The following is a 288,358-nucleotide window of genomic DNA, read 5'->3' on the forward strand; positions in this document are numbered from 1 at the left end:
GTTGGTATTATACATAATAAGTTAAGATAATGTCAGCATACTATTTATTTTTATCTTAATCACCAAGATGGAATAAAACTAATATATCAATGAGTTATAAGTACCTACCAGTGGCGTAATTACGGTGTTGCTATTGCACCCCTTGGTATTATGTAGCAGGTGCAAAGATAAACTTTTGCACCTACAGACGCCAAACATTTTACCTATAATTAAAATACAATACTATATTTCATTGATTTTTTGAATTTTTTATAAACTTTAAAAAAAAAGTTTTTATCATCAATATAGGTAATTCATTATATTTTTATATGTATAATATATTATGGCACAGATACACCATATACAGTATTTAAAATATACAGATTTTGTTATTTATATTTATGTTATATTGTTATCAAATATAAAAAGATACCTATAGTAAATGCGAGCAAAGTGATAAGTTTTAAATATGAATTTGTCATTACAATTATTGGACCGATAAAAGTTTTGCACATGCTAAAATTTAATAGAATTACACCAATGGTATCTATCCATATAAAATGCTTGTATCTTAATACTTTAAAACCTATAAAATCGGATTAGATTCTTTCAGGTTGGATTGAATAGGTAACCATGTAATTTCAATAAACAAATTTGGTTGTATTATGTAACAAATAAACATATGTACATTATATTGAAATACTTAATAGTAAATTATATTTACTATTCACTAAATTACTGTGTTGAATTGGATACTCTCAAGGTGAGCAGTCTGCTTTATTGTATTTTATTCGATACAGTTTGTATGATATAATATTTTTATCATATTATTAAATTATGTAGTTGACTTGTTGTTGTATTGTATTTACTGTGCCTACCAATGGTTATAGAATATATGGTACCTACCTACCTATCTTTAATTTGAAGAACCCGTAATATTTTACAAAAGTTATTAACTTATAATAAAATATTGTATATTACAACAAATGAGTAACTTTGTGACTGGGTGAAAAACTCTTATACGGCAAGGCGTTTGGGCGATAAAAACAAATACCATACCAGTAGTTTATAAACATAAAGATCCAAAACATTGAAAAAGTATTTTTCTGGTTTTACTTTTTAAAAATGTCTACATGTTGAATTCTCAACAAGCTCATTTGTAGACCTATTACTCAAACTAATTTTTTTATAAATCTGAAACTACCTTAACTTTTTGATCATTAATTAAATCTCTAGATACTGAGCGGAAGAATTAAATGCATTGGGTTATACAAAGATCCGTTTTTGTTTTTCGTATGTGTTCCACATACCCAGAAACGTATTTAGGGGGGGAGGCAGAGGGGACTTGAGCCCCGAGTGGTTATATTTTGGATAGCATTTTGATATAATAAGATAAGCTTTTTGGCTGACAAAATAAAAGTATTTTGAAGTTTTGTATAGTAAATAATAAAACACATATACCAACTATAATTATGTAATAATATGTACTTCAATATTAATGTATTTTTTTATGTATACCTAATATACCTTTCAGGATATGAGTGTAACGAAGAATGCATTGGTATCACTATATGTTTTTTTTTTACACCTATTGCCGAAGAAATTTAGGTTAAGAAGCCGTTTTTTTTTTTACCTGGGACGCAAAATTCCTAAACATGTCTCTGCACGTCATACTTAACTTGGTAATTTTTTGATGTGCGATTGAAATTCAGAATTTGATAATATTGGATATTCAAATTACTATTTCGTTAAATTTGCTGCTCTAATGCCTTTTATTATTTTAATATTGTTTAAAAATGTACGTTTGTTTCGACGTATATCACGATAATGTCAGTTTTTCAGAGTCTGTCTGCTTAAGAGGACGTGATACCCGCATGTGTTGTCTCTGTCTTACAAGTGCATTATATAGTAAATTTTACGTTCAGCAGAACACGTGTAGCTCCGTTTGCTTAAAAATTAGAGTGAATTGACCTCTTATAAAATTTAAAGGTATGATTGTGATCTAGTCAACCTCTTATGATTTTTAATATATTTAAATTTTAAAGGAAGTTATGAGTATTTTAAGATGCACAAAAAATTCACAATTTTAAAATACTCATAACTCGCTTTAAATTTGATATAAAATAAAAGCATATGAGGTTGTCTAGATAATAATCTTACCTTTAAATTTTATAAGAGGTCAGTTCACTCTAATTTTTAAGTTAACGGAGCTACACGTGTTCTGCTGAGCGAAAAATGTACCATGTTACGCATTTGTAAGACGGAGACAACACATGCGGGTATCACGTCCTCTTAAAATCATCGACGGCAGTGGCGACGTTGACAATAGACGGACGGCCACGGCATCATGAGCATGGCGGTCGCAAGTCGAAAAACACCAGACACGAATAATAATAATAATAATATGTACACACAACATTATTAAATGTGTAAACACGAACTGGGCATCATATAAATATATGTACATAGTACATAGTATAAAATTATTTAATAATCGTTATTATTATTTATTATTAAGGCCGAAGTCAAGTTCCGAATGAGTTGTAATCGATGTTTATTGGTTATATCTTATATATATATATACTGGAGAAATACCAAATACTATAAATGACAATACGGGACAAACAATGATAATTATTGTAGACGACATAGCCCCCTGAAAATACTCGGACGCGCTCTATGTGTCAAATACTGAATTTCATATTAATATACTAATACGAAGACCGCCCAATTTTAAAAAGCTATATCTCGCTAAAAATTAACAAAAATGATAATTCGAACGATAAAATTAAAAAAAAAATAACCTTATTAATTTAGGACACTTTAAATATGGGTTGCTAATTGAAAATCAAGTTGATAATGGTTTCACTATTAAATAAATGGGTGAAAAAATAAAAATTTCATACATTTTGAGAAAAGCATGAAACAAAATATACTGAAAAAAAATGATAAAGTCAAATAAAAAAAATCATATGTCATATAAAAAATCGATTTTGTCGAAAACTGGTTTTGCGTAAAAATTTCCGTTTCCCGATTTTTTTTTTTGAAAACTACTGGAAAATTTTTACTTTTGACCTCTATAATGTACCAAGGATACTTTCCTACTTTGCTATAGGTAACCACCTCTGATGTTTGAAATTAAAACATTATTTCGACAAGTTATGATTTACACACATACACAATAAAAAAAAAACATCATTGTAAAATCAATACATTCATCACTTAGTTCAGAATCTAAAAACACCCGCTCTCTGTTTTATTTTAAGGAATCTATAAATATAATATAAATATAAATATCTATAAATAGTATCCGATAACCAAAATAAACATTTATTTTTACAAACATAAATGTTTATAATAAATATGTGATATAAGGCATATAATATCTCTTTTCTATGTAATGAGCCTTCATGAATTTAATTTATAATTTAAAATAAAAAATAAAATGCCTTCACACAAAAGTTGTTCGTTTTGGAGTTGCACAAATAACAGCCGACGAAATCGAGGTTTAAGTTTTCATAAATTTCCATCAGATGATAATTAGTAAGTGTATAGTTATTCTAATTACTCAGGTAAGTACTATAGACTCAGTGGCGTAACAAAAAATTTTGGGCCCCACGCAAAAATAAAAAAATGGGCCCCTAATATATTGTTGTATCAAATATAACCCTTAAACCAATGGTCTCAAATTACTGTGGGCCCCCCGCAACGCATGGTCTGCAGCCCTCAGTTACGCCACTGACTATAGTCAAATATCTATAAGGAGATTTTTTGGCCATTTCAAGGAGGTATCACAGATTGTACCTATACAAATACAATTATATAACCTGTGGTAGTTCATTAAGATTTTTATAATTTTATACATTTCATACTTTCATAGAAATAATTGGTCAAAAATATTATTTATTCTGTAACCAGTAATATGATTAATTAGAATAAATAATTTATTAAAACAATAAATTATGAGTGTGTCAGATACCTAATTGAATTGTAAAAAATACATTTTAAAAACACATTGCATTTTTTAAATACCTCTAATGGTTACATTCCTACATGGCATAATTACATGATTTAGTTAATAGAAAACCAAGTTAGATTAATTAGGTTAAGTTAATTAAAAATTTATTTTGAAATATTATTACCTACTTTAGTTGCATACTATGGCTTGATCAGTGTAAAAACCAAAAAATAATAAATGAATATTATAATTATGGAAAAAAAAAAATACAAAATTATACCATTTGTTCAGAACATTTTCAACAGGAAGATTATTATAATTATACAAGCGGAGTTCGGTAATATTGATTTGATTTAAAAAAAAAAAAATTAAAAAAATGTCTTACTTATTTGATTAAAATTAGGAAAATTTTAAACAAATGGGCAGTGCCTGTGTTAACATCGTGGCAACCGCCAGATATGAATAAATCAACTACTGATACTACTGCAGCATCACCTGAAAAATCATTAGTTGGTAAAGAAATTCAAATGTTTAAAAAATAAATATGCATATGTGATTTATTACTTTTTTACTTAATTTAATTTTCAACAATTTAATACAATATTAATTTACATTAGATCACAGTGAAAAACAAATAGACCTTGAAAGTCTCTCAAAGGCAAAAATTGACCACACTGAAAATCAATTTGAGAGGAAAGAACCTGGGTGGAGCCCTCGAAACCCAAATCCTAATGATATTGGTAGTACAATTTATTAATTTAACTTCAATACTAATAATTTTAACTATTATAATAGCTTGTACAATATTTTACTTTACAGGTAGAGAACTTTTTAAAATTTCAGTAAATAAAAAATGTAATAAAAGAATATTTATGCCACGTTCTTTAAATTTTGACAAAAATTCTATGAAACCAGAAGATTTACTTGAATGTAAGTTTCCTAATTACTTTTTTTTACTTTAGAAATGTTCTGTTTGAGAATTTAGTATCAATTCAAAAAATGTTTTTAAATAAATAATTTTAATTAATTAATTTATATTGAATTACAAAAAAAAAAAAAATACATCATTAACTTATTTGGTTATCTACAGTTGTCAAATAAATAATCACATAACAATTTTGATTTGATTTAAAAAAATAAATAATGGATCAATATATTTTATAAGATAGTTGAATCAAATAAACTTCAATGTTTGTTTACAGGTAACTTATTATCAGATACTCAAAATAATACAGAACTTCAAAAAAAAATAACCAAATTAAAAACAAAGATACAAATTTACCAAAAAATGATTCACACTAAAAATAAACAAATACAAAATTTAAAAACTAAAAATAGTGACAAAACTAAAATTATGGTAGAAAAGACAAATAATAATTTTTTGTTAAAAACACAGATGAGACTTATGAGTTTAAAAAAAAAATCATGGCGTTTTAAAGAGGATGAAAAAAAGTTTGCTTTGAGTTTATATTATAACTCCCCTAAAGGCTACACATTCATGAGAAAGTTTTTATGTTTACCTACAGTAAGATCACTTAGGCGATGGCTCCAAAATTTAAATGTAGCTTGTGGCATAAATGAAAACATTTTAGAAGTGCTTAAATTTAAATTATCATCTTCACCACTATCAGATAGAGCTGTGTCAATAGTTTTTGATGAAATGTCAATAAAGCAATTTATATCCTACAATTCTCAAAACGATATGTTTTCGGGTTATGAAGATTTTGGCAATTTGGCAAATTTGATTGATTCAAAAAGTATTTCACCGTGTAATCAAGCGTTAGTTATAATGTTAAAAGGTATAAAACATTCATGGAAACAAGTAATTGGTTACTTTCTTTCAAATGGACCTATACTAGGAGTAAAACTTAAAACTATTATATCAAGTACAATTTACAAAATAAATTCAATAAATCTTATTCCAAAAGTCATTATTTGCGACCAAGGAACAAATAATCAACAATTAAGAAAACTACTTGGCGTGACAAAAAATGAACCATGGATAATTTATGAAGATAATAAAATATTCTTTATGTACGATACACCTCACCTTTTAAAATCGGTTAGAAATAATTTTAAAAAGTATGACTTCAAGCATCAAAACGAAATATATTCATGGACAGATATTGTAGCTTTTTATAATCTTGATAAAGATAAAGTGCCAAGACTAGCCCCAAAGCTTAAAGAAATACATATCAAGTTGCCTCCATTTTCTCCAATGCGTGTATGTTTGGCAGCACAGACTTTTAGTCACACTGTAAGCTCTGCAATCTTAACACTTGTATCAAATAATCAACTTTGTTCCAAAGCAGTCTATACTGCAAAATTTATCAAACTGTTAGATAATTTATTTGATGTGTTTAACAGTGTCTCATTTGATGAATGCAAAGTATTTCGCAGACCTCTATCTGAAAATACAATCCATTGGAAATTATTAAATGAAGCATTACAATTTTTTAATGATTTGGAAATAAAAAATGCAATGAATAAACAACCTCCGTGCATCACAGGATGGATTGCAAATATAATATGTTTAAAACATTTATATCAAGATTTACATGATAATTTTAATTTTGAGTACCTTTTAGTGAGACGCTTAACTCAAGATTGCCTTGAAAGTTTGTTTTCGGTGATTCGTGCAAAAGGAGGTAATAACATCACACCAGACTCCTCCAAGTTTCATTCTGCAATACGAATGTGCATTGCTCAACAACTTCTTATGCCTCCCATTAATGGAAATTGTGAGGTTGATGCATGTGCATTTTTAATAAGCTGTGCTGATTTACTTAAAAATAAAAAAAAGTTTAAATTTGAATTTCAACAAAAAGAAGTAAATATTTCTTCACCTGATGATATAGATTCCAGGTTTGATGATAATTTAAGTGACATGAACATCAAAGTTATACAGTTGGGTATTCATGAAGAAAATGCTATAGCTTACATAGCTGGTTGGGCTAGTTCAAAATTAAGCCACATAGAATGTGTAAATGAACTGGCTACAAAGGATAAAGACCAATTAATAACGATGAAAAACAATTTTATAACTATGAAAGAATACGAAGAATGTAACTTACTTTTACCACTTCCGGGCACTTCAAAATTTGTTGAAAAAATAGTTTGTCTTTTCAATAATAATATAGAAAATTTATTGATAGACAACAAACATGGTATAAAGAGTAGAATGTTGGCTAAAATTGAATGTTACATAAAAATATGTCCCAATATTTGTCAAAATTGTAGATTTTTATTCATTGATAAAATTTTGAATGTAACCATCAATTCTTTTATAAAAAAATGTAATAATACACCAACTTTTAAACAAGTGAAAAGTAAGAAATTAAAAAAAATAATGCATTTATAATAATGTAAGTACCTATTTTACTTGTATTGTTGTATTTGTATGTAATAGGTATGAATATTTTTGGTAAATAAATTTATTGTATATTATATTATTATATTATAATAATATAATAACTGTTAAAATGTTAAATACTTAAATATAAAAATATTATGTAATATGTATTTACTTTTACTATTTAGTAATTAGTTTTAGTATTTTCAAATACTATAAATGATTTATAGTATTTGGTATTTTACAGCTGATCAAAATTTTCTGTTACCTATATAGCTGAATATTACAAATTACAATCCTAGAGCGCGTTAGTTACTTTATCAGGGGGCATACTTATTTCGCGATTTTTGACACTAGTTGTCCCGTATTGTCATTTATAGTATTTGGAAATACTCAAAAATGGACGAATATAGGTAATATATTAATATGAAACTATGAAATTTAAAACAAAAATCTTTATACCAATTTACCATACGACAGAGTTATCTAGTAACCAAAATGAACGGTATTCTTGGATAGATTATCACAATATTATTTGTGCTGAAAAGTTTTTACACTACAACGGTAGATAGCACTGCCGTTATTATCCGGATCATAATAATTATTGATATACATATTATATTTATTGTAATAACAAAAACAATCGTTAATACAGCTGTCAGCTATATTTTCAATGGCGGCCTAGGCACAAATTACAATAAAAAAACGCCCTCCATTTAGGTACAATTAAGAAGACGTTGGGCCTTGAACACATTTTTGTCAATAAATTTGAAGGGGGTGGGGGCCCAGTCGGCGATCGCCGTCTCATCAAACTGGACAGGTCGCCACTGATATTTACATACATTTACCTCTTAAAACTACATTTTTCGTTAGCCAATTAAATGGCCACTGTTTTCAGCCTCTAGCGTTTTCCATAAAATATACATTTAAATATAACTATCAATCTGTGTTTTTTTTTCTGTTATATTTTAGTATCAACTATTACAGCTCGACAATTATCAGTCTGAGTTATTATATAAACTTTAAAAACGTCTATTTGACTATATAATATTATGAATATATTTTATTATACTTCGTGTTTGAAACAATCTAAAAAAATATAAAAAATATGCCAGTCTTTTAAAAAAAATTATGAAATGTGCATCGAGACGTATGTGTGTGAGAGAGAAGAGATTATATTATGCTCTCAAAGCAAAAATAAACCCGAAAATATGCAATATTTATGTGCAAAATAAAATTATGTAACTAAAGCATTTTATAGTTTTGTCTTTACCTGACGTACCTACCTAAATTTATTGCTTACCAACTCTGTAAGTACTAGTTGAGCGTCAAACAATTAATGCTAAAATAAGATTTACCATACTCGTCATATCAACTGTGTTAAATAATTCATTCATTACCATATTAAACAACATACATTAAATTATTTACGTTTGTCACTGGGTCGTTACATGTTTTTTGTCTATCATCAATCGCAATGCCGGACAGCCGGACTGAATCATAATTGGATTTTCTGGAATTGACTGTTAAGAACTGATTGCTGTGCGAGATCAATTTCAATAAAGTAACAATTTACGTAATAATAAATAATAATCTATGTTCTGAGATGACGATTTACCATAGAGGTGTAACTCTATAAGATTTATATGGAAAAAGGACTAGTCTTCAAAAAACCATGGTTCAAAATAAACCGTAGCTTGTAGAAAATGCATGTGGTTTTCTAAACTAAACTTTTATTTAATTCTAGTGAAAAAAAACTTAAGAGGTATGTTGAAATGATTGTTCAACCCTCACTGTAGTAAGTTAAAATTTTAATTAGAAAATTATATAATATTTTAATAATTTTTACGAATTTTATAACTAGTATTATATTATTACCATATATAATAATGGGTTTATTATAGGGATTACTACAGACAGGTCCTGATTTATGCAATACACTGTTGGCCCCCATATTTTTAATATTTCCTTTACATTTTGTATTTTTTTCTGTACAATAAAAAAATGCAATTTTTTTATAATATGAGCAATAATATTGTGGAAAAAATACAAAAATATTTTTATATACTTCTTATATTATAAGAGTGTATACTGTATAATGTTTAAACTATTATACATATTAGTATATTACCTACTATTGATATAGTCTTGTATATTATGTTTATTGTTCACCATAGTGCTATCATAGATTATATAATTATAATTATAATTAATTTTATATAATCTGTGGTGCTATTTACAATTAACATAATATTTTGATGACACAAGTAATTGTAGAATTTAGAAATTAGATAGAACTGATAGAAGTGTACTGTGTGCTTTGTTATAGTCATATTTATAGTGATATTTAAATTAATTAATGTTATAATTTCGTAACGAAATTTTCGTTACAAAATACAAAGGCCCTCTAAAGCTAATATAGTTACTATTACTACCCTATACTGGGTTCACGGATAATAGATATATAATTACATAAACCACACACTTACACGCCTTGCGTATGTCATGTTGTCACGTAATAAATAACAACGTTGAACGTAATATTCGTAATAATGAATTCAAAATATTTGAATGTTAAAAACTTCAAAATGTATAAACAAGTAAAATTCGTAGACAGTATGACCATGGTCGTAAACTCGAAACTCGTAAAGTCATGACATCAACCACGGTCGTGGCTTTTTGACCTGTGCACTTGACACGGTTGATACACGACCGGACGACATATAATAAAATTATAAAATATAATAATATACAATAACTGGTTTTGCCATAATGTTACATAGCTTGTCCATCATGTCGTGCCTTGTGCGACGTTCGTATTTCGTACTGCGTAGTGCGTACAGCATAAGCAGCGCTCGACACCGGTACGCGGCGATCGGCGTAACCAAAAACCGTTAAAAAAAATAACCGCCCGATACCAACACTGGCCATACACCATCGACCAAGCAGACGTTTTTACATTTTCGTATTTCGTTTTTCGCATATTATTTTACATTCGTATTTTGTACATCGCCGTTCGCCGGGTCAATGGTTATTGGATTTCTGTTGTTTTGATCGTTTTTTGGATGCGCAAACGTCGTTTGACAAATTATTATTTAAACGACAACTGCACACGCTTAAACGGTAATAAAAATAAAACCGGTTAACTTACCACTACCACCGATGCCAAACGGTTTTGTTCTGCCGACGTCGAGAAAATAGAAAGCATGTCGTCCATCATGTTCGAATCGCCGTCGTTGAAAGACAAGTAAGTACATAACAAAATATATGCCCACCTAAATATGTGTGCTTCGTCGGGACGCAAAAGTCGTGATTCACGATTTGTATCGCAGCATCTCTTTAGCAGCAAAATATTACGGTAATTGACACCTAAAATGTCGGCATATTTATTTTTTCTATCGATTATATTTATTGGGCTGACGTTTATTAATAACTACTGTTTGGTATTTACCCAGCGGCCTGCGCTTTTCGTTTTAAACTTTGATCCTCAAACTTATCTCTTACGATTATAGGTAGATACTCAAAACTAAATACTCTGAACAGTAATAAGTTATAACATGAATCATATTATACCCATTCTTAATTGGATGACTACTAAAATATAAAATTTTATCATATTCTATAGAAATTTATTAAGCGTTATGTCATAAATATCCAAATTTATTGAGTTTTTGGTATTACATTTTTATCAAATACCTAGTTAGTAGTTACCAGTAGCATTTGTCCAGTGTTATATGTATAATGTATTATATATATTCAACTCCTTCAATATTATCAAAATCTATTCATGCGAAACCCAGTATGAGGTAAATTTAGTAAGTACTTCATGTAAACTTTAAAGTAATGAATGGCAATACTAAAGAAAGAGAGCACCATATACCCTATATCAATCCGATCTTAGAGATAATAAACCTATTTTTAAAATATTTTATTACAGGTAATGGCTACATCTACTCTAAATAAGTAAATTAAATACTTATAAGTATAGTGACTTAAATTATATAACTACAGTTAGTTTCTTATGAAAAAATTAATTTTGTCTAAGAAATGTGTATAATATTAATCCTTGATACTGATAAGTTTTACCGTATTATTCGAGGTATTTTAATAAATGTATTGATCAGGTAATCATTTCGATTGCTTCAATTATTTTGAACTGGTTATCTTTCCTCCCTCCATGCAATGACTTTAATTAAAACAAAACTCTTTAAATTGTATCATATTTACTGATGAACAATTTTTTGAACTGCAAATTACCATCTTTGTTGTATATATATATATATGTCATGGTTTGGACAGTATTTATTGATGATTAACCTTTACTTATGTATTCATTGTTTCAGCTCAAGTTTTTTACAAAGAATGGATTCTTCAATGAAGTGAGTTATATGAAATACCTAATTGGTATAAGCTTATTTATTCTTATTAAAAAAAAAAAAAAATCTAGTCTAAATAAAGGTACCTAATATTCTACATAAACTTATTGAGTTAATAAAAATAAAATAATGTGTTAAATTAGGTAGGTACCTACGTGCATTTATATTTCTGATTAAAACAAACAATACAATAGTAGAAATTAAATTTACAAGTTAATTGTAAATATCTAGGCTATATTTTATCTCAAAAGTAGCCCTTAATTAATATTATTGCAGCTTTGAGAGTTGTTAATATAAATAATAATATTATATTTTTGTTAATTATAAGAGGGTTACTATTGGTTACAAAATTTAGTGTAGATAATTAAGTAGTTGTCAATTAGTTATTAGATGCTCACTGATTTTAAGAATTGTTAACATATAGGTACAAAGCTAAAAAATATAGGTACATGACAAAAAATAATTTTTATGATTGAACATAATTTTAGACTTGTATCTACTATCTCATATGAATAAAAAATTTAAATGGATATTAAGATAGGGTAAACTCATGTGATGTCTTGAACATCACTACACCTAGCATTAAATGACGAATTACATTTTTGAATCATAGGTATAATTTTTAGCGGGTAACCTAAGTATACAAGATCAGCTAGTGTTAAAATAAAACTCCAAAAATAGCAGAAATAACATTTACAATTAAGTGTAAAAATCTAATTCTAGTAACAATTTAGATGGATCAATAATTATGGTACTTGGGTACCTACATAATTCCCAAAATAATAATAACTTATAAAACCTTTAACATTAAAACTAAATAAAAATGTTATTATTTCTTTTCTTCAAATTGTTAAGGTAACATTTCTTAAAACTCATAATTATCACCAAAGTATAAAAATTGTGTTTGATCTATAGTCCAGATACAGATAAAATACAACTTATATTGGATGAAATTTGTGCACATTCAAAAAAAGAAATCCTTAAAGTTCAACGTAATCTAGATGTTATCTATGGACCTTATTCAGATGAAAAGAAAAATGGCATAAACCAACTTCATGAACATTTGAAAGCTCATGTAACTGTAAGTATTAAATTAAGTATTATCAATGGAATTAAATTAAATTTCTTTTGTTTCATTTTTCAGTCATTTTTGGATGAAGTTGTATTAGAATCTGACAGAGACAAAAATAATATTATAAAAGATATTGAGGAACTGTTGGTTGAAAAGGAACTCTTAGAAAAGGTAAGTTGTATGAACTGTGTTCTTCGAAAAAATCTGGTGTCCTTTTGTGTTGAAGGTAGTCTTATATGTGTTAATAAATTGACTATTTATTTAGGAACTACAAATGCATATTTCAATTGATGACCATAATGATGCTACTCCATTGATTGATGTTCAAATTAATATCGATAAATCTCTACAAGAATGTAGAAAAATTAAAGAACAACGCATGACAGAACTTAATAAACTTCAAGAAGAAGTAATTTTAACTTTCTACTTTCTACACCCTTACTTTATATTTGTAATATATATATATTTGTTTACTTTTATTAGGAAAAACAAATTTGTCAATTACTGAACGAAAAGCCTAAATACTCTGGCATTAAAGAAATGCCTTCTGCAACATTACTGGAAAATATCAAAAGTCATATTATAGATTTAAAAAATACTCAAGTACTGTTATTATTATTTTATTTTTTTGATGTGTTATCAAAATGTATTGTATGATTTACTTGATATTTAGATTAAACGTCGGACTACATTTTTAGAAAATAAAACTAAAGTTGAATCGTTACTGGCAGATCTAGGAGAAATACCAATTTTACAGTTTGATAAAATGGTGTTGGGAGATACAGACCAGTTTCAATTGTCAAAATCTAACTTGGATGAACTTCAAGTAATACTAACATTTTAGTTATATGAAGATTTACTTACCATTTTTATGCATTATAAACAGAAATTAATAAAACGCTTGGAAAATCAAACAGAAAATCAAAAATGTATGGCTATGGAATTAAGAACTAAATTAAATTCATTGTGGGATCGCTTACAAATTGATGTTTCTTATAGAGAACATTTTGTGAGTACCAAAAAGGGATTTGGCAAAACAGTTATACAAGAGGTACGTTTATAAAGTTTTTACTGATTTATATTAATTTTTTATTACAACTACATTTAATGTCATTATATTTATTTTTTAGCTAAAATTAGAAGTTGAAAGATGTGAGACCTTAAAAAAGGAAAATATCAAACAATTCATCGAAAAGTTACGTAGTGAATTAAATGATTTGTGGGATAGATGTCATTTTGGTGAGCGTCAAAGAAAACAGTGTCATGTGTATTATAATACTGAGTATAATGAGGATGTAATGGACTTATTAGACATTGAAGTTGACAATGTTAAAAAATTCTATAATGATAATATGTAAGAGTATATAAAAATTATATCGAAGAATTTCCATTAATAAATATGAATAATTCAACAAAGAGTTTAATGAATTTAATTTTTTTTTTTTTTTAAGTTCAATTTATCATTTATTTGAAGAAAGAGAACATTTATGGAATAAAATGATTATGATGCAAGAACAAGCTAATGATCCAGCAAGACTTTGGCAAAATAGAGGTGGCCAGTTATTAAAAGAAGAAAAGGAAAGAAAAATTATACAAAAAGTAAATTTTATTTAATTAACATATGTTTTGTCTACTAATAGATAATAACTGGAATTTTTTTATTAATTTGAAAAAAGCTTTTTAAGACTAATTTAATAAAATATCATATAGGAGCTACCAAAAGTAGAAAGAGAACTAAAGAATCAATTACTAGCATATGAAGAAAGAGAAAATAAGGTATTCTATTACAGAGATGAAAGATTATATGATTTTATTGAAAGACAGTGGGATGAATTAAAAAGCAATAAAAAAATGTTACAACAAACAAAGGTATCTATATTATAATGGTTATATGTGAGTATGTGAATAATACAATAATCATACAATTTTTTTAGTCTAAGATACAAACTGGAACAAAACCTCAAACACCACTAACAGCTACTCGCAGTAAAAGGAAGATAGTCGGTACATCAAGCAACCAAGCTTCTAAGGTCCGTAAAATCGGCATGGACCATAAAGCTGTGGTAACAAAATAATGCTCAAACAATTAATTGTATATAGAAATGTTTTATTCAAATTCATTCTTTTTGAATTAAAACTTAAATTTTATTTTTATTCACCTTGATTATATAACTATCTATAACGACTTTAAAGACAATTATATCATTCTTTAATATATAGTTAGGCCTCGTTTATCAGACTTATCTATTTATCTGACTATAATAATATAATTACGGGCGTCTATTAATGTTAGTTTTTATTTTTTAAATATAAAGTGCGGTGAATCATAAAATTATTTATTAATTATATCTTGATAATTTCAAACATGTTATATACTGAGTCGCATAATTGTCTTAGCTATGTCAAATAAACGAGGTTCTACCTAGTGTAAGTACAATTAATTGTTTTATACTACTCATTTATATTAATACTAAATGTTATTTGTTTATTTTGTTTTTTAGAATACCCCTAGAAGACAATTGTTTAATTTTCATAATACTAATGTAGCCACATTAGTACCATTAAACTCAACTAAACTAAATGAGGTAAATCTAACTACAACAAGACAGCATCCAATCTTCCATGGGTCCAATGATGAAAATGTATCAGTTGAATCTTATGCAACCTTCCAGGTTTGAATTACGTGAGATAATGCGTTCCACACGTAATTACTTCTATGTGTGTGAATATAATTTCTATCGCTTTGTTTCGTATCAGCAAAAACTATAAAATAATAAGTTTTAAAAACATTTGATTAACCTTTAATGTACTTTAATTTTTATTATATTTAAATTTTCTTTGAAGGATTGATAAAACTGTTTTTTATAAGTGATAAAATATTTTAATTTTAATTGATTAACCAATAATTTGGTCATAACTAGTGCAAACATTGATATAACCTAAGAAAATGAGTTCATCAACTACTACTATAGTACTACTAGTCAAATGATCTAAAAATTAACATGTGAATATAATTTATTTTTAAATCTACAATCCAAATTTTACATATTTTGCTAATTACAAATTAACAACAGTGAAATACTAATTATTTTTGTAATTTTTTTATTTAAATGTTAAATTAATATAAAAATATAATGTAATGTTTATATAAAATAAATTTGTATGCTTATTATGTTGTTATTATTTTTTTATGAACAATTTTGTAAAAAATTGATTCATTATGCTTTTAAAATTGGCTTTGTACCATATCATTTATTGTATGTAAATTTTACATTAAATAATTATAAAATTAACAATTCTCGGCCGTTTGACTTAAATTGCATGTTATTTAAAAATGAGTTGAATCCCATAGTTATCTATATCAAGATTGCTTTCTATGCTTTATAAATAATGATCTTAACTATATGAATACTAATTTTTTTTAAATATTTTAGGAACATCTTGAATCCAAAAAACATAGGTTGTTTACAAGTCCAACTACTAAAAATGTATTGAGAGAACCAAACACAACATTTACTACACCGAAAAAACCATTAATGAAGACTCCCGTTAAAGGATCTCAAATTCCAATACCAACCACTCCTAAGACGCCATTACGTACAACACCAAGAATGACGCCCAATACACGCACAGTTACCAAACTAACACGAACTATAAACAACAAACTTCCCATCATTTTTTAACCATGTTTTGTAAACTTTTTAATCAATTAACTGTTTAATTTTTTTTTTCAATTTATCTTCTTGTATGTATAATTTGTTACTTAAATTTATATTGTGTCAGTATTATATGTAAGAAATTTTTAGATACACATTTGTGAATATAAACAAATTAGTTTTTAAATTTGTATTACAATTTTAATATATGGTATTTATACTATATTTCAATAAATAACACAATTTGTTTGTTGAATTAATATTTTTATTATAAAATATGTATAATCAAAAAGCTATTCATTTAATTTCAATTTCTTTGATTGTTTGAAAAGAGATAAATTGTGTTTCTGCACGATTGTATATATTAATTAATGTGCGAAAGATATTTATTTTTATACTGAAGAACATAATATACACATACTGTAGTATTTTAATTTTAATTATAATATTTTGTTTTTATCTTCAAATATTTACATTAAGCATATTATTAAGAACATAGTATACTATTGTTAATATTAAAATTATAATTAACCAGATTATAGGTAAATGTTAACACATGAAATTTAATTATTAAATATAAACACATTTACAAGTTAATAACATTCTTATAAGTAATAATAAATTTGTAGCTAAATATTTAAAAAAAAAAAATGGTGATCCTTATATTAAAAAATTGTTTTATTTATATGCAATAAATGAATTCGAAAGCATTATTTTTAAATATTATATAAATCACAAAATAATGTGAAGATTTGTATGAAAGCCATTTGTTTTGTTTTTCAATACTAATACTTGACTAAAAATAAAAATATTAATAATCATTAGATTATTAAGCGGTACTTTTTTTATTTGATTAATATGCTGCTAAATCATATGACTGGCCAATTTGGTCAGCAATAACTCGATACTCTTGCTTGGCAGTGTCAAGTTTTTCTAAAATAAATAAACAAACTGTTAGTCACATGCATAGTAATATTAGTTAAGTTATTACAGGCATAAAAAATTTAGTTATTCACATCAGCTTTTGTTAGTATTTGTAAAACAGTAATGTTTAGCCAAAAATTTCGTTTGTCAATGACTCAGCATAGGTTAGGTACTACATGCAGAATGATTCGTCAAGCTTGCTAATCCCCCTTGCACTTTAAGTATCTTTTAATAATGCAATATTGGTTAATTGTAATGGGTTAGAAATTCAGAGCCTACTTGATGGCAGTACCAGCTGTGCACTGAAAGCCCTGCACCACATTTAAAGAGGTCCCACCGCCTGTTGTAAAAATAAATTATCCTGTCCATATAGTTCATGTATTTATCTAATAATTCAGATTAATTCTCTGAAACCTCAAAGGCTCAAAGTAATATCCATCACCCATTGTCCACTACACAGTCCCCCTCAAAGACATTTCACTCGTGGTCACGATGATATTCATCAAATCTTACTTGAATTATACTACTTCCTACCTACTGCTTTTTAAAAAGCTTAATTAATAGGAACAATTCTAGTTTAGTTTTTAAGCGATTTTTTTTTTTTTACTATTAAAAGCACATACTTAAACACCTTACAATACACATCGACAAATGTAATTCTATAATGGCACCTTAATTTTTTTAATAATAAAATACATATGGATAAAATTGAAAAATCGCATGGAAGCTAACCTAGAATGCCTTTAAATTTGTTTGGGCTTATAAATGTATAATATTTTTAAGAATCTAGTTAGTGTCGCCAATATCTGACCGGCAAATTTCGAATCGACCCGAATTATAATTATAATTAAGCGACCGCAATTCCGCATGCCGGGTATGTCCTGACATCTCACGCAGAATCTGAGAATTATCGTAATTTTTAGTCGTAAAAGTTCTGATTGAAACATTGAACTAAGTCCATTATAATATAGTATCTTAGTTGATGATTAGAATTTAAATGTTTTGATATCTTTTTTTATTTTTTCTCATAATAATAGGTAGGTGTTTACAACAAAATTTTATTATCAACCACAGCAGGGCCGGCGTTAGGGGGGCGGCAAAAAGCGGGGCGTTTGTCCGGGGCCTTGTACTTAAAATCATAAGCGCAAATCGCAGAGGTGCTAAGGGTGCTTAGCACCCTGAATTTTAATGCTAGCACCCCGAATCTCGTGATTATAATTTATAGTACTATTACCATCACATTTTCAAAATAATTACATTTATTAAAAATTCAAAAACAGTTTTATATTTATTTAATTATTTATAATATAATATGTCGAGTTTACGTCTGGATATATTAAACTGCAATGGCGTATAAAACATATTATATAATATCATAATAATTGTGAAATCTTGGACACGTACCACGATGGGTCAGGAAAGACTATCTGACTTATCGATAATTCATATTGAGAGCGATCTAGTCATTGATATAGACATAATTTTAAATAAGTTTGCTGAAAATAAGCGCACATTGCCTTTACATTTTTAATAAATAAATAATAATAATAAAAAGTTTAGTTGTGTTTGTTTGATTTTTATTTATATAATATATATCATAATACTATTGGGGTGTGTGAGGGGCGAAGCCCCTCACGAGTTTGGTCTGTTTCCTCAAAAATTTTTGGTGCTTAAGCCCCCCTAATGTCTTTGGTGATTTGCGCCTATGCTTAAAATTTACATTGAAAAATATTTTATGAGGAAATCCTATATAAGTGACTATGATTATTGTTTGAATAAGTTTTGCCCAGGGCTTAGCAAAAAGCAGCTCCGACCCTGCACCACAGATTCTTATTAATTTAATTAACCTTTATATAAATGTGATGATTTTATAGATTCCTTTTATAAAAATTACCTCCGCCCCCCTCCCACGGGCTGTGCTATGACCATACAATTATATGGAGTATTTTCATCCTACAAGTACCATGTATGGTATGATTATATGTATCTGCAGATACTGTTTTATTGAGCGTAGGTACCATGCCAAGGCAGTGGCGTCGTTTTTTCAGGGGTGGCAGAGTAGGCACTTAGGGGGGGGCTAGTCATTAAAGGATCAGATATGAGCTGGTGTTCTGCTAGTTTTGAACCATAAGCCAGCAAATATGACTCATAACATTGCTTCATAAAAATTAACCATGATTATTGCTAAAACGTAAATAATAATTATAAGGTATATTAGATATTATGTATTATGTATTTCTAACTTATGAATATTATATAATTGAATAATATAATGGTCCAGGGGTGAACGCAGGGGGGAGGGGGTAGGGATTTAAACACCCCCCGAAATAGTAGGTACAAAAAATAAATTATCTGACCTACAAATGTATTAGTGTATTACTAATAACATTTCAAAAAAATTAAAATAAATTATTAGTTAGGTATTAAAAAGTTTCCCTTCTCCCGTGGTTTATAAATTAATGGATACAGTAAAATCACCAATAAAATGTATGATAATGCAGTTTCGAAGTGAGTATGACAGTATGTTATAGTTTATAACTTATTAATAACTGATCGACATCGAAGGCCGCCAATCCAATGATGTACGTAATGTAGACAGACAACGAGTGTAATTGCCGTCTACCTGAAATTCCTACTACTAACCTACAAATTGTAATAATTAGTTATTAATTATTATCTATGATATTATATTATTATGTAATATGTATATTATATATGTATTATGTATTTATGTAAATAGTATAAGTGACTAAAATAAAATATAGAAAAGTGTAATACAGACATACAGTATGAATAATATGATATTTATGAATACCTACTTTAAATTTTTTCAACCCCCCCCCCAGAATTTTTTTCCTGCGTTCGCCCCTGTAATGGTCTATGGTGTGTTGTTATTATATAATGATTATAATGAGTATTTAACAGATGCCTATACGGGTCTTCTATGTTTAATGACTAATAGTGTTTATTGTCTGACGTTTCAATTTAATATAATATTACGGATGAAGGCTACATTTTACAATGAGATAAAAACATAATTGTAATAATAGTTAGGTAGCGAACGATTTTTTCAGTTTTATTATGGGCTAGAAAAAACCTTTGCCCACAATGACGCCGCCACTGAGCAAAGGAGAGGAATGAGGCAAATGCCGTATAGGGTGGCACAAATTATTGTAACTTTTTAAAAGGTGGCAAACGTTTAAGTACCTATAGGTATTTTTAATATGATTCCCAACGAAAATTAGCACTGAAGCCCGGAGGTAACACAACACCTATTGGTATACTTGTACTTAATGAACGGATTTGTCGTCATATACCTAGCCATATAGAGGTATAACTGTTACTGTATAAGGTATAATATAATATACCTACCTAGTTAATAATATACAAATTTACAATCTACACATCCTTCACTATGATATTATGTAGGTATATCGAAATAATTATCCTCTGCGGTATGCCAGTTTACATATTTGTATCATTGTATCGTGTACCTACTAACCTACTGTATAATATTAGGTACTTACGTATCTAGATATTTTTTTTATCTACCTATATTATATATAGAGGCATATCTGGAATCTAGATTATACTACATGTCTATGTATAATAGCATATTATATAAACATCGTCAACAAATGTGTCAACAGTTTGGAGTAGGTTAGGTTATTTGAAACGATTGGATGACACTATCGTAATACAGACCCTATAGGGTTTTGATAAGTATCTGTTTTTCCAATAATATTTACCCCAATTTTATTTTCGATTATTTACATAAATTTCTGATAAACGTTGATTTCGCCATGTCCATATGTATGGCTACGAATGCTACGATACGTGCACGTTTTGTACTATATTATTTCAGCTGTGAAAGTGAATTACCCAATTTTATAATATAGCTCAACAGTTGCCATATACCTTCTGGCTACTTAGATCCGTCGATAGACAATGACAGCATGATTATGACGTATAATAGGTAGATAGGTATCTATATATATTATATAGTCACCGTTCGTGTGCCCATATAAGTAAGATATTAGATAGTATAGTAAGTATCTACATATGGATACATTATATGAACTGACGTTAAGCGTTAGTATCCCCATATTGGGTCAATTTTTTAAGTGGTGTTGGCTACGACGCTTAGTAACCTATATTCACGATTATGCCTCGGAGACGACGATATTGTATGTGTATTGTAAATAATACACTAACATGTACGGTATTATTATAGATTATAGTCATTTACTTCTATTCTATATTATATTTTAGAGCGCTTTCAGACGAGACACTTTGTAGCCGGCTACTTATGTCTGAAAAGAATCACGCGACTAAGACAACATTGCTATAAATATACTCGTACACACGAGACACAGACATGGACTGTGTGTCGCGCCACCGAATTGGCGTGTTTTGTCCCCGTCAGCCGCCAGACACTGATTCTAGTAGCCGGCTACAAAGTGTCTCGTCTGAAAGCGCTCTAAAATATAATATAGAATAGAAGTAAATGACTATAATCTTAAATCTATAACGATTATATAATTATAATAATATATATAATATATATATATATATAATTATATAATCAAAACGACGAGTCTGCGAAAAAGCGATTATGTCGCACACACTATCGCCGTGGTATATACACATGTCTAATCACCGTCTCGGCGGCGTTAATATATATATTATGGTGTGTCTGTGAGGGGGTATATTATGCTATATTGCATTACATATTTTATACGGATTATAATATTGTTTATACCTATATTTTGCATTCGGTTTACCACCAACTACCGAGTAATAAAATCGGTATACGGACAATTTCCCCCCGGACTGTTTTTGGCGTAGTATAGGACATTTCCTCCCCAATATATTTTCGATGCGGACATTTTCCCCCCATTTTTTTTTTAAAGTTTATTATTGAATAATATAATATAATTTATTATTTAATAAAAAATTATTTTTTTCATAAATATAATCAATTATACTATAATTACCTATTATAGTAGATATAACCAGGGGGTGGAGGTTATTAGGAGTAGGCATATTGATTGAAAAGCTTGTAGAGTTCTGGTGTTGGAAGGCTTTGAAGACCCCCATAGCTGAATGCCATAGAGCCAGACCGGGCGGATTATCGCTTTATATATTGTCACCTTGTTTGTTAGGGATAGTTTAGATTTTAAAAATGGTCTAATAAAGAGGTGCAGCCTGGAGTTAACTTGTTTCCGCTTTAGTTTTAGGTGTGGACCCCACGTAAGACGTTTGTCAAATGTGAGCCCTAAGTACTTAACTTCGTTTGCTGAAGGAAGGACTTTGTTGTTGAGTGTAACTGGAGGGCAGTCAGAGTTTCGTAAAGTGAATTATGTTACGTGAATATTGGTGTTCTAAAATATCGATCAACTGCAGGCAAGAATGAGCTCAGCTGTAGATATTTTAAGAAAAATTGATTTCGAAAGTGTAATTGAAGATTTTGTAAAAATCAAAACACAAAAAGTTGCAGGCATTTAATTTTGAATATAGTTATTAAAATAGTACAATAAAATATGGGTAATTCGTTTTCAGTTTTTAATTTATTATGAAGTAAAATTAAATAGTTAGCATATGGTCACTAACTATAGTAGGGTAATTAGGTATACTGAATATATTGAACGTTAATTAGTAAGCAAAATATTAGCCACCACAATATATTCCGCCAGAGTCACCACATAACTAAATAATCCGGCCCTGGATATATTATTGTTTCTGCTTGTAGTTTATATTTTATAGATGAGAAATTTGACCAGAATTATAAGTGAATTACTATAAGCCGTCAACGGACAACGATGCATCATAATATGTTAGTCGTCTTAGTTCTTACCGCTTCACTTATTTGCTGTAATTTTTATTTTCTCGTCGCACATAATCGTATCATGATCGTACGCCAAGAGTACGACGACCACATGATTCCGTGCTCGGAAGTCATTAACGTTTTTTATTTTTTTTTTCATTAAGGTCGACTTTTATTTAACGCTCGTGTAGGAGTGGTATCGATTGTATACATTATAATATGTACAGTTTTGATGTGTACTGATACTGATGTCCGCGCATATATTTGCAGTAAAACTCCATTTTTTTTTTTTAGTTTATCAAACGATTTTCCCGGTTGAAAATATAATGGATTGCGCGTGCATGCGAGTTCGGGTCGATGTACCTACCTACCTACATCTGTGTAATAGGAGTAATAGCTGCAGCGATTCAATAAGACGAGGAGGTACCCCTACGTGTTTTTTTACCGAAATCCTAGTTCATGACAAAAGTTTGTTTCTTTTTCCTCTACTGAGCATCATATACTAATTATTATTATAAGTTTATCAAAAAAAAAAAATAAATAAACAAACAAACAAAACATGTACTTATAAGTTCCCTCATGGGCACAATAATAGAGCCTCTATAGGCTTAGGGGGGTATTAGCAGCTTCAGTTTTGAAATTAGCATCCTCAAATAATGTTCGAGTTTATATATCAAAAACTTCTTACAAAAGAAAAAACTAAAATGAGAAAATGCATAGCTAATGAAGCACCCTTAGTTTTTTTGTATTGAAATTGAGCATATTACATTTAATGATTTCTTTGCTAAATGGCAACACATATAGATTAAAATGACTAATAGCCATAGTGAATCGCGGAAAAAATGGCCACGGAAAAAAACCCAAACTAAAAAATACACCCCGGAAAAAAAGCCCAAAAAAATATATTATATTTACATTTATATATAGATACATATTTTAAATAATATACATAGTATTTAATTATTTTTTTTTAAACTTTTAAACTTTTTAAATTTTGTATTGTTTTAAATTGGCTTTTTATAGTTAATTATCATTATTGTACAGTTATAAGTTAATTTACAAGTAAATCATGTGATTTGGGTAGTCAAAGGTAACACCAGTGTGTAGCTGAATTAACTTTATAGTTCAACCTAAATAAGTTTTATTTAAAATGGTTATAAATGGATAAAATTAATCCAAGTAAATAATTATTAATTAACCCTTATTAAGTGTTTTGGTGTTAATTCAACACTAGATTTGTACGTGTGATAGTTAACAATACAATCTATATTATTATGTTACCACAATAAGTCCAGAAACGTGAATATTTTGTATTTTGTATTTTTTGTTCTTATAATACGTTCTGTTAATAATATGTATTATTCTATCACAGAAATAAAAATATTATATGATTGTAAATCCATTGTATAATCAACAATCAACCACATTTTATAAAATATTACAATTTACAATGATTGCACTTTTATTTTCTTGGGCTGTATTTTTCAGTTTGGGTTTTTTTCCGTGGCCATTTTTTCCGCCTCCCAGCCATAGTACGAGTATTGTTGTGCGGGATAGATAAATGTAGCAGAGATTTAGACAAATAAGTCATAATTTTACATCAAATAGTTTTAGAGTTTGTTCTCAGTTTTTCGGTTGCGTGCAATCTCATTAATAGTAACTTTCAAACTATATTGTGCCACCACGACCAGCGCAAGTCGTACCGAGATGGACATGGACGAGCATTAAAAAAAAAGAGCTCTCTTTTTCCCTGTCTGTCACACAATCACCACTTCGACTTTCGAGCGTCGAGACACATCGATGTAGGTCGAGCTTAAGACTATACCGTCTATTTTGACTATTCGACACTATTCGTCGATCACAGTTATAGTATTCTTCGACAATAATATTAAAATGCGAACCAAATAATGATTACACGCTTGCGACTATGTTGACGAGTCGTTTTCACCAATAATAATAATCATAATAATGATGACGACGTCGACGAGGATCGTGTGTGGCACAGCGGCAAAACCATATAGTAATAGTAATAATAATAATGGCCTAGGTACACTATACATTATATAGGTAATTGACGGAAAGGATTGCGAGGATGAGGATAGGCAGATGATACATGGCATGCACGACGACGATAATATGCGTATACAAAATATCAAACGCAAAACACAATGTAGTAATAATAAGTGTGCAGTGAAATAAAATTTAAATCAAAAAACGCATTCGACTGTGTGTAGGTACGGGTGTCTGTATAATTATTATGTATATCATAAATTATAATATATAAACTCTCGGGGTTCGGAACAAGAAAACCCGTCATCAGTTGCTCGCGGTAACAAACAGTATTAGCATTAATTAACATTTATAATATTTACATGGACAATAAAATAAAATAAAAACTGGATGCAATTCTCTGATACCTATAAAAAAAAGTAATTAATAATTCGATAAAAATGGGCTGAATACAAATCAACATGCTGATGATAAAATATTGCAAAACACAACAAATAATAAATATAATTTAAGTCATCGATATCGTATCAATATCATGGCCATCGTTAAACTGAACACGTTAGTCAACAAGTTCAGAGAACGTTTGGTCAAGATCGTCACAAATGTATTTGTATTTCTCTTTCTCGTGTACCAACTCGTCTGCAAAAGAAAACAAAAACGGAATTGTTCAAAGTAATCATTTTTTTTTTCCAAAATCGCTTTAATATATTTTTTTCTTTTACATTTTTTTATTGGTAAAACATATAGCACTTGGGATGACAATAAATATATGTAAAAAAATATTTTAATAATAATAAATAATAATTCGTAAAATAAGTTATCAGTGATTACGATCTAAGTGTTAATGAAATAAATCGTCTGTACAATACAAATTAGACGTAGGTATAATATATATTATTTATGTACCGAGATATATCAGAATTTGTGTTTTTTTCATTTATATTTTTTTCATTGGTTATTTGACTAATAACGAAAACAATACAAAGCTCTATATAAATCACAAAAAATACATATTTTTTTTTAATAGACATATACAGTTAGACAAAAGTTAGGTTATGGTTTTATTTTTATGTTATATAAATAAAAACTAAGCGTATATATAAATAATAATAACGGTTGGATAAAAATTAATTATATTCAACAGACGTGTTTTCCGAAGAACAAAAAAAAAACATTTTTAGTACGCGTAACGCTACGGCCGGTACAAAGTGTCAATAGACGTTATACGATTTCTTTCCAGTGGAAAAAAAAGATATCATAGAAATAATAGATACAATTTTTTTTTTATTATTCATTTCGGGGTAGTCGAAGGGTCACACTTACGGCGTTCCGTAAAATTTTTCTACAAGCGTAAAAACAAAGCCAAAATAATATCATAAAATCAGTAAGCTATGAAATACAATACATTGCAAAACAAAAAAAAAATAAAATAAAATAAATAAATAAAATAAAATTTAGGTAATTCACTAAAATAAACTAAAGTTACAAGTTTTGTGTCGAAAAGTTTAACGTGTGGACACGGTGTTAGTAGCACTGTATTATTAAAATTATATTTTATTGTTTCGTTTTGTGTTTTGTGGGAATGTAGTGTGTGGTATTCGGTAGAGCTGGAGTATGGTCGGAGACAGAGACGACGGATATGGATAAAATTTAGTGAAATCGTATGTGTCGGGAAAGAAGGAGTGTGTGTGTTTGTGTATTTTTTGTGTTTAGATGCCATACAAGTCGACAAACGCAAGGTCCAAGCTGTCGCCAATGTCTCTGAATCTCTCCTTTTCGGCAACCAACTCATCTGAAAAGCAAATCGGTTACCACCGGGTCAGTAAAAACGTTCGGACGTGTCTCGGGTTTGAGAAAAGAAATCTTCGGACAGGACAGTGTTTTGGCGGAAGTGTAAATATATATATATATATATATATATATATGTATATATATACGTAGAGCCCAAATCACATAACCGTATATTTAGAAAATAAGAGAACAATAAAATCGAATAGAATGAAAGTCAATCGGTTTCGCAAATATAAAGGATGTTAGCAGGTTTTTAATATATAATAATACATCTATCGTCAGAATGGAAAAATTAATAATATACATATATTATGGTGTTAATGATTTTTAAAGGTAAGGAAATAAAATCGATTATTCAAAAACAATAATCCATCCGGTTATCTTATACGTTTATTAGACATTCATTAGTCATATTATAAAGATTTGTGTTTAGTGTGGAAATAATAACGTAGAAATATTAGTAAGTATACGTGTTAACAACGACAGTATCTAAGAAGTCACCATTAAAACGAAAATTAAATTTTGCCCAAATACAAACGTTTAAACACATTTTAATAATTATTGCAATGTTGATAGTTTGTGTTGCATTATTATTGTGTTGGTCGATCATGCGAAGGCTATACATTAAAATAATTATTTATATATTAACTATACCAACGATAGTGACCTATTAATAATTTGAAATATTGAAAAACAATAAAAATAATAGAATTTTTTAAAATTGTTTTAAATCCTTGATTTATATAATATATATTTCCTGTAGGAAAGTAGGCGTTAAGCACGATTATGTGAGAATATTTTACGTTAAATGTATATTATGTGCAGTAGTGCCTACGTAATCGACACTGTAATGCTGGATACAAGTCAATTAACGTCAAAAAGCGTATTGTTATTTGTTATAAAGAATATGTTCGGAATTGAATATGGTTCCTATTGTTTTAATGTTCCACCATGTGCGGTAATATCGTACTCGAATTATTATTATTTCTTATGTACGGACATTATTAATTTATCGCCTTCGAATATTCAATAATGGCCGTACACAAAGAAAATGTTTATTGTAATTTCGAAGTGAACCTATACATCTTCCAAACCCCCAACCACAATGCCATAAAAATGATTTTAAAATCCACATTGAAAGACCAACATATTTTATTTTCGAGCGTAGTTTTCGTCGAAATGATGTATACATATAAACATTCAAATAAAATGGGCAATAGTAGTTATTATAATGTTATAGTCATTTATAAGGTTAGTAAGTAGTACCAATAATAAGAGAAGAAGAAGAAAATTATAGATCATGATATTATAAAATACAAGTGAATTATTAATATAAAAATGTGTATAGTCAAACCTGTGCAATAACGAAGTTAGTATGGAGTGCGGAAATGTTAAACAAAACATAAATATAACGAGTGTAAAAGTATAAAAAAAATGGTTTAAAAAATTAAATAATAATATTAGGTAATTTTTAATAAGGAGTAGGAAATTTGCTAAGAAGGGACGGGGAAGGAAAACGCGGGACGGTATGTTATTTTACATGTTTTGAATGTCGTGCAGGGTGGCCTCCATTTCCTCTTGCAGATGTTTGTTCTTTTCCTTTTCGCCAGTTAAGTCGTCTGTGTTGCGTTAGGTCCACAGCAAAACACACACGCGCGTCACACATGAAAACAAAACATTTAGCTAACATGCACAAACAAGTGAAAATTTAAAAATAAAAAACAAAAAAAATATCTAAATACAAGTCTCACTAGGCTACTGGAGATAAATTTTAATAACAAACAAATAATAAAAATCTACGTGCCGAAAAATCAGGCAAGTATGTATAATATTATGATGTTAAATACTGCAGAATCAAGGATGATGAATTCAGTGGCACCGAACCATAAATTTAGATCACCGGGGCATTGGCGAACGTTAAGCCTCGCCCCATCCCCATTTAAATTTAAAAAAAAAATAGGTAAAATGTCCACCACGTAAATGTGTGTAAATATGTATACGTTTATAGGTATACATATTTATTACGAATTAAAGTGTCGCTCTAATAACATTTACACCACCACTTGAGACAATATATTAGACCTAGTCACATTCGGCGCCACCGATGAGGATAATGATGATAATGTGTGTGTCTGCGAGTTCGTTGGATACATCGCAACGATACTCTATATTGGATTATTATTATAAACATTCGCACGCGCAGAGTGCAGACCATCATCGTATTATTACTGTGATTATGTAATATAGACATAAAAATGTATCGATTAATCGGAGTTATTTGATTAGAAACACTTGGACGATTTGCACTCTTCGGACAAACACACGATGGCGATATTAGAAAACAATCTCAAACAAGAAAAAAAACACATTCATTTATTTATATATATATATTTTAGTAGGTATATTTCTCGATTGTTTACCATGCGCCTCTCCATTGCGATATTGAAACGTCAATGGGCTTAGATCATGCTGCAGATATTTTGTGGACAACAGAAGACTAGACGTCTTGTGTACAGGATGATGCATAGTGAATATAAAATTAGTGGGAATTGAGGAATCTCATTATCTGTGTGATTCTGTAATCACCCCCAATTTTTTGAACCCAAAATTCAGATGACCCAGAATGCGTTATTATTGTGAATTCATGAACAAGACGTCGATATCCGCAAAAAAAAAATTATCACTCCCGCGTTAAACTGTATACGCCACGCGGGATATTAGATATCATATTTTATTACGCGACACACTTTATGCGTTTATATATTACAGATCTTCTTTGTATAGATATTATTATAATAAATTATCGATCCCAAGACTGTAAACCGATATAATAGTATTTTTGAAAATATATAATAATTTACGAGGGAAACGTAAAACTCACCTTCGAGCCTGTCGACTTCCTTCTGCAATTTCTGCACCGATCTCTCGGCGAATTCAGCGCGAGCTTCAGCCTATAAGTGAAAAAAAAATCGAGTGTCGATAAATGTCTGTTACATGTTTATGATTTTGTTTAAGTTTTTTTTTAATCAATTAACACAAAAAATTTACACTTATAACAATAAAGTGTATACAGAGTGTATTCCGAGGATTTATTATATACAATTAATGACATTGAAAATATCGAATTCTCGCGATTCACACTCCGTATAAACTTCATACAGAAGAAAAACCATGCGGCATAATAATATATTAAAAAATAAAAATAAAACGATATTTTATGTGATATTGTTAACGTTGTTAGGAACTGCAAACGAAAACTTCAGATTTAAAATTATTAATAATATTAAATGTATATGACACGATTAACGGGCGGTCTGTGCGACAAAAACGGTGCGAAAACTGTGAACGCGTTGAAAGCATCGAGATGTGCGTTACTAATAAATATAGTTATAAAATAATATGTGTCTATCGCAGCGGTCCTCATTAGGATTTTAGAAAGGGCTGAATATAATTTTTTTTTATTGGTTATACTTATTTTAATTTGTACAATCTTTATAAAATATTTTTACATTACGCACAATATATGGAGGGAGGGATTGGTTGGCTAGATTGAAAAAAAAACTATTCAATAATAGTACTTATTCGTTTTACATTTTAAATTATAATAATGATCAATATTAAAATGTACAACTGCAGTTCACTGAATTTAGTGAAGAATAGTAAAACGAAAAAAAAAATAATAATAATAAAATGAGACTTTTGTTAGGAAAGGGTTACTATAGGAAAAGTTCATAAATGACACAAACGCTTTTCTTGGACTTGGGATTTTAGATTTTAGATTTTAGAATGTACAACTTAATTTTAGCGCGGGCCGCATTAAATTTGTTAAAGGGCCGCATGTGGCCTGCGGGTCGCGTAGTGGGGACCGCTAGCCTATCGTGTACAACGAATATATCAACACATATCGTACCCACGTGGAATCAGGACGAAAACATCAAAATAACGATCAAACTATTTATTTTTTTTTCGTGTTACCGTAACCACATAAAATACACGAACAGTCGAGATAAAAAAAAGTTGTTCTATGCGTCGTACTCAGTGGAGCTTTGATATCAAGTCCAAAATGGAGATACGGCAATCGCCGCAAGACGAGTAGAAAAAACATATATATAATTAATTATTAAATGATAAATATACGAGAATAATTTAGAATGAACATTATTAATTGTATAATAATTATGACGTTTATTAAATATGTGTTGAGCTTAATACCTCTTTGAGCTGTGCTCCGAGACCTTTCACTTGTTCCTCAAACGTTTCTTCCCTTTGTGTGGCCTATATATTTATTTTTAAGTATATAAACGTGCGCCGTGTTTGTGAGTTAAGCGTGTACAAACCAATTTGCAAAAACAAAAAAAAACAATATCAAGTTAGACAAAAGTATTATAACACAGGTTTAAAAGAATATTATTGTATTTGGTTTTTGTCAGTGTTTTCAATGTATAGTAGGGGTGTATTTAGTAAGTTTCGTGAAAAGGTGTCATATCAAAATCACGAGTTTAATCATTAGTTATTAGTAGTTATTATATAAAAACGGTACAAGTGGTGTAAGTACGAAATAAGCCTGGTGGTTTTTTTTTTAAATTTTCTTAAGCAGACTAAAATGCAAACAAACGCAGCCTGTGAGTCGTATTTTTTTTGTTATAAAATACCTCCTTCAAACGGTTGGTCAAAGTCTTAATTTGGTTCTTATACTCTTCTTCACGTTGATTTGCCTGTCCAAAATCATTAATTAGAAACTTTGAAATTTTTTATACAATAGGATTTTTTTAAACACTATAATATATGAGTTTAGGGATTTCTGAAACGTGCATTAGACTATATGTCTAATAACTATATGTAACTAATACTATATGTGCATATATCAAAACCATATGAATCTTTATAAAAATATCTAAATTTAAATTTATTAAATTATTTTTTATTTTATAAGTCAGTTATTTTAATAGAATTTAATTTCACAATACGGTTGAAAGAAAAATATTTCGCGATTTCGTACAGTCTAGGCTAAATATAGTTATGTTTTGCTAATTTTTGGTTAGCAAATATTGATTTATAAAATATTCTGAATCAATAAATTATAGGTTCAAAATATGTCATTTATTGTTTTGTAAAGTTTTATTTGGTCGTAAAAATGAATAAAATAATAATAATTAATTAATTTAACTGAATTGTATACGTGTACCTTTTCTTCCGAAACCTCGAGGGACTTCAAGTTGTTACCAACAACACGTAATTCTTCTTCCAATTCCACGATTTTTCTATAGGACAAAAATAAAAACAGAATAAGTTCAACAAGTAATACACAAAATATTTATGTTCTCTACAAAGTTTTTTATTTTTAGAAATATCAACTCAAGATTAAGGGTATCTTTTTCTGTAATGTGATCGAAAGTTTTTAAAAATTTGTTTGCTTATAGTAAATACCCTTAAAAGTTACATGAGTAAATATTACAACAGAAAAAATTGGTAATTTTTGATTGCGATGAAAATAAAGCCACTCGGACGCAACACACTACTTCAAATACAGCAAAAATATAACAAATTATGTTCACGTAAAACATGTACATCTCTGTTGTTCAGCACTTACCAAGAAGTAGTCATATAAACTATATGGTCTAAAATAAGAGTGGAAATATTTTTAAATTTATTTTTAAGTGCGCGTTCTCACTTTTTGACTTTAAAACTACTAAAATACTTACGCATCGCTGTGTTCAGCTCTTTCTTCAGCTCTTTCCAAATCTTGTTCCATCATGACCAATTTACGGCCGACCTAATTATAATTGAAAATAAAAGAATTTAACAAACTAATTGCATGCAATTAAAACAAAGATAAAATAATAAAAAATCTTGGACAGAGGATAAAGAGAAAGAACATATTGTATATTATAAAATAAGGATAGATGAAAAACACACAAAACACAAAAACAAAAAAATCAAAACCGAAAACCAAAAACTAAAACGAAAAAAAAATTCAAACAGCCGCCGAATGGAAATTTTATAAAGCTTCAGTTTTTTTTTTTTAAAGAAATATCTGATTGTGAAACAAAGCCCAAAAAAAACTAAATAACACTAATTATGCGCGCAACAGTTGTTTAAGCGTAGGTAGTATAATATTATATGATATAATAATACACTACAGTACAGTTTATATTCTGCCAAAGCAACGAAAAATCGCAATCATAAAAATTATCCAACAGTTTCCTTTAAATGATCTTTCATATGTGTAAATCTAATGATTTATTAATCGTCCTTACGATTCGCCTGATTCGGCACGTTCTTCGGCTCTTTCCAAGTCGGCTTCAACCATGGCCAGCTTACGCGCTACCTAATCGCAATAATTTCCCAAAAAAAAGATAATTAAACAAAAACGGTCATAACAATTTTTTTATACAAATATTAAGAAATAGGTTAATTAATTAACACACACACATACACCTTATAATATATACGTGTATTTATGTATAGATGAGTGGTGTAGCGAGGATCTGTGTGATGGGCTGGGGCGCTGGGGTGAATAAAAATTACTTCATGAAAATCACACTTTCACGGTCTCCGTTACCGTTTATCTCCCATGCCGTAAAAGAAATCCACCATTCCTCTTGCCCACTTCTTAAGACACACAGTAAGCCGAAGTGTGCTTGATAGAATTACTAAAATTATTAATTATAAATGGGCATCATATATTATAATATAAACGAGATACTAACAATTATAACAATGCAGGTAACGAGATGGCTGATTTGTAACAATATATTTTCGACCAATAGTAAAACGATCAAAAAAATATTTGCTAGTCACAAGGCATTATAGAGAAACTCAAGATAAATTAATCAACTTGCAAGACTGTTTAAAATAAAAAAATAACGGATTATTGTTATCTATTTTGGAAAGTGGGTGAGTGATGTTTCATTTAGTGCCCCGGTCCTTTAGCTACACCACATTTCCCTATTTTATAAATTTAGTCTGCAACACTATACACAGCGTGTAAACAATATGACGATTATTGATTAGGAATGACTGTAATGTATTGCATAGTCAATATTATGTATAAAGGAACACCAAGACAATAAAATTGTTAGATTTCGACGAGTTAAACAGAAAACAAACCACTAACTGCCTAATGAGTTCATTTATATAATTATGATATGTACACTTCATTATGCAAACTGTATGACTTATAATAAAATTATTATTGAATCCAAGAAATCGACTTTATTAAGTATATAAACGGTCGATGATAATGTTTTAAAATATAAAGATTAAAATTTAACTTAAAATTACATTAGAATAAAAAAAATAAAAAATACTTAGCGATAAAAACCAACGACGTATTTTACAAACAGATGTTTACAAAAAATATAATTTTAATTGCTTAACTAATAAAAAATGTTTATATAAAATCAAACAGCGCGATGAAAAAAAATATTTTAGCACATACATTGCGTTTAATGACTAACTATAAGTAATAACATGTCATATTATTATTTTATGACAAATACCGATTCAGCCAAGACACAGTAGTTGATAAATTTATTTTATTTGTAAACAAATACAAAATAGTAACAATATACGTTATTTTAAATCGGCTGAATATTACCATTATAAAAGCGCAATAGCTATATTATTTAATGAGAAAAAAATTGTGTCTCAGCTGAACAAGTTTACAACCAATGACACACCAATATACCAACAACATAAGCTTTGACGACGATTTCAAATTCAAACCTTGTCCGCTTATTAGACAAGGTTTAAAACTTTGAAAAGACTCGAGCGTTACAATAATATTTCACAATAAACTAATAATTAAATGAGATTCTTCAATCGTCCAAACTAAAATTCGAATGATTACACATAAATAAAACTCAGAAAAATTCGTTCACGATACTTTCTCAAAAATACGCTAATTTTGTGTGCGAGGGAACATCTTCGAACTCCAAAATGTTTACTAATATTATATTGACTATATACTATTAAATTTTTATATTTTATATACATAGTGATTGTTTAAAACGTAACACGCATAATATGTTATCGTCTGCAGTCATTCGCCGTTTAATGAATATGTATGCCAATTTTTTTAGTTATTTTTTTAGTGGCCATTTTTTAAACGATTGTCAAAACTGTGAATTTTTAATTAATTGATTTTGTGTTCCAAAGAGGAAACATTTTTTCGATATTAATTATGAATATTTGGCGTAAAAATATTGAATTTAACCATTTTTTTTTCTCACACAATTTATCATTTAAACGAATATTTTTAATAAGAAAATAAAAAAAAAATAATAGTGATATATGATACTCAGGGTAATTGTTCAAAAACAATCCGCTTATAAAATTGTTAAAACCTCAAAAGATTTAAATAGAAAGCTAATATATTTCAATACTCGTTAATTTTATGGACATTTAATAAAAATATTAAATAACATTTGTTTTCACTAAGAACAGAGGTATATCATACTTTCACGAATACATCTCTAGTTCAGTTTAAGGCAAAGAGATCTATTGTAAGTTTTGTAGAAAAAATTATTTCCTGTGCTTTGGTTTTTTTTTAAAAATAATTTCATTTTTTATAAATATAAACGTGTTTAACTTGTTTTCAATCAACTTCTAAAAAATGAAAAAATTATGAGACCAAAACACCGGAGATTATTATTCTTATCTACACTAAAATAATTTCATGTAATAAATCGTACCATAGTACTATTTGTAATTGTATTGGATGCATGGAATATTTGTTGGCTGAGTCAGACAGAGAAAAAGAAATGCGAGTGTTGGAACTCCCCGAAAGATAAACAATATTAAAAAAGTAGACTTTTTTCTTTGAATATTAAAAAAAAAAATGTTTACGACACTATAGCAGTGTACTTTAAAAAGTAAATCAATATTTAAAAAGGAGACTGAGAGACGACGAGCGTGTTCGGTGCTGACAGAATCGCTCTGTATAATAATATATTACAACGACCAAATTGACAAAAACGGGGACTGCCGCGACGCGCGACGTCAGGAATCTCGACGAAACAATAATGATTTATTATCATAATTACCTACGCATTAAACATATTCTGTTTTCTCCTTTTTATAATACTATACACAGAGAACGAGCATCACATACGACGTTAATGTTTGAAATATCCGAATGGTCTACCTATATCACGTCCACGTCCTATTATTAAACTAGACATATTATAGGTATTACATTTTTAGATACCTTGGTAATCGTACAGAAAAACCCCATTAACGGGCAAATCGATTTTTTCAAACGGCGCGATTATTGATTATCCTTAAAGAATGAAAATATATAACACAATATTTTTTATTTAGTTTGTGATTGAAGTTAAAAGTAACACACATCAGTGATACGTTGTACGTACGAGATAGGCAAGTATATGTAAAATAGTATGATTTACGATGGTATTTGAAGTGGATTTGTTGTTCTCCGAACACATTATATGGAAGAGCAATTATTGAGTAATTATTTCAACTGGATTTTCGAAAACAATGACTAATCAGACGTGTTTTTTAGGACGATTCACATCAGGCGCGTGTGCGTATGAGCGTTTTAAAATTATTTCTGGTAAATTATTTAATATTTTAATTTTACAGATCTAGGTACATATCTATAGATATAGGACCCCAACAACATATTATTATTACGAATATGATAAGCGTACATAAAAACGTCAAGACCTTGGAATTATAATTTCGTCGCTTGTGTAAAATTTAAACACGTAGAATGCATGGGTCGTGAGAAAATGATAATTTTTTTTCACATTTTTATATATTATAATATTATTACCTATATGTGTGGGACTATAGAATGTAGATACGAAGTAATGAAAATGCTGATTCGCAACCATGAAAAGAAACTGAATTTGTTGTTGATACAAACGGGAAGGGAAAAAAAATAATATAATATGAAATTGTTAATCCCTCCCCACGACTATGTAGTTATATTTTGTCAAAACAAAATGATAGGACCTTACTCCAATAAAAAATTGTTGTTACAATATCATTTACTAGAAAACGATGAATAATCCATCCGAACGATTATATTTATAACCATAGGCGCAAATAGACAAATTATTTTGGGAGGACTAAAGCCCCTCCTATAATATTTTCCAAAAATTATATATTCTCAACACTAATTAAAGACTTTTGAACTGGGGGACTTGGAAAAAATATGGGGGGACATAGTCCCCCCAAACCCCTACCTATTTGCGCCAATGTTTATAACTGAATAAGACTGATAGCCGTCGATCGTCTAACACTTATAGGGCATAGACTTTAATGTATTATTATAAATATATATAACAATCGATCTATTAATTTAATTTTCCATACGACACGCACGCCATCAATATTCGATATACACCTACTGGGAGCCTAACCATATTGTTTTATCCGAAAACTGATACTACTATATGTAATACTATAGGCTAACAATTATTTTGCAGGACTGAGTGCGATAATATTGTGACGTTAGGTAATGCTGTTGAAGTATTCAAGTTTAGACGCGATTGTATAGATAAAAAAAATCTGTAGTCCGCCCAACCGAAATGCCTAACCCAATACGAATTTGCTAGGAACAACGTCGGATTTGGTTTTATTTTAAATATTTTTAAAAATATTATTATACAATTTACAAGTTTTTCATTCAACGTTTATTTAAACGAGCGCAGTGTGCGTAGTCGTTACATGTATTTTTCAATACAAGTAATAATAACAGAATGTGAGTATTATCGAAGAAGAATCGTTATAATAGATGAAATTCACTCCTCAGACAACAAACCAGTTCTCTCTTTTACAGACAGAAAACACCCTTTTCCCCGGTTCCCGTCGCTTTGAATATATTATTATTATTACACATACAAAAAGTATGTAACGCCTGTAAATCTGTCATACCATACTTTTTTAAGTGAAAATCCTATCTTCTGTTTTTTAATGAAAAACAATCTAAAGAATGTTAATAGTATAGCACATTTATAGCATTTTTTGTCAATATTATGGCGTTTTTAGTGTTTATACAATCTCCTATTGAGATTTCATAATAGATCACTTGCAATTATATTATTATTTTATTGAACACTATCCTATCGAATAATTGTCTAGAAGCTTTGGTTTTTAATTTTATATACTATGATATAATATTGTTCATACTGTGACGGCTTGGGCGCTCATTAATTTGTTTTTCATTGACGTAGTCAATCAGTCGTTTTCGTAATTTATTTTATACGCCGACAACTCTTTGAGAACTTCTCTTCCAATATTAATATTATGTATACTTCGTAGACACTGACTGAATTAATATTTTAGTAATTAAAGAGTCAATGATCATTTTTCTCAATTCTAATATGATTTTTCATATTTTCAGAACCATAATATGTATAATAATTAAATAATACAAAAATAGATTAAAACAGAAATACTGATTTATTCAGTTACACAAGAAAAATAATATATCAACAAATCAAATATTAGATAAGTTATTAAAACTTTCATTAGTTTTTATCAAACTTAAATTAGTAGCCAAAACATGAATCAAATATTAAATATTAAGTTTGTAATAAATAAAAATGTATACATGTATATAAATTACACGCGTAACATTAATTTCTCAAGATTATGAATTTAGTACAATTTCATACAATAATATTATATCTGAACAGCTTATTTTTGATATAGACTTTTAAATAAATAAATTTGATATAAATTTTAGTTTTTATAATAACAACTATAAATACATAGTAGATCTTATTTTATTTCTCATTATTTAACACAAAAATAAAATTCAAGACACTAAAAAAATATGTAATCATTTTTCTTACAATATTTTTAAAAACAAAAACATAACAAAAAAAAAAAAAACTTGACAATAGTTCTTAAAACATTAACAGCTTATGCCAATCAATGGTATATAATTATGAAATAGGAAATATTTTATCATCTTAAATGTCAATATTCCTTGGATTCAATACAAAATAATAATTAAGTAATGTAAACAATTTAATAATGGTAAAATTTAAATTCACAAAACAACAAAAATAAAAATGATTGCTTGCACAATTTGCCAAAACTCATAAAAATATACCAAAAGCGAAAATGCCAGTATTATTACTGATGGTTTTTTATTATCTTTAAGCCATTAGTAATGAAATTCCATTTTATGGACTCATTTGTTGTCACACAAATTATGTAAGAGTCACATTATGTATGCCATATTCAAGTTGCATATAACTGACATTTTAAAATTATTGATTAGTAAAATTCAAGTGAGATAACGATTTAATAGTGTTAGTAACACACTATCGTTCACCTCATCATATTTCTTATCAGCTTCTTCAGCCAAGAAGCGGGCTTCTTTTAGTTGATTTTCCAAGGCATCCATACGTTCTTCATCGGCCAAACTGCGGTTTTCCAACACCTTACGTGCACTATATAAATCCCAACCAATGAGTTACTCCCTACAAATCTAGTATTTAAATTGTATCTACCAGTATGTCTACTCAAGGGGTTTATAATTCCTAATAAGAATCTACTTATTTTAATCCTAATTAAATCAGTCAAATGAACAATACCTACAGTTTCCATATAGCCACGTCGTGTTTTTGTGCTTATCAGGAATACAAGGAAAAGGTTGTAAATTAATGAGAAATAAAAACACAATAAAAAATACTCAGATGCTGTTATTTTACCTCCTCATATTTTTTGTCAGCCTCTTCGGCAATAAGTTTGGCTTGTGCCAATTGAGCTTCGAGAATGGCTACTCGGTCATCCTCCATATTTGTTCGGTTCTCCAATGCTTTTCGGATCCTTTTAATTTACAAACAACAACACATCAAATAGATGCACACACAGTGTTATTGTTTTAGCGGGTAAGTAGCACATAAATAAGTTTAATTTAAACTAGTATTTTCTACATAGAAGCAAGTTAGTAAGTAGTGGACTGTGTAATGCATTATTGTTTTTGATTTACCTATTTCCAATCAAGTAATCAATCAAGATACTATTATGAAATGTTGATTTATAAACTGTTGTCTATAGTAAAATTATCAACTCATTTGATGTATATAAGTAGTATAAACTATAAAATAAATCACAAAATGTATATGATTTTGAAGAAATCAAGTGAATAAAGAAAATAATTATTTTTGATAATAATCTCAAAGAATTATTTGGATTGTATAAGTTTATATAAATCACCTTTGACAAATTTGAATACAGAATATAAAATGAAATGTAAAATTTAATCAAATTTCTAAGAATGCAAGATTTATAAAAACAAATGTTTTCAACATTTTGAAATATTTAGCAAGCTCAAACCATAATGTATGTGTAAAAATCATGCTGAACTAACCTTAAGAGATAAAAGTAATTAAAGTTTTAAAAATTGCAATGTTTTTTAACATTTCAGTAATAGGTGGGACTAGATATTTATTTATTTTTTATTTAATCTATATATTATTCCTTTTAATTTATGTCGTTAAACAATTAAATTATTTATTTATTTTAAATTTATTATCAATAGGTACCCATTACTAAATAAACAGGCATGTTAACTAAATAACAATGCTCATAAGATATTCCACAGACTTTGAATATGCGCTCAAATATTGAGTACAATAATGTTATTAATTTAATATGGTTAGGAAATTAATCTTAAACCGAAACTTAAGCTAACATGCCTATTAATTTAGTCAAATCTATACCCAAATGTTTTTAAGTCTTTATCAATTCTATGTATAACATTTAAAATTTTAAATATCCAACACAAATAAATATTTAAATGAAAGATGAAAATTTTCAAAGTACCAAGAGAAATATGACTATTTTGAAATTGTATTTATATAAGTTGAGTCAGAAAAATACATCTTATATTCACTTTTTAAAGGATTTGAATAGGCAGTACTAAAGAAAGTTTCAGAAAAATGATAATTTTAACAATATTTAAATAGATACATATTTTAGTAACCTACATTTACAAAGAAAATTAAAAATTATTTCACATTATAATTTATTAGGATTATCGGTTGTTGTTAAGTTACAAAATTATAAATCGGGTTATAAATGGTTTTGTACCTACCAATGCCATTCAAAAAATAGTTATTAATAATAATTTTTTATACATCAATCACATTTTTATTATAAATTAAGACTATCAATAATTAAGTTTTTATAATTTTGATAAGTTCAATAGTCTTCCAGTGTTTATGATAAAAATATTATTATATATTATATTTATTCACATCAAATATAATTTAGGATTTTTACATTTGATTTACAACACACAACATTCACTTAAGGAAGGTTTTAATAACATTTCTAGGAACTGATGTTAATTATCATAGTATCATTAGTAATTAAGTAGGTACATTAACGTTAGTTAATACTACATCTTGCAAATTAAATCAAACAAAAAAATGGCAATGGATGTATATTGGTAACCTAAACTTACCTACATAAATACGACGTGACAGCATTTACAAGACAATGTAAATATAATGGTTTTTAAGACTTTAAAATTGATACTATATTTAATGAGCCTATTAAAATACATTTAACTTAACATATCTAACATGAAATAAATAATTTTACTTTTATATATATATATATAAATTAAATATAAATATATATATATATATATATATATATATATATATATATATATTATCTGCTGAGATATAAAATATAATATTAAGGTAAGTACTAAGTAGTATTTATTCATGTTGAATAATTGTAGTAATTGATTCTAAATGTTAGAAACCTACTTGACATTATTAAAATGAAATATAGACTGGTACCTATAAATATTTATTTGAGATCAAAATATAACCTAAGATGAAATCTATTTGAGTGCTAAAATCCTGAAATACTAATACCTTTGAGGCTTTGACAAACATTTAACACAAACTTACCGTTCAGACTCATCAGCAGCTTGAGATGCCTCGGCCAACTTAGCAGTGGCCGTGGCCAAGCGCTCTTCAGACCTTTCAAGGTCCTCTTCCAGCAATTGGATACGCCTGTTAAGTGCAGCAACTTCACTTTCAGCCTGTAAAAAGAAATGAATAATAAATATCTAGCATAATACTGTTTAAGTGGGGGAGAAATAATTTGTAGATCTTTATTGGACCTAAATATTGCTGTGTTTATACAGGATTGTTTCACAAAAATGTTAACATTTTATAGATATAAATACAAATATAAATATCCTATTTTATACATATTCAGGTGTAAAATACCAAATTAACAGGAAACCCAACCTAGGCCGTAACTTCCTGAATTCACAGCAGACAAAACTGTTAGTATATTAAATATACATAAACCCCATTGTTAGGAGATAAATTATTTCATCACGCCTCATCGTTCCATATATAACCTTGAATGATCAGCTTAATTTTACATACTATAAAACTATACAATTATTAAACTCAAAGTTAGTATGTGATAATACACGTGTTTAAATTTCCTATACCATATCAGTATTATGGATATTTAAGGTTTGTTTAAGATGTCATATCACATAAATAAACATTGAATAAATTAAGTATAACTTGTGATATAACTTATTTTAATTTATATTACCCAACAATAGATACCAATTAGTTATTTATATTATATTATATTAGATCAATTATGATAAATTTCAAAATATGTGGACCATTAGTTACACGGTATAATATTTATAATAATAACTCCAATTTTTTAATCTAAATAATAACTGCAACAATCGATTAAATATTCAGATAACACTTATTTTTTTAGCAATTAGGTAATTAAAATTTTTTTCTTAACTAGTTATGAATAAATAAATTCCAGATAATGAATTTCTAACAATACATTTGATTATTGTTTCTATATTTTTAATCTTAGTTTCAATAGTTGACTAATGACGAGACTAATTAGTATAAATGTATGAAGACTAATGGCTGATTAAATGTCATGAACAAATCTTAATTTTCATAAATGACACCTATATTATGAAAATGTTCTTAGCGTTAAGTAAAAATATTCAACAACTCTAACTAAAATTAAAACATACCTAACACACACTATGATTATAAATCAAATGTGTTCAGTTAAATTTTGTTCCTAAAAATCATGTTGTTTTGATCTACAATAGATGTGCAAGTTAATAGGATAACTTACTGAATTTAACATGGAGCCAATTACCAAATAATCAATAAAATTATGCAACTACCTGTATAAGATAAGTCCAATTTTATATTAACCTTTATGCTTATACTAAGTCACCAAGAAATATTAACAACCACCTAATGAATAAAGACTTTTAGATATTTAAGCTGATAACTTTTTTGTAGAACAAAGTTAGTAATATTTGTTTCATTAATAGTAAACACATAAGTAAGAATTAAAATTAATTCAAAATCGAAATCCATTTTAAATATGTACAAACAGACAAATCCTACCTATGCAATTACAATTATTTTTTTTTTAACCGAAATATCTACCAAAGCGTAACTATTAGAAAATATTGCACAAAAAAGGTATGAATGGCAGTGGAGTCAAGTAGAATATCCTTCGAACAGATGATTGCTATTGAATCAGTGGGAAAAATAAGATCTTATATACTGCCCAGTACCATGAGCACTTACCAAACAGAAAAACGACATAGGACTCAAAATATGAATCGCAAAGAGATAAGACGGTACGATCGAGCATCGTTGACATTATAATTATTACGATTCTAGATGCTATATCTATTTTTCTAGATAGTATAAAACTATAAAACCATGCACGAAAAACTTTGGACCACGATGCCCAACGACCAGACAAGACGGAATGGGGATTGTTTTTTTTTTTTCAAAACAACGCGCCATCACGATAATACTTAAGTAGCCGTATCATTATTATGTCGGAAAAACTCAACGTACTTCCTCACGTCTCATGACCTCCATCTGGAGTTTCTTGTGGAAATCCTCGCACTCCTCCTTATACCTCTCCATCTCCTCTTTGGTCTGTCGCATCTTTTTCTTCAGCACGTCCAACAGCGAACCCTGCTGTATGGTGGTCATGTTGACTTCGCGGCGAGGGGAGGACACAACACGGCAAACGAACAAGACGACCGGAAAACCGCGCACTTACGCCGCCGCCCTCGTGCGCCTAAACGGGGAGGGAAGATGAAAACGACGTCGCCGGTCACGTAAACTACGCTTTCGGGTCGCGGTACGACGTGGGCGTATTCTTTCGTTGTCCGCGGAAATCGGACGGACAACGGGGCAGCGGTGAGCCGGCACGCGTTTAGGTAACGGACGGACGGACGACACGCACGATTCACGTACACACAAGCAAACGCACACTGAGTCACTGACACTGGGGCCGGGAACAACACAACCACTGACTGACGGTGACTGGTGAGTGGTGACGACGACCGCTAATATTTTTACGTTGGTTACGTGCAATGTTCGGTTACGGGGACGCACTGCAGAAGCCACACACACGCACACTCGTTCGCTGCAGCTTGCTAACGGCTAACCAGTAACCAACCAAACTGTGTACGATAATATTATAATATATATAACATTATAATATTATTGTATTTACGATAATAATAATACCTACGACGACGGTTCGTCGGACGAATACAATACTCGCGCACAGTGCTCACACACACACATACATACACACTCACGCACACGTACGCGGGTCATGCGCGCGCCCCGCCCCGCCCCGCGCGACGCTGTGTCGAGCCGGCGACGTTTCGTCGGGGCGGTGGCCTTGCGGGCAACGTTGCCGGTTTTCGACGACGCGTCGTCGGGTCGGGGCGGCGGTAATTTCGTTCGTATTTGGCGTCGACCGAGACCGGCCGGCCGGCTGGCGCAAAAATATCTCAAACTGGTTCCGCGGACGGTCTCGCGCGTCCGCAGAAATCTCGTCCCGCGCGGCATTTCCTCAAACGCGCGGCCGCACCGCGCTTCCCCTCACCAACCAATAGGCCCATTGACGCCGGCACAAAAGCCGTGCGGACCGTGTCGGCGGGACGGCGACACCACAGTCGTGGACTCGTGGTTGGGTTGGGTCGCCATTCGCCGCCGCCGTCTGTTGTGACGAACTCCGGACTGGCCTCATAGCGACCGGCCGTACCATAATAATGGTAATGCTTTGCAGTTGGTTTCGGTTACCTCGTTACGCGCGCAAGGGTCGTGTGCCACTGACACGCACGACAAGTGTTTCGCCAAATATGGGGCGGCGACGTAGACTTTTCGCTCGTAATCATCGCAATATAATATTACGTTCTCTTCCTTTCGCAACACGTAACCGCAGTGTCATGACGTCCCATGTGTTCCCGACGATGTTTCGCCTTTTACGTACAACGGTGTTATTACGTACGTTTCTAAACCTCTTCTATATACCGACGACAAACGAGTTATGGTGGTGATGGATGAGGAGATATGGAACATTGAGGCTCGATTATTCGAAAATGAAAATATGCAATGACCTATTAAAAAAATGCGTTTAGTTACGTCATGGGACAACGAGACAAAATCGCTGTGCGCCTGTGCACATGATGTTATAATATGGACACGTCTTCATCCAGAGCATATTTTACTGTTACAGTTCATACGAAATGCAAACCATCACTTTATTGTTATTATCTATGAATACAATTTATACGCGCGAATAGCGCGAGTCGTGAGTGAATAAAACGAAACGATTTATATTCATTAATCATTTCCATGTATTTTATGAACACAGATGATTTTAATCAAGGGACTTGAAAAGAATTCACTGTTTTTTGTTCTAACGGTAAGCAGTTTGCGGCTATTTTTCTTGGTTATTTATTAAAAGTTGGAATGTATGCGAAAACAAAATTCAACAGCTTTACGGTTCCTTTGCCACTCATCAATCAAATCAAATTCTTAAATATAATTCTACAATCTACAATAACTACTCAATCAAATTTATAATATGACATCATTATTGTTCATTAGGCATGTCTTTCGTAATTTTATTCGTTATAACTCATTCAACAATACATACGAACATTATTTATCTTTTTCTCTATTTTTAATTCGTAAAAACAAACACGGACATGTGCAAATTCCAAAGTACGATTTCTTACAACATTAATTATTGATTTATAAACATAAAGATTGTTTCGTTCTATGAATAATAAATACATATATAATATAATGAATATTATATACTACGTATTAAAAATTATTACAATGGTCTATATTTTTTTAGCAAAGTATACAGTGTTTTTTATACAACTGTCAATTTTCAACGACCTACATTAAAAGTATTTTGCATAATAACTTATTGGACTCGGTTTTGTACTCACCCGATATAAGAAAAAAAAAATGAGTTAATGAATAAATTGCTACTTATTTTAGGTGTATAATTCAGTACTTCACAATAGTTAGGTACCATTGATGATACGATGTTTTTTACGATTCATAATATATAAACACATAAGTTAAACAAAAAGTTATTTTTTACAAAACTACACGCATTTTCAAGTTATATCTATACGCCTATATTTGACCGGTCACGCGGTTTTGTTTTCGATTGGCCACACCTACTACTGAATTAGGTACTAGGAGGCAATGCCGTAACCCCTTGAAACGGTTTTAAATTAACAGAAAAAGAGAACCATAAAACACGAAACAAAAAACCACATAAATCAATACACGTGTAACCGATGAGTAGTAAAACACTGTAATACCAAACGTGTGACAAACTAACTACACCGTGTTTAGTGTATTGCACAGTAAAATGCATTATGGGCGGCCAGCCTCCAGATTTTGTCGAGTCCTTACAAATATAATTTAATATACAAATAATAATAATTGTATTAGATACGTATGTCGCTGCATTCGCAATTTTTCGGAATTGTCGCTAAGTAATACATTTTTTACTTGCAAGTATAAATTGAAATTTAAAAAATGTTTAATACCTATAACATATTTCAATTGTTAATTATTCATATTTATTCAAATAATTTAACTTTTCTAATACTTTTTGAGTATTTTTATAAAAATTCAACGTACCTACGTAATAAAATTATCAAATTGTAAATCAATACAGTATTTATGCACTTATTGTCTAATTTAATGAATACTGTAATGATGTTTAGATTGTTTTCTATTTGTCTTTAATAATAATATACACAGAAATTATCATTTAAGAAATGAATAATGAAGATAAATGTCAAACGATTATTATAGACGTCTATTCAAAATACTCTCTTAATTATGTAATGTCAATAACAAAATAATAAAATATTAAAAATGTATAACGAAACTCTTTGTTACTTTTCTTTACTACTATCTGCAACATAATGGCCACCCACTGACAATAATACACCTAGGTTATGATTTGATTTTGTCGTACGGCCCGCTGTTATCAATATCGCGGAATGTTAAGTACGACGTAGCATATTTTGGCGTATCTGCCGATTGGCATATCAGTAGCGTATTTGTGACGTTCAGACTTTCAGAGATTAGGCGGTACGAGGAGTGTAAAAACGCACTAAAAACACTATCATTATTCATTAGTTCATTACACTCATTGCGGTGTGCTCAAGATGACAAGTGAAATTATTGATCATACGTACAAGATTTTCAATACGTATACGTAACAATGTATTTAAAGTCTGATCATTGATATATCGGTGGGGAGGGGGGCAAGAATCAATGCTTATCCTGAAGACCAAATTTTGTACACAGCACGTAATGTTTATTAACAACACGAATAAATTTGTATACTGAATAAAGTTGCCGTTAATTATTAAAAAATCATTATATGTGTCCACCCCCGTGAAAAATTCTTAGATACGCTACTGCCGCCACCAGCACACAGACCATCGGCCTGCAAATACGCCGCCGCAGACTTGTTGAATGCGTCGAGTAAATGGCATGGCGCTTTGGGAATTGTTATGATATTATTGTGCAGTGCCTATATTGTATGGTGTGCCAACAACAAAAACGACGAAGACGCGCTATTTGGATCACAATAATAATAACAATTTGAGTATGGGACTGCGACGGCCATAACTATAATATAATAGCATCGGCGTCATAGGCACTCTGGGTGTAATAACAATATCATCGAAAAGAACGCGAAGGTTGACGGCGCGACGGCACCAGCTGGCGGTAGCCGAACGAACAGTCAGTCCCCCGGAATGCGGTGTGGGATCTGCTCCGTCGTCGCCGCCGCCGCAGCAACAGCAGTTGGGGATAGTTGGCACCGCGCCTACGTTTTAATTATACGTTTAAATAATAATTGTCGGCCGAACCAGTGGTCGTTAAAGGTCGAAAACTATACCTAATGCCGTGCAGCGCGGAAAAACGGAATCGAAAATCGAACCGCGGAAGGCGAATCCTCAGCCGCAGTCCACGTCACGAGTACAGCGTCCGTGAGTGGGAGGCTGTCGGCGAGGACGGTCGGATAACAGGAATCGGAAGGACAGAATGACAGGCGCAGCGGTGAAACGTTGAGAACCCGCGGTGGTTCCACGTCGACTATGCGGGGAGATGGTCCGTCGACGGTCGCGGCGGCGGCAGTCGACGGTCGACGGACAGTCACTAGTCAGCTGCTACAAATAGAGTCGGCCGCCGCCGCCGCCACCGCGGTCACACCGCCACCGACTTACCCGTCGCAGTTGCGGTTTGAGCACGTTGTGCAGCTCGTTCCTGATGATGCTAAACTTCATGCCCGTTTCCGTGCTGAACACGGAACTGGAAAGCGCCAGTCCGGGATAATCGGGGCACCGTCGTCGCTGTCGTCGCTTCTCCCGTTCGGCGACCACCTCGGCGCTCTCGCTGGGACATCGGAGTTTGGCCAGCAGTTCGGTGTCGTCGACCACGCCGCTTCCTCCGGTGGCCGCTCCGCAGTCTTCAACGCCGTCACCAGATTCTCGTATCCGGCATTCCTGTTGCGGCTGTATTCCAATCGCCGGCGGTAACCTAGGCTGCGGCTGCGGCTGCGGCTGTTCCTCCAATGGCGATTTCGGCGTCGGTGGAGTCTGTGGTTGTAGCAACCGGGGCGGCGAGGACTGTGATAGTGGCAGTCGGGGTGACGGTAGCAGTCTGGGTGGTGACGGTAGCAGCGGTTTGTAAGGGCCCGCGGTCGAGGCCGTGGCCGTCGAGTCGGCCACTGTTTCAGCGCCGACCACTACACGTTGCTGTTGATCGGGCGACCACTGCGGCCGCCTAGGGGCCCGAGGGCCTCTGTGCGGACGCCTGTCGCCCGGCCGTCTATCGCGTCCACCGCGGATGTCCATCCGTGTGGCCGTCCTTCGTCCACAACGTGGCGGTGGCGGCGTCGTCGTCGTCAACGTGAACGGCTGTGGCAGCAGCAGCGCTCTCACACGGCGACGGAGCGTCGTGTACAGCGAACGGCAGCAGTGAACGCGCAGGAAATGCACGCGCACGACGCCGCTACGGTTCCGTGTCGTTTTGTTGGCTGGTGTTCAGAAACGAAAAACGACGCACAAGACGACGGGCGGGCGGTACCGCCGTCCGTGTTGATCTCGTCGTCTTTTCCCTCTCTCCCGAACGGCGCCGCTGCGATCGGTGTGTAACGCGACCGTGTTGACTTGCTCTAGTCGCGACTCGCGAGTTAATAAAATGAATTAAAAAAACGTCGTCACGATTGATCGACCACCGTTGTACTGGTCGCAATTATGAATTAATAATATTATTGTCATATCTTGAGTACTATTGCTCTATACAATAAAATTACGGAGTAATATTTATTATATAAGTGTGCGACATTAAAATTGTATAATATTGCCAGATTGGATTCGCAGAAATAACTTTATGTCCATAAATCATAATGATGTGTTTTTTAATAGACAGGTCCATTTACTTGGGTTACTGATGTTGATGTAGGTAGGTACACGAAACCGTGTCATGATCAATTAGAGAGAGATAGAGAGAACAAAACAACGTAACCCGATAACGTCACGTGCGTATTACTGGCAAACGATAGATTTCGGCGAGCGTTTAATTATAATTTTTATTGTTGGCAGGCTTCGACGACAGACTTTTGGTATAGTTGCGATAATAATATTATACTGCCGTATTGATATTAATCAAATACTAATAATATCTTTATGAATTTAGGTATATAAATAAAAATATAAAATATATAATTATATTGTAATCATCGAACGGTCTTGACAGTAAACACCGTTCGGTTGGAATTTCGACTTCGAAGTAGAAAACGGTCATAAATTGTTATTGCATTGGATCATGTTACTTTCATAAACTGTTTTGTTGTTTTAATTTTTTAATTTTGATTAAATTAAATAATGGTGTGCACTGAAATCGTGTAATTATTTGAAGGTCAAACGCACAACGTCTTAATATTTCAACCGAATATAATAAATTTTACATTTTTTATACAGACCGTATAATATATAGGTGATAGGTACTATAAATAGTACTTATCAAGTTTTTCGATCTTATGTCCATAAGACTACTTAAAATTTTTTAATTTTAAATTTTTTTACAAAATGCCTTCTTGTTTAATACAAGTTTATAATCTCATATAGAATATGAAATTATAACATTAACGAGTTTGTGTTTGTCAAATTTAGTTACCTATTTATAGTTAGTTATATTATGTTTAATGGTAATTAATTACAATATTAACAACTAACGAAAAAATAATTGATAATACCCCGAGATATCGATTTACTCTTCATGCTTTTAATTTACGCATCAGATGATCTGTGTATGATGACAATGTATTTAGATTTAAGTACAAAAATAGAAAAAATTTCTATAAGATCTACGAAAAACTGAAACTTAAATACTCGATCATAACTCATTATCATAATGACGTATTATTGTAAAATTATTATTTGCTCATAATAATGATTTTAATTTATTAAGTAACTATTTAAAAGTTATAATGGGAGTTTTCTCCTTGCCCCTGATCAGTGAACACTCATTATGCAGTCGTGTTGCCGTACACTTGTACTAAATAACAATATATTTATCATTTATACGCATTACACACGTTAATTATGCATACTAAAAAATAAAATACTAAAATAATTGGATATTATTTTATCATGATAGCTTAGGTGTTTAATGAATAAGCGAGACGAGTACCTATGTCCTATCTAACAACAGTCATCGTATATTCCGTATTTTCGTCATACTTTTTATACACGTGTGAATGTGTGAGTAGTATAAAAAGTATGACGTATCAAGAACTGTGTAATTACGTCATAATATGGTTATGGGGCGACTAAAATATTAAAATAGTATGTCCTAGTGCAGTTGCATATAGTTCATACGTATTAATTATACTTTGACACATTACATGGTACATCCGTATGTATACAATAATAATATACAAGCGTATAGATTTTATCCTTATTTTATACTTGAATAAACTGTTTTATAGCTCACTGTTCACTAAAATTTAAAATATGTATCATCAATCGCTTTTTTTTTATTCGGAGCGGTGATACACTTATATACATCGAAATGATTTTTGAATTTTAGGTATTAATTTATATTCGTATATAGTAAAGCAATATCAAGTGAGGGGATTTAACATCAAACCCCTTATGCGTACGCCACTGTGCATCATAGTTTAATATCTTAAATATTGTACACTTTATCTCAAAAATATAATAAAAAAATGTATTTATTATTTATTTTTAAATTTACAAAAAATTATAATGGTATTAATAAAAGTAAATAACAATTTGATATTAAAATTATGACTCTTTGGGCAGTTATTGCCAATAATTTATAACTGACAACTATAATCTATAGCGGTACGATTTTAGCATTTTTTTAGTTTTTATCGTATAAATATTCACTAATAGTTATAAAATATGCACAACAAAACGAGTTCCGAGTACCTATCATCTAAGTTGAGCGAACTCTGAAACCTGAATGTCCATTATCCTCAACAATACATTATAGGTATTACATCTGATTACAATTTTAAGTAGATACCTAATATAACTAACTAAAGATATGTCTAATATCCTTGTGATATTTTATTATATTAAACTTATTTATGTATAATAGACGTTAAGTGACAAAAAATAATGATATAAGCAAAATAGGATATAGTAAATCGGTTTCCTAGTTATATAATAACCAAAATTCTGCAATATGACAAACGAAAATAATAGTTATCTATACTCTTTACGCATAGTAAAATAATTAAAAGTGAAGTACTCAAGTGTTATCGATTATAGATGTATATATATTATAATTTATGTTTCATATATTATTGTTTGAATTTATTAAAAATGTTTACAAATGTAGTCAATTTTAACAATATTATATTGAAAATTAATTTAAATATATATTTTTTGATTTTTAATAATAACTTTAGAAGTTTCACAACTATAAGTTCAGCCCCCCAAGGCCCCACACCACCTAACTTTAAATACTTACATATCGCTAATACTTAAATTATATATGTATGTGCTATTATTGGAAACACCATAATTAGGAGAAAAAAATGTAACATATTTTATTATTTTATTATATTAAAATTAAAAGTGGCAAACATTATTTCCTATCGAATATCGATAGTAGCAAATATGTTCAATATTTTGCAGGATCAAAGTAATTTTATGGAATTGCATAAATAATGCATTAGCTAGGTCTAGTTATAGCGGTCTCCAAATATAAATTTATTGAATTATTTGTTTAATTCTTTTTTGTTTTGATATTTTAAAAATGTATTTTTAAATTGTTTGCTATAAATAATATTATACTAATATATACTCGTAGTATGAAAATAATTGTTAAAATATAGAATTGTAAAAGTCATGATTCAGCTGTCCTTACTAAGAAAAAAACATGAATAATTGTTATTACCGTTTTGACAAAATATTTAATCTTACAGAATTGAAAATATAATTTTTAATTTATATTTTAAACGTAATAACTAAGTATGATAACAAACCAAACCAATAAAACCTTTTAGAATTAATTATGTTTGTACTACAGAACGGTGAACGAATTTTATATATTAGCTATAATATTCACGTTTATTGGTTATATAATATTATGTAAACAATAAAATTACTTTCATTGTACTTCAGTGATGTCTATCATCTGTATTCAATATTCATTTTATGTTTAATAGCTGTATGACCATTTTATAAATTGTTATATTTTATTATTACGATTTATGAATAATCATTAATCATGATCAAAAACTAAAAACAATATATACTGGTTTTAAATATTAAGACACAACTTATCGGACAAGTTAGTATTATGTATTGCGTTTTTGTGATAATTCAGGCGCTTACTAATCAAAATGTACATTAGTTTTTATACCTATATTTCTGGATGTTTTTTTCCCCCGTTGACAGAATGTACAGAAATATTTTTTTTATAAACATATTTTTGTAGGATATGCAATAATTACATTGAAATATAATATAAAATTGTATGTACTGACACCAATCAAGAAAGAATTATATGAAATTAAATTTCAATATCATGTAAGGCAGTGGTGTAATTAGGTATTTGGTTGGGAGGGGGAGATTATATGTTTTAGCAGAATCTGTAAGCTTCATCTAGTAACCTACCCCACCAAACATAAAATTTTAACAGTAAAATAAAAGTTTTGTGGGGGGGATCTATCCCCTCATCAACCCTTAATTACGCTCCTGATTCAAGGTATAATGTAAATTATAATTAAGCTGTAATGTGATATATGTACTTTAAGTCATTTTACAAATATAATATGAGAATTGATCCTTATTTGGTGATACTGAAATATAGAGTAAAATAGGTATTAAAATTTCGTGACGTATGCAACTTATGAAAAAAGATAAACATCTAAATTCCCTTGTATTGTAGCTTGTTTTTTTCATTTAAGGTTTTTAAATTAACCTAAACACTTTTTATAAAATTAGTTTAATGTAAATTTACATATTCAAGTAAATACCCGACTAAATAGTTTTAGTCTTTTTTCCTAACCCTAATAGATGAATTAATTATATTTTTGACTATGGTGGTTTATAATTATTTTACTATTTATATTTTATAGGATTATACTATTTTAGTATTATTATATATTGTGGTATCATAAAACAAGACAAATTTCATGTTACAAATACAGTAATTTATAGATTATTTTTAAAATAAAACAACTTGTTATACTAATACATATACATATTTCAATATTTGGAAACATAATATGCTGTTAAGTTCTCAATTTATCACAGTTGTATACTAATGGTTTTAAAATAAAATAAAAATATATGCTCTCTAATATATTCATAGTTTTACATAATACCTACATATTGTGTTAACTATTAATTGCAGTAAAATGAATTTTCTACTTTAAAAAAAAAATCATGTTCCTATATAGAAGTTTAATATTTAATATGCAATATTTATTGTACAAAATATATCATGTATTTAATAAATAATAATATACCTATAGAGTTTTTATTACTTGTATAATTTATGCTATATTATAATTTATATTATACAACTTAATATTTAATATTATATAATATAATTACATAAAAGTTCACAACTATAGAAAATACCAGACTATTTTATTAAGTTATTTCGCCAATTATATGTTATGGCCGAGTATTAGCTACACTGCTACACGAATTTACTAATAGATACCACACACTAATAATATAGGTATATACCAAATACATGAGCGATATACATTGGCGATTCTATGAAGTTAGAGTAGAAATTATTCACATCTTCAGGTAAAGACGTAGTATTTAATTAATGAACATACAACATAGGGACACTTTTATATTTATCACATAGTTTATGTGAACCCCTAAAATTTTATTTTGTTTTAGGTGCTACGCATAAAATAGAGAAACAAAAGGGTAGTTAACAATAAAGAATAAATAAAAATTAAATTATTATCATTAAATTATAAATTTATATAGAAAATGTGAAAATGCTTTCTAAAACAATATGATTGATAAGTTGGTATTCAATATTGAATAGTATATAACCTATTAGTATTTATAAGTGCTTTGATAGTAAATGTTAAAAAGTGTAATCAACTTCTAAATAAAACTTTCATTAATCATTAGTCGTTACACTTTGCTCTCCTCTATAAAAGTGCAGAATGCGGTACATTATTTTCAAAATGTAAATAAGATAATTATTTAAATGATAATTTTGTGTTGAGCTCAGTTGACAAAAATATATTATGTTCAAGATTTTATGAAAAACGACCAATTTAATATCCGATTTACTGTTCACACTTTTATAGTGATATTGACGATATTGTATTACGTTTTTTCATCATTTTTATACCATCGTGCCATCTTATCAAGATAGTTTTCATTAAAATAAAGAGGATTACAAAAAGTTTATTTTAAAACACTTTCTGACTAACAAGTATTAAAAATTCAATTGAAATTTTTTAAAATCTGTATTCTTATTATTGTTCGAAAATGAATAATAACAATTTTTTTTGTTTAAGCAATTTTTTCATAGAAAATTTTATCATTTTTTACCAGTTTTAATTCAAAAATTAAGAATTAATTAACTTGTTTTTTGAACTGAATTAACTAAAAAACGTATGATAAATGAAAGGTTTCGTAATTTTTTTTAATGTTATGAAAATTATTAACTTAAAAGACGTGATACCCGCATTCGTTACTTGTCTCCATCTTACAAGTACGTAACATAGTAATAAATATTGTATAATATATGTTCATACAATAAATCACGTTTAGTTCTGTTAGTTTAAAATTTAAAGTGAATTGATATCTTATAAAATATAAAGATAAGATTATTTTCTAGTCAATCTCATAGGTTTTTTATCATATTTTGATTTAAATACTAGTTATGAATATTTTAAAATTGTAATTTGTTTGTTGGTACGTCTTAAGCCGCGTACACACTTGTAACATTAGCGCGTAACATCCTTTGATGCGACTCAATTTACCGACAACTGGTGGAACGGTGTTACGGTGTTACAGCGTAACAGAAAATGTTACAAGTGTGTACACGGCTTTAAAATACTCATAACTCGAGTTGAAATTAAAATATAAAAAAAAAACCTACGAGATTGGCTAATTTAGAATCTTATCTTAAATTTTATAACAGATCAATTCACTCTAAATTTTCAACTAACGGAGTTAAACGTGATCTTTTGAGCGTAAAATTTGTGTGTTATGCACTTGTAAGCCGAGACAACACATGCGGGTATCATGTCCTCTTAATGTTTATTTATATATTAATATTTTTTTAATTATATTAAAAATAAATTAGCAATACATTTTTAATTTTAAAAATATATTTTCGTATCAATGAACTATAAATACAGTTTTTACATTTGTAATTTTATAAGCTATAGCTCATTTTAATATCAACAATAATATCGTCTCTTTACAGAGTATTAGGTTACATATTACGAACCCGGAGACATCTGTTATATATGCAAATCGAGCATCGGCCCGTATTTGGCACAGTGTAACATAAATACCAATTCTATTCTTGAACCACGCGGAGGGCCTCTAATTTTAGAATAGCCTAGACTAACACTGGTCTTTGCACACTGCGCTAACAGTTTTTAAGACGAATAAACCTTCTTTTTATAATATTTTTTATAAAGCTAATTTTCAGAATAATCAATAACATTCGGATTAAAAATCTATTATTACTACTAACTCGTTAGTTGTATAATATTATCAATTACCACTAAATATTATATATTTCGTCCAGTTGCAGGATAAATATTTAAAATAATATACTTTGGCAGATATCCAAATGTATTATTATAATAATCCCTGAAGAGAGAATATAAATTACAGCCAGGCGCAGGCACAAAATAGGAATTTTTTGGTTGCTATAAAATTGTATTCCCAAATGTATGGCTATACAGCTAATAAGTATTTATCTGACTGGAAATATGTATGACGCATATTGTACAATGAACGTGACTATTTGATATGTTTATTTATACCAACGAAATATTGCGTAATATTTCTGCAAACTAAAATCAAATTAATAATAAAAAGAAAGGTAGTGCAAATTATAAGAGAGTTACATAGAACCTGACGAAAAACGTGACAAAACTCTGAAATTTAAGTATATTTAATAACGAACTATCAATGTTAATATTCAACTCTTAAGATAGTAAAATACCATTCTACGTTCTACGTGGTTACATTTGAATGATATAATAAACAATTTTTGAATTTCAATTTTAAAACATAAATCTAATTTATTTATTTATTAAAATGTTGGATATTTACAAATATTATGTGTTCATAAAAGATAAACTATTTATAGGATATTATGATATTCATATTTAATTTTGAGTGTTGTTTTTTTTGTATGTCTAATGGAACTGGAAAAAATATTTTAATGGTTGTCTGCACTATAGATGACGTATTCGATAAAACGCATACCTACAAACGATTTACAAATTTCGTCGGTATGTGACAATAGAACCCAGAACCAGAATGTGGTTTAGTTGCTTCTTAGTCATTGTATATATTTTGTACATCGAGGATAAAATGTGTTTTACGTAGGTAACATAACATTTTTCTTATTTTTACTATACAGAATATTTTTATAAAATCCTATAGTATGTAACATTTTATTAACTTGATACACTACCATCCACTTAATTAATATTAATAAATAATAAATAATGATCATTCATTGAAAAACATTATACCACAATGATTATCATTTCATAATCAACTCACACGTCTTTAAGTCATAATATTGTTATTATTATTGAATAGACAAATCTATGTTTTTGTGTTAAGGTCAGCATATTTTGAACAATTTTTGCAAACAGTGTAGAAGAAACTGGAATTTTATTCGAAATAATATAGCTATATGTTATCAAATAGGTTAATTTTGTAATATAATAACTTATGGAAACTATTTTTCAAATTATATTAGGTATAATCACAAAGTATAGAAAAATCATCAAGTTATTTGGCATAGTATAAAAATTAACATGCTATGTAAATTATAATTTCTTATAATAATTATTCGATATTTTGTACTGTGAAATAAGTGTCTTATTTGGATAGTATGGCCTAGATAGTAGATACCTATATTCCTTCATATAGTCAATATTTAAATTAAAGATAAAAGATAAGGATTCTTAGCATTTAAATATAATCCTAAATAGTAAATTGTATGTATAGAAGTAAATTAAAAGTTAAATCAACTTATAGTGATGTATGGCAAGTGGTACAATAATAATTAAAATATAGTTACTCACATTTTGCAAAGCCTTGTCCTTCTCTTCAAGTTTGGCACTAACTGACATGAGCTGTTCTTGAGTTTGATCGAGCTCATTTTCAATTGTTTGAATCTTTTTTTGCAAGGCTCTTGCCTCTTCTTCAGCCTTTTCGGCTCTTAAATTGGCATCACGAGCTTGTTGTTCGCATAATAAGGCCCTGTCCATGGCATTGTCCTTCTCCAGCTTCATCGCCTGCATCTTCTTCTTGATTGCGTCCATTTTTGATGGTTTTTTTTGAGCGACTGAAATTTCAAATATTTAATTAAATACTGGATTATATTTTAAAATTTTCTTATGTGCATTTTACGTTAAATACTTAAACAATTTCAACCCTATAAATTGTTTTAATTATATTGATACAAGTTATTAAGTTATTATCAACAATAGTTTTCAATTTAAGTATACAGAAAAAACTAAGTCATTTTTTAAAGTTGATGAAAAACTCTAAAATATAAATATAATAAAAAAAGTTCTTACCTAGTCACAAAATTTAATAATAATTACACAAAAACGATATTAACTTAACACCCGTAAGCACACGCGTTAGCACTGAACTTGCGTCGACTAGCAACCAGACATGTAGCAGTAGACCCCCGGTACGGATTTGTGATTAAGTGGGGGAGAAATAATGAAGACGATCAGCTTTCTTTTGGCCTCAACGAACAGTAGTAGGGAGAGGGACAGGCTTCTGTCTATTTTGGGATGTCCTAAAATCTCACTCGGAGACACAAATTATTTATTACTCCAGACCTGGATGACATAATACCATATGAGTATGTATGACATACTTAAATAGAAAATTGCAACGCTCATGCTATCATATATAAATAATAATGAATATTCAGATTAATTAAAATGAATTACACGTAATTTTTGTTAAATTAATATATTCTATCATTGTTAATGTATCGTTATTTATTCAATTAATGGGTACCTATAATTTTATTTAAAAAAAAAAAAAATTAAGTTAGTGGACACAATATTATTATAAGTCACGTATATAGACAAGAATTTATGGTTGAGGAAAAACAAAGAGGTACCTAAGTAGATTTGTGTGCGGTTAAGATTCTTCCCACTCTCGTATAGATTATTATAGTTATTACGTTTAATGTTAGAAGCGTTTCAAAACCACATTTACAATTTACATTATGGTTGCATTTTACGGGTTTTAATCATATATTTATGTAGTTATTTAATCCAAAATAAAACGGGTACCTACTTAAGAGGTGAGGTCAATTGAGTTCATTCCTGATATATGATTAACAGAATCAATCGGAATAATTGTATACAATATAATATGTATACATATATGTATTAATAATCATATGTTTGTTGTAAATTAAAATATTATTTAGTTACCTACTTCTATTGTTATTATACGTCACTTACACTTTTATTCTCAAGGCTGTATTTAGATATTTCTTGAAGGGGAGGGTCTTTTTTTTTATTAACATAAGATAAGATGTTTCTAGCCTTGGCTATCTACATCTATTGATATTTACAATGGTACATTTTTAACAATTTGAACATGATTATTAATTTATATAGAAATTTAAATAGTAAGACAAATTTGCTATCTAGTGGGGAGGGTTTAAAATGTGTATTTACTTATAATTTTAGCCAATACTGACTTCAAGTTTTGACATTTGGTCAAAAATGTGACAAAAACAAGATTTATATTTATTCTTTACGATTGGGAATATAACATGGATCACTCAAATAGGTATGTCCATGATTATACAATATACTAATTTGTAAACATATAATAATACATATTATGGTTACCTAATATATGGTTTCATGGATTGTAATAGGTATTCTAAACTTTTAAGACTGTTGTTTGTTGTAGTATTTAGAGTGATATAATTTCAAAATATTCTATAATTTATATCTTACAGAGTGCAGACCACAATTATTTATTGTACTTTGTAGGTATACAGCGTGAATGTATACATAGTAGTGCATAATACGTATATCAGCTGTATAGCCTGTATAGGTATAAATGTATAATGGAACCTATGTATATATTGTAATAATGCGTTATTAATAAATCATTCCATTTAAGGCTATAAAATGCGTGTATTACATACAAAAACGACATGCGTATAATATTGAATCCGTTTAAAAACAATTTAATGATGTGGTATATTTTGCATTAGGAGTATTTATTAGACATTGATAACTATTCTCATTGTATACCTACCAATTAAAAAGCATCCTTATCACTGGAAACATAAAAAAAAATGTCTTCTTATTGGAACAGTCTCGGGAAAAAATGTATAAAAAAATAATAATTGTTAAAATTTGATTGATTGGTTGGTATTATCTTGTTATAATCACTTACTGTTTAATTTTCAAACATTGTAATGAATAAAATTATTCATGTCACAATTTGGCATTCGCAATACTCATCTTAAATGTGATTTCAATTACTCATTAAGTAGGTGCCTATATCACAAATTAATTAAAATCCATGATATTTTATTGTTAAGAATCTTATGTTACAGAAAATGGCTGTATGTCACTATAATTATTGATGATTTACTAAACAAATCATGTATTGATGTATCAATGCATCATATTAAGTATTGACGTATTGTGATATTGTACTAAAAATATTAATGCAACAGAATTTTACCTGCTAACAAATAACGATGCATACAAGATACAAAGCATATTAATTAGTAGAATTGATGTTTAGGAATATAACAAATAATAACTCACTAACCCCGCAGTATTTAAATTTGGACAAATATTATTTTTAAGTATAATTAACTCATACGCTTATAACTTATTAGTTATTGTTTCATAAGTCATAAACTCATAACTATAGGGAGTAGGGACATTAACAAACAAATTGTATTATAATACTTAGATGTTTAAATAAAGAGGTGGCATGTTCTTAATGGATTTTATATTATTAATGTGGGTATATTATACTTTAATAGCTAAATACTTTAAAAAAATATAAATTTAAAAAGTAAGTATTTTAACATTGCAGAGTAAAGCAATTATAGGTGTAAAATATGCTTATAATATGATATTATAGGTAATAATATTGATTATTATAAAATAAATACATCTAAGAGCAAGTAAAAGGATTATATAGGTGAGTATATCGAGTATAATTATACGTCCCATTTTAGAAAAAAAAAAATATTTGTATATTAAAATTAAAAATAGATAATGTCGAAACAAAACTATTTCGAAAAAATTACCTATAAATAAATACAATTTATATAATATGTGTTTATAAAAAAACAACTGTATTCTATGTAATTAATCTACAAAAATATTCACTAAATTTTTATAAAAAATAAGTCCAAGGTATAATATTACATATATTTTATATTTTTATATCGTTGCAAGACCATTTTTTAGGATTTATATATTTTAGTATCAACTTACTATTCGTTTTGAATTAGGTACTTCAATTTTGTTTTAAAAACTATCCCATAATCTGAGTATAATCTATTATATAAAAAAAATGGAAGGAGGAACTTTTCATTTAAAAACTAGAATTCCGTATAGCTACAGCTTATTTGAAAAATAAGTACCTATAGGCTATCTGACTATAGTACAAATAATCTTAAGAATTCGAAAATATGATGTTTGAGTATATTTATTAAATAGTCTAAATTCAGAATTTGAATAAATTCATAATTAAATAAAAAATGGGCTGAGCATGGCATGGTGAATCATTCTGTATTTTTAATATTTATCTTATTGTGATAAATTATTATAGATGCTCTATAGATAGAATTTTTTTTCTCAATCGAATTACAAAAGATTATATTTTTTTAGTAAAGTACCTATACCTACCGACAAACAAAAGCAGCTGATGATTTTTTTAGAAAATTGTATTAGGTAAATGACAATTATATTTATACAAAACACTTAATAAAACAGTTTTGCGGTATTGATAATGCTAAGTAACACCTCGAAGGCTATTGTAAACGTGAGTCATCGCGTTGCCGGGTTTGATACCATAAATGGTTACGAAACTGCACATAATATTGTTGTTGGTTGTATACAACTATCACCGGCCGGCGCATATATTTACCAAGATTTGGATTCTCATCTGGCAACTGGAGCGACAGGTACATATAATATACGGTCCTTTTGACGTACGACCTATATATTTATTGATGTTTTTTTCTTTACTATAAGTATAAAAAAAAATACCATAAGAAGGTTATATTTCATTACGTCTTATACTCTTATATATGTATTATGAATTATGATAGCAAGTAGTGTAATTGTACCTAACACTGAAATGGCTATTGAGTATTATGTATACAATATACATATAGGGTATACCAGCTGTTGACAGACAACAACAATTTATTTTTCGATGAAGACATTCAATAAAATCGACCATTTAACACTTAAATCTTTTAAAAACGAAATTCTAACAAAACATTTTAGTAGGTTAACTAAACATACAGCTTTAAGGTAATATTTTATACTTATTGTGCTATTTATTTGGACATCTAATGAATTGCTATAATAAGTAAATTGCAAAAAAGTATCAAACAATTTAGGTGCAATGTGGTGTTGAATATTATTTTAATGTGTGATTTTTATGATTAATAATTATTAATTCGTTCTTAAAATATTTATATTTTAATAAGTACACTTAAAGACTTAAAGTATTGTACAGTTGTGCTCATAATAATAATATTACTTCAAGTAGGTACGCATACATATTATATACCTAATGTTTACATGCAGTACTTATGCATATATATATATATATATGTACTATTTACTGCTTAGGTAGATTTATTATTCGTAAATTATTTGAGTTTTCAAAGGGAGTCACCACCTCCCAAGCTATATTTTTAGACGCATGAGATGATAGAATATATTTATTGTATATTCGCCCCCTCCCCAAAACAAAAACGAGATACCAATTCCACTGTAAAAAGTAAAAACACAAATTAATGTTTTATTATATGAAAATATAGGTCAATGTATTAGTATAAGAAAGATAAAAAGTTTTTACATTGACTAGGAAAAAACTATATAATACCTAAATTAATATAAAATTCTTAAAAAGTAATGAAATAAATATAAATATGTAGGTACCTATAATAACAGAAACATTTTTGAAAATGAAAATCACATTAAATGTGTAAAAAATAAAACGATGAACTAGTCTTAAGAGCGCGTACTGTGTACAGTGTACACTGTACAGTGTACAATATAACATATATATATTTTATAATGAGCTTTGCCCAAATGAACGAACATATTATTTTATGGGTCAATCTATTTTAAAATGTAATTTAGGTATATATTATATATAAATATAATCTATTATCAACATTGATAAGTTTACTTATATAAAAGATTTTTATTAGGAAAAATATAAAATTACTATAAACTATAATTTTGTAAATATCTATTATTAAAATTTGTTTTAATATTTTCTAGCATACTCACCCCGTTTATTCCTTAATCCTATAAATAATTTATTAAATCCGTTCCTTCTAATTAGGTACCCTAATTTGTTATACCATTACCATATAAGGAGTGTCCTTCGATAATAATTTTGTTTTTTAATGAAGACCACAATTCTTTACTATAAATTATGCAGATTTTTCTGTTTTTGAAAACGTCGTTTTATATAAAATTAGAAATTTGATCGAGTTTTTTATAATATAGTTTCTGATCTATTCAACTTTTGCACGAATCAGTGGCGCCATATCTGTTTTTTAATAGGAGTGCCAAGATTTAAGCAGGCCAATTTTTTTTCATCAGGCCACTTTTTCTTCAAAATAGTAAACACAGATATTGTTTGTGTGTAAGTCACTTGTATGGAGTTAAACTCTTGAAGGATATATTTAAACGAATTCAAATTATTCATTTATACATTTGTTTGCTTTTTGGTATAGTAACCTAAACTTAAACTATTGCAATTTCCCTAATGCAACCAATGCAATTTATTCCAAATAACATTAATATATTATATTTATTTATTAACACATAAGATATAATAAATAATAATACAATATTCTATATGATATACATTATAGTTTTTTTTTTAAAGTGATTTATGTTATTCTATCTTATTCCTTCTACTTTTTAGTTTAGAAAATCTATCAACTGCTTCATCTAAATTTGTTTTGTTAGCATGTTCTTTTTTTTCAGATATGCTCTTTAAATTGCTTAATCGTTTGTCATCTACTGAATATCTAAGATAAGATTTTACTTTTGAGTGAAGAAAAAAATTTTTCATTTGATATAGTATTCACTGGAAGATGGTGTTTATAAAAAAATGATTGGACCCTGTCAGTGTATTGTAAATTGTAATCCAGGCCAATAAGACACAGAAAATAATAGGGCAGCCAAAGTATAACCTGTGCTCCCTCAAATGCCACCCCTGTTACGAAGAATAATAGTTTATTAAAATAAATTTAAATAATGAGAGCTAGTCTCTTGTATGTAAGCAAAAATTTCTATTGTTTTTATTAAAAATTTGTTCACACTGGTCGAAATTATCAGTAAAAAAGTCCAGTTTTTTTTTTAAATACAGACTATAGCAGGTATGTAGTTATAAATCTTTTGTTTTTGTTTCCATATTTAAGTTTATAAAGATTTTATACATTAAATTGTGGTACTATATACAGTCATACAAAATATAGTTTATAAAGATGAAGTGTTAGCTTATTCTATCAGATATTATGTGTATGTGGAATTTTACAAAGCAATAATTAAACCATTAAAATCATCATAAACGTTCACTTTCACATACTAGAAATAATTACAACGTAGAATTAACCCAGTATAATACAGTCTGTTACAATATCTATCATTATCAAAACAAAAAAGAAAATATCTACAATATTATATTTTGTTTTTAATTGTATTGAGATACACTTGGAAGTAATCGAAGTTGTTTTGTATTTATCAAACATGTACTGTCATACGTATGGACTTTATTATTTAAGACTTGATAAACTACTAAAATTATCTAAAGCTGTTACTTTTGTATGAATCTTTGTCTTGTAGGTACTATAGTTTTTCCATTGTATGTTGGTTAGTAGGTGCTAAGTATATCATAGTTATTTTATTTTTTAATTACTTTTATTATTTTTTTTAGTAGCCTTGTGAAAATAAAAATGTTTGTTTTACTTAAAGACTGCACTCTGATCAGAGTAGTGGTTATTTTGTACTTTTGTTCTTCATTGATAATTTATATTTCTTTAGAATTACGGTTATTTTGTTAAAAGACAAAAATGCATTTTTAGTATAAGAGTGGGTGTATTTCTTTATAATTGCCGACTTCTTAAAAATCTTGTTAATTATTATTATAATTTAATTTAGTTTTTATATTTTTGTGTAAATAGTTAATTAATGGAAATATATTTTTTTATATTTTTTAAGTATTCGTCATAGTTTATTGTATTTAAATAATTATTTTATTATGGCTAAATAATTTATAGAAACTTTTTTATGTAATAATATGTATAGTAGTTATGTTAAGCTAATTTTATTATTTTTATAGATTTTGTATTTATTTTTTTAACTTCCTTTTTAGGCAGAAAAGTAACAAAAACAAAAATAACAACCAAAAACTATTAAATTGTTATAGCCTTATAGGAAAATGTTTATAACAACTTGTAAAATTTTAAATGAAATAGCTTGATCAACTCTGCAAAAAGAGCACAAGTCCGCCTATATGCTTTAACAGATACACCATACACTACTGCTCCCTCAGGGCTCAGACAGCAAAGCCATCAGAAATGGCAGCAGGTCACACCATTATTTGATAAAGTTTACAATTATATAACAATAACAAATCTATAACGCACACTGTGTTGAATTAAATTTTAATCATATTAACATTACTATTTTAGGTTTCAAATTTAATTTCTAAGAAATTCCTACTGTTATTCTGAAACAAAATAATTATTTCTATTTGTATTTAATTAGGTTCCTAACATTTTCCATTTATTCATAAATGTATATATATATATATATATACATTTTTTTTGTGAACAATGCACAAGTGATATGATCTAAAACCAAAATGAATTATTAATATTATATAGCTGTGTTACATTCATGTGATATTACCTCTGTAATTTATCCTCTATTCTTTGTGTGTAATATTCATTTTATAGAAACATTGTAGGTTTTCATAAATATTTACATTTTGAACCCAATATAAAGCTTATTAATTTTGTAAATAAATACTCTCAATGTTAATAAGAAAATGAACACATTTTTGTTGTAGTATATGAAGTTAAACACTTATAATTAAATATTTAGTAAAAAAAAAATCGAATTTTCTGTACATACTTAATTCAATGTTCAAAATCATTTGTATTTATAATCATACATTTTATTTAATAAAATAAAATAGTTATCTAGGGTATATTGTGAAATAAAAAACATTTATTTTGTACCTTTTAGGTAATTTATAAATTTGTTTATTCATACACTAGGACAATTTAGGCCATTGACATCGTTCGTTAAACGATACAACATTCAAAATGTTAGGCCTCAAAAAATATACTAAAAGAGTAGCAGTAAAGCCGTGTGTTTGTGCATCATTTCCAAATACGACATCACCTGCACACAGCACTTGGAACATTTGAACTTTATCTGGTAACTGCATATCGAGAGCTATAATGTCAATACTGAAGAGTTGATGGGTTGTCGTAGCCATTGTTAACATGGCTTGTTGAATTGCTGAATGGCCAGTCATACGGTTGCCGAGTACAATAAACGTACCATCTTCTGGGAACAATGTGTGGAGTATGTGACGATTTTTGTCATAGTTAGCAAAAAAGTCTTGCACGAATTTCAATATTGTGGATTCTTCACTCTCTAAATTGTCATTCATGCTATGATAGATAAAACAAAAAAGTAAGATACAATATAAATTATAATGCTTGTAAAACTTAAATATTTTAAAATAATTTATTTTGTAGTTTTTATTAAATCGTGCTACACTTGATGAATTAAGATCTCACCTAGTAATAAGTGAAAAGTTGTAATAAAATGTTGAACAAATTAAATGTATGCTGCCACAAGGAAAATTAGAAATTTTCAATTTTTATCCATGCAAAACAAAAAAAATAGCACATAATACAACTTTAAATTTTTTTAAACATGACAAAAACGTTTATTAAAATACATTTATATTCTAAATTTATAATTTATTTTCGAAATTTGTTTGGTAATTGGTTTTAGCCGTTTTAGGTTTTTAATGTTTTTATCATACTATCATAGTCAAAATTGTCAAATTATCAACAGAATTTTAGAAACTGTTATCACAGAATATATTGTGTGGTGTTATCTTCTAAAACCGTAATCACAACAATGGCCGTAGATTTGTTTGTGATAAGGATATCATACGAATATTACATTATTACGAACAAAATATTAAGCAATAAACATCAAATATTAACATTTCCAAAAATATAAATTGCATATTTGCATGATATAGTTAACAGGACGTATGTCAGCAATTTTGTGGGGCACACACAGATATATCTGTGGGGCACATAAAATTGCTGACATACTTGTTTACTTTATCATGATAATTGTTGATATTTTAAACTCAAAAAGTGAATTTTGGTGGAAATCGAAAGCATTTACAAGGTTTTTGACCATGACTTACAAACTAAGTTCGAGAGATTTTTTTGTAATGACACATAGAGAAACAAATATTGTATAATTAATATGATTAATTAAATAGTCAAAATTACAGTTAATTGATCTTAATTTTCGATTACTCAAACATACCGCGATTTAATTTCCAAAGTACTGTAACGTGGTCAGGGGACCTTGTCACGATATCAGTTAGGTATCGCCAGAAAAAGTTTTCTATTCCTTATGGATAAGTTTTCGGTAGCTGGGGATTAGACCACTATTGTGAGGTGTTTATCAATAATAAGACAAGTTTGTGTTATATATCCTTAATAATTATATATAAAATATACTTTAGTAGGTACTTTACTAGGTACTTGGCAGATGGCTGTTAATAATTGTACTGCTGAGTTCGCTCGCGTCGATGGTCAGTGGCGACTACATAGGTAGAAAAGTGTTAAGTGTGTATAATATTTTGTGTTGGTCAATCGTATAATATGGTGAGTGTTAAGAGTAGCCAGTAGGTAGGTATAATAGATATATATTATATATATATATATATAGGCTGTAACGAACGTTACAGTACGACTACAAATTTGATATAGATGGATATAGTTTTAGTGACTCAGCTTGACGGTTTTGAAAAATACATTACATATATTTATTTCATGGCCCGATGTTTAAAATCGTATTGTCTACTCGTATAGAACATGTGGCTGGTGGCCGGTGGACATTTTTCAAGATTTGTTCTCCGCCAGAACAGGTATGATTAAGTCCTCCAGTTCTCGCCACACCAACAACGGCCAGAACATCAGCGAACCCAACCAGATGAACACCTACGGACACCGGCATCGTTAAAAGGTCGTCGTAGGCAGCATTCCAAAGGATTGACCCGAGGACTGAGCCCTGAGGAACTTCACAGGTCACTTGTCTGAAACATCCCGCGTTGTCCACCATAATAATACGCGCTCCGCAGCCAGGACCGCCGCAGCATCGAGACCAGGTAATCGGGCGTAGATTTCTCTCTGAGGGCTGCGTACATAACGGGCCACCGAAGCGTATTGAAGGCATTTCTCACATCAAGAGTTACGAGCACACAGAGGTTCTTTGTACACCCTTGAGTCACAGCTGCGCTTGCGATATCGAGGACGGGTGCGACAACCGTTTCTGTACATATGCCTTTCATGAAGCCAAACTGATCCGGGGCTCTCCTCGTCGCTTGGGCGTCAAAATTACTCTCTAGTCTTTAGACAAGCAGCCTCCTAGTAACTTGACTGGGGTATCCAAGAGGTGTATCGGCCGATAGCTGAAGGCCGAAGAGATGAGTATCTATGGGGGTTTCCCTGGGCGCCGGTGCAGCAGCACCAGTTTTGCCCTCTTTCCGCAGACAGGAAAACACTTCGCCCGAAGACATCTGTTGTACGCACTTCGTTGGGGATCTCCGATGGGCCCCCAGCCTTTCCAGCGAAGAGACGTTTAATCGCTGTTAGGAGCTCTTCAGTCGTAAACTCCGGTTGTTGAACACTAGATTGTCCGTGTCCGGGTCAAACGTGTCAAAGATATTGTATACAACTGGGGAGGGCTCAGAGTCCCAATCTGTCACCGGCCCCGTCTGGGAACAGATGAACAGCAACCTCCAATTCTTTCCCTTTGTTTGCCAATCTAGAAGTCTCATCGTTACCCAGCTTCCGCATGACCAAGCGGTAAGGTGTGCCCCGGGGATCGTTATTGACCTGTGAGAATATGTCCATCCAACTTATTTCCTTCGCCTTTCTGATTGCCAGGAACAGACTCCTCCTAGCCATAGTTTACGCGTCGTGGAGCCCATCTTGTTCATCTCTTCTAAGGCATGCTTGTTAACTCCGTCTGTGAGAGAAGACCGACCGTCGTAACTCTGCAATGTCTTCGGACCACCAGTAGACCGGGCTCTTATTATAAGGCCTGGTCGTCTCGGAGGCATTGAGATGCTGCACGTGCTTTAGTGAGGGCTCATCAATTCCATTCTACGTATAATTTCTTGCTGAAATATACTATAATTATATTTAAAAAAAAATAGTAATATTGTATATAACATGTATTAATATTTTTTTCTCTTGCTATGCACAAATTATTTATATAAAATATTGTATTAATCATTTATTGGTGGAAAACGGTAGGTATCTCGTTTTTGGAGGAAAATGGCTACGGTCAGATTTTCTGCAGTAGTGAAACTGACTCTAATGTCTGACAGAATGTTTTTATACATATTTTATAGAAAGCCATGCAATATAACCATTTAGCCCGTACTGCGTATTCCGAATTTTTTGATTAATTAAATTAAATTTTTTTTATTACTATAGCATAATAAACATAATATACAAATTTCATTGTTAAAATAACTGAAAAAACAATAAAAAAAGCAAAAATAAATTGTTTTATTTGGAATGAAAATGATGCGAAACGAACTTATGTGTAAAAATTAGATTTCTATCTGATATTTAAAAAAAAAACATTTGATTTAAAATTTGAGCCTTAATTATAACTTATACAATATGTATATTTTGTATACTATTAGTATTACCATTGATTAATGATTATAGAATAGACAGATAGCCCATGCAATGTTAATATTTGGTGACCATGCGTAGGATGCAACCACTATGGAGCGCTAGTGTAGTTGGGATGCAAGGAGGTGGTACCCCCATCATAGATGTTTGCCAATGATATGCGGGGAAGGGAAGAGGTGGCTTATCGCGAAGTGCCGATCTAAAAATAGAGTAATAATAAGAAACTGAAGATATACCGAAATGATTGGAAATAATAATTTTATTATATTATCATTTATTACTATCTTGTTCATTGTGGAACAACCGCCTTCCGAATTTTCTTGTTTTTTGAGTTTTAAGTTGCATTTGCATTTACAATTAAAAATTCTTAAACATGTCTGGAAATAAATGCCAATATTTAAATTGTGGAAAATCAGAGAAAATGTTTCCAAATTTAAAAATGTATCGTATCGTATGTATTCTATAATCAATGGTATTACTAGTATTCTATATTATATTGAGGATGACATTTATGCTATACCTATGGACTATATGGTTATTAAGAGTTCTATGTACTTTTTGACTAAGTCAATAGGGACCATAGACCTTATACTAAGGTCTATGATAGGGACTAACCCGCGGAAAAAAATATTAAACCTAAACTGTCGCTTTTTATGGATGAGTAGCTAATGGCTACAATACTGCCTACCTATCCGGTTTTTCATGTGATTGTATAATCTGAGAATATACCTTCTTAGTTTTTATTATTTTTTCATCTTGGCTATTAATTCTTTAGAACATTTTTTTTGTAAATTTGTAACCACAAAATTTATTACCCAACAATTAACAACTTTTTAACTGAAATTGATCTCGCACAGTATGAATGACAATTTTATTTAGAAATGTACCTACAAACTACTCTATTGAAATTTGTCCATGATTTATTTGATAGGAATGATAAAAATTGTTATATTATATTCCACGTATTGTTCACAGAAGATACATTTTCTGTGCTTGGCAACAATAAGCCTGGCAGTTCAGCTATCCCATTAGATAAAATTTGATACCTATGTACCATGTTTATTTTTATATTATTATATTATAAATATGATTTCCAAAATCTAAATTTATCGCGCATTTCTTATCAATTATCATAATTAATAAAGAGTAATTAAAGACTCGACTGTCGGGTATATAGACGCAGCAGCTAGCGTTAATAATCATTGTGTTATTAGTTTATTACTTTATTCGGTATTTGCATCTATATAATTGTTATAAGAATTCATAATGCAGAGGTAAGTTCGGAAATAGTCGAGCCCACATTACCAAACCGACCGCATAATATTGTCAGTCGTGTAGGAGTAGACAGCGGTTTAAAAATATTTTAGATTTACTGCATCAGGCATAAAATTTTATTTTCCTTTTTTTGTTTTATTCCATCATAGCAATCAAGACTTCGAGAACGAAATCGCAAAATTCGTGAGTGACTTTTTCGCAAACTATGATAAAAACCGTCACATACTCCACACATTGTTCCCAGAAGATGGTACGTTTATTGTACTCGGCAACCGTATGACTGGCCATTCAGCAATTCAACAAGCCATGTTAACAATGGCTACGACGACCCATCAACTCTTCAGTATCGACATTATAGCTCTCGATATGCAGTTACCAGATAGAGTTCAAATGTTCCAAGTGCTGTGTGCAGGTGATGTCGTATTTGGAAATGATGCACAAACACACGGCTTTACTGCTACTCTTTTGGTATATTTTTTGAGGCCCAACATTTTGAATGTTGTATCGTTTAACGAACGATGTCAATGGCCTAAATTGTCCTAGTGTATGAATAAACAAATTTATCAAATACCTAAAAGGTACGAAATAAACGTTTTTTATTTCACAATAAACCCTAAATGACTATTTTGTTTTATTAAATAAAAATTTATGATTATAAATAAAAATGGTTTTGAGTATAGAATTATGTAGGTACAGAAAATTCGATTTTTTTTCCACTAAATATATAATTATAAATGTTTAATTTCATATACAACAACAAAATATGTTCATTTTATCATATACATTGAGAGTATTTATCTACAAAATCAATAAGCTTTATATTGGGTTCAAAATGTAAACATTTATGAAAACACACACTGTACCAATACAACAAATATTTTACATATTATGAAATGTATGATAAATCACAGATTAGATAATATTACACGAGTAAAACATAGCATTGTTAAATTAATAATAATGTATTTTAACATTTGTTTACATAAAGAATTCAAATTATAATCAACTAATCATATATAATTTTATTGAGATTAAAAAAAATTAGATATGAGTATCTTCTAGATCTGAATCCATATACAGTTTCACTACGACAAGTACACAAATAGCGTATACCTACTTAAGGCAATACTTTTAAAAGTGTTAATCAGAATATTAATAATATACAACAACAAAATAACAATTATGGTTAACAATACACAACTCATTTATATTGACAAAAGAAAATACTTCAGTTTAATAAAAAATAAAGTCTAGTTTAAATTACATGATTTAACTTCATGTTAATAGAATAAATAATCATTATATTAAAAATTTAATTTTTAGAATTTATAATGCAGTTTCAATTCAAAATAACTTTGAACTTTTTAGGGTACTCATACAAATAATAATAGAATTAAAATAATACCTAAAAAAATATATAAATGCAAATAATTAATTAATAACAAAAACTTATTTTTTTCTAAATTCATTTTTGAAAAATTAATTTATGATAATTAATATACTACAAAATTAGTTCCATAATTAGTAAACAAAAACTAAACAAAAAAATGGGGTTTTTCAACATTTTCTTTCAATTCATGTAATTAAAATAAATTATAAATCATTTTACTTAATGTAACTTTCTACTTAGTTATTTAGTCATTTAACAACTAATATTTCAACAAAGGTTACTTTATTAACAATTAATACAACAAAATAAATTTCATATTTATTAACATGATATTTGGAACATAACAAATAATTGAGAATAATTTTGTAAAACTAGTTTGAGTATGAAACACAATGTTACAAATATCTATATAATTCACAAAAATTGAAAATTTACCCAATTTTGTTTAACAATTTATGTCTTTCAATATGGCGTAACATTTATTTGTACAATACTTCTATTTACATTAAAAAAAAAAAAACAGATAGTAAATCATTATATAAGAATAATTAATTTTGTTTTTAGATCACAGCACTTGCTCGTTGTTCACGAAAAATACAATATAAACTTATGAATAAATGGAAAAGTTTGACACAAGTTTGGGAACTTAAATGATTAAAAATAGAAATACATATCTTTTTCTGACTAACAGTAGGAATTTCATTTAAATTTAATTTGACAAATATAGAATCTAAAATAATAAAATTAAGATGAAAAAAGGGCCATTTAAAACAATATATATTATAGATGAATACAAAATGTAATAAAAATAAAAAAAATAGCTTAACATAAATGCTATACATGAAATAGATTCTATAAATTATTTAGTCATGGTAAAATAATTAGTGAAATATAATAAACTATAATGAATAGTTAAAAAAAAAAATACATTTTCATTAAGTAACTATATACACACAAGTATAAAAGATTAAATTAAATAATAATAATAATTAACAAGATGTTTAAGAAGTTGGCAATTAAAGAAAAATAAACTCACTCTTATAGTAAAAATGCATTTTTGTCTCTTAACAAAATAACCGAAATTCTAAAGAAATATCAATGAAGAACAGAAGTACAAAATAACCACAACTCTGATCGGAGTACAGTCTTTACGTTAAACAAATGTTTTTATTTTTTAAAAGGCTACTAAAAAAAAAAAAATAAATAAATAATAAAAGTAATTAAAAAAATAAAATAACAATGATATAGCACCAACTAACCAACATACAATGGAAAAAAATATAATACAAAACAAAGAGTTATACAAAAGTAACAGCCTTTGGGATAACTTAAGTATTTTATTAAGTCTTAAATAATAAAATACACACATGTTTGAAAAATACAAAACAAAATTCATTATAAAGTTGAATGAATGTACTATGTTCAAACCATAATTGGATCCTCATCACTATCCAATGTATTGTTGTTTGAACGTTTGGATTTTTTCGTAGTATTCTTCAGTTTAGCTTTGCGATTACTACCAAGTGTATCTGGATACAATTAAGAACAAAATATAGTATTAAATATATATTTATTTGTTTTAATAATAGTATAGATTGTGACAGGCTGTATTGAATAGGGTAAACACTAAATTGTGGTTATTTGTAATATTTTTACTATAATAATCATGATTGGTATCAAATGTATGATAATCAAAGTACATATTTGAAAATTTGAGAAATATAATAACTTACTTGTATCAACATCATCTAAACTTCCATCATCGGTTGATAAGAGATCATCATCTGAATTTGTGCGTCTTAAACTTGGTAAATTGGAGGTCAAAAAGTCTTTCTCTTTCTTGATTTCTTGTATTTGTCCAACCAACATTTTTTCTTCTTCGTCCATTTTACTGGGTCCTTCAGTTGGTCCATACACCTTAAATATTCAGTTATTAGTTTCATACATAACAACTCAATAAATTTAATAATCCACATACTTTAGAAATACGCAAAGAAGATAATCGATGTGTGGCTGTATGATGTGCAGTATCTAATGTATCAATGTCAGCTAATGTTGATTTTATTTTATCCATTTGGTTGCTAATTATAGAACTGATGCAAAGAGTCTGTTGTTCAATATCCCTAAGTGATTCTTGTGCAGGAACTAATTTATTTGTTCTTAGTACACATGGGGCAAATACTATAGCCAATGAACTAGCATTCATGCGATTAACATTTTCATGTAATGCAACCCTGAAAAATGAGAATAAAGTTGTCAAAATAAATTCAAGAAAAAAATAAAGTTAAAATAAGTACCTAGCAAGATGAAAAACAAGTCTTTCCATCAAATCATAATTGACTTTTGGTAATTTTTTTAAAATGTTAAATAACGTTGAGACACGATCTTCTGATAGACTAGCAGCACGAATAAAATCATCATAACAATCAAATGTTAACAATGGTTCTGGCATGTCACGTAAAAATGACTTCAATACACTGGCCAGCACATGAACCTGGTTTACAAAGTTAAACATATTATTGAAATTAAAAGTTCATAATTACGTCAAATAAACTATATTATATAAATATTTGATAAATTATTTAATGACATACAATACAATACATTCTTGATCTAAGTATAAATAATGGCTAAAAGTTCAACAAATATTTTTTTATTATTATTACCTGATATTTTTCAAATTCAATTTTGCTTACGTCGTTGTTGTCAATGAGTTCCTTAAGTTCATTAACACGTGTTGTAAGCTATAATGAAATACATAAAATCATACATTATGAATAAATTATTTGTTTTTATCTGTTCAATAATTATATGAACGTAATAAATCACAATATTGATTATTTGTTTAAAAAACTTACCCCAGGTTTACGGTAAATGCCTTCAGTATACATTCCATACATTTCAATTATAGTTATAAGACATTCAACAACAGCTGGAACTTTACCCATACTTAAATCCAATTCACCTAAAGGACGCCCAAAAACTTTTCCTTTAACAACACAAATTCCCTTTGACTGCATGTTAGAAGAATTCATGTCTTTTAGACACTCTAGATTTGCACGAGTATAACATTTCTTATGACATGTCAATTTACAATCTAAAAATTTAAAATCATAAAAATGTAAAAAAAAATGTTATCATTGTTGTAAATATAACATTTATACTCACTTCGACACACCAAACTTCTTTCAATTGGCCACAAAAAGAATGAAGTGCAAACTTCACAAGCTGTAGGAATGTTTATCATACTCATTTGTAACATGTGCCCACCATGATTAATATGGTCTTCCGATTTCTGTTTTTTCTCTTTTTTACGTTTTGTTTTACTGGGTTTTTCTGCTTCAACTCGATTATGACTCATAAACTCATTCATAAAACCACGAAATGCATTAACACAAAGAGTCACTGGAAAATCATCTTGGATTTTTTCATTTCCACATACTGTTTCTATCACCTAAATATATTTTTAACATAAGTTCATGTAATCATATTAAAAAGTACAATATCTTACATGTAAGAAGTTGGCAATCAGATCTTTATATTTAATATTGAGGACTTGGCCGTTTCCTTGTTTATTAGCAACACTATAAGTTGCAATAAGATTTTCTTTAAATTCCCGTAATGCCTGTTTAAATATTCTATCAACTTGGGATGGTTTTTTAACTTCTTCTCGTTCAATTTTGTACAGCTGAAATAAGAAAAATAGTGAAAATAAAATTAATGTATCTATTGAGTTTAATAATTTGAAGTTGTAGATTTGAATTGTATTAGAATATGTAAAAAAAAGGAGACAGGCTATTAAAAAATATAATTGTATAGGATTTATGTGGGTCACAGAAGTGGGCATGCTAGTTTTTTTATTAACTTTGTGTCATTAAATTTTAAAATAATAACTAATAATTAATATCACATTCAAGAAATAGGTTTAATCAGGACTAAGTTAAAAATAATACTTTCTTAAATTTTGTCAATATTTTGTAATATTTGAAATTTGAAATTAATTAAATTATTTAATTTTTAATCACTATTTACAAGATACAAAACTTTTCTTAATTAAAAATAAAATTTAAATATCATAAAGTTGCAGTTTACTAGTATACAGTTATAAATAATTTATTATGTATTCTTTTTGTGACCTACAAATAATGATCAATAATGACTATTATTAAATAGTGACCTACCTAATATCTTACTACCAATATTAAAATAAAAATCTATATAGATATTATAAAATATAATCGTTTATATATTAACTGTGCATTTTGTAAAACACTCTGAAATCCTCTTAAATGTCTAATTTTGTCAAAATTCAGGAGTTTAAAACATTTTATAAAAAAACTGTAACTAGTATCATAGTATATTATGTACTTTTGATATTTTTTAACCGCAACATAAGAATAAAAAAATGTTTAAACTTTTATTAAGTAGGTCCAGGGACAAACAGTCCTTTTTTGTTATTATTTTGTTTTTTCCGGTTTAACCGAGAGCCGGAGAAGGAACTGTTGCTCACATTGCCTCTCCTCCAGCCCCCAAGGACAAACAGTCCTGAGTTATATGGTTTTTGTTATGGGTCCTGTATGTTGATAGCCCCAAGGCACAGGAAGGCATTATGTTTTTTTATTTTATAAATTATAAGTAAATGGTTCAATATGTTTTATCTGGCAAATTTTAAATACATGTTTATCACATATTGACAAATAATCATTCATCTAAGTCTAGAAAAGAATGTGTCTGCACGAAAAAATAATGTTTGTTGTCAATTGGCTATGTGGGATGTGTAATATGAACAATTTTCAATTTTCATTTTTGTGTGGCTTATTAATATTTTCCCAATTAATAATAAAAAAGTGTCTAACTAGTTATTCACCAATAAGTCATTCAACTGGATGTGTACAATTTGATTTTAATGATATTTCGGTACTTGTTTGTTATCGCCTCGCCAGTACACCGTATAAAATTTATCTCCCCGCCATATAGTTATCGTGTTTAGCTCGTGATTGATGATCTATTTTTGGAAATAACTATCCTTTGCAAGACATTTTATATCATACTAATATAATATCAAATAATATATTAGTACTTCGCTGGCTTTTGTTATTATATTACCTGCTTCGTTCAGACCAATATTAAATTACAATAATAAAATGAATTTTAGTGAATTACTTATGGTTGTTTTCAACAATGATACAGGAATTCAATTTTTACAAAAAAAGTAATGTTATTAAAGTGAGTGAAACTTGTGAAAATGACCGTATAATGATTATTAAGGGATCGTTATGGTGGTGTCAGAAAAGAAGTTGCCGGAAGGAAAAAGGTTTAAGAGTCTTATTTGGCAGAATTTATGTGTAGAATACATCTCGAAAAAAAATGATGCATTTGAACTATATTAAAAGATATTTCTGAGTTCTGGCCTTCTTTGTAAATTTATATTATTTTAGATTTTGAGCGGAGCGATGAATGTATTTATTTTACCATGATGTGTGTTTTTTTTTTTTTTTTTTTTTGTGTCTGTCATCACGTTTTGGGGCAGTAAAAATGCTTCGATTTTTGACTTCAGTACCTCGTTCGATCAGAAAGTGAATCTAGTTGGTACTTTGAGGGGTCAAAAGTAAAAAATTCTTCGACAAAATCGATTTTGGTTTTTGATGTAACTTTAAAACAAATGACCATAGATACATGAAATTTTCACCTAATGTTTATATAAGTATATTCTATCCACCATGCAATTTTCAAAAAATTTTGACTTAAGTTGAACTATTCATAGGCATTTCAAATTTTCGATCATTATTAGTTTTTTTAAAATTAATATCGATAAAAATTTATTTGTTGGGTAGAAAAGCTTGAAAGTTTAATACAAGATTCCTTACAAGTTTTTCAATCTTTATCACAAATAAAAATTCCACCTGAAATTCAAATTAAATTTTTATGAGCATTTGAAATTTAAATTTTTACAACATTGGATTTTCACTTTTAGCGATTTCCTTATTTTGGTGTAACTCTAAAACAAATTACTTATACAGATACTTGAAATTTTGACTGAATGTTTATATAGGCGTGTTATATATTTGATAAAATTTTCAAAATATTTAGATTTGTTTTGAGCTGTTTACTGACATTTTAATTTTTCAACTTTATTAGTTTTTTTTTCTATAAATATCGATAAAAATTTATTTGTTCGGTAGAAAAGCTTGAAAATTTATTACAAGGCTTCTAACACAATGTAACAATAGAAGTTAAATATTAAAAATTCGTAGGCACAATTTTTTTTTATAAGCATTTAAAGTTCAAATTTTGACTAAATACGTAAAAATTACGGCAATGTTAAAATTATCTTAGATAGAAATTCATAAAAGTTTTTCTTTTTAATTCTAAGATTTGAAAATTTAATACAAGGCTCCTAACATATTTTTACAATAGAAGTTGAAAAATAAAAGAAATACATAGTCATAATTTTTTTTTATAAGCATTCAAAGTTTGAATTTTTACAACATATTATGTAAAAATCACGAAAATAACGAAAATTCGTAAAATATTTTATGCTAGAAATTCATAAAAAATTTTCCTTTTATATTTAAGATTTGAAAATTTAATATAAGGCTCATTATATATTTTTACAATAGCAATTGAAAAATAAAATAAATATATAGTCACAATTTTTTTTTATAAGCATTTAAAGTTCAAATTTTGACTAAATACGTAAAAATTACGGCAATATTCAAATTATCTTAGATAGAAATTCATAAAAGTTTTCCTTTTTAATTCTAAGATTTGAAAATTTAATACAAGGCTCATAACATATTTTTTACAATAGAAGTTGAAAAATAAAAGAAATACATAGTCACAATTTTTTTTTATAAGCATTCAAAGTTTGAATTTTTACAACATATTATGTAAAAATCACGAAAATTCGTAAATTATTTTGTGCTAGAAATTCATAAAAAATTTTCCTTTTATATCTAAGATTTGAAAATTTAATACAAGGCTCATTATAAATTTTTACAATAGCAATTGAAAAGTAAAAGAAATATATAGTCACAATTTTTTTATATAAGCATTTAAAGTTCAAATTTTGACTAAATACGTAAAAATCACGAAGATTCGCAAATTATTTCAAACTAGAAATTCATAAAAATTTTTCTTTTTAAAACTAAGATTTGAAAATTTTTAATAATCTATAATATATCCTAGACAGATAAACCGTCTTCGCTCAGAATCGTTTTTCGTATACAATGATATAATATCATTGGATTCAAATTTAATTCCATCCATTACAGTAACCAACTTGTAACCTACTGTACAGCAGAGCGACATACACGACTTACCCGCTTTTTTTTTTTTTAATTTATAATTATATTACATTTTTTAAATTGTATTATAATACATTTTATTTTTGGCGGAGCGATAACAAACATGAGTGGAGGGGAGATAAATTTTATACTGTGTACTGGTGGGGCTGGCTGGGGATAACAAACAAGTACCGATATTTCATATTATATTATTTCACAAATTATTGTTATTGAACTTATAAATCAATATCGACGAATCATTGAATGGGGTGAAAAGATTCAAGGTATAATATTATCAAAAAATTAATTTTTTGAAGTTTCTATGATTGTTTTTTTTTGATTATCTCAAAATATCTCAAATTGAAGAGGGCGCGATGACCACATTTGTTGTCTCGGTTTTACAAACCACGTAACAAAAGGGAGAAAGTATGTAAATCTGTAGTCTGTATGGAGTACAGTAGGTGTCGAGTGTACATCGTTAATGATAGATAATTGCATAAGGATAACCAACAGTAGAAGAGTAGAGACTATCAAGTTCAGTCAGCCTATACTACAAAGTAAATTTTATATTTTTTAAACGTTGAGCGGAGCGATGAATGAATTGAGTTTTTACAATGTTTTTTTTGCGTCAGTGTACGCGATAAGTAGTTGAAAAATTACTTCGATTATTATCTTAAATATTTCAGTATTTTTATTAAAAGGAAAGTGAAGCTAGTTGATGCATTCTGAAGGTGAACATTTTAAATTTTCATCAGTTTGCGAAATCATCATGAAAAAAAAAATTAAGGAAAACGGGAATTTTTACGCAATATCATATTATTTTCGATAAAATCGAATTTGGTTTTTTGTGAAATTAAAAATATGACCATGAGATTTTCACTGAATGTTTATTTTAGCATTTTAAATACACCATAAAACTTTCAAATGATTTTGACCTACGCTTAGCTATTTATAGGCGTAATAAAATTTTAAGTTTTATTACTATTTTTTTTAAAATTATTGTAAATATAAAAATTGTTTTCTTTTCTAAAAAAACATCAGAATGTAATGCAAGGTTTCCCATAAGTTTTTCTTCATTTATCAAAAAAAAAAGTACCGGAAAGTTAAATTAAATTTTTACAAAATTGGATATTTACTTGATTTCTCATGGAGCAATTAAATTATTTTGTCATAATTCAAAAACGAATAACTGTATAGATACTTAAATCTTTGTTTTTGTTCTAAAACAAAATAAAAAAATCGTTTGATAGAAAATTTCCGATTTTCCTTATTTTTGAAAATTATTTTAAAATAATACTAGAAAATATCCATTTTTATTTCTCAGAAATACCTACTTAATCCACCAATTTGTTATTTGAAACCATTCATGATCGAAGAATTTTCACATAAATCATGCAAGTAAACATTAAACAATCGACATATATAGTAAAATCAATACATTCATCGCTCTGTTCAGAATCTAAAACACTCATCATTGTATACTAGATAATGTTTTCACTACACTTGTCACTTACTATCTAAAATACATCATCTTGCAAGAAAAAGTATTCAAAAAACATAATTAGGCTAAGCCTAAATAGCCTGTATAGATTATAAATAAAATGCAATTGAGTATAAAAATAAAAACGGTCTAAGAAATACTTAATTATTAGAATTGTAAGGCAACTCAGTGAAAGTATGCCAAACATAAATTTGAAAACTACTTATTAGATTACATCATATAGAAAAACTTTAATACTAATTTGTCAAAATACTTTAAGCATAACAATAAACTTAGATAATTAGACATTTAAATAAGATAATAGTCTTCGTGTAAAATCAATTAATAAATTTAACTATTTGAAACAAAATAATGGCTTATAAACACAAATGGATGCCCAACATTTGAACTTTGAACTTTGTACATAAAACATTTAATTATTTAGAAAAAACGATTGGAATATATGATAAAAAATCAATAAGCTAAAGTAAAAAACACGCAAACTAACCCTTCTGAATATTTTAAAATAACTATTATGATATATTATTTTAGATTTTATTTTTTATAATAAATTGGCACATATAAAAAACTTTATATTTCAATCGTTAACACAATTTATTAACAGCAGTTAGTACATTTTCAGAAGATTGTTTATTATATAATTTTTTTAAATATAGGTAACTCAATCATCAAAGAATGCACATTTTTAATTATCTTTGCATACTTAAGAGTTTGATTGGTTTTATGATCATTTGTAGTATATCAAAAAGTAAAAATTAATTATTATTACCTAATATTAAATAATATAAATTCATAGGTACAGTTAATGTTCGATGTCCAATAATAATGCAGTTTAAAACTGTCCCTTTTTTACGATATTATAAATTTATAATATATTTGTGATCCTTTATAAATAAATTGTGATAATTTTGAAAGTAAGCGTATAATTTACGAATAAAAAAAATGTAGGTCGTCGAATAATGGAAGGGGAAGTTTAATAATCGGTCAAAAAGTAGAGGGTTATCGTACAAGTTTGTAAAAAAAGTGGCAGCACGGTATTCAATAGTCCAACTATACTTCTCATTCCTTGTTCGCGGCTTGCCTTGGTTAAACGTTAAACTAATCTTCAAAGTTATATTATTTATCATTAGTAATAAGTGCGGCAATATATTTTTGTAAAATGTCAAATAATTCTACTATGGGGTTGTTTATAATATCAAATCCTGTGTTCGAATGTTATGCATTTTACGCTAGCATCCTTATTTTAAAAATGATTATGATGTCTTTTTTAACGGCACTTCAGCGATTTCGAAAGAAAGTAAGATTTATTTACGTTTTTCTTGTAGTTATGAAAGTGTTAAATTATTTGAAATAAGTGTAAAACTAAAAAAAATTATAATTAGTTATGTAACTCCAATTTGTGATTTTTTCCTTTATAAATAGTAATTACCTATATTTTATTAATAACTTTGATTAGGTAGCTTTAAGGGGTTAATTAAATTAAATTCGTGCTAAATAATGGTAAGAATTTTTTTTTTCGAAAATTAACTTAGCAATTAAATTTTTTATTGTTTAACAAATCCTAATAAATGTTACATTTACTTAACTAATTATATAAACTATCACTTACCTATTGTTTTAAACTTATTTAATTGGCCTTGTTATTTAACTCGATACTGATTATCATATTAAAAACAAATTATTTTTATCCAAACGTACTGATTGATAGATATGAATATAATAAGGATATTAGTATTTTGAAAACAGATTTTAGATTCTCCATTCTATATTTTTATGTTTAACAAATTTAGTCTTAGGTACACACCAGAAATCAGAATGCTAACATTTACGAATTATTTGGTAATGAATAACGTTAGATCCAAACTTAACATATCGTACGCATCATAGGATCGAATGGAGGAATCAAAATTGATAAATTTAGCTTAAATATAGCCTATAAAGAACTCTTTATAAACGGTGCATTTCAAATCCCTGACGCTACCCAGAAACAGATACCCGCATAATGTGTTGTCTCCGCGCGTCTTACAAGTGCGTAACATAACAAAAACTGTTTCGTGCGGCCGTGCGGGAAGAGAACCAAGAAATCTACAGTTATAACTAAAAAACCAAATTCTCACCATGAAAAAATGAGACCTTTGACTGTGTCACAGCGTTTTTATTTTTTCTATAACACCAATATATCAAAAGTTATTGAAGTTTGAAAAACTTAAAAATTTCAGTTTTTTAAAAGTATTAAACACTTTTTTCTTATTAAAGATATCAAACAAATGAAAACGCTACAAAATATTAACTTCTATACTGTGTTAACTTTTGGTATTTCTACTAAGAGTACAGACTGAGTGGTTCTATCCCGCGCTAAACAGTTTTTGTAAAGTTACGCACAAGTAAGACGGAGACAACACATGTGGGTATCACGTCATCTTAAATTGAACTTGTCAACGTTTACTGTTATACATTGAAATATTGTATACAAATACTCTCGCATGGTCTTTTTAGTTTTTATCAAATGTTTTAACCAATCCAAAAATTAAATTTTAAAGTAAAAAATATATATCTGAGATATTACATTTAATAGGTTTTCATAAGCCCAGAAGATACTGCAATTAGCAAAGGAGGCGGAGAAATTAGATATGATGATCCAGATGTAGAAAGAGTAAGAAGGTAAAATTATATGAATGTTAACCATTTTACAAAAAATGATAGTTATATGAATAATAATTTTGAATATCAATTTTAGGGCACATTTAAACGATTTGGAAAATATACCTATATTTTTAATCACCGGATTACTTTTAGTTGCCAGTAAACCTCCAGAAATGATGGCGAATAATTTGTTTAGAATTTATACATTTGTAAGAATAATGCATACAATTTCTTATGCTGTGTTTGTATTACCCCAACCTACAAGAGCAATATTATTTATTGCAGGAGCAATTATAAATATTATTATGGTAGCATATGTTATCTTAAGTATGCATAATTTTTAATTCATTGATTTGTAATTAATTTTTTTAGTGCACGTAATTGACAATTTTAATATTATATAAATTATAAGACATTTTAAATAAATATTAAGTACCTACATGTATTATGCATTTTGTATTTTGTTTTTGAGAAGTTCGTTCAATATTTGTCAACAATAATGTTACTTTAATTAAGATTTGACAAAAACTGCACGTAATGCAACCTATCATTAACATTTTAATTTAAATATATACTATAAAAGAAGAAACTGTCATAGGTATAACGCGATGCATTTTTATATAGGAGGACTATAGCCTATTGTTTCTGGTAAACAACATATTTATGTATTAATTTCTCTGAGTAATTTTCAAGAATTTACCCGCCCCCACCCTCTGAATAACGGACAAAATTATGGCGACTAGGAGTGTCTGGTATTTAGAGAGGTTTCACTGTATTTTTAAAATGTGACTAAAGTAAATTTATAAGATGGGATACTTAACAAAATTCTAGAAGGACTAAGTCATCTTAGATCCTTCATTCAATATTTCAATGCCTATAGGAATTGCGTAAAATAATTTAAAATAACTATGAGTATAGACACACATGTATCACAAATGCATGTTTATTAGATCTTTTAATATTTATTATTTGAATTTTTAAATGGTATGGATTTATTGATTGATGCATATCAATTTATACGGTTTCAAAAAGATCTGAAGTCTGAAGATATATAGTTTTATGTGAACTTATAATCAATTGGCGATGTAAATTACTGTAGTTAATAATGGTTAAAAAAGCAGTCATCACAGTTAGGCTACCAGTTTGCCATAGCCATTTTTTTTTTTTTTTTTTTTTTTTGTTAGACCCTATAATATCAATAATATAATAATAATATTTGAATAAACAATATAAACTAACCTTTTTGGTTATAAAATCTTGCATCATTTTAAGTTCACGCACGTCAGATATAATCTTATCAGTACGGTCTGTGAATTCTGATGTACCAGTTAAACTGAATTTCCCTATTGTAGTATTATTTTGATTATTCGCTATGTTTGGTGTTATATGTGCTTTATTGCCAGCAGGGGCAGGTTTCCTATGTTTTCTTCTGTTAGTTGGTCGATTACCTCCATTTTGTTGTATACATGGCATCTGTAGTACACCACCATTTTGAATACATTTTGTATGAAATAACTTTTTACAATCTAAAATATAATACAATGAATTGTTAATAATCAATTATTGTATAAAAAAATCGTTCAACAAATCAAACAATCACTGAACGATAAATTCAAAAAAAATTTCATATAACTATTATGTTTAGCATACTCAATTTAAGTTTTTCTTGTAATCAATAATAAGATTGGGAGGGGGAGCAAAGTGTAACTTTATAATTTTAATGAGACATTTTGGTATTAAAAATTAAAAAAATTAAAAAAATAATAAAAATTAAAACATTTAAATTACCTGAACACTTATGTCCTTGAGTTAAAAAGGCATCCATCAATTTATTGCAATAAGTACATTTATCTTGAGGAGTAAATCGTCCTAATTTCCTAAACCGATGGCCAGCTATTGTAAACATGGTAGTGCCTTTCCATTCCAAAAGTTCAAAAGATGGTGAATATGTTAATTTTGGTTCATTTGATTTTCCTGAGTGCGTGGTTGAGCCATCACTGTTTCTTCTTTTTAATTCTTTTTCATTTGTAATGGAATTGCTATCAAAAAGATTACGTTTACGGATTTCAATAAAAATAAAATACAATAGAAATAGTTCAAGACTCTAATAACTTTTTCTTAATTCTATAACAACAATTTATAGTTATAAGAAACACAAAGTAAGAACTTCACACTCGCATAACAAACAGACCCACTCATAGATAAGAAACATCCACCTCAATGCCCAGTTTACTGTATTTTCATTCCGTCTAACATATACTTTTAAATACCGAAGATATACTGAATTAAGTTTCAAAATTTAATTTTCAGAAACATTAGCACATTCAACAAAAGTAGTCTATATCACCAAGTTTATAATACAATTTATCTAAAATCTTTACTGGTTTAATATAAACTAAACAGATTAAAACTGACTGCTTACATTTTTTTATGGTTCTCATCCCAATGAATACATTCAATAATATCTAATAAATAAAAACTGATCTTATGTGGTAACACTTTCAAATAGTGTATGAATAGATATTTTATAATATTTAATTAGTCAAAGTAAATCCATGCCAAATGACATTAAAGGATCCTAAGGGCCTCAATTAACATTGTAGCGTAATGAATATGTTAATAATATGTAAATAATATTATAATATAATGGTCCAATAACTTCACTGTTGATGCCATAAAAAGGTAAAAATAAACTAAAAGAATGAAGATAGTTGTGCTGTCTGTTAGTCATTATATTAGACAGTAGGCAATTGATATTTAATCATATCAAAATATTTATGATCTTACTCTGGTGCTGGTTCAGTATTTGATACACGAAGTCGACCCAATAAACGGACAGGTGGATTTGGCTCAGAAGTAACATGAGGAGTTCTGGTCAGTAAAGTGCGTTTATTAGATTCACTGGTTCGTTCTCTTCGTCTCCAAACAACTGGTGGCTTAATGTGAGTATCATCTAATTCACTGTCACTAAATGCTGTTCCTTCATGAGTTGGACCATCAGTCTTGTGAAAACGTTCTAAGAAGTTGAAAATATTAATTTTATTAAAAAATAAATTACAATAGTAACAGTACCTACTATAACACTAAAATTAATCATTGTATACAAATATAAGGGAGGGTCATGTACTATGTTATATGATGTAATGTACTATATATTAAGCCATATAACATGATAAAATTATAAATGGAAAATAGTTGTTATAAAATAATAAATGTAAATTTTTTTTTTTCTAACAGTTAAAGTAATATAAAAGTTATTTTATTGATAAAGAAATGGAAACAAATCGTCCTAAATTTTATTTTTGTAAATTATCAACTTTATTGAAAGCTGTCATACTTCATAGAATTATTAGTATGATAAAGGTGGTTTAAAATTATAAGTATATAAACTTAAAATTGACAAACAAGTATATTTTTTATAAATTTGATAAATTTCTATTGTTTGATAATTATTAATCAAATATATTACTTATCCATTGTCTTAAATACTTTAAGAGAGGGCTACACCTAAGTGCGTTTTTTTCTGTTTTACAAACAAATTAAATAGCAAATTGTACATTCTGAATTATCTATTTAACTCAGGTATGTTTAAGAGGGCACCACAACACCCTTATTTGTTGTCTCAGTCTTACAAACGCGTAACATAGTAAATGTACGCTCAGCAGTTCACGTTTTACTCCGTAAGTTTAAAAATTTCAGCGAATAGACCAATTATTAAACTTGATGGTAAGAACATTCATTATGCTTTGTTGGAAGTACTTTTAATTTATAATTTACTATACGCACATAACTCACTTAAAAACTGAATCATCAAAAAATATTTCCAACAAAACACAAATAATGTTCTTACCATCAAGTTTCATAAAAGGTCTATTCAATTTAATTTTTAAGCTCAAAAGAGTAAAACATAAACTGCCGAGTGTAAATTTGCTATGTTACGCGTTTGTAAGACTGAGACAACAAATATGAGTGTTGCGCGGTTGCGCTTTCTTAATATGGGACTGAATGAACTTTAGATTATCAGATTTAAAATTAAAAATATTACCTAGTAAACTTCATAATTTTTTTTTACAAGATTTTAATTTTACATGACAAACAATTGGCAATTTTAAAATACTCATAACTAGCTTTAAAATAAAAATATAAAAAAGTCCCTTAGAAGTTCATCAGATAATAAATTAATCATAATGTAGTAAAATAGATTATTAAAAACATACTATCTACCATGTTAGCTTTGAAAAACTGACAAGAGAGTAGCATCCTCTTAAAGATGATAAACAATAAAAAAGTATGCAAACTGTAATACATTTTCATTTAGAAAACACTTATTTTATTTATTTCTACTTTCTATTTAATTTGATTCAATATCATTTTACATAGTGAATTTCTATAAGAATATACTTCTTTAATGTGCAAATAATGAACAATTCTATCTTTTTTTTTTTTAAATGAAATACTGTTAATATATTTATATATATTATATATACCTTTATGTACATCAGTTGGGTGGGATTCTATTCTCAGACGAGATGAAACTTTTCTTTTTGGGGCTTTAAATTGTTCTTCTCTGTATAAAGTAAAAATAATTAAAAATTAAAATACCTTTAAATTTTATAATGATTAAATAATTTTCATACTTAATATTATTAATCATTTTAGGTTGAACAAATGGATCAGCTTCTGATTCACTGTCACCTTTTGCTCCTCCACTACTTCTATGAACAAAAAAGTATAAATTATGTTAGTTAAATACAATTATTACCATTAAATATATAATAAGCTGAATTAATTACTCAGAATCGTGCAGTTCTTCTTGACTAGATTCTTTAGAATTACTAATTTGAGGAGCTGAAACACTCTTCCGCTGAAAATATTATATTTTATTATTGCATTAATATTAAAATTATAGTAATTTTTAAATATATTTAAATGATATACCGTATTTTTTATTTTTGAAAATTTTTGACGAGCTAAATAACCCCGAGAATGGGCTTGCAAAGTAATAACACTCCTTCGTAAATTCTTATACCAGCTCGCTACCCTATGTTTTCGCCATACTGATTGTATGTAAACAGCAGCTGATTCATCCATTCTCATTTTATTAACTAACCTTTGAGCTAATATCATTCTCCACCAAGACTACAAAAGAAAATGAAATATATTATATCAAAAAAAATAAAATGTTATACAATTAAATTATACTTGTAACGTTTCTGTAGCCCATGTAATTCTAAGATACTGCCTTCGTTGTAATAGTGTACGAAACCAACGTTGTATGGTAACAATGCTTGCCATTATTTGTTGGTGAAGCCTATAGTCAAGTTTTAATTTTTCACATTCCCGTAAAAATACCTTTGATTTACCAATTTGATAATTATCGCGATCTAAATTTAATGTTTGTAAAAAATTTTGAACATCTTGAGAGTTGCTATAACATTAAGTTAATTCAACAAAATTAAAATTTGATTAAAACAATACTAATATACAAAAGTTTTTATTTTTATTTACCTATTAAGTCCTTTAGGTAATAATATTCGATAAAGTTGAACAAATTCTTCATAACTAAGTCTTACATTATATCCAGCTTGACGAATTCTAACAGTTTCTAACATTCCCGTATAGCGTAACTGTCTTTGAACGGTGTCATGATCAAACATATTTGCAACCTAAATATTATTAAATTTAAATTTAAACTTATAGTTGTAGAAATAATTAAAAAAACTCACTTTATTACTATTGCTTTTAATACATCGAATAAAAAACGGATTTGCTTGATTAAGAGTATCCATAAGGCTATTTAAAGACATTTGAAACTGAGCAGTTACAGTTAGAGGTTGTTTACGCGCTTTACTGTTAATTGAACCCTGTACTTGTATTCGTCCAGCCAGTGTTTTTACACTTTGAAGATTTTTTAATCCTTTGTTACCACGGTCTTTAGGTCTAAAAGATTTATTTTTCCTGTAAAATATAATATTTTATTAGCTGTATCAAATGAACAAAAATATTAATAAAACTGTCTATAGGCATTTAATTTGTGTACATGTAAGTGCGTTAACACGAAAAATATAAAATATATAATGTGTAAACAATTTTATTTGTTAGTAAATAATTGAAATAAATAAAAAGCACAAGATCAAAGTATACAAAGATTTTTAAGTTTAAATTAATATTATTAAAGTAAATAAATAGGGAACCATTATAAATTGTTAATAAAATTCATACTTAATATTTATAAATAATAAATTGTATCTTGTTTAAGAATGCATAAATATTTATACGAGAAATATATGAAGGTATATGGATATAAAAAATTGCTTATGGAAAAATTTTCACCATAAATAATATAATTTATTAACTTTATAATATAGATGAAAAAAAACCTAGATTCTAATTATTTACAAAATATTATTTCAAACCATGCACATGCTTAAATAATACAGAGTAAAATTTAATCATATCCCATGCTTAATAAACAATATTATGTTCAATTCAAAATATATATATAATGATAAAAAAGAAGTTATAATTTCATAAAATGTAATTTTATGCAAAACTTGTAATGTTGTAATATGTTTAGAGTAAAGTTTGTTTAATGGACAGCATAGATAAAATATAAGATTCCCATTTTAAGTGTTTTTTTTTAAATTTCCGAAACCATCCGAACACCAAGTTTTAATAGGTTTAATTTTTGGAAACATACATAACAATTTGTGTAGCTCGTTCAATGACTTTATCTTCATCTGTAGATTTACAATTGGCACGAGTTTTTATATCTTCTTTATTAATAATTTTATTAGAATTAACAGTTTCTAAGTTTGTAAATTTATTGAAAGCTGAATGATTTTTATATATATTATGTTCATTGTTGGGGGCAGATGCCAATTTTTTACCCACATTAAGCACATATCCACCTCCATATGGTGTGGAATTTACGGGAAATTTTGGAGTAAACCTGTAAATATTATTTTAAATAACAAAATGCTAATTTATTTTGTTTAAATAACAGTAAAAAAAATCAAAATTCAATCCATTCAGAGCAAACAAGTGAAAAAAATAATTATAACTCTAAATTTAAATAAAACTGGCCCAAAATAAATTGTATAAGCCACATATCATATAATATGTCTTAATAGTACATAAATTAATGCATAATATAAATAAATTAAAAAGATACATTTTAAGCAGTAACAATAGTACTTAAACTTAACTTACACTATACGATTTATGGTGAGGTTTACTGATGACATTGTAACTAGATGACTGGAGGTAGCATAAAAATTAATATTCAGTTATAATTAAGTTTATGTTAGCTAATAATTTTAAAGAAATTAAAAAAATATGTTTTTTTTTAAATTTAAATGGAGATATAATTTAGTCATCATATACTCCATATAATATTTGAAGATATATGTTAAGTAGTAAGGAACTGTTAAAACTTTATCATTATAATAATTGAATAACAATTGAATATAAATATACTAAACTAAACTTAATGAAATATAGGTATCTTAACTAATTTATTTATTTTAAGGATATAATAGATTTAAACATAGTCTGTCTGAAAAGTACTTTTTCACCCTCTTTTATATAATCAATTGTTTTAATAACTAAAATTTAATGAATTATATTGTAATTTTTCATAATATATAATATATAAATATAATACCAATACAGTTTTTTAATTTAACAGTTTTATATATATATACACAGTTCAATGATTAACTACCCTTAAATAGTTACATTATTATGTTTTATAGCATTGATGCAATAAATATATTAAAGGAAGAAAAAATAAAATACCTGATTAAGCTGTCGTTTTGCAAACTATTTCTGAAACGTAAAGATATACTTGAAGCTTTTACACCGTCAACTAAAATAAGTTAATTTAATATTAATTTATGTAATTTTTAAATATTTATGAATTTAACTAAATTATTTGTTTAAAAAACACAAAGGATTACCTCTACTTTGTCGATGTCTACGACCAGCTTCTTGAAATGAAAAATAACCCCTGAAAAATGCTCTTACAATTGCCCAGCGGAATACTGCAACTGGATCTGCACCAACAAGTTCTCGAACAAACGCCATGCTACTATTTTTCAATACACCTACAATGTCTTGACGCATAAGATCTAAATTTTTTTCTCTCATTTCAAAAACCTAAATAAAATGAATAATTTTGATATTAAGTATAAATAGATTTAAATTTTATTAGTAGAAATAATTTAAGAATTTCTTAAAAATACTAAAAAATTACTTATTAAGTCGTAAATTCTAAATAAGAATACAACATTAGTATCAGTTAAATTATAAAATGTGTTCATAAATTGAAAAAATCAAGCTGTTCTAATCTAATTATTATTTTAAACTCAAAAGGTAATTGAATATTTGGAATGGTGAAATATAATAAATCACATTAAGATTAAGCTATACAACTCTATTTTATTAAAAATTAAATTATAATAATTATGTGTTAAATTACTTGATATTTAACTCGTCCTGCATAATGTCTCACAATGAAAGCGTTTTCTTTACGTTGAGGCATTTCATAGAACTTGTTATCCTTGTGAACAGAGTTAAATTTTTGTAATAATGTTTCAGAAGATGAGCCAGGAAAACTAAGAAACAAATAATAATAGTGAAATTACAGTACAGTTTTATGTAATCAATAGCGCAACTAGAGGGCAAGTTAGTAAAATGAAACTTTAGGACCTTTTAGTTAAGTTAACGACTGCTCAAGGAAAAATAATCAAATTGGATTTGTTTTATTTTCACATTTTATACTTTATTATAAATATCTATGTATGACTAAAAAATGGCATACATAATTATATCCTGTGAAGTTTATTACTCAATGAGTAATAGATAGTAAATGGGTGCAAGAGTGTTTTAAATAACCAATTTTCTTCGTAGAAATTTGGTATTATAAATTTATAACTCTCAAGTATCATTGATGTATAATTTGTCTTATAACTTATTAATATCCAAATACTCACGAGCTTACTCAATATATATGTTATTCATACTGCACCAACTACTTATATATTTATTAGCAAACAAAGTTGCCAAAATTAAATTTTAATACTGAAGAGTGTATTATAATAATATTTTATCCATTGTGGTTATTAATCGAAGTAAAAATAATTGTACGTAAAAATGATCATGCCACCAAGACAGTATTCAAATGTTATTATACAAATATTATAATTGTGGCTTATAGAATTGTTATTTAATTTTACAAAATTAGTAATCAGGATTTTTATTGGCTGATGGGTGGTGAGGAAGTTATATACTTCAACCTTGTCCCTGAGATTGTTTAGAATCATTTAAATTTTGAGTATGAGGCCTCATTTTATATTTTGCTTTAGGGCCTCCAAGTGTCTAGTTGCGCACTGAAGTATACTATATAATAATTACTATACCTAATATGAAGTTATGTCTTATTTAGCTGTAAACATTATTAGTACTATTACTTACTTGCATTGATCATCTAAAACACATAATAATCCATTAGGTTTGCCTTCAATCATTTGTAAACATCCAGTATTATCTAAGAAATCTATATCGCTCCATTTAATTCCTTCTTTACGGTATTCTTCTTGTTCATATTTAAACACATGTTGGTTGAAATAGTATTGTAGATGTTCATTAGCATAATTTATGCAAAATTGCTCAAAACTAAATAAACCACATATATTGTAGATAAATCAAAGTATAAAATTTCTTTATAATTATTTACCTATTTGAAATACCAAAGTCTTCAAAACCAAATATATCTAACACTCCAATTGAATTTCCTTGATGATCTCTTAAAGTATCTTTTTTTGAAAGTAAAGCATGGTTTACTTGTAATACAATCCAATCAAATAGAGCGCCATAAAGACATTTTGCCATTGCATCTCTAGCTGCTATAGCCTAAAATATTCAAAACAATAATGTTGTTTGAAAGTGTATAAATAGAAAGATGAAAGTGATATTACCTCAGGCAACTTATAGTTAATTACTAACGTTTCTCCAGATGCTTTAGCGCGTTTAGCTGTCAAAGCAGCTAACAATGTTTCCTGTTTTACTCTAAGGAGTTGTGATATTAAAAACACTATTTCAGGGTTACGTACAGCAACCGCTTCGTCATGATGGTAAGCAGACTTGCGTGGTTGAAAATCTACATTACCTAAAAATAAAAATAAACTAATAAGTATTGAGGAAAAGAATTATTGCAACTGTATAATTATTAATTACCTAATAATAAAACTGCTGAAAGAACTGCAAATAATCGTCGTTGCTTTTCAGGTGTAAAACCTACCATTTCCATGGATTGTTTTAATCTAGAAAATTCATATTTTTCGTCTAAATTCCCTAAAGTGTAACAACCACTCTAAAAACAAAAACACATATATATATTTATTAGAGAAAAAATTAATTTTAATGATTTAATAGATAAAAAATGTTCTTACCCCATTTAAATAATTATAATAATCTACTCGGTGTAAATGCAATGCCTCTTTTTCTGAATCACTAGCGCCATTCAATAGGTAATAAAATACATGGTAATTACGTTCATTTTGTCCCTGGGAACAAATTCTAGATTTTTCTAAAAGATATTTTTGAACAACCGCACTAAATAAAAATAAAAAAGTTAAAATATGTAAAATTACTTAAAATTTTTGAAAAAACAAAAAAATATATTTTGAAATACGATTTTAAATGATCATATAAAAAAAAAATTATAACAAGTAAAAAACATACAAAATTCAATTATTAAGTACTTACCCATGTACCATTCCATTTTCTTTGTAATTAACTTGTATGAATTTACCAAATCTACTTGAATTGTTATTATGTGCAGTTTTAGCATTGCCAAAAGCCTAGATGATAACAAAATATTTCAGTTACAAAAAAACGATGAATTTAACAGTTATTTGATAACATACTTCTAACACTGGACCAGCACTGAGTATAGTTTGTTCTACACCACTACCATGACTACCTTTCTGACTCAAGGCAGTGAGGTGGTGTAAAAGAAAATTTGTAGATTCTGTTTTGCCACTACCACTTTCTCCACTTATCACAATGCACTGATTACGTCTTTCTCTTAGCATACAATGGTATGCAGCGTCAGCAATGGCAAAAATATGAGGAGGAAGCTCTGGACCAAGCCTTCGGTTTTGATAGAGTTTTACATATTTTGGATTATAAATGGGATGAAACTAATAACAAAAAATAAATAAAATTAGATATAGGTAGGTGTTTATATTATAATATTAGATATGTTTAGCAAGTGGCTACTTATTGAGAATCTACAAAAATATAATTATTTTAAATTTATTATTCTGTAAAATATAATGGTAATTATTAATTAAATACTATGAATTTACAAATTATTGTTACATAATATAATATTTATTTATTTATTTATTTATTTATTATAATCAATGTCAGACGGCTTTTACAAAATAACAGACAGGAAGTACATAGATAACAGTATAAAAAACATATACAATATATGTAAGATGCGTAACTTATACTAACTTAATAAAAGAGAGAAGAAAAAGAATTAGTAAGTAAGTAAAACAAAAAAACAACGTGGTGTAAGTTATGTGAAAAAAAAAAATGTGAGCCTTCGTACTACATATGGCTTAATAGTCTATATGATTATTTGCATTATGCATCATCCTTATAAGTGGGGCATTCCTGGAGAAGTTTGATTTATTGGTGGGTATATAAAAATTACATTGAAGCCTAGTGTTACTAGGAATACGAAAGCTAAGTTCTCCAAGTAGTCTTGGGGCATCAACTTGACCTTCGATCAGACGCTGAATAAAAGTGAAATCAAAATTATCACGCCTTACAGAAAGGGGAACTAGTCTCAGAACTTGACTTAATGGCCCATAATCATGTGGTGGATGAGGAATGTTGAGGCAATAACCGGCGAAACGCATAAAACTGTTTTGTACACGATCAATCCGACAAATGTCAACTGTGGTATATGGTGACCAAATAATAGACCCATATTCAATAACCGAACGGACTAAAGCATTATAGATAGCTAGAAGGCAATTGGCAGAACTAAAATTGGTTGAGGTCATATAATCAATATGAGGGCTAAAATTAAGAGAAGGTACAAATAAAATGCCTAAATCATGGACCTGGCTAACACGTTGAATAGATATACCATCAAGTCTATAGTCAAAATATATCACTGCCTTAGAACGATAGAAAGTCATAAACTCATAACTTTACATTTAGAGATGTTAAGAAGTTAAGAGATAAATTAAACGTACTACACCAATTGGTGAATTTATCAAGGGTGTATTGAAGAGTGAGGCAATCATTATTTGAGGTAATCGTGTGAAAAATTTTAGAATCATCAGCAAAAAGTAGGAAATGACAAGGGGAAACAACTGAGCACATAGTATTAATGAAAATATTAAATAATAAGGGACCTAAATGGCTACCTTGTGGAACACCGGACGATGCACGGAAGAGATCAGATGACTTCCCGAAGAGGTTGACAAATTGTCGACGGTCACTAAGGTAAGAACTAAACCATGATAAAAGTGGCTCACCAACACCAAGTCTGTCGAGGATATAAAGAAGTGCATTGTGGTCTATGGAGTCGAACGCTTTAGAAAAGTCCGTGTATATCACATCAACTTGACTACCTAATTCAAACGCCGCGTGAAGGTAAGAAGCAAAAACTACATGACTAGTCGCAGTCGAGCGACCTGGAAAGAACCCATGGTCAATTGATAAGGTGGTTAAGAAAGAACGTTCGATTCGTTTCAGTACTATAGACTCAAACAGTTTTATATTGTTATAATATATTGTTATTATTATACCACAATACATTTTTCATAACATTAAAATTGTTTTACTGACCACATACACACAATAGTATGTGTTTGATCATTTTAAGCATATATCTTAGACTTGATAAGCTTATAAGATAAATTATAGGTATTTAATTCCAAAATTTTTTGGATTGGCCTCAAATGCAGATGAACAAAAATGTTTAAGAAGTAGGTAGGTCATATATTAATGTCTAATTAGTGACTATTTACTAAGCCAAATAGAAGTCTGGTAGATCACCTGCTAAACGAATCCCAAAATATTTTATTATTGAAAAGCTTAGCTAACTATAAATATACATTACCTTAAAAGGATTAACTGCAATTAAAATGGAACCTACATATGTATATATATGACCAGCCAAAAACCTAGCTCTTAGGTTATCTAAAAGTGTTTGTTCATTGAGATCAGGAAGTTGACAAAGATCTGGATATTCTCGATCTTGGGGTTGATAAAGAAATCTATAGAAGTAGTCTCTTATGAGTTGCGGGTCCATAGTGAAACCATCAGCCCATAGACTGTCTGATAGTTTTTCTCTCAAATAAAATCTGAAAATATAACAATTAATGAATGTAATAAATAACTAAATATTAAAAGATCTTTAATTAAAGTGTTACCTATAATATTCTTCTTGTTGAGTGTGTCTACGAGGTTGGGGCCATAAAAGCATAACAGCAACAGGGCATTCTGTAGGACCAAGTCTGCGTTCTTTACATTCTCGTCCAAGAGCATCACCAACCACCTCAGCTAGCTCAAATGCACTGTTGCAAGTAGTTCCACATCCTCCTGATAAAGAAAGCCGTTCCACTATACAGCTAACAATCTCATCAGAAGAAGTTTGTTTGCTAGCCTCCACACTGAGTGCTTCATAGCATTGTGATAAAGCACCCACAAATACTTGCACTATGTACCTCTGGTTGCCTTCACCCATGGCATTTAAAGTTCATACTCTATCAATAAGTGACATAACTTATTGAAAAAAAAAATATTAATAGAATTAGAATTTAAATAACATTTAATTATTTTAATATGTAAATTTTCAATAATTTAACATTAAGCAAGTAGGTACTTAACTATACAAAATATAAATTTCAAAAAAGTATGATATGAGTAATATAATATGATTAATTCATAAAATCCAATTCATGTGGAATGGTCTAGCTCAAGGTTGTATTCATTAATGTATTTAAGGGCATGGCTACAAAATAATAGCTTAAACCAGAGCTTAAACTTTTAAGTACTAAGTTATTATAAAATAGAACTATTTCATTGAAAATAAGATGGAAATATATTTGAAAAAAACATGTTCAACATGAGTAAGATATATTTAATATAAATTACAAAATACAAAACAAATTTACTTGCCTACTAAAATGTTATTTTTTTATTTGTTTAGATAAATTACAGGTACACCAAATAAATTAAATTATTGTCGTTATTTAATTTATTTATATAAGATAGTTTGGGAACTTACATTTATTCTTAATTCAACTTAATATCAAAACCAATACTTATTACTTTCTCAAGCTGCAGATTATTTTAATTTCTTTGTTTTATTCCAACTATAATTTTAAAAACGTTTATATTTTTTGCATAGGTTCAAAACATAATGATAAATACATACTTTTCAAAAGATTACAATATATTATTGCATAGGAATTTATAATTTATGGAAACTAAATATACACGTTATCTAAATATGAAAAGATGCATACCTATAAACATTAACTATATCCTAGGAGTATCATATAGATTCTATATAATAGAGAATACTTTAGTCTTAATACGTTGAGTATGACTTAGGTATGAATATGAAAATCAAAAGTACCAGCTACGGCGATAGTCTTAAACTCTTGGCTAAGCAGGGTATACTTGTATAGTCAAACACGACAATCTTATGATTGTTATACCCCTAAAAAGATTCTGATAAGCAATAGACGATCAAATAGGGACACTGTTTAGTGCTTATATATTGACAAACGACTTGATGGGAACTAACTGTACACAATGCGTACCCCATCAGTGGAGTTTATATAAAAACGATTTTCAAATATGCAATGATTCTGGGAGGGGGAGAAGTGACGACCCAAAACCCAAGATCCATACCTAGACCGACGGAGGACGATTCCGCCAGTGGCGTACCGATGTCGACGATGGATCGCGACGCAACAGACGAGTTCCGACTCTCACGAGTGCCTGTCGTCGGAATAATTTTGGATCCGATCGATAATAAGACGGACTTGTCTGGATGGTGGATCGTGCGTCAATCGCTGTCGGATAACGATGTGTAGTCGTCAAACGCAGACGGACGGCGGTACGACATCGCACGCGCAGCGACGGTTGTAAGAGCGTTTCGGATCCGGCGACGAGAAATCCTCGGGGATCGAAGATCCTCTATTCCGTGAAACCGTTCGGGGAGACAACAGAAAAAATCAATTTTGCGTACCCACTCACTATACTATAGTCCGCGACGACGGACACTGTCGGAAGTCGGAACACTCGGAACACAAACGAATGATAATGATGATGATACGGTTATATTCACTTGTTGGCGTTTTTCTGCGTGTGCCGTGAGCGTGTGTGCGTGCGTGAGCTACATCGTTTTGAAAATGATAATAACAGAAGCAGAACGTATGTTCTAATCACTATCACACGGGGTACACGTCCATAGAAAAGAGATTATGCCACTTTAGTTTCCGATACTTCCCGCTCGATCAACGGTCAACCCGTTGGGGGGATGGTCTTGGCCCTTGGGTCTCACCTCATTCGTTTGCTTTGTATTAATTTTTTTCTCACAACCGACACGACCCGAAATCTCTTCGCTAAAGCGGAAACGTCTAAAGTCTAAACCGATGGCAATATTAAATTGATAAAATGTATTGTTCTGATTCGAAAACACGACCGCGCATGCGCTGACGTATGAACGGTGAGGCGGCGGGCGATACGCCATACCTATGTTCCACACGCCAGTATACCCATAACCCATTCTCCTGTTCTCCAGCCTGGTCAGGCTGGATTCTGGATAACCGCGGTCTGCGCGTGCGCCAGACATTTTCCCACGACCGGAGAATATTTTTCATTTCGAAACTTGTACCCATGTCCTATGCGTCTATACTCTTTTTCTATTACATTACAATAGTAATTAGTAAACTAGTGAAGTTGTGAATAGTGAGTAAGTACACTATAGTTATACACCCCTTCCCCTGTTATTCACCATCGTATTTTTATATTACCCAACTGGTTGCTATTTAGTATTTACTGTTTTAGTTTATAAATTACCTATATTATCATTTCACATTCGTATAATTTAATTGGTTCATTACAATATTTTATACATTATATAATAGGTTGTTTGATTTTATTATTTGATACCTTTATTTATTATGAGCTATGACTGCTATGAGGTACAGACTTAATAATTACGTTCCTGTATGAATGGTAGATACTAGATAGTACCGAAATGGGTGCCAATAATTGTTTTAAACATCCAATTTGTTTCATAGAAATTCTATATTTCGTAACTCGCAATACATCGGGGAGGCATGACCAAATTTTCGTTTTTCATTCACAACGACCTGTTGTACTTATTAGCTTTATTATACCTAATAAAGTTGTTAGAACTAGATTATTTTAATAACGAAGAGTGGATAGTGGATTACAGTACCTTGTCGACCATCATTATTATTAATCAAAGTAAAAATATCTAGTGTTATAATAATGAATACAAAAACTATCATAGCATCGGCCATCGAGACTGTACACAAGTGGTTCTTCCGAAAAAAGTTTTATAAAAAGGAGGACGTAACACGCAAATTTGTTGTCTCCGTCTTACAAGTGCATAACATAGCAAATTTACGCTCAAAAAATCACGTTTTACTCCGTTAGTTTAACAATTAAAGTAAATTTACCTGTTATGAAACTTGATATTAAGAACATTGATTGAAATATCTGTGTTTGTATGTTGGTTTTTTACGATAGTTCAATTTTACAGCAAGTTATGAGTATATAAAAAGCGTAAGTTAATATATGGTATGATCATTACTCACTTAAAAACTTAGGTACCTATCGTAAAAAAACAAAATATAAACACAGATAATTTTCTTAACATCAAGTTTCATAATAGGTCGATTCACTCTTATTTTTAAACTAATGGAGTTAAACGTGATTTGCTGAGCGTAAATTTGGTATGTTATGCAATTGTAAGACGGATAAAACAAATGGTTGTGTACTGTGTAGTGTGTAGCGTCCTATTTTTATTTATTTAATTATTTTTAATTTTATGGAATTATTGATAATGGAAAGAATTTTGATTGGCTGATGGAAGGAGAGGAAGTGCCTAATTTTTATATTTGATTTAAGTGTCCCAAGTATAGCCAAGTGTCTAGTTGCGCCACTGGTGGTCGATAAGTGGAAAGTTAATTTAACAATACCAGTGCCGGCGCTATGATTTACGAGGCACTTTGCAATTTTTAAAGCCGAGTCCCCCTCCCCTCACCTTTTGGACAAGTGACAACGAAAACATAATTGTTTTTTTTTTTTAATAATTAATTTAATTGTGTCAATACACCAGGTATTTTTACAATTTACGAAAATATAATTGTTTTTTTTTTTTTTTATGGTTAGGGCTTCGACAACTTGCTGAGGTCATTAGCCTGGGGAACTGCAGGGGAAGGTACTGTAAGGTTTTAACTCGTGGGTTTTTGGCAGAATTTTGAATGGGCACCCGTGGGTTTCTGCCATGCCCGGTTGGGGGCCGGTGGCCTCTCTCTCCAGACATCGCGAAATGCCCAAAGAGCGATGCCGCCCGTGACCGAGATTCGAACCGGCGACTGCGTGTGTCGCAACCGACGCCTTAGTCCGCTCGGCCACTCCATCCCCAATATAATTGTTACAATTGTACAAAACACCAAATACCATATAAAAAGCCGCTAAGCCCTGCGCGACCACACTTCGTGCACACCCCTCGCACTGACACATTTTAACTTAGTTGTTAAAGTTGTAACTTGTGGACATTAATTATAACCTATATAAGGTATGTATATATCTTTTATTATGTTTGCTATCTGCGCATGTTTATAATAATGGTAGAACATTTTTACACCAGCGATTCGGGATTCCAAGGTTTTATATTATTTTAATTTTGCAGTTTGCAGTGTCCCATAACTACGTTATTACGATTTGAAATTTTCTACACATTTTTGTATACACTTTTACAAAACATGACTGTTATGTAATTTTTTGTGATATTTATTTATTTTCTTCAGTGTTAATAACAAATGTTAGGCTAAGTAAAAAAATATTGACAATTAAAAATAAGATCCCACATTATAAGTTATTCAGTATTCTTGAACCAATTTAAAAATATAAAGGCACATTTCTCCTCAATTTTTAGAAATTCAAATCACTTTCTAAATCACGAAATTCCAAAAATAATTTTGTAGTAATACAAATGTTGCAATTGTAAAATATTAAATTTTTAAGTTAAAGCTAGAAAATGTAATATACATTTTTTCGACAGTTTTTTTTACAAAAGCCCGACTTCCAAGAACAATTTTTTTCATGAACATATTAAGTTCAAATTTTTAAAACGCTAGATACCTATTTAAACAAAGAATTTATAATGATTTTACTTATTTTTTTGTAGTCAAAAAATGTCTTTCGTTGAGTTTTGATGTTTTGAAACTTTTAAGTATACTGTTATATTTATTGCTTTATAAACACAATGACATATTTTTATTAATTATTTATAATTTTACTTTCCATCCTGGTGGCGCTGGTGCCTGACTCAAAATTTAAAACCATTCATGAAGACGTTAATGTACTATATAAACGTTTTTTCAACAAACTGCCTTTTTACCCTAAACGGTCTTTGTAATTATAATATCTGGCATAGCCACTCATGTAATTCCTGGAACCCCACTATGGCGTCTAAAAAAAATCTGATCCAGTGATCTTCTCAATGATTAATAAAAATTAATTAAATAAATAAATATATTATGTATTATACTATTACTATGATATGTGCGATCACTGGATGGTTTCTGTCCACACCATATTCATGTTTTTTAAATTGTTGTGGCACATATTCTTATCATTCCTTTGGGTGTAGATTGTATATTATTCTCCAATAAAAAATAAGATTTAAAATTTAAATATTCAAAAATTAAAATCTATATTATCCTACGAATTGTATATTTGTATACATATAATAAATAATAATACTAATAGTTAGTAATTCAATTATTTCAATTTCAATTTCAATATTTATAGACACTATTATAGTATTGTATCTACCTAAAAACATTATTATTACCATTTAAATAAATGAAATAATCGATTGATATAAGAAAAAAAATTAACTGAAACATAATATTACAAAATTTTTAATTATTATGAATTTAGCCATCATATAGGGACCTACTCGGAACATATTAAAGCAATATAAAGGTAAAATATTATATATATGTACTACGATGTAAAAAGCGAATAATAAAATATCAAAAGCATCAGAGAGTTAAACATTTGTGTAATTCGGAATTCTTATACTACGTAGTACGTTGTAATGGACAAGATCGATCCGCATAGTATTATTTTCATAAGTACTTCACCATTAAAAATATCGTAATAATACTGACACGTCTTGTATATTTTTAACTTTTTAAGTCTTAATTAAGTTAATTAGAATTTATTATAGTGCCTATAGTGGACATCATTATAGATAAGAATATACTATACACGTCTAAATGAATAATAAACCTGTATTATATTATTCTATATATACCTATTACCTATATGGCTATATGTTTTATCACGATGTGGAGAAGATACACCGTGTGTTTTATATAAATAAAGTGATATACACACGAAAACGTAGTGGGGTATAGGCACCCGTACGGCACTACGGCCGTACAACACACTACACACAACACAAAAATATAAAAAAAAAATTTACAACCACCTAATTTATTGATTTCATAACATTCCTACAGTTATAATTTCTATTAGAATGTTGTGTTATACTACTATTACAATAGGGATCAATATTTGAAGGATTAATATTTGCATCCATATACATATAATAGAGTGGCCATAGGTATATGAAGTACGAAAATACGAGACTTGCGGTAAAAAAAGTCTGGTATATATATATTATTTAATTAATGTGTAATCATCATTCGCGGCCAATGACCTATGTTGTCGAGGCCTTGTTCTTTATAATAAAAAAAAATATATATATATTAATTTATGTATATAACAAAATATGCAATAATTATTACGTTATTAATATTATGATTTACCACTTTAATTAGTTATCGTCAAAAAAAAATAATAATTTATTTTAAAAAAAAGTCATAGTATATATTATACGTCATATTATACTTATATGTAACGTATAAACAAAATATAAGGTTAGACTTTAACTAAAAATGTTGGTTACCTATATTTTAAGGGGGTTGACAGCGCACTATTTAAATAGTTGTTCAAATAATTGTTTTCTCTCTCTGGCCCACTCGTAACATAGACAAAACGCATTTACGCATTTACGCAGGATCGTTTTTTCTATTTTTAGATTCTGAGCGGAGCGATATACCTAACCTGCAAGGGCGTCTGTCTTATATGGGATAAGGGCACAAACAAAAAGTTCAAAATTCAAATTAGCGTATATGGGGAGTTAGAAATATAAAATATCTCATATTTTTCATCTCATTAAATATTATCATAATTCATATTATTCTTAACCAAAGAATCAAAATACACGTGTGATAAAAACATAAAATTTTATCGGAAAAATGTATAGTAATTAATAAAACATATACAACTAAAAGCAATTTATTGTTGTAGCCTTGTAGCTATATATATTTTTTGTTTATTTCTGGATGTAATGTATACTAAGCAATGCTAATCCATTCAATCGGCTTTCTCCCATAGTTGATCTTAATTAAGTTTAGATTCTCTTAAGGGAAGAAAATGACCTTTCGGATGTGCATGTTGTCACAGGAATTGTTGCAAATAGCATTAAAAGTCTTTTGATGTTTGAATAAAAATTCACTAGTGGTAAAAATATTGTTTCTATTGCAGCGGACTCATCTACTGGTTTTTCTTTCCATATTGCATAACAGGTTTTCAATTCTCCTCCAACTCATTAAAAGCACCTGCAGGTAAATCAATTGTAAACAATAATGCTACATCCAACATTTATGAAACTTCAATATTGTTACAATAATTAGGTGTGAAGCCTTTTTAGTTTAAAATCTGTGTTTAATTTCAGTTAACAATGCATCTAAGTATAATGGATAATAAATAGAAACTCTATAATAATTCTCGCGTGTGTTTGATCTTAAAGAAATATTTAAGCGGTTACACTGTTTATTTGCTATTCGTGATATCTTGACTTCAATTTTAAATTTATTAGCCAAATCTTCTGATTTTTTAAAAATATCTTTAAAGTCATTTTCATTACCTACGTTTATTTTTCAAAACAGTTAAAGCAGATTGTATTAAAGATTGTGCTTCAGATATATCAAAAGTTGGAGACTGCAGCAGGGCCGTATTTAGGGGGGAGCTACAGGGTACTGTTGCCCCAGGCGGCTGAGTAGGCTTAAAATGGATTTTAACATGAACAAAAATGTGGGTATTCACATTTTTCGTATGGATTCAAATAAATATAATTAAAACAAATGGCAGACTTTTATTTCATACCTACCAGATAATATAAATTATATTCATGAAAATACAAAATAAATAGTTATTTTATGCAAATTAGCAAAACATAGTACCAAAACTTAAAAATTAGCAGTTGAAATACGCAAAAAATAGCAATAAAATTTTATATTTGGAGTCTACGATGCATACGACAAATTTATAGCTCACTCTGCTATTTTTATCCGTATCCCATAATGATTAGTAAATGCTATAAAATCCGAACCCAACAGGTTATCATAATAATGTAGCAAAAACAATATTACCTATTCTTCAAGTGCATAATAAAAATTAAATATCAATAAATATATTATTTTATTATAATATAATATAAATATTTTATATACAAATAATATATTGTTAAAGATTATTAATCGTCATAATAAAAATACCTTCAGGCAGTTAAAAAAATAAATATATAAGCTACATACATATAGAATAGTTGTATTTTAATAACTACCTACCGGATGCAAATTTTTCACAAATCATTCTTAAAGCTTCTTAAATTTTTTCCACACCATTACCTCATGAGTTATGGGCCAATGAAAAAATATTATGTACATATAAGGATAGGGGCTTTCCACTTTTGGCCCAATTGATTGTGTCTTGGTGGATGGGGGGATATATGCATGCAGGGACTTTAACTCTTTTAAAAGTTATAGTAGTATTTAGTAGGTACTAAGCATATTAATTTAATTGTTAAAGCAAAACTTTGAAATGCTTGAACGAGGTAAGTCGGGGAGCTGTCCCGTCTGCCTCCCACGTATGTATTAATATTTGATACTGTCAATAAACGATGGTGCCGCCGCGGAAGCAATGCGAAAGCAGATCCCGCGGCGTCGTCGGTTAAAACGGGGGGGAAAAAAAAAAAGGTACTAAGCATATATCATTTTTAGAAACCACTATGGTAGGAGGCATTATGAGTCTCTTCAAAAAAATTGGATTAGAAATATTTCATCATCCGTACAAAAAATAATTTAATAAATATAAATGTATAGTAATTAATAAGCAAGTTCATAAAAATGAAAATGGGGTGAGAATCAACCTGTGTGTAATTTACATATATGCATTGATGTGTTAATTTTATCAATAAGCTCTGGACATTATTGTTACTAATCGCTTATGTACAAATCTGTAACCTGTTGTGTATAGTACTATAAAGTTTAAAATGTATTATATTAAATAAAAAACTACTCAAACACTAATCTAAATTATAGATTCTACTAAAGTAGTATAGTAGTACTCTAAACTATAGAGATATATTGTTAATTTATATTACCATCTCACCGTTTTTCATCATCACAAACCTATTAAAACCTAATAATTTTACTCATGAATATACATTGAAAAATTAAACATATAAACTAAGTATAAAAATTACAACAAAATTCTTCTTAGCCCTTATTGTTTCTCTAAAATAGAATTGGTGTTCTATATTTGTTATAATTTATTGCTCAAAAAACAATATTGACACATAAGAATTATAGTATTTTAGGTACTCATATTTATTTTCAAACTTAAAATTATATAAACGACAAAATATAATTAAGAGTTTTTTTTTTTATAGATAAATAATAAAAAAATAAGTGAATAAAAATAAAAAATAAATGTATAAAAAGGGTTTAAATTAAACCCAAAGTTGAAGACCACTGTAGGCTAGACATAAAATTTGATGGTCGGTAGCAATATCTAACAGACAATCAATCTAAATATAAAAAAACAAACTTAATTCAATATTAACTATTCATATTTTTAAAACTAATAAATCAAATTAATCTACACATATTACATAATATAATAAATATTTGAATAAAGTTAATTATATACCTGTTGATTATGTGTGATATTACACTTTTGTAGTTTTGACCTTTTGAATGTATTGTTTTGAGAATCACTTTTAAGTATGTTAAGCAATGCTTGTTTGTAATCGTTTGGTATACAAGAAATTTCAAGCTCATGACATAATACTTCAATAGGATTAATGCCATTCATTTTGTCCTTGCCAGAGAGTATTTTTTTTTTAGGAAACCATTGTATTTCTTTAGAGTTAAAGTCACCATCAATTCTTAAGGTTTCAATTTTGGCCATTTTTACCCAGTCTGCAGAAGGATCATTAATAAAGACTTGCATCACTGATAGTAACATTTCTCGGTTATCAATTAATGTTTTTAATGTATGCACCATAGTTTCTCGAATAAAACCTTAAAATGGTAATTGTTATTTAATATTTAAAAACTTAATTATAATTATATGTAATACATCTGCCAACAAACCTGTTAAGTTTAGCGGTGACATTAAGGAAACAATATGAGGTGACATCCTAAATGGTATCAATTCAGGTATTATTTGTATACTAGTTGCTGTATGAAATGCAAAATTGAAATCAATCCCTAAAATAATTAAAAAAGTTTAAAAACACAAAAATATAAATAGTTAATTATTTTATATTATAAGCAAATTATTAGAATAGTATGTTAATTGTAATTATATGGTGTTTATAATTGAGCCAAGAGTTCAAGACTTATATTATATTACCAATGCAAAATCCCGTTTTTGTTGAAACAATTGTGTTATCTAGATGTCTATCACCGATTCCTAACAACCAATGACAAATTGATAGAACTGAGAAACTGGTAATAAATTTTGATCTCAAGCAAATATACATTTCAGCACAATGACATAAGTTGAATAAAGATTTCCTAAAAATAAATTACTGTTTTAATATCACATAAAAATATTTGATTACATAAAAAAATACACAAAAATAATATTAAGGCTTTCACAGAAAACCATAGGAGTATATTTTTATTATCTTAGATCTAACTTGACAAAGCAAATTACCTTAATATATCATCAGGTATTGATTGGACAAGCTGTTTAAATTTTGCAACAGTAACCATACTATTGTTATTTATAGTTGCTTGTGCATAGACAACCAGCTTGTTTGATGAAACAGACTTTTCAGACAGCCAACGATAATGTTCAACAACTTTAGAATGTCTAAAAATAATATAATTTAAAGTATAGTATTTTGTCCAAATATTATATTTAGAAGACATTTGCTGTCTCAGTCATACAAGTATGTAACATACCAAATTTACACTTATCAGATCATGTTTAGCTCCGTTAATTTAAAACTAAGAGTAAATCAAATTATTATGAAATATGACGGTAACATATTTCTATGTTTTTATGTGGGGTTTTTTTTATGATAGTCCAATTTTAAAGTGAGTTTTTAACATTTTTTATTTATGTAATATTATACACGCATTACTTGTTAAAAATTGAAAAACCACAGGTAATGTTCTTACCAGCAAGTTTCGTAATAGATCAAATTCCTCTAATTTTTAAACTAATGAGGTTAAATGCCATTTGCTGAGTGTAATTTTGGTATGTCCTACACTCAAGGACATAGCCAGAAAAATATTTCGGGGGGTTAGAATATAAATTTTATATTATGTAATAAAATATGAAATTATAAAAATATTATTTAAATTAAGAACAAACATTTTTTTTTTTAAATTTCGGTAGGTAACTACATACATTATCTTATATTTCTACATTAATAATTATAATTCATTATATTTCAGTATACAATTTAAATAAATATATATATAAAAAAATAATATAAAAAAATAATTTAAATTATGAACATGACATTTTTTAAAATTTTTTTTTTTATATATATATTTATTTAACTTGTATACTAAAGTATAATGAATTATAATAATTAATGTAGAAATATAAGATAATGTGCATAGAGTTACCTACCGAAATTAAAAAAAAAATATCATGTTCTTAATTAAAATAATATTTTTATAATTTCATATTCATTTTCAACCAGATTTTTTATGGTATAAATTATTTGAATGCAATGGAAAGTTTCCAACGCATTTTTCCAGTTTGAAAAACTGTTTAAAACCAGAGCCCCTAATTTATTATGATTTCCTTTTCCTGCTCATTCTCTAACAAAAACTACACAGTATTTGCACAAAATGCCATTTAATAGATCTGAGTAGTTTAACCATGAATCCTGGTCCATCCAATGACGTTGAAATCGCAAATTTTGTTTTCCACTCACAAGAAACTTATAACATTTGGAGGACACTAAGGGTTGTTTAATAATTGTTCTTTGATACTCAACTCACTAATACTAGCACTTACACTTTTCCAATATCAAGCATACTAAAAGATTTAACCGCTTCTAACTTATTTTACTGACCTTTACTTCCAAATGATTGTTAGAACTTATAATTTCTAAGCTGTCAATTTAACGTTTTTTTTTTGATTTTGGCTCGGTAAAAATAGTAATAATTAAGATTAGATACTGTAGGTATTATGTGAGCTATACATTAGGTTTAAAGAAAGTACATTAAGATTAGTTATCGCTTATTTAACACAATATAAATATAAAATATACCGTTTTATTTATTTATGTGTTTTAATAACAGTGACACGTACGTATCTGATGTAAAGTTTCAAATATAATAGGCATTTAAAAAAAAACTATTCAAACTATTTAATATTATTTCAAAAAAAAATTTCGAGGGGAGGTCTGAACCCTACCCCCCTGGCTACGGCCTTGCCCACACTAGAAAGGCAAAGACTACAAATGGTTGTGTAGTATACTCTAAGACATTAGCACTTACAATTGTTTTATACCAACTTCTTTACCACCAGGAAAAGATTCACAAATTAAATCTTTTAATGTAACTGTATTATTAATCCATTCAATCATACCCAATTTTGTTGATATTGGAAATACCTAAAATAGTTATTTTTAGTATTTCTAGTTTTAACAACTTACAAAAAACTAAATAATATCTTACAATATAAGTTAAAAGTGATAATTGTCTGTCACAACAATAAGCATTGTTTGACAATGCATCATTTATTATTTTATGTAATTGTTGAATTCGTTGGTCTTGCCTTAAATCTTCTCCGAATTTGATCAAGAAACTATATTTTTCTCCATTGTTTCCTATCATGATGATTTTAATTGGATTTCTCAATGAAAAAATTACTTGAACCTTAAATTTAAAAAAAAAAAAATATTTAAATCATTTCTATTATAAAACTAATTTAAGAATTTTACATTTGGTTTAAATGATGCAATAGTAATATGATTGTCAACATTAGGTTTTTTTATTCCAGAATACTGTCCTGGAATTTCAATAGTGTCTATATTATGATTAGAATACTGAGCTAACCACGGACAATAATTAATTAAATGAGTAGATGGTTTTTTACAGTAGTATTCTTTTTTTTGACTATCTACTTGTTTTTTAATTTCTGTTAATGCTGTACAAACATTATTTAAATTGGAATTAGATAATTGGAACTCTTCTGTAAATATGAAAAAATGTAAAATTAAAAAAATAGTTTACAAAGTCATATTATATTGTATAAATTATAAATATTCAAGTAACTTACCAAAAATTAATTTAAGATTATCTTTAAATATATCCAATGCCTTAAATGCATTTCCTTTGAATTGTTGGTTTTCTTCGGTAATAAAACAGTTCTTAAATACATTTTCAAATGCCAATTTAATCACATTCAAACAATTAGTTTTTATACTCTCTTGCACATCATTTATATATTCTAAGAGCTGAGTAAATGGACAACAAACATTATTTATAGCTTTTACAAACATATCCAAATAAATATCAGATATTAATGGAATGAGTCTGCAAAATAAAATGTATACATTTCCTGAGTAAATATTATTTTTCATTAAACAACTTTGAGATAGTATGCCTATTTTAATAGGATTTAATTTGATTAATGAATTAGAGAATATACCAGTCAATTAACTGACAATTAACTTTATCCTAATCGAAGTCTTTGTTCATAACTGTAATTTTAATTGTTATGAGATAGTCAGTTATAGTTTAGTTTGTGGTGTACACATGTGATAACATTATTCTGTTAGTCAAAATGATTATATTATTTTGTACCGGTAATACGTATGCCGTGCACTAAACTATTGAACCAAATTCACATAAAAGGCATTTTAATAATACATCTATCATTTTAAATATTAAATTATTATTATTTTAAAAAAGTCTTCTCTTTTGCCTTTAAATCCAACCCTACTAATAAATATAGAAACAATTACTCTACACTATAATTAAATAATAATAAATTAATTAGAACAACATACTTTGCTTTCAAGAATGTTTCACAATCTTCATTATTATACACATTTCTTTCCATAAAAATGTTCAAAGGTAAATGAATAGCCTTAGGATAAACTTGACATAAACGAATTAAAAGTGGACCAATTACATTAATTAGAGGAGAATCCAAACAACCTAAAATCTGATTTATCCATTCCAGGAACATATACTCTGGAACATTTTGATTCTAAACATACAATCAATGGTTATACAATTAAATATTATTCAATGTTTAAGTTAGACAATATAAAATACTTCTGAAATGAATGTTTCTTTTAATGAAAAGTCAGATAGATTTTCAAACTGTAATATAATAGGAAATAATTCCGATGCTTTTTTAGAACCATATTTCATTGCTTTTAAAACAGATTCTATAAATAACACACATTTCTGATTGTCTTCAGTGCTTTCTGTAAGTATACAATGTTGAATGTAACTATATAAGTGTACATGGTTTATTAAATGCAAATAATCTTTTTTTTTAGCATCAATAATTTGTTAAAATTATATATGTATTGAACACTTAATATTCATATTTATAAGTTATGTTAATTGAGTAATTATTTCCATAGTTCCATACATGTGTGTAGCTAAGGATTTTATAAGGGAGATGTTACTCAAAATAAATTTACAAAATTATACACATCAAGTCAATATAGTAAGTAAGAAAGGGATCTTTGATCACTTGCTGCCATCACTGGTAAATAAATCAATATTAATATAATTCAATGAACACTGAATTTTAGAGATTATTTCTTCATTACATTGAAAGCTTCCATAGAATTTTTAGGAGTTTTATTTTTTTAAACTTTTTATACAATGATGTAAAACAAATTCATCAATGTAAATAATGTATGAAAAAATAAGTTAATCTTAAACTGTGCATAAAATAATCCCATAACAGTAAATGAGAAGCTGAGTACCAGATTTACATTATTGTTGTCGTTGTATATATTTTGCGATCATAAATATGTATACATCACGGTTTATGATGAACCTTAATAAATTAATAAACATAAGTAATATATTTTGGAGAGAGGCGTCAATATACTTGTAACACCTCCTGAGTACAAGCCTGCTTCCATAAACAATAAAGTAATGATAAATATCAAGTTAAAATATTTAATCTATTTAACTACATACAGATTTATAGAATTATGGAATAAATAATATAAATAATTTAAATCTTAGTACTTGTGTTGTACATACTTTTAAGATTTAATTCTTCTAAACAATATTGAGCTAACATTAAGTGAGAATCAATAATTGTTTTAGTACATAAACTACTATTAAAAGCAATTTGTGTACAATTTTTTAAGTGTTGTATAATAGTATAGTCAATATGTTGTACAACTTCATTAAGGCTTCTGTAAACATAAAAAATGTGAATAAAATAATATATAAAAAAACAATATTAAAAATAACCTACCCAAAATGTATGTTGCTTTTTATTTTACTAATTATTTCTAATAATATATTTTTTGATAACAAACTAATATCTTGTATTTCATGTAAAACATGAGCTATATTTTTAGAAATATTTGCTATATGAAAATTAGTTTTTAATAAACAAATTGGAGAACACTGTTCTTTGATTATATTATCTAAAATTAAAAACAATACAATAGAGTTATACATCTGATATTATGTATTAATCTATTTTGTTATAGTAAATATTACCTAATTCTGACCAAGAATTTAAATAATATTGAAGTTTTTTTTCTTTATCAATTGTATAACAACTAGACATAGCTAATATTTTACTACGGCATAATATAAAATCAGATGTCCAATTTTCAGTATTCTGAAATAAATGTATATTAATTTTAAAATATAATTTTGAGAAATCGTTTGAATATGTTTACTTCGAGTCTAAATTCATTAATATATTTTTTAGCAACATAAAAATTATTTTGATTAATAGCGCTTTCAATTAAAGCTAACATTGATTCCACTTCATAATTGTTTAAAATTTGTTTGAAACAACATTTTTCTTCGGATGGTAATTCTTCTATATCTGTCTTAATCTTATTTAAGAAAATTGATCTGTTGAAATGAATGTGATGTTGTTACTGTTATATTAATTTATGATTAATAGATACATAAATAGTATTTAATTGTAACCTGTTAATCATTTTGGTATCCCATAATAGTAATGAGTCAGAATCTGTAGGTAGTTGTGATTGCCATGTTTGAATTTGTCTTTTAATGATCTTGGTATTGTCATCAGATTGAATCGAAGATAATTTTGTGAAATACTAAAAATTTACTTAAAATTAATTTACAATCAACATAAAATGAATTGATAATCTCACATAGATTTCTGAGAGTGTTTGTAAATTTAATAATTTATCAACCCGTAGTTTATAATATTGAGGTGATATGTTCTCCCATTCTTTAAGAAAATTGCGCATTCCAAGCTTACACCATAGCTGTGCTTTGTTCAAATCATCACAACATAAAAATATCATACAAGCTTGAGCTGGTACACGTGTCTATAACATTTAATTAATTATGGTAAATTTTAAATATACATTTTAAAAACATTTACTAATATAAAATAAAATGCATATCAAAAATATATTACCAATATATATTCTTCTTTATTTCTATCATTTAACCAATTGCTAAATGTCTCTATAAATTTACCATCAGATATGTCAAGTATTTCATTTAATTCTGAATGTAAAATTCTATGTAAAAGATGGTATTTATACCTATAATTTTATAACACAAATTTCAAACGTTTAAAAATTTAAAATAGCTAATAATGAAAATATATAACATATAAATACAATAATATCTATTTCTTTAAGTTGTAGCTTGTGATGCAGTGGAGAGTTAACTTTTAACAATCAAAGGTTGAATCAATATAAATTAAAATTAAAATAGCAAAGAAAGAATACAGTTTAGACATAAGAAAACCAACAAAAGCTTTAAGTTAGTAGTATTAGTTTAGGATTAATACTTACCAATTATTGTCCCAAATTTTCTCATAATTTTCTCCAGTTTGAGATTTTAACATTTTGTTGATTTCTTTCCAATCAGATAAATTCTCTGAGCACTAAAACGAAATCATGGAAAAAAATTAATTAGGTACAGGTTATTATTTTATGATTTGTTACTATAAGGAAAATATTTTAATACTTTATAATATTCTTCAAACAAAAAATCTTTATCACTTTCTAAAATTAGATTTTCATCATCACATTCTAATACTGATTTAAACTTTATTTGAGCAATTCGCCAATCATGAGATTGTTCAGCTTTTAATGCTTCTTTTAATGAATCACATGATAAATTATTAATTTTTTCTTGAAATATACCTTCGACAACATCTAATTCACCCATATTTTTGTATATCCTTTGGAAAAATAAAAGCTTAATTTTTTGATGAGTAAAATATATATATATACTTACTCGGCTAATTTTTTCCAATCATTGTCAAGGCATTTGTATGTAATTTTAGATTTTTTTTCAATGTGTTGATCTACTTGTTTTGACTGTAAGTAATTTATTGATGTTTCTACAACTAATGCTCCCAATGACATTAAACCACATGATGTTGCAACTAATGAATAGATGCAAATGTTAAAAATAGTTCATTCTTAAAGATAGAAAATACACTTACCTTCAGTTACAGCATTTGGATCTAAATTAATTTGGGTAGGATAACAGTATGCTGTATCCAAGATAAAGCCCACAAGACTAGGATTACAATGACTGTGGTTTATCATAGTAGTTAAAGATTTATTCAAACTTTCAAAATATTGCTGATTCATTTTTAAATTATTTTTCAATCCGCACATGATTGATGATGAAATTATTCTTGCTATATTATTATCCCTCTAAAAAATTAATTAATATTAACATTTTAGTTTTTACACTATTTAATGCCAAGAAAAGAAAATTATGTTATACCAATAATAATTCATTTATTAGGCAAGAGCTGTTCTAATTTATAGATTTTAAAATATAGAATCTATGTCATAATTATGTTTTTAAAATAAAAAAATGTTTCTCAATATATTAGGAAAGTAGTGAGACTCCTTCAATGTATTAAAATAAAAATGTAATACAAATTAATAATATTGATTTCTTAAGAGAATCTATGTTACGTCAGGATCAGGATTTTATTTAATGATACTTACTTTGGATAATTCAATCAATGGCTTAATTACAGATGCATTTGTAATTTCAATATCAGGAAAATCCCCAATCCTATATTTTCTATACATATGAACAGATGATTCACGTTTCTGTGCTCTTTCTTTCTTAAATATTTCACGCTTAACATTTATTTGTACATTTTTCATTGCAAAATGTTTACTTAATACTGATTTATCACGTAATATTCGTATTTTTTTTTTCTGTATAAAATCTGATTTGGAATTTAGTACATTACCTAAAAAATAATAATTGTCTAGTTTAAATTATAAACTTTAAATCTAATATTGTATATATTACAATAATTATACAATGTACAGTATATGATTTCATTATTATTAAAATGCAAAACACTATGATAGAAAATTATAAATCTAATTAAAATTTAGAATTTATAAAAAATATACCCGAATTATGATTCCAGTTTTGCTGATTTACATCCAAAGTAGATATGTTTATTTCATTCAATGACATTTGAGAATAATACTTTAAAGATGAAATATTATCAGTTATTTGAGTTTGAACAAAAGTGGGTTGAAACTGTAAAGTCATTGTATTTTTTAATTGGAATTTTTGTATAATATTAGATTCGCAATGCTCAAGTGTATTTGAACGATTAAGTTGGCCAACTATGGTGTCAGCATATTTCGGAAATGTAGACATATGTTTTGCACGCCATGATGCTGTTAAATTGTAATCTTCAAATTCACAAGCATGCAGAGGATATTGAAATATTTTTTGATCGTAATCTGAAGACGTGCAACATGATTCTAGAAGTATGCTAACAAAGTTTCCTAAAAAATGTGATTCAATGTCTGGTGAATAGAGTTGATCCAAAAGAATTAGTAAACGATCAACACATTTCAGTGGTAATCTTTTATCATCTGCCCAAAATCTAATTAATAAAAAAAAAAAATGATTAATTCAATTTTTGTTATTTAATCGTATTTTTGATTTTGCCAACCTAAATACGTTTTGTCTAAGTTCATCATCATTGTCCATTAGACCATTTAATAAAACCTTTTTACATTCTTCTGTAATTTGTTTTGAAATATCAGCATTATTTCCTCTGTACAATTAAAGCACCATTAATAAATATTATTAATTAAAATACATCTATATAAAATATAATAATTATTTAACTCACAAGTAAATTTCATAAGTGTTAAACATAATATCATAAACCAACTTTCTGTGATTATTATTATATTGTTGTGAAATTTCAGCAATTATTTTTATTAATATCATGACATTTTCAGCATGAATAATTGGTATAAGTTGTAAAGTAATGTTTAAACATATTAGTTGATCATCAGTTCCACTAAATATTAAGTAAAATGGTTTAAGTATTAGGTATTTTCAATTTCAAAATTTCAAATTCCTTAAAAGTTACAATTATTTATACCATACAAAATATTTTTTTTATTCATCAAAATTGTTAATAGAAAATATGAACTATGATTTTTAAACAATTAACAAATAATTAGTACATAGGTGATAGGTAACTAATAAAGCTAGGACTTAAATGTTCAATGCCCAAGGAATATCAAGAAAATGTCTTTAAAAAATACATTTATGACCTTACAGTTTTTAAAAATGCCCTTTCAAAAAATTGAAGAGGTTAGATCAATGTAACACGTTTGATCCTACTTTAACAGTTTCCAAAAAAAATAATTAAATAAACGATTGGGCAAAGATGATAATATGTAAGATGATTTAATTTATACAACTGTCAACTTTGGGTTTTAGAAGGTTTATAATACAAAACAAAAACTTAATTTTAGTTTTAGAATAAGGTTTTATAGAAGAAACTGTGAAAATAAAGAACATCATAATCAAGATTAAGAATAAGGTATCTAGGTTATAGCATAGCAGTTGAAGATAATATTAAGGTATCATTTAAGAATTATTATAATATATTTTGTATTTTTCTTATTAATAATGTATGTAATATGTATTTATAATAGTATAAATTTTCATATTTTTTTATTACATAATAAATATTTATATTTTTTAGTTTTATAAATATATATAATTCTGATTCCTGGTGATTTGAAATAAATAAATAATAATTTTATGCACAAATTGTACATAGTTTTTAAAATGAAAAAAAAAACATACTTGTCTTTTAGCATGTTGAAAAATCCATTTATTTCTGCTATTTTTTCATATGGATTATTAATTAAGGCCAATCTATTCAGAATCATTTCTAAACATTGAGTTCGATGAATACCTTGTAGTTTCTCAAAAATATGAAATAAATCATCCAGATAACTTAAACAAAATTTAAATACAAAAAAAACATATTAAGATTAACACATATTGTTTAAAAAAGTATTAACCTATGAATAATTATAATAATATCTTTTATTTTGCAAACTAAATATAAACATATTGATATTGATATTTTTTAAATTAAAATAATTTATTATTTTTATCTAAAATAAGAAAAATGTGAAATAATAACTGTAATATATAATACAAATATTTATTACTTGTCTATAATCTTTGAGTAATGCTTATGAATGTAATACAGACAACTTAAAAGTTTTGTTGTATCCATGTTTTCAGAAAATATTAAAACCGAAGACAGACATTGCAACAGTTCCATTTCATTTATTGAATTTTCATAACAGATTCTGTGAAAAAAAAATACATTTATAAAACAGATTAATTACATTTAGTAAAACATTCTAATAATTACTTCAATAGCATCCCAAATATCTCCGAACTAAGTAAATAAATAATTTGGTTGTTATGGTTTAAGCTTCCCGTAAGCAAATTCAGAAAACTATAAATAACAATTTAATTATAAAAAAAAATAATTAATTAACAAATAAAAAATTGATTGACATAATGATTACCATTTTTTATTTGATTCATTGAATGGTATAATACCATTTGCAGATAAGATTCCAATTAAATGCAAACCACATTCTAATGATTTGTTATTTATTGGATTTGGTTTTAATAAAGATAAAAGTTCATCATAATCCATTTCTAGTGAATATTTCCAATTTTCAACAATAAATCTACAAAAAGATACATTATATAATACAATTATTTTGATCAAATAAATTTTTAATATAGCTGTAGCAAATATAATATTAATTCTAAAATTTTTGATTTTTCTTATAGTTTAACTTGGCTTATATTATAATATATGTATTCAAAAATTATACCAATAAAAGCAATGACGTTTTTACAGTCAATATTTTATTTGATAATATTTAACAACTTAAATCTGAATTTGGCTAATGTGAATAAAAACTATTAAGTAGTGGATAAGCAGTAACATGCATAGTATTCACATCTTTTTAAGGAAATATTTGTCATTGCTAAACATATGATGACATAAGTGGGACGTAAATATAAGCCTTGTTCAAAAATGAACATTTTTTTTTCTTCAATTTTTTATTTCTTATCTGCTCCTTAAAGGATTAAAGATGACAAAAATAGTAAAGAAATGTTAATATGAGAAGTGGCTCACCTACTCAGAGGGATTTGCGCCATAAGTTTTAAGCAACATATCCAGCAAATTGAGATATATTTAGAATAATTTTTTTTTATTATTATTGAAAAATTGCTAAATTTACAATTTATACAAATGAGCATAATAATTAATAAGTAAATTAAATTAACAAATATAATATGAATATTGGCTTGAATGATTCGAGACTTGAGGGGGAGGAACTCTTCAGAAACAGTATCTCTTAATTTGATGGAAACCCGTTTTTTTTTAAATTTATTATTTTTCTTATTATATAAATAAGAATGTCTTTTGGCCAGTCTTTATGGTGGGTAGTTGAAAATGGTGTTAAATGTCACAAGGGATAATAGTTGGTACGGGTTTGAGTAAAGTTTGGAATGAAATTATTGGTTTAAAATTTGTAAATAAAATTTGTAAATACTAATTTAATACTGGTTTGTCTAACTCATCAAACACATTAATGGTCTTTGTAACATGTACTATTTTAATATAATTAAATATTACTAATAGTAGTAAATATAAAATAGCAAAAAGTGATTAAAATTTCTAACTATATTAATATATTACTAAATTTTTAAATATTTTTTTAATAAATACAGTAAAACTTCTATTAATGAATGCCTATATGGCTGTATTTAATAGATGGCTCATCAAGTAATCATCAGTAATCAGTATTCATTATATAGAAGTTATACTATGTTAAATATTACATAAATATATAAAACCAAATAAATCAGTTTTTAACAAGATTAGGGATATATATACATAATTCTTAAATATTAAGCATGTCCTAGGTTAATACATAACTCAAACTTTTTACATGCATTTAATATCTATAATATTATTGGTTAAATATAATATATATATATATATATATATATCTGTTTATGTACAAATTATAATACAAATCAGAGTAAATAAGTTTTTATGGAATAAATATATTTACTTGATGAATTCCATGTTGTGCTTAAATACATTTTTTATTTCACTTTGGGAAACTGACAAAAGAAAACTTAATAACTTTTTAGCAAGGAGTTTCTCATATTCTGTGGACGGAACTGCAATATTATGCCATGAAACAAGCGTTGATACCTAAAAAAATATAAATTTTTGAATAGATTTATTAAAAGTATCAACCGTATAAATAAAAGAATTTAAGTATTACCACATCAGTTATAAAATAATTTAAATTATTCCCAAGATGTTTATCTAATACAAATTGCATTAAAGGACCGAGCCAGTGTTTTGCATATGGTTCGAAATTAGTTTCACAGTTGACTATCAATTTTATAAGCAATATTTTTGAATTAATTGTGTCTATTGATTTATCACAGAATACTAATTTTAAATTATTCATCCAATCTGGCATTTCCATATTAGGCTAAGATATAAGCAATACAATTCTGATAATTAATGTATACATATATTAAAATACATATTATATAATAAATTGTATAACAGTTTTGAAAAATGTCTATTTTGATAATAAGTAATAAATAATATATATTTATTTTAATTAATCATTAACTTAAGTTTTAGTAAGATATAAGAGAAGTAAAAATTAAGCCTAATAAATAGTCTAATAGTTCTATAAAAAATCTATTACTTTCATTGCACTGTCAATCATGTTTTCTGAAGTTAAGTATTTTATAACGGCACACAAATGTGCCATACATTCATGATTATTGAAATTGTCCATTTCCAGTTCAACACTCAACATTTTATAAAGGGATTGAGTCTATTAACAAATATAAAAATATTTTAATTTCAAACAAAGTTCACAAAGTTTTTTTTTAAACATTATTTTAGTACATTCGACGATGAACAATCTTCAATGAAGTTTGATCTTAAATAAGAATTATTATAATCATAGCTTCCTAAATCTTCCACAAGTGTATTTTTTAAATGACTATTCAAATCAATATATACTTCAGGTATATTCTGATTGGATTTTGTTCTAATGTTAACTAGTTTTTTTTTCCGTTCTGGTATCTAAAAAATATTAACAATTAACTTTAAAATCATAAAATTAATAATACTTGAATACTCTTAATTATTATTATACCATTTCAAAATCTATAGGAAATTCATAACGCATAGTACAATCTACTAAATTTCTCCAAATAAATTGTTTTGGTGGACGTTCATTAAACAAAAATATTGTGTATTTGTTCAAATCATCTTCGGTATTGCTAATAATAGTGATTAGTGCATTATATGAATAACAATGTAACCGTCTAAACAAATGTTTTATTTCATTAGATCCTTTTGTGTAATCAACATTACTAAAACGAACTTTCACAGCACTACAGACAAATAAATTACAAGTATTAACTAATATAGATTATTTTTTTTGTAACATTACATAAATAAACTTACGCAGTTCTAAACTGAGTTATTAAATTTTTGGATTGGCTTCCATTATATGTGTATGGTATAGTACAACCATCATTAAGTTCTATGTTGGTAAAGAACTTGAATATCTCTTCTATAAGCTTAAAACAAACTATTTTTGATATTAATAAATGTCGTGCCTAAAATAAAAATAATATTATCACATTGAATTTAGATTAAAATTTAAAATACAAATATTGTTGGCTTCTCATTCCAATAGTTAAAAATGTTACTAAAACTCTATACAAATCTTCAATTTTAAACTAGTAAACCACCGAAAGCCAATCATTCAAAACCTCTTTTCCCAAACAATCCCAGGTGACCGTGGCCGACGTTTAAAGCATAGCTGGTGCCGTGACTAGTCAGATAGTTAACTAACCACTATAACCCACGCCATGAAATACTATTATTGAATAGTTTTTTCAATTAAGTCAACTAAGCTCTTTTATATATCTAGGATATAAGGATAGGCTAACTCAAGGTATTAACATATTATTGGATACATGATAATTTAACAGTTAATTTATAAATTGTATAATAAATTAAATGATTATAAACAAATTACTTTTCCACTGTCATTTGCCAAAAGATTTTCATTTACTGTCTTCAAAATAAAATCAATTATATCAGTATAGACTTTTGTAATTACATTTTTTCTACAAAAAGACATTATGGGGATTAAGAAAATATTAGCAATCATCTCTCTTCTACTTTCAGATATAAATTCATTTCGAAACTTTTCATAAACAAAATTACAACATAGAAGTTGAGTTTCATCAGATAGTCTAAAATAAATAAAACATAAAACAAATTAATTAACAATTAGGTATACATAGGTATAAGAATTATATTAAGTTTTAAAATTTTTTATTTAAATATTGTAGAATACATTAGGTGTTATTAAAAATCTTTAGGTTTTATGATTTATTTGATAAAATTAAAAATTAGGGACCAAAATTGTGACATGTAAAATAATAAAATGTTGTTTTATATAAGTTTAAGCAAACCTTAATAATTCCAAGTCTACATTTTAGACAAAACAGTAAGTGGTTCAATAGACTAACTTAATTTTTATGGTTTAATAGTTTTTAGCTCCTAAATTATATAATTTATTTTTCCAGTGACAAATTGAGTATATTCAAAAACTTATTATTAAAATTACCTTTTAAAAAAATAATTCAAACAATTTTCTACTCGTTCAATAATTACATGGTTGGGATCTTTAATACACCATTCAACTATCATTTCAAATAATAAATATGAAGAACTTAACTCCATAGCAGTTATGATTTTTTGAAAAGTAGTTACAAGATTAGTAAGATCTATACTATGTGGTTTTAATTTTGACGAGGTTTCAGAAAAATGTTTATCTCTGAAATCAATTAGACATTTTCTAAAAAAAAAAAAAAAACAAAATTACTAACTATGTATTTACTTTTACCAAATAGATAATTCATGGTATGAATTAAAAATAAAATTATACTACCTAACAGTATAATCAAGGGGCTCTTTATATTTTTGACTTGAAACTAATTTTGGTAATAATCCAAGAAGTCGGGATTTATGATAAATATTCAAATTGTTATTAGTCAAATTATCACAAATCCATTCCTGGAAAAATGTCATGCTTTCATTTCTAAATGTATCAGTTAAGTTTGATGATAATTCTACAAATTCAAATATTTCATTCCAAGAAAATATATTTTTAAACTGATCCCAGAATTTTTCACTATTCATGATTTTTTCAATTAGTAACTTTCCTTGGCCATCTCTAAAAATAATATACATAATAATTAATTGTAATAATTAAAAATGAGTATAATGTATAGCTTACTTATTTTTATTATTCAATGTTTTAAGAACTTCTAATATCACATAAAATGTCTGATCATTTAATGGGTATTCAGTAAGCAGTTTTGTAAAAGAAATGTCAGGATTTTTTAAAAAATACTTAGTAATTGGTTTACTAAATAAACTAAAGAAATACAGACCAAATACTTTTTGTTTGTATTTATTGGATTCAATAATATAATTTTTATCCATGATTAATAATGTTATTATATCATTCTAAAATGATGAAAATAAATATATAAGAATCATTACAATTTATAATTAAATAAATTTTTTTAAATGCATACCGTATAGTCAAGGTTTATTAAAAATGCTATCAAATTTTCCAGGTATGACAATCTAACTGACTCAAAATCTACGATTGCTCCATCATTGTACACATATTTAAATAAATTTTCAAGAATATGTTTTCGATTTACAACTTTTTCAAGATCCTATAAATATATATTGTAAATAAAAAAAATATATAACTTTAAAATAAAAGTTCAAGTCACTTTATATATGTTGCAATATAAATGAGTTACTTTACCACAATTGAAAGTATATTGCATTCAAGGATTAATTGATTTGCAGAAACAAAATTTTTTTTTATTGTATATTCATTTAGTGTATTAAAATTGAAGACAACTTCAGACCAATTTTTTGAAAGATGTTTTTTCAATTTGTTGTTAAATTTATTTGAAATAGAAGTTATTTTAGTGTATTGAACTATTTCTGATTTATGGAAACTTAATTTTTCATCAGAGTAGACCATTTCACAATCAAAGAGACATCTAAAAAAAATAACAGAATTGATTAATTAGTAGGTCCTGAAGACATTATACTAATATAATGGAATTGTACATAATAGCAGCATTGCAAGAATCATGTATATTTTTTTAAAGTATTTTATCCAATTTTGATAGACAGGCACAAGTGGCTGTATATGTTTGTTTGTTATAATTTTATTGATTTCTCAGATTACAACACTTTTATGTTGCTAATATAAGTAGGGCCAGTCTGTTAGTTAAAAATCTATGCAAGCAAGCCTTAGTTGTAGTAAAAATAAAATTAATTTACTTGATAGCAAGATCGTAAATTTTCTCCTGATTTGCCTCATCTAATAATTCACATACTAAATTGTTATCAAATACATTTATGAATTGAAAGATACCAACTATAACAAGATTTTTTAAAGTGATAAAATGTCTGGATTGAATAATAATATCTTTGTCACTTTCTTTGAATGATATATTCAAATAAGTTAACCATTCCATTAAACTGAACTCTTCTATATGAAATAAAAACTGATGAATAGACTGAAACAAACTATTTATTTTTATACATTAAGAACTTTTTATAATGGTTTACTAAAACAATAATTAATAAGTTCTAACATTGGAGATCATTTTAGGTACTTATGTTAAATAACCATTAACTCTCACCAAGAACAGGGAGTTTTCAGTAGTTTAATATCCACCATGTTTCCAGTGAAAAGTGATGTATAACAATCTAAAGTAGCAATAAGTTGATTCAACCAATGTATTAATATGCTTACGTTCTTCAAAACTTTAAATGAATTTAAATCTCGTTCAATACAGTTAATTAATTCTTTTTCTCCATGTGATATTATAAATGAATTTAATATACTTTTTAATGAATAGTGATCTGTAATTGAATATTTAATTTATTTATAAAAATATCATAGAAACATTTATTGAAAAATTTAACAGTTATTTAGTGGTCCAATATATTATTAGAATTACACAATTTTATCTTCTATTTAAAAAAAAAATATAAAATTTAAAATTATAAGTGGCCTGTTATCATGGTATATATAAACTTAATAAATTTCTGAACTAATATTGTCTGTCTGCACATAATGACAAAACAAATTATTGACTTAGTTTTTAGATTTGATGAAGTGTGAGCAATAGTTATTTTTATTATTAGTACTAGGCTTAGAATGTTTATAGCCTAAAAAACTCGAAAATGCATACAAATGTCAGAAAAATATCAAAATATGATTTTAAATTAATTAAATATGACATTAATAAATATGTTAAATTTTTTTCAATTGTTTTAAAATATTTGTAAAAATATGAAAAAAAAGATTTAGAATTTTAATTATAAAAATTTTAATCAAAATTCAAATGTGCAAAAATTTGCAAAATTCATAAACAAAACATCCTAACCCTATTCATCACACATAGAAAACCTTTTTAAGCCAAGTCTAGCTAATTGTTAACTATATACTTATATTGTATTGGTTAGAGAAATTCATCTGAATGAACAATAACGTTAATTTATATTCAAATTTTAATTTATAATTGTAAAGTTGCATAAAAGTATTCTATAGGCTAAATGCAACCTTTTTTTCTTTTTTTTATTAAAAAAGAATATTTACAATCTGTAACATAAGTAAAATAAGCAAGTAAGATTTCTTTTTTTTTTTACAAAATATTTACATGATGATAAAATATGAGGAGGGAGGCTGTCCAGTGACAGAACCGAACCCTCATATGTCAAAGGTGTCAGGGGTAGGTACACCAATGCCTTTTTAACCGGCGGGTGGGATTATTAGGTAGGTTTGCTCCGCCCTGATTGGCTATAAGGGGGTTGTTGTGGGTGGTAAGTTTGGAGTGGAATTTTTTGTAGTAGTTGGATGCAACTGTGGTAACGGTTTCAATGTTGAGGTCGTTGTGAAGTGAATTGATAGAAACATACCAGGGTGCAGAAGTTAGTAAACGTAGAGTAATTGATTGAAATGCTTGTATTGTATTTGTTTGGGATGGTTTAGCACAGTCCCATATCTGTATTCCATAAGCCCAGATGGGTCTTAACATCAACTTATAGTTATTTTATTGTTGAGGGAAAGATTTGATTTGAGGATAGGTCAGAGGGGTTGTAATCTACAGCAAAGCTTTTTTCTTGTTTCCTTTAAGTGAGGACCCCAGGTGAAATGTTTATCTAGGATCAGACCCAGATATTTAATTTGGGATTGCCTTTTTTTTAAAGTTAAGGACAGGAGATATTTTTCTTCTTAAAGTGAAAGGAATTTGGAAGGACTTTTCGACATTAATTTTGATTTTCCAATTGGATGCCCATTTTTCTATTTTTATAAAATGCGATTGGAGATTAGAGGCTACTATAATGTTGTAACTATGGTCGCTTAAAATTTCTGTGTCATCAGCACATGTAGCAATAAGGATGTTATCAGTGCTTAGTTGCTAAGCCTTAGTATATCGGCAGAGAAAATGTTGTAAAGGTCTGGGGACAGATCACTCCCTTGAGAGACTCCTGCATGAATTTATAAGTAGGAAGAGAACGCATTACCTTGTCTAACAACAAATGAACGGTTAGAAAGGTATGATTTAATTATTAAATAAAGAGGTGCCGATAGAATTTTTTTATTTTAAAAAGTAGACCTTGATGCCAAATATGGCAATATTCGGTCAAATGCTTGGGATACGTCAAGGAAGACGCCAGGGCAGTATTTTTTTCCCTCGAATGAGGAAGATGTTTTATTGATAATCCTATGAATTTGTTGGGTGGTAAAATGTTTGGATCTAAAGCCGAATTGAGTGTCAGGAATTCTTTTTTGGGTTTAGGTGACCAATTGGATTCTGAGGAGCAATATTTTTTCAAACAATTTAGCTAACACCATTAGTAAACAGATAGGTCAATATAAAGATGCCTTATTTTTGAGTTTGTTAGGTTTATGTATGAGAATTATTGTAGAAAACTTCCAGATACGTAGGAAATATGATAATCTTAGCATTAAGTTATATAAATGAAAAGTATTATGGATTTATAAGGGAGAAATTTTAGCATTTGAATGGTGATTAAATTGTAACCAGCTGATTCTTTGTCCTTTAGTTTAAGTTTTAAGTATACAATTTTTTATTTCTCTAGGCGATGTGTGTTTCACGGGAAGTGACATTGTTAATGGGATGTCTAAAAAATTTTCAATTTTGTTTAGCTTGTTTGGGTTGGGAGGTATATTAGAATGTGGTGTAAATATGTTTGAAATTTGAATACCAAAAACGTTTGCTTTATAAAATATTTTATTTTCTAAAAAACTTCAAAATAAAATTGCAAAAATATAATGTCTCTTATTTTTAAAGATTAAAAACATATAAGTAGAGTTTTTATTCTTATTACCTTTTACATTCCTAGAGAGGTTAATTGCTAGATCAAAGCACTTTGATCTACAATTGATCGTTGGTGATCCAATATATTTCAAAAGCCATTCAACTACATCAAATAATTGAGTTCCAAGAAATGGTTTTGGTGTAATTCGTGAAATACAGACCTATATTTAGTTAAAATAACTTAAATAAATACATAATATTATATTTTAATTTAATATTACTTCATTAAATAAGTTTGATTTTTCCAAGAATACTCTTTGTAGATGATCTATAGATTTTAAAACATGTTGTTCTGAAATTGTTGATTTGTTTGAATCAAGTATAACAACAAAATAATATAATAATTGAATCCATAATTCATTAATAACAGTTTCATCTTCTCGAAGTAAAGAGTAGCAGGAATTAAAAGCAATAGCAGCTCCTAAATATATATATAATATACATTAGAGTTAAATAGAATAATTGATTTATTGATCAGATTTCAATAAAAGCAAAAAAAATATAGATTTACAATAATGTGGTTGTATAATTTCACTATTAAATTTAAAGCTATCGTATTCAAATAATCTTTTAAATGTATTTTTATATAATTTATAATTTTTTGTAAAAGAAAAAAATTTAACTTTAAATACAAAATATTTTAATTTTTAATTATAAGTAATCAAAACTACAAATGAAATAGATTTAAATTAAGCATAGATGTATTAATAACATAGGTACTTTAAGTTTCATTATAAATAATATTTACCTAGCTGCTTATTTGGATCAGAATGCAAACAAAAGGATATAATTTTTTTTATAACGATGCGTAAACTAATTGAAAGTTTTTGAGATAAATTGTCTTCTTTTAATGTCCAGCGTAAAAATTCCATAATACATTTCGAAGAAAAATCCCTAACTGCTTCATTGCTATTTTCTGATATACTATCCTGCAAATATATAAAAAAAAGTACAGAATAGATAATATATTTTTTTTTTTTGAACTAGTCGGTCATGGATATTATTATATAAATTATGTTGTAAAAAGTAATCCATGAATACAATTTAATTATTATACTGAATCTAATTAGTATGTCATGGAATACTGGGGGAAAAAAATAAGATTTTATTTACCATTAATATATCAATAATTATTGGAGTATAAATACTATTATATTGGATTCCACTTGCAAAATAATGCACAATACCAATCGCTAAAGGTTCAAAAAGTTGTTGAACTAGATCATCCATATCACAAGCTAATTTTATAACAATTGGAATAACTTTTTTTGTAACTATTTCCATTTCAGTTGGTTTAGAACGTTCTAAAACCAGATCTATAATTTATAAATTAATAACAAATAACAATGCAGAAATACAACTTGAATATAATATCTTATATATAACTAAAAATTAATGTATAAGGCTTCTTATAAGCCTTTAAAACTACTGAAATTTATACACATTTTCTTTGTAACTTAGGGAATGTTCTTTGATGTGATTTTAGATCCCCATAGGTTGCTATAAGGTGTCTTGCAAATGAATATTTTTTTACTTCACAAAAATTGATTATGTATTTTGTTTATATTGTTAAGAACCACTGAATTCTGCGTTTAACATTATTCTATATATGTTTTAGTATTAATGTATTTAGCTGTAAAATAATTAAACATATTGTAAACTGATACGTGTGTGATAACAGGCGAGTAGGACTCCCTCTCCATACGACTGGTCTAAGGAATTTGCTGAATAAACCGCAAACGTAGCAGGCAGTCTTTGAGTAACGCATTACCATTACAGACCATTTCAGGGTATTCATTTTAAAATATTATAACAATTAAATAAAGAATATAATTTTGAGCCAAAGTAATTTCGTCTCGTTGTTTTTTTATTTGTTACGGAGTCGCTAAGTGCAAATCCATAACAATATGTATAAGTATAGGATTGCAATTCGTTACAGAAATACAGTTTAAAAAATAAATAGTAGTGCATAGTAACATACTCAATATATTCAGTTTAGTTAATACTATAAATTAGACATGCCTGATTTACATTCTTCAGTGTTAAAAAATAATTATGATAGCAGTCAATAATTGTTCATATTATGTCATTTTTTTGAGAAAAAATATTTTCTTACTGTCTTAAATCCATTTAAAATGCACAATTAGCATATTAAATTATACATATAAATGAAGTGTAATTTTTACAGATAGCAAGGAAAAAATGTAAATTTAATTACAAAATATTTTGGTAATTTAATTAAAATAAATCCATTGAACCAAAAATATTAAAAAATAACTCGTAAAATAGTGCAGTTTTAATTTAATATTATACATAAGGAAATGGTTAGAATAGTATTAAATGTTTAACTAAATACTGGTATAGGAGTCAAGCTTTTTTATTTATAATCAATCAAATTAGTAGCATACTTTGATGACAAAATGCTTCTATAGTACTATAAAAAACCAAAGGTGTCCTCCTACAGATAATGGTAGAAGATTTCATTGAAGAAAGTAAATAAATGAATTTAATTGTAAACTACGAAACAATAAAATACATAATACTACCATAGAATATTACAGGACATAATAGTCTGAAAGCGAAAGACATGAAGTTAGATATAGTATAAAGCTTTTAATATATCTGAGTGGAAATAGTTTAGTTGATTATGAATTTATGTTTAATATATTTAATAGAAAAAAAACAGCACATATAAAAATGGAGAGGAGGTTATAGAGATGTGTCTAAATAGTAAACATTAACATTAAGCAAAAATACAAATAAAGAAAATAGTATTGTTTCACATCAAATAATTAAACTTGAGATTATTAATATGAAAAACTTACTATTTCCAAGATAAAGAATAATGTATGTATAGAAAATTTCACAAGCAATAAATCGAATTTGACGATTACTGCAATATTGGCATAACTCTAAAATTCTAGGAAGAAGATGATCTAAATAAATTAATAGACATAAACATTTTTCATTAGATACAACTTCAAATTTTAAATAATTGTATTGTTTTGAAAACCTAACTCACCAAAAGAAATGTTTATTTTGCAATCATTAAATGATAAATTGTAGTTTATTATATTGAGTGGATAGCTTATAATTTCATTTGGGTCTTCCAGGAGTCTTAAACAAGTAGACATATCCAATTGAGCAAAATATTCAAGAATTTTAACCTGGACAATCTCTAGTTCAGTCTCCGGTTTTGTAATTAATTTATTGTGTTTAGTTAATATTCTTTTTCTATTGTTTTGTACTTGCATTTGATCTAATATTAAATTATTTAATTCAACTTCGTCGTCATATCCTAAACAGATGTATAATCATAAATATATTTTTCATAGAATGCCAGTAAATTATGTAAATAAATTTGTTATTTTAAAGATAACTAATAAAATAATTTTGTAGTATCTGAAAATTATGAAATTTATATATTTTAAATAAAACCAAACCTTTAGTTCGAAGTAACAAATCAAGATATGGCATGATATATTTTAATAGTTGATCCATTTCATTCTTTGATAAATCATGTTGCCATCTCTCAAGAGCATTTACAGCACTTTTTGCCAAGGGTAAAAATGTCGAACCCACTATTAATGTAGTCTTATAAATAATTATTTACAAAAACATTATGTGTTAATATTAAATATTTGTCATATTTTTTTAACTTATATACTTAATATAATTACCTTTACTACCTCCGCTATCTGAATATTAAATATTTCTTTAACAATAGTAGAAGGTAAACTCATTAACATTTCAAGACAACAATATTGTAAATCTCCATCAAATGTAAGTACATATACCATAACACAATTTACATATTCTATAATTTTTTCTTTGGTATTATTATTATTAATATTCTTTAAAAATGCACACCAATCTAACTCATGAAAAATAATGGTTAATATCCTATATATTGAACTAATAGTTGGAAGTTCAATAGAATGATTAATTATAACATTAAGGGTATATGGTAACCACGAAGATGCAGTTTCAATATCGAGCTCAAGGTTATTTAATATACCACTGTAAATTTGCACTAAATTAACCAGTGCTGTAATATCTGAAGGTTTTTTGGCAATATAATCAACTTCAAGCTAAAAAAAATAATATTAGAATTAAGTTGTAATAAATATAATAGAGTTAAACTTGGAATTTTACATACTTCATTGGAAGATTTGTTTGTAGATAAATCTAATTTTTTTATTATTTTCAAAACACTGAACATAAAACTACACATTAATGATTTTTCTAGTTTTGATTTCACCGTTATTGGTATATCTGTAAAAATAATTTAAATTGTTAAGAACTTAATATATAATTGGATAAAATCTACACAATTCTTCAGATATTGTTACCTATGTTAGATTTTGAATAAGATAAAAAAAAATTAACCGGTGTGTGGGCAACGATCAGCTGTACATTAAGTGTAATGGTTGTGTTAAATTTTAATTTAATAATCGTTATATATGTAAAATAATTCTGAACAAGTCAGAATGTCAGTCTATAATATTACTCTATATATTGTTATTATTAAGAGGACGTGCTATCTGAAAGTGTTGTATATGTCTTATAAGTGCGTAAAATGTACCATTTAGCAGATCACGCTTAGCTCCATTAGTTTAAAAGTTAGAATTAATTGACCTCTTATAAAATGTAAAGGTAAGAATATTATTTAGAAAATCTCATATTTTAATTTTGAAATGAGTTAAAAAATGCATAATTTTAAAACACTTATAACTCGCTTTAAAATTAAAATATAATAAAAAGCTCATAAGATTGTCTAAATAATATTCTTACCTTTAAATTTTATAAGAGGTAAATTCACTCTAATTTTTAAACTAATGGAGCTAAATGTGATCTGCTGAGTATAATATGTAATAGCAATTATAATATATTAAGCAATTGTAAGATGGAAACAACACGTGTGGGTGTCACAATCTCTAAAGAGGACACTAAATGTCTGAACCGTCTACACTTGCACATGTTATATCTGTCTTACAAGTGTACCTAACCTAACCTATTAATAACTATTTTGTGTGAGAAAGAACTGTGGCTATAGTCATAATTAAGGAACAACATTTTCACCAGATAAAAATGAAAACTTAGTCATCAAAATTTAAAAGAGTACTTATAAGCTGGATTACTTTTTTGTAAGAAAAACATTCAAATTTTTCTCCAACACAAGCTCTATTTATAAAGTATATGATTAAAAAAAATTCTTACTTAAATATAAATCAAACAAATGACATTGGTGTGCTTTTAATAAAGATATCCAAAGTGAAACATAATTAGTACTTTTAATTAATACATGCCCGGTATATTCTTCTACTATTTCAGCATCAACAGCTGCACGATGTGAACAAGATTTTATTAATCCTACATAAACTATAAAAGAAAATCAGTTTTATTAAAAAAATTGATATAATCTTTTAAAAAAAATACAGCAATCTTACTTACATAATTGTTTTAAATACTTATCCAAAATATTTCCATGAGACGATGCTAGACAGTATATAGAAATAATTAAAGCGTTACTAATATTGTCTTGCCACTGAGATTTTGACTGAGCAGATGCAAAATCGTTAAAACAATAAATGCTCAATTTTTGAATAAATAAAACTTGATCAGTGTTTAAAGATTTAATATTTTTTATAATTAGTGATAATGAATTCAAGTAATTAGCTGCATTTGGATCATAAGACTTTTTTTCCAGTGGACAACTAAGTAAACATAAATTAGGGTAAGTATTTTAGTGTTTAAAAATCATTTTACTAATTAATATACTTTAAGTATTTTTCCTCAGCTTGTAATGATAAAATAGTAAATATACCAATCAAATTTTCTTCTCCCAATATATTATTACAGGGTTCAGCTAACCAGCCAATACTTTTTACTACTACAGCATGTTCTGGATGATTTAATTTAAAATCACATAACTTTGATTTTAAAAATATAATCATGTTCTAAAAAATACCAAGTATAAATTTTAAGTGTGAAGAGGGTAAATTATAATGGGTTTTGGGTATAATATATTATATTATTATATATATATTGGGTATAAATTTGTTTAAAATAGTATTAATAGAAATTCCATCATATAATTTATATATAAATATATACTTTTATCATTTCTTGTTGATTATTTCCAATATTTGATTCAAATGTTTTATTTTGTCTTGCAAATTCTATTGAAGCCCCTTTATAAAGAACTTCGAATGAAGATAATCCAATTTTTTTATCATCTATATTTGGCAATAAACACCAATCCCAAAGTTTTTTTTGGAACCACATAACTTCAGCTGAATTTTGAAATAATAACTTTAAAAATAATGGAATATGTCTTTGAAATAAATTTAAACCAGCTGAAAACAATATTTTGTTTTAAAAAATTAATTGTTAGGCATAGCAAGTAATGGTTTTCATTTATTATTGTATTATACTTCGATTAATAACATGTCTTTTTTTTTCTTCAACAGTTCCAATTAATTTTTTTAATATTTTGTATAAACGTAAACAATAATCACGAGTTTCAATATGATCTGCAAAATTATTTAAAAATCCAGTCAATCCATTTAAACATCCTATAGCCACAGGAGGTAAATATTTTTTGAAATTTGTCTCCTGTTTTTCTATCTGTAAAGTTGAAATAAATCAAAAAATTTGTTAATATAGTAATAATTATAATAATAATAAATATTATCAACCTGACTTTGAAGTTCATAACAAAACAGATTCATGAGTTTATCTTCATAATTTCTTAAGTACATAGGATGATGTTGAGCAATTACACCAAATAGATTGTATATATGCTGGCGGGCTAAATTCATTATCATTATTATTTTACATTGTATTACTTAAATTAATGATAAAAATTTACCTGTAGGGGATATTTTTTCACCTAACGAAACTTGATAATTTAGATGTTCAATTATTTTATTGATTTCAATTTGATCACTGAAATTATTTCCCTCTAATAGTTTTTCATATATTTGATAAGTTCTTATACTTATGTCTGCACTTTGTTTTGAATTTTTGATGCATAGATTACATATAATCTATAAAGCAGGTTCATATTGTTTAGTAATATATATTTTTAAATGCATACTCATCGACAAGAACACACTTATATAGGTACATATTACAGTGCTTGGCAAAAAGGAACTAGTTCCATTTCCAATTCTTAAATAAAAAACATTTTTCTTCATAGATACGTTTGAAAATGTATTAATATAATTTAATTAGAATTAATTAATTGTTTAATTAAGCATTTTGTTTGTTTATTTCAAAGTTAAGACCAATAATATGGACATGACTGACTTGAAATGTTGTAAAAATTGTCAATGTTATTGTATATTGTTTAGTATAAATTTAATAATACACCTTGTATATTAAATTGTCTAAAAAAAATTATAAAAACATTTCCTCTACAAATTATTTAAATCTTCTATATTTTTAAGAATATATTTATAAATATAGATGGCACAAGCTGAGAATACCTTATTGTAAAAATATTAAATTAAATTAAAAAATAATAGATCTTAAGAAAAAAAGAAACGAATAAAATAGTTGTCTCTAAAAATGAATAATATTTCAATATCTTACTTCACAAGAAAAAAATAAATATTCCCATTACCTAAGTTCCTGAAAATTAATTAAAATCATTGGAACGAGTTCCTTCCTAGCACTGGTACATGATATGTTGAATGTTTACAATTAATTGTATTTTATTTTTATTTACCATTATACATTTTATGTAATAAACAATAAGTGTAGGAAATGACTCAATTAACTGAAGAAATAAGAACAGAATATCAGCTGTTATTATTTTAGTATTTATTGAATCCGAGCTAATTATTGATTTTGCAAAACATAATATTCCATTATTATCCGCAAACAATATTTTGAGAGCAAGTTCTAAATACAAACAATTACATTTAATTAAAAAAATTATTCATTTATTATTGTATTTAAATATTATAAATAACTTTTAAGCCAGATGGGTTTAAGTATTTCACTTAAATAAGTGAGGAAAAATTAGTTAGAATATACCTTTAAGGTGAATTTACATATATTTTTTATTAGCGTTGAAGAGTAACTCTGAAAATTAGTAACTACTTTTAAAGTATTTTATGATAATTTAATAACATTGTATTGTAAGTAATATATCTTAAGAATCTATAATATTTGTAAATACCTATATTGCCTAGTAATAAGTATCATTTTCTAATAGTATTTTATTTTTGTACCTAAAAGTTATTTGACAAAAAAATTGTATTCTCAATAAGTACTTAGTAATTTGTAAAATGCATTACTATCATAGCGCACACAGGTGTGGCTAATAGGCACACCTGAGGGAGAAAATTTTAGATATATATCAGGTTGTTTACTTAGAAAATAAGTCAATAACAAATTTTTTTGGAAAATCGGAAAGTATTTTAAATAATTTTATCATATAAATTGTCGTGACTGGTGCAATACCTATCAGGTTTTGAATGATGTCTATTTTATTTTTTTGTGTGGTGGGGTGGGTGATCAAAAAACATTATTAAAAGCCATACCTGAAACAGGATTCTGCTCACACCTATAATTACTATTTAACATAAATTTTAAAAATGAATAAAATATGTAAAATATATTGTCTTATTTTGTTCTTAAAAAAAAACAACAAAATTTAAAAATAATTACTTTTATATAGATAATTTGTGATGTCAGTTAATTACCAAAAAAAAGTTAATTCTCTAACACTGATTTTGAAGTACATTAACTATCCTATAACTGTTTCTTAACAAACATAAAAGATAGTAGATACATTCTTAAATATACTCGTATTATTATAAATTTTGTCTGATGATTTAATTTATTTAAAAAAAATTGAATTGAATCAATCTAAATGCTTAATAAACTTTTTAAAACATTATTACAAAATCTTATTTTTTAAATTGTTTACTATTATTCTTTAAATTTGTAAATTTTGATATGGTCACCAAAAATAAATGATAAATCAACCTAGTTTAAAAATATGTTAGATTATTTAAATATATAAATATATATTAAATAGGTAGTTGTATTTGTATTATCCCGATAAATTCATATTTAATATACTTTAATAAATCACCTGATTCAATAGATGTTAAATCACTTTTGAAATACTGATTTATCTGATGAATGTGCTGTTGGGCAGCTTTAACATCCAAATTACTACCATTTTGTGCAATATTTGTGTGTAATGCACACAAACATAATTTAATGGTGGACATTCTATGCACAATTTCTTTACAAATTCTAAATGAATCCTAAGAATTTTACATTTCAGACTTGCAAGTGTTAAAATCAAAGTATTGTTAAGTTTAAAACTCCATAATATTCTGCAAAATAAAAAGAAGAAAATATGGCATTTTTAATATATTTTAAATCCAGAAATAACATAATTATTATTATACCGTGTGTCCCAAAAAACAGGGGCCACTTTACCACTCATTACCATGAAAATATTTTTCAATTCTGTTTGCGGGACATTAAACTAGACTAATGGATCATAAATTTCTATGACTTACAATTTTTTTAACTCATGTATCTTGCGCATGCGCAATAAAACTTACATTTTTTTTTAATGGCAACCTGTAATTTGAATATCATATTCGGGTTTATCGATTTTTTTCAAGCCATTTTGATGTATCAACTTGTGTCCTAAACCCAAAATTGACTAAACTAGAGCTATGGAGAATTAAAAAAATAAATTTATTTTTTTTTTTTTTTAAACACCATGCAACAAACAATCAAAATTATTATTATTAAATTAATTAACTATTTACTATTTATGAATTATTATCTTATTTTATTATTACACATTATGAAATTGCATATGGTCTTAATTGGTCGAGACCAAAAAAGAAGAAGTGTATTTTTGTTTCAATCAGAATTACCTATAATTAAGTATCTATTAAAATAATAATGAGCATTGGTATTTCTATTTTTGTTATTTACCTACCTATACCTATTAAAATGTGGAACTTATTATAAATTTAATTTGTTAATTTTTTAAATTCTCCATGGCTCTAGTTTAGTCAATTTTGGGTTTAGGACACAAGTTAATACAACAAAATGGCTTGAAAATAATCGATAAACCCGAATATGATATTCAAATTACAGGTTGCCATTAAAAAAATGTAAACTTTATTACGCATGCGCAAGATACATGAGTTAAAAAAATTGTAAGTCATAGAAATTTATGATCCATTAGTCTAGTTTAATGTCCCGCAAACACAATTGAAAAATATTTTCATGGTAATGAGTGGTAAAGTGGCCCCTGTTTTTTGGGACACACGGTATGTTAAATACCTTGTTGTACATTTTATGAAATAGATACTTAAAAGTACATGATATTATTTACTAATTTCATATGGTTTGGTTGATTAACAAAACATTTCAAATGCAAAGTTAAAGTTATATTAGGTATAAACATATGAAAATAGTGTGAAATGTAATGCAATAGTTGGTGAATAGTTGACTAGTTACCAAGATCGTGTTAGCCATAATAGTAACTACATATTTTGAAAAAAAAAAATTTACATTTTACAAAGCTAATAGAAGCTACACGTGACCATAAATTTATATTTTTCAAACTAACACAAATGAGTAAAATGTTATATTGTCATCATGATAATCAGTAGTGTAACTAGGATTTTAGGGCCCGTAGCATAAGGTTTTCTGAGGGCTCTTACACTTTTGAAAATAAACAAAATATAGCTCTACACGATTAAAGTTGACATTTATTTCAAATACCGAAATAATATTATTGTCATATTAGTCGAGAAATCTAACATTTAAAAAAAAAAGGTATTTCTGGTTATCCTAGAGCCCTCGTTAGTTTTAGGCCTGTGGCATTTGCCCAACCGGTTTTTACGCCACTGTTGATAAGATTAAAAAAAAAAACGACTGGCTACAGCAGTTGTAAGTTAAATTTAAATTTTAAATAAGAATAATACTTAAGTTTTAGGAGCTCAAATGTGTTGATACGGAAATTCGAAATTTGAATTCACGAGTTCACGTTTTATTTTCTGAAAAGAGTGAAAATTGAAGAGACTGATCTATTCACTATTCAATAAATGTCACATGTCACTTGTATAAAAACGTGGAACACCGGAAGTCTGAATTCTGGAACTGCATTGCTGCCTGCTGGCATTACATTATTACAATTACAAATAATACAAATTACGATTTAGTATTAATTTTATCAGTAGTGAACAACATTAAAAAACGAACGTGCAAAATGGTTTCAATTATCACTTGCCGGTTATTCACATATACATAGATAATGTATAACATAATATCACCCATGACTAATATCCTACATTTTTATAGATATGTCTATGAGATATCCATTATCGAGGAATAATCTACATATTACTATTCCGATACGTTGGGGATGAGACAAGACCATGAACTAAGATCATGGCACGATTAAAGATAGTATCTTTCTATCTTTAATCGTGGTTCATGGACAAGACTAAGATTAATGCTTATCACCAGGGCTCGTAAAGTCGTAAGTTCATGCATTTCGCTTCGCATTTGCACATCAATCTTCATCTTGCCCAGTTGTTAATACTAATATTGCTATATAGATGACATATAAATCCATTTCAAGGTACCACGGTTAAATACGTGAAGTCTTATTTTGCATATTTCTATTTTATCCTGAATGTTATACACGATTCTGATATTCCTATTCATATTTTCATGGAAATACTAAAAAAGAATCAATATGTAATTTAAGGCGATCGTTTATAATTTTTCATTTTAATTGTGACTTAAAAATAATAAAATATAATTATAAAAAAATTAATTGATAATGCATGCTAAATTTCAAAAATTGTTTATGATTTTTTTAAGTAAGCATTTTTAAGCGCATAACTTTAGAAATTTAGTGCATATAAACGTATATATTTTTAAACTTTTATGGCATATTTTGAGTGCATAAATGCATACTTATTTAGGCATTTTGTTGGATATGAACCCTAAAAAACTCGCTTATCACTCTATATACCCCCATGCTTTTCACAGACCGGCAAACAGGTGCTATCAAAATATATATTAACGACATAGACGTTGATAGTATTTCAAAATTTTACATGACACAAAAAATGAAGTACCTATAATATAATAATATATTATTTTCATAGTAAACATATGTTTATGATTTAAAAATTTGAACTTTAAGCACTTAAAGAAATTTAAAAAAATTTTAAAGCAACTTTTCCAGTAAATTTTTTTTTTTATGATAAAATTGTATTTATTTATGAGGAATTTTCAAATATAAGCTAAAAATGAAATTTTTTTTATACATTTCTAATTAAAAATAGTTCACAAATTTTCGTGATTTTGATGTATGTCAAAATTTTAACTTTTGGTTCTTAATTTATTTTTTCTTTCCACTTCCAAGTTTTTGGACTAAGCAAAAATTTTTTATCCACATTAATCTAAAACTAATTATTATCATTTACTTATTGTATTTTTATAAATACAGATTGTAAATTTATCTATTTTTCAATAATTAAAAAAAAAACCAAAAATTGAAAATGTCATATGGCAATAATTAGCTCACATGAGGCAAAATATTTTGAAAATTTAATGCTAATATAAACACTCAGTGAAAATTTCATAAATTTCATTTTATTTTTAATTACACCAAAAACTAAAATTGTATTTAAATCTGTTTTTCCTTAGTTTTAAATTTTGGCATTTAAATGCATCAACTAAATTCACTTTGCCAACAGAAAAGATACTGAAATATTATTACTCTATGCTGAAGTCTAAAATCAGAACGGTATTTCGACTACTTACTGCATACATACTGACACAAAATCTAAAACAAAATAGATTTGCATAAATTAAAAAAAAAAACAACTTAACAATTAATTATCTCTGTAAAAGAGTTTAATAAGTTTTAATTTTTTAATCTGTTGTAATAAATGATTTCTAGTATTTCTAGCTCTTGTAAAAGCTGATAGTTTGCAGTAAGTTTACAGTGCTTGAATTCAGACTTCTTTAGAAGTGAACAATATTTATTTGTTGGTACCCCTTATAATTACATTTTAATCAATAAGTCATTAAAATATTCAGTTACTTATGAAATTATTTTTTAAGTTTTGGCATTTCCCTTCTATATTTCCCAATTCAAGCACTGAGAGTGCATAATAAGAAAAGAAAAAATTACATTAGAATTTTGCATATAAAATATTTAATGTGAATATGAACGTCATTTTTTAGAATTTAAATTTAAAAAATTGATTTTTGACTATCCAAACAAAATTTAAAACCTAATATACATCTGATACAAAAATATTTCTAAAATCACGGCTTATTGATGAAATACATAAGACTTTCACTGACTGTTTATAGTGCAGTACACATCTACATTGTTATAATATAGTCTATTGGCACATTTGAAATGTTATAATTTTTATTAATTCATACAACAATTAAAATTTATTAATCTTATTTTAAAATTCAATACATTAAAAATATTCTTTAAAAAAATATATAATAATTAAATTACTAATATTTATAGTTCAAATCCACATCATATTAACCTTAAGCTTATTATTTTCAAATAAAAATTACAAAATAGTACATGGAACAAAATGTATAATAATAATTAAATCTAAATATTTAATCTATTAGTACGCTTTTTGATAATTAATGATGGTGGTTGTTCAGTGGTTTCTTTTTTACTTGTACCTCTTTTCTCTCTAACTTTTATTTCAATATCTTGTTTTGTTGTAGATTTTATGATGTTTTCTTTTCCAATTTTCTTTTTAACAGCAGAATCATTTTTAATTTTTTCAGTCCCTTTTATCAGAGGTGATTTAATTTTATTTTGTCTCGAATTTGGACTTTCTAGTGTCATTCTTAATTTTCTTACAGCTGGAGTAACAAATCTAGGAACTCCTTGTGATTTTGTATTCACTCGCAGTTTAGTAGTTCTTGGGGTCTTTAATTCTTGTACCTGAGATTTTGCTACAGGTGAATGAATAACATTTGAGATAGTATAACTCATGATGTTATTAACTTTCAGTGAAATAATTAGTTCATTTACGTACATTGACAACCATTCATCATGGCAAGATTCTTTAGCTTTTTTAAGATAAACCATTGATTTAGATGGATCATTGAAAAGAACAAGGTGTTCTGCATAATGATATTTGGCTAAAGTTTTTTGTCTAACTTTCAAGATGTTATATACTTCATTTTTATTTAACTGTGGTAGAGACAATTCCAATAGTTTAAATGTACGTTTAAAATAATATTCGGCTAATTTTTGTTGGTTGGCTTTAGAACAATAAACAGCTTTAAGAATACATGCTTCAATAACAGAATACATGATTATTGGATCGAACGGGCCATTGCTACTAATAGCTTTGTCACAAAATTCAGAAATACTCATTTGTGCAAGTTTATTGTTCAACCGTTTTAAGGAAGGTGACGCCATTGTATTAATTCTAGGGATTTGAGAGCATCTATAATCTGATAATGGAGAAGAACATCTATTTGGAGAGTAGTTAACAGTTAATTTTTGCATTTTAAAATCCAATTCTTCTTCTTTAAAATCCAGTAATGTCATTACGTGTTCCAATTGTCCATTAGCATTTTCAAAATTACAGCACATCAATTCATTCCAGCAGTTCATTAAAAATACATTTAATGCTCTTTTAGTTAAGGCAGATTTTAAGACAATATTCATTTGAACTTTCAAAAAACAGCGAGCTTCGACAGGTTTGAAAGTATTTATATAGATTAAATTCAAATATGAACATATACTCAATAGTACAAAATGCATTGCCAAGTATTCATAAAAGTAATCGAGTCTTTTGATAAGACTATGTGCAAGATTATAAGTTTCAATGAATATTGAAAGACACTTATTATTGTTAAATTTTCCAGATTCAAAGCACAAGCGACTTTTAAGGTAAGAATATTCTGCCATCAATATAACATTATTGTTCAATTCTTTGTTATGGATTTCCTCTAGCAATACTTGTGCATCATCAAATTTTGATTGGTTTAAAAGAGAAGTTGCTAATGCCAATTTATAATCAATAGCCATTTTAGGTAAATGTTTAGCTAAATTAATTAGTTCAAAGACATCTATCTCACTAATTTTCAATAATTCTGTAAGCGCTATAAAAATATGTTTTTGACACTTTTTATTAGAAGCTAATTTATATAAAAGTTGCCACACTTCCACTTCTTTTGAATCACCGTGCAATTTGAATATAAAAGCGACTTCTTGAAGACTTCTAAAAAGTAATTTGACGTCATGATCATCTTTGATTATATTATTTATTAAAGCAGACCAATTCTTAACAGCATAGTTCAAACAGTTAAAAAGTTTGGGTTTTATTTTTAATGGCAATATCCATGATATAGGTTCATATTGAATAATATTTTGTTGTTCCATACCATGTTCCAACCTCTCTTCAGTATACGAATCCAATTCTTTACTAACAAGGTTTTGCAAATGTTTTAATAAACACAGGTAATTTGCATAATATAAATTACCTAACATCAATGGCATACTTTTTTTTTCCATTGATGTTTCTACTTCTAGTTTACGAATGTAGTCCTCCAGTACATCAATTACTCTTTTTAAACCTTTTATACTATTTGAATGCAGTATTATGTAAGCAGTAGTAATTATGACACGACACTTAAACTCTCTGGACAGTTTATCAGCCATTAATTCTTCAAATAATTCCAACACAGCAGTAGAATCTTGTTTGATTTTATTTTGATGATTATGGGCTTTTAATTCTAACCACATTATTTCAATGCAATCAGATTTTGTCAAACTATAATCGGGCCATTTTTTTTTTAGATCAATATCATTTTCAAATGTTTTCAAAATTGTTTGTTTAATAATGGTATTGTTTCTTTCCTCTTTGCATTTAAGATAAACCCATTGTTGAGCAGCAAGTTCAGAACGAGTACGCACACACCAATATGCAATACACCTTAAAGCTTCATCATGTTTATTGTTATTGTATAAACACCGACTCAATAAAATTGCAACACGAGCCACAAGTTCTGAATCAATTCCACGAGGGTCAAACATTGAGTATAAATTTTCAAGGAAATCTAAGCATAAATGTGTAAACTCACCAGATGATGTGAAAATACAAAGATTATAAGCACTTGTTAACGAAAATTCAATGAAAGCAATTTTATTTGAGCAATTTGATTTATATACTCTGTCAAACAGAGAAGTGAACAATTCCATCCACTTTAAGACATCTTCGGTATTTAAAAATGTATGGTTAGTATTACTTATATGTCGTATCATTATAAACACTATGTTAATCAAACTCATTTCAGATGTTGAATCCTCTTTGAGATCACAATCATTGCTCTTACAACATATCTGACTAATTGAACTATGTTTACTTATATAAACTAAATGGTGTAATAATACAAGCATTTGTGATATTGTTTCAGGAGAATTAATAATCAGCCCATCATTCCAAAAGTTCTTTAATTTTGTAATTGTTATAATGACAGCCTTGAGCACGTGATGTAACATTGAATTTGGTAATATCATATTTGGTTCATACTTTTCAACATATGTAATCATTTTACGAAGTTCAAAATTTGAATCCAGACCATTTTTAATAGAGTTATCAATAAACTTAAATAATGGTATCAATAATGACAATGATTCTTTTTCAGTTTTATTCAAACAACAAACATCAATCATTAATTTGATATGCTTGATTAAGTAATGTACTTGCATCTGTCTGTTACGCATCATGTTTTGCATTACAGCTACAATGTTTTCAACTAACATAAAGTATAATTTCATCATACATTCTTGATCATTTTTTTTTCTTATACCACTGGAAGATAATACTGACTCTAAAGTCATATCCAAAATAACTACATCCATAGTACGGCCTTCATGTAATATTAATCCATTCATATTTTTCACAAGTGTTAATGATGAAGATAATGCATACTCAATTTCTTTTCCAGTGTGACATTTCACCAGGTTTAATGCAGCATCCCACATCAGTATAACATTTAACTTTTTTAAATCATCATCAATAGGGCATGTCTTATGAATATGATGTGCAAACAACTGAACTAAGTATTTCAGTATATCACATGGTGGAGATAAGTTATTTAAAAGATAATTACTAAAATGAACAGCTTCAGATACATGATTATTCATTAGTAAATATTTAACAATAACATATAAACTATTTTGTATTGGTTGCAGTTCACACAAATTGATCATTTTGAAACAACGATCAGCAAACTGAATAACATCATTAGTGTTTTTACCAAACTGCTTAATTTGGTTGATAGAAGTAAATTCAGATTGAAGTTTTTGAGCCAACACACTTACTATACTGACTGCAAAATTTTGAAATCCTTTAACATCTTTGATATTATCATAATGAATGTTAAATGTATCGAGAGCTTCTTTCAAATTATCTTGGTTAATATCATTCTGTATTAAAAGAAAAATTTGCTTTAACTCTCCCATTATCTGAAAAAAATATATGTTAAATGATTGGATTTAAACCAAAATTGAAATAAGTATAATTATGACATCAAATAATAATAATATTAACAACTATTTCAAAAAGTGCATAGAAATAATTAGATATAAATCATGGACAAAATGGATAATTTTTTATTATTACAAGCTATAAAATAATGTATATTTACCTATCAGTTGACCTCTGGTAGATGAAATTGAACTTATTGAAGACAATAGACAATATTATACCGTAAAAGTTAGTTCATTTTATTCATATCATGATTATTAATCAAGATTCATATAAGCTAAGAAGCATGACAAAATAAAATAAGAATAGATTAAGTGATAGCAATGATAGCATAAACCATAAAGACTAAATAAAGTATAAATTCTATAAATTGAATTAAATTTTAATTTAATTCAATTTTTGACACTATCTTCCAACCGACAATTCGACAATACAAAAAAAAAAACGGTTAATATCACTTCAAAATACTCGCCCAATATCAGTATCATCATGGAACAAAAATATCATATCTTTTTTGCTTGGAATAAGCAACAATGAATAAATTAAAATTACATCATCACTGGTACAGGCCGCCGAATTTAATTGTATTAAAATTTTTATTTTATAAATATTCAAAATATTGTATACTTTTGTAGTGTTTGCAAGAATTGACCGACCGATTGCGATAAAAGATTTATCAATAGATTCCTCGTAACCTGTGTATTTTTTGTAATCCCTATGAATAGGAGAAATATAAATGATGCATCATAAATAATATGAGCATACATGATGTATCATACATTAGTATAGAGTTTTTTAAAAAACAATATTTATTTTTTTTTAGATTCTGAACGAAGTGATGAATGAATTGATTTTACAATGATGTGTGTTTTTTTTTTGTGTCTGTGTACAGCATAACTAGTCGAAATAATGCTTCGATTTCAAACTTTGGGGGTGGTTTCCGATGTAAAATTGAAGATCCTTGGTACATTATAGAGGTCAAAAGTAAACATTTTCCAACAGTTTTCAAAAAAATCGAGAAAAACAAAAAAACGGGAATATTTACGCAAAACACGTTTTCGACCAAATCCATATTTTTATATGATTGTTATTCAAAAACTAATCACTGTAAATACTTGAAATTTTCACCAAATGTTAATGTTAGTGATATCTATATTTTTTGAGTTATTTATAGACCACTGAAATTTTCGATTTTTTTGAGAATTTTTTTTTGAAGTGTCGGTAAAAAAATGTTGGACGACCAAAAAAACTTGAAAATTTAATACAAGGTTCCTTATGAGTTGTTCATATTGTAGCTAAAAAAAAATTAAAAATCGTAAGTCACGATTTTTTTTAATAAGCTCTTACAGTTCAAAATTTTACGAAATCTGTCGAAAACGCGAAAATTTGCAAGTAATTTAGAAGTTGAAAAATCATAAAAGTTTTTTCGTTATAACTAAGGATTAAAAATACAAAACTAAGTTTTCCATAAGTTTTCCTTCAAGTAGCTATAGAGAAAACTCGAAGCATCATTATAGGAAAAATTTTAAGTGCGTTTGAATTTTAAATTTTCACGAAATAGCGTAACGATAACGATTTATCCTCAAACGATTTTAAACATTTGTTATTATTCAAAAAGTATAAGTCATAGATACTTGAAAAATTTTACCAGTTATTTAGATTGGCATTTTCTTTACATGATTTAATTTTCAAAATATTTTGACTTTTTTTGAGGTATTTATAAACAGCTGAAATTTTCAATTTTTCTGAAAATTTTTTTTTGAAGTGTCGATAAAATTTTTATGGCCCTATCAAAATACTTGAAAATTTAATGCAAAGTTCCTCATAAGTTATTCTTATAGTGATTAAAAAATTATAAAAATACATAGGCACGACTTTTTTTATTAGAATTTGAAGTTCAAATATTGACTTAATACGTAAAAATTACGGCAATTTTCAAATTATCTTAGATCGAAATTCATAAAAGTTTTTCTTTTTAATTCTAAGATTTGAGAATTTAATACAAGGCTCATAATATATTTTTACAATAGCAGTTGAAAAATAAAATAAATGTATAGCCACAATTTTTTTTTACATGTATTCAAATTTTATATTTGACAACATACGTAAAAATCACAAAAATTCGTAAATTATTTTATTCTAGAAATTCATTAAAAATTTTTCTTTTATACCTAAGATTTGAAAATTTAATACAAGGCTCCTAAAATAGTTTTACAATAGCATTTGAAAAATAAAAGAAATATATAGTCACAAATTTTTTTTATAAGCATTTACAGTTCAAATTTTGACTAAATACATAAAAATTACGGTAATGTTCAAATCATCTTGGATCGAAATTCATAAAAGTTTTTCTTTTTAATTCTAAGATTTGAGAATTTAATACAAGGCTCATAATATAGTTTTGCAATAGCAGTTGAAAAATAAAAGAAATATATAGCTACATTTTTTTTTTTACATGCATTCAAATTTTAATTTTGACAACAAATGTAAAAATTACGAAAATTCGTAAATTATTTTATTCTAGAAATTCATTAAAAATTTTCCTTTTATACCTAAGATTTGAAAATTTTATACAAGGCTCCTTACAAGTTTTTCAATCTTTATCACAAAAAAAATGTCCACCGGAAATTCAAATTAAATTTTTATTAGCATTTGAATTTCAAATATTGACAAAAATTCGTCAAAACCATGAATATTTGCAAATTATTTTGTAGTTCAAAATTCATAATATTGTTTGTATTTATATCTAAGGTTATAAAATTTAACACCAAGTTTTCCATAAGTTTTGCTTCAAATAGCTGTAGAGAAAATTTGAAGTGTCATTATAGGAAAAATGTGTTGAGCGTTTGAGTTTTAAATTTTTATGAAATCGCGTAATGATAACGATTTATCCTCAAACCAGGTATTCGTATATCTATGATAATATAAGGTATTATGAATTATGATAACTACACTAATTGATTAACTATAACTATGCCTTATGCAAAATGCGACTTAATTGAAAAATAAAATATTTATTTCAAAATAGAATATATGACAATATTAAAATATAATATATCCTAGACTGACAAATCATCTCCGTTCAGAATCGTTTTTCGTATACAATGATACCATTGATACCTATCATTGCATTCAAATTTAATCCCATCCATTACAGTAACCTACCGTACAGCAGAGTGACATCCACGACTTACCCGCTTTTTTAAAGTTACCATTGCATGATTACAGGGTTACATCTTACATATTATATATTACTATTTTGATTAGTATAAAGTATAAACTAGAAATTTTGCATATTACCCTTTAATTTTAGTTTCCATTGGTTATATCCTAACTTAACTTCGTACGTATAAAAAATTGTGTTTTAATAGTTTATATTTCTAGCTATCCCCCTCCAGATTATAACCAAATTTATATGTACATGTTATGAACACAAATTATAAGTTTCTAGGACTTGTAAAATTACTGGTTCATGTTCATATACTGGGAATAGGTACAACTGTATGTAGTAATTGCAACGACTCCTTCGCTGGATAGGCGATAGCCGTATAGGATTATAGCCTAACCTAACCTCTTCTTAAGAATATACTTTTCAAATGTATTCAAATACTTTTTTTTAAAGTACCTATTTAAAAGGTTAGATTAGGCTAACCTAACCTAACCTAACGAATAATTTTTTTTAGTGTAATATATTTTATATTGAAATATTTCTTTTATATATTTTTTTAATTTATTACAATTAAAATGTTTCATCAGCATATGCATGCTATTATTGCTATTACAAGTTTTAGATTACAAACATTTTTTATTTAGTTAATTCTTATCCTATTATGGAAAGTTAGTTATATATGAATTCTCAGAAGTTAGAAACATTATAAAATAATGTTTCAAAAACAAAATCTTTTATTTTATTTATTTTTATTTTTTTTACAATCTATGCAATATAATTACTAATTAGAATACTTCTTTACATCGCGGTATTATCATAAGTGAAGAATTAATAACAGGAGGTATCGTTTAGTTTATGGGCAGTCACTCAACAGTGCCACCCGACCAGGTGAAAAAAATCTAAAACAGTTCATAACGAAATATTGGAAAATGGAATTGAGAATATTAGAATGAAAAAAAGTATTTATGTTGTATTCTAGAATATAAATACAAATAAAAGGTATTTGAAACACAAAAAAAGTATTAAGTATTCTAATACTTAACAAGACTGAGATTAGGTATAGAGATCACAACCACTTGGTTTGAAATAACGAAGAAGATGTGTTCGAATCAACTAATATACGATTATACAGAGTGATTCTTTTATCAAACAACACTCATTATTTAAAAAAGTATTGACTTTTTTCAATTTTTTTTTTTTTCAAAATTGTAGATTTACACTCTTCTTGAATTGTTTATTATTTTTATATTTTTCACCCTTATATTTATTATATACACCACCATCAACTTTTGATTTTCAAATGGTAACCTATACTTCAAATTTCATAATTTAATAAAGCTATTTTTTTAATTAATTATTACGTTAAAATTTTGAATTTAGCGCTAGTAGTTTATGAGTTATAGGTATTTAAAGTTTAGATTGGCAGAGTGGAGTGGTACGGGGTTACCCCGCAAAATGTTTGTCCACTCCGCTTGTCTAAACTTTAAATACTTATAACTCATAAACTACGTCCTAAATTCGATTTTTATGTATCAAAATTTTTAGAAAAATATTCTGCTTTGGAATATGAAATTAAAAAACTATGTTGCCATTCAAAAAAGTAAAAAACTTAAAAAATGATAAGGATAAAAAATATTTAAAAATATAATTTTTTAATAAAAGCGTTGGTTTTTTAACAACTTGAAACTATGTAAAACAATATTTTGAAAAAAGTCAATACTTTTATAAATAATGAGTGTTGTTTGATAAACGAATCACCCTGTATAAGCGTAATATACTAATTAATACTGTGATATATATTTTTAGTTTGTGATATCTTTTGTTTCTGTGTAGGTAATTCAAATACTGACAAAAACTAAAAAAAAATCTATTCCATATTTTTCAATATTTGGAAATCCTTTACAGAAATGTTTAAAAAAATACAAATATATTCTGTTATACATTTTAAAACTTTTTAACCAAGAACTCAATTTTTACAAACAAATATAAGAAAAAAACTTAAAAATTCATAGATTTAATTTTTTTATAAAAATGACAATATTTAAGTAACAGTAAAAAAAGTGTTAAGTTTCTACTTTTTTTTCTTCCTCTATTAATCATATTAGAGATTGTCACTTGTATTACATTTTTTCATCCAATTTTCTGCAATGTATCAAGTAAAACAAATTAGAGCAAAAACCCTAAATATATTACAGGTAGATGTGGTTATTTGGTCACGCGTTCATCCAAGCCGCTTTCTTTTTGGCTGATATACCACCCGACACTCATCTACCTCATCACCGCTGAAAAGGACCTGATTTAGGCCAGGGCGTCTCAGGACCCCGTAGCGATGACTTCACCTTCTCGAAAGCTAGTATCAAGAAAACTTAGAGGAAGAAGACAATTAACGAGTGATACAAGAGGTAATACCAAGGCCTCATGGATCTACCGTCTCAATACAAATATCGTAAGAATGTATAAGATTGGAAAATAGGACAATCCCAAAGGTGCCGTGGATGTATCATATGATTCAGGCACTAAAGGGCAATGGGTGCTTCTAGCATCACTACCTTCAACGCATGGGCAGGGTGGCTAGCATATATAGCCTACAGAAATTTTTCTAGGGAAGGAAGGGCAATGTTAGAATTTAAGGAAAGATATTATAATTTGACTAGGTATTTTATACCAACAAGGCAACAACCTTTAGAAAATATTTTGAAAAATCCAGGAAGCAAATGCCCCAGTATACCAACTCCTCTAGGTGCCTATGGCTACTAACCACTATTTAAGATATTTTTAATCGTGCTGCTAACCTACGCTGCATGCACTGCTCTTGAGGGTCCTGGGTCAATCACATACAGGAAGCAAGAATGATAGCATGCGATGAGACATCCGAGTAGAGGTTGGGTTAGGTTATGTTTGCCGTTAGGCTTATAAAAATTATTGATTTTTTATAGACGATGCTGCATTACGTGAGCCATGTGTAATTTGGCTCCCATGTACTAATGAAAGAAAAGAAAGGTACCTAACCTATCATCAGTATTATGACTATTATCATTCACCTTTAAGTATAATTTCAAATTTCAATTTTTAACTCAAAAACATTAAAAATTCCCCAAAAATTCTAAAAGGTTCTTAAAAAATTAAAAAATCAACTTAAGATTTAATATTATCATAAATTGCCAAATAAAGAATAGGTACGTCATGGTATAAGCATGTTATAAAACGATAATATTTTTGCTAGATTAGGAAAAAAATGCTAAGTGTATTTTAACATTGATTAAGTATTGTTTACTTAATAAATGATTTTAATTATAGAGTAATTTTATTACTCTATGATTTTAATCCAAAATTCCAGCTATAGCCTTCATGATAATGCTTACCGAGTGCATCTATCAAAGACAAATCTTTATTATCTATGACCGAGCCGAGTCACAGGATGGTGTAATCACAGAATATATGAAATATATATATATTAGATATTTTATATTTTTATTTTGATATATATTTCATATATTATTTTCTATCGTATAATATTATATTTTATAATATTTTATATATTCTGCGTCCGAGTGTCACTAAGATAGATAACCATATCACAGTGATGTTATGACGTCATTGTATTATTTGGCTATAATCGTACCTTGGGATTTTTGTTAAGCATTACGATTACGAATGATTTTGATTACGGAATACGGATTACGTTATGTAAAAACATTTACAACTTATAATTGTTTACATTGTATTTTGCGTTCGAGTCGTGAGCTGATGTGCACCGACTGGACACATGACGGTTTGACGTTATTGTCGTGAAGTTGTAAATTTCCATGTAATACCTATGTTAGCGAATTCCGTTTTATTAATCGAACATTATTATTAATACACAACCACGGCCAACGGGTGGTTTTAGTCTTATCGTTTTTATAAAGATATGATGGATTGATATTCGATGTTTTGATCAAATCATCGGCCGTCTTATGATCTGATTTTCGTAAACGTATAAACCCGTTCGTCGCAAAATCGTCGTTTATCTGTTTTATCGTTGATGATACAATTGATACTCACCACTCGCGTTACTACGGTCTACGTTAGACGCTTGTGACTCGTGCCTCATAGCCCAGTGGACTGTGACCAAAAATGGCAGGTAAGAGTTGTACCGTTCTTTTACTATTGGGTACTGTACGTTTTGTTCGTGAAATCGGTACGCGGTGGTAAAAGTGAGCTTTCCCTTGCATTCATTTACACGATTATATACATCATCATACACTATTATTATTGTCTATTATCATTATATACAAATAACAAGTATACAATGTATGTTTTGTTATTTAAATTATATATTATTTCATGTGATACAATACTATTTTCGTATTCCTTTTTATATATTTTTTTAATTGTACTTGTACACGTATGGAAACTGTCACAAATCACGAAGTAAAAATCCTCCCCCTACGTACGACCCCAGAAAAAAGTCCTCAGATTATTAGATTATTACTCACATGATAATGATTTATATGAATATTTTTTACGAATATATGCATTATATATTATACTAATCATCCAAAAATTAAGATATAATTAGTACCCTGTAATAAAATATTACGTTTTCTATAATATATTAACCAAAATGTATAAGATATAAGAACTTCAAATGTCCAATATAAATATAAATATTCTACATCAATAATTAACTGTGATTATTATTGTCAAAATATTTTTATATACTATTTTTTAAGCTGTTAATGATCTACTTTTAGTTTAGATGTATTATTAATTATTATTAACCAGTATCCACCTATATTTTATATCACATCGACATGCTATCATTTAAAATATTTATATAAATAAATATCAAGAATTTATTTAAAATTATTTATAATATTTTATAATATATTCATTTTTTGAATGGTAAGTATAATATGTAATATTATACCTATTTGCACTTCAATATTAACATCATTTTCATGTGATTGTGAGTAATACTGTAGTCTAGGGATTTTTTTTCTCGAGGCCAGAGTTTTTTTAATGTGGATTTTACTGTAATTATTATGTAGTAATTATAAATAATAAATTTTAGTTCGTAAATGGTCTAACTGTTGTTGGTCTGTCGTCTGTATGCTGTAAGCAGGGCTGGGCCTATCAATAGCGGGCTCTAGGCAAAATAAAAATTAGCGTCACCTACCTAGATTTTCAAATTTTATCAAATCAAATTTTGCGCCAACCTTACCAGGCCCTCAGACCTCAGTCCAGCCCTTGCAGTAAGCCTATGGAACAGCAGGCTGCTTGGAAAAATATTAAGTAGTTTGCAACTGGACTACCTCATTTCAAAGTAGCTAGTCTTTTCACAAAAATACAAATTTTCTATATAGCTTACGACATAATATAGTAAAACCTCTATATAATGGAATCCATTGGGACAAAACATTTTTCCGTTATAAAGAGTTTTCTTTCATAGAGAGGTAGAAATTGCATATATAATTTGCACCTGAACTATTGACAATTTCCGTTATAAGGAGGGTTTCATTTAATTGAGCGTCCGTTATAGGGTCCGTTTACCTGTATATATATAAATGTATAAAAAAATATTACAATTTAAAACTTAATTTAGGTAATATAAATAAAATATAATTACTCAACAGAAAAATTAAATATTTTTGAAATTGCATCTTTTTATTTATTGATACAATTTTTAAGCAATATTTATAATTAATAATAAATAAATTAGTTTTTAACAGTGCACATATTTATATGTTGTTAAACTATTAATAGATATTCTTATTTTAGCAGTTGAATGTAAAAACTACTCAAGATTTTCTTTAAAAGTTATTTGTTATTGACGGTTTAAAAAAAACTTTTCCCAAAAGAAACCGGATTCCTAGAACAAGTTTTTGTTTGTAAGAACTCATTTTTTAGTTATCAAGCAATTGACTTAAACTTCTCACTTCAAAAGGTTCTAAACAGTCCAGAAATATTAATGTAATCAATAACTAATGAAAAATTATAACAATGTATTGTTTCTGTTTTACATTTACACTGTGTAGTTATAGATATTAAATAAACCCATATATCTACTTTGTATTTAGATTCAGAAAAGTCTAAATTACTAACTTAAATATTAAATATAAATAAATAAATTTGTAGTAAGGTATTAAAAAATATAATTAGGATACTCAGACTGAAATAGGTAGTGTACTAGAAAAGTACTGTTATATCCTTGACATCGGCTTACATCCCTAAAATTTAATTTATTTAAAAGTGATTAATTTTTTTCAAAAATATTCCTTATTAAATCAGTCATAACTATTTATTGAGGTTGATAAATAGGTTTTAAATATGATTTTTATTTCATTGTCTAGACCATAATTATTGTGATAATGAGAATGTATTAAAATCCACTGAACCATCTATTAGTGAAAATTATGAATCAAAATGTGTAATATCCATGTCAGATGATCCTGAGTATGAAGAAGTACCTAAATCTGGCCCTCAGACAAGGCTTAAATCAAAAAAAAAGTCTGAACAATCTCAATCCACTTGGTCACCAGTTCGAACTGCTCCAGGTCTACGGCCAAATTGCACAATATTTTATGATGGAAATGGATTTGCTTACCATAACCATAAAATTGCAAATAATAAAAAGTAATGACAATGTAACAATAGTATTTAATTTAATTAAATTTTTTTACTTTATATATTTTGATATAGGTATTTAAAATGTACCCAAAAAGGTATTAAAAAGAAACCATGTCCAGCTAGAGCTGTTATTAGAAATTATGACAACATGATTCGTCATTCAGGAGAACCACACACACATAAACCAAGAAACTATGATGAAGAATTACTGAAGAGAAACTTTTTAATGAAAATTAGAGAGAGAGCAATCAATGAAAACACACCTAATAGAATAATTTTTGATGAAGAAATAAAAAAGTTAGTTTTATTATTATTATTTATTATGAACGTAATGATAATTAATCTCTGATTTTGAAATAGAACACCAAAACTTAGGGGAAAAGTAACATTTTCGAGTACTGCAAGAAGGATGCAGAGATTTCGCCAACCACAAAAAATGCAAGGCCCACTATTTCCTATAGAAGACAATGAACTCATTGATGCAATAAATGATTACAAAAATATTCCACATGAAAATACTACTAATAATAGTGAAGATGAAGACTGTAAACCGGATATATCGTTTGATGCAGAGAATCACATGGAAGTGATAGAAGTTGATGACATTGATATGGAAAGTAATGAATTTAATGATGAGGTTGAAAGTGAAACTTTTAATGAAAAGGAAAATGTTTCAAAAAATATTAAAAAAGAAAAAGATGCAACTGTGAATATGTTTTGTAAGTATCTAATATTATTTAAATCATGTATTTTTTACTTTTATCATAATATTCCTTTATTTTAGGTTGTATTTATTGCAATAAGTGGCAAGAACCTCAACTTTTTGAATTTGTACCTAATCAAAAATCTAAAACAATTGAATTGAGAGAAAAATTAGAAAAAGATAATGTACCATTACCTATTGATTGTTCTAGTCCAGTTATTGTTAGTCCTTCTGAAAATATATTAGATAATAATCAAACTTCTACTCTTGACTATTCTGAAGTTCATGAAGACATATCTCAAACTAATGATAGTAATAAAGACACATTTAAACAAGAAAACGATGAAAGTGTAGATGAAGATAATAGTATTTTAGAAACTGCTAATCCAGACACATTTAAACAAGAAAACGATAGTGTAGATGCGAGTATTAGTATTTCAGAAAATGATAATCCAGAAGCACATGAATTACATGAATCATCTAGTCAAGAAGAAAAAAAAAAAAAAAAAGCTGAACGCAAATTAGGATTTTTACAGATGCGAATAGATTCTACAATATATTTTGATAATATGGGTTATAGTTACCAAATACAGAATGAAAAAAATGATAAAAAGTAAGTAATTTATCCAACAAATTAAAATCATGTAATTGACATTTTTAAAATATGTTTAACAATTTATTTATAGGTACTTAAGATGTGTTGTTTGGGGTAAAAAGAAGTGTCCGGGTCGAGCCCATTTAAACGTAAAGACATTGAGTATTATTAGGTCTAGAGGTCACAATCACTTACCATCATCTAATTGTGATGCTGAAAAACAAGCTAGAGCATTTTTGCATGCTATTAAACAAAGGGCTCAAGATGAAGATACTCCCTTAAAAACCATTTATGCTGAAGAAATACTGAAGTAATTAAGAATAAATTATAACTACTAAAATAAATACTAATTATAAAAAAATGTTTAGCTTTCCTCTTGCTAGTAATGTGGTTAATTATGCAAATGCTACCAGACGAATGCAACGGACAAGGAGATTGAAAAATCAACCCAGTACAGTATTACAAAAAGAACCACCATTATTATTATCTGTTCAAGTGATACCGGGTACTCGTCGTGGAACGTCTTTATACTTGGATGAACTAGGTTATTATTACCATAATGATGCATTAACCAACAATGGAAAGTAAATACAAATACTATTTTTACTTTGGAAGTGTTAATTAAGTAAGAATGTATGTAAGTTGTGCTAATTTAAATAATTTGTAGAATAGTAAGATGTACCAAAAATAGAAAAACAGCAACTGATGAAGCGTGTCATTCGAGAGGATTTATGCGTGCATCAGGAGATGGATTTGTCATATACAGAACTAAAGATCATAATCATCCACCAGTGGATCTAAAAAGAAATCCATTGGAACGATCATTCATTAATACCTTATGTGAACGGGCACGAAATGAGCTTCACCTGGGTCTTAAAGAGATTTACAATGAAGAAGTTGAAAGGTTTAAAAAATAATTAATTTTTAGCTGCTCAGAATCTAAAACTTTACAAAAAAAATTTTAAATTAAAATTGTATATGTTTGCTGAGATCTAATTTGAAAACAAAGTATATGGCTATGCTTAACTTGGTATTAGTTATAAATTATTAAATTTGAGAGCAAAATAAATGCTCATATTTGAAAAAAAAGATTTTTATTGGAGTTTAGTGGTTTTGGATTGAATGTCTTTATTTTTATTTTGTGTTGTATATGATTGGCTATTATTTGACTAATAATTAGTTTTATTGAAATATGTTTTTTATTACAAAAATTTGGGAAAACAATTGTTTTTTTTTTAAATCTACAAAAAAATTTAAAAATTGTCACAGAAACAAAAACTCATTGCTAATTTTAATAGATTTTATATGACTTGATAAAAAAGTGCAAACTCTTGTATTTTTCCTATCACGGTGAATGTGTGCCGCAGACTTGAAAAAAATGGTAATTTTTATCCCAATTAAGCTGGAGTGTTAATAAAGAACTCATAATTAACTGGTTTATTTCATGTTTAGGGGGGGGGGGGATTTTGCTGACATGCCTGTCTATTTTATCATGATACTATCTAAACTAAATAATACAATTTTGTTTGACTTGGTGTTCAGTAACCAGAATATTAACTATAAATTGTTGGCTGATTGTAAATATTAGATAATAAATGTATATTTTAATGCTAATATGTTTTAATTTTTCATTATTGCATGAATAAATTATATACATAATATTTTATATCTACAAATTTTAAAAAGCCTTTGCAATGCTTAGTACACAGTACACCTGCAGTTAAAATACCCTAACATTTCCTCGATAAATTTCCTATACAGTTAGTTTTTCCATTAATTCAGTGCCCAAATTGTGTTGATATAATATCATTATAGTATTATTCATTAATTATTTGTATCAATAGAAAAATTGTTTAATGTACTATAGATTTATTGATGCGGCAGAAAAAATTCCTTATCGAATGGCATGGCGGAGTATGGCAAGAACAAGACAACCTCCTAAAGTATCTGGTGAAGTAAAATTAGTTAGTGTATCAGTTATATCTGATGGAATGGTCATGTGGGATGGATATACACTGTATAGAGATGAAATAGGATTTTTATACTCATTAAGGAAAGGAAGAAAGTAATTTTTTAGTTCATGTTTTATAATTATTTATGGTTTTTATCATTTAAATGATCTTTTCTAGATTTGCATGGTGTCAAATGAATACAAAATTAAAATGTTCAGTTAAAGGCTCAATATCAGTTGAAAATGATACTACAATGTTAGAGTTTACTGGAGAACACAATCATTTACCTTTGAGTAACGATGAGTTTCAAGCAGCTATTTTTCTTGAAAAAATAATGCTTAAATGTTTGGAAGATGATAGTAAACCAAAGAAATTGTATGATGAAGAATTAGTTAAGTATGTTCACTTTTGATAAATAAATTATTCAAAAAATATGTCAGTATTGATATTTGTTTTTACATTTATACAATTAGCTTTCCTGGTGTTGAAAAACGAGTATCATTAGCATATGCACGCGAGAAAATAAAAGCCAGGAGAAAAAGTGCATTAAAAAAAAATTCATCACATGAATTGTTAGAAACAACCTGTGAACCATTGAAATATATTGAGTTTTGGGATGAAGAGAATAACTCTATTGATGATGAAGACTTAAATGAGGATATATACTCTGATGGTGACGATTTTAGTGAAAAGTCTAAGGATTCTTATGATATCTACTCAGATGAACAAGGATTCAAATTTACAATAGTCAGTGTAAAAGATGAAACTAGGTAAATTTTTATTTTTTTCTAATCGATTTCTTACCTTTGGATCATAAATTATAAGTTATATTATTAATTATAGATATTTAGAGTGTATACAGAAGCACACTGGATGCAATGCCAAAGGAGAAATGTTTAAAGGCGAAAATGATGAGTGGCTATTTGTTCTTCATAGCTACTCCCACAACCATTTACCTCACGATGATCATTCAAATGATGAATAAAAGTTTGATTAAAAGTCAATAGATAGTTAAAATTGTGAAATTTAATATTTTCAATTGAGTCATTGCATTATTTTTCTTCGTGGTGTCTTATATGAACTATCTTGTTCTATATATTATTCTTACTAGTTTCCATGTATATATAAATAAATGTTTTAATAATTCTTAACACAATAATATAATGGCTTTATTTTAAAATATACAATATCAATATTAAATTATAATAACATATTTTTTTCATAATTTAATTTAATAATTTAGGCAGTTTGTCAAGTGTGACCATACTTTCCAGCTAATTTGGTCATCTTAAATATAATTAGTAGGGCAGAGTGTTAGGAACAAGAATTGATAAATATTTTTAACATTACTACATATTACTTCTCAATAAAGAAAATATATTTGTGTATTATATAATCACAATGTTTTGGTTATTATTAGTTAAATGTATTTTGTATGTGTTTTTTTTTTGAAATATAATTCAATATATTCTCCAGTATCTTGAGAGTTGATGTATCATTTTAATGTATTATACATATCAAGTAATATGGACATACTGGCGAAGACTGCTTGAGATTTGGAACAACTGAATAATTTGGTTGAGAATTTTATTCATATATTTTATTAAAGAGAAAGCTAAATTCCTCAATATTTGTACCATTGCATATGGACAACTTTGAAGTAAAGAGCATTAATAATTATTCACTAACAGGCTATTGTTCTTCATCACTGCCATCTCAAAAAGTATATCATTGTGATCAGTAGTGGCATGAACTATTTTATTTCACGAGACAAAAATACCGAACCAATCCATTTCTCTATAATGTAACGTAAAGTACCTAATATTTACCCAGGTATGTATGTCGTATGTGACTATGTGAGTGTAAATTATTAACTAGTCATATATACCTTGGAGTCATTGGGTACCTACTACCACTTTTGCATGAGGCCATCGCCTCATAAATTAGCTATTCATGCCGCCACTGATTGTGATGCACAACAAAACATTGGACTGTTGAACGGTTTGGCAATTGTAGACAATTATCGACTTTCAGAACATTAAGAATGTATGAAGGGAGAGAGAGGATCAATTATTCTTGATCATTAGCTTAGAATTAAAAATTCTCTGCACTTCTTTTAACTTGCAACACTAAATAGTAAATATTGAATAAATTGATATTATTTTGTAGTAACTCAAAAACTGATGATCGTAGATACTTACAATTTTTGCCAAATATTTAATTTTACTTTTTATAGGCATGGTTAAATTTTAAAACAATTTATAAGTTAAAAATAGTATAATTTAAAAATTATCGAATCTGTAAAATTAGTGTCACAATTTTTTAAGTTCCATTACTTATCATTAGATATTAAAATATATGAAATATAATTTTTAATAGAATTACATTAAACCAGAACACATGAATTCACTATACATTTGAAACAGAAAATAGATTAATAGGAAAATATAATAATCAAAACTATTCATTTATTTATTTATTTATTTGCATATTTGTTTATTTCATATATATATCTCTTACAACTACATGAAAAATAATCACAGACTTTTTTTATAATCGCATTACACACATTATATTGAAATAATTATAATAATTTTTTAGGCGACAATAAAAATAATTTACATTTCTACATTTACAGGTATTTCATTGATCAATGATTAAAAAAAAAAAAAACTAATCAAGAACAATAATCATTTAAAGTATATTCAATTACACTTAAAATTAATTGTATAAGTTCTAGGCTACCATTATAATACAAATCTAAAAATAAGAAAAATTGGTGTTCAAAAAAAAAAAAAGTAGGCGCCTAAGTATGCATAATGTATAATTATATATATAATGCCTAAAATCTATATTTATAAAAGTATATATATAATATAATTCAAATATAAAACAATAATTTTCTATTACATTGAATAACATTTGATATTTTTTTATCAAATATTTTATAAGTTTACAATTGGTAAACACAATTATCAAAGATATATAATATCTAATAATTACAAACAAAAAAAACAAATACATAAGCTATGTATGGAAGTTGTACACATAATAATAATAATAATGTAAACATTAAAATTTAACAAGATATTTTAAGTTGTCACAAGTTGATAGTCATCCAAGTTGAAAATGTAAATTTTTAATAATAATAAAATGCCGCTGGTGTTGTTTTGTAGTAGAAAATGCTTTTGGATACCTACATCTGTGGCAAAATATAAAAATTCATACTTCGGTTAAAAATTGACAACATTCGATTTGCTTACTCAATACGTAACACATATGAAAACGGTTTTAAAAACACGAAACGGAGTGAACAAAATACAAATAACTATATTACATTTTTTGTTTACAATATGTCCGTTTTACAAAATAAAAACATACAATTCATATTTGTAAGCCCAATTAATAGTAATTTAATTACAATTTTAGCATTTAATTACTTCATATACTGAAATTGGATCTCATAAAATAAAAAAATAATTACTACATTACTAATAAAAATAAATCAGTGAATTAATATTAAAGCATGAGAAATAGGGCCAACAAAAATGATATAATAACAATACTAACTAAATTGTAAAAAGAATTCTTATGTAACCACAATAAATATAAAATTTATTAAAGTAAGTAGTCATATTTTCATGACTAATATATAGTTAATATAAATTAAATTGTTTTTCCAAAAAATTACATTTCATTTTAAATTATAACTGTAATTTAAATTAGAATTGGAATATTAAATATTCTTAGTATGACAGAAAATCAAACAATTGATAGTAATAAATGATATATTACATTCTTAGAATAAACAATTTTAAAATATATATATATAATAAAAAATGTTTAAGCTTTAAAGTTTAAATAATAATTATTAAACATACAGTGAGTTTTGTAAAATGGACATAATACATTTAGTTGTTCACAAAAGATATAACTATTTATAACAATCAAATTAACATAACTTGTTATTATTATCATCACATAATTTCATAAATATAATATAAATTATAAATCAATTTGATAATTTTTATTCAATATTAGTACATTAGATATAAACCTAATAATACATAACTATAAAATAATATCATAAATAAAAAAGTGTAATTTTTTATTATAATATCTGAATAAAACAGTGTTGATTAAAAATTTTAAATTATAAACTTCATAATATTTGTTTGATGTTTTTATATGTTTATTTAATCAATATAAATGTATAAAATATATAATTTATAAGTGACTTAATTCTTAAGAATTATTTATACACAGTAGAACCTCGATTATCCGAACTTATTGGGACCGCACCTAGTTCGGATACGCAAAAGTTCAGATATTGGAAATTTAAAAAAAAAAAATTAGAATTACGTATGTATTAACTATTTATTATTTTTATAATTAAATATTTATTATTGTTATTAATATTTTATTAGAATTACATACATTACATTAGAATTTCTATTTTTTGTTCCATCGTAAAGAACATGACGTTTACGTTTATAAGTTTATTAGACACTTTAAATACACTTGACAATCGTAATATTGGTAGAGACCCGAACTAAACTGACAACTGACAAGTAAAACCGAGGACGTCGTTTAGATAAGCCCGTTGCGTTTTGGTTATCTACTAATGATCGACGCACGTAAAATATACATACATAACCTGTACTAATAATAATCCAAAAACGATAGTTGTGATAAATTCGATAACCGGCCAGATATGAATTTTCATGTTCGGATACACTAATTATAGTTCGGATAATATAAGGTTCGTATAACCGAGGTTCGGATAATCGAGGTTCTACTGTACCTCTGCTTATCCGAGTCATATACATTGCATAACCATTAGCAAGAATTACCACATTGAAGACACTTATTTAGGTAATTAACTTGTAATATATTAAATTGGAGTGAACATTTAAGACACCTTGTTAAACTTATTTATTATTTGTATTAGAAACAAGTTAAGCAAATTTTCAAGTTTATAATTTCGGATTCTTAGTGTAGCAATGAATGTATTTGGATTTTCTTTTTTTGTCTGAATATTTAAAAAGAATACTTATTGCTACTTTTAAAAATATGAACATATGTTAAAATTTTAAAACAATTGTTTGGAAACTTTGGTTACTAAAAAATTACTGTTCTTTTACTAAAGATTTTTCTATAATTGTCGATAAAAATACTCTTTTTTAATACAATGTTCCTTAAGTTGTTAATACTGAAATAAAATAAAATAATTTTGCCCGAAATTTCACAAATATTGTAAATAAGATATTAAATAAATTTATCTTAATACTAATAGTAAAACCATTTGCTTTAAAAGCAATAAAAAAATATATCATGACTATACTTGGTAATATAGGATGACTGACCGTATTTGCTAAGAATCGTTTTTGTAGACAATTTTAAATTGACACATACATTAGTGATAAACTTAATAACTCGGAAAGCTTAACTGATTATACAGGAGAGAAGTTAACTACATTCATCCTTTTTTAATTTATAAATATTAAAAAAGTCTATGGGCACCCAAATATATAATATTTAAATTAACTCTGATATAAAATTGAAACAAGTTAAAAACACTTGCAGGTTATGTTCTCAAAAGCCGGATTTACACTACATTATGTCATATTATTATGTTCTGTATATTTAAAACATTGTTAACTTGTGACTAGCAATTAAATTATATTCAACTTTACTTTTGTTAAAATGTAATGGGTAACCCAGTTACTGCAGTTGTCAGTTGAAAACAATTTTAAAGTGGCTTGATTAGACATTGGGCAAATTATGAAAAATATATGTCTGGCTTAAATTGTTATACATAAAAAAAATAGAATGGCAGCCCATGCCTTAAATATTGAACACAACTTTACATATACAAGTGGTACGAAATTATGACATCTGGCAGGATACCTACGCATTAGTAGTGGTAGTGATGTTATATTGCATGTAGGGTATTTATTATTTTAATAGTGAAACTTATGAATAAATACCATAGAACGTTCTATCAAGACCAAATCATCAATTGATCTAAAACATGTTTCTAAGAATATACGACATCTAGACAAAAAGATTTAATTGCTTTTTATAAATAATTCAAAATTCTATACACTTATATACCAATAATATACAGGATGATTGATTTATCAAACAACACTCATTATTTAAAAAAGTATTGACTTTTTTCAAAATATTTTTTTACCAAGTTTCAAGTTGTTAAAAAACCAATGTTTTTATTAAAAAAATTATATTTTTAAATATTTTCTATCCTTATCATTTTTTAAGTTTTTTTACTTTTATGAATGACAACATAGTTTTTTAATGTCATATTCCCAAGCAGAATATGTTTTTAAGTATTTTGATTCATAAAAATCGAATTTAGGACTAGTAGTTCATAAACTACTAGTCCTAAATCACTCATAAGTGATAAGTATTTAAAGTTTTGATTGGCAGAGTGGAGTGGTATGGGGTTACCCAGCAAAATGTTTGTCCACTACTCCGCTTGACTAAACTTAAAATACTTATAACTCATAAACTACTTGTCCTAAATTCGATTTTTATGAGTCAAAATATTTAGAAAAATATTCTGCTTGGGAATATGAAATTAAAAAAAAACCTATGTTGTTATTTAAAAAAGTAAAAAACTTAAAAAATGATATAGATAAAAAATATATTTTTTTAAATAAAAACGTTGGGTTTTTAACAACTTGAAACTTTGTAAAAAAATATTTTGAAAAAAGTCAATACTTTTTGAAATAATTTTTTTTTTTTTTATAAATCTATCATCCTGTATATATATATATAAAAATGCCCGAGGTGTTACCAAGAATCTTAAAAATAAATATGTAAATGTAATATGTATATTAGTTAATTAAATTCATATATATAAACAAACAATTTTAAAGTATTTTTTGATAATAATTATTAAACATTTCACTCTAAAGTTGTATACTCTTGGAAACGCATTTATTTGACCAAGGACAATTTGGTTTTAAAAAAAGTATGACATTATATTATAATTTATTTAATATGAATTATTAAACATCAAACACATTAGAAGCAATTGTTAAACATTTTAACTTTTAAGGTTATTGTTAGTTGAAAATTGTTGAAAGCCTTATCTTATTTTAGCAAACAACATTTGAGTAATTAACAGGTCTATTATAAAATTATTATTTTTAAAACTTCTTAATTGAAACCTTTTAATCAACACTGAAAACAAATTTTAAAATACATTGAAACATTCACTCCGTTCCATAATACATTTTAATTTCAAAAGTTAAATAACAATAATATAATAACTAGAATATTGTATTTGTTAATCACTTAACAATAAATTGTAACTTAAACAGGACATTTTGGAGGTAAAATTAAATATTAAAAGTATAGTAAATATAATTTATAGGATTTGTTTTATAAATAAATATTTGTGTGAATGTATGGAGTGAATAATGTAATGAACTTTGGGAAAGGAATCATTAACTGTTCAATACTGTAACAATATTGTTATTATTAATATTTAGATACTGTCATACAAAAGTTTTCAATAGTTAAATTTAATATCTTAACCAGGTAAAATCCGAGCCTAATTAAAATAAAAAAGTAAATTTGCAAATTATTGTACTCAAAACTAAAAATATATGAAAATTGAAAATAGAAGTTACCAATAAATAAAAATAAAAATATAGTATATATTATGAAATCTATGAAACATAAATAGCTTAAGATGAAATCAAATACATAATTATATTACTTCAACTACATAATTGTTAGTCTAACATTAAAAAAATATGTAACTTGATTAATATAAAAAATGAATGAATCAAAAGTGATTGATGAAACATAAGGAATGAATGTTGCATAAATTAAATACAGTCTTATGAGTTCAAGAAAAATCAGTCTCTTTAAATACAATTAGTAATCTATTTGAATTTAATAATAAAATCAATATATATTATTATTTTACTTAGGAATAATACTGGTTAAACAAGCTAACGTATAATAAAAGGGATAAAACTTAAAAATAGAATAGAATATGGGACAACAAATTGACAATTTTAATTTCAAATTTTGATGTACAATATTTGTGAAATTGGTTTATTTTGTATAATACTATCTTTATGGGTAGAAATGTTTTCTATCATACTGGATTATTAATTGTACACAATTGTAATCAAGATATTTTTGAAAATGTCCTTGTAGTTTAGAATCTTAAATAAATCAAGTATACAACACACTTATTAGTGTCCCAAATTTAATATTTACCAATAAAATTAAACGATAATTTAAATATCAAATAGCACGAGCTTATTGGGTAATAAATATTAAAAAATATAACTTTTGAAGAATGGAATGTAAATAAAATATACATCTATGAATAAAAATTAATTAATTGCTATTATGAATCAAAAGAATAAACTAAACTACAATTAATTTGAATTTTGGAGAACACCATAAAAGTAAAATGAAAACAAAATAGTTGTCATATAATAAATTGACCAAGGGGATAAAAATGCATGTGATTAGGACATAAAATACCTGATCGAAAGTTGTAACATTAATGTTACGCTTTATGATCTTCCTTAGTCCTTTTTGATTTGTATTATCATTATTAACTCCTGTTGTTCTCAAATGCACTGGTCCTTTCTTTAATTTACCCTTTAGACGTTTGACACTTGCATACGATTCTATGGCATCATTAAAATCTTCGTGAACTAAATTGTAAAAAATATATATTAATATTAATAATTTTTACTTTAAAATTTACATAATTAACAGCAAACAAACAATGTAATAGTATTGAAAAAAATTAAAAGAAATGGTTTGTTGTTTTGATGGAAAAGATCAATAATTAATAATAGTACAGATAGATAGATTTTCTTATCTCCATCTTCAATAGGTAGCTAATACTTAGAAATGAGTTTTAAAGATAGACTTTGTGTAAAGAAGTATGATTTGTAAGATATTTTGAAATTTACCAGTGTTTCTAAAAGTGTACCATGAATATTTGTTGGTCTAAATCTATAAATACACGATAAAAGAAGGAACCTAGAACTCAGAATGTTTGTGCGTATACGTGATATCTATTTGGTTATCAGTCATTCACTCATGCATAGTAATAACTAGAGCACAAAAGTTGGACTTAAAAACATTAAAAAACTACAAATATTTGTTTTAAATAAACAAAAATAAGTTTTTAAATATTTATTAATACATATTGTCCACAAATTTTGACACAAATCCATGTAAAAAAGCACTAACTGATGTATTAATTTTCATAATTTTAAAAATAATAAAATATAGGTACAATAATAATATGTTATTCACTATAACACAATAAAGACGTAATGACTGTAATTGGCGAGATAAAATCAGATACTAATTGAACATTAGAAAAAATAATAAAATGTAGATATAATAATATTCACTACTAATCTTAGACCGTGGTATATCGGTCTAATAGTCAACAAAAAATGATAAGAACTAAGAAGTGAATTAATAGTAAGTTAATGAGAGAGCAATTTTATTATACAGTAGGTAAATATTATTTGACAAATGATATGATTTAATGTGAGTTTTCAATTAATCGATATTTTTCAATACACTTATGGGAAATCAATAAAAATGCAAAATAAAATTTAGTTATTCAGATTCACGATAATATGCTAATGAAACACATTTGTGGCCAAGAGAGCATTGTCTAAAAAGTTCAAAGATAAAATACAATAAACCTCAAATACTGAGCCTTAACCTTTTCAATCAATATTTAGCATCAAATCTAATAGATAGACATATACGAGTATGGCTACATCCATAGTATATTACTTACGGTCTGAATAGATATTGTTTTATACATAGTGGTTAACATAATTTAAAAGCATAACATTTTGGACTGAAAAATCAGTATTAAGAAATTTTAATGAACCATTAAATTATGTTGAAACAACATTCATTGGAAAGATAAGTTTTTTTAATACCTAGTTATATTGGGTTGTTAAACATCTTTTTAGTTAGATATGCTGAACAATTTTGAAAGAGTATTCTATTACTTATAGAATTATGTTTATGAGAGATGGAAATACCAAGAGATAATAATATTTAAATGGAAACATAATTTTTACCATTGTCAGTCCTTGTTTTGTCTCGATTCATTACAATTACTCTTCGACCATCTGAGTTACCTGAAAAATAAAAATTATTTTTCATTCATTTATATCAGAGATAAAATTATAATTGTTTTCATAACAAAAATATGCTTATTTAAAATGAGTAATTGATAATTGTTTTACTATTACATAGTAATTAAAATAACAAGTTAATGAGCAGCAAAAAAATGTTTTTTATAAAAATAAAAAAACTCAAAAGTTATAGGACTTATAATAGACAACATTTAAAACAAACTAAATGTTTAGATGTATTACTTATTAAAATTATTGTATTGTTAGTTTGTATATTAAAAATTGTGTTATTAAATAACTAAATATTATCAGTATCTTAATAGTACTATCAAAAATATATTTTCATAATATTTGTGAAGTTATATAATGTACACCCCCCAACTTTTGAGGTCTAGTTTTTAAGTATAAATTAAGAGGATGCTACACCCGCACGTGCTGTCTTCACCTTACAAGTGGGTAACATAGAAAATTGTACGCTCAGCAGATCACTTTCAGCTCCGTTAGTTAAAAATTTAGAGTGAATTGACCTCTTATAAAAATTCAAGGTACCATTTTTATCGAGGACTCCCATAGGCTTTTTATTAAATTTTAATTTTAAAGCGAGTTATGAGTATTTTAAAATTGTAAATTGTTAGTATATCTTAAAATACTCATAACTCACTTTAAAGTTAAAGTATAATCAAAAGCTTATAAGGAGCTCTCGATAAAAATGGTATATTGAATTTTTATAAGAGGTCAATTCACTCTAAATTTTAAACTAACGGAGGTTAACGTGATCTGCTGAGCGTAAAATTTTCTATGTTACGCACTCGTACGACAAAGACAACACATGTGAGTGTAGTGTTTTCTTAAAAAAGTTTAAAAAAAACTTAAATTATATCACAAACCTTCTGTTTTGATGCTAATTTCCGGTATTTTAGAATGTTTTTTTCTTTTAACTTCATTAGTACTGCTAAAAATATTCATAAATGTTCAGTTAAAATGATTTATAAAATCTTTAGTGTATTATAAAGTAAATTACTGTAGTCATACCTTGAACCAACAACACCTCTTATAGCTGACTGTAATAACCGTGCAGGATAAAATGATTCAGGTTTTTTCTTTACTTCCACTTGAATCTAAACATTCAATACAAATCATTAAGAAATAATACTTAAATATATATATATATATATATATATATTAATTTCTTATTTATATTCACCATATTTAATCGAAGTGCTCTTCTGCGTTTTAGTTCTGTTCTAAGATCAACTGTATCATTACAATGTAAGGATTCTTTTTTATCATCAACTCTTTGGTGATGCTCTTCAATTTCGTCGTCTTCTTCTTCTTCTTCTTCTTCAATATATTCCTCGCAACTATCACTGGAGTTTTGTCCATCTTCTTTTTCACTTTCTTCATCTACATTTTCTTCAGATACTTCCTCCTCTGATACTTCTTCATCTGATACTTCTTCTTCTGATGCACTAGATACTTCTACTGCTTCAGAATGTATCATATTTGTAACAGTGGTATTTGATTCAGAAATATTCTCAACAAGTTTATCAGCATTGTCATCTAAAAAAAATCAATATACAACAAATAAATTTACAATTTTAGTAAAATTAAGATTATATCAAACCTCCTTCAACAGCTGTTTCATTTTTTTCCTCATGTCCAAACACGATCCTGGGTCGCTTCTTATTACATATTTTGTCTGAAGGAGTATTTACTTTTACAACTCTTCGTAAATGAACAGCTTCCATATCATTATTCATTTTAAAGCTTATATTTTTTGGAATCTGGAAGGAATGTGCAACTTTTTTCACTTTCTTTGTTAAATGATTAGTTTTTGGTTTTAATTCTGGTGTATTCTTTTCATTTTCAGTCTGAATTGCTACTGGAACTGAATTGGTTTTTTTTAACACAATTTTTTTACTGGTTGGTTCAATTGGCTTGTTGGATTCAAATTTCCTTTTTCTTGCTTCTAAAACAGGATCTATTGGCCTGAATTCTACTTGGTTATCTACAAGTTTAACTTTTTCTTTTTTCCTTAAGTGATCATCTTCTGTAATTTTACTATCCTTACGTCGAGTATTCGGAGGAGATAATGGTCTTGACCTTGTAAGTTTTTTTAATGGACTAGGTGATCTTCTTCTAACAGGTGGTCTTACCTTAGGTGATCTAGATTTTGATTTAATTTTGAGTGGAGATCTACTTCTTCTCCTTAACGGTGATAAACGTCTTCTACTAGGTGATATATCACGTGATATAGATCTGCGCCTTCTTCTTGGAGATGGTGAACGATAGGGATAGCGAGATTTAAGTGGCGAATATCGTCTAGGGGAGAGATTTTTTTCCCTTAGTGGTGACAAGCGTCTAGGTGATTTTCTAGGTGACAAAGACCTACGATAGGGCCTTGATCGTGGAGATGGATATCTATATCTGTCAATAGAGGGAGATCTTCTTCGTGGTGATCTTAACAATGGTGACCTTCTTTGAAGTTTACTATAGGGAGACATCGACCTTTTTCTAAGTGGTGGCGATGGAGATCTCAAGGGTACACGCGATTTTAATAAGCTAGATTGTGATGAAGTGTTTCTAATTTCTTCTAAAGTTTTAATAGATTCTAATTCTTCTTCTGGTGGATTTAATTGAGGTTTGAAATCTTCAATAATCTTGGGTTGATTTAAAGGTATAGGAGATTCATCTATTTTAGTTTTAGCATCCAACTTATTTTTTACTGTACCCTTATCTTTTTTATTTTTTTGTTTTGAGCTTTTTTTTTCTTTTTTAGATGATTTAACATTTCCACCAGCTATTTCAGCCTCCATAATATCCATTAATTTATCAAGATCATCTAAATCTTCATCTTCTTCGCCTAATAATAAGACATCTCCATCATCTGAATCTTCTTTTCCATCTTCTGCTTCACTATCATCACTTTCTTCAGAACCAGATTCATTTTCTAATCTGCTAAATTTTGTAGAAACTGAAAAAAAAAGAAATACATATAAAATTAATAATATGTAGTATACATTTTAAGGGTCCTTGATATTAATATAATATTTTATTTAATTACCTTCATTATTCAAATCCTGAAAATTTGTCAATTTGGTGGAATCTGAAGTATTCATATTATGTTTTGAATTAGTATTTTTAGAGAAATTCTTGGGTATGGAATCATTTAGGGCATCACCTTCACTATCTGTTGGTATAATTGCAATCAAATTGTTGTTTGCATGAGTTGGTCTTCGAAAACCAACCTATAATGAGAATAATCATTTTATAAATGAATGTATTTTAACCATAAAATTAATTCTTACTTACATTAGTGTATGTGCGTTTATTATATAATCTATTTGGTGCTGGAAAGCAGCGTCCTCTGTTATTACTTCTTGCAAGATTATTAAACGAATTACCATTTCCAAACTTATTAAATTCTCCAGATGTACTACTTATTGCATTTATAGGCAAATTAGATTTTTTTTTGAACGTCATTAGCGCAGCTAGACGTAACTTTTCAACATCGTCATCATCAATAGTCTATTTAACATAACAAATAATTCATAACAATCAATATTAAAAATTAATATAATACCTATAGCCTATAACTTATGCTTTAATATTACTAGGCTATGTTCTTCAAAATGATCACTACCTAATAAAGAATAAAGATTAAAACAATTTAATTAAAGCTGGACCTTAATCAAAGCCTACATTTTTGATACCTTGATTTATTCCAGATGTTTGACATAGAACAGTGATGAGAATTTTAAATACTCGATATTTATGATTATCAAATGCAGTCATAATACGGTTAAAAGGTAACAGACATAATGATATAATGTACAGTATTATTTAAGTCAACAAATTGGTACTATATAAGTAGGGTTCGGATTAGAAGGCAAAAGCCTTTCTCTCTATAATCATGAAAAAAATTAATTTTTATACAAAAATGTGTTTCATTTAATTCGTAAGACGATGAATGTATTTTTGCCTTTTTTATGTTTAATTTTCAGTTGATTATTAAATCAATTTTATACTCAGCTGTTATCGGTATAGATTGATAGGAGCTTATGAAAATGTTGCATCGTCAACATTATATAGCTATAATGATATATCCATTACCACCTTATCGAGTATTTGATGTGGCCATAAAAGTTATTTAAAGATTAAAATATGTTTAGATTGCGTATATTCAAGACTGTTCGTCAGTTTGCACTTGTCAACCGCAATTGGCATTTAATAATTTTTTCACATGTTTATTTTATTGTTTTTTTTTTTTTTTTTTAATTATGCCAAAAGTTAAACAAAATCACAATTCTAAATTGATTTTTTTTTAATACCAACTAGTTATTGTATTTATTTTTGTAGAATATTTTTGAATTGCTTTTTTATGTAGGTAAATTGAATGCCTTATTTTTACATTTTAAATGCTTTTTTTTATTGATTATGTTGCCTTCAAATCTAAACCCTATATATAAGACTCAATACCTGAACCCATTTACATAAATATTAATTATTGTCTCAATCTAAGAAAATTATGTTGCTACCACAATCAAACCAATAATCCAGAAATTAAATTGATGGCATTAGTTTAAAGTTTAAAGTGCCTTTAATTTATTTATGTCTTGGAATGCTATTCTTCAAATCCGCAATAAAGTTCAGGAGTAAAAAGAGTACATATGTCACATGAAACAAATTGAAGTCATCTTACCTCTACATCTAATCTCATTTAAAGACCAACATTTTATATCTCTTAAGAAAACAACCAAATAAACTACAATTTTCACAATTCACTTAAACCTAAAATAAAGTATTTTGAATATTTAGACATTATTTGTATTTTATTACAATATATTGTCACTATACCTATAAGAGAACACAGCAAAGACTGTCTAGTGCGGGATAGAATCACTTAGTCTGTACTCCAAGCAGAAACAACAAAAGTTAACACAGAATAGAAGATAATATTTTCTGTGTCGTAGTGTTTTTATTTGTTTGATATCATTAATAAAAAAAAGTTTTCCAAACTTTAATAACTTTTAATATATTGATTTTATCGAAAAAAATAAAACAGTGCGACATACTTAAAATTCTCCTTTTTTCATGGTGAAAATTTGGTTTCTTAGTTAAAACTGTACACTTTTTGATTATTTTCCACACAGAACAGTGCTTGGTAAGTTATGCACTTATAAGATGGAGACAAAAAATGCAGGTATCACATCCTCTATTCTAAATTATAATTATAATTATCATGTTTCAAAACAAATCTGCTTTTATCAACCATGCATATAAAAACATATTGGGAAAATTAGGTACACTAGAATAAATTAATACTGACAGTGTTGGTAAAAAACGTAATGCAAACAATCTTTAAATTTTAGATAATTATAAGTTTACTGTTACCTATATTATTAAAAAGATTAACATATGGTATTTCTCACATAACCTATACGGCTAAACATAGTAAAATTTATACTGAATATTTCAAAAATAATCAATAAATTATGACCACACATATGAGCATTTAAATCTTAAGTGATTTCAAGTTTAAACATATTTAAACTAACGTTAATAGATGCACTACATATAATATCAATCGTGATATTCATGTGATAAATATGTTCAATAAGGCGTTAATACTCACATTATAATCCATTTTTTTATTGATCCACTTCAATAATTACTGTAGATTATGTAGATTATACTGAATACAGAAAAACAAGAAACTAGAATGATTGAAACATGTTACTAAAAGATACAAATTTACACAATGCAGGAATTACTAATCAATATATAATAATAATTAAGAAAAAACAATCAACAACAACGCAAAGCTTTTAGTTTTTACACGAACTCCCGTCTCACAGGAGGACAGGACTAAAAAAAGTCAATACAAAAACAAATTTGCAAACATACAAATCATATATAACACATAGGCCATCGGAGCAATGAAGATGAAAAGAAAACCAAAACAATAACATAACAGATGATTCAAAGCAATAAGAAAATCTACAGTGTTGCAAACGTGCACATATAAGAATTACCAACATAAGTTTAGTTCTAATTTTCGGGGCTGGTACAGATTTCCCGATTTTGATAACAGCAGATATCATCAAAATCAAAATTCGGGAGATCAGTTTAGCCAACATTGAAAAAATAAAATTCCCGTATAAGATATTGTTTTTTTTTACCCGACCAACTTTGCCAACATAAAAATACTAAAATCCTTTTTATTCGCCTTTAAAATATCTAAAAACCTAACTACCGCTTATCAATTATAACTAATGGTTATCAATATACTAACTACAAATTACAAAATAAATGGTATTATAAGGCATATTAAATATTATAATTGCTTTAATTGTATAAGTATATAAAATTTGTTAGATTTGTTTGTATACATTGATTATTATCACATGCTACATTACTTTCTTTAGCAGATGGTACTTTAAGGGATTTAATATCTGAAAAATATCGAGTTCTAATGGTCCAAGTGCTGAACAAATTGGAAATATCAAATGTATTCTCTCCTTTATATTTTTTACTGTTTCTACAATAAATATATTTATTTATTTATTATATTATACAGTTTGCTAGAAAACATACTTAATATACAGCACTAAACACATTACCTTTCTTTTGCTACAATGATAATAAAATAATTAATTGATATAGTGAATTTCTTTTGTGTTTAATAAACAGAATAATCAAAATAATACAGTAATTTAAAAAACAAATCCAAATTCTTGCAATATTCCTACACTATACTGTACTTAACTATAATAGTATAATGACACATTGGCACTAAACCTTTTTTTTCAAGGGATTCTGAGCTGAGCAGATACATTTTATGCATTATTTTTTTCAAAAACAAAAGAGATTACTTAATTATATAATTTAATTTATTTTAACATATACTACACATTTAAATTTTATAACACTATACCAAATTTTTTAAATTCTAAGTTCTCAATAGATAATATATGCATTGTAGGTACAATGTTTTGATAATGTTACCTATATGGCTAAAAGGCTGTTTTGTTTTATGTAAATAAGGAAATATTTAAATACAGACTTCAAATAACAACTTTAAAAATGATGCACAAATTAAAGTATATTTAATTTTAGTTTTATAACATGATGATCCTTTATGATTGAATTATTGAACTAGGTACTTTTTACTTTTGTTTGATCAATATAAATTAAATTATTGTTTTTAGTAATTACTTAATAAACTAACTAATAAATAAATAAAATACTTGTTAATTTTTAAAAATTAAAAAATATATTTTATAAGTATTTAAAAATAATAATTTATCTATTATAAAAATAGCATGTGGGGCTATGTTATATTTTTTATATTTGGTTTATTTGGGTTGGACCATTTTTAGAGAGGACTAAAGCCTTCCCTCGCCACCCCTTAGTACAGTGTTTGAGAATTATAGAATGTAATCATAAGCTATTGAAAATTAAGTTTGATTAAAATAAACATTAAGTTTATGAGTAATGAAACATATACCTCAACACACAACAACATTTTAGAATAAACATTTATCATGTTAAATTAATTTTTACCATAATGTGTGATGAAAAGAACGTCTAATGCCAAATTCATTGGCGCAACTAGACCAATATTTTTTGGGGTGCACAAATAGTGAAAAGCTCACTGACCCGTAGGGGCAAAGCCCCCACACCACCACACCATTCATCCCATTAGTTTTCATATTACATTTATAAAAAAAAAATAACTGCTAATGTAAAATATATACAACATACATACTTTGTTTTTATAGTGGTACCTAATACAATTTATAGGTTAACAAAATTAAATGATCAAAATGAGAACTAAATATTTTAACATGATTTTGCTTGAATGAAAATTATATTTATTTGAAATTTGTTCACTTTTCAAACTATTTGTTATATATCGCTCAATATTTAATATTTATGAATTGGTAACAATCTTTGTTGTAGCCCTTGAAAGAATAGAGTGACACAAATCAAAATATAAAATATATCTTTCATAAGTATTCGAGTATTTATTCCAAACACTTTTCAAAAGTAGTTTACACAAGACTACATGGATGTGTTAAACTGTGTAGCTATGTCTACAGTTAATATTGTAGACAATGTTTTTATTAGATGAATAAAATTGGTATATATAATTATTTTTAATTTAATTCAAATAAAAATTTCATGATCTCCACGAATAACTTATCCACGAATAAATTAACCATTATAATAAAATATATCCGCACATTTCACCATGTCCTCAAAAAACTTCCAGTCGATCCTAGGTCCTGCCGATTTATTAATTTGAAAAAGTAAACATTTTTTTTATCAAACATTTTAATTTTTAAAAGGATTAGGTAGGTACTCCAAATAATTTAATATTTACTACGAGTTAATTAGTAAATGATAACTTTTTTCCATTTAATAATAATCATTTTCACATTGCTTGTTTAATTGCGTGTATGTTCTATGTAGTATTGTAGTTTATATAACACTGAAATAGATTTAAAATTAAAAAGAGTAGGTCAGCATTGCGGTGTAGAAAGTTTGTCCATCGTCCCTTCGGTCCTCGGACAGGATAGTGTAGTCTTACAGTATTCGATTTGAATGCAATGATTACATTCGATAAAAAAACGATTCTGAGCGGACGAAAGAATATTTTATTTTATTTGATATTTAAATATTATTCGTTTCTATGGTGATAAATAAAGATTTTTTGCAAAGCAAAATTGAAATCCAGATCTTTTGTAATTTTTCAGTGGTTTTTTACTGTGGCGTTAAATAAGAGAGAATCAAAAAATTACTTTCTTTAAGTACCACCTGGATCCAATTTGCTAAAAAAAAGATACTACCTATATAATATGTGGAAATCGAAGCACTACTTCTGGTAGACATTTTTCTAACAGGATAAAAAGAAAACATTATTGTAATACCAAAATTAAGTCAAAATGTTGAAAAGTTTTTAAGATATATAAACAAATGAGCGATAGGTTAGTTTTGATAAAAAAAGTTAATTGCCTATAATTTAAAAATAAAAAAGTTAGACCAACTATTTAAAGGGTATTTTTTCATCATTTTTGGTATACTTTCATATGACGATGGCCAGTCACTTTCCCCCTTTTTGGGAGTGCACATTTTAAACTTGGACAGGGGACTTCTACACCCCCCTCGTTCAGCCAATGGCCAAATTATTCACATAAACTGAACACTCATCTCCAAAAAATTATAAATTAATATATTTTAGTAACTAGAAAAAAGCGGGTAAGTGGATGTCGCTCTGCTGTACATTAGGGGGTGGGGTGGACCTCTGACTAGGGTAGGTTAAATTTGAATGCAATAATAGGTATCATTGTATACGAAAAACGATTCTGAACGGAGATGATTTGTCAATCTATGATATATTATATTTACATATTGTCATATATTCTATTTTGAAACAAATATTTTAGGACGCATTTTGCATAAGGCATGGTTAATCAATTTTTCCAAAAACATTGCATGTAGTTATCATAATTTATAATACCTTATATCATACATATACATATAACATATACCTGGTTTGAGGATAAATCGTTATCGTTACGCGATTTCATAAAAATTTAAAACTCAAACGCTCAAAACATTTTTCTTATAACGGCACTTCAAATTCTCTCTATAGCTATTTGAAGCAAAACTTATGGAAAATTTAGTGTTGAATTTTTTAACCTTAGATATAAATACAAACAATTTTATGAATTTTGAACTACAAAATAATTTGCAAATATTCATGGGTTGACGAATTTTTGTCAATATTTGAACTTCAAATGCTATTAAAAAAAAAATTGTGCCTATGTATTCTTATAATTTTTTAATCACTATAAGAATAACTTATGAGAAACTTTGTATTGAATTTTCAAATATTTTGATAGGGCCAAAAAAATTTTATCGACACTTCAAAAATAAAATTTTCAGAAAAATTGAAAATTTCAGTCGTCTATCAATATCTCAAAAAACTTCAAAATATTTTGAAAATTAAATCATGTAAAGAAAATGCCAATTTAAATAACTGGTGAAATTTTCAAGTATCTACGACTTATACTTTTTGAATAATAACAAATATTTAAAATCGTTTGAGGATAAATCGTTATCGTTACGCTATTTCGTAAAAATTTAAAATTCAAAAGCACTTAAAATTTTTCCTTTAATGATGCTTCGAGTTTTCTCTATAGCTACTTGAAGAAAAACTTATAGAAAACTTAGTGTTGTATTTTTAATCCTTAGTTATAAACGCAAAAAAATTTATAATTTTTCAACTTCAAAATTACTTGCAAATTTTCGCATTTTCGCAGATTTCGTAAAAATTTCAACTATAAACGCTTATAAAAAAAAATTGTCTCTAATGATTTTTAATTTTTTTTAGCTACAATAAGAATAACTCATGAGGAACCTTGTTTTAAATTTTCAAGTTTTTTTGGTCATCCAAAATTTTTTTACTGACCCTTCAAAAAAAAAATTATCATAAAAATCGAAAATTTCAGTGGTCTATAAATAACTCAAAAAAAAGTCAAAGCATTTTGAAAATTAAACTGTATATAGATAATACTAACATAAACATTTGGTGAAAATTTCAAGTATTTAAAGTGGTTAGTTTTTGAATTGCAACCATATAAGTAAACCGATTTGGTCGAAAACTGGTTTTGCTCATTTTTTTTTTGTTTTTCTCCATTTTTTTGAAAATTGTTGGAAAATGTTAACTTTTGACCATTATAATGCACCAAGGATGTTCACTTTTACATTGGAAACCACCCCCAAAGTTTGAAATTGAAGGATTATTTCGACTAGTTATGCTGTACATAGACTTTACCCCCACTTTTTGTGTGTACATTTATAAAGGGGTAGCCTACTGAAATAATGCAAAAATGCAGTAAATAATATATAGGTATTTATTTATGAAAATTATATTTTCCAAGTTAAAAAATCTGTAGTGTCTTTGGGGTGGTGGTGGCTTTGCCCCCCATGGCTTAGGTTTCATACTGCATAGAGGTAGGTGGGTGGATATAAATTAATGTCCATTGCCACACCTAAAAAAAATTAGTTCGGTGCCACTGCACACTATGATAATTTTTGAAAGTTAGTGGAAATTGCATTTTAATATTCACATATTATTATATTTATTAGTTTATTACACGATTACATCACAAAACTATTACCTTCCCTGAATATTATAAAACGTATTTAACAGTAGATAGGCACCTATGTTAATCTTAATCCAACAACGTAACTGTAGTTTGTTTTGTTGATTCTCGATCATTCTATTCTCAGTGTCTATGTTTGAGGTCTATTTTACATACCTTACTACCTAGCCACCTAGGTACCTACTAATTTAATTCTAATAACGAATTTTTATTTTTTATTATACGTACGATAGGTACATTAATTTATTTTAATGTTTAATATGTACCTAATAAAATACATAAACTGAGTAGGTATCAAAAACTCAAAAGTAAAATATTTGTTGCATTCTAGTTGCGTACTTGCGTTCCAAATATAACCACGAAAAAAGAATGAATACTGAATAGTAATTAAATTATTCCACAATACAATTATTATTAATTATTATTTATGCACATACTGCTATACTAGGTATTGAAATGTTGAATTATGGTAATTAGAATATATAATTAGTGTTTAATTCTAATTTGTAAAGCAATAATAATATACTTATTATAGATCACAGGACACAGCCACACAGGGTTATTACTTATTGGTTAACTTAATTTAATCTAACACTGATAACTAGTAGCTACTTAATCCAATTAATACATAGTAGGTACTTAAGAACAACTAAATTTTTATTTAGATAAGTGCATCAATAAATGTCTGCTGAATAATAAGTAGCAAATAAAGTTTTGAAAAAACAGAAGTTTGTACTGTTGTCTGTTACAGGATCATTCTTAAGTGGTACAAAAATCTCAAATTTGAGATATGGTTTTCAAGCATATTTAAAAATTCAAAAATCAAAATTTGAATAAATGCATACAAATTAGGTGAGCATGTTTAAAAAATCACTCTGTATAGGTAGTATATTATTTTATTATACTAAATATTAGTTTAGAATATCTTCTATTTCTGTTGTGTTCTTCAATCCATTATAGTTACATTTTTTTTTTATCGATCAAAAGACATCGGTTACAATGGCCATGAGTCGTAAACGTTACATTGCAGATTACATTTTTTTTTTTTAAGTATCTAAAATAGTTACATTTTTATAATGGGATTCTTAAACACAATTGTTGATGTTAAGATAATTAGATGCTTATTTTATAAGTACTTATTTATTATAAATTCATGTTAGACAACAAGTTAGGATAACTATTCCAGTTATTTAACAATTAAGGACTAGTTGAACTTAATATTTTGTTCAAAAATTCAGTATTATTAATTTATTTTCCAAAATATATGGTTAATACATAATAATAAACACATTTGAAAGGATACTGAATCATACACATTAAAAATAACACAAAGTTCAGTTTTAAAACATCAGTCATTGGACAGTTTAACCTAGTCTTAACACAAGTAGGTATTTGAACATTCATAATTAATGTTAAGATAATTAGTTATATTGAAAAACTAGAAAAATGTATAAGCTAATAGATTTTGTACATGCAGTATTATATTATAGTTACCACCTATGTAACAGTGTATAGGCAAACAAATTACCAGGAACACAACATAATAATTAATTAAATGTAATAATTTAAAAATGTTAAAAAACCCAAATATGATTTATTACAAAAAATCAAAATAAATACTTAATATCTAATATCGCTTTAGGGAATAGTACAAGGAAAATAAAATATATAACATTAGATAACAATTAGAAAAGTAATTAAATGTAACACTTTGAAAATATTAAATACTCGTATTTAAAACAAAATATGATTTTACGTAAAACAATAAAAATAATTACTTACAATGTAATAATATTATTACTGTGGTAATATTATAAAGAAAATATAATACCTATATAATTTATATAACAATCAAAAATATAACTCAGTATATAAAATTTAAAGAAAATAAATATCATTTTTTTCATTTTTTTACCAACTAAAAAAAGCATGTTACCTATAATTCATATTATTATGTTAACAATTTTACACAATAAGAATATGTACATAAATATTATAGTTATTATAAATTTGATAAATAAGTAAAAAAAACTGCTTGTAGCACATAGCAATTTACCATTTTGTTATAATATAAACAACACCTATTACAAGTTTAGTTTATAATTTAAATTATATTTATATTATAGTTATTATACCTATTATCTACAAAAATACTTGTCTCAAAAAATAATTTTGTTTATAAAATATTTTAAAAACTATTAACATATAAGAAATTACTAACAATTTTATTGTTACTTATCAATATAGCAAAAATTATTTTAACGTTTGATATCTATTAAATAAATAAATAAATAGAATAGTTTATCACACAAAAATGTATGTTATTATAAAGTTACAAATAAACAAATAAAATGTATTTCATGAAAATTCAATTACTGGATGTATGAATACTATAATATATTGTTTTACTAAATTTTTTCTAATTGGCTATGCTACCTTTATTTAATTAACAACTGTGGTTGAATTGGGGGAGGACGCGGGAGGGACTGAGCTACTCTTCATCTTTTCTTCAAATTAAAGCGTACCCCATTATTATATTCATCAAGGAATAGGGTTACTATTAAATTGATTAGCTTAATTGTTAAACTTCATTTAGATCCCACCTTTATTTATTTTTCCAATTCAACCACTGATTAACAAAATATATAATCCATAATTTAAGCCTATGAAGAATTTAATAATATTTTTACACTACCATAGTTAATTATGTTTTTAAAAATAAAAATAAATTATATACATTTCTAATAAATATGACTAAATAGTAATTAGTTTTGTTTGGCATATTCAAATTTGCATACACAATTTAATTATTATAGCTCAGTAAGTTTAAATACATTCTCTAATATTAGCTGCACTTCAATCAAAAGATTACAATATTATAATAATATAATATATTATAATACAATGGTAACCTTTAGTACGATTTTAAAAGCCAAATTGCTTATAAAATGAATCTAAATCATAATATAAAGTTTAAAATAATTTATTAAGATAATAAATTGGACATTGATCAATGAATTAAAATAAAATTTAAATGTATAATGATTAAAGCCTAACTTCACTGATTAAAATATAACTAAACAGGGTTTTATTTTATAGAAGACTAAATTTCTTGGTATGAATTTTTCGAAAAATCACTATTGGTATTAAACTGATATTTTTATTTTTTATATAATTGCTGGTTAACGATGCGGGAATTCGGATTTGTGCTAACTTTTATAGGTTGGCAAGAGCCTTTTTTTTTCGTTCTTATCAGGTTCGATGTTATCAGTTGTTATCAAAATCGGGAAAACTGTACCCGTCCCCTAATTTTCAACATCGTATCACTGGATAGATTATATCGCATTATCTTAGTCCGTGATATTATGTATAAATGTATAATCAATAATCATTAATCAACGATATTCCGTCTTCTTTGTTTAATTTTTTATATTTATAGTACTTATAGTAAGGCTCTCTTATAGCTCTCTAGTAGTGACAGTAGTGGTCTCAAATTTCTATTTACCTACTCATTTATAAACGTATTCATTTAGAAATTCAGAATCTAAAAGTGATAATAAATCATTTTCAAAAAACTAATTTAATTTTAAACGCAAATCAAACTTTCATTATGAGCAAATCGGTTTGTATTTTTATACTTTATTTATACATAACTTGTGGTATATGAATATATTACTTGGTTAAAAGTTATTTAAGCTAAAATGCACTTAATCATCCTATGTAAATTTTTCAATTTTAATTTTTTGAACTTACTTTTGTTAACTATGAAGAACAGTAATGGTAACATAATTTGTCGGTCGGGCTTAGTTTTGGAATTAAAGCATTTGGAAGTTTTTGATTAACACTAATCATGCCTTTCACGATTTTTTTGATTTTCTTTCTTGAAACTTAATGTATTAATGAGTTAGAAATGACGGTGCAATCAGAATTTAGTTTTGAAATTGTGGTGATATAACATCATAACTACTTATTTTTGCACCTAAGTTGTTGTTATTTAGCCGCGTTCAATACACAGGGGTGAATAGTCAAAGGTTTCCATATATTTTTATATGTAATAAATAAAATGATTCTTTATTAAATAATGTTGTAATATTTTAATTTTCAGATTTATGATTCAGAAGATCAATTAGCAGGTAAATGATTTTTTTTTATACTTATTTAAGTAATATATTTGGCGGCTAGACATGGTAGTAATAGTGGCAGGTGAATAGCCATTGACTACTGTATTGTACATATGTTTCAACTTAAATATAGTATTTATGTAAGTAGGTTATAATGACTAGAATTAATAATTTCAATATTAATGATAGATCTAGAATTACCTATTTCATTTTTTTAAGAGTCGTAATGTAATATATTATTGGATGCTAGGACTAAATAGTTTTGAGTATTAATAGTTAGCATGACGTTTTCTAATTATCATTCAAAACACAGCTTTTTTTCATGGTATTAAAAGTTAAGTTTATTTTGTCATATTTTGTATGTTCAGGCAAAAAAATTGAATCTAAACAAATTCCACACTTCAAAGTATCACTACATCTTACTAATGATCTGTCATACGTTTAAAATCTAAAAAACATTTTACATTTTAAACTTGTATTTTGAATTTATCCAAATATATTTTATCAATTTTTAAGTTTTTTATTTTCAGTATTACAATATAAAAAAATATATACTAAAAAATTTAGCACAAGTGTCTGAATTATATAGAAAAAAAAAATTTAAATATTGAATACAACAAAAGTTATTTCATATGTCAGATCGTTGTGTATGTGCAATTTAAAATTTGAATTACTTTTAATAAAAGAACTTTGAATTTTATATCATTAAATGTATATTATAACTGCATTGTATGGTATGATATAAATTTGTATTACACCATACCTATTTTAATATACACATATTATACAAAGTTTAGTGTTTGTTAAATATATAAAATTATAAGTGTAATTCATATACATTTTTATCTTCTTTAGCTTTTATAATTTATTTAAGGGCAAGGGCTTATACACTTATTCTACTTTCTCATTATTTGTATACTTATGTTTATATAGTTAGATCTGGAATTTCTGCCTACCCTGCTTGCTTATATGTAGGTAGGTTTTTGTATCATCTGTACTCTTTACACTGGCCAATCTTCCCTAATCATCAAGTATATATTTTAAAGTGGGAATTTCTGAGATTTACAGTTTATACTAATCCCACATTTATTTTGTCTTATATCATACTAATATTATATTACAATTTTTTTTTAGAAATGGAAGAAGCATTTCAATTGTTTGATAATAGAGGTGACAATAAAATACACATATCACATATAGGTAATGCTCTTCGTGCATTAGGTCAAAATCCTACAGAGTCAGATGTAAAGAAGTTTACACAACAGCATAAAACTGGTATGATTTAGAAAATGTATATGATATAAATAAATATGTTGATACCATTAGTTAATTTATTATTGTTCTTTAAAGATGAACGCATTCCATTTGATGTATTTTTTCCTATTTATCAAGCTATATCTAAAAATCGTTCCTCAAATACTGCTGATGATTTTAATGAAGGTTTACGGCATTTCGACAAAGATGGAAATGGATATATATCATCTGCAGAATTACGCCACCTACTTACTACACTTGGTTAGTAAATAATTTAACTGTATTGTTTTTTGTTAATAGTCTAGTATTTGTACCTCTGCAGGAGAAAAACTTACTGATGAAGAAGTTGAACAGTTATTAGCTGGACAAGAAGATTCTTTAGGAAACATAAATTATGAGGAATTTGTGCGTTCTGTTACATCGGGTTAAATGGTTTATCATTTTTTACTATTTATATTTTTCTATTATTTAATTTAATGTTGTATTTAGGTAAAAATAATCATTAATCATTATAAACACATTTTAAATTCATACTTTTTTATTATTTTGTCACCAGTATACTAGGGAAATAGTAGCAATTATTTGTATGTATAGAATCTAATAAAATCATTTGATTTAAGTTTATTTTTGATATTTTTTATTGTTGGAAATTTAAATCAACAGCTGCATGCAACAACCTTTTTAATCTTCTTTTTTTTCTAGTACAAATAATTAATCAGTAATAATAATGTTCTGTTGTACATTTTTCCTTAAATAAAAAAAACAAAGCATACGCAATGTCTTAACAAATTAATTAATATGATTATTTCAGAGTTTATTTTTAAAATATCTGACTCAATTAAAGTTACATTTTAAAGCCAAACAATATACTTTTACTTTTAAATTATTTAGTAACCACTGAATCTAAATCATTTTGTTGGAATCTATTAGTATTCAATATATTTTGCAAGCGAGTTTTTATAATTTTTAAAGTTTTTATTTATGAAAGCCACCTAGTTTAAAAATAAATATTTTACCAAATGCAGCGTAAAAACCTCAAGCAATTAAATTTATGGCTGAAGTCAAAGGTATTCAAACTTTTTTATCCTGTGACTCCTTTGGTGTTCACTATATTTTGATGACTCTCAAATTATTATGAAGAAATTGAAATAAAACATGGATACAGTATGGCTATTAATATAACATATTAATGTTATATGAATGATAATATAATAACAATGACTTTAGTATTAGAAATAAAACTTCAAATGGTCGTGTCATAAGATGTGTTGTTTTCATTTCTTTAATGACTGCAAATAATATTTATAATAATTATTTAAGGCATAAGTATGATATTGGTTTTCGTTGCTTTCACGCGGCTCCCTATGCAAACTCGTGCAATGTCCCTGGCAGCCGCGATGCACAGTTTGAATACATCTGGTTTAAGTATTACGACCAGAGTTGAAAGAACCATAAACAGATAATTATAAATTATAAGCAAATGTAAATATGTAGCACTAAACTTTTAGTCATAAAGTATATATTTCATGACGTAGTAAACAGCATAGCTTTTACACGCAGAATTTTTTGCAAGAGTTTCGTCTGATTAAGGTTATAAAATAAGAATTATGGTTTGATTCTCCTCACACTAACTTTTTACATCAATAAAAGATATTCTTGAAGATGTATATTAATAAAATTAATTTTGACTTAACATAGTTGTCTCATTTAAATCTATTTTAGAATGTAAAAATAGCATCTATTAAACATCAAAAATGGATATTCTGATCTAGTAAGTGATTTACAGAATAATTTTTTTAGCATGCCCATCCTATTTTTATGGTTAAATTATGCATATACTAGAATTAAGATTTTCGGGATTTTCAAGTGTAAAAATCTATTTTCAAATCATTGACATTTTTTGTACCACTTCAGGATGATCCTGTGACAATAAAAACTTCAGTTTTTCAAATAGGAACCTCCCTTTTTTATTTTTTATTAATAAGCAGATATTTTTGTTGATAAGTTTGATGTATTTAATTCAAAATTCAACTAGTAGTTTCAAGCATAATATATATGGTAACGTGTTAAGTAGATAGGGGGGGGGGAAGTTTGCAATTACTACTGATTCATAGTTTATTACAATTATTTGTAAAAATGATCCAAATACAATAAATACTACATCTAACATTACATTTACCTAGTTTTGATTTTTATGAAATAATTTTTAAGGATCATTATCTTTAGTGTCAACATTTTATTTAAGGAGATGTCACACCCGCATACGTTGTCTCCATCTTACAAACATACCTACGCCTAATAACCTCTGCTCCTTGGTATGTAAACAATAAAAACCTGTACATTGACCTTATTAATATTCAAACCCTTAACGACTTAGCTATATCCCATTACATAAAATTCCACTCAAAACTTCGAACTCATTCAAATCCACTAATTAAAAATCTAACCACTACCTCACTCATTCCTAGGATGTTAAAAAGAAAATGGCCAAGAGACCGGCTCAATGCATAAAAAAAAAATTAACTAACTAAAAACTAAAAAACAAAATTACATTTTTGGTCTGGTGGCACCATGGCACTACTGAGAGCCTTCATATTCATGTTATTTATGTCAAATTAGGCACATGCCTAATTTAAGTGTGGTTACATAACCACACTTACTCATTATACGTTAACCTTTGTTTGTATAGATTGTAAATATATTTTTTAAAAGAAAAAAATACTGAGGGAGAAAGTTCTTCCACGCAAGTGCATTTTATGTACTACGTTTGTAAGACAGAGACAACATAATATGCTGGTGTGACGTCCTCTTAACTCGAAAACTACTCATTAGAATTTTAATCTAGAAACATAATTATCAGTAGAAACGGAAATTCTCATCGGAAAAGTAGTCGTTGGCATAGGCGGCACTTGGTAGAAACTTATGTGGGTGCAAACACTGCAAACGTTTATGGTAATAACATTCACAAATCCATAGGGAAGTTGCCTCCCAGTACCCCCTAATATATAACTATTGCTACAACAAAATGTAGTTGGAAAAAAATGACTTTATTAATAACTATTAATTGGGTCTCTGTATTTCAAATATGTACATGAATATGTAAAAATATTATTAAAAAACAACTTTTTATTTTGACATAAACAATATGATCTATTTTGAACCATATCGCTATTTAGTGACAAATTAGCTTCCTGCATTATTTAATTTATATCATATTAATATTATTATTATTTTAACATGTAATCATTTCAGCCCGTAAAATTAATTGAATAATCAGATATAAAATATTGAAATGATCCATGGTCATTTTAGATTCTGAGCGGAGCGATGAATGTAGTGATTTTACCACGGTGTGTTTTTTGTGTCTGTTATCACGTTTTGGGGCAGTAAAAGTGCTTAGATTTTCAACTTCAGTACCTCGTTCGATCAGAAAGTGAATCTAGTTGGTACTTTGGGGGGTCAAAAGTGAAAAATTCTTAATACTTTTCTAAATAATCGAGAAAAACAAACTAAAAATTAAGGGAAAAACGGGAAATTTTTCGACAAAATCATTTTTGGTTTTTGATATAATTTTAAAACAAATGACCATAGATACATGAAATTTTCACCGAATGTTAATAAAAGTATATTCTATCTGCCATGCAATTTTCAAAAATTTTCGACTTAAATTGAACTATTCATAGGCATTTGAAATTTTCGATCATTAATTAATATTGATAAAAATTTATTTGTTAGGCAGAAAAACTTGAAAATTTAATACAAGGCTTCTAACACATTGTAACAATAGCAGTAAGAAAATATTAAAAAATACGTAGGCACGATTTTTTTAATAAGCATTTAAAGTTCAAATGTTGACTAAATACGTAAAAATTACGGCAATGTTCAAATTATCTTAGATAGAAATTCATAAAAGTTTTTATTTTTAATTCTAAGATTTGAAAATTTAATACAAGGCTCCTAACATTTTTTACAATAGCAGTTGAAAAATAAAAGAAATGCATAGTCACAATTTTTTTTTATAAGCATTCAAAGTTTGAATTTCGACAACATATTACGTAAAAATCAGGAAAATTTGTAAATTATTTTATGCTAGAAATTCATAAAAATTTTTCTTTTTATATCTAACATTTGAAAATTTAATACAAGATTCCTTAAAAATTTTTCAATCTTTATCACAAATAAAAAGTCCACCGGAAATTCAAATTACATTTTTATGAGCATTTGAAATTTAAATTTTTACAACATTGTCTATGTGTGCGTGCAAAATGATACTTTTGCCCCCCCCCCCCCCCAGAAAAATTTTCGTGGGTGCAACTGCACCCTTATGCCCCCCCCCTAGATGCCGCCTATGGTCGATGGTATTGCCATGGGCCCGGGATACTCTTCAAGTAGTACAAAAAATATGAACATTTTCAAAATATGGTCTTTAATAAGTCTACTTAAAAATTCTAAAAATCAGAATTTGAATAACTGTACTATTAAAGGGGGAAAAAAGCGGGTAAGTGGATGTTGCTTTGCTGTACATTAGGTGGTGAGGTGGACCTCTGACTAGGGTAGGTTAGATTTGAATGCAATGATAGATATCATTGTATACGAAAAACGTTACCTACGAACGGAGATGATTTGTCACTCTAGGATATATTATATTTAAATATTGTCATATATTCTATTTTGAAACAAATATTTTATTTCTTAATTTAGACGCATTTTGCATAAGTCTATTTCTATAAATGTCAATAAAATCATATGGCTAAATAATTATTTAGTCATGAATGAAATTGTATCCGTTGGTAAAAACGCTTCAACATTTAATACAAGACTCTTATACATATTGTCACATGGTATTATAAAAAATATTTAAAATTAAAATACATAGTTATAATATTTTTTAAATAAGCATTTAAGTTCGAATTTCGACAAATTACGTAAAAATTACGAAAATGTGCAAAATTATTTTGAATTAGAAAATCATAAGAATTAATATTTGAAAATTCAATTCCAGATTTTTCATAAGTATGTTCACTTTTATCAAATAATAAAAGGCTCCTAGAAAGTAAAATTACATTTTTGAGAATTTGAATTTGAATTTAATGCCAGCCTATGCTAGAGCAGCAATAATTTTCAGATCCATACTCCAATTCCACCCTTATTTACGTTGTAGGGCTCGGAAGTTGATGCATTTTGCGTTTTTTTTTTTGAACTTTTTAGACGATGCTCTCCTGGCTACAAATTTGTTTCATGTGAATCTGAATAACTAATTTTTATTTTTTGATGTTTATTACTTTTTAAGTCATTTTTTGACTTTATTAGGTCATTTTCCTAAATTTTTATTGATTTCACACTGGTTCATTTCTTATCGTTTCTTGTCGACCATTATGCCGATAACTTACAACTTGGAAATTACCACAGGGCACAGGCTAAGATCAATCCTATTCAATTTCATCTCGACGATTACATTTGTGAAGAAGTTTTTCAAGTGAGTGTTTTCCAGATGACTTAGTACATTTCAGATTTGCCCCAATCACTTAAGTGGACGTAAAGAGAAGTTTTTTTCTAATCATAAATATTTATTAACAGATAATCGTCGTTCATTTACTTTCGATAACATAAAATACGCTCTAATTGTACAATGCAATGATTTTAATTTTTAAGTAATTTGTAAGCTTTGATAAATTTATAAAACAAATATTTTTTATTTTATTATCAGGGCATTTTTGTCATTTTTAGAATTTTATAGTAAAATAGAGTAAAATATTTAAAAAAAATGTATTTTTATTAATACAAAACTAATATTTGTAATTTTTTAGGACATTTTTTGCCATTTTTACATATTGTTTGGGGGCATTTTTTATTGTTTCTAAGGTCACCAACTTCCGAGCCCTGCAACGAGTAATAACCAAACCACAAATATACAAGCTTGTACCATATCTTTAACGCTGAACTATCAACCTAATTACAATATCAACAACGTATCAATCAACATAGCCCACTATGTCTGGTTTCGGAGTGGCTGTAGCTATTAGAGCTATTGTGTGGTTAACAGACCGAAGCTTGGCCTAGGGGGAGGCAGCCGAGTGAGACTAATCCTTAGTGCCCACCTAGTCTATCGGTGGGGCTATATGCAGCAGAGGTTGCTGTAACCAAAAACGAGAAGCGATGAGGATAGCTCGCGACCCGACCAGGGTGGTGAAACGCACGTGTACGCCTCATTTAACGGTATGAGCGCGCTCTCATCCGACTTGGTGTGCGCCCGGTGCTCGTGGTCCTTAGACGACGTGTGGTTGGAAAGGACTGTAAACCTCCACGGCTGTAGCCGCAAAAGGTACCAAAACCCGGGAGTCCTCGTACCCACCATGTCATAATATAACACAAAATCAATTTAACGACTATTTTAATTATTTGTAGGAGACATAAATGGTAAGCATACTCAATGGGGATGCTATACAAACAACTCCCGTGGTAACCTCCTACAAACGCACTCTCTCTGAAATTCGAACAGAGTTTCAATAAACATCTCTCCTCACTCACCACAATAGACAACTCGATATGGAAAGCAACGAAAAACATATTACGAACTACAAGACAACTTTACTCTGTAAATATTTAATAATAATAATGATCCATACAAGCCGGGCAAACCCACATGTGGGTTTTTTGCAGAAATGCCTTAATCGTTAGACCAATCAACCTCTTATCCTATTTTTCAAAAATTTTCGAAAAACTGATTCTTAGACGGCTCCTACCAATCATAGCAATAAACCTTCACAATACTCAATTCGGATTTAGGCACAATCATTCCACAATACATCAGATATAAGAACTCTTTTTATATCGAAGAAAAGCTCTGCAGATGCACAGGAGTGTTCTTGGACATTGAACAGGCATTTGATCGAGTTTTGCACCAAGAGCTCCTCCATAAAATTAAAACAATTCCCGCCTCATTCTTGAATCTACTTATAAAATCATATTTAAGTAATCGCCACTTCTCTGTGCGCTCTGTAAGAACAAATTTTTCAAACATTTCTAAAATATAAGCCGGTGTCATGCAAGGTGCAGTTATTGCACCACTCCTTTTTAATATCTATCCTGAGGACCAACTCACTAAACACAATGGTAGCCAACTTTGCTGATGACAAAGCACTACTTCCATTCCGTTTTGAACCAGACATAGTTGCCTCTTTTATGCAAACTCTACTCAGACCTACTAGCCTCATGATCTTCATACTACGCCCCAGACGCTGCCCACAACTATTCCTCAATAATCAACCTCTACCCTACTCTCAATATCAATATGTTTCCTAATAATTGGGATAAACAAACTTAAAATTAAAGAAAAAACGGGAATTTTTACGCACAGATTTTGGTTTTTGATGTAACTTTAACAGTGGCGTGGCGAACATCTTTCAAACCCTAAGCAAATTATTTATACTATGACCCCCCTCCATAAAGGTATAGTTTTCTGTATACAAATTTTGAATGTTTGCTCTAGGGCTAAGCAATTGGATTAGGTAAACGTCGTTCCCATCGCCACTGAACTTTAAAACAAATGACCATAGCAGATACATGAAATTTTCACCTAATGTTTGTATAAATATATTCTATCTACCATGAAATTTACAAAAATTTTTGACTTAAGTTGAACTATTTATAGGCAAATGCAATTTTCGATAATTATTAGTTTTTTTTAAATTAATATCGATAGAAATTTATTTGTCTGGTAGAAAAGCTTGAAAAATTAATACAAGGCTCCTAACATATTGTTACAATAGCAGCTGAAAAATAAAATAAATTCATGGTCACAATTTTTTTATAAGCATTCAAATTTTTAATTTTGACAAAATACTTAAAAGTCACGAAAATTCTCAAATTTTTCTTTTCAGATCTAAGATTTGAAAATTTAATAGAAGATTTCTTATAAGTATATCTACTTTTATCAAAAAAAAAAAAAAAAATGTCCACTGGAAAGTCAAATATTTTAATATAAGTAATATTAATCTATAATATCCTAGTCCCTAGGCAGATAAACCACCTCTGCTCAGAATCGGTTTTTGTATACAATGATATATCATTGGATTTAAATTTAATTACATCAATAATTACAGTAGCTTACTTTACAGCAGAGCGATATCCACTTTACGCTTATTTTAAATTTTATTTCAATTTAATTTTTAAATATTAGTATAGGTATTGATATATATATATATATTATTTTTGAATAATATGTCAATATCGATTAAACGTCCATCCTATAGTGGACTGAGGTAATCATCATAATTATTTAGGAATGAAATTAAAACGTTATACGCAATTCATGTTTGTTGGTGAATTTTTATTTTATAAATGTCAATAAAATATAATAAGTTTTAAAAAATTTGAAAATTTAACACAAGATTCCTCATAAGTTGAAATAATAGTAGTGGAAAAATATTAAAAATCCAAATTTTTTTAAACTGTTTAAAGTTCAAATTTTGACAAAATTTATTAAATTTAAAATTAAATTTCTTGTAAAGTTAATTCTGTATCAAAAAAAATCTAAAATCTATACTAACAGTTTTTTTTTTAGTTCAATTTTGGACAAAAGAACATATTAAATAACCAAGAATTTTAGTTATATTGTTGTAATTTTAAAATATTCACTAGTACTTGAAATTTAAAGTATATAAATATACTATGATTGACTGAGTAAGTCGAGTACATAATTTGATTTATATAATTTAGAATTTATTTTGTCGTACCTATATTTTTTTCTGAAATAATAACAATAAAATTAATATAATATAAAATATCCTAGACTGACAAAACGTCTTCGCTCATAATTGTTTTTTGTAGGTATACAATATTATAACATTGAATTCAAATTTAATTTCATCCGTTACAGTAACCTACTGTACAGTATAGCAGCATCCACTTAACCACTGATTTCACTATATATTGGCATTGTCAGGAATTTTGTAGTGGAGGAGAGAGAGACAAAGTATCTCTAAAAAATGTCCATTAAACTTGCCTTCACTTTTTATGTAATCATTTTTGGATATAGCACAATTTATAATAGGATAAAATAAACATGGCTAGATTAATTGTGGGGGGGGGCTATACCTACTCAGGATACATCTCTACAGCATTATGGAATTTATTTCAGACTTAAATTATATTATTTCTTGATTGATATTTGATATTACAATTGTGTAGACTGCAAAAATAAAATGTTCAATATAAATAATATATAGGTGCCAACTTAAAATGTAAAAGCATTTGAAAATATGTATTTTAATACTTTTCTGAAGTACTGAAAATGTTATGATGATAATATCTTGTAAAAATTTCATCTCATGAGTGTTATTTAATTCCTAGAGTAACACAGATTGTAAATATTTAAGATTTTATAGTATTCCGATGTTTTCTTTGATATTTATGTAAAGACCATAACCAGTAGGGCTGGAATAACATAGGTGCAAGAGCTTCTGCTCTAGTGCGGTATCTTCCACCAAAACATATTTATACATGAAATATATGTCCTTCATATGAAATACCACATTTACATTGTTTCAGAGCAGCTTTGATTATTAATCTGGCTATGACCATCCAAAAAATTGATACTTAACTTTATCATGTTTACAACTACAAAAAATTGTTTCAACTAATAATCCTTGTTATGGTAAAATATTATACATAGCTTCTCCATATCGCATATAATCTAAAATGAAAATGAAATTATTTATTTGTTATAAATAATACATATAAGATAAAATTTAATGAACAAATTAATACACTAAATTATATATCCATAATTGGGATAATAGCAACCAATTAAATTTTACCACTTTGAACAGTACCAAGTAATCATTAATTATTTGTACATTATTAATGATAATATTTATGAATATACTTTTATATTCTATCTAGAATTTGTTCAAGCAAAATATCAGAAAAAATATTTAGAAAGCTAGGTTTAAAATCAAAATTGATATATAATACATGTACATACATTAAGGAACTGTCACATAATAAAATCAATAATGTTCAATAATATTGTGCAGCCATGTCTTCTGCATCAATACCAAGCATAGCAAGTTCATCTCCATCAGATTCATTGCCATTTGATTTCTTATTAATTTCTTCTTTAGGTCCCTGAATAATTGGGTCTTCTAATTTATCATCATCATCTTCGTCATACTCATCCTTAGTTAGTTCTCCTTCTTTACCCATAATTTTCTTCATGTGTCTACGTTTTCGTTGAGATGGGGCATTTTTCTTTTTCTTTCTTTCAGGTGAAATACTTGAATTATTTGATACACCATATGGCATATTGTAATGTTGATGAATTAATGGATTATGAACTTGAGAATTTATTGGTGTGTTTATAGAGGATACTACAGAAGAAGCTTCACTGCAAGGAAAAATCATATTCAATGCAGTACTTAAATCTTGAGGTAGTGTATTTGTAGAATGTGGTTGACTATACATCTGATGTATTTGATTTCCTGATTGTGAATGGTTCAGTTGTTTTTCAATCAAATCAGTTTCTGAACATACAATACCATCATTATTTTCATTATCATCATCTATATCCATGTCAACAGGTAATATATGCTTTTCAATCTGAAATAATTTTTTCAGTTATTAAAAATTTGATCAATTTTTTTAATATTAATCACAAAATAATATTCCACTTGTTTTTACTGATAATTAAGATAGCTCACAACCAAGAAGTAGGGAACATAAAATATGAGTTATTTGGTAGGGTGTTAACAATATAATATGGAGTTAAGTATTTCAAATGGGCAATAAACTCGTGATTTACTTGAGTACCTACTAATTTAATAGTATGAAAGTCCATATTATCCATGAAGAAATATTAAAATATAGCTCCCATGCATTATAGAATATTGAAATTTGGATTATAGATTATTTTTAAATATTGTTAAAGGTGAATTATATACTTTGATTTAAAACTTAAGCTTAATTATGAAACTTGATAATGAATTTTAAATTTAAAAAATTGAATTTCACAATTCACAAATGATGAGTATCAGTACAACCAATGAATACTTATTCATAGTATGATTAATTTTGAATTTTGTATGAATTAAATTCATTTTGTTACTTTACCTTCTTTTCGTTTGCTGCAGTGATCATTTTTTCTATTAAAATTTTTTGAGCCGCCACAGATTCCATCAAGTGCTCTTTAGGTTCATTGGTTGTACTTTCAACAGTAAAATTGGGTATGTCTTTAGTAGATGAATTTGTTTTTTTACTAATTGGCTTTGCAAATGGCATTTTACCAATAAAAGGTAACTTTATTTTGCTAGTGCGGTGAGATAAATTAAAACTTTCATCCTTCTTTTCATACACAACAGGTGGCTTTGGTTCTTCAAGTCGTTGCTTTTTTATTACATGCATATTAGACATGCCAGTTCTACGGGATTCATCAATTTCATCAGTTTTACTTTTATGCAATCTGTCTTTAGATTTCTGCACAGATTCCTTTAAAGTAATCATACTTTTTTCTACAGGTAAATCAACTGGTTTCATCCAATCTGATAAAGATACATTATTTGCATCATTAATTTCTTTGTCAGGACTTAACTGACTTTTTAAATCCGCATGTTTTCGATTGAATTCTTTTTTATATTTATCTCTATCTCTATCTCTTTCTCGTAGTTTTTCTTTTTCTCTCTCCTTTCTAGGCTCTTTCTCAAAAAAAGACTTTTCAACTTTGGGTTCAGCAACGCTTTCTTTAGATTTATTTTCTTTAATTGCATCATGTTTAAATGTACTTGTTTGTGATATTGACTTTTCAAAAGCACGTGTTCTTTTAGTAAGCCAATCAATTTCCCAATTTGGTTGCTTTGCTATAAGTTCCTAACAAAATAAAATAATATATTATTATTCTTTTTGTTTAAAGATTTCATTAATTAATATTAAAACCAAAATCTAAATTATAGAAAACTTATGTTCTATTTCACTAATACACATGATGCTAAAATATTAAGCTCAATATCTAAAATTGGTTAGAAGACTAAAGTAATTGTTAAAATAGCAATAATATAAAAAAAAATAAGCATTTTTTAAAATTGAGTTACAAATACGAGGTATATCCAGAAAGTAAGTTCCGTTTTCTATTTTTATCGCGTTTACGATGTTATCTTAATTACGGTCATATCAGATTATTTCATTTACTCATTTAGAACATTTTTTTACACATGAAATCATTTATGGGTGGCCAGAACTTCAACGAAGATGATGAGGTGAAAAAGGCTATTAGCGCATGGTTACAATCACAGGCGTCATCTTTCTATGATGAAGGGATACAAAAACTAGTACCTCGATATGATAAGTGCTTAAATAATGGTGGTAACTATGTTGAAAAATAGAGTAATACATGTATTTTATATTCAAATAAAATTTATAATAAAATTTACACATTTACATGTTTTTATTGCCCAACGGAACTTACTTTCTGGACACGCCTCGTATTAAGAAATTGACCATAAGAATTTGGTTTATTATAATATTATTGGCATTGGCTAAACTTAGCAATTTTATTAAATAGGACTGTTTTCGTAAGTTATGGTCAAGAGGAATCATCTCAGATTTTGGTGAAGGAAAACATAACACATTTTCTGACATATATTCTTGCCTTAACATTTTTTTCACTCGCTTTTATCAAACCACAACCAAAATAGTTGATAATCAAATTACAGTAACTTCATTGTTGAGATATGATACTGTGGACACATTGGAATGCTAAAATATATCGTACAAAGTGGCAAGCACCACAAATATATATTTACCATACTTTCATTTATTTTAAGAAAAATGAACTATGATGTACATCCATTTTATGTAACACAAAATTAAAATATACTTTATTCAATAATTAAGTATAAACAAATGTTTTGCTTTAATGATTATTGAAAAAGAAACTATCAAATTTTAACTAATTTTTTATAGAAGGGCTTTTTATCATAGTCTGCCTTACTCCCCACTGATCATTACCCTGAATGGAGAAGGAGTGATATATTTAAAAATTTAAAAATTATTAATATATTAATTAGTTAACAATATAAAAAAAAGTTATATGGGGCTGATTAATTCAAGTGGTCAAAAATGTAGTTCTGTTTATGTTTATAATTGTAAATAGAAAAATATTAATATATAACTACCGCATATAAATCATTATGTTGTTTAGATTTAAAATGTGCTGAAGCACAATGAAGATCACCAATCCAAGTGTCACACAGTTTGCAATACCAAGCTTGAGTTCCAATAAAAAACTCCAAACCTATAAAATATTTAAAATAATATATTGATATGTTAATAAAACTAATTTTTTTAATATTATAATATAATATTGTTACAAATGTTACACAACTTAATGCTTTATTTTTGTTTTATATCTTTGGCATTAAGTATGACAAATAATTTTTTTGGTATTATTAAATTTCTATACATAAATTGTTATTTTTGGTATCAATATAAAAATGATTATTAAAATTGTACCACTTTTAAATTTTTTAATGTAACAATGATAAAAATGATCTAAAAAATTTCAGCTTGAACACCATTTAAGTACAAATTTTTTTGTATGCATTTGTCTTCATACTGCATAATCATCAACCTCGAACAATTATAAAACACTTACCTTTGATAGGTACTCGTTTATTTGGTAGTTCAGGGTTTTTTTCAGGTTGAGTAGGTTCAGTTTGTGTTTCATGCCAAGGTAATTCAACAACATTTAATTCCTATGAACGATAGAAATTTCATATATTATTATTTATTTTTCTAAAAATATTATTAATATAATTAAAAAAATATTGTTACAAACCTCTAGAGTTTTAGTATGGGATTCACTATGCAAATGTGTTAAATATTCTTTTGCAGTTTTGGGAAAAATATTACATGGCTGACACCAATGAATGCATGAATCACAATAAACATGATTGAATTGAGGAAGTTTCTCAATGCGTTTAGTTTTTTTACTTGTATCAATCAACTCTTTTGATTTGTATGATTTCTTAGAGTCAGTTTCTTCATCTGAAGAGTGTACTTTAGAAGATTTTTTTGATTTAACAGATTTATTACGTTTTCTTTTTAGTTCTAATGATGAGGAAGAAGTGCTGCGATGTCGATTCTTACGTATATTTGAAACTTCATCTTGTTGTAAATTTTCTGTAGGGATTTTCACATACTCAGATTCTGTGGTCTAAAATAAAATAGGTTTGTTAAATAGTAAAATTAATATATATATTTTGTTTATTGTAATTACTAATTTTTTTGGTTCCACTTTTTTAATTTCTTTTAATGAATCTTTTGGTATCATTGTATTTAATACTTCAAGAATATTATTTACACCCTTAATTTTTCCATTAACATCATCCTAAAATAAATAAACCAAAAATCATTCTTTATACATCAGTGCACTAAAACTAATATTATCAAACTTAATATTATATAATATAATAGGTGTTGAGTACCAAACGCGCTATTTGAATTTAAAATGAAATGATACCTGTGCTTTTCTATTTTTTTTTAATTCATTATTATGACGACCATCTGTATTATCCAACTTGAATGTGTCATACTGAATTTGTAATGTCTCAAGTTCTTTTTTTAAACTAAAAAGTTTAGTAACATATGTTTCACGCTGCATTTCAAATATGTTATCTTGAGAACTTTTAGTTTGTGTATCTGGTACTATAGGTCAAAATAATCAGTAAAGAATATTATTACATAGTTTTTTAACAATATTTCTAATATTTTTTATGATTACAATAGGTTACTATTTAATAAAATACATAATAATAGGTACAAAAAAAAATCTATTAAAATAATAGTAGAGTGCTTAATCGATATAAATTAATATTATAATTTAGTAGATAAAAAGATCTATAATAAAAGAATACAACCTCAAGATTTCTAGGCACCTAATCGTATCCTACACTCGTCTTTCCATTGGTCATAGCTTACTTCCTTAACATTCTTCTAAACTTAACCTAAACTCTTCCCCTCTCTGTACACTACATCACGACGAATTGATATGGGATTTAGATCACATCCTTTTCAATTGCCCTTCTCTCATAACTAGTAGACAACTCCTTTTCTCTTTTGGCTATATTTCTCTCTATTCTGTTCTTCTTCTCAACTCCCGTTTCATCCCTATCATCCGTTCCCTTATCTAATTCATTCATACCGCTGGCTTTCTCATTTAATGCTAATATTTAATTAATATTGTCTGTAAATATCTATATCTGTTTTTTGTTTTGATACATCATAATATTGTAATCACTTTGCTAAAATTATCTTCTAATAAAAAGCAAATTAAAAAAAAAAAAATATATAAATTAATATTATATTTATTAAAACCACAATATCATACCTGGTGTTATTGGTGTAATGTTGGGAGGGGGTTTTGTTATATCTACAACATTTTTCAGATCTATATTATACAATCCTTGATTGGAAGTTTGATAACCCTGTAATTATCATCACATTATACAAAACATGCTAAAAAAATGTTACTGAGCAGTTACTTCAACAGGTTCAAGATTAGTATGTACTGGATTATATGCAGCAGATTTTTGATCATATTGTTGAAATTGTTGAAATGGAGTTCCATATTGCTGGTAACCTGGTTGGTACCATTGTGCATTTTGAACCTTCATTTTGAGAAATTGAAATATATTAATAAAATAATATAATGATCTACTTTTAATAAGTTTTAAATACTTTTGTGGTCAATAACAATTTTATTATATCTCTTTATTTAACCATCCGGTTAATTCAAAATTTATAATAAATATCGTCTTATATATTATTTTGGACTTAAATCAGAATATTATTATTGTTATTAAAAAAAAAAATTTAAATCATTGCTTTTGAGATTTTATTTTTTGTTCCATTTATTGCCATACCTCTTACCATTTAGAAACATAAACTTTCTTATTTGTTTCTTAAATATACAAATCAGTAACTTCCGAGGTAACTTCTAAATATATTATTCGAACTACTGGAGTAAATGATGATCATTTAACTGTGATATAATTACACAATATTTTAAATTGAATCACTTTACGTTTATCTTAAAAATGTTGAATTATTTTAAATACTTACAGGAACTGATTGTCGTTGTTGGTAAGCTGTGAATTGTGAAGGTTGAGGTTGAACATAGTTCGTAGTTGATGAATATGGAGTAGCAGAATTTTGTATTCCTGGCCATTGTGAATTATATAATGGTAAATGGCTGGGTGTAGTAGGTAGTGTAGGAGGTTCTTTTAAAATAGAATTAGGTGCTCTGGAAGATGAAGGAGCTTGAGAATACCGATTTCCTTTGGTAGACTGTTCAGTATTTAATGGTGGAGTATCACTTTTATCAGAGTTAGTTAATGACATAGACCGAGTTCTTTTAGTAACTTTTTTTTCTGGCTCAGAATCAGATGAACTTAATTCTTGTACATACATGGTTGTAGAATCCTTATTTATTGCCTTGTTTGAGTATACATCATTTGAAGAACGATCTTTTTTAGTCTCGGTGGGTGGAGAATTTATCCAGTAATCATCATCTTTAGTGGAATAATCTTTTCTACCAGGTGTTTTTAGTGCTTTAGGAATAGATTTCTCTCGAATAGGAGAATCATCCCAACTACTAGAATAAAGATTTTTAGTTGAAGTCTTGGCAGTTTGAGATTTTGTCCAGTGCTCATCTTTATCATTACTAGAAATTTCTGATCGCCCTGGAGTTTTAGAGCCTTTGGAAGAATATTCTGGTCTATTAGACTTTTTAGTATCTTTTGTATCTTTAGAATCACTTTTATTGGATTCAATCCAATATTCATCATCACTTTTTTCAGTATACTCCACTCTTCCTGGTGTTTTAGAACTTTTTGAGGCTTTTAACTTTTCTACAAAATCATCAGAATTATTTTCGTCATCAGAATTACTCTTAACTGTTTGAATTTTTTCTATGGACTGATCTTGTGCAGTAGGTGACCTAGGACGTCGTGATGGAGATCTTCTCTTAGGTGATCTAAGTTTTGGTGAAGTGTAGCGTCTGGATTTACTAGGAGAATGTGAATGAGATCGAGATCGAGATTTAGATCGATATCTACTTGGTGATCGACGTCTATCAGGTGAGCGTGAATAACGTCTATGTCTAGAAGGAGAATTATAGGGTCTTACACGATATTGACTTTGGGGTGAGTGATGTCTTCCACGATCACTTCTATCCCAATAATTGTTTTGGTATGGCCGCCTATAACCTCTATGAGGGTGTCCACTTGCACGTCTATAGTACTTTGTATCATAATAACCTTTTTTATCTGAATAACGTTCATCATTTTTTTCACTAAGGTCTTCATCTTTATCCCATTTACTTCTACTGATTGGTGAATTATCATCTTCATCATGTTTTTCTTTTGAGATATCTTTGTCAGTACCTGATTTAGAATCCCAAGATCTTTCACGTGAATCACTTCGATCATTATCATTGTATGAAGATTCATACTTGTCTCTAGAGCTAGACAGTCTTGATCTACTTCCTATTGGACGTCGAGTTCCTTTTCTATTTGGTGTCCTCCCACGATAAAAACCTCTAATGAATGGACGGCCACCTCTAGTTCTTCTTATACCTCTTCCACCTCTTTCCATTTTTTTAAATTATAAAGGTCACCCTAAAATTTGTTTTATAATATTAATAAATTAATAAACATAAGGTAATAAAGTAATAATATGAAACTTGTTACTCTTACAAAGATGTATACCATTTTAAAGAATGGGAAAGATAACAATATATTTTATGTAAATTTCATGGATATAATGAAATATAGATTATTTTGTTAATGTGTATACAGTATAGAAGTATATTTTTTACTTGAATTCTCAAATGCAAAATTTAAAGGAAAGTTCGAAAATAAAAATATAAAATTTTTAGATATTCTTTCTTTTTCTTTAATAATACATAACTATTTCAAACGCAATGTAAAACTAATCACATTTATCCATGGACGGTGTTCAGAGTAGTTAGATAATAAACACAAATAATATAATGGATTTCTAAAAGTGACACTAAGAACATATGCAATTTAATTCCCCTCGCCATTTGGAATTTTTTTATTGAAACTTACGCAACTCGTCAAGTTAAGAACGATGGTGCAATCAGAATTAGTCCCTCTGGCTTAGTTTCAAAGTTATGGCATTTGAATGTAAGCAAATATTATGCTATAATTTACATATTTATATTTCATAATTTTTTTTTTTATTTTGGTACTAACATATTCTAACCTTTATAAAATGATAGTTTTTAAAATTTGTAGAGAGCAAGTTAGCGTATGATAAGTAGTTGTTCCCTATGCCTTCTAGCTCCAGTTACTAGTTTAAGTGACAAAAGTACAATAATGGTCACTTTCAACTACCGGCTCTGATCAGCCAAACCCTCTAAAATAGTCAACCTCTGGGGAGGGTTGATACCTAATAATCGTAAGTATTATTTTAAATAAGATTTTAGATAATATTATATGATTACGGATATTATAACACACCATTAAAATGTCATTACGCCAAGTGCCAAAATAAACTTGATTGTGCCGAACACATGAGTAACCAATGCAGGTAAGTAATAACAACAACCTGGGCATAAAAATAGGTAATGTAAATAAGCAGTTATGATATCGTATCACAACTTCAAAACTAAAATCTGAGTGCACCATTGTCCATGGATCACCAAACTCAAGATCCTCCAGACAGCATTATTAAGCAATGTTCAGCACATTTGTATAAACGTAAAATCACAAACTTGGGAAGGCTATAACTTCAAAGTAAGAGCAACAAATTCTGATTGCACCATCGTTCATAACTCTTTGAGTTACATAATTTAGATAAAAAAAAATCAAATTGGCGATGGGGAAGGTTTGATTTTAACTAAATGTTGTTTGTTCAAAATAGGTAAAACATTGATAGAACACATATGGTGAGTATATGTATAATTCTTATACATGTAGTAGTTCATACTAGATCAAATAAATAGATAAAAAAACCTAGTTTTAAGGTAGATTGAAAGGAATAGCAAGAATACTTGAGTTTAGCTTCAACTACAGTTTAAGACAACAGTAAGTATCTCGACACAGTAATATTGCAGTCAAACTATATCCTTTCATGGGTGCACTGCCCGTTACATCCGCAATAATAAGTTAAGGATAGTGTGGTTGATCTAAATTCAAACCAATGTATTTTGATCCAACTGACAACCGCTTAAAACTAAAAATGTGTTCACGCACTTGGCCCCTCATTTTCCTACAATTATATCAACACAAACCGTACTATTGTGCAGTAATGTTGTGCTTAATCATTGAAAAATAATATGGACTATTCATACATATAATCTTTATACATCCATATAGCTACCTAGTTTATTTACTACATAACCTACATGTCAAATTATTTTAACTTGATTGGAATTTATTTCTGTGAATTATTTTTTTTATAATTATTATAGGTACTTGTAATAATCTAGTAACATTAAAATCTTACCTTAAACTTATACACTAAACTCACAATACATATACTTTAATATAATATTATAAACGAATATGAAGTTACAGACAAGCCGATGACAACATTTACAGCACGGCAATTAGATCCAGTATAGATTCAAGACTACTACCGGGGAAATAAAGTTATTATAGATATAAGATATGTGCACGGTAATTAATAAAATATATGAATTTTAAATAAATATCGGCAAATAACTAATTGATGAATAATAGTTACTATAATTTAGTAACTATTAAAGGCTAATGCCAGTAAACAAGGCACACAATATCAATACGGTATACGGGCAATACAGGAAGGGTGCGCGTAATAACACTGTTAAACATAATAACTAAAAAGCATAATGACAATTTGTAATACACAGTATACACGTCGTATTTTAGGTATATCAGAACTTCGGAACCGACAGAACCACAGAACTTATAGTTTATATAGTATTATTATAATATTATATATGGACATAAATTTAAGGTTATTATTGATAGACAACAATACGTAAAAAATTCAAAATAATACACTAATCTAGTACCCACCTCGATATTGGTATGATTCGGTTTAAAACAGACGTGAAATTTTATCGATAAGTTATTCCGTTTTAATTATCGCGATCTTTCGATTATTTTCAAAAATAAACATTTAAATAAAATTATAGTTTAATTACAATACATAGAATAGAATGAAAAAGAACTATTACAACGACTCCCACGAATAGAAAAAAATGTAATAACAATTAAAGTTACAAAAGAAAATCTGTAACACTACATACTACATGCAAACTCTTAAAGGTAGGTTACTACTTGCAAACTCTTAAAGGTAGGTTACTATTATCACAGAACAATATTGCTATTATGTATATTGTATATAATATACTAATATACTATACTATAGTAGTAGTAGACGTTGTAGTATACTATAATATAATATTATAATGGTAAAGTTGCTGTTGAAATTAAACTAACCTTAAAACTGTCCGTGGTCCGTACCCTCGTTTACGTGAATGTACAAAAATCTTTTGTGTGATTGGTTGGTATCCATGGTAAATCTTTAATATACCAGTGTGTTTATTTCTACCACACGTTACCAAATAATTGGTTCTGTTTCAACAATCGGGTATGCCGACTCATTTAATCTATTCTGTGGTCATATCAGTATATCACGCCTGTACATCACCATATAAATTTAAGAACTAAAGCTGGTTGAACTTAGTGGTGTATAGTAAATATATTGTATATTGAATGATTATCATTATCATATAGCAAGCTCAGCCTGCAGCTTGCTGCAGCTGCTTGTAACCAATAATTAATCCTGAACAAATTTAACTAATTACAAGATTACAACCAGTGTGACTAATATACAAAGCGAACGTTCGTCAACACGTCCGTGTCACGTCCACATATTTAAATAACAACAATGTTTTGTATGTAATGAATAATGATTGATATGATATAAAATCGATAGTTTTGTAATAACTGATAAGGACAACCCAAAGCTAGGTATTATGATGTCATACGCTTATACCACAGTTGTTCACAAACCATCTAACAATTTTTTTCCTATTCATTATTCAATATACATGGTAGGTACGTTTGTATATGTGAAAGGTTTTTTCTGATTTCGTTCACCTGTTAAATGTTAATTTTCATTTTATTGTTTGCAAAAACTTAAAATTTCCAAGACTACGCGTAAATGTGTGATTACTAATTACTCGTATAGTCGGATGTCAGAAGAATTACTGTCTATTGGTTGCGTGTACCTTTAGTGGAAACATCAGTGAAAATTATATGAGTAAGAAGTACTTGACATTAAAACCATTTAACATTTTATTTTAATCAATAATGTTCTTCTCGTCCTATAGATTAGCCAATTCCCATCAGGATGTGAATTTTTAGTTTTGCTAATGAAGCGTTTTATGCAATCAATTGGTTATTTTTTTTTATAATTAAACACAAAAAAATAATTTCTTTTTATTGTACTAACACCTCTTAGTTTAAAATATTCCAGGAATACCATTCAATGAAAATTCTTTTAAATTTTTTAATTACCTACCTATCTAGATATTTCACAGTCAAATTAGATAGATATTATTAATATAAATGCTGCTATGTTACCTAAATAAATTAGTTGATTGTTGAAAAAAGTATAATATTTATATTTTATTTTGTTTAGAATGGATATATAACATACAGAATACGTGCAACTATTCATAAACCCAAAGTATTGTGGACAAAGTTTATTTATATTTTCTAACCAAGAGTTTATAAAAATAAGGTAAATTGTTAAATGAATAATTATAAAACCAATTTATTTAACATTATTTTGCTTAACTTTCCGAATCCTTAAGAATTTAATATTAGATTTTTAATAAAACTATTCACTCGTTTTAAATCTGTGTGCTGGTTACTTTATTTACTTACAGTTACGGTTTTAACCATTTTCACTTTCAATTTCTCAATTTGCTTTACTGATTTTATATGTTCATTATTGATTATATTTGTATATCATAGTGCTGAAAAAATTTGGTATTATTTTTTTATTAATTAAAATATTAATGTATGTAACTATGAAAAAATAATTGATATTGGTAAATAATGTCCAAAATTTAAAAGAAATAAGAATAAATTCCAAGGCTTGTGATCAAGTTATTATTCATTGAATAACATTGTGTATAGTGGCAATATTGAATTTAACTATTTATTATGTTGTTAATTTTAAACAACATTCATAACAAATGTGTACAAAATTTGTTTTTGGTGATAACTTCATCTCAACTAAACATTCTAGCTCTATAATCAAATTACCTGATGCACTGGCTTTATATGTAATCCTTTAATTATACTGTAATAGTTAAAGAATATGAAAGATATTCCTCATATTTTATGAAATATTTATGTATAGTTAAATAAATAATTGAAAACTATGACAATTTTATTTGTAGTTACCATGACTGTGATGTCTCAAGAAGAAATGATGGTTGGTATTAAGACTGTTGCCCAAGGATTGGAAGCCTTGAAAAATGAGTTAATGGCATCTAATAACCCTTCTGGTCAAAATATAATGCAACCAGAAGAAAAACAGTCAATGCTTCAAAAAACTTTAGATATGACAGAATTAGGTCTTGGAGAAGCTCAGGTTAGTAGTTTTGTTTTTTATTATAAATTAAAATTACTTATATTAATTACATCTCTCGAAACCTTAAAGTGAAATTATTTGTTTATTTAAATCTTCAAGTAAAAATTAAAAATAATAAACTCGTGACATAATATATGTTTATAACTTTAAGCCAGATTTAGTAAGTAATTATCATTTATTTTATTGTATACTCTCCACTTCTTAAACAAATATATCATACCTAGTCGATATTGATGTTAGGTTAGATTACTCAAAGGTCTACCCTTTCATTAATATAATTATATTCGGTAGTTAAATAAAGTTACATTACATGTATTTTTTTTTCAATCAATATGATAATAAATTATAAATGAGATCTTATATATTAAATTTCCTTAAACATTTACCCATTCGGTGTCTTGCACTTATAATTGTGTGCACATGTAATTTTCGCTTCATTTTATAGTAATTTCTCTACTCTAAAACAGTGAAGTTTAAATTAAATTTTAAATGTGTCGATTCTAAAAAAAAATTGTTCTTATTTATAACCATACAACCTCCTCTCCTGGAAACTACAATTTATAGGGAAATCAAGTATTGTGTGTTTATTGTCATCATGTATCTTCCTATAATAAACCATTAGCGAACAAAACCATTATAAGCACACATAAAGATGAACTTTGTCCTAACAGATTAATTATTGGTCATAATAGTAATCAGCGGCACCAGACACGGTATAAAGTGTGACAGCGGTTACACCTTTTTTAAGGGGTGGGTTGTGAGTGGTTAGGGTACCATACTAACGTTAGGTTTTGCCTATGCAATACAAAAACAGTAGTATATTAACATTGCGTACAATAAAATTGTATAGAACTATACTTAATAAATAAATTAATAGTAGTTAACCAAAAATTAAGATTTCTCCTATAGCAGTGTTTCTCAACCTTTTTTTGCCGGCGGTCTCTCTCTTTCTATTTTAAACTTTTGCGGAACTCGTAAGTGATCTTCGTGGAACCCTAGGGTTCCACGGAACATAGGTTAAGAAACACTGTTCTATAGAGTATGCCTGTATTCTATTATTAATAGAATAAGCGCATAAGCCATAAGTATACCTAAATAAATGACCATGTATGACGGTCACGGTGATGTGTAGATGCATTCGCACTTTGCAGTGTTATGTTTCTATTTTATCAATTTAGTTAAAATTAATTTAAATTCACAGTTGGGCTCAATTTGAGTTTCAAAATTAGGAGACTGTAATTTTTAACCTGTAAGGGCTTTGATTGATGTGTTCTGAATTTTTGGAGGCTACAGTAATTTTTTTTTTGTGGGGGGGAAAGTTAAAACCTGTACCTGTAAATGGATGTCATAATGAAATGTTTTTACACCTTTATTTTGACGATCTGGCGCCAATGAATTGGTAATGCTAGACATTCAAAATAGTCAAAACTTCCATTCCTTTCAAGCAAATAAAAATCAATCTCAACAATAAAACTAGATATTACAAAAATAATATTTAGGTACCAACCCACCCAAGTCGTAACCTTACCTTAGAAAATAAAAAACTCCCACTCCTAATAAATATGGACATGGCCATATCACAAATAAAATAGCAAGAAATGTACCACAATAGTCAATTCTGTTCCTTGCTTATAAAAACTCATAAACAAAGCATAGCATTATACAATTATAATGTTATGCTTTGGTTGTCTTACTTCCCTTCTTTGTGGAAGTAGTCAGTTATTATAATGATCTCTAAACCTCAGCACCTCGCCAGTTCTTATTGCTCTTATCAGTTTTTACTTCTCACACTTGCAAAGCTCTTCTCTTCAAAAAATCTAATTTTAAATATAATTACACCATTAATTAACCAATGTGATGTATTACCTACTTAAATCAAAATTTGGTTTCCGTCAAAAACAACACAATATGCCTCATTTTCTGGTGACACCACACCAATATTTACATCAATTTTAAATTCTGATATTGGGTCTCATAATCTACAGTTACATTTAAGTTAAATAATCCTGGGCCAAAAACTGGAAATTCAAAATCAATGATGAAAAATCTGCTCAGTTGTACTTTTCCTTTAACAACATAGAATGTCCCCCAATAAATTCCATTACAAACAAATTCCACTTCACCAGTCTAACAAATACAAATAATATCAACCTCGATAATAGATTTACTTGGTTAACCACACCAAACAAAAACACAAACAACACTAAATTCTTGCCTTCGTCTACTTAGACCTTTACTCAAATCTAACTGTAGTCTTAAAAATAAATTGCTGCTTTATAAAACTATCACCTGGCTATTATGGTCATATCACATCTAAATTTGGGGGTTCAGCATGAATCTCAAACATTAGCCATATGCAAACCCAATCAGAACCTCTAAGGCTTATCATTGGTGCTCCATGGTACATAACAAATGCAGCCCTCCATAATGACATAAAAATACAAATAATAAACGAGCTTGCCAAATACCACTATAAAAGTTTTCATTCTAAATTAATTAACCATATAAACCTCTTTATTAAAAGCATGCCTACTCTCACGTTACCACAAATTTCACGTCGACTAAAAGGAAACTGGTCAAGAGACCTTCTAAAATAGGAATAAAATAATTTGAATAAAATAAAAAAAGGAATTTTTCTGAAGTTCTGTTAATGAATAGTCTCCTTTTCGTGTGATTCATGATTTTCTACATACTTATCATATATCATCCTTATTATTTTTTGTTTTATTTTGTAAACAGATAAAATATATTTGAATTCGATAAAAAAAAAAAACCAAAATAATTATAAATTATTTTAATGACTTTAGTAATCTGTGTTTATATTACTTTTAGCAATCAATTATTTGTAATAAAAGTCTGAAAATAGTTAACTATTTTACATTTTAAAATATAGCCTTTCTTTAAATGTCTATAATATTTATTTATTTTGACTACAAAATGTATATTTCTTATCATGGTTTTATTAATTGCATTGAATCTATTGGTTTTGTAACTATTATTTATCTTTTAGGCATATTTGTATATCTATGATCATTTTGTCAAAAAAAAAAAAAAAAAAAAATATATATATAGTTAATAATAACAGAACCAACTGTTGATTAGGTTATGTTAGCTTTGGCTTCCCATCTTCAAAATGTAGAAGCAGAAAAACAAAAGTTAAGAACTCAGGTTCGCAGACTTTGTCAAGAAAATGCGTGGCTAAGAGATGAGTTAGCAAACACTCAACAAAAATTACAAGCTTCGGAACAGGCTGTTGCATTATTGGATGAGCAAAATAAACATTTAGAGTTTATGGCATCTATTAGTAAATTTGATGCAGATAAGGTATTTTTGTTTATAATTAAATAAAAATGTAGATTTTAGACCATTTAAATGCATTTATGATTTACTTACAGACTGAAGATCAGACCGAGAACAAACAAGAAAAGTCTAAAAATGATGATCCAGTCGTTGATTTATTCCCAGATGATGAAAATGAAGAAAGAAATAGTAAGTTGTAATAAAGTAATGCATTTTTAAAATTGTTTTTTGTGTATAAATTATTAAAGTAAAGTTTGTTATAACATTTTTAAATAAGTGTATCAATTGAACAGTTTAAGAAAAATTCAGAATAATATTGAACATTATTTATATTATAATAATTTATTTTAATATTATTAGCATTATCGCCTACACCACCATCACAGTTTGCTCAACAAGTAAATGCTGGCGCCGGTTATGAGATTCCAGCACGTTTAAGAACATTACATAATCTAGTAATTCAGTATGCGTCACAAGGAAGATATGAAGTTGCTGTCCCATTATGTAAACAAGCTTTGGAGGATTTAGAAAAAACTTCAGGCCATGATCATCCTGACGTAGCTACCATGTTGAATATTTTAGCTCTTGTCTATAGGTAATTTCACTATTAAAATAAAATTAAACATATGGATATTTTAATAAATAATCTTTAACACTATGATATTAATAAATAAACATTTTTAATTTTTAGAGACCAAAACAAGTATAAAGATGCTGCTAATTTACTGAATGATGCATTGGCAATACGTGAAAAGACTCTAGGAGAAAATCATCCAGCTGTAATATTTTAGTTTATAGTTAAAATATATTATAGTTATTTATTATATTCTGTAATATTGTAGGTCGCAGCAACATTAAACAATTTAGCTGTACTTTATGGGAAACGAGGTAAATACAAAGATGCTGAACCATTGTGTAAACGAGCTTTGGAAATTAGAGAAGCAGTATTAGGTAAAGGACATCCAGATGTAGCTAAACAATTAAACAACTTAGCCCTGCTGTGCCAAAATCAAGTAATTTTTCATATATTAATAATTTTATAAATTAGTAGTGTTATATGGTGTTAACACCTTTTTATACAAGTATTTTAATGGATAAAAATATTATAAATATAATTTTATTTATTTATAACTAATATTTTTACACCCACTAATGTATACTAGATTTCTAAATGAAGTATAATCCTATTCTTAAACTTCCTTTGAGTCTAAGTTATTATTACCTAAATCACTTTAAATTTCAAAGAAATATTATTAAAAACTTAGTTGCATTTAATATATAGATTATGGCAACAAAAAGTCATAATTGAGCACTTAAACTTAAAAACCCATTGATTCTCTACAAGCTACTATACGCTAAAGGTCTTTTTGGAGTAGATGATAATCCAAAAATTGAATTTGTTAGGAAATCATTTATAGTTGGCAAAAATTAGAAGTTTGGTTTGTCAGAATACTTACATAACTAAGTTGACAAATAGGGAAAAAAGTAATTGAGAAAATACTATTCTTTGAAGTATGACAAAAGATGGAAGATACTGGATTTCCTCCAAATAAGGTGAATTTGTCTTTCCAATTTCCCTTCAGTGCTCATTTAATTCCGTATCAGTGTCCGTTTTCATTTATTTATTCTGTGCAAATAGTGTGTAATTGTGTAAATGTTTATAATGATTAATGATCATTAAATATTTATTCACTTTATTTTATATTAATTCTTTACAATTTAAAGATACTTTATTTAGTGAATGATATAACTTTTATATTTTTTGCAAACATTGAAATGACTTAACAGTGACACTAAACTAGTTGATAACATTAGTATCATGATGTTTAATTTTTGGTGACTTAAGATATTAAGGGATTAAAATAAAATAATAATTCATATTTGAAATTAATTAGCATTTTGTTTGGGATGATGAGTAATTGTATTATCAATAGACTTCTATATAATCTAATGTTATTCTAGGTTTCTAACTATTACAATTAACAATTTTCGCTATGTTTTATCTGTTATGCGACAGAGATGACAAATTCTACTTCATTTATTTGTTTCTTACCATTACATTCTGCTAAATGCACTTACTTTTTGTATTCTTAAATAAATTTGATGCAGAAATTATAATACAAAAGAAATGTTTATTTAATTTACAGGGTAAATATGAAGAAGTAGAGCGATATTATCAACGAGCATTAGAAATATACGAAAAGAAACTAGGACCGGATGATCCCAATGTAGCTAAAACAAAAAACAATTTAGCTTCCTGTTATTTAAAACAAGGCAAATATAAGGAAGCTGAAATACTATATAAACAGGTGCTAACTAGAGCTCACGAAAGAGAGTTTGGAACAATTGATGGTAAGTTACTTATTTCTTGAGATCTCTAAAAATTTAAACAATTACATTTATTGATATTTGTTGCTAAAAATGTATGTATCTGTGCTAATATTTAAAAACATATCACTAAATTTTAAAATGCATGTAAATTACCAACCCTTAAAAATCTTGTAAACAAGAGAGGTAAACGTACTGTTTACATTTTTTTTTATTAGGTGACGAAAAGGAATGGGCATCAATGGCTAATAATAATAATTCCAAAGCATAAAAATATACTATTAATTGTTAAGTTATAAGAATAAGAAAGGTTACAGGGTAGTTTACGTACATTCCTATAACTACATAATATGGTTATAAGATCTGATACATATACATATAATAATAATAATACCATATGGTAAAAACATAAATTACAAATAACGTCATAAAAAATATATATTTGCTGATACAACAGTCTTGTTTTTATAATTTTTTTTTCGTATTTATATTGATCTGTTTTATTTTTGTTTGGCTATAGTATATATTAAATATTCAAATTTTAGTTTGCAATGCATGGTGCTTAAATCATATATTTAAATGTTCATATAAATTGTATTATTTTATTATGTTAATCTATTTTATATTTTGTTATAACATTGAATCTCTTTTCTAATATTATAACCAAAGATATTCAATCTCTTAGGTATAAGTATTTTCTATTATTTAATATGTAAATTATTTAATTTAAATAATCAATAGTACTTTATTTCCATTATTATTATTTGTTTTAAAAATTTCAGTTTTCATAGCTAATATTCCAATATTACGTTATATAATTTTTTCACTATAATTGTGAGAGATTTTCAAAAACTTAATTAAAGTATTCCTAAATATAATTAATTTTATGCAGTGATAATTATTGGAATTTTTTGATTTAAAATAAAAGATTTTATTAATTTAGGGTTGATCATTAGTATAGAATTTTTTTTATGACTGAATTATGTAATTAATAGGTAATATTTTTCATATAATCTCATTGATTACTTTTAATTTAATGATATTAAGATTATTCCAAAAATGCTAATTGATATCATTACATGTGGAGCTGATATTATTTAACTTATTTTTTTATCAATTCCTCACTATTTTATCATTTGTGCAAATCATAGTTGATGGTGATGAACATAAATCTTCCAAATACCCAAGATTAACTGTCTTTATGATAACCTTGACATTTTCTTTCTTTTAAAGATATTCCTAATGGTTTTGTTATTATTTATTTTTTTATTAAATATTTGGTTCTCAAAATAAAATTTAAAATGGATGTATTTATGGATGTTTTTCGCTATTCAGTTATAAAATATATATTTATAGATGAAAATAAAATACTATTGATATATATCAATATATAATAATATGATTATATATATTTATAAAATTAAAGTAATTATTGTTATTTAAATGTATGTACTCTATTCATATTATTTATACCTATTATTGAAATGTTAATTAATTACTATTATTATTATTTTTATTATTAGATATTATTTGAGTATTTTGGAATATATTTAAGTTTTAGTATACAGTTTTTAAGTTTGCCTATAGATTAGTTTGTTTTGATAATTTGTTTGTTTATAAAAAGATGATAGTCATTAAATTATATTGCACATTCCTGCAATTTTTTATTATTTTTTGGTATTCAGCTTTTATATTATTTATTAATAAATGTTTCATGATTTAATAACCAATATAAATGTGATACAATAATATAGAATTTATCTAATTAGCAATTCAAGTGATAATAAAAAAATTGTAATAATTATTCATGGTTTTTTGTTTTAAAGCATATTATTTTTCCAATTAACTATGTTACTTGCATTCAGTATTAACTAAATGTATTAGAGGATGTCCGCTGTCAATTAATTTTTACTCTGACCCCCGCTCAACATACTAATTAACATTAAACAAATGTAATCTTGTGTGGGTTAGATTTAAAATATAGCTAATAATAATAATGAATATTTTAATTTAAAAGTTAGTTATTAAACTATGTACTATACAGGGTGTCCCGTGAGGATATACCCATCAGCTGTAGAGGGGACCACCTGCCGTCTGGATAAAATTCTGATTTTTTTGCCGTTTTATCTATAAACTAAAAAAATAACTAAAGATTGTGAGATTAATGAAAATAAAATGTTGAAAGGTCAATATTTTCAGAAAATTAAACTATAAAGTAGGTATCATTTTTTTTTACCAAAAAAATTAATTAAATTCAAAAATAAAATACATGTTCCCTTGTCTATGTGAGTTTAATAAAAAAAAATAGATTTATGATTTATTATCTCAGGAGATATTGTAATGGGTAAATCCTCGTAGGACCCCCTTTATATTACAATTTTTAAATTTCCATATATTCTATGAAATTATAATTTCTGTAAATGCTTTTAAGGTGTCTTGAGTATTTTATTCTTTGAGTTTTATACAAGATCAATTAACTCTAATATTAAATAGTTAACAGCATACAATTGGAATTGCTTATGCCAATTTTTTTTATCTAGTGCATGGATCAAAAAGAAAACAAATAGGTAGCTGACATCCTCTTAAAATATATAATTTATAAATCACAAAATATGTACAGTTTAAATGTATAAAAATACAATTCATTAGTATTTTTCGTATTAAACATTTGGTTAATATATATTACATTTATATTATTGTTGTATCCTATAAGTTACATTAGTTGAAAGCAATTTAACATTAGTTTTTAATTAAATGTTTTACACCCATATTTAGGGCTTTGGTTTTATACTTTTACTGGACGAATAATTGATAGTTTTCTAAGAAATGCAAAATATGCAACATTCAATTTTTTTTTTTTGAATTCTTGAGTATATAACAAATTAATTGCTAAAACACCCTTTTCAAATTGTTTTATTCAACATTATTGTAAATTTCTAAGGAATAAAATTATAATTGATCTAATAATACTCAGTTAAAAAAATGTAAAGAATTATTTATCTATATTTTTCTACAAATTAAGAACATTTTTCAAATGTCACTGAAGACAACATATTTTTTTTAAATAGATAAGTAATGTAATGTTACAGGCGATAATAAACCAATATGGCAGGTGGCTGAAGAACGTGAAGAAAATAAAAACAAAAGTACAGGTGCTGCACCATATACAGAGTATGGTGGTTGGCATAAAGCTGCTAAAGTAGATTCACCAACAGTAACTACCACACTTAAAAATCTAGGAGCATTATACAGAAGGCAAGGAAAATATGAAGCTGCAGAAACTCTTGAAGATTGTGCATTACGTTCCAGAAAAGAGGTATATAAGAGAAAAAATTAAATCATTTTTTTGAATAAATTACAGTATAAAATATTGCATGATATCAGTAGTGAAGTATAATAATTATTTTAGTGCAAAATTGTAATTTTATTCCGATGTTTTTTGCTAAAATAATTGATATATCACCCACAAACTTTTTAATTATGTTTATATTTATAAGCCCCTTAAGTTAATAGCGCACAAAAAACATTTTTGAACGATTCTAATTTATCTTATTGTGTTGGTGTTTGGTAACTTATCACTTGTTTAATACCTATTTTTCCTAACATATTGTTATTGTATTTTTAACTCATAACCAGTTAATAAATACGTAGTCAATTTTTTTTATAAATTTCCAACTCAACTTCAAACCCATTCTATACCACTGCGAGTTACAAATATTTAAAGAGAAACATTGAGTAAAATGTAAAAATAATTTAAGTTTATTTATAACATGTAATATGTTAATCTACTATTGATGTTTGATTGATAAATAATTTTTGGTTTAAATGTTATTTATAAAAAAAAAACATTTATTTTATCTTTAAAATATTGTGTACACTATATAATATTTGTATGTACTGTTAATTTGACGTATCTTCACAGGCTTTTGATATAGTTAAACAAGCCAAAGTTGCACAAATTCTTAGTGGATCAACTAGTAGTGTAAATAGTAATGACAGGAGAAACCGATCAAGTCGTTTGATTGGTTCTAGAGAATCACTGGAATATGATACAAGTTCTACTGGAACAAAATTAGACGAGGTTTGTAATTACAATATTTTATTATTGTTTGTATTTAAATTTGCTCTTGATTTGAATAACATTTAATGCATGTCACATATTAACTACAATATTATTGCTGATATTTAATCTTTTATGTATATTTTAGTTTATTTATTAAGTTTTAATAATAGATAGCATTTTAATTTTTTAACATTTTTATAATAAATGCTTTTCAATAGTAGTAACCCGTAACCCTCCATAAACGAATGATACCCTAAAAGACTTCTAGGGTTCTAGAGAATAAATACTGAGTGAGAAGAGAAAAAGTTTAAGAATGTCGGTTATATTTGTTATGACAGAGCGGGGCTGAGTTGGGCAAACAAAGCGGCTTGAAAACAAAACTATTCAGTGCTCTAGGGCTGAACCAGTGGCGCCGAGTACGCACTTAAGGTGGTGCATTTGAACCACCTAAAATTATGGGTGGGTGGGTGGGTGGGTGGGTTGTGTGGGTCTTGGGTAGGTAAGTAAAAATATTGAACCAAGATAGTTAATTCTTTTACTATACTAAGTATAAAGTATTTAAGTAGGTACTAGGCACTTAACTACTTAAGCGTTAAGCAGTTACCAGTTACAACATATTACCTGTTTACCTGTAACCTAGGTAGGTATAAGGTATTGCATTATTATATTATTATTATAACACTTACGTTAGCGTATGGATAGTTATGGATAAAATATTAAAGTATGTGGCCAAAATATTGACTCATGATTCATGGACTCTATTAGTCTATATAGTCTGATAATTCAATACTGAATACTTCATAGTTTGATTGAACATTATGTAGGTATTGTGGGATTATTTATTGACTATCGTTGGTCAAAAATCGAAATCGGGCAAAAATCTTAAATTATCTTTAAATCCAATAACACCGTCCAGTCGCACCACCATGTTATTAGCACGTAGGTATACACTATAGTACTATACAGTATACCGTATAAATGTATAATATGGCGTATACAATATTATTGTATATGACATGAGACGACGACGACGCAATAATATAAAAATGACAAGATATTTTTAGACTGCGATAAAACTGATAAATGCATACCTAATAATAATATTATTATTGTGGTTATTCCGTATTCGTATCAATATGCGGGCTACGGCTTACGACCTACGACTAATCATAAATCGAAAATTTATACCAACACGGATTACAGTGTATATTGAACATTGTTATTTGTTCATATTTTGTGCAGTTGCCAGTTGGTAATTACTGATGTCCTTATTAGTTATTTTTATTTGTGTACTGTGAAATGTGAAGTGTTGTACCTATTTACAAATTAATGATACATTTTTTCCTACTTGAATTTAAAAGTTTGATTTTATTTATACATTTTTGAATATTGCTCTACCTTAGTAGCGACTACCTTCTATATAGATACTACATTACAATATTTTATATTCATAATTTACTTTTATAACTTCTTGTTTATATAAAAAACTTAATATGTCGGAAAAGTGTATGTGCGTTTGTGGAAAAAAACGAGAGCAGCTAAATATCACTAACTGGAAAAGACATTTAGACAACTGTAAAGTACGAAAAACCAAAATTTCTTCTCGTTCAATATCTTCATTTTTTCCTACACCGATTACAGTTCAAGTGAATACAGGAACAAATTATTCTTATTCTATTGGTAAGTACCTACTAAGTTTAACTTGGATACATAGTTTTTGAATTTAAACCAATTTATAATATAAATCTATAATATAAAATAACTCAAATTCTTTAAAAGAAACTGGTAGATACAAAAAATTATTCAATACTGTTTCCTTAATCCTTAATATATTTATACAAACAAATAACAATAATTAAAAATTAAATAAGTAATACAAGATTTTTTTAAAAATAATAAGTTTATTTTGTTTAAATATGTTATATTATTACCAGGTGATCCAAGTTCCAGTGTAAATTGTGATGAGCCAGTTGAACAGATAATGTCTGACTCGAGCTCTTTAAAAGAAAATGGTAGGTACAAACATGTATATTTAATACTGTTTCTTTGATAAATACAAACGAATAACAATTATTGAAAATTAAATAAGTAATACTAGATTTTTTTAAAAATAATAAGTTTATTTTGTTTAAATGTATTATAGTATTCACTGATGGTCCAAGTTCCAGTGTTAATTGTAATGAGTCAGTAGAACAGATTATGTCTAAGTCGAGTTCTTTAAAAGAAACTGGTAGGTACAAACATTTATTCAATACTGTTTCCTTAATCCTTAATATATATAAACAAATAACAATTATTGAAAATGAAAAAAGTAACTAGATTTTTTAAAAAATAATAAGTTTATTTTGTTTAAATGTATTATAGTATTCACTGATGATCCAAGTTCCAGTGTTAATTGTAATGAGCCAGTAGAACAGATTATATCCAACTCCAGTTGTTTAAATGAAACTGGTAGGTACAAATATTTAAATTAATACTGTTTCTTTGATAAATACAAACGAATAACAATTATAGAAAATTAAATAAGTAATACTAGATTTTTTTAAAAATAATAAGTTTATTTTGTTTAAATGTATTATAGTATTCACTGATGGTCCAAGTTCCAGTGTTAATTGTAATGAGTCAGTAGAACAGATTATGTCTAAGTCGAGTTGTTTAAATGAAACTGGTAGGTACAAACAATTATTCAATACTGTTTCTTTGATAAATACAAACGAATAACAATTATAGAAAATTAAATAAGTAATACTAGATTTTTTAAAAAATAATAAGTTTATTTTGTTTATATGTATTATAGTATTCACTGATGATCCAAGTTCCAGTGTTAATTGTAATGAGCCAGTAGAACAGATTATGTCTAAGTCGAGTTGTTTAAATGAAACTGGTAGGTACAAATGTTTATATTAATATTATTTTAATTGTAACAAAACAACTTTAAATATCTATTTTTTTAATGTATTACCCTATTACAGAACGGCCAAACATTTTATCATATGATCCAAAGTTGTTTACTTTGGTAAAGAATTTATCAATTGAAGAAAAAATGTCTTTAATTCGCAAACCATTTCAGCCTGAGAAGCATGAACTTCCTGGTGGAAATTTTCCTCAAGAGCATGGACATCGTTTTAATAGTAACCAGTATTATAAATCTTTGCCAAATGGTAGTCGCCTTTGGAGAGATTGGTTGAGCTATTCTCTGAGTAGTAAACGATTTTATTGTTTACACTGCATGTTCTTTGGGAAAAATGCTCAAAAATCTTGGACCTTTGATGGATTTCATGCGTGGCAACGTCTTACGGATATAAGTGTACATGAAAAAACAGAAGTTCATATCAATGCTTCAATTGTTGTGAAAATGAAATGTTCATCAATGGCTGTTCTTCCACAAATGTATGCAAGTAAAAGAAATCAAGTAGCAGAAAATCGTGAAATAGTTCATATTTTAATTGATATAACACTGTTTCTTGGACAACATTCTTTACCATTTCGGGGTCATCGAGAAGGGTGGTCTGAGCAAATAAAAGGCAATTTTAAAGACTTGGTAAAACTTTTATGTAAATTTTCTCCTAGCTTGGCTGTTTATATGGACCGTCTTCAAATACATGGAAGAAATCAAATTAACTTCATCTCATGGCAGAGACAAAATCAATTGATAAATTCTGTTTCAAAATGTATAAAAAAGTCTATAAAAAAAGAGTTAGATCTTAACAATTTTTTTAGTGTTTCAATTGATACCACGTTTGACAGCTCTAGAAGAGAACAACTGGCATTTATAATTCGTTATGTTTGTATAGTTGAACATTCTCCAGTTATACGAGAACGTTTATTAGGACTTAAAGAAACATCTACTACCACCGGTCAAAAATTATTTTCCGTATTCCAAGATATATGCAAAGAAAATGATTTGGATTGGAAATTGCTGCTTGTTGGTCAATCATATGATGGAGCCAGCAATATGCGGGGTGAATATGAAGGACTACAAGCTTTAATCAGAGAAATAAACCCAGCAGCGATTTATACATGGTGCTATGCACATAGACTTAGTTTGGTTGTTGTTCAAATGTCAAGCTGTTCAGCTAATGCAGTTGATACATTTGGGAATCTGGAGCAGTTGTATGCACTGATTTCAACAAGTAAAAAGCGGGTAGCGATATATGAAAATATGCAAAAAGAAAAAAATCCTAAAGCAAGAGTGCATAGACTTAAAAGAGTAGAAACCACTCGTTGGATGTCATACTCATCAGCACTGAATACAGTATTATTAACATACGACATAGTTATTAATACATTAGAACAGATCAAAATAACTGAAAATGCAGACTTCAAAGCCAGATCTAAAGCTACGGGTTTAATAGATTTTTTTTTATCAGAAAGATTTGTTTTGACAGCAATCTGTTATAAAAATCTATTCAATATTTTAGACCCAGTAACAAAAATTTTTCAAAGTCAAGATATTGATTTGCTAGGTGCAGTAAATAGTCTTCAAGCAGTCTCGAGCAGCATCAAACGCTTGAGATCTGATGATGCATATAACGACTTGTGCAATGAAGCAACACAATTTATGAATACATCGGAATTTACATTTACTTCATTACCAATACAGCGTAGTAGAAAGAAAAAGTTATTGTCTGGTGAAACAACTGAAGACCATACATTTATTGATCCTAAATTCCACTATAAAGTTAAAACATACTTAATTGCAATAGATTCAGCAATTACTTGTATTGAAGAACGCTTTCATTCAAAATCTCAAGAATTATTGAAAGATATTTCTTTATTTTCTGTTTCAGTTCTGAAAAAAACAAAATCTGACCCTAACACATTACCAGATGATGCATTTAATAAATTTTGTAATTTGTACAGCAAATTTATTAATCATACCGAGTTAAAAAAAGAATACTTAGAATTTTCAAAATTATTTTCTTATTTTGAATCTGCTATGATAGGTTCTCAATGTTTACATCCTAGTTCTGCAACTAGTGATAATAAAGAAAGTTCTTCAGATTTAGAAGGCAGCGATGAAGAAGAAGAAAAAGAAGATACCGTTGGTCTAAAAAAAAACAGTAGCCAAAATTTGGGAACACTTCTTCACGTATTTAAGGTTGTTACTAATTTATTTATTTACATTCCCTATTTAGACCTAAATATTTTTGCTGGATAAGAGCAAAAAATAAATTATATAATATAGTAACTCTAAATTATTGTAATTTATAGGTATGTCATACTTCCGGATTACAGAGCATTTTCCCGACCTTATACATGGCTCTTCAAATCGCATGTACACTACCAGTGTCTAGCACAACACCAGAGCGGACGTTCTCTAAATTAAAAATCGTTAAAAACCGATTGAGGACAACAATTAGTCAGGACCGCTTGGAGCAGTTAATGATTATTTCTTGCGAATCTGATATTGATATAGATCATAATCAAGTTGTAGATGAGTTTGCCAGTACTACATCTGTATTATCAAAACATCTAACCTAATGTTTGGTATTATGGTACCTACCGGTATATTTTTTATTTTTTATTTTATGAATAAAAATCTCTAAATGTTTTCATATTTATGTACCTATTAAGGTTTATACTTATATAATAAATAATAGATTGATAAGAATTAAGAGGTAAAATATATTTATCATCCTATAAATGTATGCTAATAATATGGTATCAAAATGTTTGTAAATACTAAACAGTAAGGTTTATTGAATTAGATAAATTCATTTAATTTCATAAATACAGTTGTTTGATAAGTAAAGTGTATGTGATTCGCGAGCGAAGCGAGCGGTTTTGTGTGGTTTAGTTTTGTGGGTGGGTGGGTGGTCTTTGGGGAGAGTTGAACCACCTTTTTTTAATGAACTCGGCGCCACTGGGCTGAACAACTCCTCTTCTGCCTGATTTAATGTATCTGGAGAGAAATTATCGAGGCTGTGGCTGTGGGACATTATTTTACACTAATAAATATACATATATTTTATTGTTTATTATTTTACTTTTTTATTATTTTTAACATCATATATTTATTATAATTATTATTAGTTATTTATTATTATTATTTTTTTTTTTTTAATGTAATTTGTGTTTGATTTGATACAATTTTGAATTATTATTTATAAGTTTTAAATTATTAATACAAGTTAAATTAATGTGGATGATCAATCAAAATAAAAATAGGTTTCATTTTTAAGTAAAGCATTTAATTTTAATTATACTTATTGTAGTATTGAATAATTAAAAATTGTATTTCTTAGTTTTATTATTTTATTATATTTATTTATTTATTTTGTCCTTATTACTTTTACTGGTATCTGATTAGGATCACATTAGAAACACACACTTTTGTGCATTCTTAGTAATACTTAAAAACAACATTTATTTTCAAAAACACACATTCTTAATTTAAAAAAAATGCACTTTATTCTGCACTTAACAACTATTTCTGGGAATACATGTTTTAAAAACCTTCTTCTGCCTTATAACATAATATATATATATATGTGTGTGTATATGTTAGTTATATTATTTTTTTGCAATTTTACTTCAGCCTAAATTACACAAAATAGATTAAATTATAATACATTTGTAACCATAGGATAAAAAAGTATCTATGTTCAAAAAAAATTGTGTTTATTTTTACAGAAATCTGGAACAGATGGTCAACAGAAGTAGAGTTTAAATACAATAAATAATATCTACTCGCTTATCCACAGCACGTACTTGCACTGCTTCGGCAAACAAGTATTCATCTCCTAAATGACAAAAACACGGAACGGTCCATTTTTTAAACTTAACTATGTATTTATATGTGCAATAAAATTAATAATTACACTGCTAAAGTAGGTGGCTATAATATTATAATCAAATATTTTCAATTTGACTAACTATAAAAAAATATTAATGATTATTCTAAGGGAAGTCAACTTAATTAATATTATATAATTAAATATTATAATTAATTAAATTCTCTTACACTTTCAAAGTATGTGTTACAAATAATTCACTCGTTTATCAAATACGTATAAGTAAATATTTATTTACACTTATGGAATCTATTGAATACTTTATAAATAATAACCTGTACAGTATCTAAGTATTAATTTAAAATAAAACATTCATAATTATAGAATATTTATTCACTTTATTTATTATAATTATTAAAATGGTAAGAATTTTAATTCATGTTTATTAAAAACATTAACTAGTTACATAATTTATTTGCTATGATCATTTAAAATTGAGAACTATGAGGAGGTACTATTTTATACTATATTGTATATTGGTTTTTATTTATGATAATTTATTGTTGTAAATAAATTTGAAGGAAAATATGAAATAGTTTTGAATTTAAGGTATCTTTTGAAAAAAATAATTTCTATAATAATAAATTTGATCAATATCTTATGATTATGAGTGATTGTATTCAAGAAGTAATTTACTAATTCTAATGAAAATAATTATTTGACTAATTTCTAGATTTTATGTTAATATTATAAATATTTATTATAGATTTTGATATAATAGTACAATGCTGTTATGAATATTTTGAAAAATTTACAAATTAAATTATACTTATTCATTCCTTGCGAGGTTTTAGGTTTTTAAAAAATTACAAATGTTTTTTAATAGTTATATTTATATTTATTTTTTACACATTTTTATATTTAACCTGATAATTAAAGTATTAAGTTCTTACGTAATATAAAATCACATTGAAAAAGTAATTACTGTTTTGTTAATACTAAAATACCTATTAATATTGATATATTATAACAATCATTAATCATTTCAGTTTCAGCACTTAGATGTATACTTATTTTATATAGCAATACAATAACCAATATTTCAATTATTCTCATTTTAATAATTGAAGTATGATAAATTGGTTAGTTGTATACTATTTATTGCTTTCAACATTCAACACCATATACTCATTGAATTCATATAAAGACTTTTTAATTTATAAATATAATTTGTATTTTGTACGTTTTTGTTTTAATTTGGTACATATAAATGTATTTAAAAGATTTATTTATTTTTACAATAATTTTGCAAATACTATATGATCCTTTATATTAAAGCATATAATTATGATTTTTATTAGATATTTATTAAAGATAAATTTTATGTATGAAATGGCATTAACTAGATTATTATTAGTTAACTTGTGTCTTGTAGAATGTATTGTACAATTTGTGTTTCACTTTCACACTACAAGAAAGTTTATACTGAATAATTATTTAAATTTTAGTTAGGTAATTGAAGAGATAATATTAAATGAATTATTAGTAATGAATAGGTACAAGAGATAACAATATACAGTAGAACCTCGATTATCATCTGAATCTCCGTTAATAAACCTTCTATTATCCGAACTATAATTAGCGTATCCGGGCGGTTGGTTGACCGGTTTATCGAATTTATCATAACTCGTTTTAGGCTTTTATGGCGTTTTTGACCTAAACCGTACCCTTCCCTTTTCGGCCAATTCATTTTTCGACAACATTTTGAAATAGGTCGATTCCCTTAAGGGAAATTCGCAAATTTGCGAACAAAATAAGAATTATTTATAAAAGAAATTTAAAATAATAAAATAAAGATATACAATGTTAGTCAATAATTATTTAGTATAATATCAATATAAAAATAATGTTAATATATAGGAATTTTACATTTTAAATCATTTTCAATATTTAATTTCATAACATTTTATGCAATATATAATAATTTTGATTAAACGGCAAAGCAATGGAAATGTCGTTTGATGATTTCTTATAATTTAATGTATTTCTGATAATCTAATGTATGTAATTCTAATAAAATATTAATAATAATGATAAATATTTAACTATAAAAATAATTAATAATTAATACATAATTACAAATTTTAAATTCTGAGCAAAGCGAGGGATGTATTGGTATTGGTTTTACAATGATGTTTATTTCTTTTTTCTTTTTTTTATTCTGTAAACACTTTTTTCCCCTCTAAAGTATTGCTCAAAAGTATCAAGTGTAGCATTTTTTCTGAAAGCTTATGTTCTTGAGCTGGTACTTTAGATAGGTCATTTTTCGATTTTCGAAACAGTACTCAAAATAAAAGCAGTTAAAGGAGAAAAAACGAACGATTTCATAATTTCATAATTTTAGAATATTAAATTATTACGGACGACGTTTAGCACTAGAAATATTGCTTCAAATGAAAAATTACAAGAGATCTTTATTGCTGTATTTTGGATTTTATTCCTTATAGTTACGGTTCAAACTGCGGAAATTTTTAGCCATTTTTAAGCTATTTAAGGTGGTTCTAGTCAGATTGGATTTTTCATGCATTTAGACCAATAAGCTGGCGAAAAATACACATACTTTTAGTAGTCAAATTTTAATTTTGAATACTTATTTGAATTCGTTAGCCTCTTTTCTATGATCTGTAGGAAAAACTTTTTCATCTTTTTGTCTTGTTAGCACTTAAAAGTGCAAGATAAATTTGAGAAATCAAGCAGTCATTTGAAACCGTAGTATACGTAAATTATCCAAAATATCCAAAATCGGTTTCCTACAAATCATAGAAAAGAGGCTGACGAATTCAAATAATTTTTCAAAATTGAAATTGGACCACTATAAGTATGTGTATTTTTCGCCAGCTTATTAGCATTTTTCACTGTTACGAGTGTACAAAAATATTTTTCCAGAGTGATTACGTTGACTTGTGCATGCGCGTACGTGTGCTATTGAACCGTGTACCCGCAGCTGGGCGATATAAAGTCTATTGTTATCGAGTTCGAATTTCTTCGAAATTAAAATTATATATTTTACTTATTATATTATTATTAATACCATTGATTAAAATACTTTAGTAGTAATGCTAATAGGTACTACTAATAATAATACTATAATATTTATAATCAATGAAAATAGTAAGTTGTTACCGTCAGTTGCCATCACGTGTTTCACTACGTTTAACGTTTGTGTTCATTTTATGCATTTGCAAATAATAATACATTTATAAAAATGAGTGATTGGCGATTCAGTAAAAAAACTCGTCCAAAATTATCTGCACCACGGAAAAAATCAAGGCATAATTTGAAAAATCTGCAATCCAAAATTACTAAAACCTTAGAGAACAACGATATTCAGGTATCTATGTGTTTATTTTGTATAATAAATTAAAATAATACCTTGTAATGTTATAGATATAAATAACTAGAGGCAGGTTTTTTACCGTTATATGGCATAGGCATTTATTACAATTTTCAACATATTTTAAAATACGCATACGCTGTAAAAAATAAGTGTTATAATAAATTTTCCGCCCTAGGTAGTGCCTCCCTACAATGCCTTATGGTAAATCCGTCTCTGATTATATTTTACATTACATAAGTAAATATAATAATAATTATGGTGTATTATTCATTGATGTTTGTGATAGATTTTGGATCATTCTAATAATTCAAATGAAAATAATGACAAAAACATTGATTGGTCTGATAGCAGGTAATTTGTATTTTATTGTTCTATTATTATTATTAATTTTTAATTTTCTATTATTTTTTAAAAGAAATACAAACGATGACACAATGACTCATACTATAAATAATAACATATTTCAACCCACATACAGATTAGTAGTATCAGACAGACATAAAATAAACGCAGAAGTGATTAATGTTTATTAGTATAACTACAATATTATACATTATAGGTGCAATGTGTTTAGTTTTTATAAATTGGTTTCTTTATATTTTTGTTATAATTAAAAAACAAACAACCTCAGAAAATTCAATTTTTATCAAGTGTTTATTTTATCTTTTCGGCCGATCAAATAAAATTGTATTGATATTTATTGAAAAAAAAAACTAAAAATATAAAATGAAATTGTCCATAAACAGCTCAAAATTAGTCAAAATATTTTCAAAATTTTATCGTGTCTAGAAAATGAGAATATCAATATTCAGTGAAATTTTCATGCATTTACAGTCATTTGTTTTTGAATTAAAACAAAATAAGAAAATTGTTACCTGAGAAATTGAGTGAATATCCAATGTTGTAAAAATAAGATCTTCAAACGCTCATAAAAATTTATTTTGAATTGATTTTATACATTTTTTTTTTTTTGATAAAGGTAGGTCTTATGGTGGTTCTAGCCAGTTGAAAAATTATCGCTTTTAGACCTTTGGCTGTGACAAGATTGTGAGATTATGGTTGGTCCGATTTGATGTATTGATTTTACAATGATGAGTGTTTTTTTATTTTTTATTTTTTTTTGTGTCTGTTATCACGTTTTGGGGCAGTAAAAGTGCTCATATTTTTTCGACCAGCAACTTTTCTGATGGGAAAATGAATCTAGTTGGTACTTTGGGGGGTCAAAATTAAAAAATTTCGAAAAGTTTTTAAACGCGGCGGGAAAAACAAACAAAAAATCGACAAAAATACGGGAATTTTTACGCAACGCAAAAATCAAGAAAAAAAATTACAAGTTGTGAAATTGTGAATGGGAAGCTTCGATTGAAACGTACGGATACGTTTTATTACCAAGTACAAGGTCAACTTCATATTTCAAAGAGACAATTTTGTTATTTTTGTATTTGGACACCTCGAGGTATGCTGCATGAAAAAATTAAAAGAGACGACAATTTTTGGTCCGAAAAAATGTTACAACAATTAACTAACTTCTACTATCGCTGTTTATTGCCAGAAATGGTTGATTCTCGGTTTGATAGAAATTTACCTATTAGGGATGGACTTGCATCAGAAAATGAAGATAGTTCCTAGTTGGTAAATTATTACATTTATAATTATTATTTCATTTATTTAACTATCATTTAATTTGTATTTTTAATTTTACGTGATGCAACATATTTTATTCAGTTCAAAATAAAATAATGTATATTGTATTTGTAATTTGTATATTATGAACAAAAGGCATATTATATTAATTTTTAATTTTTATTTCAAATTGTAATACACCTAGCTGATATTATAGCTAATTATTGTTTTAATGTATCCAAACTAAGAGGTATAAGAACAATCAAACTGAAAATATGATTTCACGGAAAAACTAAAAAAATCGCTGACGTGAAAATAAGCCAAACGCGTAGTTAGTATGTATAATAAACTAATTAATTGGTGACTTAATAGTGTAGAATGCATAATGTATTATAAAACTACGTAATATAATATATAGACATATAGTCACAAAAAACATCAAATGATGACACAGAATTGAAAAAATAAAAATAAGTAAAAAAATGTATTTTAGGTTGAATTTTAACCATCTACGTAAATATTAACGAAACTGTATGGATTATAATATTCTAATTATTGCTTTTATAAAACTTTTTTCCAAGCCACGGCAACATAGGTAATTCGATGTATTATTAGAGATGACACGTAACTGAAAAACAGAGTGGTCTCCCATCTAAGAACTATAAACAAATCATATTTGCAAAAGCATTTTCCTTGTTATGTGTCACCCGCCAATAAATAATAATAATAAGATCATTGACCCTTCATTGTATATTATATTGATTGTAGTTTATTTTGTTAGATAAGATAAAATTAAAAATAGCAGTCCGTAATGACACGGTACGCGCCACGCGGCTTGACATATATATATAGGGGTACTGATACGGGTCGCGGGCGCGATAAAATATAACGCACACACCCTAATGTAATTTTACTTTTCACACACTAACAAGTCATATCGCAAGGGTCTAATGTATTGCCTATACAACATTCCTTAGAATATGACTGACTAGAACCACCTTAAGACATTTTAATTTTGGGAGTTCTTTGTTGTGATTCGGTCAAAAACTTGAAATTTGGATTGTTTACTTATGAGTTATGTTAGCCTTACCTAGAAATGGTAAAATTTTCAAAACATTTGAGCAATTTCTTTCTTTTTAAATCTAAGATTTGAAGACTTTTAATAATCTATATTATATCCTAGACAGATAAACCGTCTCCGCTCAGAATCGTTATTCGTATATAGGTACAATGATATAAAATCATTGGATTCAAATTTAATTCCATTCAGTAACCGACATGTAGCCTAGCTACTGTAACTGTACAGCAGATCGACATCCACGACCTACCCGCTTTATTTTTAATTTTATATTTCCAATATCCGATTTTTTGCGTATCCGAACTAGGTGCGGTCTTAATTAGTTCGAATAATCGAGTAGTTCTACTGTACTTAAATATAATATACCTATAGTATAGCCGTATAGGTATATAATATAAATTATATTATATATAATCAATGGCACAACTGTATCTTCTCATAATCCATATTTTTTCTGACCAAAATGATTTCAAATGATATACCTACTTATAATATACAATTAGGGTTGTATATTTTTATTTATAATCATATTAATTCATTGAATGTCAGAAAAAATGAATAAAACACGCATATCATAATAAAATTTATTGAAGTACTTTTATTATTTTAATTTTAATCTTGCGAAATGCCTTTGATGGTCGTTTATTACCTCGTCACTCAAACTACAACTTTAACTTTATAATATGATTTAGGAAAAAAAACATCCGTTATGGCGTTATTGATATTGTAAATTCCTTGTATTTATAGATTGTTTAAGTTCTAGATTAAAAAAAAATCCAATCTACAGTTAAATTAAGAAAGAATAATAATTCTAGATAACGCTACAAAGATATCTACTTATTATTATTAACAATCACAAGGTCTTTGCGGCATTGCAATTTCCTTTGCTATCAATTTACGAAGAATGTGATGACTTCTGAGTTTCAGATATTTGTATCACAAATATTAAAATTTAAAACTTAATTCATTAAATATTTGGTATTTTAGTGATGGTTTACAAAGTGCCTGTCAGTAAAGTTCTAGGGATTAAAACCTTAGGTACTTATAGTCAAGTTAATAGTCCACAAAAAACTTAGTACAAGGACTTTGTTTCGACAAAATATTTTACTTGTAGGAAATAGGAATTTTTAAAATTTGGAACAAATGTTTTTAAAAGCTAAAAGTCCGCTATCTGCAAAGTGCAAAGAACGATTTAAGAATTTAAGATGGTATTCGTACCATTTTGTGTATAATTTTATTAATATTTAATGACATGGATTTTAATCTACAGATATTATGATATAAATATATGATATATAGGTACAGATATAATATTCCCAGTCAGTGATGTCTTTGATCATGATTCATGAACCATTATAATTTAAGCCATAGTTCTAAGATTACGATATAGTAGATCTGGATCTAAGCTTTAGATATAGATTTTTTTATACGGTTTTTTTGTTAGGTTATTTTATTTCTAATAATCAAATCGATCCTTTGCTGTTCGTTGTGAGGACAAACTCTCTCAAATCCACTATTTTAAAGCAGGCGTTCTTCATATTATAATTTATAAGCTTCAACACTTTTCATTGAAAAGTTTTCAACATACTATTAGTTTTTACATCTCATATATAATGACATTCCACTCTCTTTTTTTCCTAAGACTTTTTTACTCCGGACTTTTTTACCGCTATTCTTACTTAACCCATCGCCATAGATATTAAATTCTCCATAGGTTGAACCATTTTTTGAGTTTATAATGCGTCAAAGGCACTACCACAGAATATATGAATATATTTCATATATTCCGTGGCACTACTACGTACTAGAGGTTATAGGTCTATAGTTTTTGAAGTGATGGTTGTAACGCCAGCGAAAGCAGCAATAGTGGTCACTGATCGTGTTTTCAGGAATAGCGGTAAAAATTTCCGGAGTAAAAACGTCCGGGTAAAAAAGTCCGCTGTAGAAAAGTCCTAAACCTAAAAAGTCCGAATTAAAAAAGTCCAGTATATATTAAATATGTATTTATATAGGTATAACCGTACCTATTAAAAAAAATAGCTATTTTCAAATTGAAAATTTAATACCTTGCGGATCAGCTTGGTACAGTTATTGGGAAAATAAATCAAATAAAATAAATTCAAAAGAGCTGGAAAATATTAATATTTCTCATCTTCTAAAAAACGAATGTGATTTTTTCCCAGAAGTAAAAAAATGTCTTATCATCTTTTTAACAATTCCGCCTACAACATGCACGGTTGAGAGGTCATTCAGCACATTAAGACGTGTAAAAACTTGGACAAGAAACACTATGGGAGAAAATAGGTTGGATGGACTGTGTATGCTCAGTGTTCATAGGCAGAAAGTTCATCACGACATTAATTTTGTTGAAAAAGTTATTGAACAATTTGGTTTGAAAAAACGCAATTTACAGTTTATGTTTTAAAATGTTATTTTTATTCAAATATAGTAAACGTATATTTGTTTCATTATTTAATAAAATAAATTTGTTTGATTTTTAATTTTTTGGTTGTTTATTTTATGATTGTCACCCCCCTAGGTTTTGACAGATGGGCGCCCTTGCTGCATAGTACATAATACCATATGATAATACCCATATATAGCTATCATATCAGATACAGATATTACGATACCGGTTGTCTTTAAATAAAATATGCGCACGAAATTCAGCTCTGTTATGAAGAAACCACGCACGCAATTCGGCTGTCTCGAAAAAACCGCGCACGCAATTCGGTTGTTGTCAAACATAGATCTTTTTTTCCGCACGCAATTCGGATGCAGCCGAAAAATGATTCTGAACGGAGATGATTTGTCAGTCTAGGATATATTATATTTAAATATTGTCATATATATTTTATTTTGAAACAAATATATTATTTTTCAATTAAGACGCATTTTGAATAAGGCATGGTTAATCAATTTTTCCAAAAACATTGCATGTATTGTTATCATAATTCATAATACTTTATATTATCATATATACCTGATTTCATAAAAATTTAAAACTCAAACGCTCAAAACATTTTTCTTATAATGACGCTTCAAATTTTCTCTATAGCTATTTGAAGCAAAACTTATGTAAAACTTAGTGTTGAATTTTTTAACCTTAGATATACCTAAATACAAACAATTTTATGAATTTTGAACCACAAAATAATTTGCAAATATTCATCGTTTTGACGAATTTTTGTCAATATTTGAACTTTATTTGAACTTAAAATGCTAATAAAAAAAATGTGTGCCTACCTATGTATTCTTATAATTTTTTAATCACTATAAGAATAATTTATGTGAAACTTTGTATTAAATTTTCAAGTATTTTGATAGGGCCAAAAATTTATCGACACTTCAAAAGAAAATTTTCAGAAAAATTGAAAATTTCAGTTGTCTATAATTTATAAATACCTAAAAAAAAAGTCAGAATAGTTTGAAAATTAAACCATGTAAAGAAAATGTCAATCTAAATAACTGGTAAAATTTTCAAGTATCTACAATTTATACTTTCTAAATAATAACAAATGTTTAAAATCGTTTGAGGGTAAATCGTTATCGTTACGCTATTTCGTAAAAATTTAAAATTCAAACGCACTTTAAATTTTTCCTGTAATGATGCTTCGAGTTTTCTCTAAATAATATATGATTATATAACATCTGAATGTGTGTTAGAATCTGAAGTCAACATAGAAATTTTAATATATCATTATGATTATTTCTAAGCTAAACTCAATGTACCTAAATTAATGTTTTTATTTAGTTGATCATTTTTACAATTTAATATTTAATAATACTGAAAGTTCCTTTATTTGTGTTTTGTATTAATATTTATTTGTTTAAATAATATTATTGTTATTGCTTATTTTATTATATTCTAAACTAACAACTGCTATTTATTAATTTTATTCTGTTGTTAATTTGTACATTCATCTTATACTGAAAGTTACCATTTCTTTTTTTAATATTGTTGTTTCACGTGTATTGTGTATATTAAATTGTCATAATGTTTTGTGATCCAACAAAACTCGAGACTGATTACGTTTGTTTGATTTATTTGAATAAAATATACCAAAAAATTTGTCTTATTATTTTTAACTTTCTATTTCCATATTTAATATGCATATAGATTATTATTTACTTTTTTACTTTTTTTTTAACATTTATAAAATGTAATTAATACCATTATTGGCTATTTGTATAGAAAATATTTAAATATGTCAATGCTTTATAATATTATATAAGGATAAATAATATTTTCATTGAAATAAATTGAATATTCTTAAAAAAAAAAAAAGTAGATGTTTAGAGGTCAATGAATGGTGTATGCCATCGTTTCTCAACCTTTTTAGTGTCGCGACCCCCAAAATACTAAAATAGGTATAAAATATAGTCAATCACTTCAAGACCCCCCTCCATCTATATTAGGTAAACATTTGAACAGTGAAAATATCCTATCATTAACCCAACGAAATATAACATTTTAAATATCAATTTATAAATAGGTAGGTACCATATCTAATAACTTAAGCTTATCAAGTTTGAACGTTATGTATCGGGTCGTTAAGAATTTCCAAATTTCCAAACCTAACTTCTCAAATAGATGGGTTCTTAATCCATTTGATGAAAATATTGTTGCAGTTGCCAAATTACCAGTTGAAACTCATAAGTCATAACCAACTAGTAGAATTATCAGCTGATAAAACATTACAGCTACCTAACTACAAATTAAGCAACTTTTAAGTTTTAAGTGTAAAACAAATTCAAAGATCACACTAATTACTTATTTTATTATGTTTATTAATTTTTTATGTATATCCTTATCGGGATAATTTTATTATTATTATTATTTTAATATTTTTTACAATAAAAAGTCTTAAATATTTAAATAAAAAGGTATATTTTGTAAATCAGCTTTTTATTATTTTTGACCTACGCGACCCTCCTGGGGGTCGCGACCCCCTGGTTGAGAAACGCTGGTGTAGGCAATGTAGTCATTTAGACATATTATTATTTTAATGATAAATAAATTTCTAAATATTACCATAAAAAATTAATATCAATGGTAGTTTATCCAAGTAAATTACCCAAAAATAAATTACCAGTAATTTTACATCACTAGCTATGACCATAGTACAGCAGCACAGCTATGACTGCTATGAACAGTATGAGCACATTGAGCACAGCAGCTATGAGCCTATGACTGTAGGACGGGCTATCCTGCTAAAGTGCTAAACCACCAACTACAGTTATCAGTGTTACCATAGTATGGGCCCTAGAATATGCTACGACGGGCTAACCTAACCGTGGTTCGTGAAATAGATAGTTAATTGATAAGAATTATCATAACAACACGGCAACAGACTGATTCACTAATTGGTGAATACTGAATAGTTGTTAATTCTGATGACCGTTAATTTAAATGATTATTTTATACTATAGATTAATCTATATTATTTGCTAATATTTAATAAGGTTGCTGTTATTTATTAAAATGAGTGATGTTAGTGAAGAAAATACATTTCCATATGAAAAAACTTTATTGAATACTATTGTAAAAAATGCTAAAGAGACCAAGGTAATAGAATATTTAAAGTTTAAAACATATAGATTAATTTAAACGGATTGGTGATGTTCATATCATATTACTGAATCAAACTAGGTATCTAACTAAATATTTTTAATGTAACTTAAAATTTCTGAAATTTAGCATCCAGAAATAAGTGACTTCAACGTTATTAAACCAATCAGTCGAGGAGCATATGGGTGAGTTTATATTATTTTTTTTAGCTTAACTACATAATATTGTTAAAGGTATTCAAATTATTTTTATTATTTTTCACCTTTGCAAAATGATTAAGTGGTATATCTAATAAAGTGTAATCAAATTGCATACATTCTATTAAAATATTGTGTAAGAATATTAGTTTAATTGTTGTTATATTGATTAAGTTATTTAGATATTATTAAATTATAATGATTTAAATTAAACTAGTTAACTAATTAATTTATATTTAACTTAAATTAATTTTTTTTTAATTCAGAAAAGTTTATTTGGGTCACAAGAAAAACAATTTGGAACAAATGTATGCTATAAAAGTTATGAAAAAAACTGATATGATAAATAAAAATATGATAACACAAGGTTACTTCATAATATTTACTTATTACTTATTTATTTATATTTTTATATTTTCATTATATTCTATTATTTATTTCAGTTGTTAATGAAAGAAATGCTTTGGCATTGGCAAACAGTCCATTTTGTGTCAAGCTGTTTTACTCATTACAGACATCAAGCTGTATTTATTTGGTAATTTATTTAACTGTTTCATATGCAAATTAAATGTTCAACAATTTATTACCGTTAAAAGTTTATTGTTTTAAATATCTTAATATTTAAAATCATTTAACTTTTGTAACTATAGTATTTAAATATTTTATAGATTAATTTTATACTATTATTTAAGGTCATGGAGTATATGGTTGGTGGTGATGTTAAATCACTGCTAAGTGTCATGGGTTATTTTTCAGAAGATGTAGCAACATTTTATATTGCTGAAGTTGCACTAGCCTTGCAGTATCTCCACAGGTAGATAATTTATTGATAGTTGATAAATTATTATTTTAAAATTAAAAATCTAACTTTCAATTATCAATTATTATAATTTTTTTTCTTATTTGACTATTTTGTGCCAACTACTAAAACAGTAAAATTACAACTGTAATTAAATAAAACTATAAAACCATTTATTCTAGTTAAAATTTTTTAATACTAAATTAATATTTTTTAATTTATCTTTTGGTAAACAACACTCACTTAAATACATTTTTTATGTATCGATATAATTATTATTATTCATATTTCAGTCATGGTATTGTTCATAGAGACTTGAAACCTGATAATATGTTAATATCTGGTCATGGCCATATTAAATTAACTGATTTTGGTCTTAGTCGAATTACAATTCATCGAGGTAAATAATAATGATAATTAATTTACATTTCAAAAGGTAATGTTATGAATTTTGAATTATTTTTAGATTTGGAAATAACAGATTTCATAAATAGTTCTCCAAATGTTCCTACTAGAACCCCTGGGCAATTACTATCTTTAACATCACATTTTTCATTTGTAAGTTGAATTAACATTTATAATGTACAACAATTAATAATTAATTTTTACTTTTTACTTTAAAAAAAAATAAATAGTTTTAATGTTTACTTTTCATACAGGGTTCCAATGAGAAAACTTTTGCCAGTGGTGTTAGTATGGTACCTAATATGGATTTAGATGAAGATGATTATAACAGTAGTCATGTGTCTGGGATTGTACCATTTCAATCAGCTAACAATACATTAGAAGGAACTACATTTTACACTTGTCAAAATTGTAGTGTTTCTACAGAATGTGCATGTAGTATAAATGATAAAGTTCAAGATACTCCATGTTCTACAAAAAATTTTAGGTGCCTACTTACAGATTTTTTTGTCTCATCAAAGTTTAAATTTTGTGTTACTTATGTTTCTCTAAATTCAAATTTTCAATTAATTATTAATATGGTGTATTGATGATGCATCCAAGATTTTTTATCGGTGATAGAAGGAGGAAGAGACCAATTACATTTTTCAAATGAATTATGAGTATAGTTAAGGAAAGATACATTTGAGATATGATGATGTATTGTCTAATACTTTAACGCTTATATCATATGCTATATATACTGTATATATGATCCAAGCTTTAATGTTTACTGATTAACTATACTCTGTTCAAAATAAGAAATGCCTGCAGCTGCCAGCTACTGCATACTGCGCATAGGTCTGGCCTCACTACATGTACGGACCATGGCAATGGGTGTTACCTGACCGCTGGAAAACGATAACTGGTTGCTGTCGCAGGCATTTCTTATTTTGAACAAAGAATATAATTGTTCAATAATATTAGTCTGTTTATGTGTATGTGCTATGTAACTACTGCTAACATTCAATTTAAATATCAAATAGCACGTGAGTACATACATAAACATGGTCCATTTCCCTCTACCATTATTGGCTATGCTACTGAGCTGTATTAATACCAAAAGCTTAAAAACCTGCATTAGATTTAAATTACCAACATTATTATTATCAATATGGGTGTATACGACTGGTTTAAGTTTATATTAATTTTTAAAACGTGTTTGGTGTAGGTGATAGGTGTTAGAAAAAAAAAATGGAGGTTATGCACAGTTGATTATAAACCTATTTCCAGTACTGAATTAATATAATAATGTATAGCGTTCTTACTAAAATATATTTCTTATACAGGGTGATTCATGAGGCGTAAAACACTCATTATTTATAAAAACTATTTACTTTTTTTTTTCAAAATTTTAGATACATGCTGTTCTAAAACTATATAAATTTTTAATATTTTTCACCCTTATATTTATTAGGTAAACCACTATCAACTTTTGATTTTTAAATGGCAACCTATGTTAAAAATATCATAAATTAATAAGGCTATTTTTTAAATAAATTTTCACGTTTAAATTTTTATTTTTCGGACGAGATATAGTCTCCCAAAGTTGGATGGTTTTGGGGTTTTTGGGATTGTAATTCTGTCTTTAACTAAACATTCAAATTATAGTTAAATGATTATAATTTTGAATTTGACATATTTAAAGTATTGTTTAATGTTTATTGTTGGGTTAATATAAAAATTCTAAAATACCATTACTTTTATTTCAAGTAAAAGATTCAAATCATCTGGTTCTGATTCTTCAAGAAGATATAGACGAAGAATTTTACCTCTTAGAGATTTAGAAGGTAATACATTAAACAGTTGTGGTCTCACCCAACAAATTAAGCAAGTGGATTTGTCAAGCATTGGATCTAATTCATCAAGCTCCTCAGCTATTAAAAGTGTTATGAAATTGAAGTAAGGTTATTTTTAAAATTCAACACACAATTTCCTAAAAACATTGGTTTAGAGCTGAAGAACGGTTGAGTAGTGGCAGAGTAGCCATATCCACTCCAGTACAATGTTCTCGTAAACGTTCCCATGGAGACACACCAAAAGCAATTAAAACTACAAGATTTTGTCTGCCTACACCTACAAAATCACCATCTTTTTTAAAAGGGTCTCATATGGTAAAAATTAAAATAATACAAATTAACATTTTATTACATTATATATCTGTTGTTTACAGGAAGAATTAATTATGAGTCCAATTGCAACTCCATATTTACCAAAGTTAACTCCTTATCGAACTCCAAAATCCTTAAGAAAAGGAAAAAGAGCTAGTGATGGTAGAATATTAGGTACTCCTTATTATTTAGCTCCAGAATTAATTCAAGGAATAGAGCATGGTAATTCTATATTATTAATTAAAATCATTATATGAAATAAATTTTAGTTCATTGAATAAATGTATGATGTAGGATCTGGTGTTGATTGGTGGGCCTTGGGTGTTTGTCTTTATGAATTTATGACGGGAGTTGTCCCGTTTGAAGGTGAAACCGTACAAGAAATATTTGAAGATATTCTCAGGCGTGGTAAGTTTTAAAGTTATTCTTATACATATTATACAGGACTTAAAAATAAATATTCAATTTTTCAGAACTAGAATGGCCATCTGGAGATCAAACATTGTCTAGAGAAGCAATGGAAGCAATCGATAATTTGATGGCAATAGATCAAAATGAGAGATATTCAGGTTCAGAGTTAAGATCTTCTACAGAATTATTTTCAAACATTGATTGGGATAATCTTTTAAAAGAAGTACCTCCATTTGTTCCAACACCTGTTAGCATAGACGACACATCATACTTCATAGCACGAAATGAACAGCAAAATATCCAATTATCAAATATAGATCTAGGATAAATCAATGTCACTTTTGCAATTTTTTTTTTTAACTTTGAAATTAAAACTAACAGAATTTTTTTTTTGTGATATATTGTTCATTTCACAAACTAATTTTATTGTGGAATCTAAATCATATTTTGTTATTACACATTCAATATCTTATTTCAGTTATTACTATAAATAAAAATTAATTTTTAATTAATGTTAAAATATTTTGTTTGTACACATTTCAATTTCTTATATTAGTGATAAATTATCAGATTGAATAAATTGTCTTAATTACTTTAGGAATACCAATGTTTTTTCACACTAGTTGACTGATTTTTAATTATATGTATCTGATTTAACAATATTTATAATATTTTATCATATGTACATGTCTTATGTAGTATGCACATAGTACTAGTATTATATGACTATATATTTTATTAAAATTCAACTTAAATTTATATTAATGTAAAAATATATTTTTAGTCTTCGTCAAAAAGGAAAGGTCAAATTTCATTTTTAATAGTATTATTAAATATCAAATAATTTATCAAACACTTCGTCAGGAGTCAATTCTTTAGTTGTTGCAAATTGGGATCCAAGTAATTTCATTATTTCACCATGCTTTAACAAAGGATTTTCTCTTTTTACTCGGCTATAATTTTCCTTCACAAATAAAGCAAACTTTGATGGTTTCTTGGGGAGTTTAGGTTTTTGTTGTACATCATTTAAACTATATAATTCTTTCAATGGGTCTTCATGAACAACTGGAAAATTATTATTATGGATTGGGTTATTATTAATTTTGTTTTTGATTAATTCAAATTCTCCATAACAATGTCCACATCTTTTTTTCTCCAAATTCAATGATTTTGAATGACGTCCAAAACTGTAATAAATAATAAAATTTTATTTAGTCAGTCACAGGACTATTGTGTGAAAACATAGTAAACATTTAAGAATATTTATGTACAATGATCATGGAACATGGCACTTAGGGTTGAATTAATTGAGTCAATGAATCTCATCATTTGTATGGCTGTAGAACTATTTTTATTTATCTTTTTGTAAGTTAAAAAATAAAATCAGTAAAATAAGTATTAAAACAGTAGTAATTTTAATTCTAAAAATATTATTTTTACACATTAAATAAACATAATGTCTAATAATTTAAAAAGCTTTTCTGTGCATTATTTTTTGTAAACACATGCCAACAAACGATCACTACACATCACTATAATCCTTTATTATTACTACTCGAATCATATAACACAATATTTATGTTTCAAGTATAAAATAATATACTAACATAAACACAAGTAAAAATAATTATTTAATAACGCACCTATAACCACATTTTACACATTTGTAGGTAAATTTAGTTTGTATGTCATAACTATGGCATCTTTTTATTATTGGGAGTTCAGGAAACTTTTGCATAGCTTTATTTGCCCAGCTTTTCCATGGTGGGCCATGTCCTTCAGAAACACCATTAAATATCCAACAAGCGGCATGGCAAAGTTCATGAATTAATGTATCTCTTAATCTTTCAGCTGTATCGATAATCTGTAAAATATTATTTATTTTAATGAATTATACAGGTTTTTTTTCTAACATATTTTTATTAAAAACAAAATTAATAAAATAAATAAAAATTTACTTTAGAAGAAAGTTCAATGCGAGAAACTCTCTCGCATTCTAGATTTGAGTTTATTTTGACTGAACGCTTATTGAAACATGCACCCGCAGTTGACCTTAATCGCGCGTTCCATTTAAAATTCATATCAGCGGGAAGCTAATAAAAAAAGGTATAAAATAATAACATAAATTTAAAATAAAAGTAAAATAACTTATAACATTCACGCAAACATTTTGAATAACAAGTAAGGTGAGAAAAAAAATTGTACTTCAGTAAAAAAAGTTCAATTAACAAATAATTTTTCAATTTAAAGATCTCCCAAAAGACATTCATAATCCCTATTAGACTGTTACATATGAGAAGATTATTAATGGCTTTATTCTGGATTTTTACTGAGTATGATAGTTAGGCATGTGCCGCATGTGGCTAAGGTATTTAAGTATTTTAATATTGTCATGAGTGTCTTTATGGTTTATCACTTGATAAGGGCTTTTGGAAGGAAATAATGTGACAGTTGATTTTTTCCTCACATTGAATATCATATTTAATCCAGATAGCATGATAATATCAGAATTACAGGAATGGTTAAGTTTGTATTTATAAGTCATCATTAATCAAATCATTAGAATGAAATTTATTTACCTTATTGTCAAATACTTCTTTATTGAATAATTTAAATAATATTGACACTAAATCATCTTTGTTTTTTTTAAACTTAAGTTTATATTTTTGAGCTTCAGGATCACATTTCATAGATCCAGTAAAACCTGAAATATTGTATACAATCATTTAATAAAATTTAAGATTTTCATGGGATACAATATGTTAACATGGTAAACAAAAATAAACAAAATCATCTAAATAAAATATATATATGTATAGGAGACTAAATCAAAATATGAAAAGAATCAATAATCCAGTTAGATTTTGGTGGTTTTTTTTACAATAGTCAACCAGTCAACTCATATCATTCAGTAAAAAGTTGAGTAAAATGTATACAGTTTTAAATAAATTAGTGTATAACATATTGTATTCAATATGTAAATTTCATTTTATGTACAAGTTGAATATATTCATAACCTAAACAGAAATTGAATAGTAATTTTAAAACTTAATTTCAAATAACAAATTATTTTTACAATAGTACATGTTCACAAATGAAATGTTATGAAATTAATGAGTATACATAACTAGTTCTTGGTAGTAAGAAACTTTTTCTTCATATTAGAAAACTATCTACTAAGGAACTTAGTTTGATACATGATTTACATTGTTTATCTAAACTAAAAAAAAAATGAAATACAGATTTTTTTAATCTTAGACAGTAGATTGATTTTAATATCACAATTATTTATTACGCATAGTTAAAATTTAAGATAGGTACAAATGTTGAAAAAATACTTACATGATAGAGAACTCAGAAATGATAGTGTAGCTTCTAAATTAGATTTAATTGGTATTTTAGATTGTAGATTTTCGGGAGCATCATTTTTTATTATGTCATTATCTTCCTTGAATATTTTTTCTTTCTTAATTTTGGAATTAAGCGGTTGGTTTTTATTTGTATGATATTTTGAAGTCCTAAGAAAATAAATCATTATTTTGTTGAAGATCCACTGCATCTTTATTAAATTATTATTTATTATTATTAATAATTATTATTATTTTTATGGTATAATATTATGATTGAATTAAGTATTTATGAATACAATTATTTGTAACATTTAAATGGACTTAATTTTGATAATTTTCTTATGCTAGTCAAGGCTCCAGGGCCTTTAGCCAATTCATAAGAATAAGAATATTAACTTGCAACTACAAATTTAATAATGCTTTGTTATTAACTTACTTATAATTTATTTGACTTCCAGAAGGATGAATAATATGTAACTGATCAGTTATATCATTTTTATCATTAGATAAACTGAAATTTCTACAAAAATAAATACATAATATATCAATAAATTAAAATGATAAAACTCAATTTTTAAATCAAATCTATTACAATTTGATTTAAATAATGGCAAACTATATCTAAATAACATAATCTACTATATAAATGAGTAACAATTTTAGCGGATCTTATTCATTCAAATTTTTTAACAAGATTTAATCCTACAATGGAAACTACAAAGGAGGTAAAATAAGAATTTTAAACTAGAAAATTTACTTTTTTTTAATGAGTTGTGAATTACATACATGATGTTCTTTGAGCTGATTCTATAACAATGTATTAAATATATAAGTTAGTTTTAAATGAAACATACTCTAAAATTATCGAAGTATCATCCACTTTATTTTGAATACTGTATTCTTGATGTTTTTTTGAAAATTCACAAGGTGGCACTAAAATAAATATAGTTTAGAATACTTAAATATCATAAGCCAAGACAATGAAAAACATTATTACTTACAGTTTTTAATTTCATTTGTGCTTGAAAAACTTTCATTATAGCCCCTAAACAATTTATTAGTTATGGTATAGATAATATAAATACACATTATATAAAATACCTAGTACAAACTTGTTTAAATTTAAATCAGGTATCTTTGATTTAAATATAAATTAATTTAATTTTTAAATATAGTTTTATATAAGGAAACCATACTAATATAATTACTTATAATATATTACTTACTCATTATTATCTTCATAGAGTTCATCAGTTAAATTCTTTGTTTTTGAATTTCGAAGTACTCCATCAATACTTCGCCATTTTTTACCATAGATGCGGTCTAAAAGCTTAGTAGATTCTGAGAGATGATTGATTTGACTATGCTTTTTTATCGGTGTAGTATAATTATTTTTAATTTCATCCTTGCATTTAATTTTAGAAAAACTGTCTTCAGAACAAGATAAATTTTCTTTTAAATTAATATTCTGAATATGGCGGTCAGATAGTAAACTTGTAAATGATTTGAAACTCTCATTTGAACCAGAACTGATACTATAAATTGATACATCAACATTTATACATTTTTTTGACTCTATGTCAAATTCTTTGGGAAAATTAATATGATTATCATTAATATTATTATTTATTCTTTGTTTAGAATTAATTTTTGTTTTTGATCTAGGTTTAAATGTATCAAATAATTCTAAACTAGAATCAGAAAAATTATAATTCTCTTTGTCTGACTTATTTTCTATCGATGTTTTGATTTTACTTGAGTTTTCATCAGCTAATTTGATTTCTGATTTTTCAATCTGTTTTGGTTTGGTATTTAAACGCACTAAAGAAATATATTAATGGATTATTTGTAATTTAGAAATACTTATTTTTGTAAAACAGCTAGATACTTACTTTTAGAAGATTTTTTCATTTTGATTTATTTTGTAAAATTAGTTAGTTTGCTATTATTGATATTATATATTATAAATCAGGTTTATTAGGATTTAACTAACAACTACCTCAACATTGCACAAGACAAATTTAGTTATCAGAAAATTTTCAATTTAAAATGTCATAAATATTAATTAAATGACCAGTTATTGAATAACTCATAAATCACATCAAACATTAAACATGATTTAACGGTTTCTTTACTACGCATTGATGTTGGATGTAAAGAAAACAATTTTCAAATCAAAACGGTTGTCAACTTATGAGTTGAGACAGACAAAAAATTAACTAATAAAGGCGTATACACAAGCGTAGTACAAGTTAATACATATTATTATATAATTTATGCTGGTGAATTTAATCGTAATGACCGACTATTTAATTTTGAGCATTGAGTAAATAAGTAATGACTAATGAGTATTGACAAAATGACAACTGAATAACTGATAAAAAATTAAGAATAATAAGAATGAACATTGACTATTGAGCAATGACCAAATCCGTAAACTGAACTTACCAATTCCCTAATAAAAAAACCGTTAAAAAAGTTCAAATTGTTCATAATGACATAATCCGTGATAGATGTTGGTTACACTGCGGTAACAGATCATATTATATTTGAAAATATGTTGTATTTATATTGTACAACAGAACAGACTGTACACTTGATTTTTTAGTTTCTACGGGTGTTATCACAGAATCTGTGGTGTTATTATGTCACAGACTTCTATAATAAGTAAGTATGTGTATTATGTTTAAGAGGACGTGATAACCGCATGTGTTGTCTCCGTCTTACAACTTTACAAGTGTGTAACATGGCAATTTTTAGTATTTTTACTCTCACTTCTCAGCATATTGCATAACACGTTAAGCTCCGTTAGTTTGAAATTTGGAGTGAAGAGTGAATTGAATTGTCATAAAAATTAAAGGTAACATTTTACATTGTTATCTAGGGCTTCTCATAGGCTTTTCATTATATTTCAATTTTAAAGCGAGTTATGAGTATTTTAAGATATGCAAACAATTTTAATTTTAAAATACTCATAACTCGCTTTAAATAAAAATTCAAATATATTAAAAGCCCTTGATAATATTGTTACCTTTAAATTTTATTAGAGGTGAATTCACTTAAAATTTTAAACGAACAGAGTTACAAGTATTCTGCTGAGCGTAAAAATTTCTATGTTACGCACTTCTAAGACGGAGACAGCACATGCTGGTTTCACGTCCTCTTAATAACAATAGCTGTTATCTCCATATACCTTATGGCTATGAATTAATATAATATCTTAATTATCAATTATAATTTATAGCCATAACTGTCTACCGCAGATTTGTGAGATATAAAATAAATATAATCTGTGTCATGATCTGTGCTACACAGACACTGCCTACCATAGAATAAAGATAATATACACGCTACTACAGGATTAAGAGTTAAGATTACAGTAGTACAGTACTACAGTCTACACGACGTCAAGACACAAGTGCAAATTACAGAAGATTGAACAAGTGAACACAATTACTTAATTACATATGATACATAATATTATTAATTATTAAGTCAAGATTGTGCCATTTTAAAATGGGTTGTACTTGTTTATTAATAATTGTTATTAGTCAACACAGACTATAGTATTATAAATTTATAAAAATAGAAAATACTAAATAATGAATATTACCAATAATATTACGAAGGTCTTTTAACTTTTAAGTGTCGAAAACCACTGATCAGGGTTGTTATTATTTATTGGTTAGTAATTATAACAGTAAGTTCTACTGGCGAGCTGTGGTAGATAAATTAATATTGTCCTCATACGTCTTAATTATTGTAATATAATACCAATACAATTATGAATATAAATTTAAGAGAAGGTTATATCTGCATGTGATGCTCTATCTCACAATGCGTAACGGACTAACAGCAAGTCAGCAAATTTTACGCTCAGCAAATCACGTTTAGCTCCGTTAGTTTAAAATTCACTCTAAATTATGACATCCTCATAATATCCACGATTACAGATGTAATTCCATCTAAAAACGTATTTGTGGACGTCTGAGCCTCAAAAGTCAGAATAAAATATAAAATTAATCTTAAATAATTATAATTGACGGAGGTGGATTAGTGTAATTATATATTTTATAGTAATAAACTAAAATAAAGTACCTTAAATCTTGCCTAAGAGTCAGGACCACGGACTTTGAAGTTTGAACTATAAAGTAGGTAGCTCTTTTAGGCGTGTCCACGGGTCTTGTCTATATGTCTGTCATGCACAGGCATGATCTGCAAAATTTAATCTAAATTTAATTTTTAATTTTTCAATTCAGGGCTCATATCCCAATACCCTAACAGAATTTTTTATTGGGAGGGGTTGCAGTTTCCTTCTCCTTTGGATATTCCACTGTTATTGTGCATTTGTGCATGACCTGCGAATGAGTTCTGGACACGTCTACCTGGTAGTTATAAGTACTAAGTATCTAATTTACTGTTGTAGTATAAACTTATAGGTCAATTATGTAACAACTTATAACTTGTCAGTTAATGCCTAGTAAAATTCAAATTTGGGTTCCGAGAACAGTATAAAAAGTTATTTTAAAATATTAATAAAATAGTGTTATTCATATTTCAATGTGAGCTAGATTTATTAATGGAAGTTAAAAAAAAATATTGAAATTACAAACCATACGCTTCATAGTTCATAGTTACAGCCCTACTGGCTTTATTCAGAAGTAACTATTTATAAGTAAGTACCTATTAACTACTAAGTGAACGTCCTCGTCTTCCCGAGTCGTTCCGTGAAGTGGGCCATAATGCCATATTGGCAGATTACCGATTACCATAAATCTCAATATATTATCAACGTATCTGCGTCTGTCTCAAAATACTTTGATATCAATCGAATTTGATACCGATAATAAACCAACTAGTCTACAACATTTTAATAACATATAATATTAAACTTACCTATTGTTAACGTTTTTTCCCATAGTTGTATATCCATTTAAACCATGCATTTAGTACAGTAATAATTTTAACTGATATTTGACAGTTTGGAAATTAAAATCTTGCAGCAATCGCTATATATTATGACCAGGAATACATCGTTAATCTATGGTATACATCTATACTTTCTCCACATCATCATTAAATGGTTTGATAGTGAATAATGTTGATATTATAACAATAATTTATTATTTAAAACATTAGATTATGGTTTAAACTATTTATTAATATTATTATACTCGTGTAAATAGCGATTGAATGAAATAATATCTTGTTAAATCATACGATTGTTTTCTTTTGGTTATATGCAACGTTGAATATAAGTTTGAACGAGTATAATATTATAGTATTTTACATCTATAACGTAATATATTATTATAGAATGTGCCCCGTTCATTTAAAGGTTTGAAAAATTACAAAAGCGCGGGGTCGTGTGGTCGGTTGGACCACAGAACTCGGACTGGACATTTGGTGTCACTGGTTACGGTTCATACCGTTGCTCCGTGTCCGTACCTATTCCCGTTTTCAGTTTGTGATTGTCGCCGATCATGTATGGTAGTTCTGCGCGTTCGTGAAACATGTGCTGTCCGTTTAACGTTGGCCGACCGTCGATGTTGTTATTATTGTGCATCCGTCTGTCTGATTATAATGTCAAATACGTTTACTGTTGAAAAAAAATCGGAAACTAAATCCAATCCTCAGCATTCGCCCACCGTCCGGGTACAAGCGGAATTGTTCGAACCCACTGACAACAGATATCCTGTGTTCAATTATCAGAAATTACTCATCGAAGAGGTAAGTGCAACGAAGTCGAGACTGTATATGTAGCAATGCACGCATATATATTTTACACACATATATATACACACACACACGCGCGCGCGTGAGTACACGCACTACCACCCGCGTAAGTATGTATTGCAAATTTCAATATATAGTAATATTGAAGTGTAAACTTATTTATTATTTCATTGTCACAATAATTATAAATCATGGCGCGTATCTACGTGATCCGTAAGTACAATCGTCGATATCACCGATCTATCATCAGAGTTTTTCTTAGGTTCGCGGTTCTCGAATTTGACAAAATATGGCTTTTTGGGGCTACTATTGTCAGTCGTCACGATAACTGTGAAGCGTCGTCGCGTCTTCCCGATTGATGACGATGATCCCCATGACATCCTGACTTTCTCGTTGTGTACACATCGATCGACTTTTTGATCGGTACGACTTGATGTGTGTGTATCTCTTCGTGTTTGACTCGCCGTTCTCAAATCCACATTTCATTGTCAAATAATTCTTTGTAAAAGTAGTGAAATTTATGTGGTAGCCGAGATAATTTTTATTTTTTTCAACTAGCCGTTTATTTTTTAAATTTTATTGATCAGTAAAATCCACAAATCGAAGTACCACTCAAAATATTTTATTTATTTTTAATATATTAAATTTCTTTTTAAGTACTTATTGATATGTTTTTGGAAGGTATTATTTTTATATTAATTAATTTTGAACTATGTAAGCACAGTGAGATTTTGGTTATTTGAATAGTATATTCTATACCTATTACCTAATTATATAATATAAATTATTTTAAAGTTTTTTCTTATCGTTGAAAAATGAACTATCAGATAAAAACTACTGTTGTTTATAATGATGATCTATGTATAAAATTTTTCCACATCCTGTTTTTTTTTTTTTTTAAATATGTTTTTGCTTGTAAGTATTTAGGTAGGTACCGCAGTAGGTACTTACTAAGAATGTACATTTATTAAATATAAATTAGGATAAACCCGAGCAATATAAATATAAATGGCCATCAGTGGATCCCATTTTTCTGATGAATTGACATTACCGCTTCCTTCTTTCTAGGTTCTCAGATTATTTCTGAATGGGAAATAGACAATTGGATATACTCATTTAAGAGTGAAAAGAGGATTTCCATGAAAGGTGTAATGTAAATTATCATATTCCAAAATTTTACCCACTCTGTGTAAATTGACATTTGTAAAACTTATCTAGATTTTTTTAGCAAATTTATGAGGTGTTCAATTGAACAATATTATTAATTCCAAGTAACTAACAAATAATTAATATTCAAACTGTACATTTTACAAAATGTTCTAACATTATTTGGTTGTTTCTTAGATTTGAGTCTGTAAATTCTTCCATGATATTGGACTTATTATTAATTGCACAAATAATTACCTACAATTAAACTTTTAAATAAATTCTCTTCATTCTTAATATAAGTATATAAAAATAATTATTCAAAATAAAGTATAATTGTATAAATTATATTTTCATATTAATGATATACTGTTTTTCTTTCTATGTACTTATTTCATTGATTATGTACTTCACTAATTTATAGTTGGACAGATTTTTTGATTTAATTTTAATTTTTTTTTTTAATATTCTATTCTTGCAATTCTGATGTATTGAAAAAAAAATACCTCATTAATTTAAATATTTATCTTTTTTAAACTTTTTATAAGATATCTAGTTTATTTATTTTCTTATTAATAATTTACAATAAATACTTTTAATATTAAATAAAATGTAATATTTTTAATCATATTTAAAAATAAAAATATATATAATAATACCCAATTACATAAAAGTAATTTAAGTGTGGGATTTGGGTATTTATTCAAGTATACTGTATATATGTACCTATAATATAATGTGTTTTCATAATATTATTATTTGTTAGTATACATTTTTACTCTCAGTATGGCGACTTATTCAGGTAATAAATAATGACATCTAATCATTAAATGATTCAGTAGTGGTCTAGGTTGGTATAATAATATATTCACTTTGGTACCGTATGGTGAGAAATGGTTATTTCATTTTTCATTTAAAATTTATTAAAAAAAGTAAAGTTCTATTTTGTGAATGATTCTAATTTTTTTCATAAATCATCTAGGTTTATCGTAGACTTTCAATATTTTGTATTTGCTACTTTTAGTCGCATGCAAATGTGAAACAAATTATTTTTATTAAATTCTTAGTACAAATAGCAGGAGTAAAGTTTATTGGAATTCAGTAAGGGCTGAATACTACTTCTTCATAAAAATATTAATAATTTTTTAATTGTATTACCTAGTAATTTAAAATAAAATAAAATTTTGATTATAATCTTGCTAAATGTATTAGTTATTATAAAATAAATCTAAAACACTACATGTATTAACTGAATTTAAGAAAAATATTGATTTTAGTAGGTACTTATATATTTCAATGAATTTAATTGTGTCAATTCAATTACATTTTCTATTACATATCAGATTTATAAATAATGAATTAATATTAATTAATAAAAATAAGTAAATTCTCTTATATTCAATTTATCTTTCTAGGTACCTTTCCAAAAATAATTGATTTAAATACATCAAAATTCTCAAAACATGATACCTGCTGAATTAAAATTGAAAAAGGTGGTCTTAATTTTAAAAATAGCAGTTTGTATTATCCTAATTCATAGGATGTTTCTTAAATGGTACAAACAATTTCAAGTATTTAAAAATATTATCTTAATGTTTAATATTTAAAAATTCCAAAAATCAGAACTGTAAAATATACATGATTTAAGCATAATAATAAAGTCTCCTCTTGTATTATAAAGTATAAAAAAATATTTTGCTTGTTCATTTTAAATAATGTATATATTTAGTTTTTTGTTAATATTTATTACAGAAAAAACGTCGAAGAAGAGATCAGCATTCCAATACCCTTGAAGAAAATGACGAATCTTTAAAACAATTGGCAGACCATTATGATCAAAAATATGTAAGTTCTCTTAATTGTATATTTTGTTAAATTTAAAATTATTTCAGTGAATTAATCAGTAAATAAAGATTAGTTATATTTAAAATAATTACTATTTTATACAAAACAGGTATATAAACTAACTGTTTATACAAAAAAATTAATCAAAGCCATAAAAGTCATAAAATTATTTTATCCACTTTATTTAGTCTATATTAGTTACATTATAAGAGGACATAACACTTGCATTTGTTTTCTTTGTCTCACAAGTGTGTAACATACCATATTTACCATCAGTAGATTATGTGTAACCTACCTTTGTTAGTTTAAAAATTAGAGTGGATCAACATCTTATGAAACTTATAGCATGAATATTATCTGAGTTTGTATGTATGTGGTTTTCTTATAGTTCAGTTTTAAAGTGAGTTATGAACATTCTAATTTATTTTACACTAGCAAAACTTCCTAATAATTTGAAAAATGCTCATAACTAAACACAGATAATGTTCTTTTCATCAAGTTTCATTAGAGGTCGATTCATTCTAACTTGGAAACTAACAAAGCTACATGTGATCTGAATGTAAACAAAATTTTAGAATGACATTTTGTGTCATTTTTTTTTTTTTTTTAAAGGAAAATATGCATTTTTAATTTAATTTTGATTATAATTTCATTACACACACATCAAACTTTAATAATTCTTATTTGATCTTGAAATAATTTATATCAAGCAGTGGTGTATTTATTGATCGCCGGGTCCATAGACCCCTTTCTTTGCAATTTACTATAAAGATATACTCATTTATTTTTACAAGATTTTAAATATTACTAAATTGTATCTCATATCTGTGTTGTATGAAAATTATGTAGACTTCAATGAAAGTAATTCATAAATACACCACTGATTTAATGTAATGATAATTATTATACTTGTGTATAATTATTGATTTTGGGTCTACCTAATTCATAAATCATAATTCATTATAATTTTACAACTAAAGTATTTTCTGATAATTATGCTTAATTTGTCTTTAAAAGGGAAATACTGGTGTTAAGAAAAAAAAAAAGAAAAAAACTGCCTTCTACAACTATTCTGAACTTGCTGCTGGTTATGATGAAAATGATTCATTCATTGATAATACTGAAATTGTAAGTATAATGTAAATTATAACTAAACATAGTATTAGGTATATTTATTAGTTCTATCACATTTGGTTGGAAAAATATTAATAATTAGATTTAATGTATATTGAATAACTGATAATTATACATCTTTCAGATTGTTATTTTACAATTAATATATAGTTTTATTAAATTATACATTATATAAAATTAAAGTATTATTTAAAATCTACTTTAATAATTTATTAATTATATTATTTATCTTTAATTATAGTGTGATGAAGTCATGCCAAAAGAAGTTGAAACAAAACATGGTGGTTATTACGTAAATTCTGGTTCTTTAGAATTTAAGAATGTTTATTTGTGTGAAGATTCTGAAGAAATAAAATCTAGTCAACCTCGCAAGGTATTGTGTATTATACGCTTGTAAATTGTTATCATTGTTATGTTATTCATTAAAAATTTTATGTTTTGATTAATAATTATTAATTTTGTTTTTACATTCATAGCGTTTTGTAAACACTGTATTAGAAGATAGTGACGAAAAATTGCCAAATTTTGCTGTTTCAAATAATTCAGAAAAAAATTCACTAACTGAATCTAAGGTATTTTAAACAACTAATTATTGTGAAAATTTATCTAAATATTTCAATATTATGTTTTGAAGACTTCTGAAACTTCTGATAATTCATCTTGTTCTGACGAAGAAAAAGAATCTTTAAAACCTTTATGTACACCAACACTTCCAGTAAATGGCAAAGTCAAACGAAAACAGTCAGTTGATCCTGATAGTGCCAATTCTATTATTCCAACTAAAAAAAAGAAGACTAGTACAGTTAAATCATTGATACAAGAAAAAAAAGTTCTGATACCAGAGTGCAAGCCAAGTATTTTGATTTTTATAGCCTTTAGATATTTAAAAATATTATATTTCTGTTGCCTAACATCATGTCATTATCATATTACATTTGCTACTGATTATTTTTTTTCAACTAGAATATATACCTAGTTAGTTGATATCAGATTGTTTGTTTACAATTTTGATAAACTCCAATATTATAAATATTCATTAAAAAAAAAAAAAGTTTGTGTATTAAATTAAGTAAAATATTGTGTTTGTTAAATTGTTTGATAATTATTAGTAGTTATATTATGATTTATGGTATATTGTAATGGTTAGACTAGAATAACTAGACTGTTTCAAAATAAGTTACAATAACTATGAAAAACTTAATTATTACTTAGGTTGTTCAAAAGATACTGAACCCTTATCTTCTGATGAAGCACCTGTAACAGAAAATAATGTTAGTTCTATTAATGATACAATTGAATCTGTGATATATGCAGGTTGTTCAAAACCTCCTAATGTATCATGTTAGTATATAATATAGATATCAACTACTTAAACAATTAAATAATTTAAATGTTGTCAATTTCAGTGAGTTCAGAGAATGATATTGTTAAAAGTACTCAGATTGTAATAAATCCTCCAATCAGTATTGATAAACCAGTATCCAATGGTGTTCATAATACAGCAGAAGAACTTCCTGAAATAATAGTGGAAATTATTGAATCAATTAAGACTGAAGCTCAAATAGCAATCCAAAATAATTTAAACATTTTTTCAGAAGAAATAAATTTAGATCTATTAAGGTATGATGTATTTTATTCTTTTTATTTGAACGATCTTGAATCTTGATTTTTTTGGTTGTATAATTAACTCCAACTTACTATTGACTTATTTATGTACATTATTCATTAAAATAAAAGTGTCAGATTATACCAATTTTAATGAAAAAATTAAGCTATTAAGCTATTATTTGAGGCGAATTGAAACTTAAACAGTATTTAGTGTTTTTGGTGAAGTTTTAAGTGTTATGGTTAGACTATGTAGAATTATCCAACTCAGCTATATAAACTATAAATGTGTTTGCTATACTCTTGTCATTTATAAGTTATAACACCTAGTATTAGCATAGGTTTCACAATATACAAATAAGCCATAGCATAAGAATTTTAATCACCGAATATTCTTATGTCATGGCTTAGCTGTATATTATAAAATCAATGGCTTTATTAATATCTTTAACTATTTTTTTTTTTTTTTTTGTAAAATTTTAATATTTTAATATTTTTCTTCATTTGATTTTAAGTAAATAGTGTACAAAAATGTATTCAATACTACATTATACAATTGCAGTGCATAAATATCATTAACAAGTAACAACTGACATGTTACTTACGATCGAAAAAATGTTTTTGTACATCTTAAATTTTTAAATTACAATAGAATAACACTATATTATTAAATTAATAATATTTTTTTTTTATATAACGTCAACATTTTCAAATGATTTTATTTGATATGCATTTAGTTAATTATCTTTATTTGATTAACTATAAAGCATGTTATGAACATTTTTAAATTGTAAATGAATTATTCTAAACATACAGTGTTCTATGTTAATAAGACATGTGAGTGTTTTATTTTAAATGATAACTGCTTAAAACTTTATCTGTGATGTATAATATGATGACTATGTGTAGACTTTTATTTATTTAGTTGTTTTTTTAATTTTTAAAAATGTCTTAACTTACTTATAAGCTTATTTAATAACAATTATAATTATTATAGGTTTTTTTTTTTTAATTTAGAACTTTCAGTATGCAATTATTATAGTTTGATGATTACATTATAGGTTTTTAATATATTTAGATATTGTTATTAAATTTTTTTTATTTATATCTTTTAGTCTTGAATATCAAAAGGAATTAATCACATTTAATGCACAACCTGTTTATGCAACATTAGCTGAGTATATGTTATGTGACAAAGAAAAGCTTGTTAAACAAGTAAATAAGTTGGTCAATCTTGAGGAAGAAAAAATTTCTGAACCGATTGAAAGGTAAACATTTTAAAAGAATAATTATATATTTCTAAAATTATTTAAGATTATGCTGTTTATAATTCAATTTCACATGTTTAGGTTAAAGAACGCAATTGAAAAAATATTTCCGTCAGTTATAGAACAATATGATCTGGAATGTAATAAAATTTTAGATCAGAGGTATGTAAATATAAAATATTTCAAGTTTTAACTAAAGGCTGTTTCACATAGACGCATATTGCATCCAAGCGTTTTCAGTTACATTGATTTAGTTCATACATGTCATCATCAAAGTGACGCGTATGAACTTAATTTAAAATAAAATTGCGCGCATATTATATGTCGTGTACTCGTGTATGATATGCGCCCATGTGAAACAGGACTAAGTATAGGTAGTGATTTTATTGTTAATCAATTGGAATAATAATTAAATATTATATTTTAATAGAAGTAAGAAAAAGAAATATCCTCACCTGTGCTAATAATTAAATTTTTTTTTTTATTGATCTTGAAATTTACATTAATAAATTTCCGCTTCGACAACACAGGCCACTAGCGATACATTTTTATTTAAATACAATTATATAATAATAAATATGGTATTTATCTTAAATAATTTAAAAATATTTTAGTCGTAGCATACAGAAGATTTATTATTTTTATTGTTTTGAAAAATTCTATTGTGTTAAATAATTTATTTTTAATGTTCATTGATGTGTTGAAAAATTAAATTTTCATATTAACGGATAGTAAATATTTAATTTTTCTCGGGGGGTACAGCTATCAAAATAATTATTCCAATTTTTGATTAATATAGATGAAGATATTATATGTTTTGCCTAACATCAAATTTTAGCTTGTAGGTGGGTTACTTCTACCGTTCAATGAACAGTTCTAGACTCCTAGAACAACAAGAAGTTATTATTAATTACTGTTATCCGCAGACTATTTAAACTGGGTTCTATCAAACTAAGAACCCATGCATAGACATTTAAAGATTTTAATTTACAAATTTTTTACATCAGTCAGTGCTAATGATTAGTTTTTTCATGTTTTCTATTGAATAATCAAAGTTGATAAAATAAAATATATATATCATTTAACCCAATATTTCTAAGTATATATTATTAATTAAAGGCAAAGCAAATAACTGTTATGAATCATAATGATTTAGTTATGATAGTAACTATATTAGATAAGACGTAGAAGTAAGACAAATAATAGTTATAGTATGAATGTAATTTCAATTTTGTGGAAAATGCCGCCCTTTCTTACAACTGAATTAAATAGCTCACTTCATGCCCTAGCCTTTCAAATACTATTTAAATAATAAAAATATTTTGTTTTTAATTTAGAACCTTGAGAAAACTATTAGCTTAGTTATTTTTATATATTTTTTACAACATCTATCCAAACTGGTCACTGTGGTTTTCATTCAAATTTAGTTAATGAGCTTAATTTTACATTGTTATTCTTTACCGTTTATTATTCAGTTTTGCAATGATATTAATAGTACATTATTCATAAAAAAATTATAATTCACCTCTAAAAGTTACTATCAAAAAAATGTATTTATATAATTTTTAAAGAGTGGTGTGTTCTGGGTTCAAATCTTACTTTGTACATGTCAGGATCATAATATATGGAGCTGAATATGGAAAATAAAGTAATAACTATTTTTAAGTTTGGTATGGAGTACTAAACATAATTTTTTCATTTTTTAAATTATTCTCTATATTTATAATAATGCATATACATTATAAATTATGTATAATATTTTAAAGTTGTTTTTATCATTTTTTTTTTCAGGACTGTTAATGGTACTTCTAATGATAGATTTAAATCAAAACCTGGGCCTAAACGACCACGTCGTAAATTTCCTTGGAATGACGAGTTTAGGTATAATCTAATATTTTAAGTTTTGTTGCTCTACAATATCAATGTTTGAGACATTATTCAGTCATTTTTGATAAAATTAAAAAAAAAAAATTATAGATGTTGAAAAAAAATTCTTTAACGCTAATAATAATCTATAAATGTCTGATAATCATTTTTAATACCTTGCATATTTAACACATTGTGATTTTATAAAGCTGCTTAAGAGTTTATAAGTAGATAGTTATGTTTACTGGTAAGGTATTCTTAAAACCATTATTTTTGATTAGACACTAATGTGTAATTTATATTATTATAGCGCCTAAAAAATTACATAGATTTAGAAATGTATGACAGCTGTCAGCATAATAATATATTTAAAAAAAAAAAATGTATTTAAAAACCTAAATCTTCAAGTTAATATTTTTTGATTTTATTAATGTTAGATAAATAAATAAATACATACACATTAAGAGCAGTTAGTTTATAGTTTACACTGTTACAAATTATCAAATTTTATTTTTTCAGAACATTAGTACGGGAAATTATTAATATCCGAAAAACGACCTATTCCAAAATCAGAAGATCCCACTCAATAGATATGTTTATACAAGAATTTTTAAATAATCAAATCAAACCATTATGGCCAGTTGGATGGATGAAATCTGCCAATATTGTAAAAGAACTTAAAGTAAAAGAAAAGGATTCTAGGTATTGTTTTATTTTTTTATTCATACTTTAGTTAATATAATTGTATCTGTTTATAACATTTATTTTAGAGTTTTGAATTATATTTGAAAAAAAATCATTTTTTTGCAGACCTAAATTAACAAAAAAACAACCATTACAAAATAGTCCAATTAAATTACTAAGTGCTATTAAACTGGCTTCTGAACATAAAGTATCTAATTCTGCCATGAAAAAGTTGCATAAGTGGAATAAGCATAAATCTTCAAAAATATCCGATCTTAATACTAAATCAACCACTAAATCTACTAGTCAAACTCCATCTCCAACACCGTCTACAACATCTGCTTTAAAGCAATTTTATAGTCCTCCTCACACTGTGGCCATCAGTACTATAAGTAATGATACATGTCCTTATCAAGCTACCATAACGACTACGGCAATTAATGGCAATAAACAAAAAGAATCTGAAAATAACAGTGTTATTGTAAAAACAGAAGCACCTAGTGGGGATATATTAGATTTATCGCCAAATAAATCTAGTACAATGCCATTTGCTTATAGCAAATTAAAAGATGTAACTGTTATTTGCAATAATTCCTCACGAGATAATAACAGCCCTTCAAAAACGGTAAGAATGAATAATGTTTGAATATGTTTAGCTATCTATCCACCAAAACAAAAATATTATTTTAAATAAAGTTACTATTTTTTTTTTTTTTTTTTTTTTTTTTTTATATATATATATATTTATTTTTTTGATACTACATTTGTTATGGCTTAATAAAATATGTTCAAACTACAATTAATTTTATACATTTTAAATTAATCAATAGTATTACATTTTTGTTTTATGAATGCGTTTGATCAATTTACAAAACTATTAATATATTAATGTACACATTGGCTATAGTTATTTTCCTTTTTTCACACTTATTTATTATATTCTGTTTTATGCATGTAACAGGCTATATCTAGTCACATAGTAACTTACAGTTTTAATTCACTTGGTTTTGCACTTCAAGGTGTTATTGGTTTGTTATTAATATCCTGTATTATGTAAATATTCATATATTTTGAACAGTTTTTTGGTGATTCTAATTTTGTATTTATAACCCATGATTGTAAAAATGAAAGATTGATTTAATCTGTAATTACTTATTATATTATGTTAATTGTAATGAAAATAGTGACACGAAAATCTAAGTTACTTAAATTATCAAAACATTTATTTGAGTCTATTAAGTAAAATTAAAAGAAACAATTAACATTTAAATAAAGTTACTTAGTGTTTTCTTATATCGTTGTGTATTTTGGTTTACATATTATTTATTGTTTTTATATCACTAAATAATGGGTTTTTTGCTGTCAGAGCAAACACAATAGTAGTGTAGATTAGGTGAGAGGAAATGTACAATTGCTTTAAGAGAATGCTACAACCGCATGTGTTATCTCCGTCTTACAAGTGTGTAACATACCAAATTTTACGCTCAGCAGATCACGTTTAAACTCTGTTAGTTTAAAATTTAGAGTAAATTTACCTCTTATACAAATTAAAAGTAACATTATTATCGAGGGCTTCTTATAGGCTTTTTTATTATATTTTAATTTTAAAGCGAGTTATGAGTATTTTAAAATTGTCATTTGTATATCTTAAGATATACTATAAGAAACCCTCGATAATAATGTTACCTTTAATTTTTATGAGAGGTCAATTCATTCTAAATTTTAAACTGACGTAGTTAAATGTGATCTGCTAATGTAAATTTTGCTATATTACATACTTATGAGATGAATGCAACACATGCGGGTGTGTAGTGTCCTCTTAAGGATAATTTAAATAGAGGCAACTAAAGGTTTTGTTAAAAAAAAAAAGTAGGTTGAATAAATTTATTTAATTTAGTCCTTATCAAAATAATTTGATGTATGCAACTTTTACTCCATTAAAAAAAAAAAAAATTTGCTACACATTTAATATAATTTATTGAATAAAAATCAATATTTATATGAAATCAATTAACAAAAATTTTGCCTATTTTGAATAAGGCTGATTGGTTCAGCTTATTAATTATAATTAGAAAACAATGTATTTTAAATATATCCACCACCTATTACTATAAGTGTCATAAATTAAGTTACATTTAGCTTCAACATTATTAATAGTCCCATTAATAGTCCCATCCCTAATATATAATATTATTATTCAGTTGATATTTAAAAAAAAAAAAAAATTCCTTAGTAAAATGTAAATCATTTTAGAAAATGTTTGTAACAATACTCCTCTTGACAACAATTAATTCAAATATAAGTAAAATCTTGAAATTTACCACCTAAAGTTACCTATTGCAGAAAAGGTTGAAAGCAAATATTATATAATATAAATAGCAATTATTATAAAGCTTATATAATAATTATATATTATAATAATTAATTATAATTATAATAAATATAATTCAGTTTAATACATAAATAAACAAATATTATCAAATTTAAAATTATGTTTAATTATAGTTAACTTTACTGATTTAATTTCCGATGATGTTATTAAATCAAATGTCCATAGTTAATATAATTGAGGTAAATTGAAGTGAAGGTTTTGATGATTGGTACTTTTATGAAGTATATTAATAGTACAGGGGTGGCCATTATGAATACGTCCAAGAGCCACATGGATATATACAATGATATCAGGAGCCAACATTTTTTAAAATTATTTTTATAATGTCATCGTTAATAATTAAATAAGTTTTTTTTTTTAATAAGACGCAAGCTGTAAATTGGCCACCCCTGTTATAGTATATTGACTTAGATTAGTTATAAATTTTACACATAACACATGGTTTTTGTTTATTGCTTAATGATTAATAACTAATAAATAATTATGTTATATTAACGACATGGGTGCGGATGGTTTTATCTAACATTTCAACAGAAATGGTTTTCAGAATCCAGGTTTTGTTTGAATTATAGTTATGCCAATGAATGATATTTTCATTGATAATTTAAATTCGCTCATCTACTATTATTTCTATACTAAATTGTTCTTTAAATTTGACAACTATAAGTGGTGTGATGTTAATGCATTTATAAACATTTTCTTGAAGCCCGGGATTCTTAAACTTTTATGAACACTGTACCCCATTTTATAAATACATTTTTTTGGGTACCCCTTCTTAGTAATTAAATTCAAATATACATAAAACAGTTTATAGACATACATTTTTAACTTTAACCGTACCCTTAAAAAAATGTCAAGTACATCCAACAGATACGTGTTCCACAGTTTTTGAGAATCCCTGCCCTAAGCTATTTCTTATCTGTGGTATTATATATTGCATTCACAGGAGAAATTTCAGATGGGAATAAATTGGCTTATAAAATGTTTGAATAGTATAAGAATTTGCTCATGGGTATAACTATTAAGTAAGACAGAAATTCAAATAATATGACTGTTCTTTTTTATTTTAAAGTAACTTTTCAAATTCATGAATAAAGTAACATTAACAATTAAACAGACAACACATAACATTGAGATAGATTTATTTTTATATATAACTTCTTTTTATCATAAATAAGTTTATTTTAGTCTTAAGTGTGAAAGGATTTATTACTATTTTAGGTATTCTCCTACTCCTCTTAGTATTAACAGAAATTAGGTTTGGTCAATATTTTGAACATATTTGCAGGATTTGCAAATTAGTCCAAAGCACATGGTTCATCAGCCAATTTCGCGAAAGCAAAGATTGCTTCAGGAATTGAATAATAAACCTATACCTGACCAGCAAAAGTTATCAACTAATAGTTTTACTGTTGAACGACAGAGCATTAAACCAAAAGTTGGTTTGCATACACATTGTATATTATATGTTAAGTAAACTAAATTATTGATTGTTGTTTTGTATTTGTTAATTAAGGATGACAATTCTATTTCATCATCAAATAAATTAGACTGTATAAAAGTTGATGAAAAGTCAACGGCTACGGATATGTTAAGTCAAATCATTAATGAATCTTTAAAGGACAATACATCACCATTACCTACTCAATTTACTACTAATAATTTCTATAAAATTGTATGTGGACAATTGTTCATTTTGCTTAGCATTATTTCAATATTAAATTATCATATTTTGGTGTTCAGAAAGATGAGACTAAATTGCCAACCTCAGTCATAGCCAAACAAGAAATCAAAAATGAATATCCAGATTGGCCACATGGTGACCGAAACATAGCATCTAGAACTCCATCAAGTCATCGAGCTTCCAGTGATGAACTTGCAGAGATGGAAGCACAAGAAGTCATTAGAGACTTGTTAGTGTTGAATCAGTTATCTTGTTCATCACAAACCAAAAAAGATAATACGTATAAAAAACATTCATCGATCTATTCCTCTCATTCACGAGACACACTGGTTAGCTCACCTTTAGGAGTCATCCATCATCCAGCTTATAGGAATTCCTATAGTACAGTATGTATTGATCGACTTGCAAGATTTAAAAGTATTATTGGTTTAAGTAAAGATTGGGTATTATTTTTTTAGTCAAGCAGTACAACAATGAGCAAATCAACACATGGGACAACAATAGGCATACCAAAAATGAGTATTGGTTTCCAAGATGAGTTCCTTAAGCATATGGTGAAAACCAAAGAACCAAATTCGCGGTCAACTTCAGAAAGTTTTCAGTAATTAATTATTGTTCTTAGACTTAGGGAGTTTGTTTTTTTAATTGATCGCTTTTGCAGAAAACATGGTATACCACATTATGGTTTAATACAAACTAATTCTCAAATGTCTGATGTAAGTTGATTTATTATTGGCACATTTCTAAGTACTTAATTTTGATAAACTAAATTAATGTCTAAATACAAATTATTTCAGCAACAATTCTTTTCAACATTGAATACAAAATCGAATAAAGATAATATGAGTCATAATTAAATAACATACAGCAGTAAGTTAATTTAGTATGAGTGATATTTTATTTGTACTAATTAAAATATTACATTTCAGATAAAAATGAATAGAGTAAATACATTAATGCGTACTAATATAGTACAATACTATTAAGATTTTTGATACAGTCATTAATATCTAAAATTCACTATCCATGAATAATATTATTTTTGTTTTTATTTATATAATTAGTATTACATCAAACAAGTAGTATTATAATTATTGAGGATAGACCTTGTGATTAATGTAAAAAAAGTAATATATGTACATTAGGTATATTAAAAAAAAAAAAAATAAATGTTCATGTATATAATATTGTATCATCCATATTTATTTGCTCAGTGTACATTCCATTAAAGTCCATCCTAAACATAAAAGGACATATTAATGTTAGTACATTGTTGTTAACTATATTTTATAACCTTTTTTTTTATAGGCCTTGTCATAAGTTAAATTTTGTATTTTATTTTCTTACCTGTACAAAAAATTGTATATAATATTACCGCTGTCTAAACGACTCATTTTTCTTATACATTTTAAAAGGTCAATCATTGCAGCTGTAAACTTGTTTTCTAATATTTGTATATTTTTTTCAAAATCCAGTTTCAGGTGATTAAGATGACTTTTGGTTAACTGAAATAGTATAAATTAATCTTTTAGATTTTAGACATGTTTAATACAATTATTAACATAAAACACCAATCTAAATTTAAGTACAAAAAATAAATGCAAGATGATTTTAGTACAAATTTATCAGAGTTAAAGAATTTTACGAATAACAATAAGTGTTAAGATTCTTAAATAAAATTAATTCATATTTAACAACATTTTAATTTACATTAATAGACTTGATATAACATTATAACAATATTTAAAACAAATAATTACAAATATATGTAAAAGTTTTTTGTTTTTTAAATAGTAGTGCTGAGATACATTTTTTATTCAAGCAATTTTTATGAATTATAAAATTGTTAGTTAATTATTAAATTTAATAAAATGTTAGCTTAAAAATATATTTAAATGTATGAATAAATAGTTATAAGAAATTGAAAAAATATTAATTAATCTTTTTAAATGAAAATACTGAGCTCATTCAGAACAGTATTAATAATTTATATAATACATATAAAAATAATTGATGATAAAACTATAAATACTATGCACATTTATGTTGTATATTTTGTATGGATCAAGCTATTTAGAAAAGTTTATTTCTGCCATCATTCAGCATACTAAACAGTCTTGTATTGGCTTCCCATTGTTACAACTTAGCTAAATGAGAACTAAACTTTTTTGCTTTTGTGGTTTGCAACTTATTTGTTTATATATATTTTATTTAACATGGATGTATATGGTATAACATTGCAAAGTTTCCTATAGTCCTATATCTAACTTGGGAAACGACTAAATAGTCTTGAATAAATAACAGACTCGGTCACTTAAAAAATTAATTTATAAATAAGTTTCCTAGGTAGGATATAATAAGACTAAGTTAATTAAAATGTAATTTGACTTACTAAAATATAATCACTGAACTCTGTACATAACTCTAATAAATATCGGCTACTTTTCATTAAATCTGGATTGGTGACCATGCAATTTTTTAAACAAAGGTTTAAAAATTTTTGTTGTTCATCTAATAGCTCATCAACATTTTTCACCTTAAGTAAACATAACATTAATAATATAATTTCAACAATTTTAGAAGCGCAGAGCAAGTACTTTGTATTGAATAGCAGATGTGAATGCTTGCCACTGTGTCTCAATTACTTCTTCAAACATATAATATTCAAGGTTTTGAACAAATAACAACATGTTTTGCCTTAAATTAAAAGCCTTTTTGTAAGTTATTGCTGAAGAGTTAGGTATCTTTTTTAAATGTTTATCACATAGCCAAACTCTGTAACAATTTAAAATTATTAATTAATAAGAATTTAGGTTTAATGGCTGCAAATCTAAGATTTTCCATCTCAGCATATGCAATAATGAAAAAATACATATAATTTAAATAAGAAATTAAGGGAAACAATGTAGTAGCCTCTGTTTTATATACAAAAAAAAATTAAAAATTCTTGGGGATACAATTTATTCTTCATAAATTACGTTGCAGAGAAATAGCAAATTGCACATCATATTATTTGAACATTTTTTTGGTAAGGAATAAAATATAAAAATCTTATAGTGTTCAGCTAATTCAATATATATATATATACATTATCTGGCAATAATGGCGACTTTTTCTTAAATAAATAATAAAGAATATATATAAACGTAATTTTTAAACAAACATTTTCTATACACAAAACATACATTCAATTTCTTATTGATTTTCTTTAAAAAATAAATTCAAAACTGAAAAAATAAGTTCAAACTTGTTATTAATCATATAGTAAATAATTGTCTCCAGTTTGTTGAGTAAATTATCAATAATCAAAAATTGAGAATAAAATAACAAAATATAACATTAAAATGATGACATTTTTCATCATAAATCAGTAATAAAAACAAATTTCATTTATTTTTTGATTAAAAAATTTGATAAAAATATATTAAAAGAATTAATTTCTTAGTTCAGTCAATCAGATAACCCTTAATAATATGAAAACAATATTTTCCTTTAAATATTAAAAAAATTCACTTACTTAAGTAGTTGACGTTCAACATTTTTGCATAATAATAACAATCTAAACAATATTTGATAATTTGAGATTACGGTTTCATTAAATATTAGAGAAACTGGCCATTGTGTTGTTAATCCCAAGCAAAATGATTGTATTCCCAATAAATTTGAAGATGGTTGAAAGTTTGTATAATCTATTCAAAACACAAATACAAATAAATTTATACTATGTGGATTGGTGAGGCGCGGTCGTATGCTCAATCTGCGGAAACGCACTGAGCCTATTATGTACTGGCCTCAGTTGCTAGTTCCCAAATGGGTGACCACCCGGGATTTTTCGCAACATATCCTTGCCACACATACACAAACACGTGTTACGATTCCTACCTACTTAAAAACCTACAAACAAATACACAAAAATAACCCCTACCATACCACCCTACACCCAATTACCTATGTTGCCGCGGCTTCCCCTTACAAAAAAAAAAATTTATACTATAATAGTGTAATATTACCAGTAGCGGCTCGAAGGGAGTATATTTGAATCATGTAATTCACAAAAATATTAATGGGTGGGTGGGTCTTATGGTTGGAAAAGGTAAACTGGACCATTTTTGCAGGTTGGTAATTTAAGTATCAAATTATAAATAATAAATGTATATAAAAATAATATATAGCCGTAATGTGTACTCTGCAGATAATGTACAGTAATAAGTAATAACTATATTTGAGGGTGGGTGGTGAAAAATATTAAACGTGATTCGAGGGAAAAAAAGTTCAAGCCGCCATTGAATATTACTATTTTATTTTTAATTAATAATTATAAATTTAATATAATGCAAACTACTCAGCCACAACTATGTTTGTGTTCAACAATGAATTCTTTTCTAAATAATATTTTTGAAAACTATGACAGTAATTTTTAATACTCGGTTTTATATTTTTACTTAAACTAAAAATTAAAGAGAACTATTTTATAAGCACAACTTTTCTACAAACAAATAATTTTTTCATTTAGGGTTTAGAAGTAAAAAATGTCAGTATATGAATTACTGATATGTTTAAGATTTAAGTTTTAATTTGAATAATATTTGTGATCAGTTACTATTTGAAACCAACATTGATCAATATAATATTATTTAGATGATTAATTAATGTTTTGTTTTTACCTTTTTCTTTTTCAGTTTGAATAGCTAGTATTTGGAAAATTTGAAAACTCAATGGATCTTTTTTTAATTCCATTTTTATGTCGTCTTTGTACTGGTCTACACATCCGACATTTACTCGTAAACAAATATCTAACAATGATTCTAATCGGTTGTAGACAATGTCATCAGTTGGTTTTTTCAATTCTTCATCACATACATCCAAAAGATGTACTACAAAATCACCTTGTTCTAATAGAAAATAGCGTTTAATTGATCTGAAAAATTTTTTTTTTTCAGTAACAGTATTATTTTTTAAATAAATTATTTACTTTAATCTGTTCATAAGATCATAATCAATTAGTAGTACATTTAACAGACTACTACTTGCAAACATATAAGCATCATTAATGGTTTTGAGATAGTTTGTTGAATCAGAACACCACATGGAATATATTAGCTTTTCATTATTAGTTGAAGTGTAAATCAAATTTGATTTATTTGGAATGTCTATGATGCATCCAAAATAAATATAATTAATTTTATTATGTTGGTAATATAATCATTTATTAATTACTTACTACAATGATAAAGAGCATTTAAGTATTTTCCAGTTCGTAAAATAATTTCTTTAAATTTTTCCAAGTAAGATGGAACATATTCATTCCTAACAGTGTAACATCTATTCCAATATTTCTCTGTGTCATCACTTAATATTAGATTACCACATTTAATCATAAACTAACAGAAAAAAACTCACAAATTTTAAAACGCATCAACAATAAAATAAAAACAGCAAATCATACCTCATCACAAGGGTCAAATACTTGTCCTTTAAAAATCCATTTTTCTAAAGATTGGAAAAATGGAATAGTTGACACTTCAACCATGCCTGCCAAAAGTTTTTTAAGCGATTCATCAATATAACACTGAGTCATTTCTTCATGTAACACTGATAAAGTCTGACCCCCTTTCTTCTTTTCCTAATATTTGAGTACAAATATTAAAATAAATATAAATTTTTCCAAAATGTTATTATTTTGTAAATACTCACTTGTGTTATTGTTGATACAATACGGGCTACAAATTCCATTTTATAGACATGAGCCTGAGCTGCAAAAGATAATGATTGTAAACTAAGTTCTCCAGACTTGTGTTGGCTTTCGAGACATATTATAAAATTCTATAAAAATTAAAAACAATAAAGGTATAAATGAAAGTGTTTATATTTAATATTTCTGAAGTCTACGCTTTAGTTTATAAAAAAGGTAATTCTAAAAAAAAAATTTTAGTACTATTTTCATCAACATTTTAGAAGATTTACTTCATAAAATGTTTATTAAAAACAACCTTACCAAATAATCACGAATGAATTTGTTTATATAACAGGCTAATGCTTGATTAACATATCCATTATGGCTCTGACGATTTTCTTCACTATATCGACAAATAATGATATAAGCTGACACTAGCCTAAGTATTTTGGGCACTATACATTTAAACTGTGGATCTAAATAGAAAATAAAATAAATTATATAAAACAGTTAACTTTGATTAGTACAACTAAATTATTATGTATTGAACAAACAATATTTAGTAATAAGTATTATGTCTGAAATCTAATCAATTAATTTAAAAAATATTATTTTAGTGTCAATTAAAATATATTTAAAATTAAAAAAGAATACAAATTTGTGTTTAATCTTTAAATTAAAATCGTAGGAAGATATTGACACTATTATTAATTAGTTCTTATTTAATAATTGAAATGTTAAAATAAAGCTAGTATTGAAAATATAATATACATTATAACATGTATTTATAGTATTTATAACTAAACATTTAATTTAAGCTAAGAATTCAATTTTGTCAATTATTTTTTACTGTTGTGTTATGAGAGTACTTCTTTAATAAAAAACAATTGTAAACTAGTTTTCATCAAATTATTAACAAACCTATATCCTCATTAATATTAAAAGTAGGTGGTGTCTCAAGTTTGTTGGAATTGATAAATTTGGCATGATATCCCTGAAGACAAGATAGAATATCATCAACTAAATCATGTTCTTCTGGATGTGTTGTATCTATAACAAAATAATACAACTAAAGAAATATTTAATATATTAGAAATAAGTCAAATACTAAACATACCAGAACATGTTATGGGTATATTAAAGTAATCCAGGGCTTGATATTTTCTTAAGTTTTTCCAAAGTGGAGTTTGTTTACAAACACTTTTTTTCAAGATTACTTTCTTGTCTCTTATTTCTTTTTTCATTTGTCTTTGTTTTTGAAATTCATTTCTTTTCTATAAAAGAATAAAATTTAGATTATAGATAATTTTGTATTGCCTATACCAGTAATTCTCAACCTGGGAGTCGCCAATAAATTTTTATGGTTGCCAATACAAAATATAAAACAGCTAGTTTTATATATTTTTTTAATCTGCTGGTTTTCATTATTTACCACTTATAAAAATGAGTTAAACCAGCCCTGTTTGGCCAAGATAAGGGCTCAAGTATTTTTAATGTATCAAAATATTATCAGATAGTACCAATACGACTATAACTAAATAACCTAATATTTTGTTATTTTTTAGAACTTACATAAAAATAAAAATTAGTATGATTTAAATTATAGAATGGGGGAAAATAAATAATTATCTTAACAATTTTGGGGATCATCTTAAATTTTTCCTGCTGCATGCTAAATATAAATTTATCTCAAAACAATAATATAGAAAATTTATCAAACACGAAGAATCAATCTTTGCTCAAATCCCCAAGAATTAGGTTATGAATTTTTTTTGGAAGAATAAGTTAAGCTAGACTATTCCAAAAATAATAAATTTGAATTGGATACACAGTACCAATGATTAAGGGATAACACATCTCTTTTCAAAACATTTTGACACTGTTTATATTAAGCCCAGAATTGAAAATAATTCATTGGCTTCTCCTCAACTATTTCATGATCTACAATCTAATTGTAAGTCTTATTAAAAAAGTAAAATTTTGATATTTCCATTATGTCGGGAGATATTGCAATGGGTAAAGTCTTGCGGGACACCTTGTGTTGTGTGGATTTGGGTAAATCCTATGTTGTAATAAGAATAAAAAATAAAATAAATAAGAATATATTATCTTTGATATTTGTTCACCTAGAAACAATTGTTGTATCAAAAATTTTAAATTTTTCAAAATTAAGTAGTAATAATTTCTAAAATTAAATAAATAATATACATATCAGCCTAATATTTATTTATTAATGTTTATCCTAAGGCCTCAAATAGAAGAATAATTAGCCTATTAAGAGGATGTAACACTGGCATTAGTTGTCTCCCTTTTACAAGTGTGTAACATAGTCAATTTATGCTCAGCAGATCACGTGTAGCTTTGTTAGTTTAAAAATTAGAGAATCTGCATGTAAAGAAATTGGATGGTAAGAACATTATTTGTACTTGTATGTGGGTTTGTTTTACAATAGTTCAGTTTTTAAGTGAGATGAGCATTTTTTATTTATGCTATTATTACTATGTAAAACTTCCTAAAAAATTGTACTATCATCAAAAACCCCACAAAAACACAGATAATGTTGTATAAATTATGTTTCATAATAGGTCTATTTAATTAATAATTAATAAATTAATAATTAATTAATTAATTAATAATTAATTAATTAATTAATAATTAATTTTATTTAATCTATTTAATTCACACTAATTTTTAAACTAACAAAGCTACACGTGATCTGCTTAGCATAAATTTGCGATATTACATACTTGTAAGACAGAAACTACAAACGGCAGTATTATGTACTTTTAAGTATATGAGTACATACTTCAATTTCATCTTTATAATATTGTACAGCTTCTGAACAACTTGTATCTCTTTCATATTCTTTATACCGTTTTTCCAAAAATACTGTCAATTTTTTATCTTCACTTATTTCTTGAATCAATTCCATAAATTTGCTTGCCAATTTATTTTTACTGAAAACAAAAAAAATTTTAACCATAATTAATTCTCTAAAAATAAAATTACAGTTTGAAGATTTTTTAACTACCTATTCTTAGATACTATAAAATATATACTTACTCAATGCACTGTACTTTTTCTTTTAATTTTACTGGATTATTAGAATGAAGTAACAGTTTCCGTAGTGAATGCTCTTTTGAATGTTCTAGTTGAATTTGCTGGGCGTCATTGCGACTCCATACTTCCAGTTTATCAAATATATCCTCAACAGTACTATTTGATCTAGATCAAAAACAGTTTTAAAAATAATTTACATTTATGAAATAAATAAAATTGGGTACTTGAAACTGGTAATTAATTCTTCAATTGGTATTCTCGCACGGTCCATGATTTTATAAAGTATTATTATGAAATTTCACATTAATTCATTTTTAAATACCACTTTGTTACTTTCAAAATGATTAATTGATCATTCCAAATTCCAATATTAATATCTAAATCATTTTAACTTTAACGGAAATGTGAAAACGAAATTATAAACATACGAGTCGAGCATAATAGGACAAGCCACAAGCATATTATCAACCAACAAGATATTGTTATTGGGAATTCTGATAAGTAGTTAGAGTGTACAATACGTCTGTACCAGAGTGTATTTTGTCTATGACCAATAAGGTCATTAAGGTTAGGTTAGAGCTGTTCTATGGTTAGAGACGTTTGAGTTAACTTAATCTATATAGCAATAGCAGTCAGCAGTAAGTTGTTATAGCTGTTAATCTTAGTCAAAAATAATGAAATATTATTAAATTAATAATAAAGTCTTGTTACTTTTTAACGTTTGAACAACAACTAATTGTAATCGCAAATTCGGAACTCGTAGATCACAGTCCACTTTCTTGGTTTCCTTCCATTTTAACCAGTATAACTGTAGAAATTCCAATTTTCCAACGGAGTAAGTTAACTAATTAACTATAAATTCGAAACTTTTGTTGTTGTAATATTTGTTTTAAGAAACGAAGCCGAGCATTCTAAGCCATGGGAAAAGAAAAGTCTCCACCAACCCATCTTGATACTCAAACTACTTTAAGGCATATCGTTTTAAAACAATTTGTGTGAAAAATATGCAAAATAATGTTCAGACTTCAGATAATGTACTTTAGAACAGTAGCTCTAAATTTTTGCGATTCCGTCGGTTAATGAATGCAGTCGAGATAAAATCCACAAAAAGTAAGTATCCATTCAAAAAGTATTTTAGAAAAATAATAAATAGCGGTCATCGTTCTCTACAAATTAATAAATTCAACTAAAATATTTATTCAATAAAATGAGAGTTGAAATAAGCTTTTAAAATTTTAAACTATTGCGTTCAATATCTATTTTATAGATAATTGCATTTTATAAATCGCGCGTCTCATGACATGCCATCAAGACGATTCATCATATTTCAAAATAGTATGTTAAATCATGAACCTACACTAGCTAAACCAGTGGCGCAACTAGAAAAAAATTTTGGGGGGGGGGTTACATTAGTACAATATAATATATACATAAGATAAAATCCTGTATGGACGTATGGTTAATTATATAATTTATTACATAAATAATGTTAATATATTATTTATAAATCATCATACATAACAAGAAATAAAATAATAAAGTACAATGGTAATATAGAGCAATATTGTTGATGAGCACTAGCGGATTAATTGTCGTAGACTGCCTCTTTTATTTTACTCCTTTTTATGTGTTTTTAACCACGGCGGCTAAAAAACATAACACTAAGCCTCGGAAAAATTTCGGGGGGGGTCACAACCCCTTAACCCCCCCTAGTTGCGCCACTGAGCTAAACCAGTTATACCTACGAATAAATGAACAAAAAATAACTTTCCAACCTTTGTGAATCGTGTAAGATTATACCCTTTGTTGACTTGTCATAAATTATGATATTATGCATTAAAAAAATAATAAGGGAAACTAAAATATTAAAAAATTTTTATCCAATCGTGAGATAATTTGAAATAATTTTCATCAAAATGTTACGTTGAATTAGTACCATTTATGATAAATAATAATACATAAATTGTCAATGTCTACTCTAAGATTTTATAAATTATAGAATGGACGTTATAATATATATTTATACCAGTCTACGAGTCAAATATTAATAGTACCTATTATATTATGCCTAGAAAAATTAGACTTCTGAGCAGTGCCCCACAATGGACCTTGAGTACAGTAGCCCGGGTATTTTAAGTGCCCGTGGGCCCGGCGAAATTTATTTGTAATTTTTGAAATTTTAGTAGAAATACTTATTTTATATTAAATAATATTGATGTAACAGATGTTGTCCTGTATTAAAAATGCATATTGAATTCGACTTTGTATAATTAAAAACAAACATTATTCCAAATTTTTTTATATATATATATATATATATATGTATAAATGGTAAATTGTATTTTTGGAAGTTTTATAAAGCGCCGGACAAACATTTAGTACAGGGGCCCGAAATCGCATGAGGGGGCTCTGGTTCTGAATATAATCTAACCTAACCGCTTTACAAAAAATATAAACACGGATTAACACGTTCATAAAGAACATTTTGATCACTTTTTAAAACTCGATGATGATGTCGACGTGATAGTTATCATCGTATAGTGTACCTAGGTATATTATATTATACTGTATTCGCATCTAAAAAGCAAACGAAATATCAACGGGAACATACAAAATATTACTATTATATTCCCACCTATTATTTACACTATAAAAAATTTTTTTTCGAAATGCTAAATTTCGCCATTCTTGGAATTTCCTATAGGTACATAATTTTCTTTTTTAGTTTCAACACATCCGTTATCCGTGATAACTTTAACTTATTTTGAATGGTTACAGCGGAATGAGTGTAACTATATAACGTAATATACATTTTAAATACAATATTACAGCACCTATTCATTTATTCGGGATTCGAAACGTTTGTTTGTAATTAGGAGTTTTTGTATGTATAGGCAATAATAATATGTCTCTGTGCTGATCGTGGTCTTGGGTGTGTTGTATTATTTTGAATGTTCTATGTTCTATCACATTCAGTACCTACCTATTAACATTAAACTCTATACATCAACTAATCAACTAAATGTGACCATTGCCTGATGTTATAATATAATTATATACATATATTAAAGGTCAAACTTCTCTAATTGATCATATAGTAGGTTCCTCTATTTCCAAGACTATAAAATTAATTATTAAGAATGCCAAATTTAATGTGATAAAAATAATAGTATAATTATTGATGATCAGATGATTTTCATATTCAAATACCACTAGGAAAAATATTATTTTATCTCGTGATTGATAATTAAAGATCAATAGGCCATATAATATAGGGACCAGGCGATAGACGTTCGATATATTATAATTAAGTATAAAGAATGGTCAAATAATGTGTTGTTATACTTTACCTGACAGTAAGTTAAACACTTTAGGGAACTGGAAAATACATTTACAATTTCATTTTCAATTGACGAAGCAATACTATTGGCAGTTATTGAATCATCGAATTTCTCAGTATTATTTGAAATTTAATTTACAAAAAATGTTATTTTTCAATGTTCTTGAATATTATATATTTCTTTAAATTTTGATATCACAAAATAGTTCTATTTCAATGAACAATGCATTAAAAACATTCCCTTTTCACAAATCACAATATAGGTAGCAGTCAGCAGAGCCGTACCGAGCTATTTTTTATCCTGAGGCAGTGCTCTAGCATTACGTTCCCCCAGGTGACACAATCATAGCTTTTAATATTTTTTATAAGATTCAGAAAATGTGTAATTAGATTTTGATCAAAACAAGATCTAAAAATTTAGTTACAAGTATATAATTCTCAACTTCTTATTTTACAATAAACAAATCAAAACACTACAAAAATTTGTTGACTATTTATAAATTTATATTCGTACTAACTTATATAATGTAGATATCGACTACAACAGTATAACTCCCAGTTCTCTGCAACATTCTACCGCCACATGTCTGGCGTAAAAAAGATGCATGCAGAGAATGGTCAAAATATTTATCAAACACATCTCTTCCATTACATCAAGACACATCAAACCAGAACCTTAGACTAAAATCTAGAAAACCTAACTACCTAACTACAGTCTACAACAGAACTCATCGAAAACCAGTATAATGGTATGGGTGAATGGAATTTAGAATGGCAGAATTCTGGCATAGATATAACTGCAGCTTAATTTATTAAGAGCCTGGATATCCTGGTCCCTGGACAATATTTTGCTCGTCATGAGTGGGTAACACTTAACCGACTACGCACCATAGAGTAAGATATAGAGTAAGATCTATATCTTACTGTATGCTACGCACTGAACATGGTGGTCGCTCCTGAGAGATGCTACATTAATGGAAGATAAGATATTGTACAGACTATGGCTGCGGCCACTCATTACAATCTATCTCCCACATAATAAGTGATTGACCTCTCCACGCCTTGAACAGGATATTGGAAGAACTCCACGAAACCATCAAAATATGGTCAATTGGATAAGGATGTTCGACAACCAACTTTAGACTCCATTGTTCTTTACTGACGACCTCATGGAAAAGTTACACATAGAATTAATCTTAAAGATTATATTGTTTTATGAATTAGGTATATAATGTATAAATGTATCTATAATTTGTAATGCTTGCATACCATACCATACGAATATACGGTTAATAATAATTATAGATATCGCCCATTCGTCGATTAAACGAAAAATAAAGATAACATAACTACTATTTTAACTACTAATTATAAAAATTCAGTAATTTTAAAGCATTATTGCATTAAACGAGTTAATCAATGAAGAAATACATTTTATATTGAAAATATAATATTATGTTTAGGGATCGGTGTGAAGTAATGCAAAATATTCAAATATTATACTGTCAATAATACAATATTATACTTTTTCTTATTAATCATTTGATATTTTTGAACCCCTTCCCCATAGCATCCAAGGTAAGCGTCTCGCTCGCCACACCCTAGTTACGGCTCTGATACCTATAGGTAGGTGTAACGCTGTAACTAAATTATCAAAAATGTTGTACTGCGCGCTTAATATTTGGTACCTACATACAAGTATACGAAATTGTGTATGGTTTTCCTATATTTATCTTGTATTTATTCTTATTTGTACTTCGTTAAACCACACACACGTCATATAAAATTCAAATAAATGATTAAATTAAGCATCTTAAATTTTAATTATAATTTTCATTAATTATGACTTATGATATCAGATATTGTAATGAGCATAATATGTCGAATATTTTAAAATTCAAACCTTTAAAAATCGTGAAACCACTCTTTTTGTTCACATTCGGATTTCAGATTAAACATGATTAAACAGTAACCATATAACCATCGCATTGGTTATAGGCATTATTTAAGTTATATTAAATATATATATATATATATATATATATATATTATGTATACATTATTTTAATCCACGATCTAAAATAAATTTGATAACTTGGAAATTTCGCATTCATGTATACGTATAATATATTCCATAACAATTTTTTATTATTGTGTATAAATAATTAAATTATAGACAATTCGTTTTTACTATGTTTAACTATCTTTTATTAATAACTAGTAAGTATAGTATTTACAATCAATGATTATTCTGTTGTCACGGACTCACGGTAAAAGTGTGAATCTGAAATTTCAGAACAAGATGGTAATGGTATGGTATGTAATATGTATATATCATTACATTACCAATAAAATAAGTATATTCTTATTGATGGCCGCTTTGCACTGATGGTGTAGTACTAGAATGTCCTTAATTTGATTATTTACAAAATAACATGAAAATGTTTATGAAATATAATATATATGAATGCGTCATTTTACAAGTTAATAGGCTAATGAGAATTATATTGAAAATCATGGGAAATAAAGGATTAAAAATATAAAATAATAAATAAAAATAAAATCATGGATAATAGTTATATTTGTCAGAACAACTGGGTGTTTTATTCGATAATTCCAATTTCGAGTGCGGAGTGACCAGTCTTATTTTAATATACTGCAATTTGGATATTTGAACTGCACACTTTACAGGTAGGTTGGTCGTTTGCGCTCGGGTAAAAAAGAAGACCTAAATAACTATGAAAGTATTTCAACCAGTTTTTGACTGCTTGGTACTATTGGTGTTTTTTCTTAATTTTCTTATCCTCTGCAACTTGCAAGGGGTTTCTTTTATTTCTTATTCTTGGTACTTGGCTGCAGCCGCACGTTATCATTTTGTGAGTTCATCGTACATTGTACGCCCGTTTTGTGTTCGAGTCCGCGGCGTGATGTATATCACCGGTACGGCTGTGGGTCGATGGTCGTCCGCTGCTATGTCGGTGTATTGCACTCTTACGTCGGGTTTGTTACGCGTGATGTGCTCGCGTCGTATACCGCCTTCACACGGTTCGAATGTCAGCCGTCGTGTTTTCGTGTGCTAAGACAATATCGTAGCGTATTTGTCACGCTAAGTGTACCGCCATCGTCCGTGGTATCGCCGTATCGCGTTCTACGTTGTGTTTATCACTCGTATTATACTCGCGGCCTCGCGGGTTCTCGCTGTATACGCAGACGCGGATCATCTGCAGCCACCCTTCGTATCGTGTATCATACTATCATGTAACCGCGCGTAACGTGCCTGTGACAGGCAGGCCTCAGTTTATTTTTGTCCGTGTGGTTTTTTTCTCTGTTTAATCTTTCACCTGATTTATCGATCAAGTCACGGACGTTGCAGATTTGATGTGATCACTGATCATCGTTTGACGTTATATATACATCTGACCCATACTCATGCATGTAATTAATGGGTCACTGGGACATCGGTATCTGTCACGAATCTGAGTGGATGACAGTGATACCTATCTGGAAACCACAGGCGTTTTCAGAAAACCCATTACCTATTAACAATATTAATAATATTCTCAATATGACAACACAGACCATACTTTTAATATTTAATTCAAATAAAGCAACATTTAATTAGTATTATATACCTACCTTATTATAACCCGACGGTTTATTTATACTCACTTTACTACTTTAGTAAATACTTTTTATATTTTAGGATGAATTTCTACAATATCCTATACAAATAGTTCTATCTGTCTTTATAGTTTCGGTATACCCTTGTAGGATTTCGTCAACTATGCTCTATCTAGAGAACTTATAAAGGATAAAGGATCTAGTAGAAGCTCAAAAAAATGCATACCCAAAACTTTTTATGGTTTCTTTTGTAAAGGAATAAATTAGCACGTTTAAAGGTTTGGAGTTGAAGCAACTCAACTATTACAATATTTTTTACCATACTCTAACAAAATGTAGAATTAAAACTATTTTAAACTATTTAAAAAAAAATTTGAAGCTTTTTAGCTATATTTTATATTGTCTGTAGTTATTTCACTTAGCTAAAATAAAATCATACTGTCCACTACAATACATTTTACGGAATTATACAGGAATCATTTTAAAATTCTTTTATTTTTACGTATTGAAAACTGATGTAATATATTTATAATTCACTAATAAGAATTTAAGGAGATGTTTGGAGGTACTTAGCAACCCTTAGTTTATTTTTAGCATTCACAGATGGTTCACTTATAAATATTTATAATTAAGATTCAATAATAAACATTTTCTTTTACTCAGTATTATCATTATTTTAACAATTTTAAGTGTAATACATAATATATATTATATATATACATACTTTATATGTACTTACATTACACAATATTAATAAAGGCCACATCAAAAGGTCAATAGATAATATTAGTCCCTTATAAAATTACGATAAAATCACGTGTTATACCTAAGCTATATTTAATTTAATCTACAAAAGTTATAGGAAAACATGATTAAAAAATTTAGAGAAATAGCGAAATATCTATGAACGAACATTCAACATGGTTTATAATTATTAGGTTTTATAAAAAAAATAAAAGTAATTTCATAATACTCCATTATTATTATTTTGAAACCCAAAACAAATAGGAAACATGAAATATTCATATAACTAAGAATTTTCATGAATTAATTGATACAATCATAAAAATTAAAATATTTTTTAAAGATAGTGGAAATTGTCCTCTCGTTGTGGTTTTCTATGTGTAAATAATAAAAGTTTCTTAAGAATAACTATAATTTTTACGCAGTTTACATGATATGTACATTTGAGCTACGAGGCAATAGTTTAAAATCGAGGCCTAGCATCTTACACATCAAATTCGTGTTTCTTAAAAATAAAGTGGTTGTTAATATTTATAATTGTATATGATTTTTGTACCTCCGTAAATTATGGACATAATTTTTATATTTATAAATCCGATGAATTATTGTGGATTCATTAACAATAATGTTATATTAAAATGAATAATATGGTCCAAGCAGTAAACAACACCACAAACCGACAACACAACACGGGCGTCCGCGCGTCCGTCTATACACGTGAGATCGTCGGCCCGTCGGCGGTGTTTCTCATAACTACTTCGGTTTAGTATAATAATTGTTGTTATCATTATTATTATTATTATTATTATTACTATACAATATTATGGTATATCGGCGCGCGCCGACGGATGTTGCGCGTATGTGCTTACCGGCCACTTCGGGTGCGTCTCGTCTCTTGGCCCGGAGATTGGGGTAGGGTTGCCGTTGCCACCGCCGCCGCCGACACCCCCCGCCGACGGCCACGAGTTTTCGGATGGAAGGCGTGCGTGCGAAGATAATCCAACGTGGCTGAGCACCGTGAGCCGACGCGCGGCAGTTACAATTGCGATACCGAGTCGCACACCGTGCCGTTCCGCGACTCGATGACGATTTTCAATAATAATATTTTGTTATTATATTATTGTTTTATTATGCTTCTACCTACATCATAAATAATACCGTTCTATCAATTTCGGTGTTGAATTTTTCCTCGTCGCCCGCACCGCAACGAGTATCCCCGTTATACGTTACCTCTGTTAATATTTAATAATTTCATTTTTCTATTAACTCGCCCACATTAAAGTGTTATATTGATTATAATATATATATTATCATTAAATATTTGTGTTTTGTTGTTATAATAAAATAGTTTAATTTATGTGTTAATTAATTTTACATCGTTATATGAAATATATATATATATATATATATATATATTTCTATGTTATACACAGTAATATTGTTGTATGCGATTGACGGCCAATAACATGGTTTGTCCGAAGACTAGCAATACTAAATACTTCACCATCAACACAGTTGCGTTTAAATTTTCAAATTTCTGACTTCAAATTCGGTCGTGGTGATTCCGTCATCTACCAGATACCGAGGTTTGTAATTGATTTTTTTTTTGAACAATTAATAAATTAAACGCACGAAAAGCATTATATAATATTATTATGATTATGTTATAAATTTATGATATTATTTCATACATAATAATATGCTGCAATATATTATGTATTCAAAATCGATATATCATACACGGAACGACTTTCAAACAACAATATATTACGTGGAACTTGTATTTATAATTTCGTTGATTACTGTCGAATTTATAGCTCTGGGTGTTGTAATTTATTTATGTTTTACATTGTTATATATAGATCGCTGAAAGTGCACATAGTATGGTAAATTAATATATATATATTCTACTATTTATAATACTATAGTCATTTGGGTAAAATAATACTGTTATAATAATCGCGTAGACTCGTTTATAGGTGTAGTCATGTATTAGATAGTATATATATATAGTGGTAATACATATGTAAATATGTAACGTACACATAAAATAATCGTTGACTCTCAAATATTCAAACGAATAAGGAAATATCTCTGTCCATCCTAATAATCAAAGTAGTCTGGACCGTTAGTAAAACTTCGCCGAGCATTGCCAACTACGGATCAGTATCGTATACTTATTTTATAATATTATAACTTTTTGATGGTCAATGTAATGTTCCATATTATTATTTGCCATCATAACTACAATGAGCGCCTGAAGTTTTTCATGTGACGGTCAAAAACCTAAGTTGAAATCACGATTACAACTGTAAAAGTACGTGATTTTTAGAAGTTTAATATTTCGTGTTATCATGAATCATGATATTGGGTATTCAGCAAAATGTTAGGTATATATGTGCAGCACTCTCGCGCTCCCGGCTGCGGTCCAATCGATTGCGCCAAATACAATGCGCAAAAATGTCCCGAGGTGTGCCGCTTTTGGCCACCGGAGGGCAGGAACATCAATAAAATGCAGTTCGTCTAAACTACAGGCTTGTATTGCTTGTAATGCTTATAATTAACACGTGCGCACAGTTTAACAGTAACCGATACTGTAAAACTAAAAAAAAATAATGTATTGAAAGAAACATAGTAGCCAGTAGGTATACATTAAATATTTATTAAAATATTTGAATATAAGAACGTAAGTGTTCTCAAATTTAAATATTTCTCATATTAAAACCACTTTAGACCGTTTCTAAACCTTTCTTAACCTTATTTTTACATAGATATTGTTGGTTTTAAATTGCTAATAAAAGTCAACAATAAATTATGTTTATAGTTTTGTAGTTTTGAAAATAATTAAACCTATTACTGCAAGTATCAATCATAATTTTATGTCATTTAAATTATATAAAAATATTATAAATTATTTAATGACCGATAATATTCTATGAACATTGCACTATTGACTATATTGATAAGTCCATTTTTAAATAAGCTATTAAGACATTTTAATAATATATAATTTTATACTTATTTCAACTACTTACTAACTATATAGTATTTAACTAATGGAACATGTCATATAATAAAATATACGATATTATTATTAGTTCAATTATTTATTCCATTTAAAAATGTATATTTTATTCTTTATTTGTTTAATTTTCTACCCTTTCCATTTAATCTGTTTGTGTTGGTTGTACAGATTGTTTATGTCGAATAAAAATTAAAAAAAAAATTTGTTTAATTTTAAAATTTCTTAATAAGTAAAAACAATGTAGACATTTTACGTAAAAATAAAAGAATACATTTTGCTTGGAGCAAGTTCAAAGATAAATTACAGTAAACTGCATTAACCAAAAATACAATTAAAAAAAAAAATGTAATAATTATTAATTATTAAATATAAAACTGTCTGACTTCAACGATACCTAGCGTAGAACTGTTTTTACAGTGGTTTCGTAAAAAATATTTAATTTAAAGAAAAGGGTCTGCACCTACCTATTTTAAAGCTTTACTGTAAGTTAATGGAGTTTCAAGTTTGTTTCCATCACACTTACAAATATATTAAGAGTTACATATTATTTACGTAAGGATGGTCTACCTAAATTATTTTGTAAATTCATATTTAATATTTCATATAATGTTAAAAAAATAGATGCATATTATAATTTTTCGAACTTCTTAATAGTTTCCTAGAAACATGGTCGATGAAAATTTACAAAAATAACCATTATTTATAAAACCATTTTTTTAAACAGAGTTTTAATTTTAAATATTTGTTTAGATACAATATTTATTGTAGATTTTTTTTCTTATATTTATTGATAAATAAATAATAACTATTATTTAATTTAAATTTAAAGACACTTGTTATATTAGTAACCACCAATGGCCATCAAATAGATATAGGTACAAAGTTTGAATTTTAAAAATTTTGTTTAATTTTGAGTTTAATGCATCTGTATACTATAATAGTATAATATAAATACAATGCTTGATATTATAATATTATTGCATGGAAGTTTTTAAAATTAACAGTTATATAATTATTTTTAGTTACATTTTCACTTAGACTGATTTTACGGTCTACGCCAGGCTGGTCAGAGGTATTTAAACTGTGCGTTGCGGTTACAAGGCGCACCGCAGTGCAGTGTTGATTTGAGGAACAAATAATAATTATAATAATAATGATGACGATTAATATTTTATTTTATTCTTAACGTAAAATATTTAATTTTAGTTTTCTATTCATAAATATAATATTTGTTCTCAAAATATTTCAATAATATAGGTAACTACCTATATAATAAATAAAAACATGTAGTATTTATACATATATTTAAACATTTGTTCATTTTTGGTTTTTATTAATTTGGGGAACACCATGTTGTGAAAAAATGGAAAAGTCATGGCATCATAGAGTTTGTATAACTCTGGTATACGGACTATGTTGTTGTATGAACTTACTGACTTATTTTTATTTTTATTTTTTATTATTATTCATAAAGTTTTCCTGACAAAGTCATCTAAACTTAGGTTTAGGTATAATGTACAAAAATGTTAGCTATTTATAAAAATGACATTAACATAATAATATGTAGTAAATAACTAGGCTACCAAATTAGCGATAAACATTAATTGATTTAAGATAATGTTACAAGCAATGGACGATATACAATAGAATTTTCATTGAAGATAATCTTCAAAAATAAATAAATACTCCATTTATAGAACACTTCTATTTATCACTAACACTCATTAAAGTTTTAATGTTACTCAGTATTTTTTTTTCACATAATTTTAATTATTATTTGTATGATAAAAGTGCATATGTTAATTTTCACATGTGGAACATTTAGTTCAACATGTGAAGAATGTAATATATTTAATTTGTTCTCATCATTTTTAGTCATATTAAACTCATAACTCACAGCGTTTTATATAATTAATAATTTATTACCTATCTATGTGTTTTAAATCTATACTAAGTATTTTTAGTTATAATAATGGAACAAATTAAATTGATGCCATCTTGTTGAGCAGCTATTGTTACTATAATGTTTCATAGTAATTTTTTTTAACATATTAAATGATTAGATTATTCCCTTCAGTATAAATAACAGCCCAATTTGGAAGTGGTCCGTTATAAACAGTGTGGGCGACTATCATGCCACGTGCGTGCTCTTTTTTTTAGCCACACAAAATCCTGTTATATTAAATATCTTTGAGTATTCAATAGATTATTTTTAAAAGTTAAGTTAATTTTATACATAAAAATTCGTATTGTAATATATTAATTATAATATATTTTATTCTGATTTCTAGGTCATACAATTATTGTTATTAAGGTACACGCATTTTGGTATCAGATTTAATTTATCATCTAAAAACAAATTAAAATATATTTTTTTATATTGATTTTAAGAATAAACTATAAATACATGATAGTTTTATACTACACGAATACTTCTGATATCATATTAATTATTATATTTTATGCATTTTGATAATTTGCAGAGAGTACTCAAAATTGTTGTTAAGATTAAAGTGTTTAAATTATAGTTTCTAAGTTTGTACTACGTAATCGCGCATTCAGTTGGTATTCTAAAGATTGTATTTATAAAATGTGTTGGTATTTCAAATTTTTGGTTTTTTGTAGTTTTCCATTACCTTTTTGAATGTCGAATGTCACCCTTTATATGTATAATATAAGAACTATAAAATTATGATTTAGTATTAATAATTGAGTCAATTGAAAATCATTTTTTAATTTTTTTCAAAGGTTTTTTCTGTTTCATTATCTAATAATTATTTATTAAAAGAAAAACAATAATCAATTACAAAGTTACAACAATGGTATCCAGGTGTATGAACTCAGCATAGCGAATTATCCGTGGTAATCAAAATGCCATGTATAGCTACATACATAGGTACACAAACACATATATAAATACATTGATTTTAATGAATAGTAAATGTAAATAGTACTAAAAAATATGTGAAGAATAAACACATGTATAATTTATTTGTATCATATTCTGAATTTATATATTATATTTGAATATGTTCTTACATAAAACATTTATGATTTATCTAGAATTTGAGAAATTTATGTATGTATGAAATAAAGTAGGTTAGAAATACATTCTTACTATTTTTTAATAGTAAGAAAAATATTCGTTATCTGATATTGCAGTTTTAATAAATATAATATCTCACTTTTTAATGTAGGTACACAATAATCTTTTGTTGGATCAGAACGTAAAAATTCGAAAAATATTATTTTCTGATTTATATTTATCCTGGAACTGAATTGAGATTTGTGATTTTGCCGAAAGAGCATTTACTGGGAAATATATTACGGTTGATACTTGATAATACCTAAATTATTAAATTTGAAACCATCGGAAAATATCATTTTAGAATCGTATTTATTTGTAAAGTATTTTGTTGGAATAATATTAGCTGAAAAAAGTATTTTGTTGGAAAATATTTGTTTGAAATCGTATACCGCAACCTAATATTTCCGACGAAATATTTTTTAATACGATTCCAACAAAATATTTAATACATTGTTAAGTATAATACTACAGTTCAAGCAATCTAATATGTTTCCAGTAGAATAATTTGCATAACATTTCAAAAACGCCAAATGTATGATTCCATACTAATATAGTAATATCCTATAAAAACGGTTTAAATAAACAATAATATTTGTTGTCAACGAGAAATTTGCAAAGTTATTTATCTATAAAAATATGATTCCCAAGAAATGAATTTTGCTCATTGTATATAATTTAAATGCATGCATTTAGCATATAGGATACTAAAGTAATAGATAGCTACCAGGCTATCTATTACTTACATATTTTACTATGTATATTGAGGAGTATTTAATATTATAGTTAGTGATGTTTTTGAAAGTGTATGACTTATTTATTGTAATATCTTTTTATAGAATGTTAAGTCTCCAATTAATACAAACGAATAAGCCCCCTATCAAAATTAATAAACTCTATATAATAAGACTATTATAATATTATAATTATAAACTGTAATGCAATACTATTTCACAACCTGCAAAATTGTTTTATTGATAATGAATATCAAATATATATTGTATAATAGCAGTAATGTAAAATATTTTATTACAGATGGCATTATTAGTGGAATCACGGTCGTTTCGGCCGTTCAAGTCCAGTGAAGAATATCTTTATGCTATGAAAGAAGATTTAGCTGAATGGCTGAATAGTTTATATCCTGAGCTCTACATTAACGTAAATAATTTCATGGATAGACTTGATACTGGCGTGGCTTTGTGCAAGGTAAAGTTATACCTATTTTATTTTTATTATTAATTTAAAATCATCGTGAATCATGGTGGATTAGTAGGATATAAATTAAAATTAGAATTATGTGCTGTGATAAAATATTATCGGACTAAATCATCCGGTTAAAATCCAACTAACGTTTCTATCCACTAAATATATCTTAAGTCTATACTCTAAGTAACACTATTCAATATATATTTGTAAGCATCTACCCAATAAATTTCAATGTTTTGTTAGAATCAGAGTTGGAATGGACTTGGCATGGATATAACTATGTTGATTTTTTTAATGACTCTGGAAGATTCTATTTAAAAAGGTCATTCTTTTTTGACGACAAGTATTTTTAACTATACTGCATTCTTTTCTTAAAGTTTTCTTCTACATTTAGAATAAATAACTAAATATATCGATGTACATTGTACATGAACAGATAAGCCAGAGTTAAGGTATGAAAATAAATTTACATTATTTAATCAGTATTTAATAATATAATATTATTATTAACTCAGTTTATGAAATAAAAACAAAAACTTTTTTTACACATTTCTTTACTTTTTATGAAAATTTTTTACTTTTGTCTTAAATAAATAACATGTGTTTTAATATAATTTTATTCAGATTATTTTTGTTCTTTAACTATGTTATAAGTGCTCAACTAGAATACATTTTCTATTATAAAAATATTTAATCAATTTATCATATGATTATTTTTTCAAAATAAATGCATTTACATACAACCAAAATAATAATAATTAATCAAAAACATAGAAATGTATGGTTAAGTAACATTATATAATAATTAACTGGCTCACATTGCTGCTTCGAAAAATTCAGAGTACAATTTGTATAAATGCTTGTTACTAAATAGTTATTATTCATTTCTAAATTTAAGTAAAAGTAATAAATAATAATTAATAATTAACCTTTTTTATCTCTCTTGTAGTTGAATAACATTATAAATTAATTGAAGAGTTATTTATGTATATAGTTTAAGGAACAGTGACGAAATATAATTGTGTTAGGTATATGTATTTGTTTGATACTTTAAAACAATCGAATACCTACCTTAAAAAAAAACCCATCGATGACTGTATAATAAAGTAATAACTTATAAGTAATATGGATTGAGAATTTGAGATAAATATTTTTTTCTATATCAGTAAGTATACTTTCATAATATTAATCATCATTTAAATAAATATACTTGGGATTTCAAAATATTTAGTACACTTTTAAAAAATAATTATAAAAATTTGAAAACATGGATATAATATTGTGTTTGAAAAAAATTAAATTAAATTCATTTGTTTGTTTGTTATTATTATATAATGCACTAAATTATTATTGAAAAATATTTTTTTCATCATTGTTCGTGTTATTTATTCGTCTCGATAATTAGTTTAGACTATTTTAAGTGGTCTTGATGAAGAGATTTAAAGGAAATAACCACTTATTATATGGAATCTATTCAATTAATCTGGTATAATTTAAGGCAATCTGTAAAAAAGTTATTGTTTTAAATATTATTATCGCGTACCTATTATAATAATTAATCATTAATCTGCATGTGTGTACATACAAATATTCGCTTATTATTTGTGTACACATCATAATATATGGGATAGTCAATTACTAACTACATTTATTAT

General features: G+C 27.1%; 19 protein-coding genes and 2 long non-coding RNA genes across 65 annotated transcripts in view; 11 read left to right on the top strand and 10 right to left on the bottom strand.

Annotated features, from left to right (window-relative positions):
• Positions 1-10,183: 10,183 nt before the first annotated feature.
• Positions 10,184-16,649, top strand: LOC107168667 (protein regulator of cytokinesis 1-like). Of its 7 annotated transcripts, none has more exons than XM_015518168.2 (14): positions 10,184-10,536; positions 11,633-11,668; positions 12,581-12,746; positions 12,810-12,908; positions 13,003-13,146; positions 13,221-13,340; positions 13,411-13,563; positions 13,624-13,788; positions 13,868-14,091; positions 14,189-14,336; positions 14,448-14,606; positions 14,672-14,800; positions 15,239-15,409; positions 16,172-16,649. In XM_015518168.2, exons 1-14 carry the CDS (start codon positions 10,496-10,498, stop codon positions 16,418-16,420), a joined length of 2,004 nt encoding a protein of 667 aa, XP_015373654.1. In that variant the 5' UTR covers positions 10,184-10,495; the 3' UTR covers positions 16,421-16,649. The 7 variants fall into 7 exon arrangements, with proteins under 7 accessions (XP_015373654.1, XP_015373639.1, XP_015373646.1 ...); XM_015518153.2 differs by lacking the exon at positions 10,184-10,536 and adding an exon at positions 10,556-10,647; XM_015518160.2 differs by lacking the exon at positions 10,184-10,536 and adding an exon at positions 10,556-10,647 and having other exon boundaries at positions 14,672-14,767.
• A 404-nt stretch (positions 16,650-17,053) lies between these two features.
• On the bottom strand, positions 17,054-58,803 carry Tm1 (tropomyosin 1). Of its 20 annotated transcripts, none has more exons than XR_016191372.1 (10): positions 58,647-58,803; positions 58,149-58,411; positions 41,861-41,994; positions 39,641-39,758; positions 32,648-32,718; positions 32,131-32,206; positions 31,158-31,220; positions 29,827-29,896; positions 28,300-28,564; positions 26,148-26,946 (listed from the first exon to the last, which is right to left on the bottom strand). XR_016191372.1 is itself a non-coding variant. In XM_015517760.2 (9 exons), the coding sequence occupies exons 2-9, from the start codon at positions 58,386-58,388 to the stop codon at positions 25,714-25,716; spliced, it is 852 nt and encodes a 283-aa protein (XP_015373246.1). In that variant the 5' UTR covers positions 58,389-58,411; positions 58,647-58,802; the 3' UTR covers positions 25,370-25,713. The 20 variants fall into 20 exon arrangements, 15 of the variants coding, with proteins under 15 accessions (XP_015373193.1, XP_015373178.1, XP_015373246.1 ...); XR_016191371.1 differs by lacking the exons at positions 31,158-31,220; positions 32,648-32,718; positions 39,641-39,758 and adding exons at positions 31,598-31,660; positions 33,203-33,273; positions 39,262-39,379 and having other exon boundaries at positions 58,647-58,802; XM_015517760.2 differs by lacking the exons at positions 26,148-26,946; positions 28,300-28,564; positions 31,158-31,220; positions 32,648-32,718; positions 39,641-39,758 and adding exons at positions 25,370-25,793; positions 31,598-31,660; positions 33,203-33,273; positions 39,262-39,379 and having other exon boundaries at positions 58,647-58,802.
• Positions 58,804-66,574: 7,771 nt separating this feature from the next.
• Positions 66,575-67,402, bottom strand: LOC107168417 (uncharacterized). Its single transcript, XM_015517823.2, has 2 exons — positions 67,157-67,402; positions 66,575-67,027 (listed from the first exon to the last, which is right to left on the bottom strand). The coding sequence occupies exon 2, from the start codon at positions 67,024-67,026 to the stop codon at positions 66,622-66,624; it is 405 nt and encodes a 134-aa protein (XP_015373309.1). The 5' UTR covers position 67,027; positions 67,157-67,402; the 3' UTR covers positions 66,575-66,621.
• A 2,946-nt stretch (positions 67,403-70,348) lies between these two features.
• Positions 70,349-72,186, top strand: LOC107168408 (uncharacterized). 2 transcript variants are annotated; one of them, XM_089225238.1, is made up of 2 exons: positions 70,349-70,762; positions 71,746-72,186. In XM_089225238.1, exons 1-2 carry the CDS (start codon positions 70,695-70,697, stop codon positions 72,137-72,139), a joined length of 462 nt encoding a protein of 153 aa, XP_089081364.1. In that variant the 5' UTR covers positions 70,349-70,694; the 3' UTR covers positions 72,140-72,186. The 2 variants fall into 2 exon arrangements, with proteins under 2 accessions (XP_089081364.1, XP_015373299.1); XM_015517813.2 differs by lacking the exon at positions 70,349-70,762 and adding an exon at positions 70,836-71,595.
• Positions 72,187-72,539: 353 nt separating this feature from the next.
• On the bottom strand, positions 72,540-100,104 carry LOC107168514 (unconventional myosin-IXb-like). Of its 4 annotated transcripts, none has more exons than XM_015517968.2 (32): positions 99,372-100,104; positions 97,883-98,234; positions 97,570-97,813; positions 95,348-95,623; positions 95,187-95,281; positions 94,871-95,033; positions 94,656-94,791; positions 94,397-94,587; positions 94,156-94,331; positions 93,894-94,094; positions 92,899-93,034; positions 92,378-92,576; positions 92,217-92,286; positions 91,117-91,368; positions 90,143-90,374; positions 89,925-90,082; positions 89,619-89,844; positions 89,355-89,555; positions 89,210-89,280; positions 89,054-89,128; positions 88,904-88,983; positions 87,204-87,432; positions 86,205-86,455; positions 85,656-85,942; positions 76,498-76,674; positions 76,155-76,440; positions 75,845-76,083; positions 75,653-75,730; positions 75,284-75,480; positions 74,965-75,220; positions 74,720-74,903; positions 72,540-74,515 (listed from the first exon to the last, which is right to left on the bottom strand). In XM_015517968.2, the coding sequence occupies exons 2-32, from the start codon at positions 98,194-98,196 to the stop codon at positions 74,409-74,411; spliced, it is 5,787 nt and encodes a 1,928-aa protein (XP_015373454.2). In that variant the 5' UTR covers positions 98,197-98,234; positions 99,372-100,104; the 3' UTR covers positions 72,540-74,408. The 4 variants fall into 4 exon arrangements, with proteins under 4 accessions (XP_015373454.2, XP_015373441.2, XP_015373463.2 ...); XM_015517955.2 differs by having other exon boundaries at positions 89,054-89,131; positions 99,372-100,103; XM_015517977.2 differs by lacking the exon at positions 91,117-91,368 and adding an exon at positions 91,629-91,676 and having other exon boundaries at positions 89,054-89,131; positions 99,372-100,103.
• Positions 82,817-84,861, top strand: LOC149056447 (microsomal glutathione S-transferase 1-like). The gene is made up of 3 exons (XM_089225237.1): positions 82,817-83,070; positions 84,349-84,434; positions 84,511-84,861. Exons 1-3 carry the CDS (start codon positions 82,933-82,935, stop codon positions 84,758-84,760), a joined length of 474 nt encoding a protein of 157 aa, XP_089081363.1. The 5' UTR covers positions 82,817-82,932; the 3' UTR covers positions 84,761-84,861.
• A 7,342-nt stretch (positions 100,105-107,446) lies between the features above and the next one.
• LOC107168245 (DNA-dependent protein kinase catalytic subunit-like) lies at positions 107,447-139,569 on the bottom strand. 4 transcript variants are annotated; one of them, XM_089227890.1, is made up of 65 exons: positions 139,442-139,569; positions 139,299-139,351; positions 139,165-139,236; positions 137,295-137,544; positions 135,918-136,093; positions 135,057-135,234; positions 134,884-134,996; positions 134,620-134,812; positions 134,300-134,541; positions 133,964-134,142; positions 133,637-133,899; positions 133,403-133,564; positions 132,342-132,457; positions 131,863-132,273; positions 131,626-131,776; positions 131,205-131,480; positions 131,008-131,118; positions 129,296-129,498; positions 128,931-129,111; positions 128,404-128,603; positions 128,193-128,343; positions 125,474-125,696; positions 125,109-125,357; positions 124,579-124,822; positions 124,337-124,483; positions 124,033-124,265; positions 123,685-123,969; positions 123,361-123,591; positions 122,764-122,983; positions 122,184-122,338; positions 121,870-122,110; positions 121,617-121,796; positions 121,411-121,542; positions 120,970-121,185; positions 120,751-120,896; positions 119,179-119,346; positions 119,019-119,105; positions 118,810-118,953; positions 118,436-118,588; positions 117,462-117,635; positions 117,279-117,383; positions 116,722-117,209; positions 116,299-116,552; positions 115,779-115,995; positions 115,568-115,718; positions 115,295-115,511; positions 115,120-115,211; positions 114,735-114,864; positions 114,463-114,642; positions 114,272-114,405; positions 114,013-114,193; positions 113,828-113,951; positions 113,577-113,751; positions 113,357-113,514; positions 112,403-112,557; positions 112,132-112,334; positions 111,399-111,655; positions 111,061-111,311; positions 110,795-110,995; positions 110,615-110,730; positions 108,807-108,965; positions 108,501-108,664; positions 108,239-108,355; positions 107,793-108,166; positions 107,447-107,670 (listed from the first exon to the last, which is right to left on the bottom strand). In XM_089227890.1, the coding sequence occupies exons 4-65, from the start codon at positions 137,434-137,436 to the stop codon at positions 107,593-107,595; spliced, it is 11,757 nt and encodes a 3,918-aa protein (XP_089084016.1). In that variant the 5' UTR covers positions 137,437-137,544; positions 139,165-139,236; positions 139,299-139,351; positions 139,442-139,569; the 3' UTR covers positions 107,447-107,592. The 4 variants fall into 4 exon arrangements, with proteins under 4 accessions (XP_089084016.1, XP_089084017.1, XP_089084015.1 ...); XM_089227891.1 differs by lacking the exons at positions 139,165-139,236; positions 139,442-139,569 and having other exon boundaries at positions 139,299-139,421; XM_089227889.1 differs by lacking the exon at positions 139,442-139,569 and having other exon boundaries at positions 139,165-139,305.
• LOC149056448 (uncharacterized) lies at positions 139,337-144,881 on the top strand. The gene is made up of 4 exons (XR_016191785.1): positions 139,337-139,471; positions 139,541-139,721; positions 144,129-144,491; positions 144,671-144,881. It is a non-coding gene; the product is annotated as an uncharacterized LOC149056448 (long non-coding RNA).
• LOC107168426 (uncharacterized) lies at positions 141,091-146,158 on the bottom strand. The gene is made up of 2 exons (XM_015517834.2): positions 145,907-146,158; positions 141,091-145,724 (listed from the first exon to the last, which is right to left on the bottom strand). Exon 2 carries the CDS (start codon positions 145,719-145,721, stop codon positions 141,840-141,842), a length of 3,882 nt encoding a protein of 1,293 aa, XP_015373320.1. The 5' UTR covers positions 145,722-145,724; positions 145,907-146,158; the 3' UTR covers positions 141,091-141,839.
• Positions 146,159-152,617: 6,459 nt separating this feature from the next.
• Positions 152,618-160,255, top strand: LOC107168636 (uncharacterized). Its single transcript, XM_015518125.2, has 12 exons — positions 152,618-153,038; positions 155,251-155,533; positions 155,600-155,824; positions 155,888-156,246; positions 156,312-156,843; positions 156,917-157,135; positions 157,194-157,409; positions 157,493-157,729; positions 158,693-158,890; positions 158,955-159,173; positions 159,251-159,547; positions 159,621-160,255. The coding sequence occupies exons 1-12, from the start codon at positions 153,032-153,034 to the stop codon at positions 159,760-159,762; spliced, it is 2,934 nt and encodes a 977-aa protein (XP_015373611.2). The 5' UTR covers positions 152,618-153,031; the 3' UTR covers positions 159,763-160,255.
• A 985-nt stretch (positions 160,256-161,240) lies between these two features.
• LOC107168599 (uncharacterized) lies at positions 161,241-174,887 on the bottom strand. 3 transcript variants are annotated; one of them, XM_015518085.2, is made up of 10 exons: positions 174,588-174,886; positions 172,265-172,480; positions 172,017-172,200; positions 170,577-171,926; positions 170,157-170,512; positions 169,985-170,070; positions 169,840-169,901; positions 168,896-168,955; positions 167,313-167,488; positions 161,241-161,979 (listed from the first exon to the last, which is right to left on the bottom strand). In XM_015518085.2, the coding sequence occupies exons 1-10, from the start codon at positions 174,597-174,599 to the stop codon at positions 161,974-161,976; spliced, it is 2,508 nt and encodes an 835-aa protein (XP_015373571.2). In that variant the 5' UTR covers positions 174,600-174,886; the 3' UTR covers positions 161,241-161,973. The 3 variants fall into 3 exon arrangements, with proteins under 3 accessions (XP_015373571.2, XP_015373579.2, XP_015373563.2); XM_015518093.2 differs by having other exon boundaries at positions 169,840-169,904; positions 174,588-174,885; XM_015518077.2 differs by having other exon boundaries at positions 161,241-167,488; positions 169,840-169,904; positions 174,588-174,887.
• An 8,610-nt stretch (positions 174,888-183,497) lies between these two features.
• On the top strand, positions 183,498-186,128 carry LOC107168255 (myosin-2 essential light chain-like). 2 transcript variants are annotated; one of them, XM_015517604.2, is made up of 5 exons: positions 183,498-183,751; positions 184,235-184,262; positions 185,385-185,525; positions 185,601-185,765; positions 185,827-186,128. In XM_015517604.2, the coding sequence occupies exons 1-5, from the start codon at positions 183,740-183,742 to the stop codon at positions 185,931-185,933; spliced, it is 453 nt and encodes a 150-aa protein (XP_015373090.1). In that variant the 5' UTR covers positions 183,498-183,739; the 3' UTR covers positions 185,934-186,128. The 2 variants fall into 2 exon arrangements, with proteins under 2 accessions (XP_015373090.1, XP_089081756.1); XM_089225630.1 differs by lacking the exon at positions 183,498-183,751 and adding an exon at positions 183,885-184,160.
• A 9,076-nt stretch (positions 186,129-195,204) lies between these two features.
• Positions 195,205-205,891, bottom strand: LOC107168581 (uncharacterized). Of its 2 annotated transcripts, none has more exons than XM_015518047.2 (11): positions 205,583-205,891; positions 201,618-203,173; positions 201,038-201,163; positions 200,884-200,980; positions 200,017-200,201; positions 199,774-199,884; positions 199,333-199,710; positions 199,150-199,249; positions 198,671-198,789; positions 196,614-197,366; positions 195,205-196,103 (listed from the first exon to the last, which is right to left on the bottom strand). In XM_015518047.2, the coding sequence occupies exons 2-11, from the start codon at positions 203,148-203,150 to the stop codon at positions 195,525-195,527; spliced, it is 3,981 nt and encodes a 1,326-aa protein (XP_015373533.1). In that variant the 5' UTR covers positions 203,151-203,173; positions 205,583-205,891; the 3' UTR covers positions 195,205-195,524. The 2 variants fall into 2 exon arrangements, with proteins under 2 accessions (XP_015373533.1, XP_015373542.1); XM_015518056.2 differs by lacking the exon at positions 205,583-205,891 and adding an exon at positions 205,029-205,506.
• A 678-nt stretch (positions 205,892-206,569) lies between these two features.
• On the top strand, positions 206,570-224,992 carry Klc (kinesin light chain). Of its 3 annotated transcripts, XM_015517533.2 has the most exons (13): positions 206,571-206,834; positions 207,216-207,317; positions 207,985-208,178; positions 211,281-211,502; positions 211,574-211,667; positions 211,839-212,073; positions 212,170-212,257; positions 212,321-212,491; positions 213,626-213,830; positions 216,896-217,122; positions 217,729-217,887; positions 218,208-218,264; positions 223,738-224,122. In XM_015517533.2, exons 3-13 carry the CDS (start codon positions 207,990-207,992, stop codon positions 223,762-223,764), a joined length of 1,674 nt encoding a protein of 557 aa, XP_015373019.1. In that variant the 5' UTR covers positions 206,571-206,834; positions 207,216-207,317; positions 207,985-207,989; the 3' UTR covers positions 223,765-224,122. The 3 variants fall into 3 exon arrangements, with proteins under 3 accessions (XP_015373011.1, XP_015373019.1, XP_015373026.1); XM_015517525.2 differs by lacking the exon at positions 207,216-207,317 and having other exon boundaries at positions 206,570-206,834; XM_015517540.2 differs by lacking the exons at positions 207,216-207,317; positions 218,208-218,264; positions 223,738-224,122 and adding an exon at positions 224,506-224,992 and having other exon boundaries at positions 206,572-206,834.
• LOC149056449 (zinc finger MYM-type protein 1-like) lies at positions 218,364-223,603 on the top strand. 3 transcript variants are annotated; one of them, XM_089225632.1, is made up of 8 exons: positions 218,364-219,549; positions 219,804-219,881; positions 220,013-220,099; positions 220,234-220,320; positions 220,451-220,537; positions 220,667-220,753; positions 220,842-222,970; positions 223,084-223,603. In XM_089225632.1, the coding sequence occupies exons 1-8, from the start codon at positions 219,363-219,365 to the stop codon at positions 223,351-223,353; spliced, it is 3,012 nt and encodes a 1,003-aa protein (XP_089081758.1). In that variant the 5' UTR covers positions 218,364-219,362; the 3' UTR covers positions 223,354-223,603. The 3 variants fall into 3 exon arrangements, with proteins under 3 accessions (XP_089081758.1, XP_089081760.1, XP_089081759.1); XM_089225634.1 differs by lacking the exon at positions 220,013-220,099; XM_089225633.1 differs by lacking the exon at positions 219,804-219,881.
• An 11,062-nt stretch (positions 224,993-236,054) lies between the features above and the next one.
• gwl (serine/threonine-protein kinase greatwall) lies at positions 236,055-240,750 on the top strand. 2 transcript variants are annotated; one of them, XM_015518133.2, is made up of 13 exons: positions 236,055-236,273; positions 236,406-236,461; positions 236,740-236,840; positions 236,917-237,008; positions 237,166-237,287; positions 237,566-237,672; positions 237,739-237,830; positions 237,932-238,164; positions 239,430-239,618; positions 239,671-239,830; positions 239,890-240,049; positions 240,122-240,235; positions 240,301-240,750. In XM_015518133.2, the coding sequence occupies exons 1-13, from the start codon at positions 236,190-236,192 to the stop codon at positions 240,564-240,566; spliced, it is 1,776 nt and encodes a 591-aa protein (XP_015373619.1). In that variant the 5' UTR covers positions 236,055-236,189; the 3' UTR covers positions 240,567-240,750. The 2 variants fall into 2 exon arrangements, with proteins under 2 accessions (XP_015373619.1, XP_089083710.1); XM_089227584.1 differs by lacking the exon at positions 236,740-236,840 and having other exon boundaries at positions 236,212-236,273.
• Positions 240,751-240,954: 204 nt separating this feature from the next.
• Positions 240,955-246,046, bottom strand: LOC107168180 (uncharacterized). Its single transcript, XM_015517502.2, has 10 exons — positions 245,481-246,046; positions 244,815-245,409; positions 244,590-244,633; positions 244,443-244,521; positions 244,025-244,108; positions 243,581-243,756; positions 242,818-242,942; positions 242,197-242,331; positions 241,882-242,102; positions 240,955-241,425 (listed from the first exon to the last, which is right to left on the bottom strand). The coding sequence occupies exons 1-10, from the start codon at positions 245,497-245,499 to the stop codon at positions 241,068-241,070; spliced, it is 1,836 nt and encodes a 611-aa protein (XP_015372988.2). The 5' UTR covers positions 245,500-246,046; the 3' UTR covers positions 240,955-241,067.
• A 1,604-nt stretch (positions 246,047-247,650) lies between these two features.
• On the bottom strand, positions 247,651-248,308 carry LOC149056450 (uncharacterized). Its single transcript, XR_016191716.1, has 3 exons — positions 248,202-248,308; positions 247,865-247,973; positions 247,651-247,817 (listed from the first exon to the last, which is right to left on the bottom strand). It is a non-coding gene; the product is annotated as an uncharacterized LOC149056450 (long non-coding RNA).
• A 731-nt stretch (positions 248,309-249,039) lies between these two features.
• LOC107168622 (yemanuclein) lies at positions 249,040-268,772 on the top strand. 4 transcript variants are annotated; one of them, XM_089227585.1, is made up of 20 exons: positions 249,040-249,318; positions 252,223-252,315; positions 253,333-253,443; positions 253,691-253,822; positions 253,926-254,021; positions 254,084-254,303; positions 254,662-254,790; positions 254,856-255,069; positions 256,170-256,322; positions 256,404-256,484; positions 258,114-258,203; positions 258,708-258,890; positions 258,999-259,497; positions 262,553-262,702; positions 262,781-262,939; positions 263,008-263,334; positions 263,407-263,549; positions 263,610-263,664; positions 263,746-263,818; positions 263,878-268,772. In XM_089227585.1, exons 1-19 carry the CDS (start codon positions 249,076-249,078, stop codon positions 263,803-263,805), a joined length of 3,138 nt encoding a protein of 1,045 aa, XP_089083711.1. In that variant the 5' UTR covers positions 249,040-249,075; the 3' UTR covers positions 263,806-263,818; positions 263,878-268,772. The 4 variants fall into 4 exon arrangements, with proteins under 4 accessions (XP_089083711.1, XP_089083713.1, XP_089083712.1 ...); XM_089227587.1 differs by lacking the exon at positions 262,553-262,702; XM_089227586.1 differs by lacking the exon at positions 254,662-254,790.
• On the bottom strand, positions 263,824-272,131 carry LOC107168218 (gamma-tubulin complex component 2-like). The gene is made up of 16 exons (XM_015517550.2): positions 271,907-272,131; positions 271,686-271,847; positions 271,429-271,579; positions 269,740-269,896; positions 269,544-269,672; positions 268,944-269,098; positions 268,643-268,771; positions 268,395-268,571; positions 268,170-268,329; positions 267,921-268,098; positions 267,613-267,866; positions 266,466-266,637; positions 265,546-265,723; positions 265,341-265,484; positions 264,296-264,453; positions 263,824-264,185 (listed from the first exon to the last, which is right to left on the bottom strand). The coding sequence occupies exons 1-16, from the start codon at positions 271,951-271,953 to the stop codon at positions 264,122-264,124; spliced, it is 2,415 nt and encodes an 804-aa protein (XP_015373036.1). The 5' UTR covers positions 271,954-272,131; the 3' UTR covers positions 263,824-264,121.
• Positions 272,132-280,401: 8,270 nt separating this feature from the next.
• Positions 280,402-288,358, top strand: part of LOC107168570 (uncharacterized) — a 26,858-nt gene continuing 18,901 nt past the window's right edge. The window contains exons 1-2 of the mRNA XM_015518037.2: positions 280,402-280,973; positions 286,533-286,703. Of these exons, the coding sequence (XP_015373523.2) occupies positions 286,533-286,703 (171 nt within the window). The 5' untranslated portion in view covers positions 280,402-280,973. The remainder of the gene's footprint in view (positions 280,974-286,532; positions 286,704-288,358) is intronic.

This window comes from Diuraphis noxia, unplaced genomic scaffold (genome assembly GCF_037042655.1).
Source record: "Diuraphis noxia isolate RWA-SAM2 unplaced genomic scaffold, SU_Dnox_SAM2 contig0004, whole genome shotgun sequence".
Lineage (NCBI taxonomy): Eukaryota > Metazoa > Arthropoda > Insecta > Hemiptera > Aphididae > Diuraphis > Diuraphis noxia.

Excerpts from the sequence above, each read along its gene's own strand:
- LOC107168667 (XM_015518153.2), top strand. The coding sequence starts at position 10,571 with ATGTGTGCTTCGTCGGGACGCAAAAGTCGTGATTCACGATTTGTATCG. Across the intron at positions 14,092-14,188 it reads AAATTCTATAATGATAATAT|TTCAATTTATCATTTATTTG; the intron begins GTAAGAGTATAT and ends TTTTTTTTTAAG. Across the intron at positions 14,337-14,447 it reads AAAGAAAAATTATACAAAAA|GAGCTACCAAAAGTAGAAAG; the intron begins GTAAATTTTATT and ends AATATCATATAG.
- Tm1 (XM_089225517.1), bottom strand. The coding sequence starts at position 49,191 with ATGGACATCCGCGGTGGACGCGATAGACGGCCGGGCGACAGGCGTCCG. Across the intron at positions 39,759-41,860 it reads GCTGCTGATGAGTCTGAACG|GATCCGAAAAGCATTGGAGA; the intron begins GTAAGTTTGTGT and ends GTAAATTAAAAG. Across the intron at positions 28,565-29,826 it reads GGAAGTCGACAGGCTCGAAG|ACGACTTAACTGGCGAAAAG; the intron begins GTGAGTTTTACG and ends AACGCAACACAG.
- LOC107168417 (XM_015517823.2), bottom strand. The coding sequence starts at position 67,026 with ATGAATGACAATTTAGAGAGTGAAGAATCCACAATATTGAAATTCGTG.
- LOC107168408 (XM_089225238.1), top strand. The coding sequence starts at position 70,695 with ATGTCTGGAAATAAATGCCAATATTTAAATTGTGGAAAATCAGAGAAA. Across the intron at positions 70,763-71,745 it reads ATGTTTCCAAATTTAAAAAT|CAATCAAGACTTCGAGAACG; the intron begins GTATCGTATCGT and ends ATTCCATCATAG.
- LOC149056447 (XM_089225237.1), top strand. The coding sequence starts at position 82,933 with ATGTCAAATAATTCTACTATGGGGTTGTTTATAATATCAAATCCTGTG. Across the intron at positions 83,071-84,348 it reads TTCAGCGATTTCGAAAGAAA|GTTTTCATAAGCCCAGAAGA; the intron begins GTAAGATTTATT and ends TACATTTAATAG. Across the intron at positions 84,435-84,510 it reads GATGTAGAAAGAGTAAGAAG|GGCACATTTAAACGATTTGG; the intron begins GTAAAATTATAT and ends TATCAATTTTAG.
- LOC107168514 (XM_015517955.2), bottom strand. The coding sequence starts at position 98,196 with ATGGGTGAAGGCAACCAGAGGTACATAGTGCAAGTATTTGTGGGTGCT. Across the intron at positions 95,624-97,569 it reads TTGCAGTTAATCCTTTTAAG|TTTCATCCCATTTATAATCC; the intron begins GTAATGTATATT and ends TTTTGTTATTAG. Across the intron at positions 89,132-89,209 it reads GAAGAACTGCACGATTCTGA|AAGTAGTGGAGGAGCAAAAG; the intron begins GTAATTAATTCA and ends TTTTGTTCATAG.
- LOC107168245 (XM_089227890.1), bottom strand. The coding sequence starts at position 137,436 with ATGTCCACCATTAAATTATGTTTGTGTGCATTACACACAAATATTGCA. Across the intron at positions 120,897-120,969 it reads ATTATTTTATAACTGATGTG|GTATCAACGCTTGTTTCATG; the intron begins GTAATACTTAAA and ends ATATTTTTTTAG. Across the intron at positions 110,996-111,060 it reads TTGCATCATTTAAACCAAAT|GTTCAAGTAATTTTTTCATT; the intron begins GTAAAATTCTTA and ends TTTAAATTTAAG.
- LOC107168426 (XM_015517834.2), bottom strand. The coding sequence starts at position 145,721 with ATGGGAGAGTTAAAGCAAATTTTTCTTTTAATACAGAATGATATTAAC.
- LOC107168636 (XM_015518125.2), top strand. Across the intron at positions 156,247-156,311 it reads TGCAACTGTGAATATGTTTT|GTTGTATTTATTGCAATAAG; the intron begins GTAAGTATCTAA and ends CCTTTATTTTAG. Across the intron at positions 156,844-156,916 it reads AATGAAAAAAATGATAAAAA|GTACTTAAGATGTGTTGTTT; the intron begins GTAAGTAATTTA and ends ATTTATTTATAG.
- LOC107168599 (XM_015518077.2), bottom strand. Across the intron at positions 172,201-172,264 it reads ATAAACGCACATACACTAAT|GTTGGTTTTCGAAGACCAAC; the intron begins GTAAGTAAGAAT and ends TTCTCATTATAG. Across the intron at positions 171,927-172,016 it reads TCAGGATTTGAATAATGAAG|TTTCTACAAAATTTAGCAGA; the intron begins GTAATTAAATAA and ends TTTTTTTTTCAG.
- LOC107168255 (XM_015517604.2), top strand. Across the intron at positions 185,526-185,600 it reads TACACAACAGCATAAAACTG|ATGAACGCATTCCATTTGAT; the intron begins GTATGATTTAGA and ends TGTTCTTTAAAG. Across the intron at positions 185,766-185,826 it reads CCACCTACTTACTACACTTG|GAGAAAAACTTACTGATGAA; the intron begins GTTAGTAAATAA and ends GTACCTCTGCAG.
- LOC107168581 (XM_015518047.2), bottom strand. The coding sequence starts at position 203,150 with ATGGAAAGAGGTGGAAGAGGTATAAGAAGAACTAGAGGTGGCCGTCCA. Across the intron at positions 201,164-201,617 it reads AACAACGACAATCAGTTCCT|GTTCAAAATGCACAATGGTA; the intron begins GTAAGTATTTAA and ends CTCAAAATGAAG. Across the intron at positions 198,790-199,149 it reads TAAACGAGTACCTATCAAAG|GTTTGGAGTTTTTTATTGGA; the intron begins GTAAGTGTTTTA and ends AATATTTTATAG.
- Klc (XM_015517525.2), top strand. Across the intron at positions 211,668-211,838 it reads TGAAAATGAAGAAAGAAATA|CATTATCGCCTACACCACCA; the intron begins GTAAGTTGTAAT and ends TAATATTATTAG. Across the intron at positions 212,074-212,169 it reads ATTTTAGCTCTTGTCTATAG|AGACCAAAACAAGTATAAAG; the intron begins GTAATTTCACTA and ends TTTAATTTTTAG.
- LOC149056449 (XM_089225632.1), top strand. The coding sequence starts at position 219,363 with ATGTCGGAAAAGTGTATGTGCGTTTGTGGAAAAAAACGAGAGCAGCTA. Across the intron at positions 219,882-220,012 it reads GAGCTCTTTAAAAGAAAATG|TATTCACTGATGGTCCAAGT; the intron begins GTAGGTACAAAC and ends AATGTATTATAG. Across the intron at positions 220,754-220,841 it reads GAGTTGTTTAAATGAAACTG|AACGGCCAAACATTTTATCA; the intron begins GTAGGTACAAAT and ends ACCCTATTACAG.
- gwl (XM_015518133.2), top strand. The coding sequence starts at position 236,190 with ATGAGTGATGTTAGTGAAGAAAATACATTTCCATATGAAAAAACTTTA. Across the intron at positions 239,619-239,670 it reads AAAAGTGTTATGAAATTGAA|AGCTGAAGAACGGTTGAGTA; the intron begins GTAAGGTTATTT and ends ACATTGGTTTAG. Across the intron at positions 239,831-239,889 it reads TTTTAAAAGGGTCTCATATG|GAAGAATTAATTATGAGTCC; the intron begins GTAAAAATTAAA and ends TGTTGTTTACAG.
- LOC107168180 (XM_015517502.2), bottom strand. Across the intron at positions 244,634-244,814 it reads CTCTATGAAGATAATAATGA|GGGCTATAATGAAAGTTTTT; the intron begins GTAAGTAATATA and ends TAAATTGTTTAG. Across the intron at positions 242,103-242,196 it reads GCATTGAACTTTCTTCTAAA|ATTATCGATACAGCTGAAAG; the intron begins GTAAATTTTTAT and ends AATATTTTACAG.
- LOC107168622 (XM_089227585.1), top strand. The coding sequence starts at position 249,076 with ATGGTAGTTCTGCGCGTTCGTGAAACATGTGCTGTCCGTTTAACGTTG. Across the intron at positions 253,823-253,925 it reads AATCTAGTCAACCTCGCAAG|CGTTTTGTAAACACTGTATT; the intron begins GTATTGTGTATT and ends TTACATTCATAG. Across the intron at positions 256,323-256,403 it reads ATTTCTGAACCGATTGAAAG|GTTAAAGAACGCAATTGAAA; the intron begins GTAAACATTTTA and ends TCACATGTTTAG.
- LOC107168218 (XM_015517550.2), bottom strand. The coding sequence starts at position 271,953 with ATGGACCGTGCGAGAATACCAATTGAAGAATTAATTACCAGTTTCAA. Across the intron at positions 268,772-268,943 it reads AATTCATTCGTGATTATTTG|AATTTTATAATATGTCTCGA; the intron begins GTAAGGTTGTTT and ends TAATTTTTATAG. Across the intron at positions 267,867-267,920 it reads GATCTTATGAACAGATTAAA|ATCAATTAAACGCTATTTTC; the intron begins GTAAATAATTTA and ends AAAATTTTTCAG.